The 265,365-nt window shown below is 46.9% G+C and overlaps 6 protein-coding genes across 25 annotated transcripts in view; 3 read left to right on the plus strand and 3 right to left on the minus strand.

Moving 5' to 3' along the window:
- BAG5 (BAG cochaperone 5) overlaps positions 1-2,632 on the minus strand; it is a 12,899-nt gene extending 10,267 nt beyond the window's left edge. The window contains exon 1 of one of the 3 annotated variants that reach the window (XM_077323777.1): positions 2,456-2,632. Coding sequence is in view for 1 of the 3 variants with exons in the window: in XM_077323774.1 (XP_077179889.1) it covers positions 1,095-1,215 (121 nt within the window). In the remaining 2 variants the exon portion in view is untranslated. Of the gene's footprint in view, positions 1-398; positions 548-1,094; positions 1,270-2,455 lie in introns of those variants that run through there. The other 2 variants (XM_077323774.1, XM_077323776.1) reach the window with 2 other exon arrangements.
- COA8 (cytochrome c oxidase assembly factor 8) lies at positions 2,617-15,134 on the plus strand. 3 transcript variants are annotated; one of them, XR_013228595.1, is made up of 6 exons: positions 2,632-2,849; positions 9,284-9,481; positions 10,241-10,304; positions 11,199-11,289; positions 13,153-13,346; positions 14,318-15,134. XR_013228595.1 is itself a non-coding variant. In XM_077323778.1 (5 exons), the coding sequence occupies exons 1-5, from the start codon at positions 2,709-2,711 to the stop codon at positions 13,256-13,258; spliced, it is 600 nt and encodes a 199-aa protein (XP_077179893.1). In that variant the 5' UTR covers positions 2,633-2,708; the 3' UTR covers positions 13,259-15,134. The 3 variants fall into 3 exon arrangements, 1 of the variants encoding a protein (XP_077179893.1); XR_013228596.1 differs by lacking the exon at positions 11,199-11,289 and adding an exon at positions 11,347-11,451 and having other exon boundaries at positions 2,617-2,849; positions 13,153-15,134; XM_077323778.1 differs by having other exon boundaries at positions 2,633-2,849; positions 13,153-15,134.
- Positions 15,135-37,014: 21,880 nt separating this feature from the next.
- Positions 37,015-106,196, plus strand: KLC1 (kinesin light chain 1). Of its 8 annotated transcripts, none has more exons than XM_077323779.1 (16): positions 37,015-37,173; positions 60,217-60,478; positions 60,656-60,886; positions 66,679-66,757; positions 67,597-67,822; positions 68,909-68,996; positions 72,153-72,254; positions 73,752-73,925; positions 74,771-74,870; positions 77,214-77,263; positions 77,762-77,829; positions 80,039-80,147; positions 82,589-82,750; positions 91,754-91,884; positions 96,650-96,716; positions 101,016-106,196. In XM_077323779.1, exons 2-16 carry the CDS (start codon positions 60,218-60,220, stop codon positions 101,061-101,063), a joined length of 1,896 nt encoding a protein of 631 aa, XP_077179894.1. In that variant the 5' UTR covers positions 37,015-37,173; position 60,217; the 3' UTR covers positions 101,064-106,196. The 8 variants fall into 8 exon arrangements, with proteins under 8 accessions (XP_077179894.1, XP_077179896.1, XP_077179895.1 ...); XM_077323781.1 differs by having other exon boundaries at positions 82,589-82,723; XM_077323780.1 differs by having other exon boundaries at positions 82,613-82,750.
- On the minus strand, positions 105,548-119,892 carry XRCC3 (X-ray repair cross complementing 3). Of its 2 annotated transcripts, none has more exons than XM_077323789.1 (8): positions 119,483-119,892; positions 116,970-117,054; positions 115,699-115,797; positions 114,492-114,704; positions 113,730-113,884; positions 110,476-110,688; positions 107,636-107,685; positions 105,548-106,558 (listed from the first exon to the last, which is right to left on the minus strand). In XM_077323789.1, the coding sequence occupies exons 2-8, from the start codon at positions 117,046-117,048 to the stop codon at positions 106,324-106,326; spliced, it is 1,044 nt and encodes a 347-aa protein (XP_077179904.1). In that variant the 5' UTR covers positions 117,049-117,054; positions 119,483-119,892; the 3' UTR covers positions 105,548-106,323. The 2 variants fall into 2 exon arrangements, with proteins under 2 accessions (XP_077179904.1, XP_077179903.1); XM_077323788.1 differs by having other exon boundaries at positions 115,699-115,836; positions 119,483-119,888.
- Positions 119,893-120,261: 369 nt separating this feature from the next.
- ZFYVE21 (zinc finger FYVE-type containing 21) lies at positions 120,262-144,941 on the plus strand. 2 transcript variants are annotated; one of them, XM_077323790.1, is made up of 8 exons: positions 120,262-120,473; positions 128,290-128,340; positions 130,585-130,753; positions 134,696-134,771; positions 136,765-136,856; positions 139,748-139,801; positions 143,183-143,325; positions 144,194-144,941. In XM_077323790.1, the coding sequence occupies exons 1-8, from the start codon at positions 120,342-120,344 to the stop codon at positions 144,227-144,229; spliced, it is 753 nt and encodes a 250-aa protein (XP_077179905.1). In that variant the 5' UTR covers positions 120,262-120,341; the 3' UTR covers positions 144,230-144,941. The 2 variants fall into 2 exon arrangements, with proteins under 2 accessions (XP_077179905.1, XP_077179906.1); XM_077323791.1 differs by lacking the exon at positions 139,748-139,801 and having other exon boundaries at positions 120,266-120,473.
- Positions 144,942-146,107: 1,166 nt separating this feature from the next.
- On the minus strand, positions 146,108-238,934 carry PPP1R13B (protein phosphatase 1 regulatory subunit 13B). 7 transcript variants are annotated; one of them, XM_077323795.1, is made up of 18 exons: positions 238,677-238,934; positions 212,714-212,861; positions 209,233-209,352; positions 204,782-204,846; positions 174,743-174,844; positions 172,255-172,429; positions 170,339-170,535; positions 167,694-167,858; positions 166,140-166,320; positions 164,545-164,697; positions 160,416-160,585; positions 158,153-158,654; positions 154,940-155,697; positions 153,713-153,850; positions 153,480-153,613; positions 152,884-153,050; positions 150,792-150,991; positions 146,108-147,487 (listed from the first exon to the last, which is right to left on the minus strand). In XM_077323795.1, exons 1-18 carry the CDS (start codon positions 238,683-238,685, stop codon positions 147,446-147,448), a joined length of 3,426 nt encoding a protein of 1,141 aa, XP_077179910.1. In that variant the 5' UTR covers positions 238,686-238,934; the 3' UTR covers positions 146,108-147,445. The 7 variants fall into 7 exon arrangements, with proteins under 7 accessions (XP_077179910.1, XP_077179911.1, XP_077179909.1 ...); XM_077323796.1 differs by lacking the exon at positions 238,677-238,934 and adding an exon at positions 238,435-238,668; XM_077323794.1 differs by lacking the exon at positions 238,677-238,934 and adding an exon at positions 220,161-220,383 and having other exon boundaries at positions 167,718-167,858.
- Positions 238,935-265,365: the final 26,431 nt, after the last annotated feature.

A 265,365-nucleotide genomic window follows, 5' to 3' on the forward strand; every position in this document is an offset into this window, starting at 1 on the left:
AGTCCGAGGAAGAGTGCTTGCACTCGAAAGCTCAAAATAAATCTTGGTTGGCCTTAAAGGTGCTACTGGACTGATTTTTATTGTGCTGCTTCAGACCAACGCGGCTACCCATTTGAATCTCCCCACAACAGACACCCTGAGAGAACTGCTCTGTGAAAACTGTGACTAGCTGAAAGTCACCCAACTGGCTGCATGTGGAGAAGGAGTGGGGATTGAACCCGGCTCTCCAGAGGAGAGGCCGCTGCTCTTAAACACCATGCCAGGCTGGCTCGGAGGGCGGCCTTTACCCGACCAAAGTCCCTCTCCAAGGGCTCCCCCCTCTCCCCAAATCTCCAGGGATGTCCCCTCGAGGTGCCTTTCCCCCAGAGCACCTGCCGCCCCCTCCCCGGCCCCCTTACCCCAAGCGAGAAGCCCCTCGGGGGAAGCGAGACCCGGTGCGCAGAGCTTGATCCCCCGCCCCCTCCAGCGACCCTACATCCCTGTAGGAAGGAAGGCCGGGAACCAGCCCCGAGCTCGGGCCGCTTCCCCCAGGCGGAGCGCGCCAGCCAGCCGCCCACCCCCCGCCCTCGCCCGCCGCCGCTGACTTCACAATGGCCCCGCGATCCAATTCCGCCCTTCCCCGACCCACGGAGCCGCTTCGCCCGCCGACGGAGCCGGAGCACCCAGCCGCCCTCCAGGCAGGCCCAGGCAAGGGGAGACTCCCCGCCCCCCCCCAGCGCCGCCATGCACGCCCCCCTCCCGCCCGCAGACCCGACGGCACAGGAACCCCCCCCCCGCGTCGCTCCACTCGCCCCGACGGCCCCGCAGCCCTCCCCGACCCGGCTTGCCAACTCTGCCCCGGGCATTCCTGGAGAATCTGGGAAGCGCTGGGCTCGAGCAGGGGTGGGAGCCCAGAAGCCACCCGGCCAAAGCAGCCGTCAAATCTCCGACGGAACCGATCTCCGAAGCCGCCTCGGGAGAGCTTGGCAACCCTCCAGCAGAAAAGAGCCCCTTCCCTCCCCTCCTCGCAGCCCGTCCTCGTCTCCTGCGCCTGTCGGGGGGATGGCTGTGCCCCCCCGCCCAGGCGGCCCTCGGGGTGCCCCCCACCCGCGCACCTAGGGAGACGGGAATCCAGCAGCAGCGGCGGCGGCCGAACAGGACGAAGGAGAGCGGATCCCGCCCGGGCTGCCGGGGTGAGTCAGACCTCCCTCCCGTCGGGCGCGTCGGCGCGGCCATCGACTCCTCCGACGCTGCGCAGCCAGCAGCTCTGACTCAGCCGCGGCGGCCGCCAAGTCGGAGAGGCGCCGCTGGACGCCGCGGAAGGGGGGGGGGGAGGAGGAGGAGGGAGCCTCCGCACGAGGCACGTGGGCCCTCCCCCGCCAGGCACCTCCGCGTCCGCGCACGGCCCGGGGCACGGGCGGAGGAGAGCAGCGCCCAGACGCGGCCGCCGAGGAAAGCAGCAGGAGGCGGCTCGCCCGGGCGAAGCCAAATCCGGCCCCCGTCGTGTTAAGCCTCCGAGGTAATCCGCACACAAGGCGCTTCCTCGACGGGTTTTCCCCCCTCCTTACTGCGCGTTCACCTATACCAGGGGTCGCATCCAGGGAGGCGGCTCGACACCCCGCCGCCGCCGCCCCCCTGCAAAACTCCTGGAGGCTTCCCGACCCTCTCTGCTCCCCTCCCCTTTTTCTCTTTGCATTTTACCCCCGATTCGGAAGCGTCCGACAACACGCAGCCGCCCTTCTTGCATTTTTTACCCCTATTTTGAAAGCGTCTGACAACGCACAGCCGGCTTCCTGACATTTTTGCACCGGATCTGGAAGTGCCAAACAACCCACAGTCTGTTTGCATTTTTTTACCCCGATTTTGGAAGCGTCTGACAACGCACAGCCGCCCTCCATGCATTTTTCACCCCGGATTTGGAAGTGGCCAACAACGTACAGCTTGTCTGTTTGCATTTTTACCCCGATTTTGGAAGCGCCTGACAACACAGAGCCACCCTTCTTGCATTTTAGCCCAGTTTTGGAAACGTCTGACAACGCACAGCCGGCTTCATGCCATTTTAAACCCCGAATTTGGAAGTGCCAGACAACACACACGCACAGCCTGCCAGCTTGCATTTTCACCCCGATTTTGGAAGCGCCTGACAACACACAGCCCGCCTTCCTGCCGTCCAACCTGTGTCTCCGGCCATTCTCCGCTTCCCCGAGCCCATCCTCGCATCCAGGGGGGCAGCTCCTGCCCCCATCATTCTATTTATTTATTTATTTATTAGATTTATATACCGCCCTCCCCGAAGGCTCGGGGAAGAGAACATGCAACACCCCCCCGCCCCAACTCCTGCAAGCCCACCCCGGCACCTTGCCCCGGGGTAGCTACTCCTACTGCCCCTTTGCAAGAGCCCTTCTCCCTCAACCCAAGCAGGCAGGCAGGCAGGCAGCTATCCTACTTCTTCCCCGCTTTTGCCTCCGGGACTTACCGGGGGGTCCGAGCCGCGCTCCCGGGCCCAACCCGCCGGGTTCCCCACCCGCGACGCGCGTGCGCAGCGCCGCTTGACGACTAGCCCTCGGCGCTCTCTTTTTTTTTTTTGAAAGGCTGCGGAGGACAGGCAATCAAAACTTCCACTGTTGGTTTGACGACCTTGCCGTAAAGCGAGGCAGGCAGGCAGCCAGCCAGCCGCCGTGTCGTCTTTACAGGGTCGCGTTCCGCTCTGCGCAGGCGCGAGCTCGCGGATGGCAACGGCGGCGAGGATCCGGGGATTTGAGGGCCGTTGGAAAGGAGCGCGCGCGGCGGTTGCCTCGCGCGGCCGTTTTTCCTCAACGGCCGCTGAAGGGCCGGAGAAAGAGGCCCCGCCGCCGCCGCCCAAAAACAGGGTAAAGGAGACGGCTGGACGAAACCCCCGAGGAGTTTCGGTGGCTTCGTTGGGAACAAGGCCGCGGTTTTCCTTCTCCGTAAAGGCGCCCAGAGATCAGGCCTCCTTGGGCCGAGAGCGGACGGAAGAGCGCTTACCTGAGAGGCGGTGGGTGGGTGGGTGGGCGGCCGGGGGCTCGGTTGTCCTGACGCCTTGCGGGCCTCGTCCTTGCTATCGGTCTCCCTTTAAAACAGGGCCAGGTGGGAGTAGGTCAGGCGCGAAGCCCCTGGGGAGCCAGTGAGAGTGGAGCGCGCTGACCTCGCTCGCCCCGTGGCCGTTAATTGGGTCTGCAGACATGTTGCTCGTGAGTCAGGGCCTTGGCGGGGTCCTTCCTAGCATGTCCCGTCATGGGTCGGTGCGCTTTTGTGGGTCCGCAGACGTGTTGCTTGTGAGTAAAAACCTTGGTCAGTGATCTAAGGCAGCTTCGTGAGTGTTAATTGGGTCCACCAGCTCCTAAACATGTATGAAGAACCGGCACGCTTACATGTATAACAAGATCATGACATGATCTGACTCAGTGGAAGGCACTTTCTTGTGTTGGTGAGTGGTAAGGCTGGTGATTGTCTGATACATCTGCATGCGAGGCTAATCACTTTTCAAGTCACTTTCCTCTGCCTCAGGGCAGTGAGTTCTTCTCACTTTTGCAGTTTGGCGACCCACAAATTCTGATTTGCTTGGCATGGTGACCCTGTTTGAAAAAGCAAAACAAATACAAATCAATAAAGCTATAAAAGCCTGGAACCCATGTTCACAGGCTTTGCCACCCATTTGGTTTGGGAACTAACACTGCATTAGACTATTCTTTCGTTTGATTTGGGTTGGGATTCACATGGTTTTAGAGCAGCCTTCCTCTACTTTTTATACTGTTGAGAAACCTCTGAAACATTCTTCAGAAGTGTGATTATGCAGAATATGTTTGGAAAGTATAGCCATAGACACACCCACCCAGGGCCCCTCCCTTTCTCAACCCCTCCAGGCCCATCATTTTGGGGGGGAGTAGATTGACATGACTATATATGGTCATATCACCTGATAAATGTTTAACACGTTTTAAAAATATAGAAAAAATTAATTAATTCCCAACCCTTCTAATGCTGTCAAGAAACCCCAAGGTTTCACTAAACCCTGGTTGAGAAAGCTTGCTTTAGAGCTTGCTTTTAATTTTTCAGCTGGGAGACATTAGATGTCTTAGACACTATCCTAGCCATTGTTCATATGTGCAGAAGCATGAAAGAGATGGAAGGAACAGGAAGTGGTTGTCATGAACCAGGCAGAAGACACCACTGTAAAGTGACTGGAACAATCACGTCCTACGGTTGTAGTGAAATCCAAAAGTATTTCTTCAGCAGACTTGAACAAATAGGCATCTACAGAGAAAGTTCGATGAGCAAACACTTTGGCAGAGACAAAAGACCAAAAGCCCCCATGGGGATTTTATACCTGGGGACAGAAAGAGGGAAAGGGGGTGGGGAAGGAAGCAACAGTTCTCAAGGGGGCTTGAGAACACGCTTTGATCTAGAAGTTACAAGTATTGAGATTTCACAGAGCCCTGCAAGTCCAGGAAGCGATAAAGGGCCAACTGGAGGGGAGACTCTTTGGAATGCAAAGGGAGGTGAACAGCAAGCCAAGGGATTTATGAGTTTACGGCCTTGGAGGAGATGGGGGGGGTCAACAACCTGGGAGTAGGCAGGAGACAGCTAAGAAACACGGGTCAGGAACCCGGTTCATGACAGTGGTGGTATGGATGGCATTTCTCTAGAACCCATGTGATGGATTCCAACTTTGAACATTCCTTTGCACAAAGCATATGTAATGCTTGCAGTCAAAAGCTCACGCCTTGAATAAATCTTTGTTGGTCTTAAAGGTACTACTGGACTGATTTTAATGTAGTCAGGGAGCCAGTGTGGTGTCATGGTTAAAAGTGTCAGATTAGGATCTGGGAGACTGAGTTTGAATCCTACTTGATGTGTGATCTTGGGCTGGTCACATTATCATAGCTTCACCTACTTGCAGGGTTGCTTCAAGGACTAGATGGAGAGGCGAATGGTGTAAGCTGCTTTGGGTCCCGTTTGGGGCAGGGAAGTTGTGTCTAATTAATAAAATAAAAATAAATGCAAATAGAAAACAACCACAGTGTGGACCAAAGTGCTGCCTTGCTTCATGGCTTGCTACGTAATATTTATGTTTGGTTATTTAAAATATTTGTCTCCCCACCCTTCCAGCAAGCTCAGAGTAGCTTACAACAAATGTTTTGAAAGTGATTTGAGATATAGTATTCCAAAATCTAAGGCACCACCTGTACTCTGGAAGTACAATATGTTCTGCCACCTTAGAGTTTTTGCTTGAACTAGGCCAGAGAAGATTTTTTTTTTTGGAAGAATACCTTTAAAAAAGTGGCACCTTCCAATTTGTGGTTTTATTTTTAGCTGTTTTATTTATACACCTCTCCCCAATGGGGATTCAAAACCGCTTACATGTTCTTCCCATCTCTTTTATCCTTATACCAGCTCTATGAGATAGCTTAGAATAAGTATGTTTGTCTGGTTCAAGGCCACCCAGCTTCTGCAGCAAGGTGGGGATTTGAATCTGGGTCTTCCAAAACCTAGTAGTCCAATATGCCAAGCACTCTCAAAAAGCTTATCGGATCAATTTTAAAAGTATCTACATAAATGTGTTCATATAAATTATTAATCAGCTGTTGTTCCTTATATTTATAAGTTTCCTTTTTTCACTGTGGGATTCAGGGCAGCTTTCAGAAAATTTCCAATCCAAATGTGCCTCATATCCTCAATCAAGGTCCCTACACATTGTTGCCCAGCTGAGCATCTTAAGCTTGTGTACTCAGATGCATGTCTCTTGGAAGTTCAGTGGAATGTGTTTGCTAGTAGAGGGATTCCCAACCAGAGGTCCATGGATGCCCAGGGGCTTGCGGGAGTTCCAGACGGGATCCGCAGCATTTCCCTTCCTGTCTTAATTGTTCCAGAAGGGATCCACAGCATTTCCCTTCCTGTCTTAATTGACTTAGCTAGGGAACCGGCCATTTCCATTGCTCCCCCTCCCAACCAAGGTGGTTTATAGGCTTACTAGTAATCAAGCCCGCTGTATGAGTAATACAGCGGGCTCTAGGCACTTACCGGATCGTGGGAGGTCCGTCAGGCGGCGGGGCCTCCCCCGGGCAGCGGTCATTTGGCGGGCAGGGAGTCCCCGGCAGGCGCGCTCTGTGCGACTGCCGGGGGTTCCCTCGGGCGGCGGCCTGATGCGGGCAGGGAGCCCCCGGCAGCCGCGCTCCGCGCGACTGCCAGGGCCTTCCCTCGGGCGGCGGCGTGACGCGGCGAGAGGCGCTTCGCACCTCTCACTGTGTCAGGCCGCCGGGCAGGGAGCCCCCGGCAGCCGTGCTCTGCGCGGCTGCCGGGGGCTCCCTTGCGGCCGGCCTGACACGTCGGAGGGGCTTCGCGCCTCCAACCTGTCAGGCCGACAGCAAAGGGAGCAACTGCGAGCCGCGCGGCTCACAGTTGCTGGGGCTGGGAATCGGAGGGACCAATCGGCAGGCACTGTGCGCCTGCCGATTGGTCCCTCCGATTGTCTGTCCTGAGGAAGGGTCCAATCCGGTCCCTTCCTCATCACGGACACATCCCGCCTTAGAACCCCTTAACCATTTATTTAGTCCGTGGCGCCCGTGGCGCCACGGGCAGTTTAAAGATATGCTGCTTTTCTCTACCCAAAGGAATCTCAAAGCGGCTTACAATCGCCTTCCCTTTCCTCTCCCCTAAACAGACACCCTGTGGGGTAAGTGAGGCTAGGAGAGCCCTGATATTCCTGCTCAGTCAGAGCAGTTTTCTCAGTGCTGTGGCGAGCCCTAGGTCTCCCAGAATCGAACCCGGCATGCCAGGTTAGAAGTCTGCACTCCTACCCACTACACCAAACTGAGTTATCTTGTGGTTTCTGTTCGGGGGGGGGGCAGAGCCTGCATGCCTACTCCCATTTTAAACTACCCCTTCTCTCCCCCCCCCCCCTCCAGTTCTCAAGACTGTCACTTCTGGTGATTATTTCAGGGGCTCCTCCATGGCTTAAAGGTTTAAAAAGCATGCTCTAGTAGTTGTATTTAGGGTTGCAGTGCTTTTCTTTTAAAGATATAAATCTTTTCCACTAGTGGAGGTTGGCAGTTTCTGGATTTCTGGACTGCTGTTGTGCTGTTGGCATTCAAGGAGTTGGCTGAGTTGAGTAAAAGGGAGTTCAAGGGGAATGTTGATGACAGGCAGGCACAAGAATGATTCACCTTTGTTTGTGTTTCATCTCTGCAAATTGAGTGTCACTAAGCCAATTGACTGAATTGTTTACCCTGAGTGCAAATTGCTGGCTTATGTCATGTACTGTGTGAGGAGTTACATCCTGATAATTAACATTTGTGGTACCTCCTTTAATCAGCTTTTCATTTTTGTTTTCCTTTTTGGCTCAGAGCCTGCAGAGCAGCTGACCCTACTGACTTATCAACTACAGGCAGAATAACAGCTTGCAGAAGGGAGATATGAGTATGTCATGAGTTTCTCCCAGCCTCTGTTGTCACCCTAGTGATAACTCAGTTGTTGGAGTCCCCCCCCCCCCAATGAGCCAGAAGCAAAAATAAAATTCCTAATACTTAACTTTTTAAAAAGTTGCTACCTATTGCCAGCTAGTCCTGACATGCTTTTATATGTAGTGTAAACATGACTACATTTTCTGTAACCCTTTTGCTATGTTCATGGTCCAGCAAAACACAAGAGAGAATCTGCCGAATGTGCCTTTTATGGCCTGTGATAGTGCAAATGGACAGCTCCTCATGGTTTATTATAATCAAGAATGATGATGCTATTGCTTCAATAGGGCCATTGCCCATCTTGCAGCTCCAGGGTGTGCATGACTTCACTGCCCTCTAGAGATATTTGTGGAATATCTGGGAGTCTTGTTTGTTTTGGAACAAAATGTGAAATGTATACGTATGCCTTACAAGTTCTTCATACTCTCACCAACTTTATACCACTTCTGTTGTCCTGGGCCTGGGCCTAAGTGAAGTTAATCCACAACTTGAACCTCTTTTCTTAATACTGTTATCCACTGAACTTTCTCTTGAATTTTGCTTATACAATCAGTCCTTTTTAGGTTTCTGCTTCTTAGTCTGCTGCTCTCTGTTTCCATCACACCACCGTGCTGGTTCTGTTCCAGCTTTCTCTCCCTTACCCTGGTTGCTGCTGCCATCTCTGGCCGAGAAAGGAGCTCTTTGCAATGGCAGATGCCCTTGTTGTTTTGACAACTCAAAATAGTGACCAAGATTTTGCTATTTTGTGGATTTGTTGTTTCATGCAGCAACCATACTTGGCTATTAGATATATGACTAAAACATTTTCTCTGAATTTGTTACTTTCTGTTTAATTTTTAGTCTTATCCGATCGTTCTTTAGTATCATGGTGAATAGAAACTTTCAGTCATGGGAGCTGGGAAAGTCCCTGTGGGGTAGTGGTTAAGAATGCTGGCTTCTGATCTGGTGATGTCAGGATCAGTCCCTGCTCTCTGCCATGTTTGAGTTCCTTGAACCTAGGAGACTCCATATTGGTGCATCTTTGTCCTGTGCTAACTTTCCCATGTAACCAGAATGCTTATGCCTGTAGTTTTCCTTTGATTCCCCCCTCCTTTTGATCTCTTCCTTTTCACACGGCATAGTCTCCCTGCTGTGATACATTGTTGTCTGTGTTCCTGTAAACATCTTACCTTCTAGCCTGGGGCGCCAGCCTGACCAAGGCCGCGCTAACTTTGGCACCTTGGCAGGAAGCCTGGGATGGCACCTGGGTGAGAGGGTTACGCCTCCCCTTGGGAATGCTTGGGTTTAGGCGGGAGAATTGTATTGATAACTGCTTGCTCTTCTGATATCGAACAGTCTTGACTTCGAATGTTAAAGTGTTCAGATCTACTTCCAATTAAAGCTTTCTTTCTATAGAAGTTTGTTTGTGAGTCTGTCTGCTCTTGACAGGTGAGCTGGATTTGATTCCCCACTCCTCCACATGCAGCCAGCTGGATGACCTTGGGTTAGTCACAGTTCTCTTAGAGCTGTTCTTGCAGACCAGTTCTCTCAGAGCTCTCAGCCCCACCTACCTCACAGTGTATCTGTTATGGGGAGAGGAAGGGAAGGTGATTGTAAGCCAATTTGAGACTCTTTTGAGTAGTGAAAGTAGGGTATTAAAACCGCCCCACAAAAACTAAAAGATTAACTTTCCAGCAAATGTATGTGTAGATTTTATATTTATGATGCTTCATTAGCTTTTTGTATCTAACAAAAGTTCACAAAGCAGTGCTGAAGCAATTTGTGATGCTTTTGAATGAAAAACAGGAAGTTTGCAAAAGTCTAATTTCTCTCATTTTTTTAAGACTTCAGGTTTTTGTCCTCCTTCATATTCTTGCCACGACTGGATTGGACCTCCCGATCAGTATTCAAACCTCCGGCCCATAATATTTTATATTCCCAAACATGAATCTCCAACGGAACGCAGACTTAGAGAATTTAGACAAGAAACTCAAGCTTGGAATCAACAATTCTGGGCAATCCAGAATGTATTGTTTAGAAAGGTGAGTGCATAGCAAAAATGCAAAGCCACTTGGTGGTGCTGGGAATCTTGCAGTGTGGATTGCCAAGTGACTCCAATGATGTTTTTCTGCTTTTGTCATATCGTGCGATGTAAAGGCTGATCTTTGTTTTTTGTAACTCATATTTATTTAATTTATATCACACCTTTCTCAAATATAGGGGCCCAAAGATGCTTACGTCATACTCTTCTGCTTCCATTTTCCCCTCACAACACCCCTGTCAGGTGTTGTTAACTGGCCCAAGGTCACCCAGCAAACTTCCACAGCTGGAGTGGGGGTTCGGACCTGGGTCTCCCAGATGCTAGTCCGATACTCTTAACCTCTATATTATGCTGGCTCTCAACTCCTAACAATAAAATAATGAAGTATATTATTTTTCATTCGTAAATACCTCAAATAATATGCATTATAAAGTATCACTTTTTTAAAGTTAATACTACATCACTTATCAGAAACCAATCTATTAGACTTCCTCTGCTGCTGAAGAAAATGCTTCTGTACAAACTTGTTTTAAGTTGGTCATAAATATGAACCTCTTAGAGCCCCATATTAAGCTAAACAGAAAGCTTGGCTATTATTATGCTTGCTGTGTTACAGGCTGATGGTTTGCAGAATGCTTATTAAATGTTTCGTGGACAAGATGCAGTCACCCATTAATATACTTGGTGGAATAGGTTCTGTTAGCGCTAATGGACAAAATGAACTTATATCCACCAATATATTTAAATGCTGATATTTCAGGAGAAAGAAGAGTTTGTTCACTCCAGATTGAAAGCCAAAGGTCTAGAATTGAGAGATGAACAAGGTCAGTAAAATTGTCATTTCTGTAACTCTGTGGTTCCTTCTGATTGTTTGAAGTAGTGAACAAGGCATAAGCCTGCCTTTTTGTGCCATCACGTTGCAACTGACTTGTGGTGACCCCAGCAAGTGGCTTTCAATGCAGATGAGAAGCAGAGGTGGTTTGCCATTGCCTGCCTCTTCAGAGCTTTCATTAGTAGTCTCCCATTCAAGTAGTGACCCTGCTTGGCTTCCAAGATCTGACAAGATTGGACTATGCCATGGTGCCTTTCCACAATTTTATTAGGGATAAAATATAGTATGATCTTGAAAGCTAAGCAGTGTTGGTACTCACAGTCTTTGCTACCCTGACTTGCTGCCTGCACTAAGGATGTAAGCAGCTGCCCTGCATTTGGCTTGAAGCATTATATTCTTTTGGGTTATGATTCCAAGGGGAGGGTGAGAAGAGAACTATATTGTCAGAACAATAGTATGAAAAACATTTTCCTTCTTGGAAGCCTGGATGCTGCAGTGACATCTTGGTCATTTTTAGGTTCCCTGTGAATCTACTCAATCTTTGAGATTCTCCCCCCCCCCCAAAAAAAATTCTCATTTGTTCAGCTTGACTACTTATTACCAGTATCTCCCCTTATTATTTAATTCACTAAATCTTTTCAGAGTGTAATTTTATGGCGGTCCCATAAAGCAGATAGCTGTTTTTCACTTATGTCTATCATGAAAGTAGGCTGTGAGACTGTGGTGTGTGTGCCCAAGGCCACGCAACAGTGATACTAGAACACAGGTCTCCTACATTCCAGCCTTGCACTATGCTGTGCCAGACTTTTCCTGAGGCTTGCATTTAAATGTATGTTCCGGCATGCTTAAAATATTTTCTGACCTAAGTGTTGTAAAATCTTTTTAGGACAGAAAGTAACACTGGATGCTGAAGAAATGGCTGAATTTTATAAAAGTTTCTTAAATAAAAACTTTAAAAAGCATCTATTTTATAACAGGTGAGAATCTGACTCCAGCATATAGAATATTCTTTTCCTCATATATTATCTCTCCAGTGCTCTGGTTCGGCCTTACTTGAAGTATCGTGTTCAGTTTTGGCACCACATTTGAAGAGGTATGTAGACAAACTGGAGTGTGTCCAGAGAAGGACAACAAAGATGGTGAGTGTCATGAACCTTGGTTCATGCCCCCTTCTCTGATAGCAGTCTCCTGGTATCCTCCAGGTTGTCATAAAACCATAAATCCATTTGCTGGTTCCTGGCTGCCTCTGCATTTCTAAGCTGCTGTCAGCAGGGCTCCCTTATCTCCCTCGCTTTTCTTGTGACCTTGCCAGCCGCACTGGAGACTAAACAGGAGTAACAGTTTAGATCAAAGCTGGGCCATCTGGCTCTGCTGGGAACTACTGCACCTCTTTGCAAATGTACCTTTCCCGCCATCCTGATCCCCCATGCCCCCTCCCATGCTGGGTCCCCCCTATAAGTATACTCTAATGTCTATTGTATCCTTACCAAGATGTTTGATCACCGAGTCTTGGCACGTACCAGCCTTTGTATTGCTCTGTTTAATAAAGACATTCCTTTGGATTTTCATTTTGCCTGAGATCTTGAAAGTTCCTTTATCAGGGACTTTGCTGGCTGACTTCTGCCTGATTCCTGACAAGGGTCTCTGCCAACTTGTCAGGAATCAGGCAGAAGTCAGCCAGCAAAGTCCCTGATAAAGGAACTTTCAAGATCTCAGGCAGCTTAGGAATGCAGAGGCGGCCAGGAACCAGCAAAACCAGGATTTATGGTTTTACGACAACTGGCCTGGAGGATACCAGGAGACTGCTTTCAGAGGAGGGGGCATGAATCAAGGTTCATGACAGTGAGGGGTTTGGAGACCAAGATCTATGAGCTTTGGTCTGTTTAGCCAGGAGAGGAGATAACTGAGAGGGGATCTGACAACCATCTTCAAGTAATTAAAAGGCAGCCATATAGAGGATGGAGCAGAGTTCTTCTCTCTTGCCCCGGAGGGACGGACCAGAACCAATGGGATGAAATTAATTCAAAAGAAATTCTGTCTAAACCTCCGGAAGAAGTTCCTGACAGTTAGAGCGGTTTCTCAGTGGTACAGGCTTCCCAGGAGGTGGTGGGTTCTCTATTTTTGGAGATTTTGAAACAGGCTGGATAGTCATCTGATGGAGAGGCTGATTCCATGAAGGTTCAAGGGGTTATCTGGTTACAGTGGATGAATGATAGGGTTGTGAGTGTCCTGCATTGTGCGTGTATAGGTATAGATAGGTGATTGAATTACAATAACCAGACTTGCAGCAGGTACTTTATTTTCTTGTACATAGAGTGCTCCATTTTATTGGGTTGAAACATTTGCTTTGTTTACTATATTGATAACATGACTCACTGCTGTTTCCAAAATGAAAAAGTGGAGACCTCTATAAGAAAACACAAAAGGTAATAAGTACCTGAAACCACAAAAAAGAAAAAAATACTGCTCCACTCCTTCCTTGGTTAAAACAAAAAACAAAAAACTGCAATGCCCTGAAAGCTAATTTTTCCAGGCTGCATTGGTATTTCAATAAATCATCTTAGTTTATATTTATATTATTACTCATGACACAGTTTGTAACTCTGCTGGCCTGGAGGTATATCAGATTATACACATGGGGTTGCTCTTTTTCACTTGGCACTTTAGAAAATTAAAAACTGAAGTGTTTAGGCTGTTCTGCACTAAAGGATGACAGGAAAAACCGTGTACCAGAGACCAAGATTTCTCAGTCTTACATCTTTCCCTGTTATCTCAAAATGCTTTTAGAAGTACCTCCATTGTGTATTTTTGCTAATATTTCCCCTTGTTTCTGAAATTAGGGAATGGTACAAGCGGAATTTTATCATCACCTTCCTCATGGGTCGAGTGGCATTCCAGAGAGCATGGAGAAGACTTGGGTTGAAAAAGATAAGGACTGATAGCTAATACATCGCAATACCAAGTACCTTGGGAAGATGCCCTTATTATTTCTTAGAAACTAAGCTGCAACGATGGCTTTTCTCAAGGTCTTCAGGTAACTTCAGATATGAATGAGTTAGTTCCTTTTCTGCTGTTCTGCAGCACCAAGTATTCCTCATGAGTAGAAAGATAAATTGGTAACATCAAATTGTACTTGAGAACTAAAGGCTCAGGGCATCCTTCTTTCTGGTTTCGTTGATCAGTTTTCCTGCCTTGTTTGTGGTCTGCCACTTGCATTCCCCATCAGTGAAAACACGGGTCATGCTTCAGTGTTTAAAATCAGGCTTCCTCACATATAATACAAAACCATACAATACAAAATAAAGCGCTCGATAAATGTATCCTTATTATTTCCTTGTAGTCCAACTGTTACGATGCAGTCCTAATCAGAGTGACACCCTCCTAAGCCCATTGACTTCTGTTTTTGGGTAATCGTGCTTAGGCCCTGCCTAGCTAGTCACTCCACTTCCAGGAAGACAGGGATTGTAAATCTGGACTGAGCGAGAAGAGTGCTTGCAAATGCCACTTCTTTTTGCCAATTGCTTATCGATCACCCTTCAGTTACTGTAGATGCTCAATTCCATGTCCTGTGAGAACCAAAGTGCCAGATCTGTTTTATTGTAGGACAGTCATGTCATAGTGTGTTGGCTATCAAAAGGCTGCTGATACATTATCGTTTCACTACACTTACCTTCCTTCCTTCTGTAACAGAGGATTTAATGTGTTGATCTGAACTGGCTCATTCAGCCAACAAGGGCCTTGAAAGAATTATTGTTTTCTTGGCATAATTTTAAACCTTACATTAAACCTTGTAAACTATGGCATTTTGGGGGCTCCCTCTCCTGCTCCAATGGCTTGCACTTGGCTGCTTTCTAGGGTGTAGCTAACAGGCCTTCCCAGGGGAACAGTGGTGGGGTTGAACAGTGGGAACAGTGGTGGGGTTGAGCCACCTTATTTCTTCTCCTATCCCCAGAACCACAGCTCTTGTTGCATTTGAGCTGAAGTCTCATCTTTGGATTTTCCTAGGAACCTGCCTTGAGAGGTCCTAATTTTCCGGCTTCTCTCCGAGAGGGCAGTGATTCATCCCTCCTGCTGGGCTCCTGGATGGCTCCTTCTGCCCATCTGCCCTCCCTCCTGCCCTGTTGGCTATGCCAGGGGTTGGCTGGGTAGTCTGCCTGCCCTCTCTTCACCCCTGCCTCTTCCTTAGCTCTGGGCTGCTGTTGGCTAACTTGCTATTGTGCAGGATTCTCTGGCCGCACCTTGGTTTCTACTCTTGCTCTGGAGGCTGTCATCCTCTCTGGGCTGCGTCACAGTTGGCCCCCAGCTGTTTTTTTTGCCTGCACCTGGAGTTGTGGGGCCAGGTAAGGGGCCCCATGTTGTCACCTGGAAAGCTGCTTGGCACTGTAGACAGGGATGTGGTCGCTGGAAGCTGGACATGGGAGGTTCTGGTGCTAAGTTTGCCAGCGTCTCTGGACACATTGCTGCTAGCTCTGAATTATTCTTGCCTCTGACCAGAGGTCCACTCCTGCTTTCATTTTGTGTGTGACCAACAGCCCGCACTAGCTTCTATTTCATTGAATATTTTGGACAAACGGTGTCATTGGATCTATTTTCTCGTGAGATGTTTTATTCAGGAGAATGGGGTTTCGGTTGCTAGAAAAAAATGGTATTTTCAATAATTGACAATTCCTGTGACACACTATTTAATAATAAGGAATGTAATGTCTTTTTATAATCAGTTATCATATGTACCAGTTACAAACAACATTGCATAGTGATGAAAATTTGAACTGATTTCGGAAGGAATTTCTACTGTAGTAAATAAAATGCTTATTTTAAACAATTTACTCTTCTCTGTGTTTAGTCATTAAATTATGAATGGAGTGCCCAACCTCAGAAATTATTCAATCCAGAAAAAACAACTTTTAATGTATTGGCTCAGTCATTGGATCTTAGGCTTGGAAGTGGCAGAAAGATCTTTGAGTGGGAAATAATTATTTCATTGATTTATTTATACTCTCCTTTTTTCTGGTCTCCTTAGGGCAACTGAGACACCTAACATTAAAAACATACAAAGTAAAAACACATCTTTGAAATCACTAAAATCAAACAAAAACATGTTACCCAAACAATTAAAACTAAGGTAAAAAAATGCATAGGAGTACATTAGGGTAGCCTAGCTGGCATTTTTCCATCTTCGCCAGGCTCTGCTGCTAATGCCGTACCTGTCCCAAGAACACCTTGCCACAGTGATCCATGCAACAGTCTTCGGTAATTCGCTCTGTGCTGGCCCCTTGTCCTTGACCCAGAAACTTCAGCTGGTCAAAATGCGGCTGCTAGGGCCCTCATAGGTACACCATGGAGGACCCATATCCAGCTAGTGGTGAGGCAGCTGAATTGGCTTCAAGTTATATACCAGCTCAAGGTTCTGTTTTTGACCTTAGATTGCTAATGGCCTTAATGTATTTGATGCACTGTTTAACTCCCTATGCCCCCCGCAGGACCTTTTGCTCTGTGGGTGCAAACAGGTTGGAGGTCCCCGACCCTTGTAAGATTTGCTTGCCTCAACCAGGGCCAGGGCCAAAAAGGAATGAGCTCTGAGGAGAGCTGAGGGCCCTGATAGACCTTCTGCAGGGCCTGCAAGGACAGGTTGCAGCCGACTAACCAGTCCCAAGCTTGTAACAGGCACTCCAGGCCACAACTGCCACCTGCTTATCCAGGAGTAAGACTGGGTCTGAGACCCACCCTCACCCCCCCAAAAAAAACGAATGACCTATTCTTTTAGGGGGAAGTGGACTTACTTAAAGTTGGCTGTTATGGGGTTACAATACTCAATTTATTCATGCTATTTATATGCTGCCTTTCTCTAAAACTAGGGCTTGTTGCTATTAGTTTTCAGAGCCAGCTCTGTTAGGACATGGAGGAAGGGGGGAGGGGATGCCATATCCCAAAATGTTGTGTTTCTCTTTGCTTCATGGCATGCAAAAGAACATGAAGAGGAGATGTTTATAATTTCTACAGCAATCAGCTGTTTTATTAACGATGGTCTATAGGGTGAATGATGTTTGTGGGAATTCAGGAAATTTTTACAAAGTCCAAGTCTGAAAGTATATGTTGGTACTTTGACACGTCTAGTCACACACTATAGATTATCATCATTGTGAGTGTGCGAATCCATTCTTAGATTAATATTCATTATCTCAGTGAATCAATTAATAATAAATCTGATTAATAGATTTCATCTGCCTAGAAGCAGGGATAACCCTAAAAGTCTGTATTCTAAACCAGGGGTAGTCAACTTGTAGTCCTCCAGATGTTCATGGACTACAATTCCCATGAGCCCCTGCCAGCGTTTGCAGTCCATGAACTTCTGGAGGACCACAGGTTGTTCTAAACCACGTATAAAAAGTATACCCTGTTTGGCAGATAAAAATATTTGCTAATGCCATCTCAGTTTACTCCCCTTCAGTCAATGGAAACTTTGACTCCAAAACTTTGCTTCTAGCTTCCATGTCAGAAACATGGCAGTCTTTTCCATTGACTCCAAATGGATCAATATTATTTTTCAGACGTGAAATTATCCAACATTGTGTGTTGGAATTATATCACTTTTACTAGTATTCTGAGCTTATTAAAATGACTTAAAAGTATGTTTAAAAATTCAACAACCAGAGCAGTTAAAAATCGCACTAAAAATCCAAAGCTATTATACAAAGTGAACAATTTAGAAAGAGGAAATGAGTTAATAACTCGGCGAGACAAAATGACTGTCATTGTCCAAAACAGGTTTTCCTAGATATTTTCATTTTCTTTGCTCTGAAAACATTTTTTTTAGTCCTGTGACCTGCACACAGCTTTAAGGTGAGCAAATGGAACAATTTTAAAATGTCCTACATAGAAAACAATTAAAATATATGACAAAAAATGGAATTTTCCAAGCCCCAAAATGCTTGTCTAGTTGAACTAGAAATGAATTGCAGAGTTTAGGTTGTAGGAACAAGAATACTTCTGACAACAGGGCAAATATAACAATTATTGACCACTAAACAGCATTTGCCCTGAACTACATAGCCAAGACCAGCCTCATCAGGTCTCAGAAACTAAGCAAGGTCGGCTCTGATCAGTATTTGGAAAGAAGACCACCAAGAAATGTCAGAGTTGTGAGAGGGAGGTAGGCAATGGCAAACCACCCCTGAACATCTCTTGCCTTGACAAACCCGCAAGTCAGCTGCAACAACAAAGAATTTGGTGGCCAAGAGTGTGCTATGTGATTTCATAGATCTAACGCCCCATTGCAGTACTTAGAATCTTCCCACTTTTGTTACTGATGCTTTTGTATAACATCTGATCAGGCTTGTTTGAACACCAAAGGAGAAAGTAGGAGAAATGAGGCTACCCTTCTGTGATAGGATCCATACCAGCCTAAGTGTATACAAGCTTTCATGCAGGTCTTCAGATGCTGGGCACTTGAAATTGCACCTGGTAGTCTATAGCAGTGGTCCGCAACCTTCTTCAGGCTATGGACCGGCAGTGGCGGGGAGGGCGATTGCCGTGCATGTTGTGCATGCGCAGCACGTGCTGCACATGTGCGGGAGTGCCGCGCATGCACGTTTGCAGCCGTGTATGGCGCAAATGCACGTGCACGATCCGGCCGCACATGCGCGGGAGTGCCGCACATGCACGTTTGCAGCTGCACATGGCGCAGATGCGCATACGTGGCCCGGCACAGCCCTGCGGAGGCAGGGAGCCGCAGCCCGGTGCCAGGACCTTTGCAGCTCGGCACCGGGCCGTGGCCTGGTGGTTGGGGACCACCGGTCTATAGGGAATTTGCATTTGCCTATACAGCAGTTGTTTAAGAGCTGTACCATAGGATTTTCTTGGCAATTTTTTTTTTACAACGTAGGTTTGCCAGGTTAATCCTTAACCCTCCTCATTTACCTTGGCCTGATGTGAGTGGCGATTGCAGTATGGAAATAAACCGTCAAATTGTTCTGGGTCAATCAGCAATGATGAGCTTGAACCCAACATGTAAAAGCAAGGATGTAAGCCTGACAACTAAATGTAGATTAGATCTGTCATATTACCAATAGCCACTTATGGCTGTGAAAGCTGGATGACGAACAAATCGGACAAGAGAAGAATCAATGCGCTTGAACTCTGGTGTTGGAAAAGGATTCTGCGAGTTCTAAGGACAGCAAAAGTCACAAGGAAATACTACAGTGTATAAAGTCTGATATATCATTGGTTGGCAAAACCATGAAACTCCAGCTCACTTAGGCCAGTGGTCTCCAACCTTTTTATCACCGGGGTCCGGTCAACGCTTGACAATTTTACTGAGGCCCGGGAGGGGGGTAGTCTTTTGCCGAAGGATGTTGCCACTGCCGCCTGAGCCCCTGCTCCGCTTGCTTTCCTGCCGGCGCCCCTGACTTCCCCCCTGCCCACTGGGAGGCGCTGCCAGCAGCAGCTGCACAGTATCATGCCAAGGGGGAGCCCCAGCCATGGCAGCCGCCGAAGAACACCAAAGGTGAGCCGGCGGAAGAGTGGCAAGGCAGCCCCCGAGGCAGCAGCCAGGGAGGAGGAAGAGGAGGAGCTGCGGCCCGGTACCGACTGATCCACAGACTAGTCCCAGTTCGCAGACTGGGGGTTGGGGACAGCTGACTTAGGCCATGTCATTAGATCCAACTCAATGTAGAAAGCAATGATGGTCAGTGGAATGATGGGACAGTGGAAAAAGGAAACCAGGCTGACAGAGCCTGGTGGTTGGACATGATCGGAATGGACACCGGCCAGAACATTGTATGGCTGAGGAAGGGGGTGCGGGATCGGGGATCATGGCAATAGCAGTTCCATGGGACCATCAAGAGTCAGACACGACTGAACGGCTGACAACAACAACAATAAATAGGACAGCCAGCCGGTGTCATCATCAGCCAAACCTCCCACACAAGCCTTTCCGGCAGCTCAGATCTTCAGGAGAGATTGTATTCCAAGCGCAATTGTTTTCAGGAGGTAAGGCTCTCAATAGTGGTGCCAGAGTTCTGGAAATCCTTCCCCACGGCGAGGGATGTTAACTGGCCTTTAAGGCAAATTTTAGACAGCTTGACATGGGTTTTCTTGTTTGGATAAGCTTATGGAAATGCTATTACATAAAATATCTATACCTTGCCTTTTGGTTAACCCCCTAGCAGCCAATGAAGACAAAGCATCAATTAAAACAAATGCACCCATGGAGAATTTTTAAAAATCGTACAATTTTTTTTTCAAGGGGGGTGTTTTCATTGTAGTGATTCATGCATGTTAAATAATAACTCTCAGCCACTGTGAGGCAGGCTGGTGCCGTCTGCACAGCGCAAACACTTGCAACAAACAAGACAAGCCTATTCAAAACAGCTTCAGGAGCCAAAGAGAAGAAAAAGGAACCTGGCTCATCGTTCCGTTTTTAAACTCCTGCCAAGATTAAGTGCTTTTGAAATCCGAGTCATTACAATGAGAGACACTGAAGTACATGTTTTACTTGCCAGTTCAAGTCGATAGGCTTTCAAAGTATTCTACTTTAACTGGATCATATCCTAGATTTGCAGTACTGGGAAATCCAGATCAAAAGTTAGCTTTTTCCAAACATACCTTTCTGAGGGGATGCGATCGCTCTCTTTAAATAGCTGAAAGGTTGTCACTTGAAGGAGGGCAGGGAGTAGTTCCAGTTGGTAGCAGAGGATAGGATCCACATTAATGAGTTTAAAGAACATGCATGATGGTATCAACTAGATATTGGGGGGGACGGACGGTCACAGAGTAGTTCAGCAGTTGAATCAGCTGCCTAAGGAGGTGGGGAGTTCCCCCTCACTTGCGGTCCTCAATTAGTGGCTGGACAGATTCTTCTCATGGACGCTTGAGGCTGATCCTGAATTGAGCAGGGAGTTTGAAGAGATGGCCTAGTTGGCCCCTTCCTACTCTACGATTCTATTGTACAAGAGCATATCCACATTAGGTTATTGCATATTCCTACTGATACATTTGAAACTGAAATACTTTGGCCACCTCATGAGAAGGAAGGACTCCCTGGAGAAGAGCCTAATGCTGGGAGCGATCGAGGGCAAAAGAAGAAGGGGACGACAGAGAATGAGGTGGCTGGATGGAGTCACTGAAGCAGTCAATGCAAGCTTAAATGGACTCCGGGGAATGGTAGAGGACAGGAAGGCCTGGAGGATCATTGTCCATGGGGTTGCAATGGCTTGGACACGACTTCGCACCTAACAACAACAACAACTGATACATTATGTGTACAGAGATCTCTACTTTCATTATTTTATCACTCTTTCCTCCTCTAGTGGTAGGGCCAGGAGTTGGAGGTTTTCCGTCGTGTTGTGGACTGTTGGTTTTACTGTATTGGTACTTTTCTGTTGGTTTTAATGGGGTTTTAATGTTTTTTTTTAGCTGGATATTTTGTAATCCGCCACGAGCCTGCTTGGGAGTGTCGGGTAATAGATGATGATGATGATGATGATGATGATGATCCAGTGCAGCACTGATCATTTATTGCAAGCCCCTCAAATGTCCTGGCTTTCCATTCAAGCCATGCAGAAAGGCTTTCATAAAAGACATTATCCTGAGCTGCTACAAACTGCCATCTCCTTTTTGGTTTTCTTTTCAACCGGCATCATAGCCCACCATCAAGTCACTGACTTCTGCATTATAATTGCTGATTATAAATCACACATCAAGGCGTCCAAGAACACAGACTTCCCGATGGGGCTTCCAGAATAATTCTTGCAGCTGCTCTAGAGCTGCAGTAGCCCTCTTGTATCAACCGGAGGGGGAGGGGATATAGCTCCCACAACCACTTTTCTCAGAGATCACAAAAATGCAAACCTGCATTTCCAGTGGGATTTAAATACCCCGTTGGCAGCGGGGGAACCAATTATTTTTATGATGTCTGCTCAGTAAGATTATGAGTCTGATGCAAGGGTATAACAAAATAGTTGTTTTAGTAATGCTGCAATTATTTGTAATTGTAGAGGGCTTCCGCCACGATGGGAAATGTTTATTGCATTCCTAAACAGTTTTGATTTTAATCTGACTATTCAGTGGATGTCCCCATTGAGGTATTTGTTTCCCTGGAATGAAAGAGGGGATGGCAGAATCAAGAGGGCCATTAAGGTCTCTTTTGAGTGCCACCGTGTGAACTCAACACTGACTAGAGAAAGCTTGCGTATAACTCAGAGCAGGTCAGCCTGTATTTTAAAAAATGAACTAAGCATTCTTATTCCCAGCATATCTTATAACAGGCCTAATTCTACTTTTTTTTATATAGGTAGGTGTCATATTTGTGTGCTTGCATGTTATAGAACAGTGGTCCCCAACCTGTGGGCCGCGGCCCGGTGCCGGGCCGCGAAGGCCATGGCGCCGGGCCGCGGCTCCCTCTCCCCGCCCCCCCCCCAGTAAAAAACTTCCCAGGCCGCAAGCTTGCGGCCCGGGAAGCTTCTTACTGCGGGAGGGCGGAGAGAGGAAATCAGGGCTGGCTGCGCCCGTGCAGGCGCGGCCCGATGCGTGGGCGTGGCCCGCGGGCGTGGCCCGCGAGTGCGGCCCGATGCGTGGGCGCGGCTGATGCGTGGAAAGGTTGGGGACCAGAAAGGTTGGGGACCACTGCTATAGAATAAGAGTTCTTAACATTCACTACAGCTGGGAGTCCAGGTCACTTTCAAGAGGGAGATAATGGTTTGAAGTGATAAAGAAGAGGAGTTGGCTTTTATACTCTGCTTTTCACTACTTGAAGAAGTCTCAAAGTGACTTCCAATCGCCTTCCCTTCCTCTCCCCACAACAGATACCCTGGGAGGTGAGACTGAAAGAGATCTGACAGGACTGTGACTAGCCCAAGGTCACCCAGCTGGCTGCATGTGGAATCAAACCTGGCTCTCCAGATTAGAGATTTGCCTGGCCTCAACCAGGGCCGGGGTCTTTTCAGTCCTGGCCCCAACCTCGTGGAATGAGCTCCCAGAAGAGCTAAGATCCCTGCCAGAGCTATCTAGATTCCGCAGTGCCTGTAAGACGGACCTCTTCCGCCAGTTGTTTGGTTGAGACCAGGGTGTGTGTGTGACGAGTTACGAACAGGGGGTCCTGCCCTATCCTCGGCATTCCCATATTGAACGCAGAAGACCAAAGCCCTGTTTTTACATCATTGGGCCATGATATTGGTCCTGGTTAGGTCCTGGTTAGGATTAGCTAAACTGGATTGGGGAACGTATTTTTGAGTTTACACCACCATCTTTATAATTGTCGCTGTTTGGGATAATGTTCTCTTAACGTTCTGATGGGATTTGATGGGTTATTCTGTTTTGTGTTTTTTTAATTCTGTAAACCGCCTTGAGGTGACATTTGTTGAGAGGCGGGGTGCACATTTCTAGATAGATAGATAGATAGATAGATAGATAGATAGATAGATAGATAGATAGATAGATAGATAGATAGATAGATTTTTAAAAGCTGCCACTCTTAACCATCTCACCAAGCTTTATAGTGTATCTCCCCCCCCCCAATATATATATACGAGTAAATAAGCCCGCTGCACTCAAAATGCAGCGGGCGCTAGCGGGGCGCACCATGAGGGCGGCGGGGCTCTGCGGTACCTTGGGTGTTGGCGAGCGGGAGGGCAGGAGGCAGTCGAGGGGCTGTGGCGGCTTGCAGTGCTGCCACAAGTTGTGGCTGGCGGTGGCTGGGTGGCCAGTCTGGCGATCTCCTGTGACGGCGGAGCGTCCGGCGGTGGGTCGGCAGGCGGCGCCACTGGAGCTGGGTGGCTGGCGGCCCATGTCAGAGTGCGGCGCCGCTGCGGGGGGGCCTGAAGCTTCCTCCGGCGGCCGGCACTGGCTGTGTGGTCCGGCGTGCGAGGCGTTGTGTGCAGTGGCGGAGCGTCCCGCACACGCGCGGCAGGCAGGATCCGTCGCGGGTGGCGTTGCTGGAGCTGGGCCTCCCAAGTGGTCAGTCCAGCGGCAAGGGACCAATTGCGAGCCGCGCACAGCGCCTGCCAATTGGGCCCTCCAATTGTCAGTCTGGGGGAAGGGGCCAACCGGCACCCTTCCTCATCTCGGACAGGGCCCGCCGACGGAGCCCTTACTGCATTATTTTATCCGCTCCGCGGGAGCGGTTAAAGATACATACATTTGCCAAAGCTAGACTACCCTAGCATCAAAAGTAAAAAAAATAAAATAGGTTGTACAGTCCCCAGATGGAAAAGAGATTTCCTGGCATAAACCCTGTATGCAAACTACATCTACAGCAGCTGAAGCCACATTGTTTTCATAAAAAGTGACTGTCACTGACTATTATTTCTACCAGATCGAGTTCACACTGGTGATAGCCATTAGCCGACAGCTAGCCAGACCTCTGCACTTTGCTAGCATGGTAATTAAATTTCAGCCGTTGGCTGCATTAGGCATTTCCATTGAATTTAAACTGTAATAACTAACTATTTAATCCAAGATGGGAAAGCAGCAGTTAATTTACTTGCAAATGGGCAAAATCCACAACTGCCCGTACACGTGCTTCCTCCTTAGCAGCCCCCGCTTTGTTGAGTGGCCTGCCAGAGGAGACCAGAAAGGATCCTGCCCTCCTGACTTTCTACAAACTATGCAAAACTGAATTCTTCAAGCGGGCTTTTCTCTTTGAGCAAGGGAATAGAGCCACACAAAACAATTTGCAAAGTTACTTGGATAGATTAGTAAGGACCGGAGTGAATACTGCTGTGTACAGTTTGCCATAATTTGCATCCTACTATGTAAGCTTGCATTATTCTAACGTATCGTGTTAAAACCTACACATAGAGTCATAGAATCATAGAGTTGGAAGGGGCCATACAGGCCATCTAGTCCAACCCCCTGCTCTACGCAGGATCAGCCCAAAGCATCCTAAAGCATCCAAGAAAAGTGTGTATCCAACCTTTGCTTGAAGACTGCCAGTGGTGCCTAATCGAAGGAGGAGTCTGCCCTGTCTAGGGCTGCAGCTACCCCACTGGTGAAGGAGAGAGAGCCAGTGCGGATGATTTATGGCCAGCAGCCACTGCAGGTGTGCTCAGTGCCTGTCCCAGTGTTGCCTAATCAAAGGAGGAGTCTGCCCTGTCTAGGGCCGCATCTTGCCCACTGGGACGACGGGGGCAGAACTGAAAATCCGGACAAAACTGATCTAGGAGGAGGTGAAGAATAAGACTCTTCCCCTGAGGAGCTGAGCATGTCTACTTCTGCATTTGAAAACATGGAGGGACCCCTACTTATGGTTTTGGACTTAAATCTAGGGTTTTCAGCTCTTAAAGGTAAAGGTAAAGGTATCCCCTGTGCAAGCACCGGGTCATGTCTGACCCTTGGGGTGACGCCCTCTAGCGTTTTCATAGCAGACTCAATACGGGGTGGTTTGCCAGTGCCTTCCCCAGTCATTACCGTTTACCCCCCAGCAAGCTGGGTCCTCATTTTACCGACCTCGGAAGGATGGAAGGCTGAGTCAACCTTGAGCCGGCTGCTGGGATTGAACTCCCAACCTCATGGGCAGACAGCTTCAGACAGCATATCGCTGCCTTACCACTCTGCGCCACAAGAGGCTGCGGTAAATATTCTCAGTTTGGTAGTCCCATAGGTCTCAATTGAACGTACAATTTTTAAACTCTTTTGAATTGTCAATATTTTTTTAAAGGTCATGATCAAAATATTTCTTACGCAGTGTCATTTTAAAGTAATTCCTTAATTTTTCCTATTTCCTTTTGCACACACTTAATTTCAATTGCTAATTGTTCAATAGCCAATAGCATAAGGTCAGGAGAACATTTTGTGAGAATGGCAGCCCATTTACCCTTAAATGTTTCATTCTCCGTGAATAAAGTGGAGAACTTTTAATTTCTTAATTCCCCTTGAAATCCTGTTATTGTTAAGATATTCATTGCGATAAACTGCATGAATATGGGCCTTAATCCTACGTTAGTTTAAATACTGGTATGGGTTCCAATCCCCGTTAGGTAACCCCATTACCAATGTCCAGGGGTGGCAGACTCTGCACAATTTGATTACGGTCATTGTTATTAAATGTAAGCCCTCTTTGTCAAGTCACCATGAGGTCCACAAGACAGAAGATCATGGAAGACCCGTCAGCTGAGAAACTGGAGAGACGAAAAAAGATTCAATCTGACGGTGGCATCAAATTGAAAGAGGTCTTTATTAGCCTTGATTTAATGGCCAACCCCCCCCCCCCCACACACACACACACACACGCTAGTACAGTTACGAACACATAAAGAAGAAATGAGTGGGAGGAGGGAAACATATCAATCCTCTTGGTAGCAGCCTGGAGATACAGCAAATGCTTGTAATAAGAGCTCCCTTTGGAAAGGCTATGCACACCTGCAGTCTCTGCACACCTGCAGTCTCCACCAGCATCCCTGAGGGATTCCGTTTCAACTGCGTTGCTGTTGGCGAAGTCGTCATGAATCAGCAAAGCCTCCCTGCAGGATTGCTGACAAGCTTAGATAGGGAAGAAGCAGAGCCAGGGATGGATGGAGGACGGAAATGGTAACAGCATATTCAAAGGGCTGTAAAAGGACAGGGAGGGGTGCGTATCTGCTAGGATGCACCTACCACCATTCAGCTGGGTGTGTTTTTCCCATCCTCCTGCTGGACAGTAGCTCACAAACAGACCTTTCTTTCTTGTTGGGAATGTGTGGCTCCGGAAGGATGTCTCTTTTTGGCTAGAATCCGCTGTGTGTTGTTCGCTAGAATCACAGCTGAGCTGTGGACACGCTCTGTGTCCCGAATGCGCTCTGATCCATCCTTTTAAAAGAGAAAAAGCACTTCCCTGTCAGAGCGATGTGCTTTATTATTTCATTTGCCTACAAAAAGCCAGTAAGTTCTTTGGGGGTTTGGTACTTCCTCTGTATGTTTCTGTTCTTTGCCCTTCTTCTCTTGCTTGTAATAATCCCAAATTCATGTTTGCAAGCAAAGGAAAATAAATTATTTGTGCACCTCTGGTTGCAAATAAGTTGCAGCACCAAACACTTCAGCATGGCAGGCATTAAGCTGAATCTGTCAGTGAGATACAAAAAAAACAGAAGAAAAAATGATGAACATCTTGTTATAATTACAAGAGCCAGCATTGTGTATTGGTTGAGAGCGGCAGCCTCTAATCAGGAGAACTGGATTTGATTTCTCACTCCAACACATGCAGCCAGCTGGGTGACCTCAGGCTAGTCATAGTTCTGTTAGAGCTGTTCTAACAGAGCAGTTCACTCAGCGCTCTCTCAGCCCTACCTGCCTCACAGGGTGTCTGTGGTGGGAGTAGGAAGGGAAAATTATTGGAAGACGTTTTGAGACTCCACCAGGCAGTAAAAAGGGGGGTATAAAAACCAACTCGTCTTATAAATGAGGCTGAAACTCTCTTCATTGGGGAACTGCCTATTGCTTTATGGGCCCCCGCAGGGCCTTGCGCTCTGCGGGTACAAATTTACTGGTGATTCCTGACCCATGGGGAGTTTGCCTGGCCTCAACCAGGGCCAAGGCCTTTTCAGACCTAGCCCCGACCTGGTGGAACAAGCTCCTTGAAGAGCTGAGGGCCCTGCAGGAGCTTCCACAGTTCCACGGGGCCTGCAAGACGGAGTTCTTCTGCCAAGTCTTTGGTTGAGGCCAGGGCATGGAAGATCTAGAGGCCCCTCTACATCTACACCTGAGAATATATTTAGGAACAACTATATTGTGATAATCGGCGCCCTGGGAATCTGACCCTGAGCCACTGGGTGTCATGAACCTCGATTCATGCCTGCTTAGTTTCGTTTTCTGAAGCCTGGCAAGGTCAAGGGTTGTAAACCTGTAAATCTGTCCTCAGGCTCCAAGATTCCTCTACTTTCCCAGCAAGAGTTGTTTTCCGTTGCTTTATCAATCTCTTCCCGCAACCTTGCATAGACAGCCTAGTCTCAACAGGGCTGTAACTGTAGAGATTAGATTCCGGCCATCTGGAAAGCCTGTGAACCTTAGCACCTTTGGTGCCCTCCTGCTCTCCCGCCGAAATGCCTTTGTACCCCTCCCTTATCGAGAGAAACCTATATCCGTTCTGAAATGGCTATTGTTCCCTGTTACTATCAAGATCTTTGCTTAGGAGATCTTGACCTGCTTAAGCTGTATGTAGACTCCGTTTAATAAAGTTCCTCCTTGGATTTTCAACTACCTGTTGGATCTCGGATGTGTCTTTACAAGGGACTCTGCTAGCTGGGCTCAGCTCGATTCCTGACACTTGGTGGTGGGGGGGGATGAGGTTGGATTTTTTAATTTATTATTCTCACAGTCAGAATATGTTGTGGTTTTAATGTTTTATCTTGTGGGTATTTATTTTATGCGGTAGCCTGCCACAAGACGACTTGCTCGATAGCAATGGGCAATAAATCGAACAAACAAATAAGGTGAGTGTTGCGCTAGAATCTTAGAAACCCACGTTCAAGTCTCTACTCTGCCATAGAAACTTGCTGTAACCTACCTCACAGGGTTCATGTGAAGATAACATAGAGGAGAGGAGAACTTTGGGTCCTCTTTGGGTCCCCACTGGGGAGAAAGGTGGGAAATAAATGAATAACAAGAGTTTGTTATACTGTACTCTTCTGTATTCCAAGGAAGCAGCTTACAACTGACTTCCCTTCTTGCCCCCACAACAGGAACCTTGGGAGGTAAATGGGGCTGGGAGAGTTGAGAGAGAACTGTGACTGGCCCAAGGCCCCCCAGCAGACTTTACAGGGAGCTGAAGTGGGGAATTAATCTCAGTTCTCCAGATTAGAGTCTGACACTCTTAACGACTAAGTCCTGGAGATCTAGGGATGGATCCAGGATCTCAGCGGGGTACAGTACCATAGAATCAACTCCCCAAAGCATCCATTTTCTTCAGGGGAACTGATCGTTATAGTCTAGAAATGAGGTGTAATTCTGGGAGATCCCCAGGTCCTACCTGGAGCCTGGCATCCCTAATCCCAAGAATTCCAAATAAAGATTTGCTCACCAGAGATATCTTTCCTACTCCTGCCTTGTCTCCTTGCCTCCTCCTGCCTCCATCACTTCCCCACAACAAATTCCCCGTTCGGTAGGTAGGGCTGAGAGAACCTTGCTGTTACTGCTCTGTGAGAACAGCCCTATCAGGGCTGCGACGAGCCCAAGGTCACCCAGTTGGCTGCACGTGAAGAAGCAGGGAATCAAATCCAGCTCTCCAGGTTAGAAGTCAGCACTCCTCACCACTACACCAAGCTTGAATATCTAGAAATAGCAAATCCAGTTTTTATGCGAGCAGAAATGCCCGTCCTCTCTCACTCTGCTAATTTGGTCCTTCAAAAAGTGTACAAAAGAGGGTTGCCAACTCCACGTCGGAAAATTCCTGGAGATTGTTTTTTTTTGGGGGGGGGGGTTAGGGTGGGAAGGGATCTCATCAGGCTATGCCATAGACTCTGCCCTCCGAAGCAGCCATTTTCTCCAGTGGGATCTCTGTTGTCTGGAGGTCAGCTATTATTGTCCAGGACCAGCTAGGAGGTTGGCAACCCTACATGCTGTGTGGACTGTGTATTTTGGAAAAGCAATGGTGCAACCTAGTTCTGCCTTTTCTTTTTTACTACACTTTCTCTTTGCAGCAACCCTGAGAGATAAGTGAGATAGAATCACAGAATCATAGAATTGGAAGGGGCCATACAGGCCATCTAGTCCAACCCCCTGCTCTACGCAGGATCAGCCCAAAGCATCCAAGAAAAGTGTGTATCCAACCTTTGATTGAAGACTGCCAGTGAGGGGGAGCTCACCACCTCCCTAGGCAGCCGATTCCACTGCTGAACTACTCTGACTATGAGATATATGGGCCAAGATCATGACAGAGTGGGGAATTTGCACTTGGGTCTCTTTGGGTCTTGTCTGACCTGCTAACCCCAGAGGTTCCCAATCCCATTGAGCAAACAGTTTTTGTTTTTTGTTTTAATTTTGAGAACAGCTATTGGGCCCCACACCAAAATGGCTGCCTAGGGAGGATGAGTCTAATCGCAAAATGATGGCAGGTTCCCACAGTGTAAGCTTCCCCACTGATGCCCCCTGCAGGCAGTGAAGGAATGCCTCATGGATTCTGAAGCACATTCCAGTGGTGCAGGGGAAAGTCGGGATTGGCCCTTAGCGCTGGCAAAGGAACGTGGGCCCCGGGAAGCACATCAGCACACGTCGTGATGTCTGTGGGCATGACCACGGGCACCTTGCTGGGGACCACAGCTCTAACCCCGACACCAGGCTGGCTTTCCTAATGGAAATGTTAAATAAATTATCCAGGCAGTGGTTGAACTGAAGACAGCTCTCCCACTCTCTGAGGAGTGATTTGCAAATATATATAAGAGCAAGGGAGGCAGAGCAAGGGGGGAAGCCTAAACTGAACGGCACATCCCAAAGCTGCTTTGTGAAATATTAATAACTTCTGCATTTGGCAAGCAAGTGCTGTCCATAAAGTGGATATGACATTAAATGCTGCCAAGGTAGAGTTCAATAATAAAACAAACATTGAGTAGACAGCTGCATCTGGCATTTAGAGGACTGGAATATTCCCAACAGCTGCATTCTTTACTATTGCACAACCATCCAAAATGATGGAAGAGGACTCAGGAGAACGGGAGTCAAATCTCTGCTGCGCCACAAATCTCACTGGGTCACCTTACCAAGTGCCCTGCCTGGATTTTGCAACCCAACGGCTCAAGTACCATCATTTGGGCTCCCTCTGTATGGCTATCCCCCCCCCCCAATACCTTGAAAACAGAACCCTATGAAATCAAACAGCTTGATTATGCAGCCCAAGGGGAAATGTAGAATATCAGGTATGTAAACCTTCGATGGAGATTTAGAGGTTGCTAGTAGAACAAGTCTTTCAAGATCAGCACCTAGACTCCTGCGACACGATCAGGCAAGCACGGACAGTGACTGATAGAGGCGTCACAGGTAGCAACAGATACAAAAATGTAGAGCCGGAGAAGCAAGGAAGAGGCAAACATATCTCTTTACTATAGATACAGAGCTGCTCAGGTCCTGATAAGGACCCTACGGAGGGTATCCATTTGAGCTGTCCTCCAACAGCTGCATTGGCTCCCAGTAGAGCTACGGATCAGGTTCAAGGCATTGGTGTTGACCTCCAGAGCCTTACGTCGTCTGGGACCTGCGTATCTGAGGGGCTGCCTCTTCCAGTACGTCCGCCGGAGAGCACTTAGGTCATCTGGTCCAAACCTGTTGGTAGTCCCTAGCCCCAAAGACATCTGCCTGGCCTTTTCGGCCCTAGTTCCAACCTGGGGGAATGAGCTGCCACCTGAGAAAAAGGCCCTGGTGGAGATATTACAGTTCTGCAGGGCTACCAGGCCTACAGTTCAGGCTGGGGCGACCTACTGAAAGGATCCCACTCTGATCCTTGCAGTCCTCCCCCAGTTTTTCTCCCCCATCCATACAGCTGAAGATCATGCCATATCCAACAGGCAGGGGAAGAAATGATGGCAGAAGGGTGGGTGGGTGGAATAAGTAGTTTGATAGCAAATCAGTCAATATTAGTTGCCGGGCAAAGAATTTGGCTATTTTAATGATTTAATTTTTTGTAATGTTAATAGAATAAATAAATACCTATGTATTTTTAATGGGTTGTAAACCACTTCGAGCCCTATGGGCAAGGGGTGGTTTAGAAGTCTAATAATAATATGTTTGGATCCTATGCATGAGTTCTGTGTACCAAGATGCACGAGGTAAGGTTGGGGGAGCTTGGTCTGTTTAGCCTGGAGAGGAGATGACTGAGAGGGGATTTTATAACTATCTTCAAGTATTTAAAAGGCTGGCATGTAGAGGATGGAGCAGAGTTGTTCTCTCTTGCCCCGGAAGGATGGATCAGAACCAATGGGATGAAATTAATTCAAAAGAAATTCCGTCTCAACATCCATAAGAAGATCCTGAGAGTCAGAGCAGTTTCTCAGTGGAACAAGCTTCCTGGGGAGGTGGTGAAATTTTTAAACAGAGGCTGATTCTGTGAAGACTGAAGGGGGTGGCAGGTTACAGTGGGTGAGCGATAGGGTTGTGCCCTGCATAGTGCAGGGGGTTGGACTAGATGAACCAGGAGGTCCCTTCCAACCCTAGATAACCTCTCCCATGGACCAAGTTTCCACTACTCTTGTGCAAGATCACTGGTTTTTAGTGAACCTTTGTACAAACTGAAGTTTTAACAGAAGAGGAAGTGAGCTGCGTGGCAAAGAGTATCTAGCACGCATGGGTCTTGTTCACTGAATTCACGTCATAATTTCTTTCCTTCCCCTCACCTCCTGCCTCCCATTTTTCTCTCTGAGACACTGGCTGGACCCATGGAAGTGTTTATAAGGACAGAAGGAATTATACCCACTTGGTGCAACTTTCTTGCCTTCCCCTTCTCTCTGTGGCCCAAATCTACTCCCTGCTCCAAAGACCACTCTTAGGGAGCAGGGGGCTCCCAGGGACCCCATTTGGGGTCCACCGGGAGGGGAAAGACAGAGCAGTCATGTTCCACAGATGGAAATCTTTCTGTCTACAGAGATTCTCCAGTGGATGCAAGGTTTAGGCTGGTAAATTGCTCAGCCTGTAGATAATACAACAGCGACACAAAGTACCGATTCGCTCCTTTTTGCTTTGCTTGCTTGCTTGCTTGATGCCTCTTATCACTTTCATCTCTCTCATAAATATAAATTAAGAGCATCACTGGAAGTCAGGGGGTTTGTTTTGTCACCAGGCCCCCCCAACATAAATCATTCATTATGAAGTAGATTTTTTTTTCCTATTTGGCTTTCTTGGAGACTGAAATTAAATAATCTGTTTAAACTTTGTAATTTCGGGAGCACTTTGCACATTGATTTTTCTGATGAGGCTTCGATCATCTGCCGTGGAATCTCCGCCTGCTGCCTGCTCTAGGGCAAACACATGCAGTGCATCATAATCATCTTGCATCAACCAAGCGTTTCCCCTTGTAAACAGCCCATACTGAATTGCAAATTCGCAATGTAGGGACAGAGCAGACCACTTTGCACCTTGAGCGCAGGTGTCCCAGAGCAGCCCCAGCACACCTGTACTTGCCAAAGAAAAAGGAAAGAGGACCAACTGGAGGATCCATCTGGCAATGCTCTATACCAGTGGTCCCCAACCCCCAGTCCGGGGACCGGGACCGGTCCGTGGATCAGTCGGTACTGGGCCGCAGCTCCTCCTCGTCCTCCTCCCCGGCTGTTGCCTCTGGGGCTGCCCTGCCACTCTGCTGCCGGCTCACCTTTGGTGCTCTTTGGTGGCCGCCATGGCTGGGGCTGCCCCTCAGCATGGCACTGCGCAGCTGCTGCTGGCAGCGCCCCCCAGCGGGTGGCGGGAAGTCAGGGGCGCCGTGGGAAAGCAAGTGGAGCAGGGGCTCAGGTGGCGGAAGCGATGTCCCTTGGCAAAACACTACACCCCCCCCCGGACCTCAGTAAAATTGTCAGGCGTTGACCAATCCCCGGTGATAAAAAGGTTGGGGACCACTGCTTTATATAGCAGAATTTTTCTTCTACCTTAAGGATTCTCAAAGTGGCTAACAATCGCCTTCCTTTCCCCTCCCCACAACAGGCTCCTTGTGAGGCTGGTGGGGCTGAGGGAGCTCAGAGAGAGCCGAGACTGGCCCAGGGTCACCCAGCAGCCTTAGTGGGGAGGAAGAATGGGGAATCAAACCCAGTTCTTCATATTAGAGTCCACTGCTCTTAACCACTACACCACACTGGCTCTTGTGAGGATTTTGGATTAGGTCTGCAAATCCTAGGCATGATTTGGGGGAACCAATTCCCATTGAATCTAATGTGACTGAAGCATTCAAACAAATTAAGTGGTAGAATCCAGGGGTAGTAGACTATATCCAGGATCTGAACATCATTTACTTGGGCCTTGTGCAAATCTGCTATATGTCTCCCCACTCCATTTGTAATCTGCCAAGACATGATACAAATATTCTTTTTCAGGGTCAGTCTCCCCACCCCCAGGTGGCAGCTCCATCACTACCAGATTAAGCTGGACAAGTTCTTACCTTTTGGGCTCTCTGAAAGAGAGGGCATTTAAAACCAGCTTTTGAAGGCCCTTGATAGAGTTGCCTCCAGGTGGCGTCTGGAGATCTCCTGGGATCACAAGTCAGCTCCACGCAACAGAGATCAGTTCACCTGGAGAAAATGGCCACTTTGAAGGGTGGACCCTATGGTGTTATGCCCCATGGAAGTCCCTCCTTTCTCCAAACACCACCCTTGTCAGGCTCCATCCCCAGAATCATCTAGGTGTGTCCTAACTTGGATTTGGCAACCCATCACTTGAAGGTTAATGTTTATTAACTAATTTAGCAGGCTAGCTGATTAGATGGTTGGTGTTTGCTGCATGGTATCTTTTCTGTGTGTGCTTCATGTATTAGGTCAGGGGTAGTCAAATTGCGGCCCTCCAGATGTCCGTGGACTACAATTCCCAGGAGCCCCTGCCAGCATTCGCTGGCAGGGGCTCCTGGGAATTGTAGTCCACGGACATCTGGAGGGCCGCAGTTTGACTACCCCTGTATTAGGTTATGAAGACGGATTCATGAAGGAGAGGTCTGTTAATTGCTCCTAGCCATGGTCACCAAGGGGGACCTCCCCATTCAGAGGCAGAAAGCCTCTGAATACCAAGTACTAGGAGGCAAGGTCAGGGGAGGCCTCGCTCTCTATGGCCTTTCTGTTAGCCCTTGAAGGCAACTGGTTGGCTGCTACGTGAAACAGGGTGCTGGACTAGATGGACCACTGGTCTGCACCAGCAGGGCTGATGTTCCTATAGAGATCTGTGTTTGGCTTCCATTTTGTGAGCTAACTTGGATCCCAATTAGGAGAAAGAGGAGAGGAAAGTATTTTGAAAACGTATCGTAATTTTGAAATGACCACTGGATCCTTATTAATTGGTTGAAATATCGAGCTGGCATGGCAGTATAGATGGTTTCCATCTTTTTTGTGTTATGGGTCACACAGAATTTCCGCTGGAGAGGTAGAATCAACAGTTTGAGACTTGTTTTGGTTTTTTTAGACTCTGATTTTTACTACCCGAAGGAGACTCAAAGGAGTTTACAATCACCTTCCCTTCCTCTTCCCGTAGCAGACACCTTCTTTGGTAGTTGGAGCTGAAAAAGCTCTGAGAGAACTGTGACTGGCCCAAGGTGACCCAGCTGGCTGCATATACAGGAGTGGTTCCAAATGCTTTTCCTTTGGCTCTGAACCAGTGTTTTGAGGCAGCAGTTAAGTGCCTAAGGCAGAACAAGCTGATTAAGCTGGATCCAGGCAGGAAAGAGGTAATGTTAGTCTGAAAGGCTAATGTTTTGGAGGAACTGGATCCAGTTATTATTGGAGGCCAATTATTGTCAGAGCCAATAAGAAAACAGTTCACCCATTTTTAAACTGCTACATTGGCTGCTAGTTTGTTCCTGAGTTCCAATGAAGGTGCTGGTTGTGATCTCTGTACTTATTGTCGTCAACTCCCAAAGATAAAGGACCATCTCTTCCCATGTCCCCTTACGTGTCATTTGCACTCCTTGGATTGCAACCTGCTAATTTAGAGCCTCTTGTGGTGCAGGGTGGTAAGGCAGCAGACATGTATTCTGAAGCTCTGCCCATGAGGCTGGGAGTTCAATCCCAGCAGCCGGCTCAAGGTTGACTCAGCCTTCCATCCTTCCAAGGTCGGTAAAATGAGTACCCAGCTTGCTGGGGGGTAAACGGTAATGACTGGGGAAGGCACTGGCAAACCACCCCGTATTGAGTCTGCCATGAAAACGCTAGAGGGCGTCACCCCAAGGGTCAGGCATGAGCCGGTGCTTGCACAGGGGACACTTTTACCTTTAGCACCATAGAGACCAAGAAGATTCTTCAAGCTATAAGCTTTCAAGAGTGACGGACAAAAGGAATGTTTTGATAAAGACTGGGGTGGGGTTGCAGGACAAAAAGAGTTGGTTCTCATACGCCGCCTTTCGCTACCCGAAGGAGTCTCAAAGCGGCTTACAATCGCCTTCCCTTTCCTCTCAGACTTGTTCTCTCTTGCCCCAGAGCAGTGGTTCTCAACCTTCCTAATGCCATAAAATGATGCCAGTGTTCTTTCACAGGGATTAAACCGAAACTGACCAATGGCGTGGAGATCCATGGTTCATGATTGTATAGAAATTGGCAGATTAATATGTCTACCCTTTGAAACCTGCCAATTGGTTCTCCTGCTCAATCTTCACCACAGCCCATCCCTTCTCTGCAGTGGCTGCCTCCTTAAGGAACAGGCTTCTTGAAAAAGGGGGGGGGGCTGCCATCCCTGGAAGTGTTTAGGAGGTGCTGTAAAATGGAGTTTTCATAGGATTTTGGCAGTTGGTGTTTTCTTGAGGGGGGAGGTATTACTGGGGTTTTATTGTGTTCGGAATAGTTTTGTTTCTAATTCTTACTTGTTATTCATTATTTTTACACTCTGCTTTTCTTCCTGACATAATGCACATTGTTCTTCTCTCCTCTATTTTAACCTGTCAACAATCCTGTGAGGTATGTTAGGCTAAGCATGTGTGAACTGCCATGGTAGAGAGGGGATCTGAACCTGGGCCTTCTAGATCCTATATAACAGGGGTAGTCAAACTGTGGTCCTCCAGATGTCCATGGACTGCAATTCCCATGAGCCCCTGCCAGCTGGGGCTCGTGGGAATTGCAGTCCATGGACATCTGGAGGACCACAGGTTGACTACCCCTGCTATATAATGTGTCTTCAGCCACAAGGGAAAGACAGAATATATTGTAATGACTAAAGAAAACGGGTTGCTGCTTGAGGAAGGCTCCCCGAACTCCACAGCCTCTGAACTCTACCCACATTTTGGCCCTGCGTTACCACTTAATGTGACAGCTGGTAGGGATCCCACTTTTGACTGCTCCAAAGTAAAAAGAAAAAGCTAGCATCTTCAGGGCAACAGATAATATCCCGCATTGTCATCTCTCTATCTACTCTGTGGCTTTCCTGGCAGAGACCTGATCTTCCCCACCACCTCAGGTTGCCAACTCCAGATGAGGAAATTCCTGGAGATTTGGGGGTGGAGACTGCAGGGGGCGGAGCTCGGAGAGGGACCTCAGCGGGGTGTAATCGGGTCCAGTCCACCTTCCTATGCAGCCATCGTCTGCATGGGGACAGATTTCCATTTGCAGATTCCTGCATGTAATTCCTGCATGTCTCCAGGCATTGCCTGGAGGTTGGCAACCCCACCCGCTAATCTCCCATTTCTGAACTGACAACGCCAGGAATCCAACCTGGGACCGCTTCCCCGTGCGAAACAGATGTTCTCCCGTTGAGCCCAACCTCTGTCTTTCAGCCCATCGGCCACCTGCAAAGAAATCTTTAAGAACTCCCCACCCCCATTAAAGCTGGAGGTGGTACCGTCCACCTCAGAACGCCACCGCTTGCATTTCCCCACCGCCCACCAGAATGTTCCATCACATGACGTCGAGGGGTGACTCCCGAGGTCGTCGTGGTACCTTCCGAAGAGCAACGCGCGGAAAGGGAGACAGCGGACCGGTCTTCGACTGGCGCATGCGCCCTGCTCCGCGCGCGCGCGAGCTCCCCGCCCCCCCCCCTTCCTGCCTCCGTCCTGACAGCGGTGACATCATAGCCTTGGCCGCGCGGGGCGTTGTGGGCCGGGAGGGGCCGCCATTTTCGGTGAGGAGAGGGGCGGGGCCAGGGGCGCTCAGTCGGCGCTGAGGGAAGCCGGGGAAGGGTTTTTCCACTTCTTCTCGGCGGTGGCGGCCGGAGGGAGAGCGGCGGTGGCGGCGAGGCCAGCCCCCGCTCCGCGACTGACAGCCGGCTCTCCCGGCCACGGCGGAGGGGACGTAGTCGGGGTGAGTGCTGGCACGGCGGGCCTCCCTCGCTGACAGCCCCGGCCAAGCCGCCCGTCTCGAGGAGAGCATCGCCCCCCCCCCTCCCTCGCACCGCCAGGATCCCCGGTGGGCGCGCTCCGGCGGTGCCCGCGGGCCTGAGGGGAGGGCGGTGTCGGGGGAGGGGCTGCGCGCAAGGGCGCCCCCTGTGGGGAGAGCAGGGCAGGACCTCACATAGGGGGGGCGATGGTGTGGAGGGGGTCATTGCGGGATGATTGCGGGGAGAGGGTGGGTGTGCCCGTGTGGGGGAGGGCTGCTGGGGAAGAGGCGCCCCCCTACGGGGAGGGTGTGCGGTGCAGGCTGTGACCAGGGGAGTGCATGGATAGGGAAGGGGGTCATTATGGGGGGAGCATGGGTGTGCCAGTGTGGGTGGGCAGTTGGGGGAGATGGACTGTGAGCAAGGGCACCCCCCTATGGGGAGTGTGTGCGGTGCAGGCTGTGTCCGGGGGAGGGCATGCGGCGAGTGCGTGGATGGGGAGGGGGTCATTATGGAGGGAGGATGGTGTGCCAGCTTGGGTGGGTAGCTGGGGAAGATGGACTGTGAGCAAGGGCACCCCCCTATGGGGAGTGTGTGCGGTGCAGGCTGTGTCCGGGGGAGGGCATGCGGCGAGTGCGTGGATGGGGAAAGGGTCATTATGGAGGGAGGATGGTGTGCCAGTGTGGGTGGGCAGCTGGGGGAGAGGGACTGTGAGCAAGGGCGCCCCCCTATTGGGAGGGTGTGCGGTGCAGGCTCTGCCTGGGGGGAGGGCATGCGATCAGAGGCGAGTGCGTGGATGGGGAGGGGGTCATTATGGAGGGAGGATGGTGTGCCAGTGTGGGTGAGCAGCTGGGGGAGAGGGGCAATGAGCAAAGGCGCCCCCTGTGGGGAGGGTGTGCAGTGCAGGCTCCGACCCGGGGGAGGGCATGCGATCAGAGACGAGTGCGTGGATGGGGAGGGGATCATTGCGGTAGGGGGCTGTGTGGGTGGGCTGTTGGGGCGTACCGTGAGCAAGGGCACCTCAATGGGGAGGATGTGCAATGCAGGCTCTGACTGGGGAGGACATACTTTTAATTAGAGGTGATGTGGGTGTGTGGATGGGTTAGGGGGTCAATGAAGGCTGAGGGAGAGGATGTGGGGGTAGGCAGCTGGGGGGAGTACTGTGTGCAAGAGCGCCCCTATGTGGTGGGTGTGTAATGCTGGCTCTGACGGGGGAGGGCATACAGTCATTTAGATGGAGAGGGGGTCATTGTGGGGATAGGTTGGATGTGACTGTGTGCGGAAGAGCTGCTTGGCCTTGGTGGGAGGGATTGTGAGCAAGGGCACCCCCTATGGGGAGGGTGTGCAAATTACCCCCTATGGAGAGGGTGTGCAAAACTAGGGGAGGGGCTAGTGTGTGAATGGGTAAGTTGTGGGAAGAGGGTGGGTGTGACAGTGTGAGAGAGGGCTGCATAGGTGAGAAGATTGGAGAGTGTGTGTGAGCAAGGGCGCCCCCTATGGGGATGGTGTACAATGCAGGCTCTGGCCAGGTGGGGTTTAATTCATTTAGAGGCAAGGTGAGCGTGTGGATGAGGATGGCTAATTGTGGGGTGAAAGGGGGTATGACAGTGTGAGGGAAGAAGAAATATTGGCCAAGGAGGCTATTGGCAGGCTGGCAGGAATTGGGCCTAGCATTTGTGTTTGCAGGGGTAGTCAAACTGCGGCCCTCCAGATGTCCATGGACTACAATTCCCATGAGCCCCTGCCAGTAGTCACTGGCAGGGGCTCATGGGAATTGTAGTCCATTGACATCTGGAGGGCCGCAGTTTGACTACCCCTGTGTGTTTGTGTGTCTTCTCCCCTCCTTCCCTTGTTGAGTCTTCTTTTCTCCATCCTCAATTACTCATTCCTAATCAAAGGCTGAGAAGGTTCCTGTTGGCCAGCCTCCACTGCTGGAGACCAAAAGACCAGGCCTGTTAATGTTACTGGTGTTTGATTCCTAACTGGTGGTGGAGATCGCCACTCCCCTAGAAGGGATGCAGGGGAGGAAGGAGCGATTTGGTCTTGGGCTTCATTTGTCTCTTTTCCTGGTAGAGAATAAAATAGGAGTCCTGTGCCAGGGACTTGAGAACCTCTCTGGAGTAGTGGTGTATGACTTTTCTGAGTAAATAAACGGTAAAGATGTATTTTGTTAGTGTTTAAATTGTTACTGGACTAACCCATCTGGAGTGATCTTTGTGCCTGCCCTTATTTACACATTTAATTTCCAGTCTGAGACTTGCTCATAAACAGAGATGAGGAAATCCATTGAAAAACCAAGACTGAACACCCACCCCCATTATATTTTTAGTTGCTGTGTGGACAGATTTCTTCTCTCTTGTGTTTTGTATTGTGGTGAAATGAGGAAGGAAGAGTGGGGAGAGGGGGTGTTTTCTCTTGTTTGTTGAAAAAGGCAGGGTCATTGGCCTGCTGTCTCTTCTTTCTTTTTTAAAGCTTTCTAAATTTTAAAGAATATGAAAACATTTCCCCCCCCAGAAGAGTTTAAAACTTATTCTTTAAGGTACTTGAGAAGGATAGCTGTGATACTATCTGTCAGATTAACTGGTAAAAGTATAATTCCTTCTCATTGCCTTAATTTTATGACATTTCATGTAAGTTTGCATACTCAGATTTTGGAATATTAATGTTAAAACACGTAAAGGCCTAGGCTCCTGAGTTCCTTGTTGAATACAGCTGGGACCAACCCTCAATAATTTGTTAAATGAAAACACAAAAATAGTTCAGGCAGAGAACTTCTAAAAGCATTTTTTTTTCCAATTTCACACATGGTACTTATGAGTCATGTGTAAGAACGACATCACATTTAAAATAAATACCAAAATGGAATAAATATCAAATTGGGTTCTGTGATATTCATTCACAATAATAATATTTAATTTCTATACTGCCCCTTCTCGTATGGGTTCGGGGTGGTTCGCAACAATAAAATACATTCAATAAAATCAATTCCAATAATAAAATTACACTAAGATAAAATTTAAAACACCATCACTGCTCCCTCGATGCCGTCTGCCAGCTACCTCAGACTGGCAATGATATCAAATAGGCGGGAGCAAAGAGGAGATGGAGGGAGAGCCATAAAACCATAGGTCTGGTGGGAGAACGCGGTTTTACAGGCCCTGCGGAAGTTTGACAACTCCATAATGGTCCAGATCTCAACAAGCAACTCATTCCACCAAGGTTGGAGCCAGGGCTGAGGCCCTGCCACTGGTTGAAACCAGGTGCATGTTCTTGGGACTAAGACTCATCTTGCAACGGAAATATTAGGAGAGGGGGTCCTTCAGGTATTCAGGACCCAGACCAAATGGAGCCTTAAAGGTCAGTACCAGAACCTTGAACCTGATCAGAAACTCCGCCAGCAACCAATGCAGCTGTTGGAGACCAGGTTGAATCTGAGTCAATCAATCAATAAATAAATTTGTATACTGCCCTCCCCTAAGTACTCAGGGCGGTTCATATAGAATTTAACAGAACAATACATCAAATGCAGTGATTATATTGAATGAAAGGTAACAGTAATAATAAGAACAATAAACAGAGAAAGTAACATTTTAACTTAGTAAACAATCTAACAGACCCATGGTTGGTCAGATCCGTCATACGGGTTCAAGGGAGGGAGGTTCGGGGGCCTGGACTTGCTATGCAAGAAGGTGCATATAGATGTTAAATAATATTGGGGAGAGAAACGCACCCTGTGGCATTCTAAAAGGGAATGGACAGTCGCGTGACTGCCCTTTCCCAATAGCGATCTTCTGTCCCCAACCTTTACAGCCACTGTACAGCCCCCCCCCCCCCGTGTCCCCATGTCTGTGAGCCAAAAGCTCATGATAGGCTGCTTCAAGCAAAACCGGTGAAACATCAAGGCATCGAAATTAGATCAGTGTCTTCTAATTCCCTTCCCCACCTGGATTTAAAAGATGGGCAAACTGTTTAAATTTTGCTTTGATTCCATAAGTCTCATTTGGAAGCTGAATCTTATTCTATTAGAGCCAGACTGCAGGATGACTAAAGATATTAAGAGGCATAGGACTTAAAGGCATCTTCTGGAATAATAAATCCAATGTTCAGTGAAGTTAAAGGAGATCCATTAGGCAAAGCCATAGTGTGGAATAAGCCAGCACAACTGTTTTATGGCAGAGATATTGCTTAACAGGAAACTCTTCTGAAATGACTTCAGATTTGAAGAAACCAGGAACTGTATCTTAATAATAAAGACCAGTTTAGAAAGCCTGAGAAGCTAAAGTTAAAATGGTTAGTTTTTTGGTCGATGGATTCAGTAATGCTCGTGTCTCATGGAAACACAAAAATAGAACTGAGCAGTAGAATCTTCTGTGGCATTGTTTAAAAAGACATATTTTTTAATACTACTAATACAAAGGATGAAAAATGTCCAGCAGTTGTGAAGTGTTAACACTCTGCACTTCCTTCTTATTAAGGCAGAATGAAAAAAACAACAATTTTAGAAGGAAGAGGTTAAAACAGAAATCTAGGTCACTGGCATGGCTATTGGTACTTGCAGCTTCTAAGGAAGCATCTAAATATTTAACCAGCTCAGAACAATATCTGATGGACATTAAAAAAAGATGAAGCGGGTTATAATATGAAAACGGGGTAATGCGGTATATGCTTTTCAAAGTAAGGTAGCCATTGCTGTGAGCTGTAGGTCCCAGCAGCTCTCCATGAGGGTCTGACAAAATTCCCCCACCTTTCTATCTGCTTTTGTTCTTTATGTATTGGTTTCCCTTGCTAGCTAGTTAGGTTGCCCTTGGGGCGTTTCATTGTCTCCTCTAATGCAGTCTCTGGCTTTTTGCTGCAGGCCAAATTCCCTTTGGACATGAGGATTAACACAGTCTCCACTTTCCTGATCTGCCTTTGAGGCTCACTTAGGTTGGGTTCTGTTTTCAGTGTATTTGGTGGGTAGCTGTGTTGGTCTACAGTCAAGTAGTAAGATTTAAATCCAGGAGCCCCTTAGGGATTGACAGGGTATAAGGTTTTGAGAGTCAAGGGGACCGATGCAGTTAGCTTTGACTCAAAAGTCTGGAAAGCCTTGCTCATTTTCCAGGTGCGACTGGACTCGAAACTTGTTTTCGCTGTGAATCTTCGTTATAACCCTTTTTTTATCATATTGCAGCTACTATGTATCTTATAACCATTTGAACACTTAGCATGTCCTTTTCAGTGTGTAGCAGTATGAATCAGAACTCTCTGAAACAGCTTGTAGGTTTCCTATAGGTAAAGGTATCCCCTGTGCAAGCACCGAGTCATGTCTGACCCTTGGGGTGACGCCCTCTAGCGTTTTCATGGCAGACTCAATACGGGGTGGTTTGCCAGTGCCTTCCCCAGTCATGACCGTTTACCCCCCAGCAAGCTGGGTACTCATTTTACCGACCTCTGAAGGATGGAAGGCTGAGTCAACCTTGAGCCGGCTGCTGGGATTGAACTCCCAGCCTTATGGGCAAAGCTTTCAGACGGCTGCCTTACCACTCTGCGCCACAAGAGGCCCTTTTTAGGTTTCCTATGCTGGGGTGGAAATAAAAATTTTCTTGCAGTGGGAATCAAGCCCCAGTTTTTACAACTGTATTGAAATGTGTGGCTTCCCCATAGCTGTAAATTATTGAGGGTTGTGAGGAGGAAAGGGCTGAGTTTTGGCTCTTGTACACAGCACCGTAAGAAATGCAGTTCCCAGAGGGAGTTTGCCCTTATTACCAGACTGCTTTTTCTATATTATGTTGCTAATGTGCATGCATAATTCATTGATTTTCAGATTGTTGGCTGAATGATTCCCTCCCCCCCTCATAACAAATTAGAAAAGAAGGAATTCTACTGGCAAATATATCTCAACTGCATTGTGACACCGAAAAGGCCTTTTTCTTTTGCAACATAATTTCTTTCTCTGTTCTGGACTTGGGTTGGAGTGATGCGATTTTTATTTTAATTCTTTTTGGGACTGCAATGGAATATAACCTTTTGTCAGGAATCACTCACTGCTGGCCATCCTTTTAAATCAGTGCTGAAATGGAAACAAAGCTGAAGCCTACAGAGTTGCTAAATGGGAAGCTCCAGCTATGGTTTTCCAGCGACGAACGCATGGCAAGCAGCTACTGTTTTATCCATAGTCCCCATCTATATCAGTGATAATGACCTACCTTTATAGGGCTGATTTAAAGATTAGTGAGACAGTATGTGAAGCCCTATGAATGTTCAGTGCCATGATGTGTGAGTGCTAATAAAAGTAAAACAAAATAAAAAAAAACTTGTTCAGTTTCTTAGGCAAAATAAAAATGCCCTGTATATTAGAAAAATCGAATGATAAAGATGTGTTATGGAGTAATACCCACAATACATTGTGTAAGGTCCATATCTCTGTCGTCCTAGTCCTGTCACATTGCTTATCAGACATCTCACTTTATAAAGAAATGAGATGAACTAAAAATAAAAAATATCAAATAAGTCAGTGGTCCCCAACTTTTTTATCACCGGGGACCGGTCAACGCTTGACAATTTTACTGAGGCCCGGTGTGGGGGGGTAGTCTTTTGCTGAGGGACGTCACTGCCGCTGCCTGAGTCCCTGCTCCACTTGCTTTCCTGCCGGCGCCTCTGACTTTCTGCTGCTCACTGGGGGGCGCTGCCAGCAGTAGCTGTGCAGTGTCACGCCGAGGAGGAGCCTCAGCCATGGCTGCCACTGGAGAGCACCAAAGGTGACTCGGCAGCAGAGTGGCAGGGCAGCCCCTGAGGCAGCAGCCAGGGAGGAGGACAAGGAAGAGCTGCGGCCCGGTACCGACTGATCCAAGGACCGGCACCGGTCCCCGGACCAAGAGTTGGGGACCACTGAAATAGGTGACAAATTGAATGCTACACGAAGGTCTTGCCTTAAGCAAGAGAATCTGGACCAATTCATATTGTGTATTGGTGTCAAATGTCTGTACCAAAAATAAGTTTCTCTTTTTGACTAGGACTTAATTTCTAGTGGCATGTACTATTATATATTACACTGAATGTTTTTTGAAGATCGTTTATAAACTTCTTAAAGTATCTTCACTTGCAGTTTATCATTTGTGTAGAAATATAGATGGAATTGGATCTAGCCAGTCTTTCCAAGCAGACTTTATGCAATGACTAAAGAGAACTTAATCTCCCTCTCCCCGATTACCAGAACTTGAGGGCAGCCAATGAAGTTGATGGGTGATAGATTCATGATGGACAAAGGAAATACTTTGTTACACAGCATGTGATCAAAATGTGTCATTCACCACCAGGAGATGTAGCGATGGCCATAAGCATAGACAGCTTGAAAGAGAATTAGATTAGTGGAAAATGAAGACACTAGCCATGGTGACTGTAGGGAGCTTCCATATTCACAAGCAGCCAAACTCTAAATCCCAGAGCCAGGAGACAACAGCAAGGGATGGCCTTGGCATCTATGCCCTGTTGTCCGCCCTCCAGAGGAACTGGTTGGCCACTGTGTGAGACAGGAGGCAGGACTAGATGGACCACTGGTCTGATCCAATAGGTCTCTACTTATGTTCTAATGAAGGCCTCAGACTCAATGTCCTGTTGTTGGCCCTCCAGAAGATTTGGTTGGCCACTGTGTGAGGCAGGATGCTGGACTAGATGGACCACTGGTCTGATTCAGCAGGGTGCTACCTATGTTCTAATGGAGGCCTTGCACTCTATGCCCTGTTGTTGGCCCTCCAGAGGAACTGGTTGGCCACTGTGTGAGCAAGGAGGCTAGATTAAACGGACCAGTGATCTGATTCTACAGGGCTCTACAGGAATGTTCTTGCTTTCCACTGGTGAAAAATCAAGTGTTTATTTATTTATTATTTATTTATTTAGATTTATATACCGCCCTCCCTGAAGGCTCAGGGCGATTTACATTAAAACTAGTCAACAATACATGAAACAGTCTTTGTTAAAAACATACAGTAATTAATAACAGTGGTTGTAACAATATAACAGAATAATGTAACAGTATAACAATATAATAAAATAACTATGGAACAGTGCAATACCACAACAGGTCCAGAGCGCTCTGGTGGAGTTCTGGGAGGAAGGGGGGGAATGGGGGGAAGCTGGAGGAGCGGGGGGCCTTCATTCGCTGTTGGTTGGTATAATCTCCCTCTTATGTTCTTGGTATAAGGAGGTCCATAATGACCTCCATCAAGGTTTTGTTAGCGTTCAGTGAAATTGCATTTCAGTGTTCAGTGAAATTGCGTTCAGTGAAATTGCGTTCAGCGTTCAGTGAAATTGCGTTTGCTGGCAGGGGCTCATGGGAATTGTAGTCCATGAACATCTGAAGGACCACAGGTTGACTACCCCTGTTCTAAAGCAATAAGGAATGGCAGTTGTTATAAGGAGGGGATTTAGGTGAGATTGAATGGAAAAGTTGGCTGGATCCAGTTTATGATTTGTTCCAAATTCTAAGTAAAATATGCCTTCAGATAAGAAGCCAGGAAATGCACCTGGGACATTTAAGGCTTCCGGATTTCAGACCCACTGTGGAAACTAAACTGCATTTCTCTTGCTTGCATTTCTGTGCTCCTGATTTGTAGTCACAGAACAAATCCCAGTTTGTTGTTTTGCTGTTGTTCTGACATTTAAACAAATTATGGCTTGTTTGGAACTAAGGTGTCTTCAGTTTCCTAGCTGCATGCCAGGAAGAGAGACAGAGAGCAAGTGAAACAGAGGACTTTTCAGCTCGTTCTTCTCATTAACAAACTGGAGCTTGGTCTTGAAGCATGAATTTGGCTGCTTTGTTATTTGAAAATCTGTTACCTAAAATATCATAACATCCTAAGGGGAGTGTTAAAGCAGCAGGTGGTATGAATTAAGCTCACGGTGTTGGGGGGCATCAAGGCAGTTTGGTAACTACACAGTGACTCAGACCTGTCTTGTACTGGGATATAACATTGTTCATTGGTGACTAAATCCTTGGAGCGGTTTTACTGTCAAGCTACACACTTCTGGGAATCTACACTTAGTGCAGAAAGGGAAGGACACTGACTTGGGATATGGAGGACCAGGCATGCTTCTCAATTAACAGATTTTGCATCTAGACGGTCAAAACTTTCAGACTAGTCCCATTTATAGTTTAGCACTGTGTTCTGCTTCGGTAGAGAATACACTATGGAATCAGTTAAGTGTGCCTTGACCAGCATCTCCATGTTCTCTCTTGACATTTTCCATGGTTGAGGCCAGCGCGCCAAGGAAGATCTGACCCCCCTTTGGAACCATCTTTGGTGGCTCATGACATCTCCTATGTCTACCCCGGAGGTAGTGGGGGGGGGAGCTTTTTAATTGGTTCGTCGCAATACATCTTGGAGTTGTAGGTTATATGATCTTATTATTATTATTATTATTATTATTATTATTATTATTATTATTATTATTATTATTATTAGATTTATAGCCCGCCACTCCCTTGCGGCTCGTGGCATTTTAAGGGCATTTTTATTGGGGTTTTAATGTATTATATATTCTGTAACCCGCCACATGCCTTTGGGGAGTGGCGGGATAAAAATCCAACAAATGAATAATAAATAAATTGTGACTTTTCACAGAATGAAAAACAAAAGTTAAGCAGCGTTAAGTGTTGTATGGTAGCAGGAGCAAAGATCAGATTATAGGCAGTGGGCATACGTGGGATGTTTTTGTATGATGTGAAGCGCCGTGAGCCCGCTTGCTGGGAGCGGCGGTATACAAATATAACTAATTAATTAATAATGGAATCATTGACAATTTTAAGGCACATTAAGTACCTGGAGCATTTTGTCATGCTATTTTGTCATGTATTTATGCCCAGCCAGCTGGGTGACCTTGGGCTCGCCACGGCACTGATAAAGCTGTTCTGATTGAGCAGTGATATCAGGGCTCTTTCAGCCTCACCTCCCTCACAGGGTGTCTGTTGTGGGGAGAGGAATGGGAAGGCGACTGTAAGCTGCTTTGAGCCTCCTTCGGTTAGGGAAAAGCGGTATATAAGAACCAACTATTCTTCTTCTTCTTCTTCTTCTTTTTCTTAATGCAGCAAGGGACACCTGCATATGGACAAAAGCTTCTGGTTGCTCAACTGCTGCAGTTCCCACCTGCTAAGCATGTTCCTCATGTACATCTTTTTAGTGTGGATGGAGATGTACATGCCCATCTGGAACTGCTTGCCATCTTGTGTAATAAGCACTGGATTATGCCAGAGGGTTCATGTCAGTGAACTGGTAATGGAAAGTATCCTCAAGTCGCATCTGACTTAGAGCAACAATGTAGAGTTCTCAAGGAAAGAGACATTCAGAGCTAGTCTGCCATTACCTGCCTCCATTTCACAATCCCTGTGGTCTCCCATCCAAATAGCAACCAGGGCCGATCCCAGTTAGCTTCTGAGATATGATAAGACTGGGCTAGCGCAGGCCATCCAGGTCAGGATATCAACTAACTACATAAGAAGAAGAGTAGGTTTTTATATGCCGCTTTTCTCTACCCAAAGGAGTCTCAAAGCAGCTTACATTTGACTTCCCTTTCCCCACAACAGACACCCTGTGAGGTGGGTGAGGCTGAGAGAGCCCTGATATTACTGCTCGGTCAGAACAGTTTTATCAGTGCTGTAGTGAGCCCAAGGTCACCCAGCTGGCTGCATGTGGGGGAGTGGGGAATCGAACTCAGCTCACCAGATTAGAAGTCCGCACTCCTAACCACTACACCAAGCTTGGATTCAGATGGGTAGCCCTGTTGGTCGGAAGCAACAGAACATAGTTTGAGCCCAGTGGCACCTTAAGGCCAGCAAAGTTCAATTCCCGGGTATGAGCTTTCATATGCATGCCCACTTCATATTTAAACTTAGTTGGTCTTAAAGGTGCTACGGGTATCAAACATTACTATACAAAAAGAATCTTTACACTGAGAGATGTTAATCCTCTGTTATTTTTTCTGTCATTTTTATTACACAGTCTTGTACGGCACAATGTGCATAATATTACGGACATATATTCTGGAATAGACTTTGTTCTCAACATGATAAAGGATAAGTGTTTAGAACAAGTGTTCAGTGTCTTAAAATTAAAACCAAACATCGCCAGGTAACTTTTTAGATTCCTGGAAATGTAAATTTGTGAAAGTGTGTTAAAATGTTGAAATACTGGTTTAAACAATCTGAACAGAACATTGGTGAACTCAAACTAACTTTCCTGATCTTGCTTAGTAGAGAGATGCTTCAAATAAAAAACTTGTTTTGAGGACATATGTGGGGTTCTTTTGCTGACTTTATCACTGGTGCACACTCGGATATTTAGTCAAAATTTAGAAGTGTCAGGTGGAGCTGATGGGATTTTGCATAATGAATATAGTGAGAAACTTTGTAAGGTGGTGTGTGCCAGACATGACTGGTGGATGTGCAAGACTTCTGTAACACTACTTAGTACATTTCTGGTGTGAGACTGAAGTAGCCATCCTGAGTGTTAAAGGGGGAAAATTCCTGATGCTCCTGGCAGATAAATACTCCTTTGAAAGTGGGACATAGCTTTTTCAACCTAGCATTTCACAGCAATCTGCTTTTGGTGTACCCTTTTAAAATCAGCTATTCCGTTCCCCCCCCCCCCCATCATGAGCGATGCATGCTGGACTCTGTGCTCTAAGTGAGAATTTATTTTCAGGAAATAGTTTTTGTCAGATAAGGGAATTGTGGTGAGTCTCATTTCTCCTCCTGGTTTCTCCGTCATCCGAGACTTTCAGAGCAGTGGGGGATGACCAAGCATCTTGGTATTTCTGACTAAAGAACTCCCTTCTCTTTTCCAGGAGGAGAACCAGGTACTTTTCTAGGTAGTTCTAGGAAGAATGAGCAACCGTGAATATGCTGTGCTGCCCCACAGGCAATAAGGCCTCTCCTGACCTCCATATACCACAGGACCAGCTCATGGGTTGGGATCCTCAGGTGGGTTGCAAAGCCCCACCCATTTGGTTGCAAGCATCTCTAGAGCAGTTTCTTTTGGTCATCTTTTGGAAGGACCTCCTGTATAGTTTTCAGTAGAGTAAGGGAGTCAGACCTTCACGTATGTTGACACACGTGCAAACTAAGGGAGGATACTCAAGAGAGGATACTCAAGAGTGGAGAAAATTTGTCCATGGTTCGCCTGATCCTAGGAGTGTTCCTCAATATGGTATATCTCCTGTTGTTGGGTATGCGTTTTGTGTCCCTTACTCTCATAAGAGTTAGATTCACCCTGCATTTTCACTCACTCACATGATCCCACTCCTTACTAAATGTCTCTCTCTCCCTCTCCCATAGTGGTTAAGAGTGGTGGCTTGATTCCCCACTCCTCCACATGGAGCCAGCTGGGTGACCTTGGGCTCATTAAAGTCCTGATAATGCTGTTTTCACAAAGCAGTTTTTGGAGCCTGCCTTGGGAAGACTGCTCCATACAGCAGGGGAGCACCTACCAAAATCCCAAGAAGAAATAGTTCTCAGTGACCTGATTGGAGGAACTTTTGTTGTTTATGCCCTGCTCTTCTGTACTATAAAATAGTCAACGTGTCTTAAGATCACCTTCCCTTCCTCTCCCTACCACAGGAAACTTGTGAGGTAGGTGGGGCTGACAGACTGGCCCAAGGTTACCAAACAGATTTGGTGTGTAGAAGTGGGGAATCAAACCCAGTTCATCAGATTAGAGAGTACCTCTCTAAACCTCTACACCATGCTGGCTTTCTAATTGGGAACTAATAATCCCCATTCAGAGCTGCCAAACAAAGGTGCAGACATGTAAATAAGAGGGTCCCATGTTGTGAAGGACCTTTAATTAAACACTGAAGCAGATTGGAAGCCAATACAGCGGTCTTAAACTTGGGGCAGTGTTTTCTAAATGCTTCATCCTATCAGTAATCTAGCACATCCTGCACCAGTTGTATATTATATGTGTATGCTGCTACTTCCAGCAGAGCTGGCTCATGGCTGCTCACCACAATAAAAATTTATACAATCCTTATCCATTGTTCCTCTTAATATTTGTGAAACAGCCCTGGGGGTGGAGATGTCCTGGCTGTCCAAGATGGAATAGGGCCAGTCAGGGTGCAATCACACCCTGATTGGTCCTCCCTCTCCAGTTCCCGCCCTCCTTCCACTTTGCTCTCAGACACCTGTGAAGAGACACACAGAGAGCCCTGCCAAACTGCAAACGACCCCTGATTACCTGCCTGGAAGGATCCCTAATTGCCCATTGTATTCCTGGTTGCAATGAGCTTTCTTGCTGGTGAAACAATAAAACCAAAAATTCCAACCTTGTCCTAACCCCCGTCAGTCCCAACAACTCCGTCACATCCTCCAGTCAGCCTCACTGTACACTGGCTCCAGGACGATGGTCTAATGGCACATCAGAGGAGGGGAAGATCTTCAGGTCCCACCTGGCCTCAACTAAAGGCCTTGAGGAAGAGTTCCGTCCTCAGCTCTTCTGAGATAGCCTTCAAGGAGGTAGCCTGGACTGAAAGGCACCACAGATGTGACTAGCTTGCTTGAGCCTTAAAAGACAATTTCCTTACCATATTAAGCTTGAAAAAAGGTTCTTTATGCCACTTTTCTGGCAGAAGGGCTGGATCTGACAGAACCCCCATGCACTTAACTGAATCTGGCAGTGATGGTTTTATTTATTTAAATTGTTTGTACCTGGCTTTTCTCCACAATGGGAACCAAAAGCAGCTTATACAATGTTCTCTCTTCCATTTTATCCTCAGAATAGGCTGACTAGCCCAAGGTCACCCAGCGAAGTTCCATGGTATGAGTGGGAATTCATACCCAGGTCTTCTACTTACCAGTATGACATTTTTAACCAATACACCACATCGTCCAAGATGCATAGTGCACATTGTTCCAGAATCCCATCCTTCCCAACTAACATCAGCTCTGTCTCAGCATGTTTTTTCTTGAACCTATTGTCAGCAGCTTTCAGATGCCATTCTAAAATGAAGACAGTTGCTTATGGAGCAATAATATTCCACTGAGTGGTTCAGCAGTGGAATCGGCTGCCTAAGGAGCTGGTGAGCTCCCCCTCGCTGGCAGTCTGCAAGCAGCAGCTGGACAGATACTTACAGATGCTCTAAGGCAGGGGTAGTCAACTAGTGGTCCTTCATATGTCCATGGACTACAACTCCCATGAGCCCCTGCCAGCAAATGCTGGCAGGGGCTCATGGGAATTGTAGTCCATGGACATCTGGAGGACCACAGATTGACTACCCCTGCTATAAAACACTCCACTCTTGACCAGAGTTTGTTATTACTGCTTTGGACTTAAGTGCGGTAGTTATCAGGAAAGGGCCAGTGTTGCCCCATTCCCCCTCCCTCTGCTCTAAGGTGATCCTGGAGTAAGCAGGGGGTTGGACTAGATGGCCTGTATGGCCCCTTCCAACACTGTGATTCTGTGATGAATAGCTTGGTTGTCAACAACATATTTACCACTCCCCACTCCAAATCTTTGGACAGTCTTGGTCAGTAGTCTTACACCAATATTAAATATCCATCAGTGACAGTATTGAAGAAGAAGAAGAGCTGGTTCTTATATGCCACTTTTCTCTACCAGGAGTCTCAAAGTGGCTTACAATCCCCTTTCCACTCCCCACAACAGACACCATTTGAGGTGGGTGAGGCTGAGAGAGCCCTGATATAACTGTCTGGTCAGAACAGCTTTGTCAGTGCTGTGGCGAGCCCAAGGTCACCCAGCTTGGTTGCATATGGGGGAGTGCAGTATCACACCCAGCTCGCCAGATGAGAAGTCTGCACTCCTAACCACCAAGCTGGCTCTCTGTGGAATTCTACAGGAGACCTCCCCTGCAGCAGAAGCTACATTATCCTGCATATGGTCAGACAAGAAAAGGCTGGAATTATTATAGAGCCACGCCCCTTAACATTATAGCCATTAGGCATCTTGAAAGAACGGCATGGTTTATACGCAGGGGTGGCCAAACTGGCTCTCCAGATGTCCATGGGCTACAATTCCCATGAGCTCCTGCCAACACATGCAGGCAGAGGCTCATGGGAATTGTAGCTCATGAACATCTGTAGAGCCACAGGTTGGTCACCCATGGTTTATAGCAAAGGTCCCCAACATTGTCACCCATGGACATCATGGCGCCTGCCAAGAGTTTAGAAAGTTGGCAGGTCCAGGTTGGGTTCTGCTTGGATACTGCAGATCTGATTGACTGCAGTTTTGAAAAAAAGAATTACTTCAGCAGCAGCTGCCACCATAGCACAAGTAACTACAGCATGATTGAAGGTCAACTGTGTGCACGGGAGAAAATATTTTAAACCAACACATTCATTTTACGGGCATCCTGTTTGGAATGACGAATAATCACTCTCAGAGTTATGCATGCCCTCACTCCCTGACACTTTTTGTTTGGCTCTGCCTCCCCTGTCAGCTACCCTGTTGTGGTTGAGCCCACCACCCTGTATCAGAATTCCAAAAATGCCTGCAGGCTCAAGGAAGGCTGGGGACCCACGGTCTGTTGTATTGACAGTGGCTAATAAATCCAGCGGGATTTATCTATCTGAATATGGAAATCATTGACCAGAGCCATCTCTGTGCCACAGGCAGGACTGAAGCCAGACTGGAAAGGGTCAAGGACAGATGAGACATCCAGAGACTTCTGGAGTTGTTCAGCTGCCACATGTTCAATTAATTTCCTCCCAAGGGCAGATTTGAAACTGGCCTGGATCCCTTTAGCCAATGAAAGTTTCTTAATGACAGGACAAATTAAACCGGTCAAGTGCAACAGACGTAAGCTAAAATGGATTATAGAGGGACAGTAAGCAGTTTAATGCATGTTAATCTTAGGCAAGACAGACCTCCCAAAATATAGCCAAGTGTTTATGCAAGGAGCCAGAACTAGTATCCTGAATTGGACAGTTTATTATCTTATTTATTTATGTTTGGATTTATGTAACTGCAGCTCTAAGTGAACTGGCTCACGGCGGTTTACAATCTTATAAATACACATCCAATAGAAGGAGGAGGAGGAGGAGGAGGAGGAGGATCTTATATGCCACTTTATCTCTACCCGAAGGAGGCTCAAAGCGGCTTACATCCACCTTCCCTTTACTCTCTCCACAACAGCCACCCTGTGAGGTGAATGAGGCTCAGAGAGCCCTGATATCACTGCCCAGTCAGAACGGTTTTATCAGTGCCATGGCGAGCCCAAGGTCACCCAGCAGGCTGCATGTGGGGGAGTGCAAAATCGAACCTGGCATGCCAGATTAGAAGTCCATACTCCTAACCACTACACCAAACTGGCATATACAATACAATAATAACCATTTAAACAGTCCCCCAGTAAAACATAGTTCTAAAAACTCAACTATACAACTGATGGCGGTGTCAATTAATTTAGTTAAAAATTCATCCCACACAGTGTGACCAGGAGGGGGCAGATATAACTATCAAGGTTGATATCGCCAGGGTAGATCACCATGGTTCGAGGCCAATTTCTTACTGGCCCAGCACCCTTGACCGTGACATGTCAGGAGGGCATGCTTTGATGGCGTTCTTCAAGACCCATAATCTTTTGATGGTGTTTTCAGTGCTGTTAAAAATTCCCTCTTTCTGAAAAAGTCCCAGTTGTCTTTCTGAAAAAATGTTGCGGGGCAGCCAGCTAAATAAGAATAAAGTTCAGTAGCCCAGCTGAACGTACAGGTTATTGATGGTGCTGAAAGCTAGTTGTGTCACATGGAAGCAAGCCAAGTTGAAGTCCTGCTGCTAGACAACTCGGCAACTTTGAGCCTTAGTTTGATGTATTATGGAATGATAATAACGTCCTGGAGGAAAACTGTATGGCTAGGCTTACTGGTGAAGGATACAGGCGTGGTAGAAGCATTGCTGTTCTGATCATCCAGGCTCTTGAAATTATTGAGCCCTGAAATATACCTGATGCCAAGCAGTGAGGGCTTTAATTGTTTTCTGGAATGCATGTACAAGAGGTCTCTCAGGAATTAAGTCCATCAATGTTATGCCGGTAACAAGAGCCTATTTTGTACATGCAATATCTTCTATGGAACAGTGGGAAATGCCTTGATGTACCAGCTAGAATGGATTCTCAATATGTTTTCCAGGATAAATGGAAAATGTAAGAGTAAGTGTTATAATTGGTCTGAGGAGGAAATTTTGTCCCCTAAAAGTGACTCATCATCAGTTTTCAGTCTGGCTCTGCTTACCCGTTTTATTCCTAAAATACTTTTTGCATGTAGCTGTGTTTCAGGGCAGCTGCAATCACCAGTAAACCCATATGGTGCTGGGTCAACATGCCTAATAACTTAGATTCAAGTGGGTAGCCGTGTTGGTCTGAAGCAGCGCAATAAAACAAAATCAGATTCCTGTGGCACCTTTAAGACCAGCAAAGATTTATTCAGGGCGTGAGCTTTCGAGTGCAAGCACTCTTCCTCAGACTATGAGTGCTTGCACTCAAAAGCTCACACCTTGAATAAATCTTTGTTGGTCTTAAAAGTGCCACTGGACTCTGATTTTGTTTTATGATGCCTAATAACTATCAAACTCTGCTTGGTCATCCTGTTTATCTGGGTTTCCTTAATATGGTTTGGTGTGAATTTGAAGCCTGGCAGTTTATTGAAAAGTGATGATCAGCAGACTGTGGTCTTACTGAGAACAGCCCCAATTTCTTCAGGTTTGAACACTGAATGGGTTTTTTTTTCCATTGCTTAAGCAGGACTCTCTCTTTAGAAGCCAAAGTGTTCTTGGTTTCTAAGAGATGAAGGTAAACACGTAACTTTGCTCGAGGCTTCATTTTATAAAATCCGTAATTTCATTTTTTGGTAAAACCACATTGTAGCTCCGGAATCAAATCTTAGGGTTCCCTTCCGGTGCCTGATGGCTCATCACCCATGACTTTTGTCATGAAAACAGTAATTAAGAAGAAGATGGTCCCAATTGCTGTGGCAGTGATGCTTGTTTATTTGGGGCAATCATGCTACAGGCTGCCCAACCATGTTCTATGGCAGGATGGCCAAACTGTGGCTCTCCAGAGGTCCTTGAGGGCATGTTCTGGAAGGGGCTCATGGGAATTGTAGTCCATGGACCTCCGGAGAACCACCTCTGTTCTACGGAATAGTAGTGAAATAAAGTTGATAGCATAGGCTGGAACGGCACAGTTTCAGGTCTAATGTTCAGTACTGACCATGAATATTGTCAAACGATTGTATGTACAGAGGTTTGCTGTTGTGGGGAGGAAAGTATCTATGGTGCTTGTTTTTATGTATACACTAGCAAGGAAGCTCGTTGTATCTACGAATACAACGGGCACTAGCAGCACCAGCGTGCCCAGGCCGTACCAAGGGCTGGCAGCCCCCAGAGATCCTGCAAACTCCACCCAGCTTGTTGTAATTATTTGAGCACAATGCCCTTTTTTGGGGGGGGGATAAAATGAAGCTTACAGTGTGTATGAATCTCTGTGAGGTCCCACTGAAATTGCTGGGGAACTGTTGATGTCTGCATCTTGGGAAATGCAAATTCAAACGAGATGGTGTTTATTTATTTATTTATTTGGATGTTTAATTGTCCAGATCATCAGTATTGGTGTGTGTGTGGCTTATGCTAGAATTTGCTTTGCAGCTGCGTATGTCAGTTTGTAGCCTTCCAAAAATCAGTAATCAGTGACCATTAATAAAGCTGGTAAGGGGTGCTGGGAGGAGCTGGGACTCACTTCCTAACCACCAATCAGGTTGGCTGTCCTGGCTTTCCCATTTCTGATTGCCATCCGTCCAACAAACAGTCAATCAGGAAGGAAGTCCCAAACCTGGTTGCATCCCCCTCCAACTTCTTCCATTTGGAAGGAGTTCCAGCCCGGTAAGCAGGAACTAGGAGGGAGTACAGAGGGCAAATGACTATGGGCTGGGGAGGGGAGCTCTGCCAGGGCTCCTGCTGCCCCAAGCAGCTCCAGCTGCGGCCTTGGTAGGGCTGCTGGGACAGCGGGAGGAGGAACGGACTGCCCCAAAGCACCTCCCCCCAATCCCTAAAGGCCATATGAGGCCTCTCTCGGCCTTGGCTGGCCTGCCCGGGCTGGGGGGTGGGGGTGGCCTAGCACCTGTTGTATTCAGGGATACATTGGACTTTTCTGCTAGTATAGTAATAAGGAAAGGGAAGGCGACTGTAAGCCGCTTTGGGACTCCTTCGGGTAGAGAAAAGTGGCATATAAGAACCAACTCTTCTTCACTGTCTTGTTTGGAAGTGAAATGTACTGATGCTTGCTTCAGTAGTCCAAAAACGCCTCTGCAAATTGCCTTCAGGCCCTGGGAATCTTTTCTTTCTTCACCGTCTTGCTTAAACAGCAGAGTAAAAACTATTGACTCTCCTGATACAGCTGTGATTTTGTGAAGGCAAAATAATCCCTGGAGCTAAAAAAGTGGCTCCATCTCGTTTTCATGTATTTCCTAATATGTCCTTGAGAGATGTGCAAAAGTTGCTGCCTGACCTCTTTTGTGCCTTCCTGTCCTTATTCCTAACAGGAGGGTTGAATATGTCAGGTGAAGTAACAGCTCCCTCGAAGTGCTGCTTCATGGTGTCTGGTCAAATGTATTGCTGACTCCCAAATAGAAAGGAGAAAAGAGAGAAGACAATCAAAGCTGCAGTTGCATTCCGTGTTTTTAAAAAGAGCTGATCTTCAGGGACGGTTTATCCATGTAGCACGTGCTTCCAGGGGGCCCTGCATAGTGCCTCCCCCCCATGGATCAGGACTGTAGCCCCTCTCCTCCCCCTTTGCCCTCTTTAAGGACATGCAGAAGGACACCTCTTTCCACTGTGGGGACCCCCTCTGTCCCCAGTCCGGCTGCTCCCACTGCTATTGTACTCTCCTAGGGTCCTGTGCATCTATAAACTGGCTCTGGTGTGATGAGCCCTGCAAATCCTTAAACCACTCCTGATCTTCTTATGTGTGTAACATTGTCATTGCAAGCTTAACAGGGTTTTTTCCCCCAAACGCTCTTGATTTTTGCTAGGTCAGCTCCCCAGCTTGTTAAATAGAAAATGTTTTTTGCTCACTGGCATCTCTGGTTTTTTGCTTCTCTGACAGCGTGTCTAGTTTGTTTAAGGTTGTGCCTTACATTGAAGGCCTTTTTGTCTTTTTGTTTCAGGCTCAGTTATGTCTTTTCTTGGCTTAGTAATGACTGTTTTCATGTTCTGTGATAATTTGTTTGTATGCAAAACAAACCAGCAACTAAAAATGCTGAGTTAAAAACTGAAGAGGGATTGCTTTGAAGACACTGATTGATGTGAACATATCACTGTACACAGTCTGGGAGTAAAATTGGGTCATAGAATCATAGAGTTGGAAGGGACCATACAGGCCATCTAGTCCAACCCCCTGCTCAACGCAGGATCAGCCCTAAGCATCCTAAATGGGTCGTCCCATTACTCTGTAGGGAAGGTTTTTTTCTTCTTCAACCTCAAAGGCAGCAAAGTCTACTAAGTTAATAAAGGTGCTATTCAAGCCTACAAGAGTTATACTAGAAGCAGAAGAAGCAGCAGCAGAAGAAGAATTGGTTCTTATATGCCGCTTTTCTCTACCTGAACGAGTCTCAAAGCTTTTTCAGCCTCACCTCCCTCACAGGATGTGGGGAGAGGAAAGGGAAGGCGAATGTAAGCTGCTTTGAGACTCCTTCGAGTAGAGAAAAGCGGCATCTAAGAACCAACTCTTCTTCTTCTTCAGTAATATCAGGGCTCTCTCAGCCCCACCAACCTCACAGGGTGTCTGTTGTGGGGACAGGAAAGGGAAGGTGATTGTAAGCCGCTTTGAGACTCCTTTGGGTAGAGAAAAGAGGCATATAAGAACCAACTCTTCTTCATCATCTATAAGTCCTAGGCAGAGGCCATTGTTACACTGGTATAACTAGAGCTGGCTAAGTGGCATAGCTGCTGCTTTACCCGTTAGAAGACCCCAAGGTCAGTTTCCAGCATCTGGTGCTAAAAGGATCAGGTTGTAGCTAATGTGGAAGGCCCTCTCCCTGGGGCCTTGATCAACCACCGCCAGTCAGACTAGACAATACTGTTCTCCAGAGATCGATTGTCTGACTTAATCTAAGGCAGGATCGATCTTTATGGGAGGGGTCGCATGAACACATGAAATTGCCTTATACTGAATCAGTCCCTTGGTCCGTCAAAGTCAGTACTGTTTCCTCAGACAGGTGGCGTCTCTCCAGAGTTCCGGGTAGAGTTCTTTCTCATTGCCTCCTGCCAGATCCTTTAACTGGAGATGCCAGGGTTTGAACCTGGGACATTCTGCATGCCCAAGTGTATGCTCTACAACTGAGCTCCAGCCCCACTCCTCACCTCCCCTGTCCAATTTTATATAAATAGACATCAATATAGGTACTACAGTTACTAGTTTGTGCCAAGCTTTTTGTTATCGCATTGCTTACTTCACTTCCTTTTAAAAAATATCTTAAAATATATTATATATATATACCGTATTTGCCGGCGTATAAGACGCCTGGGCCTATAAGACGACCCCCCCAACATTTCCACTCAAAATACAGTACTATGGGCCACTATGGGCAGCTATGTCTATCTGAAGTGCACCCGGCGTATAAGATGACCCCCCCCCCCACTTGGAGGCATGTTTTTCAGGGGGGGAAAGTAGCAAATACTGTATATATAATATATATATATTAATATATAATTGATATGATATGATATGATATGATATGATATAATAATAAAATCACATTAATGCCATTATAACTAACCATAGCAGCAGGAATACATCATTAACATAATTCAAACCAGAGCTAAAAAGCATGAAAAAACATTTAAAAAAAAAACAATCCGAAACATTGAGCAGGAAATAAGAAGCACTGAGGGAATGGCAAGTGAAACAGAACAACACAAAAACCTTCACATGCTGGCAGAAGATGTCAGTAGAAGGGAACAGACAAATCTCCTTGGGGGGAGAGTTCCAGAGTTTTGGTATCCTATTGTGCATGAACAAATTCTGCAGAATACTCAGGAACAGGAAAATATAAGCGTTGGTTTCCTAGTGAGAGCTAGTGTGGTGTAGAGCTAGGATCTGGGCGATTTCCACCTTCTGTGCCGTGGAAATTTGGTGGGTGCTCAGTCACATGCACTCAGCTTAACCTGTCTCACAGGGTGACTCTTGTGGGGATCGAAATGGAGAAGAGATCAATATAAGCCTCTTGAGGCTTCCACTGTGGAGAAAGGCAGGATGTAAATGAAGCTAGTGAGATAAATAGATAAAAGCTTTTATTTCCACTGAGCAATTAGTTTCTGACTGATTTTGTTTGGTTTGATTATATCGGTATATTCTAACGTTGAATGAAATGTTACACATATATTCATAGACAAAAAATTAATTACAAGGCCTTAAAAAAAGTCCAGATTAGCCTAAACTCATCAGAGCCTGAAAGCTAAGCAGGGTTAATACTTGGATGGGGGACCACCGAGAAACAGAAGAAGAGCCCTGCTGGATCAGGCCAGTGGTCCATCTAGTCCAGCATCCTGTCTCACACAATGGCCAACCAGTTCCATGACCTTCCAAAGAACATCAGAAGAGCCCTGCTGGATCAGACCAGGGGTCCATCTAGTCCGGCATTCTGTCTCACACAGGGGCCAGCCAGTTCCTTTGGAAGGCAACAACGAGGCCCAGAGACCAAGGCCATTCTTTGATGATATCTCCTGGCTTTGGGATTCAGAAGTTTAAGGCATCTGAATATAGAGGTTCCCCCCCAGTCATCATGGCTGGTAGCCACGGATAGACCTATCCTCCATGAATCTATCTAATCCCCTTTAAAATTGTTTATTCCTGAACAAATTCCACATTTTAATTGTTCTCTGTATAAACAAGTTGCTATACAGGCAGTGGCAAACCACCTCTGCTTATCTCTCGCCTTGGCGGGCTGTGACTTGATGGTGCTTACCTAATTATTATTGAAATAAAGCTCTAGTGCTGAAAGGATGAACTTCTAAAAAGTGTCGTTTTTCTGTTTTCCCCTCCTCCCCCCCCCCCAGAATGTATGACAACATGTCCACAATGGTGTATCTAAAGGAAGACAAGTTGGAGAAGCTCACCCAGGATGAAATTATTTCGAAGACCAAGCAAGTCATTCAGGGATTAGAAGCACTGAAGAATGAGCACAATTCCATCTTGCAGAGCTTACTGGAGACACTTAAGTGTTTGAAGAAAGACGATGAGACCAATCTGGTGGAAGAGAAATCGAACATGATTCGCAAGTCTCTGGAGATGCTGGAACTTGGACTCAGTGAAGCACAGGTAAAAATAAAGCACAAATAAAGCATACCTTATTTGCCGTGAAGTTTATTAATATTACCCTCTAAGTGTAGGATTTGAGGGGGAGGGAGGGTTTTTGTTGTAAAACAGAAAGGCAACTGATGCTCAATTACAAATCAGGTAGAAACAGAACAGTATCTTCTCTGGTCCATTCTGCAGGTCATGATGGCTTTATCGAATCACTTGAACGCAGTGGAGTCGGAGAAGCAGAAACTGCGTGCTCAGGTTCGCAGGCTCTGCCAGGAGAATCAGTGGCTGAGGGACGAGCTGGCCAACACTCAGCAGAAACTGCAGAAGAGTGAGCAGTCTGTGGCACAGCTGGAGGAAGAAAAGAAGCACCTAGAATTCATGAACCAGTTAAAGAAATACGATGATGACATTTCCCCTTCAGTAAGTAGCCGTTTAAAAAAAATGTTTTCCATCTTTTGCTCTGCTAAAGAAGTAGCAGGGTTTTTTTTACACTTGCTACTTAACATTTCATCAATAGCCGAAAACCAGCAGGAGTCTTCGCAGCACTTTGACCCATTATGCACGGGGGTTTTAGCGCACATTCGGGGTGGAATGGCGGCGACTAAAATCACAGATAACGCACGGAGCCGGCTGCAACCGGCTGCAGCTTCGGTGCATGCCGCCGAAAAAGCCGCGTCAGTGAAACGCGGAAGAAAGCGCAGCTTCCGGGTGAGCGGGGCGCAACCAGAAGCGGCGCCCGGATCGGCGCGTGCATAATCGGTTACTCTGGGTTTTGCCGCCGTTGCGCCCCGCCCCGTGCATAACCGGTATGCGTCGCGTCTTCCCCCTCCGCGTTTTCCACGTGACCCGAAATTGCCGTTTCGGCGGCCGTGCATAATGGGCCTTTTAAAGGCCTATTTGTGTCTCAAACGCATTGAGGACTGTAGTCAAGTTCGTCTGACGCATAACCAGTCGAATACGTTTTTACCACTTCCCCGCTGTATGCCCAGCAAGACCAAAGGGGTCATGAAATGCAGGAGGTACGGCGGGTGGTGTTTGTATGAACTCCAGATGTATTCAAGGTCAGCATCATGATTATTCATGCTAGTACCTGGAGACTAAAAACTCACTAGTTCTGCTAAGTTGATTCTCACCTGGAGCGGTTGAGAAATTCCTGGTGCCATGAGACTCCTACCATGGCAGCTAGTTTGGAAGTTTGGTCTTCCAAAATAGAGGTTGTGTGGTTATTGATGACAGCGGTCGTGTGGTTATTGATTACAGAGGTATCCATGTTAGTCTGTTGTGGCAAAAATAAACAGGCCTCTACCGATGAACACATTTTTATTCCAAAACTAGCAAAGAAGCCCACTGCAGTTAGGAATGCAGCGGCACTAGCAAGGTAGCGCGGTGGGGTGGGTAGTTGGCGTGCGGCGCAGTGGTGGGAGAGGCATGTGGCGGACTTATTGGGCTGCAGCGAACGTCTCCCTGGGGAAGGTGGTAGGGCGAGTGATCAGCGGCTGGCAGGGTCAGAGGCACTCGGCTTCCCCAGCCCTCAGCATCAGGGCTGCAACTCTGATGGCAGGGCTCCAGCGACGGCTGCCTGGCAGTGTTGTGGCTAGTGTGTCGCCAACTGGGCACTCCGGCTGTGGAGCGGGGTTCACAGCTGCAGTTGCAGCTGGCACCGCATCTTCTGCCCTCAGAGGGCAGGGAGTGTGTGAGCGCAAGGTGGCCAGCGCAGTGAGTGTCCGGCTTGAGGGGGCAGGCTCCATAGGGTCCACGTGAAGCCGTGTGGTGCCTGGTTGGGGCGGCCACTGGTGGGCCGGTCAGGGCAGCAGCAAAGCGAGTGAAGTGGAGGAGTGGAGCATCGGTGGCGGCCAGGCAGCATCTGTTGGTAAGGGTGGCCGCGCGGCTCACAGCCAGCTTCTGGAGGCAGACACTCCAGGGGCCGGCCCAAGCTCGGCGCGGCTGAATTGGCCTGTGTGGGCAGAAGTGCAGGCTGGACCCCAGATGTGTCCTGGACAGCATTTCAACCACTGGGTGCTTTCCGGGATATTAGGGAGAACTATGGTAAGGATGGGTTTTTGTGGCCACCAACTTCAGGTAACCTGTATGCTGAATTCTTGTAGGTAGACCAAAAAGGAGGGGAAAATAAGCAGCAGGTCAAGAAATGCAGGAAGAACAGTGTGAAGTTGACTATTTAAAATTCATAGTTAACAACAGCAACAAAAATACAGAGGCCATTTAAGTAGGTATGTTAAGCTAGTCGATGGCTGTAATTAATGGGGAGTCTTGGGATTTGCCAGGTTAGTTAACACCTGTAGTGAGTAAGAAATCTCAGATTCTTCTTTAGAAGTAAAACCTCTTGAACTCAAGTTCAGTAGTTTCACCCTGGATTTTTCTTATATTGAAGAACAGGAACGATGTAGATCAGTAACATAGCATTTGTGGGTTTCCCCTGCACATATTTTGTATTCTTTTTTGAATACCCTGAAATGGACCTACCATGCTCAAAATAGATGTCCAGGAGAATCAAGAGGGGTATCTTTCTCCTTCTGAAGGTCATAACCGGAATGAGCACAGTTGTTTATCCCAGATGTAGTTCTGAAGCAAGAATGAAATGGGCTCAAATAATCCACTTTATCCAAGTCAGACTGTGGCTAAATTGTTCTATCGCCAGGCTCCAATATGAAATATTCCAGATTAACGTGTAATATTCCCATCAGAAGCACTTGAAGAGGGCTTTTCAAAGTAAGTGTTGATTTTCGGAGGGGTCCCAAGGCTACCCTGGTCTTTCCTGACCACCCTGGCCCATCTTAAATCAGGCTCATTTTCGGCACTTAGACTTGGCCAGGCTTGGCAGAGATCCAATACAAAGACTGTTAGATGGACAGCAGCAAGAAGTCTGCATTACGTAGTCAGGACAGAACAATTGAAAGCATCCAGACAGTTGTGATAATTCATTAGTTGCGCCTGTAAATATGTAAGACTCATGGGAGTCAACAGAAGGGATTTTATCTTTTCACATGTGTCAACACATTGGAGGTCATCACAGGAGGATATTGGCCCAAAGTCCAGGTATCATCAACTCTTGGATCACTCAAATAAAATTGTCAAGTGATGGCCTGCAAATGCAGTGTTGCCAGGAGAGTAAATGCTTTATTTCTGTGGGATTTTGGAATATGAGAACATTACAGTTTTTTGCTAGTGGAAGATGCTACTCCCAGCAGAAAACGAGGTGATGTTTTTTAACCCATCCTGCCATGCCATGGCATGGCAAGGTACCCACTCAGCCTCCCACCCTATTCCACTACAGCTCGCCTGCTTTATCCCACCTGGCATGCTGTTTTTGAGAGCCCATTTATTTATTTGTATTGGGATTTGTACCCTGCCCCTCCCAGCAGGGTGGCTCAGGTACAATTTATCTAAAGTAACATTAAATTAAGATATTAAACCTGATTTACCAACAAACCTTTGATTTTTGGTTTGAGTGGGTAGGTATAGAGGGAGCCCATTGGTGTTTTGTCTCAAGTCATCATGATGTTCATTGGCCACAGCCTGCGGAAGAGCTTTGTCTTGCAGGCCCTTTGAAACTGAGCCAGCTATTGGAGGGCCCACAGCTCTTCCAGGAGCTTTTTCCACCAGGTCGGGGACAGGACTGAAAAGGCCCTGGCCCTGGTTGAGGCCAGACATTCTACTTTAGAGCAGGGGGTTGCCAGTTTGTTGGATTTGGACAATCGTAATGTCCTTTTGGAGGGGAGGTAAGCAGTCCCTCAGATATGCTGGGTCCAGACTGTGTATGGCCTTGAAGGTCCTTAAAGCGGATCCGGAATTCAACTGGGAGCCGGTGCAGCTGCCTCAGAACAGGCCGTATGTGAGCCCTCCGAGATGTTCAAGTGAGGACTCGGGCAGCTGCATTATGGACCAGCTGCAGTTTCTGGATCAGTGTCAAGGGAAGGCTCATGTAGAGCACATTATAGAAATCTAATCTGAACAGTGCAGCGGGAGGGAGGAGAGTTGCCTCTTGCAAGTACCTTTCTGCCCACAATAGAAAGCCCCCCACCAGTGAACCTCTGCTGAGATGGATTCCTCCTGAGGGTTCTTGAAACACTCATCTCCGCTGCTCTGTTGCTTGTGGTCTTTTCTTTACACTGTGGAGCAGTGTGAGTTCTAGCAAGCACTTTTTAGAGCTGTTTGTCAGCTGGATCGGTTGTTTCAGAGATGGCTTTGGGCTTTGGCACTGCAGCCGGAGGTAGCAACTGTTAAATCCCCCAAGGACAATTTGAACACAAATGGGATCAATCAGCTGCCAGGAATGGTCCCTCTGAATGCCCCCCCCATCCCTTGAGCAGTTTGGAAGCTGCTGTTACTTTGAATTTCTCCAAGTAATGATCGGCCTAGTCCTGTCCCAATCTAAATAGCACAGTAGATTGAGAGCCTGACCCACGGCATGTGTATATATCTCCATGTCTTCACTGTTGCTATCAGGTCCCCAGCTGCCTTGCAGGAGTAGTCTTAGCATGGATATTGGGCTCCCTCAGGACTAATACTTTCAACCAGACTGTGAATCACCAGAATCTGAGATAGTGCAGTTAGAGACCTGCTGGGTATTGAAGAGCTGTGCCAAATGGGTGTTCCAGCCCAGTATCACGTATGAACTCTCCATAAATGTGTTCTGAGGAGTGAAGAGCCCGGAAAATAAGGTGGCATCTTTTACTTTCAAGTGACTTTGCTTCTTACCCCTGTCTGTCGGTTTTCCATTGGTAATTCATAGAATCATGGAGTTGAAGGGACCTCCAGGGTCATCTAGTCTAACTCCCAGGAGAATGCAGGAAATTCACAACCACCTGCCCCCCCCACAGTGACCCCAATTACATGGCCAGATGATGACCCCCACCCCCCCACCCCCCAAAAAACAAAACCAGAATCCTTGGCCAATCTGGGCTTGAGGGAATTTGCCCCCTGACCCCAAAGTGGTGATCAACATTTCCCTGGACATGCAAGAAAGGGCCACAAGAGCCAAGCACCGATACAGTCCCTTCTGGGTAGGACCTAGGCCTAATCCAGACCAGCTTTAAATGATAATATGCCAGGTTTGTATTTTCAAGAATAAATCCCGGAAACGTCTAATGTTTCTGTGATCAGTTCCTCAATAAGCAAAAATTATGGATAGTTCATGCCATCACCCTGGTAGTTAACCTGGAAAGGGACACAGAATAATAAAATATTAAATAAAATATTGAGAGCCAGCCCATGTAGTTAAAACTAGCGGCCTCTCATGTGGAGAACTGGGTTTGATTCCCCACTCCTCCATATGTAGCCAGCTAGGGCTGACCTTGGGCCAGTAACAGTTCTCTTAGCCTCACCTACCTCAGGGTAGGGGATTGTAAGCCACTTTGAGATTCCTTCAGGTAGTGAAAAGTGGGATACTAAAAACTAGCTCTTTTTCACACTTGCTATTATTATTGTTATAATTCAGTATTGTTATAATTCAGTAACAGACCAACCCATATATGCAGTATCACCACAGGGTTCAATAAACACCAGGCATGAGGTTGCCTAGGAATTTCATTGGAGCCAGCCCCTTTATTGTAAGTGGCTCTTGGTTATTCTCAGTCAACATACAAAGCTCATTTTGATGACAGATAAAGGATAGCTTTTTGTTGGGATGACAGTTGGGGTTTCTCCATAGTTATGTATATGCTACTGTACTTCCCTTGTAGCTTTACAAAAAGAAACAACCAAAAAACAAAGGACTAGGTTCTCTGGAAGCAATAATTGGAAGGTACGTTCATTGGCATATAAAAGGCCAAAAAATAAGTCCGGTTGCTAAATTCTTGGGTTGTCAAGGTCAGAATCTCAGCCTGTTCAGTGACACAATCATGCTTTGTGTATAAAAGAAATTGGAATTTTTCTGCTGCCGAGAAGAGCAAATTAGTATTTTGATGATGTGTCTTACTTTTTTTTCAGATAAAAGAAAAACTTTTAATCATAAAATGAGCAAGGTACTTGGATCTTATGTCCTTCATGATTACATTCCAGGAGATGACGTGTAAGATTCTCCCTTAGTAGCAGTTTTGGGTTCCACAGGTGGAAGGGAAAATAGAGAGGTTAAAATGTATGCACACCTGGGCATCTTCCTCTTTGACATATTTTATCTTTTACAATCCACATGCATCTGATTTGATTTTGTTTGATAATCGTAACAGTCTTTGTTTTTGGGGGGTGTTGTTTAGGAGGATAAAGACTCAGACTCAGCCAAAGAACCACTGGATGATTTGTTCCCCAATGACGAAGATGACCAAGGGCAAGGAAGTAAGTGAATTTAAAATGATTTAATTTAAAATATATTGAAGGTACTAGCTGAGTTTCAATTCCTAGACTGCCGTAGGACATTGTGCATTGTAGCCTAGCATCAAAGGACTGCCACACCATCAGGGCATAGTTGCCTTGCCTAAAAGAATAAAAAAGGCTATGGGCAGGATTTGGTCTAGCAGAAATTTCTAGTGAGCATTTCAAAACTCATTATGAAATTTTTAAAGATAATGTTAATGGGTGGCCGTCGTTTGGCAAGGCACCCCATTGGCTCGCACTCTTCTCCATCTAGATACACCCCTCTCCCAAAAATGCCTTCTGTGTTTTTGGCTGTCAGTAACTTCAGGTTTATTTGTAGTGTTTCAGCGGGTGGACTCATGTGTGATGGACAGGCAAGGTTCCGCCTCTCTCTAAGAGCAATTATAATGCCAGCTGATGGAGCGTTGAGACAGGGAGACTTGATAAACAGCAGTTGAAAAATAAGCTTAGGTACTGAGGAGAAGAAACAGGATGTCTGGCAAAGTGGAACTGTGTAGAAGTCCTGCTTAGAGCAGGCTGAAAATAGTAGATTTGTAATGGAAGGATCCCAGTTGTACGAAGGGGACCTGAGTTCAAAAGTCCTGAGGAAATGAAACGCTGTTACTTAAACCTTCCTATTCTCAACGTTTTTTCCCTATCATAAATCAAAATGTTCTTGTTTGACTGACCTATGGGCTGCATGTCTAAGGGAAAAAGCACACACACAATTCAAGATCTCGGTGTGTGTTTGTGTGCATGTGTCTATACGTGTCTGTCTTAGTAATGAACTTTACAAATCCTGTTTTATTGCCCCCTCCCAGTGCAACAGCCACATAGCAGTGCAGCAGCTGCTGCCCAGCAGGGTGGCTATGAGATCCCCGCAAGATTAAGGACCCTTCACAACCTCGTCATTCAGTACGCATCCCAAGGCAGATACGAGGTTGCCGTACCCCTCTGCAAGCAAGCGCTCGAAGACCTGGAGAAGACCTCGGGCCATGATCATCCTGATGTCGCCACTATGTTGAACATACTTGCGTTGGTGTACAGGTCGGTGCTCTTTTCTCCCCCCACCCCTTTGTCAAAACACCTTTGTCGTGGACACTGTTAAATAAAACAATGGTGTGGTTTCAGTTATTTATGAGCTAATAATGACAGGCAGTTTCAGGATGCATTTCTGTCCCTCTTTTAACAACAACTTTCATATTCTCCTTCCGAGGGAGTCAGTCGCACAGTCATCCCTCAAATAACATCTGCAGGCATTTGGAATTGAATCCAAACTGCAGATGATTTTCTCAGCCTGGAGAAAAGGAGGTTGAGAGGGGACATGATAGCCCTCTTTAAGTATTTGAAAGGTTGTCACTTGGAGGAGGGCAGGATGCTGTTTCTGTTGGCTGCAGAGGAAAGGACACGCAGTAATGGGTTTAAACTACAAGTACAACGATATAGATATCAGGAAAAAAATGTTCACAGTCAGAGTAGTTCAGCAGTGGAATAGGCTGCCTAAGGAGGTGGTGAGCTCCCCCTCACTGGAAGTCTTCAAGCAAAGGTTGGATACACACTTTTCTTGGATGCTTTAGGATGCTCTGGGCTGATCCTGCATAGAGCAGGGGGTTGGACTAGATGGCCTGTATGGCCCCTTCCAACCCTATGATTCTATGGCCTGTGTGGCCCCTTCCAACTCTATGATTCTATGATTCTATTTGTATACCGCTGCTCCCAGCTCACGGCAGTTCACGTCATATGGACTATTCAACTATGATTCTATGATTCTAACATTGTTTTGTGGCTTAGCACACAGTGGTGCTTATGGTGCTTCCCTGCTGACTTAGACCAGTAAAGAAGTGGGCAAAATATTTATGCTACCTCACAGTAGGCTGTAGTTTATACTTTATAGAGCGGTGACAGGCAGTCTTGGCCTGTCACATAGATTAATTTTCTAGCCTATTCCATTGAATAAGAGCTTCTTGGGTGCAGAGTTTAAAAGAGCAACTTGCACTGAATCCGGGGCAGTGTCTTTGGTATGCTGAGATTGGTTCCACCTGTTAGTAATTACTTTAACGCTTAAATGACAAGTAACAGTTTTTATAAAGTGTGAAGATCTTACCCATGATTCTCTTTTGCCCCCTAATTTAGGGACCAGAATAAATACAAAGATGCCGCGAATTTATTGAACGACGCCTTGGCTATTCGCGAGAAGACCTTGGGCAAAGATCATCCGGCGGTTTGTATATCCGTCACTCTCATTTCTGTTCCCTCCTTTCCCTTCTCTGGAACTAACCTTTTTTCTTTGAAAACTCATTTTAATATTGAACTTAATAGGAAGTTTTTATTCAGTCCCGGCTTATTGTTGGGGGGGGGGGGCGGGTCTTGCAGTGAAATCCTTTGCATTCTAATAATTAATTACAGGTCTCCCAAACAAATTTTCCGCACAGAAAATTTCATAATGCTTGACTGATTTTGAATCAGTTTTGTACGATTTGAGCGTGCTCCAGATTCCCAAGGCCCGGATCAGGAGTGCTGCTGAATTCCTGATGGAGCCACTCCTTTATATATAATGGTGATGAAACATTTATGCGGCTCAGATGGCTTGCTCTCGAGTCGCCTCTAATCCGGTGATAAATGCCTTCCTACTATATACTGCAGAAGGGGATTTGGAGATTGCTTCGCTGGGTTTCCTGCCGTTGATACGCCACAAATAATGTTTTTCTGCATGCTCAGCAAATCTGTGCCTTTAATATTTTAAAGGACTAGCCCAGCGCTCACCATCTTATAGCTAATGGCTTATGTGTTTGACCAGAAGCTTATCCTGATACGTTTCTCAGTCTGTGGGCCAGCCCTTTTGAGCAAATAGCTCAAGTCAGGGGTAGTCAAACTGCGGCCCTCCAGATGTCCATGGACTACAATTCCCGTGAGCCCCTGCCAGCAACCGCTGGGAATTGTAGCCCATGGACATCTGGAGGGCCGCAGTTTGACTACCCCTGGCTCAAGTCCTCTTTATGGGAAACCTTAACTCCATGCAAGTAGGTAGGCAGGAGGACAGGACTTCTGGCCATAGTTAGATATTCTGTGTCTTTGTGGTCTACAGACTTCTGTTTATTAGGATGAAAAATGAGAATTATCTTCATTGGTGATAACATGCAGAAGCCAAATGTTGGGCATCATTGTGCTAGTTAAATACATTTTATACCTATTACCTGTTTTTTCTTCTTAAGGAAACTGTTCAGGAGCATAAAGGTTTGGGATCTGTGTAGCAAAGAGACAGAATGGTTCAGTGATAAGTTTTATTCCAGTATGTTAATAATCCCTATGCATTTCTCATTGAGCTTCCTCATGGGGGGGATTTACTCAAAGATCAGGTTCAAGGTCTTAGTTTTAACCCTTAAGGCCATTCGTGGCTTGGGCCCCATGTCCCTAACTGACTATACCCCTGAAAGATTTTGTGCTCAGGCAATTTGGACAGGCTGGCAATCCCTGGCCTGAGAGATATGTTTGGCCTCAATCAGGGCCAGGGCATTTCGGTCCTGGCCCCCACCTGGTGGAATGAGCTCTTGGAAGATCTGCAGGCCCTTCAAGAGCTGGCATAGTTTCGAAGGGCCTGCAAGATGAAGCTCTTCTGTCACGCATTTGGTTGGGGCCAACAAGGAGCCACATCATCCAAGCTGGCCCCTTCCTACAATGAGCTCCCTTAGGGCAAATGGATACATTTCTAGGCAATATGCTTCAGACATTTAGAGAAGTTTAGAGAAGTGTTTTAATTATTTTTTATTGCTTTTTAACCAAATGTCTTTCAATTGCTATTTTAACAACTGTGTTTTAACGGTTGTGTTATTAACTGCCCCGAGCTGGCTTGCCAGGAGAAGCAGCATAAAAATCCAATCAGTCGGTCAATCAATCAATTTTATTGGGAATCATAGACTCATAGAGTTGGAAGGGACTTCCTGGGTCATCTAGTTCAACTCCCTGCACTATGCTGGACACTCACCACCACTGTCACCTGCCACCCCCTTGAACCTTCACAGAATCAGCCTCTCTTTCAGAGCCAGCCTCTGCTTAAAAATCTCCAAAGATGGAGAACCCACCACCTCCCGAGGAAGCCAGTTCCACTGAGAAACCGCGCTAACCATCAAGAACTTCTTCCAGATGTTTACACGGAATAGCCTTTGGATAAATTTCATCCCATTGGTTACAAATTTAAAATCAATTATGAATGGATAAAAACTAAGGAATAAAACAATTATATATGGATCCAGTATAAGAAGCATTAGTATGTAGGGTTGGTCCAGCTCTGCCTTATTTTTGTAGCTGCCCAAGCATATTTAGCAATTATTTTTGTTAGATCTTTGTTTGTGTCCAACAGTATTAAGATGTTGCTTCCTCAGAACTCTGAGGCCTTCTGTAAGCATTGAGGCTTGGGAATCTGTACGTAGGTGATGATAGAGTTTACACTCAAATAGGACATGTTCAGTTGTCTTCATTTGACCTTCATTACAGATATATTTGTGTGGTTCTATCGGTAAATCTTTGTACTTTCCTTCCAGAAAAGTCAAACAATGAAAGTAAAGAAGGTTAACAATACCTTAACTTCTGTCATAATCAGACATATCAAAAATAGTGAAAGCGTATTTTAAAAGGTAGAAATTGTGAGCACGTACAAAGAACATTTGATTACCAGGAGTCACCAAAAATACTGCTTGGAACTTAAATTATGTACCAACAGTGGATGGCTCTGGTAGAACTAGATCTTTCCTGCCTTCTCTTCCCCTAGCAACACCTGCCCGTTTCCCAAAAGGTGATACTGTGGCATAGGGCAGTGGTCCCCAACCTTTTTATCACCGGGGACCACTCAACGCCGGGGACCACTCAACGCCTTTTACTGAGGCCCGGTGGGGGGGGGGGTAGTTTACTCCTCTACTCTCAACCACTGCCCTAACGCTCTCTGATCACTATGATAACGTTTAAACACCCCTTCAAAATAAGATGCAGACATGCCACAACAATGAAGTGTGTTGTAAAGGGCTGGGGGGGATGAAGTAAAGGGCGGGGGGGGGGAGAAGGCGTCCTTCGGGGCCCACCTCCAATTAGTCGAAGGACCACATGTGGTCTGCGGCCCACAGGTTGGGGATCACTAGCATAGGGGACCTGTGCGGGTTAAGAGCCATGCGCTAAGGCTGGCTGCAGCAATGGGAAAGGAACGGGTTGAAATTAATCTTTCTACCTCTGGCACATGAGAAAGGTTCCTCTTATGGGAGGAAATGATTCATCAGCTCCAATCCTATATATTGGAAGCTTCAACATGAATAAACTCTAAATGAGAAACTGATTGCTTTCCTCATCCCTTTGGCAGCCAATATGTTTGCTTACCCCCCTTTCTTTGCAGGTTGCAGCAACTTTAAACAACCTTGCTGTGCTTTACGGAAAAAGAGGAAAGTACAAGGAAGCCGAGCCTTTATGCAAGAGAGCTTTGGAGATTAGAGAGAAGGTAACAAGACCCTGGAATTGCTTTCTTTTTGTGGTTTGTGCTCCTGAAGTACACTGTTTTCATATCAGCTGTGTGTGTGTGTTAAACTAGTGGTTCTGTGAAAAATTGACAATATTTTGAGTCCAGTGGCCCCTTTAAGACCAACAAAATTTAATTCTGGGCAGAAGCTTTCGTGTGCATGCATACCTCTTCAGATTCTGATTTGGGCAAAATACTGCCGATGTGTCATGAAGATGCGCAATAACTTTGTCGAAGGATAGGAAAATTATTTTTTTGCAACATGACAATGAATTGAGATGACAGGAGACCCTTCGGACAAGATTTGTGGGGTTTTTTTTCCAGCAGACTTCACAAATGGTTGTAACGTTTAACTTTGGGAGCATGTTTTCCTGTGGTGCCTTCCTGCAGTACAGTCTATTAAAAAGATAAAAGGAAGGTTCTGGTCCACTAACTGTGGACGCTTCCTTCACTGGGACAGGGATACTCCGTTGGATGGAGTCTGCTTTCACCAGAGACAATCTCCACTGTAGATCAGAACCACTTTCAGCTAATCCTAGTCTTCATGACAGGTGGCACTTAATGTCTTCATAAATAAAATCATGAGGCAGGGGTTCCAGGAAATTAAAATGTCTGAAAAGTTGCATAGCAAAGACCAAGGAAGAGGAGGCTAAGGAGGAAGGTGGCCCAAACTTGGGAGCAGCCAGGAAAGAGAGGAGGAAGAACTGGATGGTGGCCTCCTTTTCTTTGACTCCTGCCAATGAAGCTCAGTGCTTACCCTGTTCCTTTCCTCACTGAAGAATCTATATCGAACACTCCTGGGTGGGATAGAATGAGAGTGAGTGGCCTAGTTCAAAACAGGGAATGCCCAAACTGCTGTGTTGTTAACTTGACCTAAGGGGGCTGTATCAGAACTGGTGCAGCCTTTTGCCTTTTCTGGATGCCCTAGAGCAGTGGTCCCCAACCTTTTTATCACCGGAGACCACTCAACACCAGGGACCACTCACCGGGGACCACTCAACGCCTTTTACTGAGGCCCAGTGGGGGGGGGGGTAGTTTACTCTTCTACTCTCAACCACTGCCCTAGCGCTCCCTGGTCGCTATGGTAATGTTTAAACATCCCTTCAAAATAAGATACAGACACGCCACAACAATGAAGTGTGTTGTAAAGGGCTGGGGGGGGGGGAGAGAAGGCGTCCTTCGGGGCCCACCTCCAATTAGTCGAAGGACCACATGTGGTCCATGGCCCACAGGTTGGGGATCGCTACCCTAGAGGAAAGGCTGCCAGTCACGTTCACGTGTGGGTTAATTGCAGTCATGTAGTGGAGCCTACCACTTTGGATGTCTGTATTCAGCACCGTTATCGTATCCATGTAAATTCACAACTTTGCTATCAAAAATGATAAACAACACTACACTAGTGTAAATAATGTAGCCACTGCCTTGTCTTTTAAAGAGCATGTTAGGCAGGTGTTAAACACAAGTGCCTTTTGTCTCTAGGTATTGGGGAAAGATCATCCAGATGTTGCCAAACAGCTGAATAACCTGGCCTTGCTATGTCAGAACCAGGGTAAATATGAAGAAGTGGAATACTACTATCAGCGGGCGCTGGAGATCTACCAAACCAAGCTGGGGCCAGATGATCCAAATGTAGCAAAAACAAAGAACAATTTGGTATGTTTGTCCTGCGTAGTTTAAAAAACAAAAGAGAGAGAGAAGGGAGTTGCTGTAGATGGGGGCTAGAACCAAAGAATGGGAAACAGCCGCTAATGCTGCTGAACATGTGCTTGTGCAATTACCTGGAGAGTTTTTTGCGGTGCTGGAGCAAGACCAGTAGCAAATCATTGGCTTTAGTGTCGCCTTTCTTGCACAGTGCTCTCGCGCAAGGGTCCCCAGCCATTTTGAGGCACCTTTGGAATTCTGAGACAAGCTAGTGGGAGTCACCACAAAACGGCTCCTGCAAGAGGCAGAGCTACACACACACAGAGCCACATACACAGAGGAAGCCCAAGTGCAGGGGAGAGGAGGAGTAATTAAAAAGTACACTGGGAAAGAGGAATGAGAAATAGAACACTGTGACAGCAGCTGCTACGGAAACAATGTTATTTTATTGCGCACAGAGAATCAGATTCTCAGTGACAGATCAGCAGCCCTGGTGGACAAGGGCTCCCCCATTTCTAAAACACTTGTGGACCAAGAAGGATGTCAGCAGATGCCACAGTGGCCGTGAGCACCACATTGGGGACCCTTGCTCTAGTGCAGGGCTGGCCAAACTATGGTTTACCAGATGCAGGCTGCTGGCAGGGGCTCATGGGAATTGTAGTCCATGGACATCTGGAGAGCCACAGTTTGGCCATCCCTGCTGTAGTCGAAATTGTAAAACAGCCCTCCTGTGAGATGAAGGATGGCCTTGGATCCAACCCATTTTTCCTTGCCTGGTACAACCTATCAATCTTTCATATATCCGAACACAGAGAAAACGAATTCAAAACTTACTCGGTTCCTGTTGTCTTTTTTAGGCATCCTGCTACCTGAAACAGGGCAAATTTAAGCAAGCGGAAACTTTATACAAGGAGATCCTTACTCGTGCCCATGAAAGGGAATTTGGCTCTGTGGATGGTAAATATTGTGCATTGTACAATTGAAACTTTTGAGAGGTCCCTAACCAGTAGGATAGATTCAGATATTGCTGTTTTAAACTAGGAACCGGGATGGTTTCTTACTGAGCCAGTGAAGTGTAACTTGAATAAGGATTTCTCAGTTAATGTATTTGGAGACTTTATGAAGAAGTGAAGCACTCATAAAAGGTAAAGGTAAAGGTTTCTCCTGTGCAAGCACCGGGTCATGTCTGACCCTCGGGGTGACGCCCTCTAGCGTTTTCATGGCAGACTCAATATGGGGTGGTTTGCCAGTGCCTTCCCCAGTCATTACCATTTTACCCCCCAGCAAGCTGGGTACTCATTTTACCGACCTCGGAAGGATGGAAGGCTGAGTCAACCTTGAGCCGGCTGCTGGGATCGAACTCCCAGCCTCATGGGCAGACAGCTTCAGACAGCATGTCACTGCCTTACCACTCTGCGCCCGAAGAGGCTCTGCAGCACTCATATGAACCTTGTATAAGAATTAATAGTTGACTGCCACCTAATCAGTGAAACATTTTCCTGGGCTGTTGTGTGAAATCCTGGTTGAGAAAGCCTGAATCAGACTAAGCAGCTGGGCTTTCCATTGTCTTCAGAAAACATGATCCCGCATTGAGCAGGAGGCTGTGGCAGGTGGCCCTTTCCAATGCTATGATTTTTTTAACATAATATGCAAATGTTGGGTTTATTAATCTGTTTTCTTTAGACTCTGCCTTTTTCCCTAGTGGGGACTCAAACCAGCTTACCTAATTCTTTTCCCTTCCATTCTAAGCTTAAATGACAACTGGCTGGTGATTCCTGGCCCCACAGAAGCACATTGGTCCTTAACAAGGGACAGAGCTTTCTCTGTCCTGACCCCCACACCTGGTGGAATGAGCTCCCGGAAGAGATCAGGACCCTGCCTGAACTCCCATAATTCCACAGGGCCTACAAAAGGGAGCTCCCCCACCAGGCATTTGCCTGAGACCAAGGAAACCCAACAACATCCACAGATCCCCCTCAGACATCCCCTCCGTGGCCTGAACCAGTCTGACCTCTCTGGGGAGCTTTAGCTAAGCTGCCGTTCCTATGATATTGTTGATTAAGACCATTGAAATTGCGTTGTTCAAAACCACTGTGAATTATTGTTGATGTATTTGGACTGTGTTATATGTTAGGCCATTCCATGTATCCCCCCCACGTCTTTTATATGTAAACCGCCCTGTACCATATGGAAGGATGGCATAAAAATCTAATAAATAAATTAAATTATTTTGCCTTAGAGCAGGGGTGGCCAAACTGTGGCTCTCTTAGAGCAACTTTGGGAGATAGGCTTGACTTAGAGAGAGTGACAGGCCCAAGGTCACCTGGTGAGATTCCTTGGCAGAGTGGGGATTCAAACCTGCGTCTCCCAGTTCCTGATCTGACACTTTAGCCACCCCATTGCACTGGCTTTTAGTGTTGTGTTGTAATGTATCCTACCGACTGTGAATGTGTCAACTAATGCTGATGTCCCTTTTCCTGCTCAGCCCCTTTTGACCCTGTAAAAGCTGATCCCTGAGGCTGCATGGGGACACACCAGTCCAGGGCCTGCAGTGAGGAAGAGAAATGAGATAAAATCACCTCTCCTTCGACCTACAGGGCTGTGTGCCTTTATTATGATTATTTGTATCTCTCTGCACTGTAAACGTCCAACCGAAGCAATTTTTAGTGTGGATCCTGCAACCTTTAGCATCAGCTTTTGGGGAAGTCAAAAGGGAGAGAGATGACAGGGAAGGGAAAATGCATTGAAGATCTTTTACTGCCAGTAACTAGAGTGCAGTGGTTTCATTATTCTAAATTCATTATGTAAGCCGCATGTCTAAGGCGTCAGAACTATCAGTGAGATAAAAGCAAATTCTGACTCTGTTCTGGCAGACAGCTAAGCTTCTGTCAGGACATGATATGTGCAGCCTGGTTGACATAAAAGCCTCTTAGAAATGTCATGTTAACAGTTTTGTTAACTGTGATTTTTAGGCACCCGTTTTTCCTGTTTGCTGCTTGCATAAAACAGTCATTTACTTTTTAATGAATCCTGGTTCTCATCTAGTATGATAACTCGCAAGAGAAGCAGACAGTCGCATTTTCAGCTTGTTTCAAAATGTCAGAAGTTTGCTCACAAGAAATAAGGGTATGAACGGCTGCTTGAGAGTAGACATGATATGCCTAGAACTGTGCATCTTGGTCTAGGTGGAGGGGTATCTCTGAACAGGGATTCTCAGGCTTTTGTAAATTGCCGGTGTGACAGAATGTGGCAATTCTTATAGTTCAGGTGATATTCAACGTTATTTTTTTTTTAATGCAGATGAAAACAAGCCCATCTGGATGCATGCTGAAGAGAGAGAAGAGTGCAAAGTAAGAGGGAATCTGGAGCAAAAAATTTTTAGCTTTAAAGATAGCCTTTAAGAGAGCCAGTTTGGTGTAGTGGTTAGGAGTGCGGACTTCTAACCCGGCATGCTGGGTTCTATTCTGCACTTCCCCACATGCAGCCAGCTGGGTGAATCTTGGGCTCGCCATAGCACTGATAAAACTGTTCTGAACAGGCAGTGATATCAGGGCTCTCTCAGCCTCACCCACCCCACAGGGTGTCTGTTGTGGGGAGAGGAAAGGGAAGGCGACTGTAAGCCGCTTTGAGACTCCTTCAGGTAGAGAAAAGCAGCATATAAGAACCAACTCTTCTTCAGTAATCTCAGGGCTCTCTCAGCCTCACCCACCTTACAGGGTGTCTGTTGTGGGGAGAGGAAAGGGAAGGCGATTGTAAGCCGCTTTGAGCCTCCTTCGGGGAGGGAAAAGCGGCATATAAGAACCAACTCTTCTTCTTCTACTTCTTAACGTACTTTGTTCTCAATTTAGGGAAAACAGAAAGACGGCACTGCGTTTGGTGAATACGGAGGCTGGTACAAAGCGTGCAAAGTGGATAGGTAGGCATAGTGCTGAATGCATTTCTGTTTGATTTATTTATTAGATTTTTTTAGCTGGCACTCACCAAAGGGTCATGTGGCAACTTACAGCATTCAAACTAATAAAGGTAAAAAAAAAAACCCTACGTAAAAACAAATAAACCGAAATAATTGAGCTTGGTATGTCCCTTGGTATGACAGGGCGCAGGTATCATCCGAGAGTGCATTGCACAGAGTGGGGTGGCAGTTAACTGTGCCATCCTGGGGCCAGGCTTCTGCAAAAGGCCCTTGGATGATGACCAAACGGAGTTGTAAAATACTAACAAAATGATTCAAATTTCAAATTCCAATCCAACGAAGGAGATCATGCCATAAACAAACTTCCACACTGCTGTTATTTGTTGGATTAGGAATCATGGAGGTAAATGGTACAGGGTTAAATGCCGTTTTGAAAGTGTAGCTAAAGTTGATATTTTGATATTTCCTGCAGAAAGGGCTCTAGTTGGCTTCTTCCCCCTAAGAGATTTTGAAGAAATCTTTTTAATACAACATCCCTGGACTTTTAAGATAGTCACATACTTGAGGTTTTCCCCTGCATTTTCTGAGATTTCAGAAATACCATTTAATTGGACTGAAACGTTCAGACTATTAGCTTATTAGGAAGTAATAATAATAATTTTGGTGATCCCATGAGTGAGTCAGACAGTGGAGTCTGACAGTCTTGATTAGAGAAGCCATTTTTAATATAGTTCACTAAATCTGGGACACCGTGATGCTGTGGGAAGTACCAGAGACTCTTCTCTCCGCTGCAGGCTAAAAAGGCAACATATAACACTTATTCATTTTATTCTACTTTTCCTTGATGTCGGGTAGATCTGGAACTTTGAACCTTTCACTTTTCACTAAGACAATGCTGAACTTGATAGGCAATAATAATAATAGTAATATATGTTTATTTATTCTATACTGCCTATCTCGGTAGCCCACCCCTGGACAGTATACAACATATTTATAAAACAGACAAAAATATAACTGATTTGAACAGTTAAAATAATGGAGAGTGCCTGAGGTTAAACCTCGCTGCGATTCAGTTTCTGCAGTCCATCCCGTCAGATGCAGGTCTGGATCTTCCCTACTTTAAAACAGGCTAGGTTTCAAATCCCATTCATAAGAACGGGCTTTGAAAGGTCCCCTTCCAGTGTCAAGCACACCCAGCACCCCAGGGAGGCAGCGGGTGCGCTCTGCGGGCGCAGGTAAGCCCTCCCCGGCCCCCTCCCCCCCATGGAGGCCGCAGCTTACCAGCTTGTGACCAATGCTCCCTTTGGAGGGGGGGCAGGGTGGGAGGCTATTTGTGCCTCCCAACTGGCTAGAACTCGTGGGTGAGGGGCCAATCGGAAGGCGCTTTGCGCCTTCCGATTGGGCCCTCACGTGGACCGGCCCCACCCACACTATCCGCCCCTAAGGCCCTTAACCAAGTATGATACCGCTGAAAGAGCAGTTACAGATGATACTGTGTGGGAGGGTAGGGCCCGTATGGTATTGATGTTAACAATTCATTGGCCCCAGCCAAAAGCCTTGCAGGCGAGCTCCATCTTACAGACCCTGCGGAACTGTGCTCCCTCCAGCAAGGCCTGGATGTGCTCCGGGTGTTCATTCCACAATTTGGGGGGTGGAATTTGTACCCACCTTTCCCTACTTGGATCTTTCTCTGTGACTTGACAATGAAGCTCAGTGCCTACCCTGTTCCTTTGCTCACAGAAAAATCTACACTGAGCATTCCTGGGTGGAATTGAGTGAGAGCCATTGGCCTTCTGTGCAATTAATTGAAAGGGCTGTATCTGAAATGCTGTGGCCTTTACAGTTTTCCGGGCTTGCAGATGAGGTTATACATTTTAAAAAAACAAAACAAAATGTTCTATTATAAAATGATGCTAAATAATACATACTGGGCTAGGACCTGCCCTTCTTTCTGCTGGCACAAACATAATATCTCGGCTCAAGAATTCTTCTGCTGACGCAACCATGGAAGCGTCTTTGAGCTGCCGGAACACACTGGCAGCAGCGGAAAAGAACAGCAGGGTCCAGCTCATAAGTTCTCAGGTGAAAGCTGCTTAAAATTGACCGCCAAGGCAAGTTTGCAAGAGAGACTCAGACTTCAGTAACCATTGATTGTTTACACGTTTGTGTATCTGATACCTGAAATTAACCATAGTATGCATTTTCTTTATAGTCCGACAGTCACAACTACCTTAAAGAATCTCGGAGCACTTTACAGACGCCAGGGCAAGTTTGAGGCAGCTGAAACATTAGAAGAAGCAGCAATGAGGTCCCGCAAACAGGCAAGAGTCAAATCCCTTTTGTTAAAATTGTTCGTGATGTGTCCGTCCTGTTTCCGATTTCTGCCGGGGTGTTTAAGTTAGTCCAGTTTACGTTTACCAACAATTTGCATCTGCTTCAACAGGTAACTTTATACAAACCATTTTTGCAAACCTCCCAAGCTACTGGTATGATACAAAGACAGTGTTCCCAGGCGCTGCATCCTTGCTCACCCACTTCAGACCTCCTGGTAGAAACACAGGCTCAGTGCAGAACTGAAGTTCTTAGTGTGATAGGTTCTTCTCAGTCAGAGAAAGAGGACATCCTGATGGACACGTGAATCTTCCCCTTGGGTCTGCAGGACCACAGGTGTGAGAGGCAGCCTCTTATTTCAATCTGCATACTGCCTAGGGATGGGCTGCAGGCTTTTTGATTCTGATCCACATCGAAAGGATTTGGGGGCAGGATTTCCTCCAGATCTTCCTCCTAGATCTACTTATTCAATTACTTGGCTCTTATCTTAATTAGAGCCTCTCTTCCAAACAGTGCTCTTTTACTTATAGGAGATTCTACCGATGGATACTCCACTTGTACACTTGAGGCTGTTGGTCCCCAATATAGAGTAAAATCTCTGAAAGCTGTGAGCAGTTGTAAAGGGAGCTGACCCTGAAGAAGTTATGTGGAGAAGTTACATGAAGAAGTCACTGACAGCTTTTTCCCCTGTTTTATGTGGTCACAAGAGCAATTGGAAACTGTCCCACTGAGCAGTAGCAGGCTTAGAAGTAGAAGTGATTTACTGGCCTTGAATCTGAAATTGATGGGATGGGACCATTTTCAAAGTGCTGCAAGAACCAGTGAGTCTGTTTAAGAAGTATAGGAGGCTAAAATTTCCCTGAAAGGCGCACCGTAATTCAAGGCTTAAAGAAGCTGACTCCAGAACGGAGAGTGACATGGGTCTGATACTAGCTGGCAACCTGTAGTATGAACCATCTGGGCTTCACCTCTTTGGATGCTTGGACCCTTCCATCTAAGAAGAAGGACTATTACTTGGAATAGATACATTATACTCTTACCTATTCAGTTTTATATTGCACTAGCAACAAAGCCCGGTGCTGCCAGGAATGCACCAGGCGCTAAGAAGTGGTGTGTGTGTGTGGAAGGCCCTGACCCCCTCATGGTAGCCCCACCCCTCCACCCCCGCCAGCAGAAACTGGCACGCTCCCACTCACCAGCCACAGTGTCGCCCTCCGCCCCCTCTCCACACAGGCACACAGCGAGGGCTTTCGCAGTCCGCCTTTAAAGTGGGTAGTGGTACGCACCTCCCCGTACCAGCAGCTATGAACACACAGGCCAGTTACTCCGCCATCCTAGGCAAAGTATGAACTTGACACTCATCAGCATTTCATTTTCTGGAGTGACTGACCAGATGTTTTTGAGAAACCAACAAATGTTGCGCAAAGGATATGGCTGCCGCCAATGTGATCCCCCCCCCCCACACACACAAGTGGCATTCCAACATACACATCCTGTGCATATGAAAGTTACATTCCGCACAGACCTGATGAGAATGTGAGAGGGCTGCCGTAATTGTCCTTGCAATAATTATTTTGGTGAAGTAGACATATCGAAATGATATTGTGGTCTTAAACCCAACCCTAGCTTGAATCCTGTGCTTTGTTCATGATGGAGTCTTGTGGCATAAGGAATCTTCTGCTTCTGATGGAACAGATTCAGAGCCCAGCCTCTTATAATTCTACGTTTAATATGTACTTCGTTAGGTGTTCTCTATGCTTGTATATGTACAAGTGTGTTCATATAGAATTTCTATCATCTGTTAAGAATTGTTGTTAGGTGCGAAGTCGTGTCTGACCCATCGCAACCCCATGGACAATGATCCTCCAGGCCTTCCTGTCCTCTACCCTTCCCTGAGTCCATTTAAATTTGCACCGGCTGCTTCAGTGACTCCATCCAGCCGCCTCATTCTCTGTCGTCCCCTTCTTCTTTTGCCCTTCTTTTCGCTCCAGCATTAGGCTCTTCTCCAGGGAGTCCTTCCTTCTCTTGAGGTGGCCAAAGTATTTGAGTTTCATCTTCAGGATCTGGCCTTCTAAGGAGCAGTTAGGGCTGATCTCCTCTAGCACTGACCGGTTTGTTCGCCTTGCAGTCCAAGGGACTCGCAAGAGTCTTCTCCAGCACCAGAGTTCAAAAGCCTCAATTCTTTGACGCTCGGCCTTCCTTATGGTCCAACTGTCACAGCCATTCATTGCAACTGGGAAGACCACAGCCTTGACTAGACGCACTTTTGTTGGCACTGTTAAGAATGAAGAGTGTATAATATGCATGAAATCTGCAATATGTTATGCAGGCTTTTTTGCCACTTGATGACATTTATTGTGTAATTCCATGTTGTTCAGTGAGTGAAGTTAAAATCTCTTGTTACTTACCTGTCCATTTCCCTGGCTCACAGGGTCTTGACAATGTTCACAAACAGAGAGTTGCTGAAGTGCTGAACGACCCTGAAAGCATAGAGAGAAGGCGAAGCCGCGAGAGCCTCAATGTCGACGTGGTAAAGTATGAGAGCGGTCCTGACGGAGGAGAGGAAGTGAGTATGAGCGTAGAATGGAATGGGGTAAGTACAGTACACAGTGTAACAAAATAGGTTGGTATACCACCTTGGCAGTTAAGTTGTGGTTCTGTCATGTGTTTAGGGGCATTCTTGGCTCATGTACTTGCCCATAGCTGAGCAAAAGAAACAAGATCTTGTTTGTAATTTCCTCACAATTGAGTAACTGTAGTTCCAACAGGGGCGGGGGGGGGGAAAGTTTGCTGGGAATTAAAACTTCGGACACTGGAATGCTGATTGAATGTCCTGGTTAATGTCTAGGACCTAATCCTTGATAGTGGTTTATTCGCTAGTTGTAGCACAAGGACTGCAGTTGCTTTACTTGTTTCCCCCTCTTCTCCTTATGACTCAAAAGGTTTCCTTTTACTCTGGCGTAACAGCAAGAGCTGCTGTTTAAATAGAATGGAATTGGTATGGAAGGGTAGCCCGATATTTCTCATTAAGGAGAATGTTTTGGAATAAGAGGGCCAATATAACCCCGCCTCTCCTGTCACCCAAGCTTCCTTTCCGGGTGTCATGAATGGTGTTGCCATATTTGGCTATTGTGCAGTGCTCTTGCCGTTTTGCGGTATCCGGGAGCTGCAAAAACAACACTCACCAGTGTGTCCGTGATAAACAACTCTTCCCCATCACCCAGGGAAGCCTGCCGAATCCTTGATTAAAGCGAGACCTTTTCGACCTCGCGCTGTTTAATCCTCACTGCTTTATTTGTAAAAGGCGTGTCACCTGAGTGGCAATAACAACACGCTCTTCCTTTAGACTGCGCCATTGCCTTAACAAGCACCTGACCCTTTCCTGCTTATTTGTGGTCTTAACAGGTGAAGCTTTTAGTGATACTAGGATGGCCTTGCTATTCTCTCTTAAACCGGATACATGGTGTTAGACGTCCAAAATCACCTTGCCTCTCTGCCTCTGTCCAGCTGTACAGATACGCTTAGTCATATTGCCGTAGTTATAGGGTTTTCTAAGCTCTCTGGCTTTCCGACGCCCGGGCTATCGATCCGCTTCCAAAACCCCTGTCATTACAAGTTCCGTCAATGCTTGCCAGACCTAATGGATGCTCTGTTGTTTAGCTTTGTTATTTTTTCTCTCTCTTGCTCTTTTGATACGGGATCCGTTTCTGTATCAGAGCAGTTCTGGTGTTAGCAGTGCTAAGACAGTCAATCAGCATATAATGCAAAAATACCGCCACCTTATTTAGGACATCAATTTTGTCCACTCGGCATTAGAACTGTGTACTGTACTCTTCCCTCGTTTTCTTCTATACTTGGCATGCCTTCACATTTCCCAAGTTCGAGGGGAAAAAAAGCTTTTTAAAAAAGGGACACACCCCGGTTTGCCTTTTAATTTAAAAAGCATGCAGGTTTGGGATTGATCATGGGCACTCAGGGAAATGACAAAACAGTATTTCTAGGTCTGTGACTCTGACCAAAAATATTCCCCCCCAAAAATTTATAAACAAGTTTTCTAGAGCGGAATGGTCCACTTTGAGAAGGATTTGGCATTTGATGTGTTTGTATTTTTAGTTGACTTTGGGTTGATTCTCATCCGCTTTCTTTATGGAACACTTTTATGCTTGCGTTCTGATTTGCAGTTGATTTTGCCTCATTCCATTTTATTTTTTTTCCATTTCACGTTGCCATTCTTTGCTAACAACGTAGCTATTCAGTCTTCTGTTTTCTACACCACTATACTAATCTATATCTTGGTATTAAATTGAAATAAGTATTTTAAGCCCCCTTTTCCTCTACGGGAATGGCCCCCTTTCCCTTATTTCCTTCGGAATACCTGCTGCTCCCTCCTTATACTGTTCCTGTTGGTCAGGAACAGAATTTCGGGATTCATTTTGGCCTGGGGCAAGTGGTGGGAGAGGAGGAGCAAGTACTTCCTGCTAGTGGAGTTTTCCCACAGAATCCAAGATCCAATATTTGTCGCATTGTTTGTTTTTATAAAAATGTGGCAGTGGCAGAAATGCCCTCCCAAAGAATTTGACTCGGTTTTCAGTTAGCCTTCACATTCAGTTTAGTCCCATTTCCCCTTTCCATTCCAGTGACTGAAATGAGTTTCCAAAGAGGAAGTGCCCTCCTGCCTCATTTTTCAGAATTTGATCATAACTGGAGTGGGAAAGTTGAAAACACAAAAGAGGCAAAATATGTGAAGATGACTGTCCATATGTGCAGCAGACAGCAAAGATGAATATTCCTGGTTCAGTCATTCGTCCACCTGGCATGCACGTTCTGCTTCTGGGCCCTGTGGTGTGCATGTGTAAATAATATGAAAATATTGTTTCGGTATGAGCCTCTTGTGGCACAGAGTGGTAAGCGGCAGAAATGCTGTCCGAAGCTGTCTGCCCATGAGGCTGGGAGTTCAATCCCAGCAGCCAGCTCAAGGTTGACTCAGCCTTCCATCCTTCCGAGGTCGGTAAAATGAGAACCCAGCTTGCTGGGGGGTAAACGGTAATGACTGGGGAAGGCACTGGGAAAACCACCCCGTATTGAGTCTGCCATGAAAACGCTGGAGGGCGTCACCCCAAGGGTCAGACATGACCTGGTGCTTGCACAGGGGATACCTTTACCTTTTATTGTATCGGTCCCTGCACCTAATTTGACAGGGTGGGATTATACCCCCCGCTTTCTGTCTAGGCTCCTGTAGCCGTTTCTAAATTGACTCAATTAGCAGAGTTCAGGACTCGTGTCTTGAGGGCCTCTGTCACTGCAAAAATGAGATAAAAGGAAAGGCTGGTTATAAACGCTTTAATTAATAAATAGACCTCCTATTGATTCGGACTCAAATTAGTCAGCAAATCTACGTTCTTGGAAAAGGCTGCCTTTGCCTGCAAATCCAAGGTTCAGAGAGCTGCACACTGTTGTGTCCGGAGCACCCCCTGATCTCAGACTATTTCTGACAAAGTTCTAAGAAAATGTAGTTCACGAGCTCATCTCACCTTTTACTCTGGGTGTTTCAGCTCATAGGTATTGCCACAGTTGCTGAAGCTCCCACTTCCCAGAGCCTCTTGGTGTGTGCACGTAACGGGTCTTAGCTGTGCACAGTAGGCTCTTTGTCATCCTGGTAATGGATAACAGTTCTTTACTCTGCTCTGCGGATAATCTGAGCTCATCTCAGCATGACCTTTCATATCCTTTTCATGAAGCGGCCTTCGGACTTTCCCACTTCCCAAGACAGCTTCCCCACAACCTCTTCTCCTCTGAAGAATCCTTAGGTGCCTACTGCAGAACATCTCAGTGTTTACAGAGGCATGTTCTGGGGTTAATGCTCCGTTAGTGTGGCGTAGTAGCCTCCCATAAGTATGGGCGCCACTGTCAGGCCATACCTAGAATACACACTATACTCAGCAGAATCTATATGTTGCAAGGTTGTGTTTGTAGTTGAATGCAGGCTGTCGTCCGGGAAAGCTTGATCTTAATCACTGATTAAGGAATTCCCGATGAAGTTCTGTATAAGTCCAGAGCTGCTTGGAGCACAGCCTGAAACTGACTGTTGCGGTTATTTTGGGCTGGTCTGTGTGGCCTGGTGTGATAGTTTTAGGCTGACGTTTCGCCGGTAGCTGTGGCTGGCATCTTCGGAGGTAAGACACGGCAAGATGGGAAACTCTCTGTGCCATCTTGCCATGTTTTACCTCTGAAGATGCCAGGAGTGGTGTAGTGGTTAAGAGCGGCAGCTCCTAATCTGCTAAACCGGTTTAATTCCCCACTCCTCCTCCTCATGCTGCCAGCTGGGTGTCCTCTGACTAGTCACAGTCCTGTTAGAGGTGTTCTCCAAGAGCAGTCCTGTCAGAGCTCTCTCAGCCCCCACTTACCTCACAGGGTATCTGTTGGGAGAGGAAGGGAAGGCAATTGTAAGTCGCTTTGAGACTCCTTCGGGTAGAGAAAAGCGGCATCTAAGAACCAACTCTTCTTCTTCTTCAGTAATATCAGGGCTTTCTCAGTCTCACCCACCTCACAGGGTGTCTGTTGTGGGGAGAGGAAAGGGAAGGCGACTGTAAGCCGCTTTGAGACTCCTTCGGATAGAGAAAAGTGGCATATAAGAACCAACTCTTCTTCTTTTTCTTCAGTAATATCAGGCCTCTCTCAGCCCCACCTCCCTCACAGGGTGTCTGTTGTGGGGACAGGAAAGGGAAGGCGATTGTAAGCCGCTTTGAGACTCCTTCGGGTAGAGAAAAGTGGCATATAAGAACCAACTCTTCTTCTTTTTCTTCAGTAATATCAGGCCTCTCTCAGCCTCACCTCCCTCACAGGGTGTCTGTTGTGGGGAGAGGAAAGGGAAGGCGACTGTAAGCCGCTTTGAGACTCCTTCGGATAGAGAAAAGTGGCATATAAGAACCAACTCTTCTTCTTTTTCTTCAGTAATATCAGGCCTCTCTCAGCCCCACCTCCCTCACAGGGTGTCTGTTGTGGGGACAGGAAAGGGAAGGCGATTGTAAGCCGCTTTGAGACTCCTTCGGGTAGAGAAAAGTGGCATATAAGAACCAACTCTTCTTCTTTTTCTTCAGTAATATCAGGCCTCTCTCAGCCTCACCTCCCTCACAGGGTGTCTGTTGTGGGGAGAGGAAAGGGAAGGCGACTGTAAGCCGCTTTGAGACTCCTTCGGATAGAGAAAAGTGGCATATAAGAACCAACTCTTCTTCTTTTTCTTCAGTAATATCAGGCCTCTCTCAGCCCCACCTCCCTCACAGGGTGTCTGTTGTGGGGACAGGAAAGGGAAGGCGATTGTAAGCCGCTTTGAGACTCCTTCGGGTAGAAAAAAGTGGCATATAAGAACCAACTCTTCTTCTTTTTCTTCAGTAATATCAGGGCTCTCTCAGCCTCACCTCCCTCACAGGGTGTCTGTTGTGGGGAGGGAAAGGAAAGGCAATAGTAAGTCGCTTTGAGGCTCCTTCAGGGAGTAAAAAGCACCACCTTCTCCTCCTGCTTTTCTCCTCCTGGTGAAATGTCAGGGGCTAAAACTACCATAATACGGCCACACAGCCTGGAGAACTCACAATAGCTGGTTGACTCCACCTGTGAAAGCCTTCGACAGTTCACAGCTTAAATCTCATTGCTCAAATGAAATGGTCGCTATGAAGAGCTGGTTGACTGAAATTTGGCAGGGATGCCTCTCACCTAAACACACAATGGTCACTTATATCTTTGGTCCATCATGGTCAGTCTTGCCTTCCCAAACAGGCAGCAGCTTTCCTGCTGTCAGATCCCCTAATGGAAGATGCCAGGGATTGAACCAGGGATCTGTTACGTTCCAGAGAATCTACCCTTGAGCCACAACCCTTCTCACTATTTAGTGCTTTTCACTGAAGATAAAAGCTTAAATCAGAGATTCCCAAACCAGGGGTCTTGCAAGACCTCCAGAAGGGGGTCCACGGCCTTTCCCCTCCTGCCTTAATGAACTCGGCCCCAAGCTAGGGGACTGGCCACTTTCATTGCTCCCCCTACTGAACATGAGTGAGTTCTTGTGTGGTTTCTGCGCCTGGGAGGGGGCGGAGCCTGCACACCTACTCCTGCCTACAATTGCCTCCTTCCTCTCCCCCACCCCTCCGCCCCGAGTCCACTCCAAGCCTGTTAACATGTGATGTCATTTCTGGGGACGTGTCCGTTTCAGGGACGTGGCAGGGTGGCTAGGCCAGCTGACCACTTCTGGGGGCACCTTGAAGCTTGAAAAATTATTTCAGGAGCTCCTCCATGTTGAAAAAGGCTGGCTTCAGTCAACACACTCTATTCTAGTTCTTTTTCTTATTGCTTTATTTTGGTTTGTCCCCCCCCCTTTTGTTTAGTTGAAAGCTCACTTCTCGTGTGCCATCTTTTTAAATCAAAATGCTTTTGAAAGAAGAGACCCACAGGCAGGGCGGCAGGTAGTTGTAAATTCCCTGCGTTCTGCAGGGGGTTGGACTAGATGACCCTAGAGCTCCCTTCCAACTCTGTGATTCTACCCCCAACATCAACAGCCCTGCAGTAGAAAACCTAGACCAGAGAACAAGACTTCTGCCCACCGACTTACGATCTCATTGACTTGTCAATTGTATCATGAACGCCATGGGAATAGCACTTGCAGACTTGAGGGATATGTAAATTAACCTTCCCAAGAAGTGGAGACTCCAAAATGAATGACCTAGAAATACTGTTAACTCCCCAAATTGAAAACGCTCCCCCACACCCCCACCAGTTTCATTCAGGTTTTTTCCCCCTGTCTCTCTCTCTCTCCCCCTCTCTCCATTTCTGTCCGACAGGCCTAGATGCCTTTTCTGATTCCCACCCTGTCTTCTGCATGGCCGGGCGTGCGTGCACCATCTTCGAGCTCTAACTCCTCTCCACCGCTGACTGCTGTGTATTTAGCAACCCTTTCCGATTCCTGTCAGAGCTACACTTCTTGTTTCCAAAACAAAACAAAGCGGCCACTGCTTCAATGCTGGTGTCTCTTTTCTGGTGGGACCGGGAAGTGTGTATGTGTGTGTGTGTGTGTGTGTGGAGGGGGATTTCCTCTTTCTTTCCTGTACACGTGTAGCTTTGCCAGATGCTGTTACCTAGTCTTACAAAACGTGGTGTTAATAACCCCTTGCTGTGTGAAAACAGATGAGAGTTAGCACATTTTTAAGAATGCCGTTCACAAGTAGCCGTTTCTCTCTGACGAAAGGTAGTTTTAAAAAAAATAAAAGGATCCTACGAGGTATTCTTAAAAATAGCATGACGACGACCTTTACAGAACAGATTGTTTATTAATTAAGAAATAATAATTATTCCAAACAAAAAAAGAAAAGAAGAAGAGTAAGGCATGTGCTCACAGTAATTTCGAGTGTATTTAGAGACCTTCTAACATGGTTTAACATCTCTATGGAACTCTGGATGTCTTTTGCTTATGCTTCCACTAAAATAGCAGTGCTGTTTAGTCTTCATGTGGACCTCCAGCAACTATTCCTTTCTCTACTAATCTTGGTGTTGGGCGACTTTGTGTATTTGTCTTTCTAACTTCTAATAAACTCACTCCAACCGATGCCCGTCTCTTGTCTGCTGAGTGCTGCTTTCTCCCATTTCTCTTCAATGGCGACCTGGGATTTCTCCCCGTGGGCTTGTAGTGAAATATATGTGAATTCCTCCCTACTCCCCTTCCAGTCGAGGGATGCAGACCTCTGCCGCGCAGATCTGGTATTGTGAATTCTCACCATGGGTGGGGTCGTGAATATTGTTTCGATTGCGGTCCTATCAGGTGATGAGAGCTCCCGCCTGTTTTTACCCTCCGTTGCTTATTCCGTCATTCGACCTGCAGAAAGATCTGCTATTTTGAGTTCTGCCATTTGGAGGCAGCAGTTCTGCTTCCCACTGTTTGCAGGTTTGGCCATTCGTGGTGATGCCCTGCAAGGAGCAAAGGGGCCTTACTGCCAGCTTGGTGTAGGGTTGAGGAGTGCGGACTTCTAATCTGGCGAGCTGGGTTTGATTTCCCTCTCCTCCTCCACATGCAGCCAGCTGGGTGACCTTGGGCTCGCCACAACCCTGATAAAGCTGTTCTGACTGAGCAGGAATATCAGGGCTCTCTCAGCCTCACCTCCCTCACAGGGTGCCTGTTGTGGGGAGAGGAAAGGGAAGGTGAATGTAAGCCGCTTCGAGACTCCTTCAGGTGGTGAAAAGCGGCATATAAGAACTAACTCTTCTTCTTCTTCAATAAATATCAGGGCTCCCTCAGCCTCACCTCCCTCAAAGGCTGTCTGTTGTGGGGAGAGGAAAGGGAAGCCGCTTTGAATGTCCTTTGGGTAGAGAAAAGCGGCATAGAAGAACCAACCTTCTTCAGTAATATCAGGGCTCTCTCAGCCTCACCCCCCTCACAGGGTGTCTGTTTTGGGGAGAGGAAAGGGAAGGTGAATGTGAGCCACTTTGAGACTCCTTCGGGTAGAAAAAAGAGGCATAGAAGAACCAACTCTTCTTCTTCAATGGAAAAATCAGGATTTTTTTTTAAAGCCCCCAAAGAACCATGCTGTCAGATATTGGCATGATGTGAAGAAAGGTGTGAATTTCCATTATGCATGTTGAAAACACTCCTTGAAGGGTAAAACACAAGAACTTGAACAGAGACCATGCTTGGCCTATGCTTCTGGTCAATATCCTGCGCCAGGGTGCTGCATAAAGCCCAAATAGCTAGGATTTGGGGGGAGGGGGGGAATTGCTTGACCAAATCCCGATGCCATTCTTCTGCTCGGTGCTGGGCTTCTACTGCGTTCACATGACTGCATCTCGGTTCGCATGGAGTGATTTGCGGTGTCTTCCTGTATCCTGCTGATGGTAGCCCTTTAGATGCCTTCTCTAAGAAACCACCCCTGCCTGTAACGTTTTGTACACATCTGTGAATTGCACGAATGGATCTCTGCGGTCTTCACCTTTTTGAACAAAGCGGGAACAGTCTTTCCCAGCTCTTGCTCTGAGCAAGCTGCACTTGCAGGTTCTCGACGAAGCTGGCCTAGGAGAAAATCGCATGAACCCCGTCCAGGGCCTTTGCCTGGAATACTTTGGGAAAGCACAGTTTATGGGTTAATCTGTGACTTCCAGAATATCAGAGATCTAATACTCTAAGAAGCAACAACAGAGCCAGCTTGGTGTAATGGTTAGGAGTGCGGACTTCTAATCTGGCAAACCAGGTTTGATTCTGCACTTCCCCCACATGCAGCCAGCTGAGCGACCTTGGGCTTGCCACAGCCCTGATAAAGCTGTTCTGAACGAGCAGAAATATCAGGGCTCTCTCAGCCTCACCTCCCTCACAGGGTGTCTGTTGTGGGGAGAGGAAGGGACGGCGATTGTAAGCCGCTTTGAGACCCCTTCGGGTAGAGAAAAGTGGCATATAAAAACCAACTCTTCTTTTCCATTATGTGACATTTACTGAGAGGGTTACGCTTTAGTGGGGGGGGGGGGGAGGCTCGCACAGTGTGAAGTCTGTCTTTGTAGTCAATGCTGCCCTGTGACAAAGGCCGAAAGCTTTTCCGCCCTATTCAACGTGCTCATTTTTCCCCCTCCCCAGGATGGCACTGGATCCCTAAAGCGCAGCGGCTCCTTTAGTAAACTCCGTGCTTCCATTAGACGCAGCAGTGAGAAGCTGGTTAGAAAGCTGAAGGGAGGAAGTTCACGAGAGAGTGAACCAAAGAACCCTGGGTAATTATTTCTTTCTACGTGTGCCAGAAATGTTCCACTTGTATCCGTTGCGCTGCGTAATAGGTTCCTTCCACTATAACTGTCCAATGTGTGAAACCTCAGAACCCACGCATGCACGCACACACGCAAACATAAATAATCTCATGACAGTTTTTACAAGCACAATACAGAGGATGTTGCCTGCACTTCTTGAAAGTTGGTCCAGACAGCTGGGAAAATCCGATCTCTGCCAATAAGTTTGATGCATCCAATAAATTAGGATGCTTTGGGCTGATCCTGCCTTGAGCAGGGGGTTGGACTAGATGGCCTGTGTGGCCCCTTCCAACTTTATGATTCTATAAGTTTGATTGCAAAGAGTTTCAGGGCTTTGTAAAAACAGAAGTTCTCCATACAATATAAAACCGAGAATCTGCTCACTGTTAGCTCTTCTGTCTTCCCATCTGAGGACCCAAGAACAGCATTGGTTGATCTTCAGCAAGTCCCCCTCCATTTATTCCAAACAAGGTGAGGGTAAATACGGTGATATTTTGGCTCACTAGAAATAACTTGGGTTGACAGATATATTTCCAGCATTTGGTGACAGGTTATCCAAACTCTTAACGAACTGGGAACATATTTACACTTTTCCATTGTTGAAGATGTTTCCAGGTAGTACTTGAACAGACCGTCCTAATGATTGCTTTCTGTCCAAGACACATTTAAGGAATTATTGACGAAACAGAACAAAACCTGCTGCCCCAGTCCTTGCAGTGCACAGCAGGCAAACTTAGTAACGAGTTTAATTTCAGAAGAATGGGGGTCAGATTTTTTTTTTAATTCTGTTTTCCAAAGTCGGTTTTAAGTGGAGACGTGACAGTACTAACTAGCACGAGCTTTGAGAAGTCTTTAACTTCATGGTGAGCGGTGCAACCATCTAGTGCAGTTCTGCTGCACAGAGTAGCAGTGTTAGCTGCTCATAACAAAATCAAGAGGGCCTCCCGATATTTAGAATATCTACAAATCTGAGGGTGGTTGTTGTGGAGCTGGCCGACCGCTGTGGGAGCCTCGGGTCAAACCACCCTTGTGGAGAAGGGGACACGTTACTGAGCAAATGTTCCCTCAGGCTTTGTGGCATTCCTTCTGGATGAGCCGGCCAGCCATTTGTGGGTCGAGCGTCCCACTGATGGAATGCTGAAAGGTGCCCAGAGCCATCTGCCTCTGGCTGAGAAGCTTGAAAAGGGAGGCTCTGGAGTTCCAGGTTGCTGGCACTGTCCCTGGCCCAGAACTGAGCCCAGTTTTGTGGCACTTTGCCATTTCCCTGATATGCCTCGGCTCCTCCATAGGGCACCAGACCTCTCTCTCCAAAGAGTCCCTCTTGCCCCTAGTATAACTGGGAGAAACACATCACCTCTTGGAGAGTCAGCGTGGTGTTGTGGTTAAGAGCAGCGGCTTCTAATCTGGCGAGTTGGGTTCGATTCCCTACTCCTCTACATGCAGCCAGCTGGGTGACCTTCGCTAGTCACATATCTCTTAAAGTTGTTCTCATAGAACAGTCTTTTCAGAGCTCCCTCAGCCTCACTCCCCCCCCCCCCCAAGATTGTCTGTTGTGGGGAGAGAAAGGGAAGGCGAATGTAAGCCGCTTTGAGGCTCCTCTGAGCAGTGAAAAGCGGGCTATAAAAACCAACTCCACTTCTCCACAACCAGCCACTTGGGTTGCACTCCTCAGTACCCTGCTGCCTGTCAGGGATTCTGGTCCCGGGGTAGGCGGAGAAGCCATTCTGTCTGCTCATAGGCTTCCAGCCGCTCCTGACACTGCTGCCCTCCCCGTCCCCCGCCTTTTGAGCTTTTACTCGGGTCCTTTCTTTCGATGATGCAGCATGTCAGTGTTAAGAGCCACGCAGAATTCTTTCGACAAATGCAGGGACTGTTTTAAAGGGGAGGGAGACAGATGATCGTCCGATTGAATCCTTATTTGCAGGGTTTTTCCATCTCAGTGATGGAGGGAGTTCTTGTGGGTTTTCTTAGGTTTAAAACTTTGCCAAGAGTTGTCCGGTCAACAGTGCAGGAGCTCCCTTTGGCAACATAAAATCAGAGCCTGCTGCTGGCACGAATGGGGCCCCGTAGGCCACTTGCAGGGCAGATTGGTAAAGTAATAAAGGGAAACATAATTGTTCTTACACTGGAAAAGTAGATTTATCCAGGTGCTGCTCCGTAGGAGACTACAGCATTGCCTCCTTAGATGAATTCCTATTTATGTAGTTAGATTTAGGACACCACATTTTTATTCCTCCTCTTACAAACACAGAGCTGTGGGGACCTCAAGGGTCATCTAGGCCGGTGGTCCCCAACTACCAGGCCGTGGCCCGGTGCCGGGTCGCAAAGGCCCTGGCAACGGGCCGTGGCTCCCTCTCCCCCCCCCAGTAAGAAACTTCCCAGGCTGCAAGCAAATCGGCCAATCAGTTAATCGACGATTAGCTTGCGGCCTGTCAAGCTTCTTTTTGTGTGCGGGGGTGAGAGGGAAGCAGGTCCGCGCATGCGCATTTACGGCCGCGCATGGCGCAGACATGCATACACAGCAGCGCAAGCATGGCATGCGCGGCCGGGCAATCACCCTCCCCGCTGCCGCCGGTCCGCAGCCTCAAGAAGGTTGCAGACCACTGATCTAGGCCAACGCTCTGTACAATGCATATCTCTCTTGATAAGGACACAAGAAGAGATCTACTGGATCTTACCACTGGTCAATATATACCATTGCCCTATTTGACACAGTGGCCAACCAGTTGCCCTGGATGGTCAACAGACAGGATGTAGAAGCCAGTCAAGGGTTCTTCAGAATTGTAGTCCATGAAGAGCCACGGTTTGGTCACCCCTGGTTTGGATACTCAAATGTGTCATTGGAAACTTGCATACTTGTGAACATGGGTTAGGGTTTAATAAGCAGCATTTCCCTGAACCAGTGCAATTGCATATTAGTATAGCACTGAAAATTATAATTAACAAAATTAGTGTTTCTTGGCCCACAATCCAGGACGATTTGTAAGGTGGAACCTCGTATGTTCCTCTAAATACACTCCATCATAGGTAAGCATTGACAGGGCTACTTGAGTATCCCAAGTGAGACCAAACAAAGTAAAATAAACAACCTCGTGGTATATCGGAACCACCTCTTGAAATGCCTCTCGTTTGCAGAAACTTGCTGCAATTCTGATGCCCAAAATCCCCTGGGTACATAAACGTGATTGTACGGTTCTACCGATGCAGCCCATCTATCATCTTAGAAAATGGAAAAAAACCCACCGCCACCACCAAGCTGAGACAAGCAGACTTCTAACTTCCCATAGGTTCAGCCAGCTCTTCTGCCGGTGCAAACAAGAGTGCCCAAAAAGCTTAGGCCACACAAAATGGGGGGTCACAGAGGCTGGGGATCATCCCTCTTTCTTGCACTAGCAGAAAAACACATGGAATATAACCACCCAGACCCTCAGATCTACTATAATCCCCAAACTGTTTTTGCATAATTAGTGGAGATTGTTTTCAGATTAAATACTAACTTTGAATCCTTGAAAGCTCAAACTTCTACTTAAATTACTTAAGAAAATAAACTTGGCTTCCTTCATCTGGTAGGTTGCATTATTATGAATTTAGTAGCGTAGAGCGATGATTTCCCACCTCATCGATATCTCCTTGAAGGGGATTATAAAATGCACGGATGGCAGTGCTGCTAACCCGCGGTAGGGACATGCTGAAAACGGGTGGCTCTCTAAAATCTTGCCTCAAACCTCAAACATTGAGAAATGCCCTTGCCAAACCTGATGGTCAAATATATTGCTCGGGAACTTTTTTCCTAAAATGACTGATTTTTAAAAGAAAAATAAGGACTTGGTAATGGTGCACATTTTGGTTATTCTTAACCCTTCCATGTAGTACCTGCAGATATTTAAAATATGGACCTTGACATTTCAGTTTTTTCTTAAATGTGCTTAACTTTGTTTTGCGTTAATGTGTTTTGAACATTTACATTTGTGGTGTGTCCGTGTATTCTCAGATTAACACATGTGCGCTTTACTGTATATTTTGTACCAATAAATAACACCGAGGTGTCAATGCCGCATGATTTACTGCTTCCTTTGTGTTGCTAACACTTGTGTTTTAGTGTGTGTGTGAACAGTGTAGTTTTTGTAGATGTCCCCTGGGGGGTCATCTAGTCCAACCCCCCCCCCTGCACAGTGCAGGAACTCACCCTGCCCACCCACAGTAACCCCAATTCCATGCCCAAGTGATCTCCCCCACCAAAAATCTCCAGAATCCAGCCTGGCCTGGAGGAAATTCACCTACCATCCCACAGTGGCGATCCGCCATTCCCTGGGTATGCAAGGAAGGGCCACAAGAGACAAACACTGGCCCAGCCCTTCCGGCCCACCCACTCACAATCTGCCTCAGTTCATAAAAGCAGCATTTTGTACAGCTAGGCGCAGCTTTCAGTGAGTGTGGTGCCACCGCATATCTGAGCAGCTTATTGCAGTGGAGGTCTGGCAGCTGGAGTCCCCTCAACGTAGAATCTTACACAGCACAGCTTCTGAACTGACGTCACGCAAACGAAATCACATTTCCCATTCCCCGGGCAAACCCAAACAAGGGGCAGCTCGGCAGCAGCTTTGAGCAACGTGTCCACAAAAGCGTTCTTTCGCGGGGCGTCAGCAGAATTCTTGTTTGTGCGTTATGTGTATTCGGAGCGGTCCGTGTTCAGCCCTTCTCATCGGTTTATCCTTGCATGTTCACTGTCCAGCATGAAGCGTGCCAGCTCGCTGAATGTTCTTAACACGGGTGGCAGAGCTGCTGAGGATCGCTTGCAAGTAAGAAGCCCTATCCTATTTTTATGCACATAGATGGTCATAGCAGGGCCTGGGCCCCAGTGCTGCATTGGTTGATTTTAAAACAGGAGTTTGTGGGAAGGGGGGGGGGGGGGAGGTGGGATCCAGTTCAAGTACGTCATCCGTTGGAAGGTGGCAGTGCCACATAGCCTACCGTTTGGAGACTCGCTCCACACCAGGGGTAGTCAAACTGCGGCCCTCCAGATGCCCATGGACTACAATTCCCAGGAGCCCCTGCCAGCATTCGCTGGCAGGGGCTCCTGGGAATTGTAGTCCATGGACATCTGGAGGGCCGCAGTTTGACTACCCCTACTCTACACATTCACTGCCTCATAAGCTCAATTACCCTTAAAGCACCCCTGCTCCCCAACATCTGCCTGCATGGGTGAACTGGATGGGTTTTATGTATAAAAGGTGGCAGGTACATCAAACCCTATTCCTGGTTTCAGTCTCAGGCACTCTTGAACACTGGAATCGCTGGAACATAGGCAGAGTGGTAGTGGTGGAGAGTGGCAGCAAGCCAGGTTTGATTCCCCACTCCTCCACATGCAGCCAGCTGGGTGACTTTGGACTCATCGCAGCCCTGATAGTGCTGTTCTCACATAGCAGTCCTGTCATGGATTTTTCAGCCCCACTTACCTCACAGGATGTCTGTTGTGGGGAGAGGAAGGGTAGCCAATTGTAAGCCACTTTGAGACTGATTTGAGCAGTGAGGAGAAGGGCATAAAAACCAACTCCTCCTTTGGCAATGCTAGAGAGCCAGTTTGGTGTCGTGGTTAGGAGTGTGGACTTCTAATCTGGCATGCCAGGTTCGATTCTGCACTCCCCCACATGCAGCCAGCTGGGTGACCTTGGGCTAGTCACAGCACTGATAAAACTGTTCTGACCGAGCAGTGATATCAGGGCTCTCTCAGCCTCATCCACCCCACAGGGTGTCTGTTGTGGGGAGAGGAATGGGAAGGCGACTGTAAGCTGCTTTGAGCCTCCTTCAGGTAGGGAAAAGCGGCATATAAGAACCAACTCTTCTTCTTCTAGATTGAGATAGTGAAGCTGACCTCATTGGAGGGATTATAGAATTAGATGCTCCCTGTGTTTCCAACCCTTGCAAGTGTCTGCCTGAAACCACTCAAAGGCCAGGTAGTTTTAGCAGCAGTATTAGTGCCCATATCCTTGCTCTTTTAATGTGCAAAACATGTAACTGCCTTCAGTAAGGGCTGTGGTTGCTGGCACAGAACCTCCCACCTCACACGTAAGGGTAGGCCCGCAGTATTCCAGAGTGTCCAGTAACTCCTTATATCTATTCAGAATGCTAATAAAGCTCTCTGGTGTCTGAATCTCCCTTGCCTAAAGCACTGGCATTGCACATTGCACACTCTCCTCTGGGATGTCCTTGTCCTCAGTCAGATCAGGTAGAAGAATTTTCTGTGCTGTTCAGGAGTCGGGGGGGGGGAAGGGGCAGTACCTGCTCCCAGGTGCAAGTCTTCAGTTTGTTGGACCTTGGCACAGTGCCTTGGACAGTGCTGCCCCTTAACCCGTGGGAAATCAAAAGTCATTGAGCTTTTGTGATCTGGAGCTGAGCTCGAGCGAGTGGCTGGACCCGCCAGGAAGCGGCTAGAATTCTAAAATGACCATGGGCGGGATCCCACGGGTTCATCCAGCAGTGCAGAAACATAAACTGCATTCGTGCCTGTTCTGCTTGCACAAGGCCATGTGCAACAGCTAGCGATTTTGTCTCTCCGTAATAGAGTGCCCAGAAATAGGTAGCACACCATCTTGCGCAAGACAAAACACAAGTGAAGTGCAGTATTTTTGACTTGGTGCAAGTGACTTCCACTGTCCTTTCGTCTTGCATTTCTGCTTATGCAAGGCCTGCAATGTGGGTGGAGCACACCAGGCTAGATCCAGCCCCCTTGTGTGCATTGTGGCTTTTCAGGTATGCCCACCCCCCTTTTCCTACCGCAGTCTCCAAAGGTCTAATGACAGGAGAGAATCTCGAGGAGGATTTGAACGGGTTCCAGGGACTGCAGATACTTCACTGAGCGATGCCAAAAGACCATCCTTCCCCAGGTCTCCTTGGAACACCGAGCAACATGCATATTTTTACCATCCAGGAAGGCTCTTAAAGATTCACTTCCCCGAATATTTGATCCCAGAGGGGATAGTGCCTGGCACCTGTCCCATTGTTACTTCTGGCAGCATAAGACGGCAAATTTGTTTGGGAATAATACTCCCTGTAACAGTTAGCTAAACCACCAGTGTCCTGTGTCGTGCCTGCTAACTAATCTGTAACCCCAACTAACTTGTGTGTAAAACTAGCAGCTGCTTCTGTACTAACTTGTGCTCCATTTGTCATCCGCCAAAAGGCCTACAAGAAAAACCACACAATGTATGACAGCCTTTCCAGTTGGCTAAAAGTATTCTTGCATTAAAAGGTGAAACTTGGTCCACGGACTCAGGGAGAGCTGCATTTGCAGTTAACATAAAGCCAAAGGGGCACTTTGACTAGTCTGCAACTCAGAAAGGCTCACAGGTGATTTGTTCATCCGGCAATGGCTGTTTCAAGGTAGAACCCACATGCGAATCACAAGCCCCACCAAAGATTTGGCCTACTTTTTAGAAACATGGGACAGGTGCCACAAAAGGGCCACATTCAGCTCTTGAGCTGCTGGCATGTCAGAAACTGGGGCTACATTTTTAAGCATTCCGACAATCTTGCACATGCTCCTAAATTGTGAAGAAGAAACCTCCAGTTCAGGGGTTGCCAGCAAGGTTTGCGTTTGGCTGTGAAGAGGTTTAAAAACATTGCACAGCACACGGGCCTTCATTGTAGGATTGAAAGAAAGCTGCAGCCACCATTTTATGGCTGCGTGTGCCTCCTGTGGTGGCCATTTTGTCCCTTCACCTACCACACTCCCATTAAAATTCCACATGTCCTCACAGGCTCAAAAAGGTTGGGTACCCCTGCTCGAATTCATAAAATAGTCGTTAACAAAACTCCCAACTCTTAAATACATAACACACAGTTGTCCTGTGTCTTAGAGCTCTAAAAAAATCACCGCTGGAAGGATTTGTTAGTGGAGCATGATTCCGTTGCCTGCCCCCACCTTCGGTGTCTCCGGTTGACAGGTTGACAGGAGAACTGGTGAAAAGTGCCCTCCCTTAATGGAAATCACATGATCTGAACCCATGGTACCTTGGGCTGTGTCCCATTGCTTCTCTGCTAACAGTGGCGCATATCTCTGGCGCAAGATGCTCTTCTGAAAGTGGAAAAGCTCCTGGCATCAGAGGATGGCCCCATGCCCATTGGAGGAATGTGCTGCCATTAATTAAGCACCAAAATACAGCCCACAGTCTCGAATAGGGCTGTTGTTGTTGCTAGGTGCGAAGTCGTGTCCGACCCATCGCGACCCCATGGACAATGATCCTCCAGGCCTTCCTGTCCTCTACCATTCCCCGGAATCCATTTAAGCTCTCACAGGCTGCTTCAGTGGCTCCATCCAGCCACCTCATTCTCTGTCGTCCCCTTCTTCTTTTGCCCTCGATCGCTCCCAGCATTAGGGTCTTCTCCAGGGAGTCCTTCCTTCTCATGAGGTGGCCAAAGGATTTGAGTTTCATCTTCAGGATCTGGCCTTCTAAGGAGCAGTCAGGGCTGATCTCCTCTAGGACTGACCGGTTTGTCCGCCTTGCAGTCCAAGAGACTCGCAAGAGTCTTCTCCAGCACCAGGGCTGTTACGGAAAGTCAAAACGTGTTACCTAGGAGCTCGATTAGTGTTGCTCAAACTTAAGCAATTGCAAGGCCTTCTGTGGCCAGATATAGTTTCTATGTTAGGAATCCAAAGGCTGTGTACACATTGGATGCTTGTGGAGGGGGAGGTGCTTCATCGCGCTTCCATGTCCCTTCTGGGAAGCTGTTTTCTGAAAGTTCCAGGCTGCGCTTGATGCGGTTCAGCAGAGATGGCCAGAGAGAACACTGCCCACTGCTGGTACAGAAAAGAGCTTTCTACTCACAAGTGGGGCTTTCTGGATTCCAGACGAAGCATCTATCTAAATAAGGAATGCAATAGTTATTAATAGCGGCAGTAAAAATAGCTTCCTCATGAACCTAGAGCAAAGCCCGTTAAGTCACAGTTCCAGAATTAACATTTTCTGAGCATCATACGGTAGGTCAACTGATACCGCTGTTTTCAGTCAGCTCTGTAAACATTTACTTTTTTTCTTTTTAACTTGACATCATTTGGAACAGCGATTTAAACTCTTCCTTTCTTTTTTCCCCCCATGCAGGGACGAAATAATTGTCTGAGTGCCAGTCAGACTGATTTGGCTCACTGAGATTCTGGGACAGAAGCTAGCTAAAAATTCCCCTGTGAATTGCGAAGCACTGAGTTGCAAAAGTTCTAAGTTTCTCCCCCCGTCGTTATCTGTCTGGTCTAGAGGCACTAGTTGCTGCAGACGGCTGTTCCTAGACCGCCTTCAAAAGCTGGCATTACAGAACTCCCTTGTTACGTCGTTGTTAGCGTCCTTGGGAGAAAACAATATGGAGTCTTTGTTCGTTGATTCGTCTACTAGTTGAACGGAGTCCTGTTACGGATAGCAGCCTTAAGAAGCAGAAAAACGCCAACACCGAATCTGTAGCATAAATCAGCTTTGGGTATGCTTAAGAAAAACAAAACTGTTAAAGCGAAGTTATGTGTTTGTAAGACAATGAGAAGACTCTACCCGGGCGTCACTGTCGTGAAACCAGGCCCGTGGGTTGTTACAGCACTGCATCATTGGCTATCGCAGTTCGTGCCCGATTAACGATTCGGTTTCCGTAAACAGCGAAGCAAGGTGCTTAAAACTGAGGTGCCACCTTGGAACACAGCACTTATTACAATTGTGGCTTTCGCAGGCCTCAAAATTAATGTGTGATTTGTTTAACCAAGGACGGAGGGAAGCCAGTGAATCTTTACTTGGAACTTGTTGGTCAGCTCCACATCCCGCCCCTCAAAGAAAACTGGCCCCCTCTTAGCTTTTTCCTCTGTTCAGAGTGGCAGCAAGAAAAAAAATGAAGCAGGGACTCTGTATGTATGACTGTTACACTGTGCTTCCCGATGCAGAGAGATTGCTATACAAATCTACTTACAGAGCAAAAATTATACCACAGCAATTTCTGGCTGGCGGGTCTTGTTTCCTGATGATTGTTCCAGGGTAGTTACAGGAAAAAGAACTTGCTAGCAAACAGAAGCAAAAATTAGCATTATCTGTTACAGCATAAGAAGTTAGCCGCTTCTAAATTGGACTGGCTACCAGATATCCAAGAGACCTAGCTAAAAACGACATGGGCTTTCAAAGTCTTTTTAGAAACCAAGCTTCTGTGCACAAATGCATGTGTGGGGGTCCATAGGTCAGATCTCTAAACCAACAACTGCTGGGTGAGGTAATGCTCTGATCAGGCCATTAAAATTGGTTTTAGGGCATAATAACAGCAAGCCTTTAATGTAAGAGAACTTGACCTGAATGTCCATAACGGAGATGCTTAAAATATGGTTCTCCGCCATCTTACGCTCATGCCGTTCTGCACACAGTCTAAACAGAGTTTGGAGGAGTCTGAAAATAGAAACTGCCTCGGGTACAAGCAATGTGACATTTGTGAACAACAGATAAGTCCAGGCGCTGCTCCCATCCATCTGGGCTTCCCTGTTTCAAGGACCTTTACTGTGCTCAAAGTCCAAGTTCAGGTTTTTGTACAGCAGCAGAAAGGTCAAACATGGTCACTTTGGAGCAGTTTTTATAGAAAAGATCCTCGTGAATTCTGTTTTCCAAGCCTTTAAAGAAACGAAGGGGGGGGAGGGGTAAGCAACTCTATTAGCAGCTTTTCAGGAAGCAAGACTATAGATCGGTTTTACGACTTTCAGCAGTTTTCTTCTGTCCGTCTCGGCAGACAAGAAACTAAGTGCAATGGGGATGCAGAGGAAAGGATGGTATTTCGTAATTGCAAACCTTTAAGGAGCAAGAGGCACTCTTTTCTTCTCCTATAAGCCTTGCGCCTGCTCATCAGCCTCATTCTGTATGACTAATTAGCTTTGGCGAAAGCAATACTGCTTCGTCTCCCCCCCCCCTCCCCATGCAGCCATCCCGTATCTCCAGGCGCCAGGAAAAAGGTGCCTAGCTGTGGGGGGAAACTGGGATAGGACTGCATTTGGTAGACTCGCATGCATTATAAGGAGGACGGGGACCCCAACAGGTCCACTTAAGAGCAGCAGGAAGCAAAACGGACGAGGCATATGCAGCTTGCATTTCAGGCAAGCCAGCTCACTCTACCATGCGGCATGCCTGTGAATCGGATCCCGTGGGGCGTTTCCGTGGATGGAACCCTTCTGCTATAACCAGCATAATTTCTATAGTGTATCCTCCTGCTGCAACCCATGCTGTTCTTAGGGACAAGAGCAGGTAGGGGGGCAATTACGCTGTGTGGGATTCAATTCATAGCCTTGCCCCCCCCCCTCATCAAAAGCCTTTTAAAGCACCCGGTTGATTTGGAGGGGGGCTGCTTCTCAGCTCCTGGGGAGGTGTCTCTTTAGGTTACAGTGAGACACCATGGGAAGCACACAGGGTCACTGGGTTGACTTCATTTTGCATCTGCCTGGAGTATCCATAGGATTGGGATACGTGTACTGTAAAAACTGGGAGCTTCTCTCCCTCCCCACCCTTGGAGCCTTTCATTCCATGGGACATCTGATCAGGGTCTTCTAGTCGTTTTATTAGTGTAGACAGCCATAGGTAGAGCCTTGTCTCCCAAATGCAGCATGACCTACATTTCAATGGGGCTTTGTGTGGAGTGGAGCAGCCTTGTGTCTTATGTGGCTCCAGCACATAATTGCAGCCCCTTCCAAAATAGAGTCATCGGGCTTCCTCAGCTGCAAGACCAAACCTCCAGCAATAGCCTTTTGTCATGTCCTGTTAACTCCAGTGCAGGTGTGAGCCCTCCCCCTCCCATTTCAGCATTTACATTTATTGACAGCATCAGTTAGCGAACACTGCCTAGAAGTGTGATTAATGCCCTCCCTGCTGCAAGAAAAGCTGCCACTGAATTTAGTTTTTTGAAAAGCAAGCACCTTAAATTATAGCCAGCAAGGCATGAATCTTAAGTAGTACTCTGTCTATCTGCCTTTCCCACAATAAACATCTCCTTGGTGACAATTTGCCGCTTGGCCCCAGATGGTCCTACTGTCCACCATGCTCTACTTCCCTCTCACCTTCAATACAGCTCTGGAATGACTTCAGAACTGCTGTCTTGTCACTTTAGGAGTGACTTCAGCTGAAGTACACACCTATCACCTGTAATTTCTTGTCCACTTAAATTTGGGAAGGTAGTTCCATAAGCAAACCTTTACAGATACCTGTCTTGTTCCTTAATCCAGATAAGCACTTCCAGAATAGTTTTTAGAAAAGTAATTCTATAAAGGCAAAAGGTTGGACATCAGGCAATCCTGATGTCCACGGACTACAATTCCCAGAAGTGTCTGAATGTTGGCAGGGGTTTGTGGGAATTGTAGTCCATTGATACCTAGAGAGCCAGTTCGGCCACCCCAGCCTAGACGAAGCACTCTTCCCAATGCAACCTCCTCGCTGTGTCAAAATAACATTCAAGCTAGTAAAACTCAAAAGTGTACAGAAGAAGCACTGAATTTCTGATAGCATCAGCAGGATGTAGTTTTAAGCGTCAGCAAGTCAGTATGTTAACTTTGTAGATAGTGTTCAGTTGTTGTTTTTTTCTGTTAATATTAACACATCAAAGCTGGAAAACTATAGGAATGTTGAAGTTCAAACTGTAAAAGCTTCCACAGGTTTTTGGATAGGAAGTGTGGTTGTGTTGTACATATGAAAATGAAACGTGTAGTGCTTGACTGCAATTGTTTACAATGTTGAGTTGAAATGCACAAAGTGTTAGACTGTTTTTTTTCCCCCCTTGAAAGCTGCTATGTTATGTTGAAAGTAATGGAACAGACACTTGCTGGTAAGCAAGATAAGTTGTGCTGCATCTGAATCCAGACCTTTATCCCATGCTAATTCTAGAATCAAAGTAAATCTAGTGTGGAAGAGACTTCATTAACGTTAAACTCAGGACTTGAGCTGTGTCTAAACGACATACGAGAACCACAAACCTGCTGCTGAAAATTGGAGCTTTGGGTAGAGTTCTCCGCTCTCCTGTGTAAGGTGCCTACAACTTCCTTGGTATCCTGCCATTTTAGCTGTGGAGGTCTTTACACCGTAGGCCAGGGGTAGTCAACTTGTGTTCTTCCAGATGTTCATGGACTACAATTCCCATGAGCCCCTGCCAGCAAACACTGGCAGGGACTCATGGGAATTGTAGTCCATGGACATCTGGAGGAACACAGGTTGACTACCCCTGCCGTAGGCCACAGCTTGCGAGGCCAAGGACATGCCCGGCATGCTGGGGAATGCAGAGTTCCCTTCTCTACACACAAGGGTAAGAGAACTGCCACTGGGCTGCCAATTTTAGAGGCAACCATGTGCTTTTGGTAATGCAGATTTCTGTCCCTAAAGATTTATGTACTATAGAGCAGAGCTATATGCCAAGTTATGAAGCCACTGGACTGAAATGGAATAGTTAGCTCCCTTACCATTTAAGATGTTGTAGCTATTCAAATGATATTGTATCTCCTTGAGGAGAAAAGCATTTTTAACTGAAGGTGGGGTTTTGGGGGTTTTTTTTGAGAAAGCATAGCTGAAAATTCACTTCAAAGCACTGAGGCCACTTGGGCCAGTGAAGGTTTGACAAGGTAGCCATGTCGATAAATAAGAGGGAAACCTTTGTTCGTTGGATGTATTAGATTTACTTTCTACTTGAAAAGATCTTAAAACCGGAAACAGAAACTTGTTTATGACTTTGAAAAGGAGATTAAAAAAAAAAAGATGCGTTAAGCCAAACTTGAATGTTAAAAGATCCCCCTAGATTCCATTCTTAAACACGGTTTTCAGTTCAGCGCCAAATAGCCATAAATCACTGATTTTTTTTAAAAGCTCCTTTTTTGGTGTCCAAACGTAGCTCTCTAGATGTCCGTGGACTACAATTCCCATGAGCCCCTTCCCGCATGCTGCTGGAGGGGCTTATGGGATCTGTCATCCGCGGACATCTGGAGAGCCAGTTTGTCCACCCCTGCACTCAACCAACTGTGCTTTCACCAGCTTGCCACTTTAGCTCTCCAAGTTCATTTTTATCTAGAAAACAGCACTAGAATATAGAGCAGAGGATGTTTAAAAAATTGCAATTTCTGCTTCTATAAAACAGCAACGTGATTCCATAAGTGCACAGCACATTTCCATTAAATGACTCCTGTCTTCGTTTCTTGATGGTTTGTTTTTTAAAGACTGTTACAGAACTGTGGTTCATTCTGAAGACGTTATCATGTAAAGCTTCTTTGGTGTTTTCAAAGTGTAAAAATAAAATATCAAAACAAACCTGCCCAGTGTGTAAAGGTGGCTTCTTTCTACATCGCCGGATCACAAACCTGTCCATGAGGTGGTCAACCCGTTGATAAATACAAAAGGAGGGACAAGACTTGCCCCTTCCCAGCTTTGCTTCGCATCACGTCGGAGTCTCCGCCCCCCTTCCTTTCACTCCTTCCGAGTTCACTGTGTAATAGCAGGCAGACTGGGGCAGGTGGGGTGCGAAAATCACCCTCATTGTCCGTAACGTGCTCCCGTAGGACACTTCTCCAGCAGCTTGCACTTGACGGCCTGTGCGGCTGACCATCAATCTCATCAGCAGTTGGTTGGACCAGGTGATTCCAAGGGCCGGAACAACTCTCTTGCCCGTAGAGCTGAAAAAACGGTATTCAGGAGATGCAAAGTTATTTAATTTTCATGCCACCCCTTCCTCTAGCGCGTTCAGGGCGGCAGATAGGACCCAACACCTCCATTAGTCCCTCTCCACAAACAACCCTGAAAGGTGAGGCCAAGCAAGAATAATTGGCCCAAAGTCACCCAATGGGCTTCATGGCCAAGCAGGGATTTGAACTCAGATCTCGCTGACCTTTGACACTAACCACTACAAGTGTTTTGGTAGGAGTCTCATTACGACAAAGTTTACGCAGCTAATTAATCTAAGATTCAGCTGCTTGATCAGGGAAGACCGATCTTGATCTGTTAGTCTTAACTAACTTTTTGGTCAGAAATATTTGTACTACTGAGCTATCAGGAGTCAAAGAAAAAAAAAACCCAAATATTAAAAACTGCTTCACAGACAAATTACAATTTAAGGCATCCTTTCTCAACCTTTTTACTGTTGAGAAACCCCCGAAACATTCTTCAGGCTTTGAGAAACCCCAGAAGTGGCGCGATCATGCAGAATATGGTTGGGAAGCATAGGTTTGTATATGCCCACCTGGGGCCCCTCCCCATCCTGGCCCATCATTGGCCATTTGGAGGGAGGGTGGGTCAACATGACCATATAAGTTCATATTACCTGATAAATGTTTAACCAATTTAAGAAAATTATTCAAAATTAATTTATTCCCACCCATTCAGGAAACCCTTGCAGGGCTGTCAAGAAACCCTGGTTGAAAGCCTGACTCAAGGCAAGACTGCCCAGATCTCCTGAAAGTGTATAAAAACCAGTTCCATCTCCCTGAATTGGCCCTGATGGCTGCCAGCGTTTGTTTTTGTTGCAACCGCTTTCCAAATCAATGCTGTGTACAGCAAAGCCAGATTTAACCCCCTGCAAATAGTTAAATGCGCTGTAGCCTCTCATCAGAAAGACATGTCTCTTGTCAGTGGTGACTGTGGCCTCTCCCGTGCAACAAGTGTCTTTTCTATAGGAGAGGAACAGCTTGAACCTCACATTTCACTTTCAACAGGGCTCGTACCCTGCGCATACCCTCATCTCCGGCTGTACTCACCAAGGATTGCTGCAGTCGCCATAGGGGCCCTCGCCCATCATATCCGTTACCTGGGTTTTTAAAAAGACGGAAGGTTTAGAAGGCACGTATTCCGCAGAAGACAGACTACAGGGGTCCCCAACCCGGTGCCCACCAAGTGTATTTAGAAAGTAGGCAGGGCCAGATGGGGCTTCTTGTTTGGCTGTGCAGATTTTTTAAATATTGATTTGGCAGTGGCAGCCGCCACAACACAAGGGTCTATACCAGGGGTGGGCTAACTGTGGCCCTCCGGATGTCCATGGACTACAGGATTTTCTGGCAGGAGCTCATGGGAATTGTAGTCTGTGGACATCTGGAGGGCCACAGTTTGCCCACCCCTGATCTATGCTATGGCTGAAGGTTGAGCCATTCAGTTGCTGGTTCCATGTTGCGCCTCTGCCTACCACACTGTCAAAATTCCGAAGGTGCCTGCAGGCACAAAAGGGTTTGGGATTCGAATATCCGCCTATACTCCTTGGCACAAAAGGTCACCAGGTTGTACAGAGTTCCCTTCTCCACATGTGACAATGCAAGTCTTTAACAGAGTTAAAACACACTGGAAGGGTGATCTGAGGTAGGGAGAGGCAGAAACAGGTAGAATAAAATCCGGCAGGCTGCCTGGGTAAGCAATAGATGTTCCCAGAGAAGAAAAAGAAGAGTTGTTTTTTCATGACCCAAAGGAGTTATAAACCGTCTGAGAATCACCTTCTTATCTCCACAACAGAAACCCTGGGAGGTGGGTGGGGCTGAGAGGGCTCTGACAGGACTGCTCTGGGAGAACAGCAATATCAAGATTTTGACTAGTCCAAGGTCACCCAAATGGCTGCATGTGGAGGAGTGGGGAATCAAAGCCGGCTCTCCAGAATAGAGGTTACCCCTCTTAACCACCATACCAAGAGAAGCCCAATCCATCCATCTCTCCCTCCCTTATATTTCTGGAAAATTTGATGTGGACAGGATCTGGGGCAGCGTTGTGGTGGACTGCTGGACTCCAAGGCCATGCACAAGTCAGGTTCGGAGGAGAGACGAAGGGTTAGTTTCAATCTCCCCTGCTATCATTCTGCAGAGGTAGGCTTGATGGAACAGTTTCAAAGAACCCTCTTCCCCGGTCTCAGAGCCACCGTCAAGGTCTGCGTAGTAGACGGCCACTAAAGAAACAGCAAGAGAAAGCCCCTGTGTGGGAATGGCACCTGCATTCAGGGAATGGGGTAAACTGAGAGCCAGTTTGGTGCAGTGGTTAGGAGCGCGGACTTCTTATCTGGCATGCTGGGTTCGATTCTGTACTCCCCCACATGGAGCCAGCCGGGTGGCTTTGGGGATGCCACGGCACTGATAAAACTGTTCTGACCAAGCAGTGATATCAGGGCTCTCTCAGCCTCACCCATCTCACAGGGTGTCTGTTGTGGGGAGAGGAAAGGGAAGGTGACTGTAAGCCACTTTGAGCCTCGTTCAGGTAGAGAAAAGTGGTATATAAGAATCTCTTCTTCTTCTCCATCATCATATCTATGGATGCCTAATGGGAATGGAACCTAACAATTCATAGAGATGCAAACACCCAGGGGGGAAACCCCAGATTTTGTGAACACGAACACGGACCAATAGTTTGGCAATTTTGGATTGTTTTTAAGGAAGTGACAGAAACTCCTTTAGGACAGCCATTCTCAGTGGGGGTCCTGGCATATCTGAATGGGGCCAAAGTCTGAATAATGAAAGAAAAGGATCCCAAATGGCTTGCGGGGGGGGGGGGGGGGAGACTGATAACAACTGATGAAATATCCTTTTTGTCATGCATCACGTCATTAATTGCTAGGAAGTTCGACCTTGGCCAAGGGATAGAAAAAGAGCTCCTGTAATCTCTTCCTTTGTATTTGAATCCATGCATTAAAGCTTCGAGCCTTGTATCTTGCTCTTTTAAAGCAGATGCACGTAACCACCCACCCAGTGCACTGCTTAAAAACCACTGCTTTCGAACATTAAAAAGACTTGTTGGCTGTTCTTCCCGGCGTTCTTTCAGACCATGGATCAGTTCCGCTGCAACACAGTTTCCACCACTGTTTATTACCCGCAAGCAGGAGAAAGGAGGGCATACCAATAGTTTAAATACTTGCTTAACCATGGTAAGTTTGTGAAGCTAGGATATGGTTTGCAGGCAATCATTCAAACCCCGGTTTGTTTTAAGGGATCCTAGTTTCTTTTTGCCTTTGCTCTGGCCCAGCATCTCTGTAACTGGGCCGCCAACAAAAGCAATGTCAGAATCAAGCCAGAACGTCGGTGGTTGTACATCATTCAAAGCCCACCATTAAGACTAACCCTGGTTGAAAACCCCAACTTCAAATAATCATTTCAGATGGTGTCTTGATGGTGTAAGTGGCACTGAAACCATAGCAGTAACCATAACTAGATGAACTAAAACTTGGGTTCTGTCCTACGAATGGAGCCTAAGCCTACAGAGTCATGTGACAGAAATGCTGATTTTATGAACTTAGGCAGGTGGTGCATGCGTGGGCAGAAAGGGATGTGCCAGGGTTTCTCTCTTGTGGCCCTTCCTTGCACACCCAGGGAATTGCTTATCGCCACTGTGGGATGGTAGGAGAATTTCCTTCAGGCCAGGCTGGATTCAGAGATGTTTGGTGGGGGGATCACTAGGGCATCAAATTGAGGTCACTGTGGGTGGGCAGGTAGTGCCGAGTTCTTGCATAGTGCAGGGGGTTGGACTAGATGACTCTGTAGGTCCCTTCCAATTCTATGATTATATCATTCTATACATCACAGCTAACCCCGTGGGCATCAACAGCGAAGGTCAATGGTGAAGGTCGTCTTACCTGATTAATACACACCACTGGGGTCCGGAACACACTGCTTAATTGGTGAAGTTTTGCTCCGAACGTCTGCAAGTACTTGGCTTTGAGCACAGAATCCTTAGCAGCAAACTCACATCGGAACAAGGCTGCAATGGAATCGATGACGACCAGGCGCACCATGCCTCGCGCAAGCAGCGCGCTAATCTTCTTTGCGATGCACTCGTGGAACGTCTCCTGCAAAAACCAAGAAGCTTCAGACAGCAGCCCGAGGCAGGGAATCCAAGAGCTATGCAGTTCTAAGAGAATGTTCTGTAGCCTCATTGGAGAGAACTGCAGGAAATAAAGGGTGGGGCCCACATTGCAAGTTGAGAAGGTGGCTTTGGGTACTCTTCAGAGCCACTGTTCGCCTGCTGATGATGCCTCTGATGCTAGCACAAGGTCAGAGACCGCTGGCCAGCCTAATATTCTGCAAGCAGCAGTTTACAAGCTCAGCAAGTCACAGGCCTTCTTGGTCTCTCCTGAGGCTGATTTTAAGGCATCTCGGAATCAGGGTTACAAAAGCAGGGACCCATGAAACACACAGAACCATCTCATCCTCCTCTTAGTTAATCCACCCATTAGCCGTTGGGATCATATTCCCTACCATCATGATGGTGGCAGCAGCTCCCCACCTATCTCTCATGGCGGAGCCCAGTGACGCTCTGCCCCATTGCTGTGGCTCCCAACCTTTGTCGTCACTTAATTCTCACCCCCCCCAACATCACAGCGCCTGACCTCCACTGCCAACAGAGATGTATGCGTGTGGAGTCTACGCTTGTGCTTCTGATTGGGGAGAGAATTAAACCCCATGTATATTTGTTCATAGAAATCTTCCAGAAACTTGGGTCTTCCTCCCAAGTTTCCCGAACTGTTTTATGTCAGTGCAGCCCTGATCTGCAGGTTTAAATATCCACAGATACAGTCACACTTTGCTATCGGGATATATGATCATATGACTTTCAACACGCAAAAGCTTCTTCCAGTGGAGAACGGCTTCCCCTGTTGAAGAAAAGGCAGCTTTACCTGCCCAGTTACTTACCATGAGCTTTTTTTGGGAGGGGGATACAAATAAAAAATTATTATTAACATTCTTACTCTAGCCTTTGACTAGAGATGCCGGGGTTTGAACCCGGGACCCTTCGCATGCATAACAGGTGCTCTACCACTGAGCCCAAGAGGTAATCCCTCGTGCATACAAAGTGCAAGCTTGATAGGTGAGTGTCTGGTTGCCTCCTATAAGCATAAAATCTAGCCAAGAAAGAAAATTTAGCAGTTCTAATACAGTTGCCTTTATAGGGCCATCTGCATCAAAGCAACATCTGACCATAGGTGGGTTGATTCCCCCACCCTCTCAAACCTATCTTTTTAATAATTGTAAACTCGTCTTGCAGACAAACAACAGTTACAAAAAAATCAAAACCCCAGTATATTGGGTAGATTTTCTACCAGAAGTGTAAACAGCAGGGCAAAACTTATGTAATAAACAAAGCAACAGAAAAGGCAAGCACAAAAGCCTCAGCAAGAAGGCGGCGAGGCATTGTTGGAAAATCAAATTGATTTCTTTTGTTGTGCTGAGGGGATAACAATACAGAAAATGCCGGAGGGAAAACATGACGGCTTTTGCAAAGCAATTGATTACGCAAGGTCAACCTATCTTTCAAAGCAGAACAATTCAATACAAAAGCCATGCTCATCACTGTCGTGGGGGGGGGGGGAGCGGCGTTGTGCGGTTTTGCAGAGTGCAATACTGGGGGCAGAAACCCAGTTTTCCTGGTGCTGGATTCTGTTCACACGCAGGAAGCTGCCTTACGCTAAATCAAACCCTTTTTTGGTTCATCAGTGTTGTCTACTCAGACATGCAGTGGCTCTCCAGGTACCGGACAGAGGTCTTTCACATCACCTACTACTGGATCCTTTCAACTGGAGATGGTGGAAATAGGACCCGGGACCTTCTGCATGCCAGGCAGATGGCTCTGCCACTGAGTCACATGACTCCCCGTTTCATAATACGCTCACTTACATTTCTAACCAGGACGATTGAGAAAACCTCCTTGGAAGCATTTTGTACAAGGTGCTCAAGTGACAGGCAAGGAGAAGGAGCTACCCAGAGCTCTGGAGATCTTACAGAGTCTGCTCCCTGCCCCAGAAGGTTTTGCAGCACAGCCCACACATTATCCTGTCATTCCTCAAGAATCTCAGGATACTGTGTATTTTATATTGGTTTTATATGATGTTGGGGGTTTTATATAGGCTGTAACCCACCTCGAGCCTTTGGGGGGAGACGGGTAAGAAAAATAACAACAACAACAACAACAGATTATCTGCTTCTCTTTCCCCCATGTGAGCTTCAGAGCAGCTAGACACAAGCTTCGCAGAGGAGTGGGAATTTGAACCCAGGGAACCCAAATTCTAGTCCCAAGTCTGGTCCTCTCCTTTATCATTCTTTAAGCCATTTAAGGGCTAAGAACAAAAGAACAGTCCCGCTAGATCAGACCAGTGGTCCATTCAGTCCAGCATCCCGTTTCACACAGTGGCCAACCAGTTCCCCAAAAGCCTAATGGCAGGGCATAAATGTTGCGTCCTGGCTCTGAATATGGAGATTCCCCTCACCATGGCTAGTTTGGAAGTTTAGATTTGAAGGCAGCTGAGCTCTACACTCAATGGGTTTTCAGGCATTGGTTTATATTTATTTGCATTATATTTATATATGGTCGTTACCCAGAGTGAGTCAATATCATCAAGAGGGTGAGATGTCCAGTGAACTACACAACACGATGAGAATGGTGCAGCCAACCAGACTGAAGCAGTCTTAATAGAACATATTAAAATAAGCTTTCGAGAGCTACCTTTCATCAGACAACTCTCAAAAGCGTATACCCTGGAAATCCCATTGTGTACTGGCCTCCAATCTTGCCCCTGCCACCTGTATTTACATCTGTACAAAACCGGACGATGGCTTGGATCCACCAAAGCAGTCAGAAGGATTCCCACCCACAGCGCACAATGTTCTCAGCACTCCCCACCTGCAGCAGCCTGAAATCCCAATCGCCACCACCATTTTTCTGCTCCTCCAGGACTAGCAGGGGGTGGGGGAGATATTTCAGGCGGGAGGGGAGGGAGGTGAGAAAGTCGTCCTCTGTCGGTGGAAATCTTCCTAGCCCCTCCCCACTCAAAAAACAACAACAACATTGTGCTGGATTCTACAAAGGACACCTAAGAGCTGGCTGGGGACTTACGATGTCAGCCGCGTGTTCGACAAAGATGCCATTGCCAAATCTTATCTTCTGCACCACGTCGTGCGGAACGTCGGCCCTCAGCTGGGACTGGCCTTCGATCAGCTGCTGGAGCCGCTTATGGGGGAAAACATCTTCCGTGCAAACGTAAACAGCACCTGTGACAGAATGGAACTTAGGGGAAGGTTCTCCTCTTGCCGAAGTCACTCTGGAAGGCGTTGCTCTCGTGTTGGTTCTGTGGCACTGCTGCAGAAAGGGTTCACACCAGCTTCCTCCCACGCCGCCCCCCTCTGTCCTCCCAAAGTCTGCTCTGAGTGCTTAGGTTGCAGCAGCCAATGCGAGGTGCCCTCAGACCAGAAGGTAGGTTCTGATGGCACAGCCCTGAGAAAAACCATGTGCTGAAATCAATGGGTTTGAGAGGGTGTAATTCTGCTTTGGCTCATACTGTTAAGCTTGTCTCCCCTTAAATACTGGTAGGGTGCCAAGACCAGGCCTGCATGTCAAAACAGAGGGAAAGCATTAACTTTGTTTGGTGTAGTGGTTAGGAGTGCGGATTTCTAATCTGGCGAGCCAGTGCTGTGAGACAGGTTAGGCTGAGAGCATGTTGCTGTGCCAAGATCACCCATGGAGTTTTCACAGCAGTGGGGATTTGAATCTGGGTCCCTCAGCGCATAATCCGATATTTTACGTGCTACGCCACAGAGGCACTTAAGAGGCCTCAGACCTCAAACCCGGCAAGGACACAGGCAGGTGAAGATTTCTTACCAGATTCTAGTCCACCATGTTCATAGGGATATTGCACAGAAAGGCAGAGCTGCAAACCGATTTGTGTCTTCCCAGCCGAGCTCTCGCCAGCAATTTCGGTAAGCCCCATCAGAGGAATGCCACCTCTTAGGAAATCATCTAGGACGGGGCAGCCCAAGCTTAGCTTCCGACGTTGAGAAGCTCTGAGGTTTTCATCTTGGAACAGCTGAAGTGCTACAGGACAGAGAGGGAGAAGGGCAGGGTCAATGCAGCACTGGTTGTTTGCCCAGGAAAAGGCACCAAACAGAAATGCCGCACCTGCTTGAAGAAAAATTGGAGTCACTGTGGGTAGGCAGGTAGTTGTGAGTTCCTGCATTGTGCAGAGGCCTGGACCAGATGACCATGGAGGCCCTTTCCAGCTCTATGATTCTATGAGTTTGATTCCAAAAAAGAGACATTTTTATACCCCGCTTTTCACTGCCCAAAGGACTCTCAAAGAGGTTTACAATCGCCTTCCCTGCCTCTCTCCACAACAGACACCCTTCGTGGTGGGTGGGGTTGAGAGAGCTCTGACAGAACAGTTCTGCAAGAAAGGCCCTAAGAGAACTGGGACTGGCCCAAAGTTACCCAGCTGGCTAGCATGAGAGGGAGCGGGAAATCAAACTCAGCTCTCCAGTTTAGAGGCCCCACTCTTAGCCGCGACCCCAAGCTGGGAGGTGGGGGAAAGCTCTCCAATCTGGAGGGTCCCCTCACCTTGTGCACATCAGATCCAAATCAAGGACTCTAGGACAAATCTGACCAAGAGCGGGAGGCCCAGGACAGCTGTTAAGAGGGTAGCAATTGCTATTCCCTCCCAGTGTAGGCAGAGTTCAGGCCAGTTTGCAAACAAAATTCAGGCCCCTCCGTGCAAATAAACAGGCTGGCTGCTCTAGGTAAAGTAGTTCTGCTTTTTTGGTGTGTCAGCAAGATCAGAACATGAAAACAAGCGATACACGCGCTCTCGGGGGAACTGGCTTGAAAGTGCAATCCTAATTAGAGTTGAAGCCAGTAAACTTAGATGGGTGTAATTCTGCATAAACCATCTCCGGTTGAAGCTGCTTGCCGTATCTCAAAGCCTAGAGAGTCTGGTTCAAATGTACTGAAATCAAAAGTCCACAGCCATCCTTTGGCATCACGCAATTACAGACAGAGGTGCATTCCCCCACCCCACAAATGAGGAAACACTTACCTGTAAAGGCTGAATTCTTTCTCAGTGCACCAGAAACGGTTTTTATCAGGTGCTGTATGTCCGTACTAGACAATTTGGTCAGCCTTTGCAAATCTGCCCCTGAAAGATTCAGAACTTCTTTGATGGATCTTAGGTTAGCTGGAACAGGAAAAGTGATCAAATATAATGGGTTTAATTGCTTTCCCCATGTACAAATAGTTTAATTTTAGCCCTTTTAACCGTGGTTGCCCAGAAATGTGGCTGTACTTGTTCCTGGATATAGGCAGGTCTCACTGGAAGTATTTCGGCTCATGCAGCAGTTTCATTTTATCAAGTCAATAAAGCCACAGAAGTGAAGAATACAGTGAGTAAGAGGCAGATTGCAGCTTCTGTGCAAAGACTTCCCAATATGATGCTACAAACTATGTGCTTAAATTATTCATATGAACACGTATTTCAAAACAGTGGCATCTGTGTGCATGCTGCATTATAGAGATTTTCGCCACACACCAAATATATATTTTTGAGTAGTCCAAAATACATCATGCTACAAATACCTTGCTTTAAGAGATGCTAAGGTTGACGTTATAATTTCAGATAAATTTTGGAGCCAATTGAGGCTTTTCCCTATGACAAGCTCTGTATTTGCATTTAAAAATTATTATTCCTGATGAAGAACATTTCAAAACACAGCATTTATTGATGGCATGTCTGTTATTGTACTAGCATATCAGTATTTATGTTCAAATACATGGTATTTATTTTTTTGAAATACATGTTCATACAAAAAATTGAAGCAAATACAGAGTTTGTAATATTGTGTTTTTGCACAGTAGCGGCATTCAGCTTGTTATTCGGTGCAGTTTAATTGTAGGCATGCTTTACTGAAGAGGTACCACTAGATTCCACAGGACCCTCTATGCACTTCCTCAGATGTAAGTCTTATAGCACAATCCACAATCATAAGCATCTATGTCCCTCTGTGTCTACTTTTACAAAATTTCGCTCAGAAGTCAACAGCCAGCCACTCTCTACTGATGTACTAAGGGGGGAGTGCTGCTGAAATGGGTGGGATTTATTTTTTTAGCAAACATAAATAGGCTCAGACTGGAATGGGAAGTGACCATTTAGCCTACCCAGCCGAGGATTCAGACAATAACTTATCGGAGTCAAGAAAATAGCAAAGCTCAAGTTTAGAAGTTAAAATTTCAGTCACCAGGTGTGCAAATATGGGAACAGGACTCAAAAGATGTAGCATTTTTAATAAAATTATAAAAAATGATACAAGTTACCTTTTTTGATAGCTGCAATGACTCTAGGATTCATGTCGAGCTGATCCCAGTCCATTTGCTGAAAGGGGCTGAGCCACATAACGTCCTGCAAAAGGGCAGACAGAGATAAAACACAGACAAGAGAGGCAGCAATGGAGACCGACCCTTTAATGTCGTGGGAAAGATCTCAGCAAAGCACTAGAAAACACCAGTGCCAGACACGCCAGAAGTGGATACTTAGGGGACAACATATGTAAGGAAGCCAAAGTGATGAAAAGCATCCATGTGGACACAGCCTAATCTTATACAAAGGGAACAAAAAGTTTTATCCACTTTCTGCACAAGAATGATTTTAGCACCCACTAACCCCCACACACACATACACATTTTTTGCTGAAACCTTCCTGTTTAGTAAAGGAATCATTTTGGTTTTTCAAAATATTCTTCTTCATGTGCACTGAGCAAAACCAAGGCAGCATAATGAATCGAGTGGCAAACCAGTACACTGGGTGACCTTGGTTCAAATCATTAGTTCTGTCAGGGCATCTTCCACGGCCGAAAGGTTGAAAAGGCACCTCCAGAATGAAAACGAGTTCTGGGAGAACTGAAGGTGACACAAGACTGGGATTGTCGATGCTGATGGTATTTTAAATGCTGATGAGTCCAATTTTTTAAAAATTATTCTCCACAAATTGTTTTAACTGTATCATGCATTCACCTTTTATACGATGTACACTGCCCGGAACCCGCATGCAAATTTAAATTAAATAAATAAACACACCAAAGTTTAATTTGCGGTGTAAGCTATGGTGTGTGTGCACAGTTCTTCAAATACAACGAAACAGACTTTCTCAAGCCTCACATTTAGGTGGGAGGACTAGTGAGAGTCAAGTTGCCAAAGTATGCAGCCTGATTTTAAGTAGCCCTTCCTGCCCACTAATCCCTCCTCCCCTCTGTCTACTTATATCCCCTGGGGTTTCTTGACATCTCTTTATTTTATTTATATTTATATACCGCCCTCCCCCGAAGGCTCAGGGCAGTTTACAAGGAACAGGAAACGGGTACAGATAACATAAGGAAACACATGTGACAACAGCAATAACAGTACAGCAACAATAACCCCAACATGATAACAGCAATAATAAAATGATAGAACTGCAAAGGAGCCTCAGCTGAACTCTTACTGGGACCCAGTGTGTTAGGCAGATTAGTGGTGGTCATAATACGTGGAAGGGTTACCCAAATGGGCGGGAGTCAATTAGTATTTGGTATCTTTAAACACTTGTTATCAGATGATATGACCATATATGACCATATGGTCATGTTAATCCACACACCCCTCCCAAAATGGCTAATGGTGGGCCCGGAGGGGATGGGAAGAAGAGGGAGCCCCAGGTGGTCGTGTATACCAGTGGTCCCCAACCCGCAGTCCGCGGCCTGGTGCCGGACCGCGAAGGCCAGGGCGCCGGGACGCGGTTCCCTCTCCCCACCCCCCCCCCGCAGTAAAAAACTTCCCCGGGCCACAAACCTGCGGCCCGGGAAGCTTCTTACTGCGGGAGGGGGGGGGAGAGGGAATCAGGGCATGCGCGGCCAAAATCACGCATGTGCGCAAGTTCCGCACATGCGCGCAAGTTCTGCTCATGCGCAATTTCGGCCGCGTATCGCACATGTGCGCATGCGCGGCCCGGGCAGTTGCCCCGCCAGTCCCCAGCCGGAAAAAGGTTGGGGACCACTGGTGTATACAGCTCTCCTTCCCAACCATATTCTGTGTGATCTCATCACTTCTGGGATTTCTCAAAGCCTGAAGAATGTTTCAGGGCTTTCTCAATGGCAAAAATGTTGAGAAAGGCTGACCTATATTGAGAAAGGCTGACCTCCCATGGCTTGAGGGATCCAGGCATTTGGTTGAGGTCGATAGAAGCCCCTGAACCTCCCTGCCTTGACCCCATACACCTGAACTGACCAGCCATGGGTCTATTAGACCAGGGATAGTCAACCTGTGGTCCTCCAGATGCCCATGGACTACAATTCCCATGAGCCCCTGCCACAGCATTTACAGAATGACTATCCCTGTATTAGACTGTTTGCTCTGTTTGAATGTTATTTTCTCTGCTTATATATTGTTAATATTACTGTTGCCTTTCATTTGACATAGTCATGGAGTTTGATGTACTGTTCTTGTTTTCGTGCCGTGTGAACCGCCCTGAGCCTTAGGGGAGGCCGGGATATTAATGTAATTAATAAATAAACGAAAAAAAATAAAATGTATTATTTGTCCATTTATTACATTTATAACCCTAAGGCTCAGGGCGGTTTGCGGAAAACACAGGTAAAAACGTGGCTCAACAATAACAACAGGCAGGATAACCACAGTAGTAACAATAACATTTGGTGATAATGACTTTTTTTTCTTAATTAAAACATCAACATTAACCGTTAACGGAATCCCACAGTTGCGCCTGGAGAAGCGCGCATGCGCATCACAGCATGTGCCCGGAGGACTAAGCTGACTCGAGCTCCGCTCTCGCACTGACCTTTCCCCACCCCGTTGCAATGAGCGGACTAAGCCGCTTTCTTCGCCGCTTGCTCACGAGCAGTCCAGGCGAAGGCAGGGCGGGAAACAAACTCTCGGCCCTCCGAGTCGACTTCCCAGCAGAGCATCCCGAGTCAGTTGGCTACGAATGAGCAGGGCCCGCGCGAGACATGAGCCAATCACAAAGCGCGGAGAGCAACGCGTAGCCAATCAGCTACGAGAACGCTCGCCCGCCCTTTACCAGCCTCTCCCTTCCCTCGCTAGAGAACTCCGTTCCAGCCACCGAGGCAATTAAAGCAGCGCATGCGCTTTCATTCTCCCGTCCTTTGGAGCGGACGATTGGCCGAATAGTCCCGACGAGGGGCGGGGCGTCCTGTCAGTCCCATCGCACGCACCTCCTCCTTCTCCTCCCTCCCAGAGTGAAAAGTTTCTCGCTTTCATTGGCGCCTCGTGCTGCCAGATTTCGAAGTGGACGCTATGATTGGTCAGATAACACCGAAGGGCGGGGCACCCTGTTCGTCCCGTTGCGCGAGGGACAGAGAGACAACCTCCTCTTCTCCTCCTTCTCCCTCCCCGAATGGAAGAATTTCCCGCTTTCATTGGTGCCTCGTACCGCACGTCTTCGAAAGGAGCGCCGCTGATTGGCCAGGTACCATCGAGGGGCGGGGCGCCCTGTCCGTCCCGTTGTGCGTGGGGCGGAGAAACAGCCTCCTCCTCCTCCCTCCCCATTGGAACGTTCTCCGCTGTCATTGGCTCCTGGTGCTGCCCGTCTCGGATGGGGGCGCTGCTGATTGGACAGTGCCCGGAGGGCTGGTGGCTTGGGCGCGTCGCCGTGTGGCGGTGGCGGCTGTGAGGTGAAAATGTCGGGCCGGGAGGCCCACGATGGCAAGAAGTTGGTCCGCTCGCCCAGCGGGCTCCGGATGGTGCCTGAGAGCCGGGCCGCGCGGAGCCCCTTCGGCCTGGAGGAGCCGCCGTGGGTGCCCGACAAGGAGGTAACGGCGCCTCTGCCGCAGCCCTTCCCTTCGCCCCCGCGTCTAAATCGGCCTCCCCCGGGGGCTTCTCCCTCAGGGCGGCTCCGCCTTGTCCTGTTATGGGCCGCCTCTTCTCCTCGGGCTCCCTTTTGCAACCAAACGGAGACCTCCCTGCAAGCAGAAAGCTAGCGCTGCAGGGAAAAGCGTTCTTTTCCTGCGCGTGCAGTGTTGGCTTTCTGTTGGCAGGGAGGGTTTTCTTTCTGAAGGCAGCAGAGGGATGGCGAGGGGGGATGTTTTGGGGTGTGTTTTTTTTAACACGTAAGAGTTTCCCAGGAGGAGAAGAGAGGTGGCACCCAAAAGTCTTCTGGGGTTGGGAAAAACCTGGGGACTTTGTGGGGGGGGGGCAGAGCTTGCAAAGGCCAAGGTTTGGGGCGGGTCTTCAGTGGGGTTTAATGCCATCCAGTCCACCCATTAAAGCAAGCCATTTTCTCCAGGGGGACTGATCTCTGTTTCCTGAAGATGTGTTGTAATTCTGGCATCCCTAAGCAAGGGCTGGTGATATAAGGGGACGGGAGAGGGTAGGTAGTGGTGCAGTTGGAACAACAAGAGCTCTCCTGCAGAACTAGGTGGGAGTACTGTGGTTTATTTACAGAATTCACATCCTGCCTTTCTGCCCTGCCAAGAGCTATTGAGGCAGCTAACAACTTTAAAAACATACCGTATAAAATGGTGTTTTGAAACTATTAAAATCATCCCTCCCCTTTCCAAACTTACATCATTGAAACAATCTAGGAAAAAAGCTAAAAAAAAACCCTAAAATTAAAATACATAACAGTTAGGGGAAGGGAAGGCAAATGTAAGCCGCTTTGAGACTCCTTCGGGTAGAGAAAAAGTGGCATATAAGAACCAACTCTTCTTCTGCTTACAAAATATTGTTTAGGAAGGAGGGATCATTGAGGCTGTGGTTAGAGAGGGAGGAAAAATCTATGGATGACTCTGAAGGACCAGATAAAGGCTTTTGCCCTGTGTGTGGATGAAGCTAAGGGAAAGCATTGTAGGGTTTGGCCAGTCTGAGGGGGGAATTATTTTGGCAGCAGAGTTTTGGATGAAATGGAACAGCAAAAAAGGGGACAAGGCGCGAAATGTCTCTTGGGCACTATCAGAATTTCCAGCCAAGGGCAGTGGAGGGGAACAGTTATCTGATAGGAAGCAGTGTGAAGAGATGATAAGCGGGCCAACTATGAAGAATGAAGTACAGGAAGGAATCAGATTACAGGCTTTATAGTTTAGCAGCAAGGTAGATAGTGAATTTGTAATTAGATATACACCAAAAGGGAGACTTGAGGGGGGAGAGTGAGATGTTTGGTCTCAGATACACTGAGTGAGATCCCAAGTGTGACAGTAGAACTGGCCATGCCCTCAGTATACAGAGGGTGGAAGTGAAAGCCATGGGTCTTGTTGGGATTATGAAGGACTAGAATAGAGAATCCGAGGAAATCCAACGGGAAGCTTTAGAAAGGCTGAACGAGTTAATCCGCTGGCAAAGAGAGCCATTGTGTTAAAACCGTTTGCAGCCACTTGGATGCACAAAGAAAGTGAGTTCTGCTTGCAGAAGAAGCGGCGCTGAGCCATGAATGGGATGAGGACACTGGCGGGCCCTTTTGCAATGCAGTGCTTGTTTCATGAAATACCAGCTTTCTTGGCACGAGGAGGTGTAGGCTCAGAAAGAAACAGTCCCACAGAGGAGGTATGGATTGTCCCGGGTTTCTTAGTTTGGCTCCAGTATCACTCCCAAATTAACCTGCCGTAGGCATAACACTTTTCCAAATAATTTAAGCCTTTGTTGACTTACTAGTAGCTGTTGCCTAAAGGGTGGTTTATGGCAGTGGTCCCCAAGTACCGGTCCATTGATCAGTTGGTACCGGGCCGCAGCTCCTCGTTCTCCTCCCTGGCTGCTGCCTCGGAGGCTGCCCTGCCACTCTGCTGCCGGCTCACCTTTGGTGCTTTCCAGCGGCCGCCATGGCTGGTGCTCCTCACTTGGCGTGGCACTGCTCAGCTGCTGCTGGTAGCGCCCCCCAGCGGGCGGCAGGAAGTCAGGGGCGCTGGCAGGACAGCAAGTGGAGCAGGGGCTCAGGCAGTGGCGATGTCCCTTGACAAAAGACTACCCCCCCCCCCCCGGGCCTCAGTAAAATTGTCAAGCGTTGACCGGTCCCTGGAGATAAAAAGGTTGGGGACAACTGGTTTATGGTACTTTTCATACAGTCCCCAAGGGCTATGAGAGGAGGGTGAGCACACCTTTGTTCTCAAACAGCACTTTGGATGATACTACCTAAAACAGTGGTGGTGAGAAGTCACATCCCTTAGGGCAATGGTCCCCAACCCCCAGTCTGGGGACTGGTCCCGGTCCATAGATCAATCAGTACCGGGCTGCGGCTCTTCCTCATCCTCCTCCCCAGCTGTTGCCTCGGGGGCTGCCCTGCTACTCTGCTGTCGGCTCACCTTTGGTGCTCTCCAGCGGCCGCCATGGCTGGGGATCCCCCTCGGTTTGGCACTGTGCAGCTGCTGCTGGCAGCGCCCCCCAGTAGGTGGTGGGAAGTCAGGGGCACCGGCAGGAAAGCAAGCAGAGCAGGGCTCAGGCGGCAGCGGTGACATCCCTCAGCAAAAGCCCCCCCCCCCCCCGGCCTCAGTAAAATTGTCAAGCGTTGACCGGTCGCTGGTGATAAAAAGGTTGGGGACCACTGCCTTAGGGTTTTCAAGGTGAGAGGTTAACAGAAGTGGTTTGCCATTGCTTGCCTCTCTGTAATGACTTTGGACTTCCTTGTGGTCTCCCATTCAGGTGTTAGCCAGGGGTGACCCTGCTTAGCTGCCAAGATCTGACAAGATGGGGCTGGCCTGGCCAACCAGGTCAGGATACTCACTTACAATACTGTGCCTCAGGCTTTCTCAACCAGAATGTTGTGAAACCCTGGGATTTCTTGACGGCCTTGGATAGGTTTCCCAAGTGGATGGGAGTTAATTAATTTCAAAGTATTTTTTACATTTGTTAAAATTTATTGGGTGATATGACCATAAACCTGCACCCTCTCCTAAAATGGCCAGTGATGGGCCTGGAGCGGGGGTAAGAAGGGGAAGGGTCCTGGGCGGGCCTGTACACAGCTCCATTTGTATTCTGCACTATCCTTCCACTTTTTTGGTTTCTTGAAGCCTGAAGAATATTTCAGGGAGTTTCTCAACAGTAAAGAAGCTGAGAAAGACTGCCCTACTGCTATAAGAAACCAGAAAAAATATGGGGATACATTTAGTCATAGTGTACAGTTTATATATTCATGTCAACATATGTTCTCTTAGTCATATTCCAGTAGTCTGGTGTATATGTGGTCTCAACACTAAACATGTTGGCCAATACACTTGCATTTGGGACTCTTGTTTTGACATGGCAAGTAATGTCTGCATTGACATTGTGACAGTCAGGTGGTGTGTTACTGCCTCTTTGCCCTTTAACTTCCCAGCAAAGTCCCTAAAAACAGGGAGTCCTGATGAAAAGGTTTTCACTTCATATTTCTTGGCATGTTCCCTGTTTTTTTCCATTCTGTGTTTAATTTGCATGGGTTCTTTTAAGAACTGAAAGTGGGGGGGGGGGATCCTCATGTACCGTGCACTGAAGTAATCCCACTGAACCTAATGGACTGGATCAATCGCACCACTTGTGGAGTTCTGCTTGCTCCAGTACCCTGGGGCCAGAGGACTTCTTGCAGCTTCATACACACACACCCTACCCGTGTCAAGTGCCCTGCTGTTTAAATAAAGCAAGGGTTTGATGGAGCTCTTTGCTCTCACGGGTGAATTTGGATCCTGTGCTTAAGCCTACATTCTTCTAAATGGCTGATGAAAGACGTGCCGGGGCTCCTTCGTTTGCTGATGGTCTCCCTCAGTGGAGTTCACTGCCCTTTCTTCTGTTTATCTGCGGATCAGTGTGCTGGAAAGGCAGCTTGGCTCATGTCAAAACCAGACAAACTGAAAAGCTGAGTTGCATTTGTGGTTTTTTCCCCCAGATCTAAAACTTCCCCAGCATTTTGATTTCAGATGACAATTTTGTCAACCTGATCACAGAACAGGGAGAACTGGAAGATGTTTTTTAGAAAGAATGTAAGGCTGAATAGGGATTCCATTAGCATGTTGATAAAAGGTTCAGGTGGATTGAGCAAGACCGGCAGGTGTGTAAAAGGAAGTCTTTGAAACCATCTCATAAATGTCTGCACATTTGTATTGGGACAAGATAAAACCTATTAGACCTTGGTCACTGCTAGCCTTCTTCTCTTGAAAAGCTGATAGGCAGTTGATTCAGGACGGACAAAAGGAAATACTTCTTTATACAGAAAGTGATTGAAATGCAGAATTCGCTGCCGGAGGATGTAGCGGTAGCCACAAGAATGAACAGCATTAAAGGGGGATTAGAAAGATTCATGGAAGATAAGTCTATCAGTGGCTACCAGCCATGGCGATTAAAGGAAACTTCTACATTTAGAGGCAGTCAACCTCTGAATCCCAGGAGGGATTCAGGAGAAGGATTTTGCCTCTATACTTTGTTGTTGACCCTCCAAAGGAACTGGTTGGTCACTGCGTGAGACAGGATGTGGGACTAGATGGGCAGTGGCTGGACAGATCCTTATCCTGGATGCTTGAGGCTGATCCTGCCTCAAGCAGGGACTGGAATACATTGCCTGTATGGCCCCCTTCCCACTCTGTGGCTCTATGATTCTTGCAGCACGACCAACACCATAAGATCAGGTCAGCGGTTCATCTTTCTGCTTCTGTAGCCAGCTCTTCCCACCACCATGCTTTTCTATCAGGAATCCCCCTGAATTAGCCTCTGTAGCTGCAGAAATACATCTGAGACTTGAACAAGTTTCAATATGAACGGAGATAGTTTATTTCATTTACAGCCTGGTTTTTTCACGGAAACTTTAGGAGGGATTACACAGTGTTAAGTCAGCGCAGTGAGCAGGACGGGACATCCAATGAGCAATGCAACAGGTGTAGGACTTCAGAAATCTGAAACAAAGCATGACTGTTAACTCAACGCTTTAAATCAGGGGTAGTCAAACTGCGGCCCTCCAGATGTCCATGGACTACAATTCCCAGGAGCCCCTGCCAGCGTTCGCTGGCAGGGGCTCCTGGGAATTGTAGTCCATGGACATCTGGAGGGCCACAGTTTGACTACCCCTGCTTTAAATGATGCGGGGATCCTACTTTATTCACAGAGGGTATGTACTAGGCACAATAGTCCACAGCCCCCTGCCCAAAGCATTTTTCCTAACCATTCCATTACAAAACAGCCATCCCTGTGTAAATGTTTAGCTGTCCCAAAATGTCCTCCTTAATAATTCAGTTTTGCAGAATGGTATAGGAGTATAGGAAGCTTCCTGGTTTCATCAGGCACAGAATTAGCAAAGAAGGCCCATTTTGCCTGAAGCTGTGCTGCCCTGGCCCAATTCTGCACACATAGGATAATGCACTTTCAATGTGCTTTGGCAGCTGGATGTTCCTGTGCAGAACAGAAAAAATCTACTTCTAAAATGCATTGAACGTGCATTATCCTATGGGTGCAGATTGACCCCTGGTCTAGCCTTTGCCTTTGGCTGATGTTTCCATTTATTTAGCTAGACTATGGTTTCTTGGTGGCCCTAGATTCTTGGGCCTAGAAGGGTTTCCTGAACCAGCGGGAACTAATAACATTTTAATGTATTTTTAAAATTTGTTAAGTATTTATCATGTGATATCTGTTCCACTAAGTTAAGGCCTTGGAGGACGAGGAGCATGTCTCATGGCTTATGTGCTACTCACTGCTTAACACCCACTCAGGGTGGCTGTCCCGCCCCTGAGTGCCTCCTCCTCCAACCGGCTTGCCTGTCTGTCCAGTGACCAGCCAATCGCCTTCCGTCCCTCACCCCTGACCTCTCCCTCCTCCTTCCACTTCCCTCTGAGGCTTGGAGGCTGCAGATCCCTGCCCTGTGAGAATTGCCCATGCTGCTGAGTTCCCTTCCCGGGGCCTGCAGCCTTTCCAGGTCCTGAGGGGAGGGAGAGGCCATCTGCAGAATTCTTCTACCTCACCCTCCCCGATCTAGCGCCCGTTGTATTCCTAGTGATCGCATAGGTTCATATTGACACATTGGCCCCCCCATAGCCAATGATAGGCCTGGAGGGGACGGGAAGGGGGGGGGTCCCAAGTGGACATATATACAGCTGTGTTTCCCAGCCATATTCTGCATGATGGCACCACTTCTGAGGTTTCTCAAAGCCTGAAGAATGTTTCAGGGGTTTCTCAATGGTAAAAATGTTGAGAAAGGCTGAGATAGACAGTCAGCAGCAGAATCTTGATTGTTGCCACCCATCTTGTTGACCTGCAGGATTAAAGCACTGAATGCTGCCGCCGGGTGGGGGGTGGGGAGAGTAATTTGGGATATGCTGCAGTTATCTGTGCGCATTTGGCAAATGTTTTGGGGTTTAGCCTTGATGTTGCAGACGGCCTTATCGAGTGCTGACTGTTGACAGTGCTGACAGGTGCAGGATTTATCTCCCATGGTCAATGCACCCTGGCATCTTCTGAAAACGCCCATGCTTGTGTTTAAATATCTCAACAGTAACAGTTCTAACTCCACCGTGTTTCGGCTTTGCCTTGAAGCCAACAGGAGTGTTACTCGTGATTAGCAGGCCACATCTGGACAGAAATGAGACCCAAGTCATTGTAGGCCAGTGGTGCCTACAGCTTGAATCTGAATCAGTTTCAAACCTGCTAGTTACCCAACAGGGGATTTTAATTCTGCATTGAGTTTAGCACAGGGGTGACCAAACTGTTCCCGTGAATGTGCTGGCAGGGGCTCATGGGAATTGTAGTCCGTGGACATCTGGAGAGCCACAGTTTGGCCACTCCTGCTTTTGCAGTTTTGATCATGTCTGACAAAATCTTAGTTTAGTGGAATACAAGAGACAGGATCACTGGGAAGAGCAAAACTGGGAAATTGGTAACAATACAGTCTCCTAAAGGCACAGAACAATAGCCCTGTGATTTAAGAACCTGGTAAAATGTAGTCTTCTTGGTAAGCTAGAAAAGAAGGGAGCTATTTTTGTACCCATGTTAAGTTGTTCTTTTCATCTTCTTTAGGCCTGCTTGTACCCATTGTATGCTTTCCCTCCCACGCTTGGGTACCTACCTCCGGCTTTGTGGATTTCTTATCTTTGCAAAGCCTTCCGAAGCGCCCTATTGCCAAAAAAAGAAAAAGAAAAAAAGTTTTGCAGTTGTTTTTTAATTCCATGAATCTTTGGAAGGGGGAAAATGTTTTTTTTTAATCAAGCTGACACTGTGCAACTATCAGGGTTCTTTTAAAGACGCCATAACTTAGATTGCTTTCAGATGTGCTTTTAATTTGTATTGTAGATGTGCCCCAGGAGAGGAATTCTCTGCCTGGAATGCATACTTCTTGCAATGGAAGTTTGGAATAATTTTGGATTCTCTCCCAAGCACTTGTTTATCTTCTACCGGTTTTCCTTAGTAGGCTGTACTTAGTAGGCTCCATTTCTTGGGGGAGGGGGGGCGCAGAGTCAGAAATGGAGTAGTTTAAGAAGAAAAAATTGAGTTTTTAATGGAGTTGGGGGTTACATGCTATATGCCAGGGGCCCCTTACCAGCATGGCTACGCTGGCAGTGTCTCATGGTAATTGTAGACCATAGACATCTGGAGAGCCACCATTTGGCCACCCCTGCTATGTGGTTTTAAGCATGCTTTTTGAACCAAATGGCCAAGAAACTTTCACATCTTTTTGCCTTACTGTCTTTCTAGTGTCCCAGATGTATGCAGTGCAATACAAAATTTGACTTCATAACCAGAAAGGTAAGAAAATAGACATAATTATAGAGTTTTAAAAATATAGTTAGGGTTTTAAATAGCTTCTTTATGCTGTAGTTTTAATTAAAGCGTGGCGTGTCTGACCTGCTCATTATAACTGCTACATTGCAAGTGGCACAGAAGGCCTTGAACACACACGCGGTCCCATCACCTGTGCTTGAATTGCTCCTTTGGGTCACCCCGAAGGGGATGGATGGAAGGTGTCTGTGAACTGAGCAAGTTACTGGGATAGATTGACGATGTCTTCCCTCAAAACTTTTATGTCCGTCTCCCCCAAGGTGCTATTGAATGTTGTAGTAAGAAGGGAGAGTCAGCCAGGATTCCGCAGACACTTGGGTGAGTGGGGTAAGCCCTTTGAACAGAGCAAAAGAAGAAGAAGAGTTGGTTCTTATATGCTGCTTTTCTCTACCAGGAAGAGTCTCAAAACTGCTTACAATCCACCTTCCCTTCCTTTCCCCACCACAGTGATGGAGGTGAGAGAACTTGGCAGGACTGCTTGGTCAGAACAACACTATCAGGCCTGTAATGAGCCCAAGGTCACCCAGCTAGCTGCATGTGGGGGAGCGGGGAAGCAAACCCGGCTTGTCAGATTAGAAGTCCACGCTCCTAACCGCTACATCAAGCACAGACAAGAGGAGGGCAAGTCTGTTCTTTAGTTAGTGTAACAAAACTGAGGAGACCGTTGATAGTGGCTATAGCCAGTTTGGTGTAGTGGTTAGGAGTGCGGACTTGTAATCTGGCATGCCAGGTTCGATTCTGCGCTCCCCCACATGCAACCAGCTGGGTGACCTTGGGCTCGCCACGGCACTGATAAAACTGTTCTGACCGAGCAGTGATATCAGGGCTCTCTCAGCCTCACCCACCTCACAGGGTGTCTGTTGTGGGGAGAGGAATGGGAAGGCGACTGTAAGCCGCTTTGAGCCTCCTTCGGGTAGGGAAAAGCGGCATATAAGAACCAACTCTTCTTCTTCTTCTTCTTCTATAATTGATAACACGCTACCAGTGCTTATCTTCCATGCATTTGAGTTTTATGTAGAAATATCGCAAGCCAAACCCTTCTGTGTTTCATGGCCTTTTGACCCCACTGCTTGCTTTTTTCTCTGTAGGCCATGCTCTCTGTGAGTATTCTTGGTGCACATGATGCCCATGTCACAGCTGACTTTTGGTGACCCCCACGGGGTATTCAAGGCAGGAGATGGGCAGAGGCAGTTTGCCATTGCCTACCTCTTCATAGTGACTCTGGATTTCCTTGGTGGTCTCCCATCCAAGCATTAACCAGGGCGAACTCTGCTTAGATTCCGAGATAAGATTAGATTGAGCTATCCCAGACTACCCAGACCACAGCAATTCTGTACTACAATGAACCAAACTTATGCAGAATTATAGGCAGTGACTTCCGAAGTCCTACTTACATTAACTAGAAATTGGGGGGAAGTTGATCGGATCACGTTTTGACATGGTGAAAGGTTATTTGATTTCTGCAGTGCTAAGAATGTAAGCTTCCTGTATCTTATCCGAACAGAAAAAGGGGTAGCCTGAAATGAGCGGTAAGAGCCTCTTGTGGTGCAGAGTGGTAAGCGGCAGAAATGCTGTCTGAAGCTGTCTGTCCATGAGGCTGGGAGTTCGATCCCAGCAGCCGGCTCAAGACTGACTCAGCCTTCCATCCTTCCGAGGTCGGTAAAATGAGTACCCAGCTTGCTGCTGGGGGGGGTAAACGGTAATGACTGGGGAAGGCACTGGCAAACCACCCCGTATTGAGTCTGCCATGAAAACGCTGGAGGGCGTCACCCCAAGTTTCAGACATGACTCGGTGCTTGCACAGGGGATACCTTTAAAATGAGCAGTGGCTAAATCGGGAACAAATGCTAGTGGTTATAACATGGGTTCCAACGTGGAGGAAGCTGACCTGATCGTTCTGCCTTCTTGGGCAGCAGAAACCTAGAGAAGTGCGTTATAGCCTGTCATCCTGAATTGGGAAGGTGGGGCTTCCTCAAGATATATAGAAACACTGTAATGGGAGCAGTTTTATGGATAAGAATTCTTTCTCCGCATCTCTGTAGGTACTTCAAAATCAGGCATCTCCAGGCTGTTTTCTCTTTGTCTGGCTGATCTCTTATTGGTTTCAACTCTTGTTACGGGGTTACGCGGTCATAGTTTTCCCCCCGACAAAGCTCCTACTGTGCTGAAACAGTTTTTCCTTTGTTTCTCCCCCCCTTCCCCCCCCCCCAGCACCACTGCAGGAGATGTGGAAAGTGCTTCTGTGACAAATGCTGCAGCAAAAAAGTGCCTCTGCCACGAATGTGCTTCGTGGACCCTGTGCGCCAGTGTGCCGAATGCGCTCTCGTTTCCCAGAAAGAAACAGAGTTCTACGACAAGCAGCTCAAAGTGCTCATGAATGGTAAGAGAAACATCTTTGTTGCCCAGATTTTCTGGAGTGCTTTGGCCATCTGCAAGCCCATGTGGAGAACTCCTCGTCTTACTGTTCTTTTGACTCAGATCTCAAACACGCTAAGATCCAACTCTCTTCCAGGCAATCATGGCACTTAAACGTGTAGCAACTGATAGGGTAGTTTTCCAATCATCACCTGCAAGGAAAAACTGGACAATGTTGGAGATGAGAAAATCGCATAACCTATTAAGAGGGCGGACAAATAACCTTTCTGTCCAATCGGTCCGGATTTCACACTCCAGTAAAATATGTTGTAACAACTCAAGCAGACCAGATACACGTTTACTTCTTTCCACTTATGCTGGCCCGGCAAATCAGCCTCCCGTTATGGTTGAGGGCAAAGAATTTAACCGAGTGAGCATAAATGCTCTTCTATAATGAGAGATTCCCTATAATGAGGAATGAATCTTTTGTATAACTGTAAAGAAAGCAATGGTACAGTCTGTCCACTGCTGGATACAAATGGCTGTCTATGGTTTCTGAAGGTAGTAGAAGAAGAAGAAGAGTTGGTTCTTATATGCCGCTTTTCTCTACCAGAAGGAGTCTCAAAGTGGCTTACAGTCTCCTTCCCTTTCCTCTCCCCACAACAGACACCCTGTGAGGTGGGTGAGGCTGAGAGAGCCCTGATATTACTGAAGAAGAAGAGTTGGTTCTTATATGCCGCTTTTCTTTATCTGAAGAAGTCTCAAAGCGGCTTACGTTTGCCTCCCCTTTCCTCTTCCCACAACAGACACCCTGTGAGGTGGGTGAGGCTGAGAGAGCCCTGATATTACTGCTTAATCAGAACAGCTTTATCAGTATTGTGGCGAGCCCAATGTCACCCAGCTGGCTGCATTTGGGGAAGCACGGAATCAAACCCGGCTAACCAGATTAGAAGTCCAGGCTCCTAACCACTGCACCAAGTCAGCCCTGTCTGTCTGATGTCAGATCAAGGCAGTAGCTCATGAATATAGCGGAAACTGCCATGTTGTGTCAAGGTTGTTTTTTTCCTTCGGAGCGTTCTGTTCTCCTCTCCTTGTGTGTTTGGCATGATTTGATATTCAGTAAACCATTCCAAGAGTGATGACATTTCCTTCTGTGGTAGAAGGATTTAGGGATGGTCTTTGTACATCGGTTCACATTCCTGTATCCAACATGCACAAATCTCCACTTCCTGCTTTTGAATACAGTTGGAGGGAACGTCAGGGTTTGCAGCCGTCTCTTTCTGAAATAAATGACTTGCCCAACTCTTAACAGACACTATGAAAACTGAGTGTACTCGGTTCAGTTTGAGCAGGGCCTTGTCTTGGCACTTCTTCAAAATATTACTTTGAAAACTAAGAATCTCAGTGTCACAATTTGGGCTCTGCATACGAGAAAGTGGAAGTAACATGGCGTGTGTCCGTGAAGAGGCTAATGAGGTTATTGCAGATACTGAAAGAAGCTTCCCTAAAGTGATATGCGGGGCCTTGACTGAAAGAGTCTAGAGGGAGTTTGATGTGTGGCACGGTGTATAGCAAGGATAGCCAAACGGTGGCTCTTCAGATGCCCATGGACCACAGGTACCATGAGCCCCTGCCAGCAGATGCCTGTGAACTACAGTCCTTATCTTACTGTTCTTTTGACTCAAAGATCTCGAACACACTAAGATCCAACCCTCTTCCAGGCAATCATGACACCTAAATGTTTAGCAACTGATAAGGTCGTTTTCCAATCATCATCTGCGAGGGAAAACTGTTGTAACAACTGTAGAGCCATAGTTTGGCCATCCCTGGTATATACTTAGGGTAGAAATGTCCTTATGACCACTTTGTGTGTCTTAGCAGCGCTGTCCTAAACAGAACCATGCCCTTCTAAGTCCGTTGAAATCAACAGGTTTCGAACCCTTTAACTGCATTTAAGATTGCAACCTCAGCAGTTTATTTATCAAATTTATATTCTGCCATTCCCAGCACAGCTGGCTCACGGCGAATCACAATAAATAACTTGCCCAACTCCTATGCGTGTTCTAACTGCTCAAGCAGACCAGATCCAGCTGACATCCATGCATAGCTCAACCCTCTGGCTCTTTAATGCTCTCTCTTAGCCCTTCGGAAACTATTCTTTTTGGTATTGCTGCTTGAATTTGCAGTTATAAGAGCTTGATCTTCCGCCTGTTCTGCCGAAAAATCAAGGTGGCCTTGAGCATTGAACATGTGGCTGTTGCCTAAATGGTAGTTTCGTATCCCACCCCCATGTTTAGTAAGTGAAAAATTGTGAGCTATTATTGTGCACCCACCAGCCGCTGTCAGTGAAGCAACGTAGGGGAAATAGAGGTGGTGATGCGTGTGTTTATTTTGTAGACATTGCCCCATGAGAAAGAGATGCGAGGCCTGCTTGGTCTTTATCGTAACCTCATGGACATCACGCGTGAATAGGGTGCCTGCTGCACAGCCAAAGGAACATATACCTACAGTTTCTGTGGGCGAGGGCCCAGTTTCCTTACCCAAACATGTAACCTGTTCGTGTAAGGAAGCAAAGTGCTTTCTCACCCAGAAAAGAGAAGCTGCCTGAGACTGTTGCAAAATAATACGTGGATAAGAAGTTGAGTTTCCAGAAGCTTTTCTGAATTATTCCGGTTATAATGCGATGCCTTTAATAACAGACAATTAGGTTTTGTTTACTACACCAAAAGCCAGCGTGGTGCAGTGGTTAAAAGCAGCAGCTTCTAATCTGGTGAGCCAGGTTTGTTCCTTGCTCCCCCACGTGTAGCCAGCTGGGTGACCATGGGCTCTCTCAACCCCACCACCCTCACAGGGTGTCTGTTGTGGGGAGAGGAAGGGAAGGTGATTATAAGCTGCTTTGAGACTCCTTCGGGTAGAGAAAAGCGGCATATAAGAACCAACTCTTCTTCTTCTTCAGTAATATCAGGGTCTCTCAGCCTCACCTCCCTCACAAGGTGTCTGTTGTGGGGAGAGGAAAGGGAAGGCAAATGTAAACCACTTTGAGACACCTTTGGGTAGAGAAAAGCGGCATATAAGAACCAACTCTTCTTCTTCTTCAGCAATATCAGGGCTCTCTCAGCCTCACCCACCTCACAGAGTGTCTGTTGTGAGGAGAGGAAAGGGAAGGTGACTGGAAGCCGCTTTGAGTCTCCTCCTGGTAGAGAAAAGCAGCATATAAGGACCAACTCTTCTTCTACTTAGCAATATGGTTTTGTATGTAGCTGGGGGGAGTTAGAGCTGGTGAGCTGCAGGAACTTTTTTTTCTGTTTATGTACATATCAAGAGTTCTTCAACCTGCCTTGTCATGGTAGGCAATGGCAGTTCCGTTTCCACCTGACCGAAACAGGAGCGAGAGAGCTAGATAAGCTATTAATTCAAAGCTCTCCAATGGTGGTGGTGGTGATGGAAGGTGCCGTCAAGTCACAGTCAAGTTCCAGCAGCAGCCTTGTGAGGTTTTCAAGGGAAGAGATGTCCAGAGGCCATTTGCCATTGCCTGCTTCTCATCACAACCCTGAACTCCCCTGGCTGTCTCCCATCTAAATGTCCACCGGGCTGACCCTGCTTTGCTTCTGAGATCTGATGAGACGCGTCAGGCCTGGGCTATCCAGGTTGGGGTATATATAGCTGCCTGAAGAAGACCATGAGCTGTTTTTTTTTTATACCCCGCTTTTCACTACTTGAAGGAGTCCCAAAGTGGCTAACTAATACCTTTCCCTTCTTCTCCCCACAACAGACACCCTGCGAGGTAGGTGGGGCCGAGAGAGCTCTAACAGAACTGCTCTGTGAGAACAGCACTAAAGAACTGTGACTGCCCCAGGGTCTCACCCAACTGTGCATGTCGAGGAGAATCAAACCCAGTTCTCCAGTTTAGAGTCCTGCACTGAGCCTGTTAAATTTACCTTCTCTCCTCTTCTCCCTCCCCACCAAGGTGCTACGTTTTTTGTAACTCCGGGAACCTCGGAAAAGTCAGAGACGATGGTTTGTCGCCTTTCCAACAACCAGAGGTAAGAAGCATGCTCGGGAACTAACCGTTCGCATCCTGATCGTATCAGAATTGCCTTGAAATCACTGTGCAGAGTCCATCCAACTTCTGCTTATAAGATGCCTGATTTGCCATCTCAAGAAATTTGGGGTTTACTGAAGGGTTTCTCATTGCCGTATTGGCACACGCGGAAGGAGACGGAGCCTGGGCATTGGGGGGGGGGGGGTTGGGGGTTTGGGTTTTGATACGTGAACGCAGCATGGAATTTGGCCAGCCAGGAGAAGACAGCCTACTAGACTAGTGACTGACTTGCCCGAACAGGTTTTGTTTTAAAATCAAGAACTGGTGGTGTAACAAAACAGAGAAACTTGTGGTTGTGTAAAACTCTAGTGCAGGGATTCCCAACCAGGGGTCCATGGACTCCCAGGGGCCCATGGGAGCTCCAGAGGGAGTCTGTAGCCTTTCCTGTCCTGCCTTTAATGGATGCAGCCACAAGCTAGGGAACTGGCTTCTCCCATTGCTCCCCCCCCCTGAACGTGAGCTCTCTCGTGGTTTCTGCTCCTGGGAGAAGGCAGGGCCTGCTTGCCTACTCCCACCTTAAGCTGCCTCCTGTCTCTCCCCCTGCTTCAGTCCTCCTCAAGCCTGCCTGTTAACTCTGGTCTGTTACTTCTGTGGGCGAGGCAGGGAGGGGTAGCCTGCTGACATAACTTCCCTGCTGCTTGAACAATTATTTCAGGGGCTCCCCCACGGTCAAAAGGTGGAAAAAGGCTGCTCTAATGCATGACATTTTGCATAATCAGAAGCTAAATGTGGCACAATCTGTACTCGCAGCATCAGCCCCCTGACGGGTGGGATTACGGTGGCGATTTGTTGGGAAGAATGAGGTGACTGTGTGGATTTTTGGGAAGACTGTTCTTCGCATCGAATTTACAAATGTATTTGGAAATCTCCCCCCCCCCCTTCCAGAATGGGTTAGTTGACTGGGTATGGGGGGTCAAGAAAGATCTCTGCCTGAGACCCCGAAGAGCAGCTGCCGCTCTCAGGATACTGTGCTGACCATTGGTGGGCAGCTGTGTGAACGTCTGTGTACTGCAGCCTTTCACAACCCCTGAAACGTTCTTCAGGCTTCGAGAAACCCCAGAAGTGGCGCAATTGTGCAGAATAGGGTCGGGAAGCAGAGCTGTGGACACGCCCATCCAATGGCGCTCCCCTTCCCACCCCCACCAGGCCCATCATTGGCCATTTTGGGAGGGGAGGGGTGGGTCGACTTAACCATATTTAGCCATGTCACCTCATAAATGTTTTAAAAATATATAAACAGTTAACTCGCACCCATTTGGGAAAACCTTCCACGGCTCTTAAGATTTCATGAAAGTCTGGTTGAGAGAGCCTGGTGTACAGGGATCGTTTTTAAAACTGGGGAACAGTGAGCCATGTAAGGCCATCACCTGCAGGGGGGTCCTATAAAGCAGCTGTCCCCAAACCCCGGTCCAGGGACCGGTACCGGTTCGTGGATCAGTCAGTACCAGGCTGCAGCTCCTCCTCATCCTCCTCCCCAGCTGCTGCGTCGGGGGCTGCCCTGACACTCTGCTGCTGTCTCACCTTTGGTGCTCTCTGGTGGCAGCCATGGCTGGGGCTCCCCCTCGGCGTGGCACTGCGCAGCTGCTGCTGGCAGCGCCCTCCAGTGTGTGGCAGGAAGTCAGGGGCACCGGTGGAAAAGCAAGTGGAGCAGGGGCTCAGGCAGCGTCGACGCCCCTCGGCAAAAGACACTCCCCCCCCCCCCCGGGCCTCAGTAAGATTGTCAAGCGTTGACCGGTCCCCGGTGATAAAAAGGTTTGGGACCACTGCTATAAAGCTCAGATACAGGCCTGATGCCTCATAACTTAAACTTGTCTGTTTGTGTGTGTGTGTTGCATTATTGTAGTCGTACATTTTGATTTGGGGGTGAGGGTGTTGATGCTACAGGACGTTCAGCCTCAGGTCTGAAAGAAGCCATGCTCTCTTCTTTCACACAGATACCTGTTTCTGGATGGAGACAGCCATTACGAAATTGAAGTTGCCCAGATTACAACTGTCCAGATTCTCACAGAGGGATTTACTCCTGGAGGTAAAACCAGCAATGAATGAATGGCTACGTATGACCTGGCTGGCAGTGCTTTGAGCTATACTGGGGGCATGCGGTACCTGGGGAGTGACTGCTTCAGGAAGCCAGACCCATTTTCTTTTTTCCTGTGTAGAAGTGAGTGTAGGTGAATTCTGCGGTCTCCCGCATCAGTGAAAGTTTATGTGCAAAACTGTGAACTAGAAGCCTACAGCCCAAAACTGGCCAGGTGTCAAATTCAGTCCTACCACTCACTACCCCACCCATTTAGGGCTTCTTGAAGGCTGCTGGAACACAGCGATACTAGAAACCCACAACCGGAGCAAAACCTCTGCCCCTAGGAATTCCACACCCTTGGCTCTCTAGCCAAACAATTCTCATCTCCCCACGTTCTTCCTGCCAGCTGGGCTTGGTTCTCATCTTTCTTCCATCGTGTTCAGCTCCCCATCTTCCCCATTCACTGTTTCTTCAGGGCTCCCGCTTTTCATCCACCGCCCCTTCCTCGCTCTCCCCTCTCCCTCTCCGAGAATCTGCCTCACTCTCACTCTCGGGTCTTTCAGGGACCCCTCTCCTTCGCCCTCGTTCAGATTGCTCTTTTGCCTGCATTCTCCCTCCAGCTTCCTTGCTCCTGGGTTGCCTGATGACCCTCTGCTTCTCTAACTCTCAGAGCCTTGCTGTGAACCGAAAATGGCTTCGGAGCAAAGCCGGTGGCAGCGTGTCTCCGCCTGCAGCCTGAGCCTCAGTTTAAAAGGAAATTATTTTAGTCGCCACGGCTGCAGAGTTGTAGCAAGAAAGCAGCAGATGGTTGGGAAACCTAAAATCTTTCTTCAGGGCTTACGAGTTGGGTGTGTTTTGTCAAGGTAAAGCTGTCAGCTGGGGGCACCTTCCTGTTTGAAGGGTTGTGAAATAAATAGTCTGTCAGCTGTTTGACACCTGCCAAGATCAGCCTTGTGGATAACTTGGCAGATTGCTTCCCTGCCACTGACACTCCTTGTTAAGTCCCTAAAAGATTTTGTCAGTCTACATTGAGGCAGCTTGAAAAGACCTTAATGCAGAGGTAGTCAAACTGCGGCCCTCCAGATGTCCATGGACTCCAATTCCCATGAGCCCATGCCAGTGGTTTGACTACCCCTGCCTTAATGGGAAACTGTAGCCACATTTGGTTGGGAGCCTTGCATGGCGTGTCCCTCTTCACAGATGCTAACAGATTAAAGGCAAGGAGGGAAATGTTGCTTCTTCACAGGAGTGGGCTTCGTAGGGCCCTTAACCCTCCCCGTTCTCCCATCGGCCTGAACCAGGGCTTGCTGGTGCTGGAGTTCAGGTTTATTTTTCTTGCAAGGTTCAGCCCAAGTCCAGAGTATGGAAGAAATAGTTTCTGCAAATAAGCGAAGTGCCCTTTTTACTCACTAGGTGAGTGACCACAGCCTCGTCTAGTCCCACAGACAAGCAGCTTCCAGGCTGTTTTCCATTAATACCCCTTCCAGCTCTTATGATTCTGCGAATGCGGCTGCAGCTTTTGCTGCAGAAGAGCCAAAGTGAAACTTGTGGTCGCATCACCCCCTTGTCTTTTCCTCAGGCCAAAGACAAGCGGTGATAAAAAACAAAGAGGTAATACGATCTCCAAGGAGGACAAAACCCACAGTAATCAAGGGAATCTTACTTACAGGGTTGTTGCTGTTGTTGGGGTTTTTTTTAATCTGTATAAAGGGAGAGAGCGCCAAGGATCTTTTCAAAACAAAGTACGTGTCTCCTGGCATAGTTCAGTAATTGATGTGGAGCTGAGGCAAGTCTTCACCTTTCAAAAAAGAATCCATTGAAGGGCTCACCTTGTGCCATGTTAGGGGATCCAAGCAGGGATACCAGCTAGCCTGGTGGAAAATGTCCTGTCCCTTTAATAGAGACTGAACATGGGGAAATGGGCTGGATGAAAGAGGTAGAGAACACTCTCTTAAAGGTGCAGGACTCTATTCTTCAAGCAAGTTGGTGTCTCTAGCTCCAAAGCTTGTGCATTTGGGGGAATTTCAGTTTGCCAGTGGTAACCAGGTGATTAAAAAAAAAATCACAGACCTCTCAAGGTTAGTTCATGAGCTGTTGCCAATTTTCTGATGCTAGGAAGGGAATCCTGTACCTGTTCTTGGGCTGACATAATGGTAGCTATCTAGACACAGCGAATCATAGAATCATAGAGTTGGAAGGGACCTCCTGGGTCATCAAACGAGCATGATCAGCCACATCTAGCAAACTCTAAATTGTAAATGTGCATAAACCTCATTTATGAGGCCTCAGAATGAGGGCACTTAGCATTTATTTTATTTAAAACTAGATCAAAGCCCGTCCCTAAGGACAGGCTTTGAAGAGTCCCCCGCGCTGGCTTGTGGTGGTGAGGGGCCAATTGGAAGGCGCTTCACGCCTTCCAATTGGCCCCTCATCCGACTGGCCAGAGCTGCTGTCCGTCCGGGTGAAGGGCCAATTGGAAGGCGCTTTGTGCCTTCCGATTGGCCCCTCACCCGGACTGGCTCCGCCCACTTAACCCCTTAGCGGATTATGAAGGTGGACAGATAGCTGTTGGCCACCCTGCCATTAAAAATGTGTCCATGTTCTGAAAAACGTCTGCGTGGGAGGCGTAGACTCCTTGGTCCCTGAGTGTTTGAACTATGGCAGGGCTATGCTTGAAACAGTGGATGGAATTTCAGGGCAAGAGTGTATTCAAAGGGGCTCCATCAAAGATGTGTGCATTGCTGGCATGTCGCTTGCGGTGTAATTTCTGCCCACCGACTTAACTTCTGTCTGTAACCCAGCCCTGTGTTATTTCAGTGGTTGTAAACTAAACCTTCATTTCTTCTTCGTTTCTTCTGATTGCTCTTTCTCCTCCTTGCTTTCCTGCCTCCTTGATGTAGACAATGACATGCACACTTACACCAGCCTCTGGGAAAGCGAACACATTACAGAAGGTCAGCCCTGAAGCTCGGTTCTCCTAAGCATGCTTGTTGTAGCTCCTGTCCCCTGCATGTTCCCTCCTGCAGACCCTTCCTTGGGGGGAGGTAGTTTGCCCAGCGAGTGGATTTGTGTTCCCTGCAGTCTCGCTGCTAATGCTCAGCTTCAGCTAGCAGCCAGAGGGTCTCCATCAGCCAGCCCTTCTCTCTTCCTTTCCTTTGGCATGAGGACCATCTGAGGAAGGAAAGGGATGTGGCCTGAGGTGGATGAAGGCAGGGCACAAAGACTGAGCCCATGAAGCTCTCTTACCTTGACTCACAACCTTGGTCCGTCCAAGTCAATACTGCCAACTCAGACTTGGCTGGCTGTGGCTGCTCCTATCCAGAGTTAGAATCATAGAAACATAGAGTTGGAAGGGACCTCCTGAGTCATCTAGTCCAACTGCCTGCACTATGCAGGACACTCACATCTCAATCGCTCATCCACTGTCACCCCCTTGAGCCTTCACAGAACCAGCCTCTCCATCAGAGGGCTATCCAGCCTCTGTTTAAAATTTCCCTAAGATGGAGAACCCACCACCTCCCGAGGAAGCCTGTTCCACTGAGAAACCGCTCTGACTGTCAGGAACTTCTTCCGGATGTTGAGACGGAATTTCTTTTGGTATAGAGCAGTAGTTTCTGTTGACCAGGCTCTAGGAGACCAGGCCAAGATCCCAAGGCCACCATGAAAAGGTCACCCCAGGCCAGTTGATCTCCTCCTTGCAGCTTACGAGGCTGAAATGAGGAATGGAAGAGCTGTGCATGCCACTCTCAGAGGAATGCAGATACTTGGCTGAAGGTGCGGAAGCAGAGTAATAGATTAATAACCGGAAGGCCCTGGAGCCAGTAGACAGCTGCTGACGTGTGCTGGGCGTGTAGTCAGTTGACTTTTTCACACAGGAGAAGCTGACTCTGGCAGTTTTGTGCAGTACTTTGAGAAATGCTGAGAATCAAGAAGGGCAGGAAACCATGAGCTTGAGTCACCTGCTAGCCAGCATGGCCTCCCCAAATGCAACCCCCTGTCCGCTCAGTTGGTTGAGAGAGAGACCAGGAAGCATGATGCCACGCCGGCTTTCAGCAAGTCTTGCCGGGCCAAACTATTGCAAACGTTTCCTCCCTGCTAAGGAGACCAGTCAAGGGGAACCATCATCTGCTCTCCTCCCTGCCCCATTTGTCTTCCTGGCTCAGTGTCCCTTGCGTAACCTGCCCCGCCCAATGCCTTTGCTTGCTATCCAGTGAAGCCTTCCTATTTAGCAACAGGCAAACCAGGTAAAGCCCCAGAATCGTCCATGTGCCCCCAGCACCACCCGTTCAGATGATAAAATCCATTCAAAGAAGAATGCTTCACTTAAATCAGTTGCTGAAGACCTAACTAAATGAATGCCAAGCTCGTCAGTCTTCTGGGGCTGGATCTCTGCTTGGTGGGTCTTCTGCTCCTGGCGTCCTGTGGCCATCGTCCTGCCTTGGAACATGACGTGCTTTTTTAGGACCATGCCCATCCCTACTCAGAACTTAATTTAAGTGTGTAATGGTTGTATATTTGAAACAGAAATATACTTAGATGTTTTTATCTACCTAATAATTCAGTAGATGTTATCAATCACTGTATTTTCATAATAGGTAAAGGTATCCCCTGTGCAAGCACCGAGTCATGTCTGACCCTTGGGGTGACGCCCTGTAGCGTTTTCATGGCAGACTCAATACAGGGTGATTTGCCATTCCCTTCCCCAGTCATTACCGTTTACCCCCCAGCAAGCTGGGTACTCATTTTACCGACCTCGGAAGGATGGAAGGCTGAGTCAACCTTGAGCCGGCTGCTGGGATTGAACTCCCAGCCTCATGGGCAGAGCTTCAGACTGCATGTTGGCTGCTTTACCACCCTGCACCACAAGAGACTCATAATTTTCATAATAAGATTTGTTTAAATTGAATTTTTTTCTGCTTATTTTTATATACTCATGTTAAGTTTCCCCTTTTTTATAAGTTGCTGATTTGTGGAATTGTTCATTAATAGATTTATAGAACTGAACTGAAGGAGGTCCATACCAGAACATTGCCATGTTCTTTCTTTTTTTTCCTTCAAGCAAATTCTGCTATCAGTTAAATAAATTGAAGGAGGAAACTGGGACAAGTTATTTGATGTTTATTTTAATTGGCAATTTCTGGCACACCGCATATCTTTCTTTCACTCCTACACCAAGTGTTCTTTCCTTTGTTATGATTGTATATTTGACAACTTGTGTAATTCTTATTGCATCCTTCGTGGTGTTTAGGGAGGGTGTTACTCCTACAGCAGTTCAGAGTCCCCACGGCCTCCATTTCCTGTAGAAACCGCACCACCTTTGGAAGAAGTGTAGCAGAGTAGATCTGGTTTACTTGGTCTGACAAGGTGTGCTCTGAAATTCATTGCCGATTGCAGACGTTTTTTTGTTTGTCTTCAAATGCTCAAGATTCTGAATTCCACATCGTTTCCTCCGGGGTCAACCAGGGGTGGTAGTCTTCAAAGGACAGAAGGGTAGGGACTGTCTGAATGGCACGTTTTCCAATCAATCCATAGAGAACCCAAATCCTCCTAATGTCTCAAGGGTATCTTTCTGAAAATGTCACATTTAGTATGAAAATTAGGCATTTTGTCCCTACTGTGGAATACTGGTGGTAATTAAGGAGGTGTGTGTGTGTGTGTATAAATATAATAATAATAATTATTATTCAATTTATTCCCCGCCACTCCCTGACCGGCTAATGGCGGGTTACAGCATCTTATAAAATCCCCATTAAAACACCCATTAAAAGACATAAAAACCCAACATGATGGAAAACCTACTCCCAACCCCCACTACTAGCAAGATGGAGAAGGAAGTCTGGTGATGTACTACTTGAACCCTGGGGGGGAGGTCTATCTACCTCGACCGCCCCAGCCTCAGCCTCAACCATAGACCTGGCGGAAGAGCTCCATCTTACAGGCCCTACGGAATGCTGAAAGTAATTTTTTTCACTGCATACATTCCCCAGTATGTTTTTCTGAGCGTATGAAAATGCAGGATATGTTTTCTATAGGGCAAGAAGTTAATTGCCTACTGTCCAGATAACAGAATGTGGCTGGTGCTGAATAGAATTCTTGCTTGGGTGTGTATTTTTGCCATAACCCCTCCTCACCCTTGACTATATCTGCCAGGTTAATAAAATGTATCCGATGTCCCATGGCTGTCTTACTGACAGAGGTGAGGAAGGCAATGTGGGGCTTCCCTAGAAATTAGAACCATCAACAAATCCTTTCCTAGAGCAGGGGCATGAATCCTGCCGGCGTGTGTTCCAGCAAAACAATTCAGCCTTTTTATTTGTATTACTTTTCTCCCTTAGGAGGCAATACTCGTGCTATAGGTCTGCTCCTTCAGTACAAGGCGCCCGGGTCGGAGGAACACAAACAGTTGAAGTTCACTGCTGGAGAAGACTTCAATTCTAACAAGAAGCTCTCGGCGACCTGGCTAGCAGCCATGCACAAGGTAACTGGGTGAAGCTCCAGAGCTCATGCCCACCCATCAGAATAGGAATGGAATAATGCCTTCATACACTCAACTTCAGTGGGCCAAACTAGACAGTGCTGTGTCCCCAAGACTGCTGTGGGGATGCAGGGCCACTTTCTGGCCTGGCTTTTTCTTCTCATGCTGCCCCAGGACAGCAGCACTGGCGGATGAAGGACTTCCTTTTCTCCAGCAGAAGTTGACTTGAAAATAGTTCTGGCTGGAGAGGAGTCCTCGTAGTCTCCAGCAGGATCAGACCCCCTTGACATTTGGAAAAGCAAAAAATCCAGACTATTCGATGGTGCAGCATCCCTGTGGTGGATTTGTGGACATGGTATCACCTAGTTTGGCCCACAGTTGTCCAGATAGGAGGATGAGCAAGTGGCAGGAAATGAACCCTCTTGCTCAGGGGTAGTCAAACTGCGGCCCTCCAGATGTCCATGGATTACAGCGAACACTGGCAGGGGCTCATGGGAATTGTAGTCCATGGACATCTGGAAGGCCACAGTTTGACAACCCCTGCTCTTGCTTGATAGCTCATGGTTGGGTGGAGATAGTGTAGGCACTAAAGGCTTTTGGGGTATCAGGAATATAGAAGCCCATTACTCCTGTGATTGTTTTTCTCAAGGCAAATGATTCTAGAAACACTCACTGATTGTCTCAAAGACCTCCCGATTGCTTTGACTCTTCATCCTAGCAGATTTAGCACACAGAAGATGTAAGAAGTGCTCAATGTAACCAGGAATTCCAAGAGGAAATGTTTGCCTTTGAAGCGTTGTTCAAGGTCAAGCATCACCACTTAATGAACTGCATTTTCTCTTCCCCCCCCCCCCCTCCCTTGGTCTTGTAGGCAGCAAAACTTCTTTATGAGTCTCGGGACCAATAACAGCTTCCAATTTGAGGGGGAAAAGAGGAGCTCTCAGAATAAACATCTCACTTCCTGCTAGTTCACATGTTAATAAGTACTTGGAAACAGAGGGAACCCACCCACCCACCCACCCACCCCTGATCTTTCCGGCTCAGCCTGGTTCATTCTGTGAGCATTGGCCCAATAACAATGTGAGTATTTGACCCCTAAGTATTCACTTATTTAGTGTGCAATATGTATACACTTCATTAATGCTTTAAATATAGCCTTGCCTCGAAGACTTTATATTTTTGTTAAAATCGTGTCTGCACTTATGTATAATGAAGCGTGACCTGCACTACAGCTAAATGTATAGCACAACTTTTTGTAGTTACAGATAATGTATACTGTATAATTTCATTATAAAGAGGAAAGAAACTCATGTATGATGCTCCCGAGAATAGCTTTTCAGGTGTGTAGATCTCAGGTTACCCCCCCCCCCATCCAACCTATGAAATCTGCCTTAGGTGTCCTTTTTTTTAGAAGCCACTCTTTCTTGTGGTGGGGGATTTGTATCATGCTATTAAACACTTCTCTTGTAAAGCTAAGATTTTACCAAATGCCACAAATTGTCCTGTGAGAGTCGACCTTTTCGGATGAAGCTTCCAGCAAGGGTGATTTTTTTGAAGTTTTCTATTCATGCTCTTTGTGGTAATTCTAGGTTTGGCTAATAAAACCCGATTAAATACTACTTAAAGTGGTGAATCCTCGTCGTGTTTATTCGAGAGAATAATCTCCCATCTTGAGATGCCCTCGGGTTGCTCACTGAGGGCCAAGCAGCAGCTTTGACACCAGGAGCCAAAGGGTGTCCATGAGGAGGTGGATGTTGTTGCTGTTGTGTTATTCAGCACTGTGTTAGCGTCCCCATGCACTTTCCACTGAGGTAAAGGCACCTTGTGGCACACCTTGTGGCGAAGATTGCGCTTACACCCAGGTTTCATTTTAGAAAAGAGGACTAAGAAGCTGGACAGGCCTCTGACGGAGAGGCTGATTCTGTGAAGGTTCAAGGGGGTGGCAGGTGACAGTGGATGAGCGAGAGGGTTGTGAGTGTCCTGCATAGTGCCAGGGGTTGGACTAGATACCCAGGAGGTCCCTTCCAACTCTATGATTCTAGGGGACATGAAGAAGATGGACAACTTTTTTCCCTCTCCCAAATATTGTCATTTGAATGCATCAAATGAAGTTGAATGGTGCCAAATTCAGAACAGATACAAGAAAATATTTCTTTACACAGAAACTGATTAAAGCATGGCATTTGCTGCCAGAAGATGTAAAAATTACCACAAAAGGGAAGTAGACCTAACGTCTATGAAGCAGTCAGTGGTCAAAGGGAACTGCCCCTCCACAGCCAGAGGTAGTCAACCTCTGGATCCCAGTGCCAGGAGGCAACATGAGGGGAAGATCTTAGCATCTGTGCTCTGTTGTTGCCCCTCCAGAGGAGCTGGTTGGCCACTATGTGAGACAGGAGGCTGGACTAGAAGGACTAGCCATCAGAGCCAGTAGAGCAGGGGTAGTCAACCTGTGGTCCTGTCTCAAATGCTGGCAGGGGCTCATGGGAACTGTAGTCCATGGACATCTGGAGGACCACAGGTTGACTACCCCTGCAGTAGAGGCTTTCTTTGAAAATCTTGTTGACCATCACCTTCCAAGCCATACCACCCTTCTTTTAAAGACAGGAAGGATTTTGTGAACCTCATTTTGTTATCGAAGTCTCCTATGGTCTAACTCTTAGGAAATACACAGTGTGAGGAACGGCAGGACTATTGCAATGCAAGAGATAGTTATAAAATTTTCCAGGCTCACTTTTGCACAAGTTCTCCTTCAAAGAATTTAAAAACACAGGACGTGCAGGCGCGATCGTACTGTAGCAGTAGTTTATTGTGCACACTGGATGAGCAGTGTATCTTAGGCTCACATTCATTTAGCAAATATCTTTTACAATAATACCCTTTCACTTCTCGTCACCACAATATATACAATTAATGCTAAACAGTGGTAAAAGCAACTTACAGCACTGCATCCGTGGATATATAAATTATGCACAACATGGACATGAATACAGCCCATCGGCCTACCGTCGAACTGGGAGGAAATTAGAAAACGCGTGGCTACAACTGAATGGGGAATTCAAAATAGACTTCTGCGTATAAAATCATGTACAATTGATATTCCAATGAAGTGCTTTTTCTTCTTCTTTTTGCTTGAAACTACATTGTGGATTTTAAGTTATTGCATAACTCGCCCTGGCACATGCTGCAGGGCTGCCAAGAGCCACAGGCACCGTCCCTGCCCAAATAACACGTTGTCTTTCACCATAATAAGTCTCTCCTCTTCCTCTGCTACACAACCAACCTGGCCTTCACTCGCCTTCTAGCTAAAACCTAAAGGTCCTTAAACTGAACCCCCTTTGCATTTTCTTTTAAAAATAACCTTACTCTTTACCCCCTTTTCAACTATTGCACTTTTCTTCCGTATAAACATACAAGTCCCTCGAATCTGGGTTTGTCCAGAAGAGGCAATTCGGGGCGCGGTGGGTGAAGAAGTATAAAACGGGATACGGGGAAGTTAAACTGGTGCTTAGAAGCAGGAGTATCAAGAAAAAAAAACACCAAGTGAAGGGAGAAGTGCTGTTTTGAGAGGTGTACCAAAAGGAAAAAAAAAATCCGTTCAGCTTTGATGCTTCTCTTGTTTTGTCAGTAACGTCCTGGTACTTAGAGGGCTGTTGGCGATTCCCAGCGGTCGACTCTCACCCAAGCTCTTTTAAGGATTTGCACAGTAAACTCGACATTCAGCTGACAACTTTAATAGCAACAGGTCTTGATACATCAGGATAGTTAACTGTGGACTACACCGGACCAGACAGCAAATCTGCGTTTTGCAAAGGGGGCTTTCCCCCCCCTCTAACATTTAGCACAAGTAAGTTTGTTCTCTTAAATTTGATTGGCAAAAGGAAATGCTGCAGGCCGTGTTGAAGTACCTCTCCCCAAAGGAGCGGGCGAGTTGACGCAGAGCAGACCTCACTTACAAACGGCAGACTGAAAACCTCAAAGGCTGTCCATTTATGTTTAACAAAAGCACCATATAAAAACAGGTATAGCTTTATTTCTCCTGGTGAAATGTGACTGAGAAATGTCTCCAGTGTATACTTTCCGCCTTCCAGTTGCCAGCCAGATATTGCACTGCCAAAAGTAGAATTCAGGCAAGTGTTCGTTGCCGAGGCTTTATTCTTGGGTATAACTGCAACAAAATGAATTTGAAGTCAAAATTCAGGATTTGTGTCGGAAATAGTTATTTATTAACTAGTTAATATACTTTTAGAAAAATTATATATGTTCCCGGCCCCAGGGAAGCACGCCTAGCCTCGACCAGGGCCAGGGCCTTTTCGGTCCTGGCCCCCACCTGGTGGAATGAGCTCCCGGGAGAGCTGCGGGCCCTGCGGGACCTTTCAACGTTCCGCAGGGCCTGCAAGACGGAGCTCTTCCGCCAGGTCTATGGTTGAGGCCGGGGCTGCTGGGGTACATCGACTGCTCTCCCCCGGGCTTCTTCTTGAACATTGTTGACCTCCTCCACCCCCCCCTTTTTTTTAGAAATGGGGGTAGGAAGGGGATCTTATTATTGTGCCGCCATGTTGTGACATTTTAAAGTCTTTTAATGGGAGTTTTAATGGGGTTTTTAAGACACTGTAACCCGCCACGAGCCATTTGGGAGTGGCGGGAAATAAATCGAAATAATAATAATAATAATAATAATAATAATAATAATAATAATAATAATAATAATAATAAACCATGAGCCAGCACTGCTGGGAGTGGCGGCATATAAATATAAATATAAAAATAAATAAATAAATTTTATTATAAATAAGTAAAATTTCAAAGATAGATTACAGATGATCCTATAGGCCAGTGGTCCCCAACCTTTTTATCACCAGGGACCGGTCAATGCTTGACAATTTTGCTGAGGCCCGGGGGGGGGGTAGTCTTTTCATCACCGCCACCTAAGCCCCTGCTCTACTTGCTTTCCCGCTGGTGCCCCTGAATTCCCGCAGCCCACTGGCGGGCGCTGCCAGCAGCAGCTGTGCAGTACCACGCCAACGGGGAGCCCCAGTCATGATGGCCGCTGGAGAGCGCCAAAGGTGAGTCGGCGGCAGAGTGGCAGGGCAGCCCCCGAGGCAGCAGCCAGAGAAGAGGACGAAGAGGAGCTGCGGCCCGGTATCAACTGATCTACGGACCGGTACCGGTCCCCGGACCGGGGGTTGGGGGCCACTGCTATAGGCTACCATTATAGAAATCATTTTGGACAGAAACCGGACAGATCTTAACTCCTGCATGAGGAAATCGCTGTGAGATGCTATGCTGACTCTTTTATTTATTTTATTATATTTATAGACTACCCTCCCTTTTGGCTCAGGGCAGTTGCTGGCAGGGGCATTTGCTGGCAGGGGCTCATGGGAATTGTAGTCCATGGACATCTGGGGACCACAGGTTGACTACCCCTGTTTTATAGGTAGGACAGCATAGTTTCAATCTGTACCTGGGGATATTTTTTTAAAGGTATCAAGCATCTGTGTATTTAAAAAGAAGCCTTTTTTAGACAGCAAATACAGAAAGCCGCTGTGCTCGTCTTGACTCAAGTGGAGAGCAATGCATCTCCCCTGCGATACAGATATGATCCTGCAGTTGAAACGTCTTTATCTCTACATTTCAAAAGACAAATCTTGTTTCCAGGAGGAGATTTCTTATCGCAGATGAAGAAAACGAACAATCTGAAAACTGCATTTGCCTCTAAAAGTCAATGGCAATGTTATGGCCTCTCATATTACAGATGCTGCCCCTTAGCACAAGTGAAAACTTATCAGGAGCAGCACATTTTTTAAAAAACGTATCTGCGTATCTGAAGGGCCTCCAAATATGTCTCCCAAAGAGCACTAAAGGTAAAGGTAAAGGTATCCCCTGTGCAAGCACCGAGTCATGTCTGACCCTTGGGATGACGCCCTCTAGCGTTTTCACGGCAGAATCAATACAGGGTGGTTTGCCAGTGCCTTCCCTCCTGACCCCAAAGAAGGATGCTTGGCCTCAACCGGGCTCTGGCCAGGCGGAATGAGCTGCCAGCAGAGATCTGGGCCCTACTGGAGCTCTCAGAGTTCCTGCAAAACGACACTTAACTTATGATGCTTTTATGCCACGCACGTTTGAGGTCAATAGAGCTGGCCTCCCTTCTTTCACCCCAACATCAGAATTCAAACTGGGGATAATGAAATGAGAAGATCCAGCTTATTTAACCCCTATAGGAAATTTTATTGGTGCATTTTAATCTTGTGTAGTATGTCAGAGTTTATATGTTGGAAATGCAGTCTATAAATCAAACAATAAATCAAAACACATCCATGGTCAACCCAAGCCTCTGCAAAAGTGCAGGAAAAAGCAACATGGCACAATCCTCTCCCAGTGCTGTACCACTTCAGCCTCAGGGAGAGAGGGAAGGAGGAAAACCCGTTGCCTATGGGAGAAGACCTGCAGGAGACTAATACGGTCAAGAAAGGGAGCCTAAATGTACACTGAAGGACTCAAACACTCCAACTAGCAGTTGCAACCATCTCTTTTTAAGGGAAGGGAACATTTCCGGCTATAATCCAACAGGCTGGGGATCCCTGGCCCCAGAGAGGTACATCTGGCACCAACCAGGGACAAGCCTTTTTCAGTCCTGGCCCTGAGCTGAGGTCCCTGACGGAACCGAGCCAGTTCTGCAAGGCCTGCAAGATGGAGCTCTTCCGCCAGGCATTTGCTTGGGGCCAATGAACATCATGTCGACACTGGGGAAAAAACACTGATTGGGCTACCTCTACGCAACACCACCCCCACCTCCGAAATCCTTATACAGCAGAGTGAGTTATATTTGGTGGACCTTTTGTTACAATTGGTTTTTAATGTTCTAATATTTCAAGTATAAATTATTATTATTATTATTATTATTATTATTATTATTATTATTATTATTATTATTATTATTAGCCCACCTCCCCCCGAAGGCTCGAGTCGGGTTACAACACTCAGATAAAACCCCCAATACAATCCATTAAAAACAATATAAAACCCAGGTACATATATCGACCCCCTAAAACCAAGATGCAGCGGCAGAAAAAAAAAAAAAAACTCCTCCTGAAGCTAAAACCCCAAATCTTCTTCATTTAGAGGGGGCGGTGCAAGAGGGTGCTGATCGACTTCGCTACGGCCACTCCTATAGGGGCCCTGATCTTCTTTGCTGCCCAGCCTCAACCACAGACCTGGCGGGAAAGCTCCGTTTTGCAGGCCCTGCGGAAGGCTGAACAGGCGGTAGTTACACTGTCCGTGTATTTGTGAAATGATGGGAACCCCCCTGAGCCAGCCTAAGGGGAGGAAGACGGAAGCACGAGGCAAAGGAGAGGGGACTACTGCACTGAGCTCCAGCGACTTCCTCCGTTTAAAAACAAAAAAGATTTGCAATGCCGCCGTTTCTGGAGAGCATTTCCTTGAGCGCAACATGTGAGGGCAGGGACACTTACCCCCAAGATATTCTTAGGCACGTAGCCTTCTTTGTCGTTAAGCCGAGCCCACCACCAGTCTGTCTCGTTATCGTCTTTGCGTCTTAGAATGGTGATGGCGTCTCCTTCGTGGAATGACAGCTCGTCGTTGTTCTGGGCCTCGTAATCCCACAGCGCGTATACCACTCCTTTGTTCATCACGCCCAGCTTCTCCTGTACACCTGTTTCCAAAAGGAGAATGGGAAGGCAAGCTTTTCTTCCAGGCGACGGCTAGACAAGAACCATCAGCACAACATGGCGGCCTGAGGTCTCTCGGGTGGCTGGGGGTTCGTTGTCAGGGGCGGGCTGCGTAAGGCTTACCAAATTCCATTACAACTAACCACGGGATTTGTGACACAGGGAGATTACGGCAATCTCTCTTTCACCCACCCTCCGCCTGACTTATACAGAGTCTGCCGGCGTGCACGTTTGTTACATCCAATTGGAAGACAAAAGAAGGGCTGGTTTTTATACCCCACTTTTCTCTACCAGAAGGTGTCAACCATGAATCAATCAATATTTATTTGCGGTCATTCAGACCAAGATTGAAATACATGTAATTAAAAACGAAGACAATTTAAAAAGAGAGAAAACAGTAATAATATACTATAAAAATTTTTTTAATGTCCGACAACATAGAAACTTTAAGCTGTTCGATTCAATATTTAAAACATACTTTAAGTTACCAGTGACAATTGGCTCCTTCTAACAAGACTGTGATGAGCAGGCTAGGTCTTGGCCCGCTGCATGTGGAGGAGCGGGGAATCAAATCCTACTTGCCAGATTAGAGGCTGCCGCTTTTGACCATTACACCCACCCTGAGCTCTTCGCTCAAGTAGTAACACGAAGCAGACTTCTTTTTCTTATAGTCTATAGCAGGGGTAGTCAAACTGCGGCCCTCCAGATGTCCATGAACTACAATTCCCAGAAGCCCCTGCCAGCATTCGCTGGTAGGGGCTTCTGGGAATTGTAGTCCATGGACACCTGGAGGGCCGCAGTTTGACTACCCCTGGTCTATAGGAAGATACTGAAGCTGGCGAAGACGTCCCCGTCTCCTGGAAGCGATTAGCTCTGTGCAGTCATTCTGGTCAAAGACTGGTGCCCCAATGGGAAAAGTCAATTCAGGCCGCAGTGGGATGCACATGGCCCTTGCTGCAGGAGGCCACAACTCCCCTATACTGCTGGAAAGGCTAAATGCATAGTTGTGTTTCTCTGACTTCACCTGTCCGGAAAGTGTCCTTGCAAGTGGCCAAGCTATACTTTTGGGGCCCAGAAATTAGGAGAAGAATTCATTCTCTCCTAAGGCCAATGACAGGACCGTCACCATCATGTCAATGGTTATTTCTCTGGTCCAAAGTAGAGAAGATTATATTGGAGAACAGCAGACCGTTTCAGCTTGTGTACTATTTTCTGGGTGTCCACTTTCTCCCACGGACACTGTTCTCTCCAACACTCATACGCCCAAGCCGTGACTAACCCTGCTCTGTTGAACCAACCACCCATCTGTCCCTGGGCCTCGCAGGCTGACAGCTTCTGCTGGACTTCTGAAGAGTTGAAATGTTCACAAGAATCAGCCTCTAGGATGTTTCAGCCAACGACAGCCAGAGCTCTTAAGAGCCAAGGGATATGGAGGTTTCAAAAAGTGCAATCTGCAATCCCTCTCCCCCCCCTCTAAAAGAATCTTGCCAGACCACAAGCTAATGGGCCGCTTTTGCGGCCCATTTGCTTGCGGCCTGGGAAGTTTCTTACTGCGGGGGGGGGGGGCAGGCGGGGAGAGGGAGCCGCGGCCCGGTGGTTGGGGGCCACCGCCTTAAAAGATCATCCTGCATTTAGAAGTAGATACGGAGATTTATAAGTCCGAAGCAGATACTAAAAACACTGTAGACCAGGACTGGTCAAACTGTGGCTCTCCGGATGTCCATGGACTACAATTCCCATGAGCCTATGCCAGCACTATGTTGGCAGGGGCTCATGGGACTTGTAGTCTATGGACATCTGGAGAACCACCTCTGCGACCCTTGTGTTCAAGCCAAGCTATGAATTTCTGAACGGAGCCTTTATTCTTGTAACTCACCATACAGAAACTGGGAACACTGAATGTAACCCTCCTCCATCTCCTCGCATTTGTCTGCCGCCGTTTCTATGTCGCTTATAGTGGAGGCAAAAATGGCTGCTCCGGATTCGACAAGCAGCTTACAGAGGTGGACGCTGTTGCAAGACGCCGCACAGTGTAAAGGAGTCCTGAAAGAAATCAGATGCATGCGACTTGATGCGAGGCAAACCAGAACAATGCAGTAACGCAGGCCAAGATGCGGTCCTGGTTAAAGACATGCCGAAGGCAGGCAGAAGATTGTCTTGTATCAAAGGACAGTTGTACTCTTAGTGGGGTAGAGGGCAAGCCAATGGGAGGGAGAAGTGACCCAGAACGGTGAATTCTCACCGTTTTCTGGAAGCACTGCGCTTAAGTCTGCAAGGCAGGAGTGCTCTTCTAAAAGCAGCTGCTGGATCGGGTGGGAGAGTCACGATGGATGCTTAAAACCAGCCCTCCAGGCGGCCCTTTGTCTGCACAGGACAGGGCTTTGCTCTCAAGTCTGACACAGCTGCTAAATATTAGAGTAGGGCTCTAGATTTTAACGGTGCACACTGCGACAGGGAACCCTGGGCCCTTACCACCCATCGCTGTCAGCCGCATTCACGTTGACCCCAAAATCCAGCAGGAACTTCACTATGTGGTGATGGCCGGCACACACTGCATTGTGCAGAGGGGTGATTCCTTCATCGTTGGGCTTGCTGGGGTCGTCCACCTGCAGCCAAACAAGCAACGACGGAGACTTCTTCAGCTTAAATCTTTCCTTCTGCGACTACGACAGCCCCACCAATCCCCGCCACGTTGGCCGGCCTACCTCGTAGATGATCCTTTGCACCAAGTCAAACTCTCCTTCCAGGGAGGCGTCCAGCAAGAGGGCCAGCGGGTTGAACTTGACCCTCAAACTGTGCCCGGTTCTCTCCGAGTTGGGCTTCTTCAGGTTGGTCCGTTTGGCCTGCGTGATAACGGGACAGGTATTTTCAGTGGTGCAACCCCTTCAAGGTTTTGAATTGCGTTCAGTGCAAGTGAGGAGGGCTAAAGGCGTATTTGCCTGGAACTGAAATCATTAATAATTGGAAATAAGTGCTGCCTCACTTGGTTTTTGGCTTTTCTTCATGGCATGTCCCTCCCAGACAGTCCCGTCCCCCCCGCCTGCCTCCATGTGACTGAAAAGATCTGTTCTGGCATGTTATGGCAGCAGGCCTCAACCTTTTCAGAGCTAGGACTGAACTTAAACTGCAGCCTGCAACAGAGCAAGCATGACGGAGTACTTGAAGTGCTGGACGAGAATCCGGGAGAGCCAGGTTCAAATCCCCCACTCTGCCATGGAAATTTCCCGGGGGACATTGGTCAGTCAACCTTCTCAGCGTAACCTACCTCCCAGGGTTGTTATCAGGATAAAATGGGCGAGAGGAGACTGATGCCAGCTACTTTGGGTCCCCACCGGGGAGAAAGGTGGGATACGCATAAAGGAGTTGACAACCATGGAATGGAACTCTTTCATACAAGCCAAGTCTCCTTTCCCACCCTCGCTCTCCTGTCTTTTTAAATAACTTAAAAAACAAAAACTGCAGGTACTGCTGAAGTCGCCCGCGTAGATTAAGGCAGAACTCAGCTGACAACCAAAGTGGATACGCACAACCTGCAAGCCAAGCAGAGTTCTCAAGTGGCTCAGTAAGCTTCCTGTTTCATCCGCCTGTCCAAGAACGCACCTAAATATGGCAGATTGCCCAGCCCCTGTCAGGCAGCCCCACCCGGCTGTCTTCAGCTGTGCCTTTGCCTGCCAGCAGGTGTGTCTCCTCCAAGAGAACGCCTCAGCTAGATCTCTCCCACCCCGTGCTTGCTGGTCTGCAAGGCTTGGCCTCACGGATGCTTCTGCTTGATAGGCTGTCAAGGTGGACTAATGAGGGATGGGCAGATGAAGAGACTAAAGTGGGCGGCCCAAAGATGAACGCCAACTTCGGCAGAGCACTCGGCTAAAGGGCGGAAACTGTTCGGCTGCCTTTCCAATCTAAATTCCTGCCTGCTCCCTGCAGTCGCTTACCACGGGAAGCGGAGGGGGAGGGGGAGCAGGGGGCAGCTGCACTTCCTCTTCCACTGGGGTGTTGCCTTCCGGCGTTGGACTCGGGGGGCGCTCCACGGGAGGGACCACGGCAGGATTGTTGTTGTTGTCGTCCTCGGTGGGCTCAGGGGTCTGGATCATGGTGTCTACGCTGATTGGCTCCTCCGTCACGGGACAAGGAAGCTCGTTGTCATTGGCATCGGACGAAGGCTCGTCGGGGAGGGGAGCCGTAGGTGGGGCAGGAACGGGCTCCTCGATGTTGCCATTGGTGTTGGCGTTCCCGTTATCGACGTCCGCCAGCGTGCCAATGAAGTCCTGCGAGTTGCCCGGCTGGTAGAACGGGGCCCCTTCAATTCCCCCCGCCAGGGTGTTAAAACGCTGGTAGAGGAGCTTCTGGATGTTGGGCCCACTGGGCCCTTCCGGCTCGGTGATGGAGCTCCGCTTTTTCAGAGGCCTGGGAGCGTTGGCCAGTTTCCTCCGCAGGGCCTCCAGGTCGGCGTCGCTTTGGTAGCGCAGGGGCGAATGGACAATGGGCGTCAGTTTCGTGGGGCTGAGGGGGCGGGGAATGTTCTCCACGTTGCTGTTGTCCCCGGAGGGCGGGGCGTTCTCCAGTTCCTGCTCTTTTTCACTATAGTCGCCCGAAGGGGGAGGCTGAGACGCGTTGGCTGGCAAAGGTCCATGAAGGAATGGCAACGGCGAAGGAGAAGTCGAACCGGACTGCACGACGGGCTTCCCATAAACTGAAGGGGGAAAAGAAGCCATGAGCCACGTTTCTCAAGCAACAAGGAGTTACACTGGAGTCACTGCTGTGGTCTCCTCCCAGAGTCACAAAAATAAGCAATAGCAGTGGCTGATTTAAAAACCACTCCTAGTGCATGATGGAACTACAGAAAGCAACCAGTTCTTTCTCCTCGCCCCCTCCCACCACAATTACAATAATTTTGATCGCTCTATCTGTTATCTGTGGCTAGGTAGCATTGGTGGAGATGATTAAGGAGAGAGAGAATGGCTACTTTTCTTAGGCATCTATGCCAGGTTACTAGAAAAATTGAAATCTGGGAAAGGACTAGAAGGGATCAACAAACAAACCAATCCAAATCCCAGCTATTTCCCCTGCAAATTAACCGGTCGTATGCAGTCCACAGTGTGCTAGAACAAGGGACAGCATGCCAATGTGCCTGCCAAACCAATGTAGCTGTAGATAATTGCTCAATCAAGGCTTGTGCTATAGGGAAAGCAGACCAAAGAACAGGACACAGAATTTTCCTGCTCCCAAGTACAGTCATCAGACCTATTAAGGCTTGGGTTTAAAGGCACTCTTCTGCATGTACACCAAGAGCTTTTGCTTCCTCCTCTCTCTCAGCATCTTGTGAAAGGAATTCTCAGAGGTCACGAATTTCTGCAATGGGAGGTGATCTGACAAGAAAGACTGCAAGCCAGGGGGAGGAAACGGTGACCCACCTCTTATAGAATCATAGAATCATAGAGTTGGAAGGGACCATACAGGCCATCTAGTCCAACCCCCTGCTCAACGCAGGATCAGCCCAAAGCATCCTAAAGCATCCAAGAAAAGTGTGTATCCAACCTTTGCTTGAAGACTCCCAGTGAGGGGGAGCTCCCCACCTCCTTAGGCAGCCTATTCCACTGCTGAACTACCCTGACCGTGAAAAACTTTTTCCTGATATCTAGCCTATATCGTTGTACTTGCAGTTTAAACCCATTACTGCATGTCATTTCCTCTGCAGCCAACGGAAACAGCATCCTGCCCTCCTCCAAGTGACAACCTTTCAAATACTTAAAGAGGGCTATCATGTCCCCTCTCAACCTCCTTTTCTCCAGGCTGAACATTCCCAAGTCCCTCAACCTATCTTCATAGGGCTTGGTCTTTTGGAGAAAAAAAGAGTCCAAAAAACACCTTAAAGACTAACAAAATTTGTGGCTAGGCATGAGCTTTCCTGAATCACTGCTCATTTGCTACCCTCCCACAAACTTTGATAGTCTTTAAGGTCCTACTGGACTGTTGCTCTTTCCTAGATGAACATAGCTACCCATTGTGATTTGCCTCTTTGGGCTATCTTTTGACTCATATAGACAGATCTGGAATGTTTTTACTGAGGCTTGTCTCGTAGTGGTCACATCTAATCCCTCAAAGGGGAGGAGGAAAGATCATACATAAAGGTGTGGGAGCGGCAGATTTTCCTGATGCAAGCCACAGTTCTAACCATAAAAACAAGATTACATCATTACAATTACACAGTCTTTTTCTAAAAATGCCTTGAAACCAAGCCATGCTCTTTGCTTCCTCAGCTGGGTCAAAGATACTACTGCATAATTTGACATTTTCAACCATCACAAAAGCTCCGACTGCACTCCTGGGTTTATTAATGGCCAGGAATTTGCCTTTGAATGCTTCTATGAATGAATGCAATGAACATTAAGTACCGTATTTGCCGGCGTATAAGACCCCCCCAACATTTCCACTCAAAATATCGAGTTTGTTACATTACATTACAGTACTATGGGCAGCTATGTCTATCCCAACTGAAGTGCACCCGGCGTATAGGACGACCCCCCACTTGGAGGCATGTTTTTCAGGGGGGGAAAGTAGTCTTATATGCCAGCAAATACTGTACCTTTCTTGTTTTCCATACTGCAGAATGCAACCGTCCCCCCCCAACCTCTTGCATTCCTGCATTTTCCCACTCCTGAAATACTTCTAGTTGTTTCTCTTGGTCCTCCTCCTTTAAAGTCAACTAAATGAGACCGCCAATGTCTGTTTGTTAATCCCTCCTTGTATCTCTGAGAAATAAACTGCACAATCCACCCACGGGTCTTGTTTGGCTCCACAGTAATTCCTGACAATACTGAATAAAGCAAATCACACTAACAGTCTACCTTCATTTTATTTTCATTAATCTAAGCATGTCTCTCTCAAGACCTCTCACTGAGAGGGGTTGCAGGGAAGAGATGCATTCCAAACTCATTCTTAACCACAAAACCTAATTTCAGATTTCCCTTACATCGCGATCCCACTCCTGAGAGTCATTCCCTGCCAATGTAGCATTTCATGCTGCAAGCAAGACCTACTGCTGAAGAAGCCTAGTCAAACAGAAGCCTCTGCTCAGAGAACAAGATATGTTCCACCTGAAAGCAAAAGCCTAGGTGCAAAGTAAAAAAGAAATCAAATCGACCCACCTGCTTTAACGGATTTGTTGAGAGTGCTGTAGACGGCCTGCTGGTAGCTCTTTGGCGGCGTTGCTTGCTGAAGGTACATGGAGTAGATGGAGCTAGAATTCACAGTCTGTGGCCCTTTCCTGGGAGACTGAGGCCTTGAGCCTTTCTCCGCCAGGAAAGGCCTGATGGCCACAGTTAGGGGGAGGTCAGGCCTGCCGTCTCCGCCTGGAAATAAGGGGGCGCCAGGAGGCTGATATGTGGGGCTGGGAGGCACAGATATCCTCTGCTGGATTTGTTGGGAAGAGCTTGGCTGATGAGTGCTACTTGCTGGTGGTAACGGGACAGGTCTCTGCCTGTTTGCTGCTGTAGAACCAGGTCTCGGTAGGCTGCCGTCCTTTCGTCTTTCCAAGGAATTGGTGGAACCCGTGCCTAAAGGGACGGTGCTTGGGTAGGTCCCGTAGTTCTGAGGCACCTGCTTGCTTACGCCAGAGATGGTTGGCGGCACCTTCCCCATATCAAGGCCCTGTTTTTTTTAAAAAAAAGATGTGTCACTGGCAGTCTTCAAGCAAAGGCTGGATAAACACTTTTCTTGGATGCTTTAGGATGCTTTGGGCTGATCCTGCGTTGAGCAAGGGGGTTGGACTAGATGGCCTGTGTGGCCCCTTCCAACTCTATGATTCTATGATTCTATGTCAGACTTTTCCCAGAGAAAGCTGTTCTCCCCACAGAGGATACAAATAAACAAGAAAGGTATTTGTGACCATAAGCCGAGTGAGTCATTTGGCCCAAGCATATGTTTGCAAAGATTAGCAGTTTTCCATGCACACTGCAGCCACTTCCAAAAGGGATCTGGAAGCAGGTGCACAACAGGTAAAACTGCTCCCAATGTGCACGTCCACATTTATATGGTACAGCTCATGTCCTTAACAGAAGCATCCAAACTTTAGTTCTCTGAAATCAACATGTCTCTTCCCAAGTAGTGCCATATTGGGAACAGAAGCAATTCCTTCACATTTCCACCCCAACTTCCGGATTCTTCATATGGTTTGGTCCACTCATGTTATCTGCCTAAGGATTTCTTACTACATTGTTTCTACTGCTTGTTGATACATTATACCTCTGACTACTGGTTTTTATTCTTTCCCCATTTCCACTGTCCCACCGCCCTCAGGGAAGTAATAGGAACAAACGATAAAATCAGCAGGAGGAGGGGGGGCGTCCACAGGAAATTGGGTTTTCCCTGGGCGACACCAAAAATGCAATCCTGCCTACTGCTCATAGGGAAGAAGCACAAAGGGTGTACTATAAAATTCCAAGAAAGAAAAGGAACATTTTCAAAAACAGCAAAGGATACTTGAATGCTAAACTTCACATGGTAATCCACATCCTTTTACCATTTTACCTTTTTTCCTCCCTCAGTCTTTCTCTCTGTCACACAGACACATTTACAATCTGGGTCAAATACAACTGTTTGAACGGTGCAACAAAGCACAGTAAGAAGGGGCCAATAATCCATTCAAAGTGAGGACAAACAAGTAACAAGTGATTTTGACAAATGAACACATGGGAAAATATTGAGACAGTAAGAAGAACGACAGGAGACTTTTGCAGCAATGCTTCTGCAATGGTGGGGAGGTTATTTTTGCCACCAGGGTGGGATAGATTATTACTGGGGTTTTATTATGAGGTATTACATGTGGTAATACCTCATAATAAAACCCCAGTAATAATCTATCCCACCCTGGTATGAGGTATTACATGTGGTATAGAGCCTCTTGTGGCACAGAGTGGTAAGGCAGTTGTCTGAAAGCTTTGCCCATGAGGCTGGGAGTTCTATCCCAGCAGCCGGCTCAAGGTCGACTCAGCCTTCCATCCTTCCGAGGTCGGTAAAATGAGTACCCAGCTTGCTGGGAGGTAAACGGTCATGACTGGAGAAGGCACTGGCAAACCACCCCGTATTGAGTCTGCCATGAAAACGCTAGAGGGCGTCACCCCAAGGGTCAGACATGACCCGGTGCTTGCACAGGGGGTACCTTTACCTTTACCTTACATGCGGTAACCCGCCAAGAGCCAGCTTGGCTGGGAGTGGCGGGCTATACATTAAACAAACAAACAAACAAAAAGATGTGAGATACAGAATCTTGCCAGAGAGGCCCAAAGCATAGTCAGAAAACTTAGGAAACATTATACGTTGCGAGTAAGAGACACACAGCCCTGGGAAAGGGACGAAAATCACTGATTTGTTATGAAGCAAAACAAGAGGGGGCGGACGATGATAACCCACCAGCTTATCAGTGCTCCCTAATACTGAAGACGCCACCGGCTGACTGGAAATCGTCCCTTGCTTCAAAGCCGCATCCATGCTTGATTCCTTCCAGTCTGCGTTGGAGATTGGCGGGGGCTTCACCAGAGGAGCCGGGTTCTGCTTGAGCGGTGGCCAGTTGCCATCGCTTGCTTCAAACAGAGGAGAAAAGAGTTTTACTCGAGAGTTACTGAAGCGCAAACCTGTCAAGGATCAATCAGTTCCTAACAAAATCGGAATCGGGAGGCAGAATCGGTTATTCGGATTGGTGCCATCAGAGGATGATTCAAGGTACTCCAAATCAGCCGTGGAAGCGGTTGCATGCTAAGCCCTCAGGCAAAACAAGCTGCCCGAAATGCGCTGCTGTTCTGAACGCTATTAAAAGCGGGTTATTGGTGGGGAGATGTCTGCACATTTCTCACCACTCCAGAAAAAGCTTCCTCCATGCAATGGAAGTGCCCCAGCATCCTTCATATGTTAAGCTTTTATAGGAGTGCAAAAATGCAAGCTTTTTTTGCAGATGGTTGTTGGGGAATACACATAACTTCAAAGCCACAGAGCTGGAGGACTGACCCAATCCTCCTTGAAATGAAAATTCTGCTAAAGATCACATTCAGATTAGACTATAGCCTTCCAGTGATTGTAGGAACTCTCTCTCTGCACATCTATCTTAGAAATTATTGCTGAATTAAAATATAACCCAGAAATGCATAAATTGCCATAAGCTGCCCTGAGTCCACAGTAGGTTTGATTTCATATCAAAAGGTAATTAGTCAAAAATTAACTGTCTTTTGATTTCCGATTTGAGAGTAGAGATAATTGGGAATAGCTTGTAATTTTGAGCAACATACAGTTTGAAAACTGCTGTTTTGTGTTTTCTGAGTGCCACGAGGAGCCGGCTTCAGGCCCAACATCAAGGTCTGACACTGCCCATGGTCTTTTTTTAACATCATCTGGTGTAGTACAAAAAAAGTCAGAATGTCAAATGAATGCGTTCCTCTCACATGTCAAAGCCACCTGAAAATCAGGGAAATTTCTCAATATGAACTGTTTGCATCAATGTATAATAATCCAGTGAATATATTCCGCATGTAGAACAAGTTTCTATAATACACGAGAGGTTCTCTCATTTGCATCAAATGGGTTGCTGTTATGCCGAAGCACAGATCTAAAAGATTCGTATCAATCTCCTGGATCACCAGCCACTACAAGAAACCTTCTTTCCCAGCTTAATCTCGTCTCAAAAAGGTATATTTAGGTCAGCAGTTTAGGACAAAGTCACATTGTTCTCCTGTTTCAGAGCAGGATAACGGGTTGGATCCACAGGACTGCAAAGGGAACAGTGTTTGCAAAACTGGCCGTCACAGATTCTCCCCTGCAGCCCTACTCCACCCCCCCCCCCTTGACTTCTGAGGTTCAGGGAACCCTTGAGGACAATGCAAGACTCAAGGAACATTTCCCTTCCCAACCGTATCTTCCTGTGCCAGATACTACAGTGCTCCTGAGCCTTTTTGTGGGGAGGAAAGGAAAAACTGGTCAAGACCCACCCTGCAAATTCTGCTCCTGTTGTCTGGATCTAAGTCAAGGCATGGGGGCTGCAGAGGGAGCTGTGGTATGGGCAGTTACAAACCTTACGGCTCGTTTCGAGTGAGATGCTGGCACAGAATTTTGCCCTACTTAGGAACTTTTTAAAGTGTTTAGAAGTACAAAAACAGTCCTTGAAGAACAGAAGCTAATGCACTTTGCAGAAGAGTTCAGAAAGTCAAAGCATTTTCTTTCTCTTTGAAGGAAAAATGTACCTGGAAAGAATGCCAAGTTCTTAAATGCTTTTACACTTTTACAGAATTGCTGTTTGAAAGAAGGATTATGCATAACAAAAAAAAAAATCAGTGTCTTATACGGCTACATATATGGGAGGGTTACTTATTTGGTGTCTATTTCATAATTTTAAGCACAAGAACCCTTGTGTTAAAAGGGGGTCTCTGTAGTTTAATTGCTGATTGAAGAAAACTGTTTATACGGAAAATGAGCCTCTGAAAATTCTCCCTGTTCCTAGGATGATGTTATATGGGCCTGGCTCAGGCATGCCTAATTTTTTGTCTTTAAGTAATAAAGCACACTTCCTCCCCACCCATGCCACTCCCATACATGCTTTTCAGACTCTAAATTCCAGAACATCTGCGGATCAACACTTCCCTTTCCAAAACCCGGATCTCTAAACTGTCCCAGGTTCAAAATTCAGGAGCCATTTGATTATTAACACTTAAAAAGGAAACAGTGAAAGAGAGCACACACATGCATCACAAAGATATGGACTGACTCTGGTCCCTACATGTCTCTTAATACAGTGGTCCGCAACCTTTTTGGGGTTGTGGACCGGTGGGGGGGGGAGGGCGATCTGGGCACTACGCACGCACGTTTGTACCCGGTGGGGCCGCAAACATACACGCGTGGCAGTTTCGTGCATGCGCGCATGTGTGGACTTGCCGCGTGTGCGCATTTGCAGCCCCACCGGGTGCAAATGCGCATGCGTGTTTGCACCGCAAGGCATGCCGGCGGCCGCACTTCCCTCTTCCCCCCCCCTCCCGCAGAAGGAAGCTTGCCGGACCGCAAGCTAATTGGCCGCTTTGGCGGCCGCTTTACTCGCGGCCTGGCGAGTTTCCCAGTGCGGGGGTGGGGTGGGGAGAGGGAGCTACGGCCCAGTGGTTGGGGACCACCGTCTTAATACATCCCCTCTCCAATACAGCACGATCCAGGATACTGCAAATTGCATTTTAAGCCGGAAGAGTATATTTGACCAAACATGGAGTTGTGTCTCACTGAATCAGAGGCTGATGTTTCACAGGCTACTGCAATGAAAACCGAATTCTGTACACTAGGCTAGCGGTCCCCAACCTTTCTCAGGTCAGGGACCGCCTCTGGAGTGAGGGAAGAGCCAACGGCCCGGGTGCTGCGAAAACGCGCACGCACAATTGCCGCACATGGGTGTTTTCGCCACCAGGTGGCGCGAACGCACATTTGCGTCAACTGCACGTGCGTGTTTTCGCCACTAGGGGGCGCTAACGCTGTTGCCGCGCATGCGTGTTTGCGTCACCGCCATGCCGGCGGCTGCGCCTGCCTCTTCCCTTCCTTCTTGCTGCCAGCAGGGGAAGGCAGGAGTGGCTGGCGGCGGCCCGGTACCATGGCCTTTGCGGCCCGCCACCAGGCCGCGGACCGGGGGTTGATGACCCCTGCACTAGGCACTTGACTTTGACCAATGTTACTTTGGGGCTTTAAAGACTGTTGCAGAACTCTAAACATATGAAAACTAGATGGCATGGGATTGACGCCCAATTTCTTTGGGGGTGGGTAGGGGGGATAAGTAGGTATGAGGGTAAAGTGAATTGTCCATAGCCATACAGTAAACCACCTCAAAAATCCAAAATTCAAGTTATATACATGCAATATCTGTTGATGCCAATGGAACCATTACATCTACAACTTAGTGGGCTGGTGAGACTCAAGATACTAGTAGAACTAACATTAGCTAAGGATTTAAAGCAGGCTTTCTCAAACAAGGTTTCTTGATGGCCCTGGGAGGGTGGCCTGAATGGGTGGGAGTTCATTTTTAATATATTTTAAAAATCAGTTAAACATTTATCAGGTGATAGGACCATATATGGTCATGTCAACTTGCCCCCCCCCACCCCCAATTGGCCAGTGTTGGGCCTAGAGGGGGTGGGAAGAGGAGGGGCCCTGGGTGGGCATGTCCACAGCTATACTCCCCAACCCTATTCTGCATGATCACGCCACATCTGGGGTTTCTCGAAACCTGAAGAATGTTTCAGGGTTTTCCCTGTGGTAAAAAAGATTGAGAAAGGCTGGTTTAGAGGGATGACATGCGAGAGCAGTAAGACACTTGCTTCATTCCACTCGGAGGATTCCAGCAATATATATGATCACCACACACGCATATCTATGCAGGGACACACATATAGAAAGCACACGGCAGAGCATGACAAAATGCCTAAATATTCCCATTTAATAGGCATCTGCTTTGCTGGAGCTCAGATGGCCATATTTTTTTTAAAATGGGATCTCTTAGCTTACTAAAGATCCTCTACAGACTCACAGTGCAGGATCTCAGAAAGAGTAGATGCTGAATGGATGACCTTGTGAGCAGCAGGCTGAAGAGAGGGAGGTGACAGAATAGGATCCACTATAATGTCTAAATCAGAAATCTTCCAGGGGGCTGGAGATTTTTTCACACACCCAAAGTCTGTATCTACAGAAGACGACCAGGCCGAAAGAGGCACGCGGAGAAAAGAAAAAGTGGAGGGAAATTACAGTGTAAAGACAAAAAAAAAAAAAAGAGAGAGAGAGATTAAAATATTAAAAAGAAATTACAATGTAAAGACCCCAAAAAAAAAGAGAGAGAGATTAAAATATTAAAAAGAACAGGAATATATAGGGGTAGACGTATGATATTTGGGAAGAGCCTTTATTCGGAATCTTCAATAGAATGTGGGTACATCTCTAAGCTTCTGTAATTATCCTGAAAGTTTTTATTATGCATTTGACCAGGGGTAGTCAAACTGCGACCCTCCAGATGTCCATGGACTACAATTCCCATTAGCCCCTGCCAGCATTCGCTGGCAGGGGCTCATGGGAATTGTAGTCCATGGACATCTGGAGGGCCGCAGTTTGACTACCCCTGCATTTGACATATACCGGACTTGTAATGCAATCCTATACCAAGTTACTCCAGGCTAAACCAATTGCTTTCAGGGGGTCTGGAGTATAGCAACTCTGCACAGGGTTGGCGATTCAGGCAAGCGTAGTTCCGGTTAGACTTAAGGCTGAACAGTCTAACTGCTGGAAGGGAGATTGCTCTATGGACAAAGAGCTGTTCTGATGTCAGGATGCTCAGTGCAAAGAAAGGCTTATAGATGAGGCCGGGCAGCAAGGAAGGTCAGGGCTTCCCCCTCGCAGAATGGCGGTAGTGAGTCTTATCAGCACCCCTCCACCCCCCTCTTTAGATGAGATGATCAGGGTGTTAGGCTTTGGAGGAGTTTTTCACCACAACTTCTTGGTTTTATAGCTTTTATATCAGGGGTAGTCAACCTGTGGTCCACATGTTCCTGGACAACAATTCCCATGAGCCCCTGCCAGCAAACGCTGGCAGGGGCTCATGGGAATTGTAGTCCATGAACATTTGGAGGACCACAGGTTGACTAACCCTTTTTTATATTATCTGTATTAGGTTTTCTTATCGGTTTTAGGGGATATTTGGGGGATTTTATCCAATTTGTAACCCGCCTTGAGCCTCCGGGGGGGAGGCGGGTGGTAATAATAATAATAATAATAATAATAATAATAATAATAATAATAATAATAATAATAATAATAATAATAATAATAATAATAATAATAAGCAACTATGCAAAAGGAAACAACAGGCTGCAGAAATTACCACTGTAGATACATAAAGTGACACATGGTTGTTTTTACATAGCCAGAAATGATACCCCTGTTCTTTTTTACACTTCTTACAAGTTCATGTAAACTTCTAATCAGAGCCATCTTTAATTGACTAAGTAGATGCAAAAAAGTACCCGGGGGGGGGGGGTTCGGGGTTCTGAACGCATTCCAGTCTGAGAGAGCATCTCCTTTGACCCCTCCCTTAACCCAAATGGCAACTGGCCTCCCTGACGTTGAAAGGTTTACCAGATTTGGACCTTCCGTGAGTCCCGCTAGTGGTGATGGTGAGAGACTGCGGCTTCACGGGGTCCACTGGCACGGTGTAATTGCTGGAACTGGGGACCTGGATGTAGGGCCCCACCGCTGCAACTCTGCCTGAGGCGCTCAAGGAAGACTGAGGAGACGAGGTTCCGTTGATCCGATTCAACTAAAAGAGGGCAAATCAAAAGCCGTGTGAACATCTTCCTACCTGCTCACGGAGCAAAGAGCCAGGCAGGATGCATTGCACCACAGCTCAAAACCCAGTCACCTCCTACTGTATCCTAGTACTCCACTCAAGCTACCAGCTCTTGCACTCTTGCTTTAGGATACTTTGGTCTGATCCTGCGTTGAGCAGGGGGTTGGACTAGATGGCCTGTATGGCCCCTTCCAACTCTATGATTCTGTGATTCTATGAAAGCCCTCTTTGCAGGGAGGGATGCGCTGCCATTAGCAGTTTGTTCCTTTATTCACTTCATTTACACCCACTTTTATCCATGATGGGACCCCCCCCCCCACTTATATTATTGTCCTCCCCTCCACTGATGACAACAGCCCTGTGAGACAGGTTCGGGTTAGAGTATGGCAGCGGGCCCAGGTCCCCTTGAGAGCTTCCACGGCATGAGTGGGTCTCCCAGATCCTAGTCTGGCACTCTAACCACTACACATGCTGGCTCATGCTTCTACCTGAACCAGGAATCAACTTTTCCAAACAACGTTGATGGAGGTCTCGTTTTCTTTCTGCTGCCTGCACTCTCCAGCGACTAAGGTTTTCTCCAGTGCCAGAAAACGCAGATTAATGAATGCTCTTTCTATCTCAGGAGGAATTCCAAAGTTCTCTCTCTTGGATACCATCCTGTCCCGCTGGCGCCCTGCCACACAGGTATAGCTTACGCAATGTGAAACTCACAGGACTGCTCCTGAGGATTAAAATCAGAGTCCAGCAGCACCTTTAAGACCAACAAAGATTTATTCAAGGCGTGAGCTTTCGAGTGCAAGCACTCTTGTGCTTGCACTCGAAAGCTCACGCCTTGAATAAATCTTTGTTGGTCTTAAAGGTGCTACTGGGCTCTGATTTTATTGCGTTCCTTCAGACCAACACGGCTACTCGTTTGAATCTTTCCTGAGGATTACAGCAGTTCTACCGGCACTTTCAAAATTATCACCAGATCGTTTTTCTATTGCTTGTGGTTTGGCATCGACAGTAACCCCGTGTAGAAAACGGCATTTCTGCATCAGCTGCCACATTCAACATATACTCTCAAGGGTCCCGTGGCAGCTGCACTGTTTCAATGGCAGGATGGACAGGACGTTCATCTCCGCCGATTGTCACAAACCACAAGCGGCGTATTGTCAGTTCCTTAAAACAATCACGGACATTCCTTAAACGTTTTTCAACAAGTTCAAGACATGGAAATAAGTTTGCAACAAACAGCCTTCGGAGGCTGGACAAAACGGACCCTCTCCCCTTTTATTTATTTTTTTTAATGACGAGCTTTGCAGAAGTCACAGAAATGTGGCCCTTTTCATCGTTTATCTTACGGGGATGTTTTCTTTTTGACGTGCCTCAACTTTTTTCTTGTACAGGCGCTCGCGAAGCTCGCTGATTCGCTTGTCCATCATGGCCACCTCCATGTTGCGCTTGTTCAGAAGCTCCTTCTGCTGCTGCAGCTTGGTGTTCTGCTCCTGGTTGAGCCTGTTGCGGATCTTTAAAGACCACAGTGATTATCAGTCAGAGCTGACGCCACTTCACTTCCAGCAGGGAAAAAAAACACAATCGTACTGAGACCTGGCTGGGATCCCAAGGGCTTGAGCACAATGACCTAGCTGCCAAGGCCAGCTTCTATCTTGTTGTACCTCCAAAACTACCTTAAAAGTTAAGCCCAGGAAGAGAAGAAGGAAGGGGAAGAAGGAAGAAGAAGGAAGAAGGAAGAGGAAGAAGAGTTGGTTCTTATATGCTGCTTTTCTCTACTTGAAGGAGTCTCAACGCAGCTTACAGTCGCCTTCCCTTTCCTCTCCCCACAACAGACACCCTGTGAGGTGGGTGAGGCTGAGAGAGCCCTGATATCAACTGCTCGGTCAGAACAGTTTTCTCAGTGCTGTGGCAAGCCCAAGGTCACCCAACTGGCTGCATGTGGGGGAGCGCAGAATTGAACCCGGCTCTAACCACTACACCAAGCTGGGTAGCGACTCAGAGGCAGGCAATGGCCAACCACCTCTGTCTGCCTCTTGCCTGGAAATCCCATCCATTGGCTGCTGCTGGAGGCACTTCCCACCAAGGGCTCGAGTGTGTTCTATGGGGCTGCTGACCCCCCACCCCACACAATATCACACTCTTTTTGGGGAGTTTAAACTTCCTGCAAAGGTTTTAATTTTTTTTAAAAAAAATAAAGATTTAAAGTGGATGCACAGAACCACTTATGCAGCTTTCTGGCTCCAGATGTATGGGGACTGACACCTAAAAAGCCTTCTATGCAAGGCAAATCCTTATTCCATGGCACAATTTCCAAGTGAGGTCCGAACGTTCTGAGTAACCGACTGAACGTTCTTCCCTTTCCTAACCAGTAACAGTCAGTTAGGGATACATTAAGCACATGGTCCGTTGACAGAAACTAAAGCATCTGGGCAAGACACTTTTGCATACAGAGCATGGAAGAACAAGAGTGTCAATTCAAAGGTTCTGCTGGAATAAGACACTTCTAGCAGAACTGAACGTCCCCTCTTCCATCGAAGCCTGCTGAATCAGGGTCGGGAGGCAGTCAACAGTTTGAAGGCAGCCAAATTAAAGCTTAGTCTAGGAAAGACTGAAGTTCTGTTGGTTGGTGGTGATACTAATCCAGAAACTCAGGTTCAGCCACCTTTGGATGGGATGGTACTCTCCCTTTAAGGAATAAAGGTAAAGGTATCCCCTGTGCAAGCACCGGGTCATGTCTGACCCTTGGGGTGACGCCCTCCAGCGTTTTCATGGCAGACTCAATACGGGGTGGTTTGCCAGTGCCTTCCCCAGCCCCTTAAGGAGACAGATGCCTAAATTACATAAATTTTTAAAAATCAGCTGCTGGCTCATTCAGCAGCTGCAGCCCTCCCTTGAAATGTGGTTTTCAGCCATGGGACATATCTCAGTTAAAATACTGACCATGGGCATGATTCTGAAACCAGTTTGGGAACTTCACCTTGTTCAAAATGCAGCTGCTGTTCGGTGCTGATTGATCCTGGCGACTCTTACAAAACTTCACTGGCTTCCTGCTCATTTCCAGATGCCGTCTAAAAGTTCTGGGCTTAACTTCTAAGGCTCTGAGCACTCTGGTACCAGTAAACCTTAAGGACCAACATCTGCCGTGTGAGCCTGCACAAGCGGTTTGACCCTCTCCTCGGCTGTGCTTCATAACCCCCTGCTTTCTTTCGTACTCGGGTCTCTACTACTTTCTGCCACTGGCCCCGGAATCTATCCTCACAGTATCTGAAACCCACTAGTGTTTTTGCATAGTGTAGATTTAACTTATATCACCACCTGCATCCGGCTGGCACAGGTAGGCTCTACCAACTGGACACATCCTATCGGCAACTTATGGTGTGCCAGTGTAGGCTTAAGAGAAGCTCAGCGAAAGAGCCTCTGCTTGTCCTGCAGAAAATCCTAGGTTCAATCCCTGCCATCGGAGGTCCACCGGAGACCCTTGAGAGATGCTACCAGTCAGTGTAGACAATACTGACCTTTATGGACCCACGGCCTGATACAATTTAAGCCTGCTTCTTGTGCTTATGTGTGCTCAAGGACTTGTTTCTGCCACCCACCTGCAACCCAGCAAGGCTACCACACGTGGCAGGTAGGCTGTGGTCAAATTGGTGTGCACCCCTGGTATCCCTTAATGCCTACATAAACATAGTGACCCAGACAGATTCTGGGTAGAAAGGGGCAGAATAAAGTTTGAGATCCGTGGTAGCGTTAAGACCAACGAAGTTTTATTCTGGGTATAAGCTTTTGTGTGCACGCACGCTTCTATGCGTGAAGAAGTGTGTGTGCACACAAAAGCTTATACCCAGAATAAAGCTTTCTTGGTCTTAAAAGTGCCACTGGAGTCAAAATATGTCATGCCGAGATTTTTACAAGGTACAGTGTATCCATCATGCTATGAAGAGTTAAAAAACTTAAATCCAACAAGCACAAAATTCAGGCCTTCACTGTTTACCTGTAGCTCTTGGTACAATTTCTTTAATTCCACAGCCGCAGGCCCCGTCATCTGCCCGTTGTAAGACTGGAATCCATTCAACTTCCCTTTTCTCAAGTCTTCCAGCTGTTGAGTAAGCTGGTCTACTTTTAACACTGCCGCTTGCAATTCCTGTTGCTTTTCTTGGAACATGGCACTGATATGCTCTATCTCGGTAGCTGGGATTAAAATGTAAAATGATACACACACACATTAATTGAGTGGCCACGAGCGATGCTCTGTAAATATTTTTCTTGACGTTTCAGTGATTATATGTCCGGCAGAATTACAAGGGCAGGAAGAATGGAGGAGGAAATGTGTCCCATGTCAGGGTAATTCTGTGGCAGGCAACACCAGTCTGGTGTCCCACAGCCGGGTGCACACAATCTGAGAATGCTCACCAAACTAAACTCAAGTCTCATGCCAGGAATTTCCCAACTGATGCTGCAGAGTTCCAGATGGAGGGTCCCAGTCAATATCTGCTTCATAGGATCTACTCTGCATCATACAAGTCGCTTACATTAGCCCCTGCCTTGAGTCCCTAAGGGGAGATGGGGGGAAGCAGGCCAAAAATACCATACATAAACAATAAGGGGCAAATGTGGGAGGCGGGGAAAGCAAAACGGTCACATGACTGTGCCCCATGTGCTAGCACGGGACACTCACTAAATTCCAAAACCTCATTTGCAGTGAGGATTCCCCTGGATGTTAGTAAATAAATCTAAGACAGATAGAGAGACGGTGAGCGATTTCCAGATTTTGGTGTCTCTAAGAACATAAAGGAATTTCATCTTACTGCCAATTCGCTAATATTTGGGGGATAGCGCACTCATACAGTTTCCCCTGCGCATGAGCAGTCATGTCCTTTCCTTGATTCAAAGGTGTTCACAATGACATGGGGAAATGCCAGTGTGAGCTGAGTGGCACATGGATACAGCTGCAGCTGTTCCCTTTTATCACAACATCTGGGAAATGAGCCATCGCGATAGCCGAAACAGCTTCCGGGGGGCTTCCACGTTCCAAAGGGCTTACACTGATGTTTCCCCATCCCACCCTGGGGCTGTAATAGGTCTCCATTAGGAGCATCTAATTAGGCTGCCCAGCCCAAGTCAGCTATTTATGGTATTCATAGCCCGCCTTTCTCACTGGCACTCAAGGCAAATTAAAGAGAGGGAGTCAACACAAGCAACAAGACGGGACATTGAGGGACAGTTTGCATAGCATATGCCAGGAGTCCCACACGATGCCTTCCTCCTCTTGGATCAGGACCTCTCTCCTTCCCCCTTTCGTCTCTTTAAGGACACTCAGAGTAACCCCCTTTCCACTGTGGGGGCCCCCTCTGCCCTCAGTCTGGTGGCTCCCGCCACAACTGTACTCTGCTTGGGCCCCGCAAATCCTCAAACTGGCTCTGGTGCTACGGGCCCTGCAAATCCTCAAACCACCCCAGCGGACAGTCCATAAACAAGGTGATACGATTTGGGTTGGAGAATGAACCAGAAACTCAGAAAACAGAAGCAAAGTATAAGCATCAACAGGACTCATTAAATGATGCAAGTTACACAGCAGGATCCAATTTACAGTGAAGTATAGACCACTGTGCCTAATAATCTGGCCAAGTAGCTTGCTGAATCATTTTGTGCCATGCTACCCTATTGACTGTGTAGAAAAGCACCTCTTGAATAATTCCATTTTCTATAGTTTGCAGAAAGCCAAGAGAGTAAGAGCGTTCCTGACCTCCTAAGGCCGGCCACTAAACAAAATTGGGGGGGGGGGGGGCACAACAGAGAAGGTGCAGCTTTTGCCCACTGGCAGGCTGGCACCCACAGAAGGCCCTGCTCTGACTGCCCCAAGCACTGCGAGTGATATACGTTAAAGGAAGGGGAAGAAGCCATCCCTACACAAATTGCCGTTCATGATCTTGCTGTAGTCCACCTGCCCTCGCATGGCACGGATTTTTTTCAGCTTCGTCTCCTGGGTCTCCACTCGCTCTTTCAGCTTTTGAAGCTTTTCGCTCTCGGAAACGGACTGCTGCTGGCGCCGCTCTTGCTGCTTGAGATAACGTAAACGCTGTTCCTACCGAAAGGAGGAGAACATGTAATCATGTTATTTTTAGCAGCCCGTTACCAGACACTAAAATGCGTTTTGAGATAAACCCAGTAGTTAAAGTAAATAACAGTTTTCTTGCCTGCTGAGCGTTCCGCCGGAGAATAAATGTACGCATTTAAAACTAATAACGTCCAATGCATTTTTAAAAGTTTAGCATCCCTTCTACATAAAGATCGTTGTCTAACCGGACTGCATTTCTAATTTTTCCAAAGGATCCTCAACGTTTCAGTCCTCAAGCTAGAGGCTCAAATCTCTCATGGGTACAAAAACAATTCCAGTTGAAATATTCATCCCCACACATCTGCAAGGCTTCCTGTAACATGTATTTCCTGCTGCTCAAACGTGCTTCCTCCCACGCCAAAATGGCTCCTAACCCTCCATTACACAATTTCCCAGCGGAAACGGTGACCAGCAGAGGACTACAAAACGGCAAAGATAAGGAGATCGGCGGCAGGATAAGAGGCACTTCGTTAGACAGAACAAATCCAGGAAATGCTTCCTTTTTATGCCGGCGGCCTTCTTGTTTAACAGCTACAAAGGTAACTCAAAAGGTACACGCTTCATTTTTCTTACCTAATGCAACACAAACTTCAGTTTGCAGGTTTCATAAAGGTCTGCGGGACGTGTCTGCATTGTCAAAACTAGAAAACTGCTTTTGTCACAGAAATACAATTGTACTGAAATGTCATGTCCGCTTTGCCGATGGCACTAAATCCTGGGTCACTTATAGATGCCTCAAGTCTAGAGCAGGTGGATTCAAGTTTTATAGCACTTTAAAGATGGGCAAGCTTTTTGTGGTTTAGAAGGAGGAGGGTTGGTTCTTATATGCCACTTTTCTCTACCTGAAGGAGTCTCAAAGCGGCTTACATTTGCCTTCCCTTTCCTCTCCCCACAACAGACACCCTGCAAGGGAGGAGAGGCTGAGAGAGCCCTGATATTACTGAAGAAGAAGAGAACTGGCTCTTATATGCCGCTTTTCTCTACCCAAAGGAGTCTCAAAGCGGCTTACATTCGCCTTTCCTTTCTCTCCCCACAACAGACACCCTTTGAGGGAGGAGAGGCTGAGAGAGCTCTGATATTACTGAAGAAGAAGAAGAGCTGGTTCTTATATGCCGCTTTTCTCTACCCGAAGGAGTCTCAAAGCGGCTTACATTCGCCTTCCCTTTCCTCTCCCCACAACAGACACCCGGTGAGGGAGGTGAGGCTGAGAGAGCCCTGATATTACTGCTCAGTCAGAACAGCTTTCTCAGAGCCCAACGTCACCCAGCTGGTTGCATGTGGGGGAGCACGGAATCAAACCTGGCTTGCCAGATTAGAAGCCCGCACTCCTAACCACTACACCAAGCTTTCAAGAGTCATAGATTATATCCCCAAAATCTTTTGGGTCTCTCTAAGGTACTACTAGACTCAAACCTTGCTCTTCTACTGCAGATCAAAACACTACCTATCTTCCTGAAAAAATCTAGGCCAAATATTCATTATTGTCTACATCAGTGGTCCCCAACATACCACCCGTGGGCACCACAGTGCCTGTTAATACCTTTCAAGGTACCCACAGAGTGTTTTTAGAATGTGGGTGAGGCTATTGCCTGTCAAGGCTTTTGATAGCTGCATAGATTTTTTTTAATAATATCGTTTTGGCAGCTGCCACCACCGCAGCACAAGGATCTTCACTGCAGGACTGAAGTGCAGCAGCCATTTTGTGGGCTCTGCCTCCTGTGGCAGCCATTTTGTGACTGTACCAACCATGCTGCATCAGAATTCCAAAGGTGCCCACTGTTGTGAAAAGGGGACCCCTGGTCTATGTATCCATATCAAAAGCTCGCCTGGCCAGTCTTAAGGGCTCTCACCAATAGCATCAAATGGGTAGCCGTGTTGACCTGAAGTAGCAACAATAGCAGTTACTCTACCTGAAAACTGCCCTGTAGCGGTATTGAATGGGATGCATCTGTGCAGCTGCAGCACAAAGATTTACTACACTGCTGCAGCATCGGAAAAACATAATACTCATTCAGAGCAAGATCCTGTGCTGAGCATGCTGTCTGCTTTTTGTTTTAACTTGCACGTCATAAAATCCCTCCAGTGATCAGAGCGCTTTTTTGGGAACAGGATGGATTCAGGCAAATCTGAGCAAAAACAGCATCATAGGATGCCTCACCACCTACCCTGGGTTAATATTATATTAGTCCTTGGTCATCAAGGTTTTCAAACTGCTGGGATTTGGCGACTTTTCCAAAGTCAGCATTTTTTCAGTCCCCTTCCCTAGGAAGTTGTGTTTACCTTGGCAACCAACATTTGCTGCTGATTTTCGATCTGCTGCTGTTGCCTGGCGGCCATATCCTGGAGCTCAGAAAGCGTGAGTTCAACACGTGGATTCCCAACCTGGAGGGGAAACAGAAAAGCAACATTAGAGAGTCACCCATCCCATAAGCCCTCGGACTCTTCCCGTATTTAATAACTGACCCTAAACACAGTTAATAAGCAGTACACGTTTGCTCTGTTTGTTTGTTTGTTTTAAAGATTCAGATTTCTATAAATAAGTGCTACAGTATCCTGGGGCACACTAGTGTGCTATAAGAAACACAGTTCCTTGAAAGTCACCATGCTGGATGTGTAAACACCTTTCTCTCTCTATGCCCCTCAGAGCAGGAATGCTCTTTGCCACACCGATCCTGTCATAATGAAGGAAGAAGTTAAGGACCCAGGCCACGCTACGCATTTATTTATTATTTATTTATAAGCAGATTTCTAGGCCTCCCCTATCGGCACTGCTGTCTCAGGACGGTTTACAGCACTGTTAAAACATGGAACTGTTAAAATGATTAAAACAATTGAAATGAATAACTGAATCCACCAATAAGCGACGGGTGATATCTCCATGTGGTTTTTCTCGTCGGGACGGGCAAAGGAGCTGTTGGGATTGTAGCAGGGGAGGCCCACTATGGTTTATTTTTATTTGTCCAAACTGGCCTCAACCGTAAGCCTGGCGGAAGGACTCCATCTTGCAGGCTTGCTGTGTTAGTTCTGTTAGGGCCTTGAGGTTCTCAAGGAGCTCATTCCACCAGGCGGGGGCCAGGGCCACTCAGACCTCTTTTGGGCCGGGGATTACCAGGTGAGTAATTGTTACAGAGCCAAAACCTTGATGCAAACCCAGAACTCTACCAGGAGCCAATGCAGCTGCCGCAATGCCGGTCTAATGTGGGCCCTCCGTGGTATCCTAGTGAGGACCTGGGCGGAGGCATTTTGGACTAGTTGTAATTTCCGTGTTAGGGTCAAGGGTAGGCCCACATAGAGTGAGTTACAGTAATCTAGTAAGGTGACTGTCGCATGGATCACTCTGGTCAGGTGTTCAGTGGTCAGAAACGGTACCATTGTCTAGACCTTTTTAAGGCTGCGGACCGGGGGGGGGGGCGTTTCGGCACATGCGCTGGCAGCCGCTCTTCCCTCTCCCCCCCCCCTCCGCAAAAAGAAGCTTGCCAGGCCACAAGCTAATCGGCTGCTTTGGTGGCTGATTTGCTTGCGGCCTGGGAAGTTTCTGACTGCGGGGGGGGGGGGGGGAGAGGGAGCCCCAGCCCGGTGCCGTGGCCCGATGTTTGGGGACCACTGGTCTAGACAGTAAAGCCTTTGAACCTTGACTGGTTGGGCCAAATATCTATTTATTTATGTAATTTATTGTCCACCTTTCTCATTAAGACTCTAGGAAGATTACACAACATAAATCAGTGTGATCAATAGAATAAGATATCTAATAATCAAAGTAATAGGATTAGGATTACCCGAATTTGAAAACAAAACATAATTAGACGTGTCAAAAATGCCAGAAAGTAGGATTATGTAGGTAGATAATGCAAGACAATCTATACTGCAAACTGATAGCATGTGCTATACACCACGAGGTATCCTGAAGTCCCACTCTCTCAATTAAATCACCTTCCTGAATCGTTACATCATAATATAGTCCTACTGATTTATAAAAATGCCTCTTCCAAACAATACTGCTTTACATCGTTTGCAGAGTGCCAGAAAAGTGGGGGGGTATCTTCATTCCTTCTCAGACAGGCCATGCCCCAAAGTGATGTCATCCACTTGCAGAGGGGGAGGGGGAGAGGAAGATATGTGCAAAAGGCCTCAATAGATAAACAAAGGTGTTAATGGTGAGGAATGGGGGGCAGACCTGCAAAATAGGATGGTTAGCCAGGAAGGCTGGAGGCACAACAAACTGGATTAAGCCGCAGTTGTCGAGTGAAGTATATCTCTACCTCACTTCAGAACCACCCCGGTTTTAAAAACTTGGAACACTTCACACTAGTAAAATGCCTGCCATTATGTATGTATGTATATTTATTTATTTCATTTATATCCTGCCCTCCTCTAAAGCTCAGGGGATGGGGCAATGATAGGGGCTAAACCAGGGGTCCTCAACCCCCGGTCCACGGCCCGGTACCAGGCCACAAACGCCATGGTACCGGGCCACCAGCGGCCGCGCCTTCCTCCCCCCCCTGCAGCGAAACGGGGGGAAGAAGCAGGCATGGCCGCCGGCGACGGCAGCGACGCAAACGCACACGTGCGGAGCTGCCGCGCATGCGTGTTTGCGCCCCCTGCTGGCGAAAACACGCACGCGCGGCAGCTCTGCGCATACGCGTTAGCGCCACCTAGTGCCGAAAACGTGCATGCGTAACAACTGCGTGTGCATGTTTGTGAGCGGCGGCGGCGGCCGGGCCGCCGGCTCTCTCCAACCCTCGGAGGCGGTCCCCGACTACTAGAAGGTTGGGGACCGCTGGGCTAAAGGAGCCCTGATTACAGGAGCCTGGCTGGGAAAGGAGGGCAGGCTCTTTCTCTGCTATTGGTCAAGCATTGTCTACTGACTCCAAGCTCTGCTCTCATAGACTCCAAAGGCTCAGCACTTGTCTATCTCTGATTTCAGTGTTTTACTTCTTTTCATTGCAGTGGATGGCAGCCATAGCACCACTATGCCCGGGAACAGATGGAGCAAGAAAAATCTTGCATCCAACCCCGGACGCTGATGCTCCTACAAAGAAGATGCCCTGAAGAGTCAAGCTTTGTTTATATGTCAAGTGAGTCACGTTATATGGAAAAAACTGAGGCACTTAAAACATTCTTAGATAGAGTCTCGAGATGAGAGGCAAAAAGAAAGGACCGCTATAGAGCTCCTGGGGAGACTACAGCACTTACATTACTTATCCTCTGCCTTTCTCACTGGGACTAAAGGCTGATTATACACGGAGGGAGTTAGCAAAATCAACGGATGGGGCATTCAATAAATGATGAAGTCATGTTGTGAAACAGAAGGAGAACCTTCCTGACCTCCTCAGGCTGGCAGATGCTGATCTTACTACTTGCAGGTTGGCGCCTGCAGAAAGCCCTGCTCAGTTGAACAAAAAAAATGTGGTGGAGCATGTGGGGGTCCCACACTTATGCGAGTCCCGTGCATATGCGGCTGCTTTGGTGGCTGATTTGCTTGCGGCCTGGGAAGTTTCTGACTTGGGCTAGTAAAAGTTCTCTCAGAACTGTTTTCAGAGCAGTTCTCTTAGAGTTCTCTCAGCCCCACTTTCCTCACAGGGTATCTGTTTTAGGGAAAGGAAGGGAAAACTGCTTGTGGACTCCTTTGGGTAGTGAAAGGTGGGATATTCTTCTAGGTTTTGATCATAACCAAGCCATGGGAGCTCAACTGATGTTGCAGGAAGACAAGTGTACAGTCTATTGCAGTAGTCTAGTTACTGGAGTTTATCTGGTGTGTTTCAGCCAGGTACAGGCCATAGAATCATAGAGTTGGAAGGGACCTCATGGGTCATCTAGTCCAACCCCTGCACTATGCAGTCCAGATGGCAGTATATTTTGGGCTTGGTTCAGGAACTCTAAAAAGATAAGAAGCCTCCAAGTTTGTACCCTGATGTGGGAGCTAGATGGAATAACAACTAAAACGAACAGCATGAAAGATTCCCCCCTCCCAACTGCTTGTTGTGAATTACTGAACTGCTGTAGAAATGCAAAACTTTTCTCAGAGGAACAGTTGCATAAATGAACAGAGCTGCAGGGCATCTCTTCCGGTAGCCCTTAATCCACTAGTATTCAGTAATGGTGCACACAGTGAGCGCATGCATTGCAACCCTGCAGAAGCATCGCACTAGTGCTGAGGCTTGGGGGCATGCTGCAGTATGCTGAAACAGCTTTCCCATCTGACAAAAGAAGCAGCCAAAACAGAAAGAGGAAGCAACTCATAACGCTTAGCGCCAGATAAATGACAATGCCACAGGTTAAAAGCCTCAGCATTTCTCTTAAATCTGAGCTGACCATGCTGCCAGCGTCTGATAATGATCTCACTTCCATTCCATTTGTCTCTCTCTCACTCACACAACACACACACATACACAAGCACATTTTTATTCTGTGTCTGACTCACCCATCCTGCTGCTTAAATGCCCTTTACAGCAGTATTTTCAGTCTCTCCAATAGCTGCCTGTTACATTTCAGGGTTTCCCCCCCCTAAAGCCTTATTGATTTAACACTGCTGCAATTAAATGGCATGGCACAAGATCATAACTGTGGAGCACTCAGGATTCTGGTGTTTTATTGTTTTAGTCTTAACACTAATTCTTAGTGAAGTGTGATTTCATATACATTTACATGGGCACTGAGACTGTTAAACACAGCGGGCCTTATTCTCACTGTTTGCAGGGTTGTTGCCATAAACCCCAAGGTCATCCATATTTGAAGAAGAAGAGTTGGTTCTTATATGCCGCTTTTCTCTACCAGAGGGAGGCTCAAAGCGGCTTACATTCGCCTTCCCTTTCCTCTCCCCACAACAGACACCCTGTGAGGGAAATGAGGCTGAGAGAGCCCTGATATTACTGCTCAGTCAGAACAGCTTTCTCAGTGCTGTGGTGAGCCCAGGGTCACCCAGCTGGCTGCATGTGGGTGAGCGGGGAAAACCCGGCTCGCCAGATTAGAAGTCCACACTCCTAACCACTACACCAAACTGGCTCTTTAGGAGAAGAGTTGGTTTTTACAACCTGCTTTGCACTGGAGGGGCTTACAAACACCTTTCTCTTCCTCTCCCCACCTGTGAAGTAGGTGAGGCTGAGAGAATGCTAAGAGAAGTGCTTTAAGAACAGCCCTATCAGTGCTGTGGCAATCCCAAGGTCACCCAACTGGCTGCATGGGGAGGAGCGGAAAATCCAACTCCATATTACAGTCCACCACTCTAAACCACACTGGCTCAGAAGCAAATTCCATTAAATTCAACACAACATACTCTCAATAAGGATTCAAGTGGGTAGCTTTTTTGCTCTGAAGCAGCAGAGCAGAGTTTGAGTCCAGGGACACCTTGAAGACCAATAAAATTTAATTCTGGGTAGAAGCTTTAGCTTCATTTGAAGAAGTGTGTATGCACACGAAAGCTTATGCCCAGAATTAAACTGTGTTGGTCTTAAAGGTACCACTGGACTTAAACTTTGTTCTGTTACTCTCAGTATAGTGAGAGACAACGTGGCATAATGGTTAGAGTGTCAGTCTAGGACATGGGAAGATCAGGTTCGAATCCCTGCTTTGCTAGAGAAGGGGAGGTGTTAGGCTTGGCAACCTAACTTCTTGGCCTAAAAGGCTCTGGTTGTGAAGATAAAATGGTGGAAGGGTGCACAATCATAGAATCATAGAGTTGGAAGGGGCCATACAGGCCATCTAGTCCAACCGATTGCTCAACGTGGGATCAGCCCAAAGCATCCTAAAGCATCCAAAAAAGTGTGCATCCAACCTTTGCTTGAAGGCTGCCAGTGAGGGGGAGCTCACCACCTCCTAAGGCAGCCTATTCCACTGCTGAACTACTCTGACTGTGAACATTTTTTTTCCTGATAATGCAATAAGTCCCTTTGGGTTCTAATCAGGGAGAAAAGCAGGATGCAAAAGAGCCAGCGTGGTGTAGTGGTTAAGAGCAGCAGCCTCTAATCTGGAGAACTGGGTTTGATTCTCCACTCTTCCACATGTAGCCAGTTGGGGGACCTTGGGCCAGTCACTGCTCTCTCAGAGCTCTCTCAGCCCTACCTACCTCACAGGGTGTCTCTGTTGTGGGGAGAAGAGACTGTAGGCTGCTTTGAGATTCCTTCAGGTAGTAAAAAGTGGGGTACAAAAAACAGCTCTTCTTCAATAACATTAAAAAATAAATTTTGCATGGGACTGCAACTGAATTTGTTCTAAACAAATGGCTCCTTGTATAGAAATGCCACAAAATGGACTTTATCATCTTATTTTTACTTTTCATTTGTATTATTAGATTTATAGACAGTCCTTCTTCACTACCAGCCTTGGAGCGGTTTACAAAATACTTAAAACATTCATAGTCCAAATTTAAAACATCCTGCGATCAAAACTCCCAACTCAAACCCCCGCCCACCCTCTCCTGCCTCAATCTGGGTAGCTACCTGAAGAGAAGGCTGTTATGAAATACACCTTAGGTGAAATAAAATAATACCCTGAAAGCCAGTTTTTTCTCTGATGTGGTAACTGCGGAATTTTTCTCATGCTGACTATTTTACACAAATGCGGAAATGCGATGGTGAAAATGACTACACCTCCATGATAAATCAGGTTTTGTGTAGTAGAAGAAATATGCTGGCCAGCTATGGGCTTGCTGAGGGCTTGCTGCATTCCTTTTCACTTCTCCTGAACCAGAACGGTTAGAGCCCTTTCAGGCACAGGGAAGCCACACCCAAATCCAAACCTGAGTCCGTGGTTTGTACCAGAGCTGCAGCAAACGGCAAAGGCAGAAGGCTGGGCAGACGGCAAGGGATATATGACACATCTGGTCCATCCAGAATCTACCAACCTTCCCTACAGCCAGCAGTGTTTTATCCCTCTGTGGACGAGGGGTCCAAGGAAACACACCTGTATTTGTTTTCATATATTCTGTTAACACAGCTTGCTTCCTTCTTTTGAGCCCACAGGGTAAAGTTTCTGTTAAAGAAGGCTGAATACCTGAAATTGTGTTCAGACACCGTAAACCACCTTGGTTTGTCTCTTGTCATGAAAACTCTCTGCGACCTGATCATATTTCCCACCACCACCACCGCTGCTAAGTGCAACGTCTTGTATTCGTACCATAAGCAGATCTTGATTTTAAAGAACAGAATCAACTTGTATCCACACACCAAACATGGGATTCCAGAATTTTGAGAACCAAACTATTTCTAGCAGGTCGTGCCGCCTATGAGACTCTGGCATGCTGCACTACATAGCCATGTTCAAGAACAACCATCCTTCCAACAATTGATTAGACAAACTCAGGAGCCTACTGGAACTTAGATAACATCTGAGGGCTAACTGAGCCCTAGGTATGCATCGGCAGAACAGGAGTACGGACAGATTAAGAAACATTGAAAGAATTATAACAGAAAAAGTGGCTGGACTGTCATAGCTACCTTAAAAAATTAAGAATGATGCCTTTTAAAATTAAAGTGGTTGCTCCCCCTCCCCCTCTCCCAATTTAAATTTCTGAATTAGATCCACATTGCTATCAAAGCATTTTCTTCAGGAAAGTCTCAGAGGACCAAATTATCTTCAACTCATACAGTAAAGAAAAAACAACCCTCTTTTAACTTTAAGAACATATGCTTAAGTTTAAAAGACTAGCTTACCAAGCAGGCCTAAACCAGAAAAAATCGTAGGGTAAATCAACCCATCAAGATCGATATTACTATGACCAAGAAACATCATCTGAACCAATTGTTTATGCGGCACAATTTACATTATGCTCAACTAGCCTGCAGATTAGCAAATGCCTTTCAATCAAATTGTCAAGGTACATGAATTAATTTTACAATTAAAAAAAAATCTAAATTCAATAACACCCCTCCCCCCCAAAAAAATCCAGAGTTTTCAAAAGAAGTGATTTCAGAGTTCTGCTCAAACCAATCAAAACAGAATGTTACTTTTAGAGAACAATCTGAAGCAAGTCTACTTAGAACTAAGTCCTGTTTTATTCAGTGGGGGCTTACTCCCAGGAAACTGCCCTTAAGATTGTAGCGTTAGTTACAAGCATACCTTCTCTGATACCACTGGCTTTTAGAGGGGGGGTGACTCTTTACCATCCGTGGCTTCCATGATGGATTTAATGATCTAGCACGGAACAGGGAAGCGGGGAGGGGAAAAGACATAAAACAGATTGAGACCTGTGGCTTCACACCCAGCTGCTTCCTTTTCATCCACATGGCAAAAAGAATGACCAGGGAAGAGCAAGCAGGATTCCTCTTCAGCCTCAGAACTGTGATCTTCCAAGACCAGAAGTGATGCTCTAGGCTTCCAAAGTAAGGCAGCCAGCCTCTTGAACATCAGAGGACTTGGTAATAAAAGCACCCTCCAGACGACAGCTCTTCCTGGAGTGGTCTAGTTAATCACTGAAGCTCGAGCTATTAATTTCATTCATTATAACTCACTGCTGAAATTCAGACAAAATGGCTGAAGAAACACGAGAAAGGCTGCAAATCCAAGCGAAACTCCATGTCAGAAGATTGTGCTCAAGGAAAACCGGACTGTAAACACGGCCGGTTTCTCCGAGGCTTGATAACTAACTTTTGCTCTCTGCGCGTATTATTAGTAGTTCTGTACATGACATCACTCACCTTTCAAAACAAACCTCAGCCTATTGCATGGAAGACCAAAAACATCCTCCTTGCTTCACTAACAGGAACAGCAGAACTCCTACTTTTAAATATATACTTAAAAAACAAACAAGCCTTCTGCAAACATCCACGCCCACACATTCCACAAATTCACTCTCAGCGAAACATTCGGATGACTTGGACATTTTTGTGTGCCGACCTGGAGGAATCTCGTTCAGCAACAGGACACCCGGTTGCTACACTGCCGAAAATTCGTTGTGGTTAACACTCTATGGACAAGACCTTTTTCTAAAATGGTATTTTGTAATATGTCAATGGAAAGTCACTGAGCTCCCGACAGAGCTGAGGGCCCTTACGGAACTTTCCCAGTTCCGCAGGGCCTGTAAACCGGAGCTCTTCCACCAGGTCTTTAGTTGAGGTTGGGCCGATAAGATCAGGGCCCCTCCCTGAGCCAGCCAGGTCACCAGGCACTCCCCACTGATATGCCCCCTCAGGCAATGCTATGGAGCCCAGGGAGCTGGGGGAAGATTATTCCCTGTGGGGTTTTATTTATTTGTTTATTTGCTGCCCTCCCCTGAGGCTCAGGGCGGTTTACATGGAACTGGAGAAAAAACAGTACAAATAATATGATAAACTGAACAGTAGCAAAACAGTCATAACAGGAGAACAGTAACATGATGGAACAAACATGGTGAGAACATCCAATTTTAACTGTGACATACTGACAGCCCCGTAGGATGGACATGTCGGTGGTGGTTTCCACGGGAGGAGGGCTCAGTGGCCAATGGGAAGTGACTAAATTCAGGTCGACCTCAACCAAAAGCCTGTTGGAAGAGCTCCCTTTTGCAAGCCCTATGGAACTGTTATTCCATAGGAACCTGGAACGTCAGATCCATGAATCAAGGTAAGCTGGACGTGGTCAAACAAGAAATGTCAAGACTGAACATCGACATTTTAGGAATCAGTGAACTAAAATGGACAGGAATGGGTGAATTTAATTCAGATGACCATCAGGTATACTACTGTGGACAAGAATCTCGCAGAAGAAATGGAGTAGCCTTCATAATCAATAAGAGAGTAGGAAAAGCAGTCTTGGGATACAATCCCCAAAATGACAGAATGATCTCAGTTCGAATCCAAGGCAAACCATTCAACATCACAGTGATCCAGGTCTATGCCCCAACCACTGCTGCTGAAGAGGATGAAGTTGATCATTTCTATGAAGCCCTACAACACCTTCTAGAAGCAACACCAAAAAATGATGTGCTTATCATCATGGGGGATTGGAATGCTAAAGTAGGAAGCCAAAAGATAACCGGGATAACAGGCAAGTTTGGCCTTGGAGTACAAAATGAAGCAGGGCACAGGCTGGTAGAATTTTGTCAAGAGAATACAATGGTCATAGCAAACACTCTTTTCCAACAACCCAAGAGACGACTCTACACATGGACATCACCAGACGGTCAACACAGAAATCAGATTGACTATGTGCTCTGCAGCCAAAGATGGAAAAGTTCTATCAAGTCAATAAAAACAAGACCAGGAGCTGATTGTGGTTCAGATCATGAGCTTCTTGTTGCAAAATTTAGGCTTAAATTGAAGAAAGTAGGGAAAAGCACTAGGCCACTCAGGTATGAACTAAATCATATCCCCGACGAATACACAGTAGAGGTGACAAATAGATTTAAGGAATTAGATCTGATAGACAGAGTGCCTGAAGAACTATGGACTGAGGTTCGCAACATTGTACAAGAGGTAGCAACTAAAACCATCCCAAAGAAAAAGAAATGCAAGAAATCAAAATGGCTGTCTGAGGAAGCTTTACAAATAGCTAAGGAGAGAAGGGAAGTGAAAGGCAAGGGTGAAAGAGAAAGATACACCCAATTGAATGCAGAATTTCAGAGAAAAGCTAGAAGAGATAAGAATGCCTTCTTAAATGAACAGTGCAAACAAATAGAAGAAAACAATAGAATGGGGAGGACCAGAGATCTTTTCAAGAAAATTGGAGATATGAAGAGAACGTTTCATGCAAAGTTGGGGATGATAAGGGACCAAAATGGTAGGGACCTCACAGAAGCAGAAGAGATTAAACAAAGGTGGCAAAATTATACAGAACAACTATACAAGAGCGAGCTTAACATCCCTGATGACCACAGTGGGGTAGTTACTGACCTGGAGCCAGACATCCTGGAATGTGAAGTCAAATGGGCCTTAGGAAGTCTGAGCAACAATAAAGCTAGTGGTGGTGACAGCATTCCAGTTGAACTATTCAAAATCTTAAAAGACGATGCAGCAAAAGTGCTACACTCAATATGCCAGCAAATTTGGAAAACTCAACAATGGCCACAGGATTGGAAAAGGTCAGTTTACATTCCAATCCCAAAGAAGGGCAATGCCAAAGAATGTTCAAACTACCGCACCATTGCACTAATTTCTCATGCTAGCAAAGTTATGCTCAAAATTATTATTATTATTATTATTATTCATTTGATTTGTATGACCGCCGCTCTCGGAAACCGGCTCGCGGCGGTTCACAACATTTTAATACAATACAATATATTAATCATTAAAATTCCCCATTAAAACCCCATTAAAACAATGACTAAGTCACAATGATGGCGATTAAAACTATTCCCGTACAGGCCCACTGGATGAGCAGAAGGGAACGGAGGATAATTGGGCATAGGATGGAACACTCTGGGGAACCAGGTCAGTTTAGTACTGGTCTCCCCCCTCCGGGGAGAGGGGTCCGATCTTAGCCCCGGGCCATCACCCGGCCTTAGACAAACGCCTGGCGGAAGAGCTCCGTTTTGCAGGCTCTGCGGAACTCAGAGAGCTCCGACAGGGCCCGCAGCTCTTCAGGGAGCTCATTCCACCAGGTAGGGGCCAGGACCGAAAAGGCCCTGGCCCTTGTCGAGGCCAGGCGTGCCTCCCGGGGTCCTGGGATCATCAGCAGATTCTTACCCGCAGAGCGAAGTGCCCTGCGGGGGGCATAAGGAGATAGGCGGTCCCTCAAGTATGCAGGACCCAAGCCGCGTATAGTCTTAAAGGTTAGTACCAAAACCTTGAACCTGATCCGGAAACAAACTGGCAACCAGTGCAGCTGCTTCAGCAGAGGCTGAACATGGGACCTCCAAGATGATTTAGTGAGGACCCGTGCAGCTGCATTCTGTACCAGCTGTAACTTCCGGGTTAGAGACAAGGGTAGGCCCGCGTAGAGCGAGTTACAGAAGTCTAATCTAGAAGTAACCGTTGCGTGGATCACAGTGGCCAGGTGTTCCGGGGGCAGGTAGGGCGCTAGTAGCCGAGCTTGGCGTAGATGGAGAAACGCCGTCCGGGCTACCTTAGTGACCTGGGCCTCCATGGAAAGTGAGGCATCCAGAATCACTCCCAAATTCCTGGCTTGGGGCACAGATGACAGTTGTACCCCGTCCAGGCAGGGAAGACGCGCTTCCTGTTCCTGCTCCCTTCGGCCTAGCCAAAGGACCTCCGTCTTGGAGGGGTTGAGTCTCAGGCGGCTCTTCCTGATCCATCCAGCCACTGCTTCCAAACAACTGGCGAATTTTTCTGGGGGGAGATCTGGCCGGCCATCCATCAAGAGATAGAGCTGGGTATCATCAGCGTACTGGTGACACCCAAGCCCATAACTCCGTACCAGCTGAGCCAGGGGACGCATATAGATATTAAATAACGTGGGGGAGAGCACCGCTCCCTGTGGCACCCCACATGGGAGTGCAAAGGAGTCGGATAACTCCTCCCCCACAGCGACCCTCTGTGATCTGTTCTCTAGAAAGGAGGATAGCCATTTAAGAGCCACCCTTCCAATCCCAGTATCAGCGAGGCGGTGAACCAAGAGCTCGTGGTCAACCACATCAAATGCGGCTGACAGGTCTAATAGCACGAGAATGGCCGACCCGCCCCGGTCCAGCTGGCGCCGGAGATCATCTGTCAGGGCGACCAGCACAGTCTCCACCCCATGGCCAGGACGGAAGCCAGACTGGTATGGATCAAGGGCCGAATCCTACAAAATCCTACAAGCTAGGCTCCAGCAATATGTGGACCGAGAACTTCCAGAAGTACAGGCAGGATTTCAAAGAGGCAGAGGAACTAGAGATCAAATTGCCAACATACGCTGGATCATGGAGAAAGCTAGGGAGTACCAGAAGAACGTCTACTTCTGCTTCATTGACTATGCTAAAGCCTTTGATTGTGTGGAGCACAACAAATTGTGGCAAGTTCTTAAAGAGATGGGAATACCAGAGCATCTTATTTGTCTCTTGAGAAATTTATATGCAGGTCAAGAAGCAACAGTGAGAACTGAATATGGAATCACTGACTGGTTCAAAATTGAGAAAGGAGTTCGGCAAGGCTGTATACTGTCGCCTTGCCTATTTAACTTGTATGCGGAGCACATCATGAGAAATGCGGGATTAGAGGAGTCACAAATTGGGATCAAGATTGCAGGGAGAAATATCAACAACCTCAGATATGCAGATGATACCACTCTAATGGCAGAAAGTGAAGAGGAACTAAAGAGCCTGTTGATGCGGGTGAAGGAGGAGAGTGCAAAAGTTGGCTTGAAACTCAACATCAAGAAAACAAAGATCATGGCATCCGGCCCTCTCAATTCATGGCAAATAGATGGGGAAGAAATGGAGATAGTGACAGATTTTATTTTCCTGGGCTCCAAGATCACTGCAGATGGGGACTGCAGCAAAGAAATTAAAAGACGCTTGCTCCTGGGGAGGAAAGCTATGGCAAATCTAGACAGCATCCTAAAAAGCAGAGACATCACCCTGCCAACAAAAGTGCGTTTAGTCAAGGCTATGGTATTCCCAGTTGCAATGTATGGCTGCGAAAGTTGGACCATAAGGAAGGCCGAGCGTCAAAGAATTGAGGCTTTTGAACTCTGGTGCTGGAGAAGACTCTTGCGAGTCCCTTGGACTGCAAGGCGAACAAACCGGTCAGTCCTAGAGGAGATCAACCCTGACTGCTCTTTAGAAGGCCAGATCCTGAAGATGAAACTCAAATACTTTGGCCACCTCATGAGAAGGAAGGACTCCCTGGAGAAGAGCCTAATGCTGGGAGCGATCGAGGGCAAAAGAAGAAGGGGACGACAGAGAATGAGGTGGCTGGATGGAGTCACTGAAGCAGTAGGTGCAAACTTAAATGGACTCCGGGGAATCGTGGAGGACAGGAAGGCCTGGAGGATCATTGTCCATGGGGTCGCGATGGGTCGGACACGACTTCGCACATAACAACAACAATGGAACTGTTTAAGCTTACTGGGTTTTATTGTATGGGGAATTTTACTATGGGTTTTTACTGTTGTGACCCGCCACGAGCCACTGTGTGGGTGTGGAGGGATATAAATAAAATACTCAATCAATTAATCAAAACCTGCCATGTTCCAACAGATCCTCAAAAATAAGCATTTTGTATACTGACACTTGCTATAGAAATGAGGAAACCTTTCTTCTGTACCCTGGCCTGTTTCTCCAACTGAAACCTGCTGTTCAATTGTCTGCTTTCTTCATTGTCTTAAAACAAGAACTAATTTACTAAGAGTTCGCTTACACTGTGCCATGTAGAAATTAATATCACATGCTGGAAGCACCATAAAGCATAGCTTTCAGAGTTCCGAAGGACCTGCAAAATGGAGCTACGGTTGGGGCCACATGGCAAGGAAGATCTGATGGGCCCTCCAATGTTAAGAGTGTAAGCACCTGCTATGTGATCTACAGTCCCTCCTACCACTCCTGTACTAGATTTCTGGGGGAGGGAGTTAGTGGGTTGTAGACCACCCATGGTTTTAAAAATGTTTTTAGGAGTCTGTTATTGTATATGGATGGATGTCCAGAATTGTTTTAATGGGATTTTAATGGGGCTTTTAATACGGACAATTGTAACCTGCCACGAGCAAAGTATGGGAGTGGTGGGCAATAAGTCTAATCAATCAATCAATCAATCAATCATAAAGCAGCAATGTGTGTACACACAGCTTCCTAATGAATCTTCATGCTGATTTTTGTTGCTGTTCACCATCAAGTCACAACCAACTTATGGCAACCCCATAGAGCAGTGGTACCCAACCTTTTTATCACCGGGGACCACTCAACACCGGGGACCACTCTCCAGGGACCACTCAACGCCTTTTACTGAGGCCCGGTGGGGGGGGGTAGTTTACTCCTCTACTCTCAACCACTGCCCTAACACTCTCTGATCGCTATGGTAATGTTTAAACATCCCTTCAAAATAAGATACAGACACACCACAACAATGAAGTGTGTTGTAAAGGGCTGGGGGGGATGAACTAAAGGGCCGGGGGGGGGGGAAGGCGTCCTTCAGGGCCCACCTTCAATTAGTCCAAGGGCCACATGTGGTCCGCGGCCCACAGGTTGGGGATCGCTACCATAGAGTGTTCAAGACAAGATATGTTCAGAAGTGGCTTGCCACTGCCTCTCTCTGCATCATGACCCTGGACCTCCTTGGTTGTCTCCCCCCCAATACTGCTGAGCTTGAGATACTGCAGACCTGATGAGATTGAGTTAGCCAGGGCAGTTTACCAATATGTATTTTGACTCACATGATGTTTACCGTTCCAGAGGCCAGCCATATATTCAGCAAAACATCTGCCATGTGAAATGCGAACTGGCATTGTTTTAAGTCTTTCATAAAGTTCTTTCAGACTGTGCAGCTGCAGGGGTGTTCATAGACCTCCTGACAAAATGTACTCATTTAGAGAGGAATAATTCATTCCAATATAACTGACAGTACAGCCCGTGACAATGTGCAAACATAAATACCAAATTCATATTCATTTGCACTGCAAAATCACAATGGGCAGCCAACTGACCCACATACTAGATGCACCACACTATGCACGCAGTATCACAAGCCTGTGCACTTGAAAAAGAACAGATGAAGTTCCCGAGATAAAGAGTCATCTGGACAACATCCCTTCTGCATCATCAGTTGGGTACACAGCCTTCACAAACAACAGACTCTCAAGTACTTCCCAATAGACGAACACGAAGAGAATCTCTGTTGGAATCTCTTGAACAAGGACTTTGGAAAGTGACGTCTGCTTAGCCTAATGTCTGGACCACGGTAGACATGTAGGAACATACTCTGGGGTAAGGAATGGGAGATCGAAGGAAAACTCAAGTCCCCAAAAAGGCAATGCCATACTATATACCAACAATCCGCCATTTTATTTTAATAGAGTCAGAGGAGGAGATGAGAAGGAAAACAGCTTGCTACAGAGAGTAAAGGAAACAATCCTGGGCACACAAGTAATAGGAGGTGGGTATCAATACCCTCCCATGGACAGCTATCATAGTCACACTCACTGAAAGCCCATCACCTCTCTGGTTTGAACTTACATCAGACATTGTCCATCTGAAGGACCGCCTATTGTCCTATGCACCCCGCAGGGCTTTAAGTTTCTGGTCCCTGAGAAGTTCGCCTAGTCTCGACCAGGGCCAGGGCTTTTCGGTCCTGAACCCAACTGGTGAAATGAACCCCCGGAAGAGCTGAGGGCCCTGCTTCCAGTGTTCCACAGAGCTTGCAAGGTCTTCCGCCAGGTCTATGGTTGGCTGAGGCATGGAAGATTAGATGGGCCCCCAAAAGAGACCCCATCAGGCCAACCATTGCCACTGGTGAACTGCTGACACTCTGATCCCCCTAGGGGATACTGGGAAACAGCCTCAGTGGCTGTGGGGATTGGAGAGTGTTGCCACTGGGGGGTAATTTTAATGGGGTATTATATGTTTTAAGTAGGGCTTTTATCTTGTAATCTGCTGCGAGATGGCTTGCCGGGAGCAGCGGGAAATAAATAATAATAATAACTAACAATTATTATTATTATTATTATTTATTTCTATGCTTCACTCTGCAATCATGAGGGTGCAAGATTACCTTCTATCTATAGTAAAAAATAATCAGAGTTTCTCCAGACATTCAATCCTACCCAGCAAGTAGCTTCTTCATTTTACTGTGCATATGAGCATGACCAGTGCTAGAACCAACACAGTGAGCTCTAATTAAAAAAAAATTAAGTCCTGCTTCAAAATGAAAGGAGTGGGCAGTAACATTTTCCCTGACAAAAACTAGAATTTCTCAATATTTTGCAGTTCCCCAGCTGCCTTTTCATATAAGAAGTACAACCTGGTGCACGATGAAGCAGTCCCAGATATAAACCTTAGGGGAACAACACCTAATTCTGTTTGAACTAAATAAAGCCAAACGTTTTCTGCTTACATCAGACTACATCTGAGACAGCAGGACATGTTGACTATATAGAGAATTCAGTCATCGCTCCTTAAGAACAGCTGTTCTATTAGCACTATCCAACACAGGCTAGAGCAATCAGATCACTCTATATGAGGGGTAGGCAACCTGTGGTCCTCCAGATGTTCATGGACTACAATTCCCATGAGCCCCTGACTACCCCTGCTATACATCATTAAGACTTCAAGCAACTCAGAAACAAAATGAAGTCTATGGATGCTACCTTTAGAAATTCTACCGTCTTATAACTTTTCTATCATATTATCCTTGCTCCTATAGCAGGGCAGTGGCACCAGCAAGGGTACTTTATTTATGGGATTTCAGAAACTCAAGAGTGGATTACACGTTTCATATAATGCAAGTCCCTATAAAAGTCATTAACTTATTGTTTTAAGGCTTTTAATTGTTTTGATGTAATCTGTTTGTTGTACGCCACCCTGAGCTGCATGGGAGGGCGGAATATAAATAAAATAAATAACTTTTAAACCAATAGTGCTGTTCTGACTGAGCTCTCAGCCTCCCATACCTCACAGGGTCTGTTGTAGGGAGAGGAAGGGAAGACTTTGAGACTCCTTCTGGTACAGAAACGCGGCATATAAGAACCAACTCTTCTTCTTTTAATCTGGTGAGTCGGGTTTGATTCCCTGCTCCTCCTACACATGCAGCCAGCTGGGTGACCTTGGGCTCATCACAGACCTGATAAAGCTGTTCTGACTGAATAGTAATATCAGGGTTCTGTTAGCCTCACCTCCCTCACAGGGTGTCTGTTGTGGGGAGAGGAAGGGAAGGCGAATGTAAGCCGCTTTGAGACTACTTCTGGTAGGGAAAAGCTGAATAAGAACCAACTCTTCTTCAGTAATATCAGGTCTCTCTCAGCCTCACCCACCTCACAGGATGTCTGTTGTGGGGAGGAAAGGGAAGGCGAATTTAAGCTGCTTTGAGACTCCTTCTGGTAGGGAAAAGCGGCACATAAGAACCAACACTACTTCTCCAATTAAATAATTATTTAAAACAAATATAGTATGAAATGATGAAAATGACTGTTATGTTTTCTTCATAAGAGCGGGAGACATTCAAACCTGTAGCACAAATTCTGTCTGGTGGGGTCGGGCAGAGAGGTCACCAGTACTGATGTGACTGGTGTTGCTTCTGGCCTCAACCAGAAGGCCAGACAAACAACCCCTGTCTTGCAACCCCTGCAGAACTTGGCAATACAACACTGAAAAAACCCCCAAAAGGGCTAGATAGGGACTCCTTGGGGAAAACCAGCAGTGTATTTTGCCTTTTTTAACAACTATCCATGGCCAGGCAAAACCAGATTACTTCTAATCTGTTCCAACAGCTGTGAAACACATTAGCTCCCAAACAGCTAAGGAGAAAGACCGCCTACATGCTGCAGGTGGGCTCTTATGTGTGAGTAACACTTAAAAGGTGTGGACAATCAGGGACTGGAAAATAACAATGTGGTCTTCATTCCCCAGCTATTAAGGGTAGGGCAAAGCACAGGTCAACTTGTTTACAGTACAGCTTCACTCAAGAGCAGTTACAAGTAACTGTAATACCCCATTAAGCGATATACAGAACGTTTCTTTTAAAAATAGACCTTTGAATCTGGATTTTCCTGGGGGGGAAAACACAACCTTATTTTGATATGCTGTAGCCCACTATGGTTAAGACTCACCACAAGACTCTTAAATAACACGATGATTACCTTATTATGCATTTTCCTGAGGTAAGCAGCATGTACACAGATGATGCAATGCATGAAAGCCATAAAGAATTTCAGAAAACAAAACAGAATGAAAATAGCCTGGGAGTGAACTGGATCCTGGGAGACCCCATAACATTTTCTGGTTTGTCCAGCTATGAAATCTTTTTTTGCAATACGCCCTTAGAGCACAACCAGGTAGCTAGATTCTGTGCTCAGGTTTGTAAAATCAGAAACTCTATACATGGCAGGGCCTGTAAAACGGAGCTCATCTATCAGGCCTATGGTTGAGGTCAGTATGGATGGGGTGATCTATATGGGCCCCCCTTCCAGGATTGGATAGTTGCTAATAACATCTGCACTCTTCTCTCTCCTACTCCTTTGGTGTTGCTAGGATAAACTGAGTTTTGAGGATATTGTTTTTTTCCACTGTCCATCTTTTGTGAGCTGTTTACTGTGTGTGTTTTATACTGGGATTTTAATTGGGGTTTTTATGGGGTTACTGTAACCTGCCACTAGTCGTAAGGGAGTGGTGGGCAATAAATCAAATAGGATAGATTAAATAAAACTCCTGTCAGATAGGAGATAATTTCACTTGATTGTGTTAGACTGCCCAGGAAACCCATCTAACAAAGGGCTAATAATTTCCTTGTAAAATGGACAGTTGAAAAATACGTGTTCGATTGATTCAATCTCCTCTTGTACAAAGCCTCTGAGTTAAGTGTGTTTATTAAAAACAACCTCTTTCTGTACCAGTCAAATGTAACTGGAAATAACACAGTCCTTGCAAAATAAGGCGTAAAAGGTGACGGTGGGGGGTGTCATTGCTTTTTTTTTTAAAGAGTCATTGCCCCCGGATGTAATTGTAAAAAAGTACTTTTATTTTGCAGCTGATGGGCAATGCAGCAAACTTTTTAAATGCCTCCAACAGGCTTCTACTCCAGTTTCTCCCAGGCTTTCCCCTACTTCAACAATTATGTTAATTAACTGCTGTCAAAAAGCCAAGCTGGCGAGCACTACCCCCAGCCTCCAAAAGAAAATCTTACAAGAGATAAGTCTCCAATCTCAGTTGGCAAAGAACTGATCAGTGCCAGGTTTGAGCTCTGTATCTTTCCTGTCAGGCAAAGGGCCCGCCCCCTCCCAATCCTTTATCAATATGGAAAGCTGTCTCTCTGCATCCGTAAGCAATTGGGGGATGGAAAAGGCTAGTGGATTTTGCCGGCAGTGAAAGACCGTGATCGTGACAAGAGCAAGCCAGCTGTCAGGTCTCATCAGCCTGATGCCCTCTATTTTTTCGGATTCTGCAGAGAACGTTGAGCAAGTTCTCCTTTTGCCGCAGACGATGGGGTTCGGAGGTCCAACACGTTTTTTTCGATACAGAAAGTTTGCAGGCTTAGCAAGCTGGTACAAAATGATGTGTCACAGCAAAGTGGGGGGTCATTAAGATGCTCCCCTCCTTCACGCTGCGGCAGTCTTTGCTGTTCAACGTAGCGGGGTGCCTGGCGTTGACCGAAATGTGCTACCTTATTGCCAGGTGCAGCCTGTACAAGACAACAGGTAACCCGCAAAACACAGGGGCAAGGAAGGAGCCTTCCCAGGCCAAGCGAAGCTCTCCTTGTCAGATCTGCAGACCGAAATGAAAGGGGGGCGGGGAACCCAAACAGCTTAACGATATACCACACAAGCAGTAATACTAAAACCAAAGGGATGTGTCACAGTCAAAATACAATGCACCCAAAATTACCAGTCAGCATTAATAAATTTGTTTCTCACCCATCCCCGTCTCAAACCCCAAATCAAAACAGTAAAAGTCACTTGCTCATACTGTAAGAATAATCTGTTTTTAAACAAGAAATGAGAAAAAAAACACATTTCAAAAGCCTTCGTTAGATTTTTATACCACTCTGGAATGACTCATCACCTCGCACTTTCAGTCCTTCCCAGGGGGGGGGGGGGGAGATACAGTCAAGGAGGATGCTGGGCCTTAATAAAGGCAAGACCACCAAAATATGTGACTATTTGGTGTTGCCGTGACCTACTGGCTAAGCAAATGAGTTGCGAGCCAAGTGGCTGCTGGGTGGGGCTGCCAACCTCCAGATGGGGCCTGGAGATATTCTAAAATTACAAATTATCTCCAGACTACAGAGATCAGTTCCCCAACCACTCGCCGGAAGCAATGGCTGCTTGGGTAGGTATGTCATTATATGCTGAGACCCCTCCCCTCCCCAAACCATACCTTCCCTAGGCTCTACCCCTGAAGGAGGAGAAGGAGAAGGAGGAGGAGGAAGAGAAGAAGGAGGAGGAGGAGGAGAAGGAGAAGGAGGAGGAGGAGGAAGAGAAGAAGGAGGAGGAGGAGGAGAAGGAGAAGGAGGAGGAGGAGGAGGAGAAGAAGAAGAAGAAGAGTTGGTTCTTATATGCCGCTTTTCTCAACCCAAAGGAGTCTCAAAGCGGCTTACATTCCCTTTCCTCTCCCCACAACAGACACCCTGTGAGATGGGTGAGGCTGAGAGAGCTCTGATATTACTGCTCAGTCAGAGCAGCTTTATCAGCACCGCTGCACGTGGGGGAGTGCAGAATCGAACCCGGCTTGCCAGATTAGAAGTCCACATTCTTAACCACTACACCAAACTGTGCTATATTGTATTATAACCCAATTAGGTTATAATACAATCACCAGGAACTTCCCAACCTGGAGCTTGCAACCCTGACTCAGCCACAGCGTACCTTCAGTCACACAGTGAATGTTTTTGTGCTGAGATGGCAGCACAAAAAAAAATGGAGAGTCGAATTTTAAAAAAAATGGAGTGTCAACCAAATCTTCAGTACTGAGTCAGAAGGCAAGCTTGGCAAAAGCCCAACATGGCCCCACTCACTTCCTAAAAACATTTAGCAGATGCCAGGAAAGGTACTGACAGGCACCATGCGGGGAACCCCCTGTTCTAACCTACTTTACAGGGGATTGTAAAGTAGGTTGTTGTAAAAATTACTGTGTTAAGACACAATGAAAGCAGAAATTATTCAGTCTCTTCTTTTGACTCCCTTCCAACTTGTATTCTTGTCCTGCTTTCTCAAATTCTTTTGGGAAATATTATATTTAAATTTCCCCAGTTGACAGCTGTCCTCTTGTTTTTCCTTCTGAATGGAGGCTCAGTGGATTTTAATTTTTCTGACATCAAAAATGCCACCAGCATTAACCTTTTGGATGTTATTTTCATCTTTATACCAGGTCTTTGGTTTGTAAAGTTTTTCTTCTGGACTGAAACTGCCTAAACATTCTAGTATTTTTCATTTCATTTTGTTATGCTCCTTGAAGGCTGCTGTTTAAATTACTTCCATTAATTTAGTTTATTTTATAGGCCTTTTATGCTGTAACTCACAAGACAGAATACTAAATTCATTCAAACCGAAGACTGCACCTTGCTTATTAATCCAAAGCCCTCATTGATAAGAAACTGAGTTTTTTGTTTGGATTAAGTTGCTTTAATCTGTGCATTAAAAAATGGAAAAGGAGGCATCATTTTGGGGTATCATGACCGAAGTTAAAAAACAGGGGGAGAAGAGATATTTGAATACACATTGACAGCAACTAGAATTATCTACACAGTGAAATGGGTATCTGTCCAAGTATAGAAAAATAGGATAACAAACTGGCTGAGAGTGCAGTAATGGAGAAATTAATGCCATGTTTGAAAAATAGAGAGCCTCTTGTGGCGCAGAGTGGTAAGGCAGCTGCCTGAAAGCTTTGCCCATGAGGTTGGGAGTTCGATCCCAGCAGCCGGCTCAAGGTTGACTCAGCCTTCCATCCTTCCGAGGTCGGTAAAATGAGTACCCAGCTTGCTGCTGGGGGGTAAACGGTCATGACTGGGGAAGGCACTGGCAAACCACCCCGTATTGAGTCTGCCATGAAAACGCTAGAGGGCGTCACCCCAAGGGTCAGAAATGACTCGGTGCTTGCACAGGGGATACCTTTACCTTTACCTTTACCTTGAAAAATAGATCACTTTCAAAATTTGAGAAATTGAAAGTTTGTTATTCTTGCATTGTGCAGGGGGTTGGATTAGATGACCCTGAAGGTACCTTCCAACTCCATGACTCTAAAACATAAGATAAATTCAGAATGAGAATTTTAAATTTAAAATAGTACATAAGTCCATAGTAAATGTACTAGAATCATAGAGTTGGAAGGGGCCAAACAGGCCATCTAGTCCAACCCCCTGCTCAACGCAGGATCGGCCCAAAGCATCCTAAAGCATCCTAGCAGTTAAAGAATGATTGTTAAATTTGAATATAAATATTTAATGAAACTGAGCTTAAATAATAGTACCTTTGATTTTCAATTTGCTTTTTAAAAACTAAGATAGCAAATGAACTTTTATTTTAATTCATTTTGCTATATTATGAGTTAAAGTAAATATCTGATGAGGTGTGTAATGGAACATATAGTATTTATGAAAATAACAGTGGCAAAATAGACAGGTTATAATCATTGAAGGAATACTTTGAAAATTACGATGAGGAGGATCCCTGGGACAGCCTCCCCCCCACCTGTTTGTTAAATATAGTATGAGGTGTAAAGCAAATTCTGAATAATTATATGTATAAACTCTTTTTCTAGCCAGGAGGTGACCCTCACATGGATCACTGTGGCTTGGTGTTCAGGGATGAGGTAGGACATTAGTAACTTTTCAGCTGGCATAGGTGGTAAAAAGCCTGGCACACTACTTTAGGGACCTGCACCTCCATAGTAAGAAAGATGTCAAAGGTCACCCCCAAATTACTGACAGTATGTGCAACCTGAAACTGTACCCCATCAAGATAGGGGAGGTGCGTTTTCTCCTCTGGTCCTTTCCTCCCCAGCCATAGGAAGGCTGCCCCTCTTATCCCCACGCTGGCAAGGCAGCGAGCTAGCAGCTCATGGTCTATTACTGGGACTTCCAGATCCTAGGACAACATGCCAACCACAACTGGCTCCCTATACCACCACACCTCTGTGCTAGTTTTTTTGCATGTACTATGGGTCATTTTAGTAATTGAGGGCTGTCAGCTCCTCTTTCTCCAGAACTTTCAGGGGCCAATTGGCTTTTGACTTGGAGGAAAATTTCCTGCGGGGCCACCAGCACAGGGGACCAGGAGCAAGCAAAACCAACTCCTAGCAACTTTACCAGCATCTTGGTGACCACTAGGCCACAACCTTCAGTGGCCATGAGGTGTCAAGCTGGGCAGCCGCCTCTTCCTGAACTGTCACCAGTCGGCCTAGTCTTGGGAGTTTCCTAGAGATTCCTTGAGTGCCTAGGGAAGCAGGGTTTGTGGAGGGTTATAATACCATACAGCCCACCTTCAAAGTCAACCATCTTCTCTGTTGTCTGGTGAGCAATCATAACTCCATCTCCAAGCTCTCCTTGGAGTTTGGGAACCCCAAGCTTGCATGAAGATGTGATAGGTCCTTCAATGCCCATTAATGGAGCCACTGAACTGAATGGCCTCAGAACTCAATTTGACTGCTCAGGGGGAATTTTAACTCCCCAGTTCATCCCTGAACACTGTAAAACCAGTGACCAAAGAATACAGCTAGCCCCTAGGCATTATTGTGTGCTGTTCTCTTCCAAAGGGACTGGAAGGTTTGTGCTGCTACAGAAACTGAGCCAGCAGCCTAACATTAAAGGACAAACACCCATTCTTAGTGCCTGGAAAGGCCTTCGAGTATCAAACCATGAAGGTTGAAAAGAATACCCTTCCATTTAAACAACATTAAAAATAGAAACTGTTTCCCTCACATATCCGGACTGTTTAGAGAATCTACCTCCTCTCCCAAACAAACATTCCATGTGTTTATACCACTGGTTCCATCGGAATGACAGGTTACAGACACATTGTCTTTAAGGCTTATGACATCAAAATAGGGATGGGCAGTCTTGGCGTACACAGGGCCAAAGCTTCAAGCCCCAGAATCTTATTTGAAAGATAGGCCATATTCACTCAAAAAGCCTTCCATAGACTATAATGTTGAAGAAGAAGAAGAAGAGTTGGTTCTTATATGCCGCTTTTCCCTACCTGAAGGAGGCTCAAAGCGGCTTACAGTCGCCTTCCCATTTCTCTCCCCACAACAGACACCCTATGAGGTGGGTGAGGCTGAGAGAGTGCTGATATCACTGCTTCGTGAGAACAGTTTTATCAGTGCCGTGGTGAGCCCAAGGTCACCCAGCTGGCTGCATGTGGGGGAGTGCAGAATCGAACCCGGCATGCCAGATTAGAAGTCCACACTCCTAACCACTACACCAAACTGGCTCTGTGACACAATGCACTGCAGGCAAGAGAATGGTTTGCATTTTTTAAATACTTTCTCCAGGCTGTATGAGGGGGACCTTCTTCCTAAATAAAATCCATATTTATTTAGATTTTATACCGCCCTTCCATACGGCTCTGGGCAGTTTACATATAACACCATGGGGTAATTACATAGACGATTGCAACAAATATAACAATCATAACATAACATGTCAACCAGAACAATATTTAAACAGGAACATCGACACAGCTTTGGGTTGGTTAAATTCTTCGGTCATGGGAGGGGGTGTCTGGGGGGGAGCAGTGGGTGTTTTTGGGTAGATCAGCCTCAAGCAAATGCCTGGTGGAGGAGCTCCCTTTTGCAGGCCCTGCAAAACTGTGGAAGTTCGGGCAGGGCCCTGATCGCTTCAGGGAGCTCGTTCCACCAGGTGGGGGCCAGGACCAAGCTCTGGCCCTTGTTGAGGCCCGACGTGCTTCTCTGGGGCCAGGGATCCGCAGCCAGGTGAAGGTGGCGGATGACGGATATGAGGACAGAAAACAGATTTAGCCCAGCCAACTCCCCAATATTCTTCTTTTCTTGTACGTGGGTGATTTCTAGACTTTTTGTTTTGTTAGTGGAGCTTAGGGGCAACCTTCACACACACACACAATGAAAAGTGCTAGCAACCACTCGGGGAAACTTTAGCACTCAGTTCTGTTGAAGGCAATAACTGGCCCCACAAAGATGTGGCTTGAAAAAATGTACTAGTTTGTATTCTCTCCCTCCTGGGCACTGGATGTGCCATTTGGGGAGGATGCAGTTTTTCCCATCAGAGCCATTTTTCCCCATTCCAATAGCTTTGCAGTGGCATGGAAAATCGGGATCCGGGAGGGAGGGGAAGCCATTGCAGGACTGTATATTAGGGAGCATATTGCATTCATTCAGCCCCCTCTGTGGCTGCTGAAAGAATTATGCGAATGGCGCCCCAGTGTGTAGCCATAATTAACATTTCTAATATTTTTAATTGCATTGTTAATATTGCAGATGCAATTCTACCCTTGGCTGAACACATTTTCTGTTTCAGCAGCTCTCACTGTAGATATAATACTCGATGTAATAGCGCCTGTCGGTTCTAATGGCAAAATGACCCAAGTTTCGCTGCCACGCTAAATGCTTCAAGTGCCGTGGAAGCTTCGGTAAACAATGGAACAAAATTCTGATGCTCATGCACTGCAGTAGTCCAAGGCAACACCACCACTTTGGTTCTCTTTATTTATTTATTTTTAACTGGTAAATAAATCCCTTCCAAGTACAAAGCCTGCATGACTTATTAGCCCACTGTTAGATTTCAACGGAGGGGATCTCTACTGTCCTCCCCATTATAAAAAATGAACACCTATTCTCTCCTACCAAAACGCAACAGGATTAACAAGACACACATTTGGGGGGGGAAACTGAACAAATGCAAAGGCTAGAAACCGCAGTGCAGAAAAATGGGGAAAACTGTCCTGTTGTTAAGTCTTGTTTTTTGGTAAGCCATTCTATTTGATGCAAGTTCCTGTTATCAAAACTGTTAGACATGTTCAAACCAATACTTTTATCTACAACACACTGTTTTCATGAAAGTTCCATTGTAAACCACCCGGAGCCGCAAGGGAGGCCGGTAGAAAAATATATAATTCATAATTTAGAAGAAGAAGGATAGTTGGTTCTTATATGCTGCTTTTCTCTACCCGAAGAAATCTCAAACCGGCTTACAATCACCTTCCTTTCCTCTCCCCACAACAGACACCGTGTGAGGGAGGTGAGGCTGAGAGAGCCCTGATATTCCTGCTCGGTCAGAACAGTTTTATCAGTGCCGTGGTGAGCCCAAGGTCACCCAGCTGGCTGCAAGTGGGGGATCACAGAATCGAACCTGGCATGCCAGATTAGAAGTCCGCACTCCTAACCGCTACACCAAACTGGCCGAATTTAATTAATAATCACCAAATTTAATTAATAATCCTTCCTAAAATGTTTCTCAGGTGTTTAACCAGGCTTCAAAACAGTACTCCCCACTCTCACCTCTTCAGCTCCTTCGTCTACAATTATACCTACCAATTTCAGTCCCCTCTACAACTATTGACTGATGGAGATAGTGATGTTGAAATGATGTTGCAGGGGGATTGTTGCTTCAATCTGCAAGGTGCATTCGAAATCTGTAGTGACTGCCAGTGCTGTGTAAAAGACCGAGTATCACATAAGGGCTGGGAAGATCTAGGGTCAAACCCTCATACAAACATGACACTCATGGAGTATCATATGACCCAGCAAATATAGCCTCACCCATTTCCCAGGGCCGCTGTTAAGGTAAAAATGTGGGAAGGAATCCATATACGTGCTCTCAGTTCCTTGGAGGAAGGGCGGGATAAAATTTAAACATGTTAAATATTAACACCGCCACCTCATGCAAAATTAGCATTTGTTTGGATAATATTTGTGTTTTATTGCCCTGATTAGTTAACAACTAGCTCCTGTCCTTGCAAGCGTCACCTGACAGGCACTCCCTAGAATTCATACATTACACGGCGCTGTATGTCTTATCCAAAGACGTACAGTACTGTTGTAATTTAAGATGTAATCTGTGAACAAGTCCAGCATGCTGAGATATGATATTACGGGACATCTTTTGTCAAGCATTTCCACATTTTAGGAAACACAAACTGGGATCCCACTTAAACTTTCATGTGCAGGTTACTGTCTGTGGAAATATGAATTTCTCATATTCCTCTTCCAACTGCCACCCAGGAGGCACACACACCCTGGAATAACTGGGCGAGTCACACCAGCAAAAACTGCCCCCAGCTGAGTAGGCAGACATTTTAAGCAGGATCCAAACCACAGCAGTAACATATTTTCTTCTGAATGCAGTCTGAGGTTACCAACCATGCATTCATAATTTAAGGCAGTTACAAACTATAGCCATAAAGAAACAAATAAACTTCATATAGCAAAACTGACTCTGGAGATTTTTTTTTTAATCCTTAATATATAATCACATATATACAGGGAGCAGTTAAAGTTTAATTTATATAGATTAGAGGGGGATGGATGGATGGATGGATGGATAGATGGATGGATGGATGGATGGATAGATGGATAGATTCAGCCAAGAAACAAAGCCTAACAAGTCACATGAACACATGAAGATTCTAATGAACTACACACTTGACCCATCAAAGTCAGTATTGTCTACTCAGATTGGCAGCGGCTCTCCAAGATCTCAAGCAGAGGTCTTCCGTATCAACTTCTTCCAGATGTTTTAACTGGAGATACCAGGGATTGAACCTGGAACCTTCTGAGTGCCAACCCAGATGCTCCACCACTGAGCCCCAGCCCCTCCCATTATGCAACAGTAAGCTGATTACTTGAGTTCAAAAATCCACTCTTTTGTGCCCCTGCCAAAAAATGAGCATGGACCTATAAGATCGGTATTCTTTAGCTATTAAGTGTGTGTTGGCCTGCTTTTTAGTGAACCAGGACAAGTCACCTAACACAGCACAATTGAAGGCTTCCTGATTCGGGAAGCTCCAGTTTACCATGTCACGTGATTGGAGCATCTAGGCAAGCTGAAGTTTCCTTCCACTCCACAAACCAGAATTCTAAAACTGGGTTCAATCCCAATTTGTTCCATCTCACCCCCAACATCCAGAGAGATTCCAAAGTGGGGTTAAACTGAAGTTAAGAATCAACCAAGTTCGGTTTGTGCAAACATGTGCATGAAGGTGTGTCATGACAAGCTGGAGCTTGATTCAGGAAATTCCCAAACCAGGAAACCTGGAATTGCGCCCCATGCGAATTTCGAGAACTACAGGTAACTCTCCCCACCCCTGTCCAGTATTTAAAATATTTATGTTAAAATCAGATTTGAGTTATTAGAAGTTATCTAAAAACCAATCAAGAAGGCATGCTCAGTAGAGAAAAACCCACCCTTGAATCTTCACCTACTAAAGGGGGAAAAAGCCACTTTAATCTCTCACAATCAGAAGACATAACAAATTACAGTTATTGCTAGCTTAGAGATATGAAAACAATAATAATTATCCACACAGACCCTTTAGTTTAAGAATATTTAAACAGGATTACTAGGTAGCACCTATTATGCCTTTCCCAGTATAAAACAAAATGGTTTCATAGAATCATAGAGTTGGAAGAGATCTCCAGGGTCATCTAGTCCAATACCCTGCACAATGCAAGAACTCACCAACTACCTGCCCACCCACAGTGACCCCAATTTCATGTCCAAGTGATCCCCACCTCCACCAAAAATCTCCGGAACCGAGCCTGGCCTGTAGGAAATTCACCTACCATCCCCACTGTGGTGATCAGCCATTCCCTGGGTATGAGAGGAAGGGCCACAAGAGACAAACATTGGCACATCCCTCCTTGCCCACCCACTCACAATCTGCCTAAGTTCATAAATTTTATGTCAACATTTGGAGAACTACTTTACTCTAAGTGTACATTTAGTAGCTAAGCAGACAAAATGTACTCTTGATGAGTTTTCTGAGTTAAGCTAACATTCTAAAACCCATGGCTTGACATACCCATGGCTTGACATGGGGGAGGGATGGGATTTTTAGCCGCCATGTTAGTAGAGTGATGTTTTAATGGGAATTTTAATGGGATTAGTTGTTGTGACCCGCCTCGAGCCTATCGGGAGAGGCGGGAAATAAATCTAATAATAATAATAATAATAATACCCCCCTGGTGTGAGGACACTAAGAAATGTCACTGGGGTCCCTAGTATTTTCAGCAGTCATTTACTGGAAGTGCCTCTTGGTGATTCTCAGTAGAAGTATGAAGCATATTTAGGTGAGGGACAGTGGTTATGACGACCATTGGAATTACCTCATATTTATTTATATGCTGCAGTACTTTTGTATGGCAAAATATGCAGTATATTTATTTATATTCTCTAGCCCCAACACTCAGGACTCACAATGCTTTAACTGTACATACTGTACAAAAAAATCATCCATTTAAACCACCAGAACACATCATTAACAGAGATAATTAAAGCAGATAAACGAGTGCCCAAGTCTATAGTCTTCAAACTGCTTTATAAGCTATCTTCCAGTAAAAGAACATCAGGTACTTAGCAGCAGGTTGCAGCTGTATTTTTAAAATCTGTTGAGCTCTTTATATTATATTTCTGCTCTTATGCTGTTATTTGCGCTAAGCCCTTGGGAAAGGTCAACATTGAAATAAAAATAAATCAAGTTTAAGCTAGAAATTAGTGAAAAAGAAACAGCAAATCATTGTGCCATCACAAGGATTTAATATTTTTTTCAATTTATATATTTCTAAGTATGCATCTATAAACACAAACAAGATGAATAAAGTATATCACATTGCATAGTGTGTTAGTTATCGCAACATACCCCATTTTCAGTACGTTTCTCCGCAGGAATATTAACGCCATTCCTCTGATTCGGAGCTGGCCGGCCTAGGAACAACACAGTTATCAAATTTACACGTTGCGTTGGTGTGTAATGGAAGAGTTAGACAACTTAAAAAGAATCAAAACAGTATCAAACTTATGGCGTCATTGAGCCTTAGTTTTTAATGCTGAACTGCAGGTATGGACTCTGATTTTATTGTGCAGGTATGAGCGTTTTTCATCTTTGTGGTGGGACTGGAATTTGTTTCTCTAAATCTATTTGAAGCTCAGTTAACAGAAACACAAGGATCACTGGAGCAGAAGTTAACAAAGGAGGAGAACTGCTGCGGTGTGAATACTTAGTCTCACTACTCTCTTGTTTTGCATGTATTTAGCAGGGGTAGGCAAGCTGTGGCCCTCCAAGTGTCAATGAACTACAATTCCCATGAGCCCTTGCCAGCAAATCCTGGCAGGGGCTCATGGGAATTGTAGTCCATGGACATCTGGAGGGGCACAGTTTGCCCACCCCTGGTTTATAGGGGGAAAAAGGAGTGCTAGTGCTGGGAATACTTTGCCCGCTTGTCCCTTCTTAATCAAAGCACCTAATGCCACAACTTGTTGCAGGATTTCCAGTAAGACACTATGTCCTAATAAAGGGCCCCCATAACCATCACTGCTGTTGCTTCTTTAGGAGAAGGTGGGGTGGGAGGTACCATTCAAGTCCCTTCCCTGCAAGGAGACAGGGTGTTATGGTGGCCCATGGAAAACGGCTTGTGGTTGAGCAAACTCCATAGATCAGTGGTTCTCAAGGTGGGGGTTGCGACTCCTCGAGGAGTCATTTCCCCGGGTCACGGCAGCGGCATGGCACTGGCCTCCTTTGCGCCGCCTCGGTGCTCATGGAAGCTGCGGAGATCACCGAGGCTGCACAGGAGCGGTGGTGGCGCGAGCGCATGTGTGCCCTGCTGTAGAGGTCGCGGCATTAGGGTGGTTCAGAACCGCTGCCATAGATGGTCCATCTGCTGAGTACTGGGGGAGCACACAGGAGAAGGCTGCATAAGGGGTGTCATGCCACACCATCCTTTTGATCCAACTCAGGACAAAGCTCCAATCCTCCATCTCGACTTATAGGCTGACCGCTTCTGGAAGGCTCCCAAGTATACTTTGTTTGCCTCCCCGGCAAAGCTGGCATCAGGCTTGAGGGTTCTACCTACTCCACTCTGATGATCACAAGAAGGAAGGGGCAAGTACGGGGTATGTTTTGCCCTTGGCTGCTGCAGCAATTTATCATACTGATTATCAAATAAAGTTGGTCGTTGATTATCCCTGCTAACAGTGCCCACTCCTCTACTGCTGCGGTTGTCTGCAAATCACTCCTTAACTAAAGCTTCGCTCCAAACCTAAAGAATGCTGCAATGGGTCCCTGCAATGGGTCTCTAATGCTGCAATGGGTCCCTGGAGGCAGAAGGCGAATGAATCGAAATTGAAGAGAGATTTGTTAATTTCTCCTCATCTTCCCTTAAAACCCTAGCAGACCTAACCCAACAGTGGAAGGGAAGCTGTATTTATTTTTTTTTAAACCTGAGAACAATTCACTCACTGATTTCAACTATGGACGTGCTTAAATTGCACCCTTCATCATCATTAGGATTCAAATGGTGCAGCTTTGCCACAAACTGTTTCTGCATCCACAACTTCCCCACGTCAAAGTTAATCTTTATTACAGCAAACAGATTTCACTGACACAGAATCAGGAAACACAGTATCGTTATGCAAACGAATGAACTAAAGATCAGGTGATCACAGTGGGACTGAGGCATTTTCATTTCTGTGGCTGGAAAGAATCATCAGTTCCAGCTGAGCCCTCTGTAAAATAATATACGAGACGCCGTCTCACGGATGCCTCATAAAACTCCCCAGTGTGGCCATGATTCATTTTCTCCCCAGGTTTCTGTTTTAAAGAGTTAAGTCTGCTTAGTTTAGAAGGAAATTCACTGCTTTCCCACAAACTCTCATCTCCCCTGTTTTATGGTTGGGAAGAAGCGAAGTCAAACTTGGAAACCAGCAAGTTGGTCGTAAGTAGCTTGAGAGCCCAAGAACATGAGCTTACAAGCTTCTGCAGAAGTGCATGAGCACAGCAGACTTGAAAAGAAAACACAAACCTGGAAGAGGAAGAACAAGGAGGTGAACTATTTTGCCCACAGCAAAGTCCAGGAGTGACTCTCGATTTTATTGATGCCAGCAGACAGATGGATTTTACTTTTATATTTGCTATCTGGATTCCTAGAATGATATTTTAAGGGAGAATTATGGCATCTCCACTGCAGAATTGTGTGTGAACTCTACTTGGATCTAAGGCACAGACATTCCCCTACACAGCAGGGGTGGGAGATTCAGATATTTTACCAGAAGCATTACTCAGCTTGGTGTAGTGGTTAGGAGCGTGGACTTCTGATCTGGTGAGCTGGGTTTGATTCCCCACTCCTCTTCCACATGCAGCCAGCTGGGTGACCTTGGGATCGCCACAGCTCTGATAAATCTGTTCTGACCGAGCAGGAATATCAGGGCTCTCTCAGCCTCACCCTGACGTTTCTTGACAGCTCTGGAAGGGTTTCCTGAATGGGCCGGAGTTTATTTTTATATATTTTAAACATTTGTTAAACTTTTATTGGGTGATATTACCAGAAATGGTTATGTAAACCTACCCACCCCTTCACAAACTGGCTAATGACGGGTCTGGAGGGGGTGGGAAGGGGAAGGGCTCCGGGTGGGCGTGTCCACAGCTCTGCTTCCCAATCATATTCTTCACAACTGTGCCACTTCTGGCATTTCTCAAAGCCTGAAGGTTTTCAGGGGCTTCTCGATGTTAAAAAACTTGAGACAGGCTGGTCTAGACAGCTAAAAAAATGATGAGCTGGTCTTGCCTTCAAGTTGGCTAGTTAGAATAGGGTGGACTGCCAGCAAGACTGAAAAAGACAATGATACAACCAAGAATCCTAAAAACACACGATTGTTCTTAAAAGAGATTACGATCTATTTCCTAACTATTTTGTCTAAGAATGAATGTCTGAGACCCCAACTGGCATAAGATAAATGACATATCAACCATTTTCCCAATTGTGCATGCTGACAACTGCAGGATAGGTCAATTTTTGTGAAGTGTTTGTGAATGATCTATAATCAGACTGTTGCCAAAAGGCTTCAGGTAGCAAAAAGGAGGACTCCAAACTGGAGAGACATGTTTAAATCCTTTCTTCCAGCTTTTTTTTCCTGCACGATCATAGCTTGGGGGGAAAAAGATTGTAAAAATTTTGCTTGGATGGCAGAGAACACTAAGTTATAAGTTTCAGGGAATATTTTTGCACCGGCCCTCTGCCAATTCAATACCCACTAAAACCGAAATGGTTTTAATATAGGATAGATTGTTTGCTTTCAAGTTACCTGTTATAATGATTTTCACATTTTACTATATAACTCTAACTGACCGCTTACTTGCAATCTATTGAGATTGCCATTTGAGAAAAGGAGTTTGGGAAGACAAGCAGATGATGACAAAAGTTACCAAGGTAGTAGACACAAAAGAAGGCGGCTGAAAGGGAGAGGGGGAAAATAAAGAAGCATTCTGATAAATAGGTGATAATGAAGCTAAGAGAAGAAACAGTAACACCATAGTGTGGGCCAGAACCAGCAAGTAAGAAAAGGAAATGGCAACGATGAAAGTGAGAAAGGAAAGCGGTGAGTAGATAATGGTGAAAGAAAAGGGGTTTCTTTGGGATGAAGACATGAAGCATGTCATCTGAGAGAAGTGTTCGTATGTGGCTGTGATTCTACCAATACTATCCTTATCCATGGTTCCTCTATATATTTGTGAAACAGCCTGGGGGGTGGAACGTGTCCAACTGTCCAAGCTGGAATAGGGCTTTGCTGGCTGCACCCTGATTGGCCCTGCCCCTGCAGCTCCCCACCCTCTGTCCCTGGACTCTAGCCTCTTTGCTCTCAGGCGCACCTCAGTGCCTGGAGCCAGCAGCAGGTAAGGGGAGAGGGCCCTGAGCAAAGGGTCGTGGTGGAGGGCCTGCTAATGAAGGCCTCTTGGTCTGCTAGGCAGGGCCTGCTAACAAGAGCCTCTTGGCCTGCTAGGCAGGGCCTGCTAATGAGGGCCTCCCAGCCTGCTGACTGCCTGCTAAGGAGCTCTGTCCCAGGCCTGCTAACGAGCTGGCCAGACCCCGCCCGCCCCACTTGATTCGGCTGTGAGCTGCGGCCCAAAGCCACCTTAAGCTGCCTGGACGGGGGGCCAGGGGAGGTGACCTTTTCAAGGCCCATTCTTAGGAACTGGCTTTGAAGCTAATAGAATCAATAATACAACAAAACTTATTTTATATTTTAGCTGAGTTTTAAAAATTGTTAAGAGAGGATTAACTCCTGATATAGCAACAAGCTTCACAGGAACATACATACCCTGTTCGCTGCTTTCTGTTGGCGATTCTTCATGTCGAAGAAAAAATTTCACCTCCTCCCTGCGAGGTCCCCACTTTTGTAGATGGTCATACATCATGTGATCAAAGGGAATGGGCCGTTCTGAAAGTAGAAGCATGACATATTTCTCATCAGAGCACTGTTTGCACAAGGAGGCAAAGTAAATAAAATGAAGCGCAACAGCTTGTTTTACTGTTTAGTCATTTGGGAAATTTTTTTGGGGCAGAAACTGCAAATTTATTGTGCTCAAATGGACCATCTAAGGCCTTGCTTCAAAAACACAGAACAAAAGACAAACCCCAGAAGCTATCCTTACTAATTCCCCAATATATGTTCTTTTAAATCCAAGTTTCCACAATTTTCTGAATCATTAACTCAAAACAAGATCCTAGTGCTACGTAGGTCCATACTTTTGATAGGACAGTCTTCCTTCCCACTGAGTCATCTGCATAACCTCCAGGTTTGCCTCTCATTTTAATTCTGCAGTCTTACAGAGCAAACATATGACTTTGGTCATCATCATTCTAACCCAGGCCTGCACCTAGCTGTAAAGCAGCCCTTTACAAGTTCACTATCCTTGTTGCCTGCTGAGGATTACAAAAAAAAAAAGCACAGGGCTTGTTGGACTTCTGACAAACGGTTAATTTCATCCAAGTCACCGATAAAGATACATAATGATATTACTTTAAACAGCCTTTAATGTCATTATGATATGTTACCAGATCACTGATTGGAGCTGGCAGCACGGGTCACATCATCCCATTACAGTATTTGAACAGATTTCCAGTTGGTTTCTAAGTTCAATTCAAAGTGCTGGTTTTGACCTAAGTCCAAACAGTCTGGGTCGAGGACACATCAAGGGTTGCATTCTCACACCGTAACTACCCAGGCGCTTAAGCTCTTCCTTGGTGCATGGTTGTAACTGCCTAATGATTCTAGAAAACCTATTCAGCTGCAGCAATGAAATTATGGAATTCCCTCCAGGAGAAATCTTGGCCTGACCACTTTCTTTGATAACCTTTAGATGACAATCGAAAATTCATTCCTTCTTCCTACCAGAACACAGCTGCAGAGCACGGGTTAAGTCTAACTAGCTTTCTCACTTAACTAAGTTTTTTAAAGAGTGGTTTATGCTGAGCTTTACCCTAATCAGCCTTCACCGTGGTGCCAGCCAACCTATCACTTGATCTCAGCTAGAGGGAGAAAGTAGTAGTAGTAGTAGTAGTAGTAGTAGTCCTTAAACCACTTCTGCTCTTAGCCTCTCTTGGTTACAGCTGCTCTCTGGCTGATTTTCTGTGCTAGCATGAATCAATAAGGAGCCAACTCTCCCTGTGTGAACCTACACAACTCTCATCCGTTTTTACTCGCCGTGCCATCGCATCAAGGGTCCTCAGCCAGATGGGCAGGCCTTTTCCGTCATGGCAGTGATCCTTCTGGATGGCTTGCTGGGCGAGGTGAGAAAAGCGCCTATTCAACCACGTGCTATGCTGTCAAATGTTTCTTTCTCTGTCGAACTGAGTGCTGAATGGTCTATTCCAGGGGTAGTCAAACTCCGGCCCTCCATGGACATTTGCTGGCAGGAGCTCATGGGAATTGTAGTCCATGGACATCTGGAGGGCTGCAGTTTGACTACCCCTGGTCTATTCCTTAGTGAACGGCTGACAGGACACCTGAAGCTTTTGCTTATCTTTGTTGCTCGGCAAGAATTTCTGGAGAATGCCACTTTTTTATTGATGCCCTTTTTTTCAGATAGGTATCTTTTTTTTAAAGCCTTTTTTTGGCAAGAGTTAGGTGGGCTCATAAACCTTTTAAATACACATTTGGGCCCTATTTTAGAGGCAGTGTTTTGCTTTGGGCCCCATTTTAGAAGGCAGCATATAATTACTTCTAATTACATCTAATAAATAATAAATAATATTATTTCCCTAGATATGCTGATCCTGAATTCCCTGGAACCCTTTTTTCTTAATGACAAGCCCTATATTTCTTTCCTCACCAGTTCTGAGACCCTGCCAGTCTGCCACATAATCCCTTAGTAAGCCCTAATTTATTGTAATTACGGAAATCATGTGAGGGCTTTAAATTGTGCCAAAAGTTGGTTCAGTTCAGTTCTGAGAACCTCATCCCAACTATATAACGAGCAATCAGTTCAGGGCTAATGAGCATATTTTTGTGCAAATATTGTGAAGTTGCCTGTAGCTATCTTCGCAATCCATGCCATAAAGCTGGCTTTAAATGAAACGCCTCTTCCACACCGATGATAGCAAATACACCATCACTTGAAACAAGAGCCGGCTGGATCAGACCAGCAGCCCATCTAGCAAAGTTCCACACAGCAGCCAACCAGTGGCCCTGGAGTGCCAAACAAACTAGGCGTGGAGGCCAAAGCCCTCCCCTGATGCTGCCTCCTAAAAATGGTATCCAGAGGTTTACTGTTCATAGAATCATAGAATCATAGAATGGGAAGGGGCCATACAGGCCATCTAGTCCAACCCCCTGCTCAACGCAGGATCAGCCCTAAGCATCCTAAAGCATCCAAGAAAAGTGTGTATCCAACCTTTGCTTGAAGACTGCCAGTGAGGGGGAGCTCACCACCTCCTTAGGCAGCCTATTCCACTGCTGAACTACTCTGACTGTGAAATTTTTTTTCCTGATATCTAGCCTATATCGTTGTACTTGAAGTTTAAACCTATTACTGCGCGTCCTCTCCTCTGCAGCCAGCAGAAACAGCATCCTGCCCTCCTCCAAGTGACAACCTTTCAAATACTTAAAGAGGGCTATCATGTCCCCTCTCAACCTCCTTTTCTCCTGAACATTCCCAAGTCCCTCAACTTATCTTCATAGGGCTTGGTCCCTTGGCCCTAGATCATCTTCGTCGCTCTCCTCTGTACCCTTTCAATTTTATCTACGTCCTTCTTGAAGTGAGGCCTCCAGAACTGCACACAGTACTCCAGGTGTGGTCTGACCAGTGCCGTATACAATGGGACTATGACATTTTGGGATTTTCATATATTCCATATATGAAAGTGGCCTTCAACTGGTGAGCAGTGATCAATGGCTGGTAACGCAAAACAGAGCTCTTCTGCCGGGTTTATGGCTGAGGCTGGGGTCGGCGAGGTAGATCAATGCCCCTCCACCCTGGGTATGAGCACTACATTATCGACCTCCTTGCTGACCCCTCCTGTAGTAAGGGGGGGGGGGGTTCCGCCATGTTGGAATCTTTGTCTTTTTAATGGGTTTTTTAATGGAGGTCTTATGAGACTTTGTAACCCGCCACAAGCCGATTCGGAAGTGACAGGGAATAAATCGAAATAACAACAGCAACAAAAACAACAAACAAAAACAACAACGACAGCCGTTTTAAGCCCACAAGCACTAGCTCACAGGTACTGGAGGTGGTGAAAACCACGACAAGACTGATGCTTCCTGGGAGGTATTTCAAGACTACCAAAGGACCACTTACCATTTCCACGCCACACTTCAGAAAGATGGCAACTGCCTTCACCAGGCTCTTTGCAGAATTCCACCACATCTCGACACGTTGTTTCAGGGGTAATTGGCACTTCAGTCAAAATCTGTTCGTTGTTGCTCAGGAACACAGTTAGTATCATCTGAAAAAGGCAACATGGAAACCAGCTTTTAATCAACTTTTTAAAAACATCAGAGATTTTGGGTTGCCAGAAAAGGCTCAAATATGGTTTGATACTCGGGCTTTACGTAATTGTTTTTAATCCACAGGACATTAAGAAGTGTAAAAAAACAAACTAAGAAATACCAAACGAGAACGACTGCCTTTTAAATTCCGCCCAGAGACCAATCAAAGAAAACACGTTTTGCGTAAATGCTCATGGTCTGGAAACATTCCATAACTATAAATGCACCAGGCCTTAGTAAAGATGAAGTCAGAAATCATATCCAAAAATATTGTTCCTCCCTCGGTGAATTTCAGGCAACGTTCTGAAAAGGGAAAGCATCCTAATACCTTGTCAAAGAGAGTTCAGGAGACTAAAGAGGTCCTACTGAGAGCCAGTTTGGTGTAGTGGTTAGGAGTGCGGACTTCTAATCTGGCAAGCCGGGTTCAGTTCTGCACTTCCCCACATGCAGCCAGCTGGGTGACCTTGGGCTCACCACAGCACTGATAAAACTGTTCTGACCGAGCAGTGATATCAGGGCTCTCTCAGCCTCACCCACCCCACAGGGTGTCTGTTGTGGGGAGAGGAAAGGGAATGTGATTGTAAGCCACTTTGAGCCTCCTTCGGGTAGAGAAAACCGGCATATAAGAACCAACTCTTCCTCTTCTACTGCTTCACAAGACAGCTACTAATATGGACTGGATATCACTTTTCAATGTATAATGTTTTCTGTTGATTTTTTATGATTCTTCAGCACATCTTGTGTTCTGATACCAACGCATTTAAAAGGGCTAGTGCAGACCCATGTCACTTGTTACCCACCAAGCCACATATAGACTACCAGCCATGAATTATGGCCTGCCAGGATCTGAACTGCACACTGCACTCTGTGCGCTCCCAAATCCCACCCCCCCCACCCCAAGAAAATGTTTTATCAAGCCATATGCAGATGGTCTGTATGAAATCTGGTGCATCATTACTAGTCCAGGCCTGAGTTAGAGCAATAATATCCATCAACACATTTTTGTTGATAATACACGAGGCTGAACATGTCTTCTGCCGGTGCTTAACTATTGCGGATACTACTTCTGATTTAAAATGTAAAACAAACATGATTATATGCAAATGACTCAGTGTAAAATCTGCCTAGCAAAGAAGTTATATATGGAAGTAGTATTTATTTATTTTTATTTATTTATTTGGATTTTTACACTGCCCTTTCCTATGGCTTTGGGTGGTTTATATAGAACATTGTAAGGTAAATGTAAAGGTATCCCCTGTGCAAGCACCGAGTCATGTCTGACCCTTGGGGTGACGCCCTCTAGCATTTTCATGGCAGACTCAATACAGGGTGGTTTGCTAGTGCCTTCCCCAGTCATTACCGTTTACCCCCCAGCAAGCTGGGGACTCATTTTACCAACCTCGGAAGGATGGAAGGCTGAGTCAACCTTGAGTCGGCTGCTGGGATCGAACTCCCAACCTCATGGGCAGACAGCTTCAGACAGCATGTCGCTGCCTTACCACTCTGTGCTACAAGAGGCTCATATCATGTACAAGCGTATTAATACAAAAGTATTAATTCTAGTACTGAAAACAAATCTCTATATTCTCACAATAGAAAAACTGGGGTTTGAGGATTACTAGTAGCTGAAGGCTACAGGAATTACCAATAAAGAACTCTTTGGTAATAAAGGCCAGATTGGCCAGGGATTCTGGGGTTTTTTTTTGGGGGGGGGGAATCATCTAGGCATGGAATTGAGGTCATTGTGAGTGGCCAGGGAGTTGTGAATTTCCTGCATTCTGCAGGATGTTGGACTAGATGACCCTGGAGGTCCCTTTCCAATTCTATGATTCTAAGAAAGTTGTATCTTATATCAAGAAAAGCGCCTTGAGCATATTGCCCTAGTGCCAGCTTGAATTGGTTCCACTTTAATTCATAGGCTGAAATGCTACTTCTACTACCATCATAAGAGCTTCGTTTTGCTCTGGGAAAGCAGCAGCATAGGGCTGGACAACCTATATCCTTCAGAACACACTAGAAGTTTTAAGAAAACACTGGTGTAGCAGCCCCCTCTGGCAGTGGTTCTACAAGAGCAGAGAGGACAACATCTCTTATGCCAAAACCTACGTTTGGTTTCCACTAGCTTCTGCAGTTCTCGGTTCTTCTATAACAAAGCCATGCTGTCTTGAGTAGTACCACATATTAGAAAACAAACCATATTGCATCATGTATGTTTGAATTTGCTCTTAGCAATGTTTACAATAACAGGACAGTAGCACCCACCCATCCTATTTGAAACTAAGCTGAGTGGGGCAGAAAATTGCCTAAGAAGAATGTGCCATCAAGTCACAACTGACTCACAGCCACCGCATCGATGTGGCATTCCAAGCAAGAAATGAGCAGAGGTGCCTTCCTATTGCCTTCCATTGTGCGGCAGCCCCATTCTTCCTAGGTCATCTCCATCCAAGTACTAACTGTAGCCAATTGCTGCTTACTTCAGAAGAACTCTAGCTTAATCAGGCTAAACTACTCAGCAAATCTATGACTGTGCTAAGCGAGTTTGGTGTAGTGGTTAGGAATGTGGACTTCTAATCTGGCAAGCTGGGCTTGATTCTGCACTCCTCCACATGCATCCAGCTGGGTGACCTTGGGCTCACAACGGCACTGATAAAATTGTTCTGACCGAGCAGTGATATCAGGGCTCTCTCAGCCTCACCTTCCTCACAGGGTGCCTGTTGTGGGGAGAGGAATGGGAAGGCGACTGTAAGCCGCTTTGAGCCTCCTTCAGGTAGAGAAAAGCGGCATATAAGAACCAACTCTTCTTCTTCAAGGGGCTTCCAGCCCATAGTTCATGCTCATAATCGTCACACCACACTAAAGTTAACCTCAATTAATTAACACAATGACACATGTTAACTTACACGTCTAGCATAAAAGTTACATCTACTAATGCTGGAAAATCTTTGGGGAGGCAGGAAATGAAATATTGTTGATGGGTGGCATATTTTCTGAAAGCGCACAAACACGAATTCTCACAGTAGTAATGAATAGCCACCTTTATTGCTACTAATTAGGATAAAGAAGAGATTGGCTAAGATCCAAAGAACTGCTGAACTTGTTCTTCATACCCTACAGGGAGGTTGGTCTTGTGTACCTCAAGAGACAACATCAAACGTCACATCGCAAAAAACAGTCTGCGATGTGGTTTGAAGCACGAAGAAAAAAAAAATTCAAAAATCACACCCGGCACCTACAGGCCCTTAGGCATACCTGAAATCACATCTTTGGATTCTCGTCAATGTGACTGAACTACTTGCTAAATCTTGTTTGGCAGTAGCATTTCAATGCAAGCCAAAATAGCCATTAATTCTCTGACACAAAGAATCACACCTCATCTATGACACCAAGCCTCTCTCTGCTTAATTCTCCCCTCCCCACCCCAATATATTTTCTCCACAAATATTCTGAAGATAATTATTTCTTTCCTTCTGCTCCATTTGAAGAGGCATAACGTCACCCATGAAAGTTCTTGCTGGAATAAAAATCATTAAGGCAGCATCGGACTTCTGTTTTGTTATATTTCACTAGCCAAATAAGGCTACCATTCCAAAATAAAATTGCACTTTCCCAATAATTGTGGTTTTATCTTCTGCTTCTGCAATGATTCTCTCGGCTGCTTTTCATTCCAAATACCTCCTTTACAACGTCCTACCATCAGAAAAATGGATTCTCTATGAACATGCCGTCAAAATGCACCATTTTGAAATACAACTGTTTTAAACAGGACTAGAAGAAAATCAGCTTTGGCTTGGACAAACTTTTGACAGATTTATTTGTCTATTAAGAGATATTTCCTGAGGTGTCAGGTTTCCAGACAACTCTAATTGAAACCTAGGATCCTTGTAAGAACAGAGTCCTCTATCCAACCCTGGCTAATTATTCTTAAGTGCGCTAAAGTTTTTGTAAGAAGGAATGGTGATTTCCACTAACTTCCCCTTCCCACTGCAGCCCACTCAGCCATTCTGTTCCTGGGGGGAGTCGACAGGCTGTCAGAAACAGTTTAATGGAAGGCTGTAAGTGAGCAGAGTTGCTGAAACCCACCACCTCTCTTGAGACAAATTAAGGGTATGTAAAACTTCAGAGAGCAGGTGGATAGAGGACCATAGAGGTACGGACATCTCAGATATTTCTAAACCCAGAATCCATACTCAATAAATTAATTTCATTACTTGGGTAAGCATGGCAGATTTCAATTTTTTCCCCTCTGATAATGCTCATAAAAGCCACTTTAGCCAGTCTCTCTAATCCCAACACCAGCTGTGCTGGGTAGAAGTGGGAACCAAGGCTCCTTCTCCTGCGCCCAGATTAAGGCATAATGACAAAAAGATGCCTTTAAACCACAAGCGGTTATGACATCTGCAGAGAATTCAAAAACCAGTCTTTGTTGATTGGCACCCAAATAGGACTATAAGTTTTATAAACCATGGCACGTGCCTGCGGTAATTGTCTGCAAGTTTTCTCAGTAGCACACTGGCCCCTGCAGCTGACTGGCCATAGAACCAGTGGTACATCTCCGGTAGGAAGCAAATTAGCTGTATAAACTCCACAGTGCTGGTTTGAAATGTCTTCCTGCTCTTTTTGCGTCTGGATCCTTTCAGCAGCTCACTGACAGTGCTCCAGCACCATGTTTGGACTCTGAAAATCTAGATCAGGAGTAGTCAAACTGCGGTCCTCCAGATGTCCATGGACTACAATTCCCATGAGCCCCTGCCAGCAAATGCTGGCAAAGGTCATGGGAATTGTAGTCCATGGACATCTGGAGGGCCGCAGCTTGACTGCCCCTGATCTAGATACTCTTTCCACTCGCTCCTTAAATGGAAAAGGAAGACTTGCTGTAGTTTGCTGGTGGGGAAGGCTAACGACAGATTCCTGACTAAACAGTAAAAAAAAAAAAAACCACAACAATCCTAGGGCAGAGGGACCCAATCTGTAGCCCAGCGGGCTAAGGCCCCTGCAACCACTTTTTCTTGCACCCACTGAGCATCTGCAGGAAGTGGAGGGGTGCGGGCGAGGCTTGCTCTGACTGGGAAAAAAAAATGCTGCCGCAGCAGGGCAGCCACGACACAGCAATCATCTATGTGGAAGGGAAGCTGCCCTGGCTGTTTTGCTGGGGGGGGGGGAGTTAAGGGATTAAACCCTTTCTCCCCATTCCCAAGCCTGTGGACTCCGGTAGGTGCTGCGGGTGAGAAGAAAAACAAAACAGTGAGCATGTGTGAGGTATGAGAACAAGCACTCCCCGGTCAAATGTGTTGGCGTCCTCCTGCCTCTGCACTGCTGCAGCATAGCTAGCAACAAAAGAAGCCTGGCTAGCTTGGAGGGGGGACGGACAGTAAAGCCATTCTTGCGCCCACCCCCTCATGTCAAAAGCCCGTCCTAGAGTTATCTCAGCTCCAAGTGGGCTAGTTGAATGGTCTTTTAAGGTTTCACAGCTCACCCCTTCGACACAGAATACTTTCGTGCAAATTTACATACAAATTTCATGTAAAAGAAATCACAAACGTTCTCACAAAAGTTTATTTTACCCATGTTTTATGCAACTTTACCATTCTACTGGTGTGTGTGTGTGTCTGTGTGCGCGCGTGTGTAATCAGTAGTTGGTGGCTCAAACTGTGCATTGTCACCAATCTTTATTATTATTATTATTATTGCCCGCTATTATCATCAAAGCCATCTCGCGGTGGGTTACACAATAGTAAAGCCCCACAGAAAATATCATTAATCCCCCCCCCGTAAAAATATATCCCGGTGGCAAAAAAACTATCCTCCCCCCCCCCCACCGCCCAGTTCAGAGAACTTCCTCTCTGTGCCTCATGGGAATAACCTATGGGTGCCGGCAGTCCACGAAGCTGGAGGGGCCCATCTGCTCTCCCGTGCCCTGACCTCAACTGAAGACTTGGCGGAAGAGCTCCATCTTGCAGGCCCTGCGGAGCACAGGAAGCTCCTGAAGGGCCCTCCAAAAACAGTGAAGACATCCTCAGCAGACAGGATACAGTCTCTGATCGTACACGTCTATCAGTTAATGCCAGAAACATCTAATGCTGGCATAAAAAAGGTTATGGACAACGTAAGCAGAAGTATTCAATACTTTCATAAGAATGCAGTCTTTAAAGAAACTCGGTTATAAAGCCTAGATGAATGTTACCAGAGTTTTACCTTGTCCTTGTATTTTGCTCGTCTTGTACTTTAAATGTAGAATGAATTTTTTAAAATGTACACAAGTATATGTGCATTTATTTGTAGTTTTCCAGTTAACTGTTTGTCTAGTTAAATCCAAACACATATTTGTTACGCATTAAGATTCTACAGAAGCCATGTGCCGCCCTTACGTTCCTGGGAAGAAGGAAGGATGAAAATGTCCTAAGTAAAATAAATGAATGCAGTCTAAGCAACCTTGTTGCAAGGTTAAAATTGCAGAAACTACCCTTGTGGATCTGGCCCTCCTCTGAACCATGTCTATTTTGCTGTAACTGTGCTACAGACAGTTACTTTTCTGACCTACAAATATTTGACAAAAAAATTCTAAGAGTAGTCTCTTGAGCCTTCTCTCATTTGCAAAGTCCTATCAGACAATTATCAAAGCATTACATTTGGAACACTACTGCTAAGATCACTTCTGAATTCTCCAGATAAACTTCAGTTTCATTGCAATAAGCAAAGGGCTCTAATACACTAGAAAAGGACATTTTCCCCAAACATTTATTCACTGATATTAAAATGATTAGCCGTAACAATTTTCTTTTATGAATAGCAGCAACAACTGAGAGGTAACCAAAAATTATTTATGGATAAACACACACACACACACACACATACATATATATATATATAATAAAACATTTTGTTAGAAGAATGGTTGGGTTTTTTTGCTTATAGGACACAATGACTAGGAAAAGCACATATAGATATGCTGACAGTGGTTTCTTCTCTCTAATAATAAATAATCTCTTGGGGACATTATTAATATCTGTAAAATAATTCTGTAACAGGCCAGCTAAAATATACTACGAGATTTTGCTGTAAGCAAATCATAAATTAATTCTATTTCAAAGTTTTAAAATGTATAATGCAAACATGTAAGCAAAATAACTTTCTCAAAGTTACACAAAGTTCACATTAGACAATAGATGTGAACCTTTAAAGGTGAAAGCAGAACAATAAGAACATTAAACTGTATGGGAAAAGGTGCAAAAAAAGGATAAACACCAATTCATTCTCACCTTTTTTTTCAATATCCTGCCTATATTCCTACTTCTCTGCTTCAGGCTAGTCCTCCCTGGTTGCCAAATCTTCTCTTTTGGACAGTTTAAAATGCTTTGGAAAATCATTCTTAAAATGTTCCTCATGAGTAAAGTCACAAAAAGCACAGATTTTTAAGTTTTTTAAAAAAATTAACAAGTGGAAGCTAGAATGTAAAATAGCTTCCGTGCACCAGCAACAGTGAAAATCTACTAAAATGTCTAATCTTCTGGACTGGTGACATCTAAAATAAAAGAGGCAATGACGTGTCATGATAAGACATTCTAATGAAACAAGACAGACCATAGCTGTGACAGTAGAGAGATATGGATGATCAAGTTTCACCTAATTAGGCAAGCTTAAACTAGGAGTTCACAACATCACATGTGTACTGTGCTAAACTCTGCTTCAGTTTCGGAAGCACTCCAATCCAAACAGTGGCTGTTAGTTTACTGCATATACTAGCAATAAAGCCCATTGCACAAAAAACTACAACGGACTCCAGTCAAGTGCGGATGGTAAGGGCTGGCCAGAACCCATTGCCCAGACAGCTGACTCTCAGCGCAACACAGACAGACCCTTGCCTCAATCAGCTGTTGTTAGAGGCTTCCTTCACACTAGGCCATAAGGGAGAGGGGGTGCAGAATCCTGAGCAAGAGTTGCAATTGGTCTTGAGTTAGGTATATTCCACCAATAGGAAAAAGTCAGTCTGGATTTATCAGCAATTGCTGGGCAGATGCCTTAGACCGCTGGTAAGCCATCCCTGATCAAAAGTTCCCCTTTATGTATGACTAGGCTGCAAAGGGGGCGGGACCCCCCCGGTCTAACCCTGAGGCATGGAGGGAAGCCTCCCCCGCCCACCCCTCTCCCTACCGACTCCGTGGCTTCCCTGCGGGCCTCGCAGCAGGGCCGCCGCATCGCCACAGCATAAGGCCTGCTCCGAGGCCTGCAGGGAAGCCTCCCCCTGCAGTGGAGGCAGTCGGTCGATTGGCCCCCTGTCATCATTCTGGGGCAAAGGGGCCAATGGCCCCTGTTTCCTATCCCGGACTTGGCCCACCCCCCTTAGCCTTAGCTAATTATTTATACTGCTTCCTGAGCGGTTTACAGATGATGATGATAGCAGGGTAAAAGGATAGATGCAGGTGGGCGGGGAAGACACAGACATTTCTCTGAACTATGTTTCTACAATATCCTGTACAGGTCAGGCTACCTGTTATGACACCAGTGGGACTAACAAAGTGTGTAAGTGCCAGGGAACCCCAGGTTAAGACAGCAGATCATCATCTCATTTCTGCAAAGCCCATATCCATTCTTAAACAAGAACAGAAGAGAAGCCATGTTGGATCAGACCAACGGCCCATCTAGTCCAACACTCTATGTCACGCAATGGCCAAAATCCAGGTACCATCATGAGTTCCACCAGTGGGGCCAGAATCCACAATCAGCACATATTAAATTGTTCCACCTTGCTTTATCATGATACCAACGTCACCTAAATGAACTGGAAGGGGTGGTTTTCGTCCAATGAGTGATGGACAGCACTTAGAAAATGGCACACTAAGTGCTGAAACAAGAACTACAGGTAGTAAGGAGGTTAAAAAGCCTAGCTAGGCAGAAAGAGCCAGGGCTACAGACTGCACTGAGCCCTATGGTAAGCCAGCCACAGATGGCGAGTTATTATACTGGCCGCGGGCCGGGGGGATTTAGTTCATTCTGAGGGTCTGAAAATAGTCTGGTTCAAAACCTTAGCTGAAAAACTCCTCTGAGGAGAAACTCTAGTGAGAGTACCAGGATTTCAATTGACAGAGCTAATCCACACACTGTCTGGACAACTAGGGCAAAGAGAATTTGAGTAGACAGGTGTTTGTTCCCAAATTAAGCCAAAGTGTGAGGTAAAACCTCCTAAGGGAGAGAAGGTGGAATGCTTATTAGGTGGTAAGGGGAAATCAGGGGAGTATTTCCTAAAATATGTCTGTGTGTGAGGTAGAATTCAGTCACCTCAGAAAGGGAGAGTCCAGAGAAACTTGACTGAAGACAAAGTAAAACTGACCTGCTTGGGGCATATACACAGTGAAAGGAGTCTCTCAGGTGAAAAGATACCTTAACATCAATACGAAAAGTCTATGGACAACTGAAACTTCCTTGGGAGGTGGTGTGTTCTCCATCTTTGGAAGTTTTTAAACAGAGGCTGGATGGCCATCTGATGGAGAGCCTGATTCTATGAAGGTTCAAAGGGGTGGCAGGCACAGTAGATGAGGGAGAGGGTTGCAAGTGTCCTGCATAGTGCAGGGGGTTGGACTAGATGACCCAGGAGGCCCCTTCCAACTCTATGATTCTATGATTCTAAATGCCTGTGAGTAAGACCTAGAAACGGTGAAACAACTGACTGGTAAAAAGAAAGATGATTCCTCAATTCCAACAACCTTTTCCTCTTTGTAAATAAAATCTCCCTTGAAGATAAATCTATTACAACTAGGCAGAATACCTCACCAGAATAAAAATACCCCCTTAACACTTAATACGACTTAGCAGATGGATTAGACAGGATTGTTTTTAAAATGTGATTTTAATATTGTATTTGTACTTTGATGAATCTGCCTTGAGTCATACAGGAAGGGCAGGATAGAAAAATAAAGATTCATTTATTATTTATTTGGTTGGAAAAAAAAGCCTCAGCACCATTCTGACAAAGGGGTTTTAAAATAAAGACAGCTTCACGCCTTCCCAGAAGCTCCCAGGGCTGAATAAAGCCAAAGAGACCAAACTGCGACTGGGTGGGACAGTGACCATAATTTTGGAGGGAAAATTTACCTCAGTGTGGGGACGGATGAAGAGAGGCATCTGTCACAGCACACAACAGAGGAACATTCTTTGTGCTGCTGCTGAAAGAACAGTCACAAGATACCTCGCCCCCCAATCAACAAGATTATTTTTATTTATTTATTTATTTATTTATGTAGATTTTTACACCGCCCTTCCCTACGGCTCTGGGCGGTTTACATAAAACATTTTGGAACATTTACATAGAACATTATCAAAATCAATATAACAGTATAACAATAACAACAACACACCAACTACAACAACTAGAACAGCACTTCAACAATAACTTTGACGCTCCCTCAGCAGGTTCGATCTCTCAGTCGAGGGGGACGGGGACCTGTAGATGCTATGGGTCAGTCAGCCCCACCAAATGCCTGGTGGAAGAGCTCCTTTTTGCAGGCCCTGCCAGTGCTACTGGGCTGCCATCTCTTCGGAATAGTGCCGACCAGACCCCTGAACTCATGCAAACGGCTGGTAATCCCTTTCCCATGCAAATCACTCTGTAGAAGCTGCTGCTGCATGCAAAATATCAACATTTAGACAATCCAGACGGAGCAAACTGCATAGTGAGCACGCTTAAGTATCACTTCTGCATCCATCTTCTATTCATAACCATAATCTGCAGGATTTTAAGCTTGTTGGCACATGCTATCGACCTTCTTCGCTTTGGTTCTAACAGTTACCTCCGTGAATACTTGATTCTACTTTGCAAGAAATTAGACATATAATAAGATAAGGACAGAGCCGCAATTTAGCTGCACACTCATTGGGAGGCCTGCTTCTCTCAAATGAAGCTTTGGGGAAAAAAAGAGGCAGCTATTTACAAAAACTGGAATTGGTTTGCCACACACAATGAAGGCAACGGAAAGCTTAAAGATGTCTATGACTAACACAATCAAATAATGGTTCTTCTGACACCAGTGCTATTTTAGGATTAATTGGATTTACAGTTGCACCTTTTGTTTATATTACCGTATTCCATGTAGTCAGACAATTATTAAGGATAGCGATGTCTGTGTACATATATGCTGCCACGGTGCCACTGACTTACGTTGACCCTTGCAAGGGGCTTTCATATTAAGTGAGAAGCAAAATTGGTCTGCCACTGTCTCCCTCTGCAGAGTCTTCCTTGATGCTTTCCCATGTAAGTATCCGCCCCACTTAGCTTTCAAAATCTGACAAGATTGGGGTGCACCATTTTGTCTTTCCTACGGCCTTGCATAGTTCACTTTTACAAATTCTATTTTCCTTCCTGAATATGTATCAGTTTAGTGTAGCACATATGCAGAAAAATCATTAAAAGGTTAGGAAGCAGATCTCTAAGCCAGTGATCTCCATCCCCCGGTCCGGGGACTGGGACCGGTCCATGGATCAGTCGGTACTGGGCCGCAGCTCCTCCTCGTCCTCCTCCCCGGCTGCTGCCTCGGGGGCTGCCCTGCCACTGGCTCACCTTTGGTGCTCTCCAGCAGCTCCCCCCTTGCCGTGGCACTGCGCAGCTGCTACTGGCAGCAATCCCCAGCGGGCGGCGGGAAGTCAGGGGCGCCGGCGGGAAAGCAAGTGGAGCAGGGGTTCAGGTGGTGGCGGTGTCCCTCAACAAAAGACTACCCCCCTCCCCGGGCCTCAGTAAAATTGTCAAGCGTTGTCCGGTCTCCCGTGATAAAAAGGTTGGGGACCACTGCTCTAAACAACAGCTTTTCATTTTTCAGCTAGCTAGATTTTGATTCTGACTTTTTAAAAGGATTGTAAAATTTGCCTTTCAGTCTTATTTTAATGCTCCTGCGATTCAGTATCAGTTAGCAAGATACACATCACTTCAGTAAAAATGGGGTCAATGTATTCATTCATTTGAGAAAATTCATAAGCCACCATTCTAGTCTAGAGATAAAAACAAATAACAAACATAAAAAGCAGGGGTAGTCAAACTGCAGCCCTCCAGATGTCCATGGACTACAATTCCCATGAGCATTCGCTGGCAGGGGCTCATGGGAATTGTAGTCGATGGACATCAGGAGGGCCGCAGTTTGACTACCCCTGATAAAAAGCATACAATTACCAGTATTAAAACAAGCTATGAACAATAGTCTCCTTGGGTGATATCCATAAAATATTCCTCAAGTAACAGTTTTTTGGGGGGAAAACGCTTAAAAAGGACATTTTAAGGAGTCTTTAAAAAAGATGGGGCCTGCAGACAGAGAACAAAGTGTTTTGACTTAGCATCCAAACGACAGCAAGGTTAAGTGCCAGCTAGGCATCAAGGGGAAAGGTGCTTCCAAAATGAGCTGTCACTACTAGGGGGAGGAGGGAGCCTGTCTCTGGTTGCCACTTAACTTACCTCTGCAGGCAGAAACAGAGGGAGCAAGGCTTGGGAGACAGTAGGGGAAGAGGTGGTGCTTGAAGTACCCCAGCATCAAACCATTTAGGTACAAAAAAAAGAGTAAGAGAAAGCATTTTAGATTGTGCCCAGAAATAAGCTGGCAGCCAGCAAAGATCTTCAAGCATGAAAATTATAGAAACCCTGTACCCAGATCCCAACAATAGCCTGGCTACCACATTTTGGCCCAAGAGCCATTTCTGATGCAGTCCCATTGTAGAGCACATAACCCGGCTGTAATCAGAGCAGGGATCACAGTGGCCAGGTCACACTTTTCAAGGAACAAGCATAACTGTCTTAACACCTGAAGGAAACACTTTCTAAATACATCACCTGTACTTCAAAAGGGATGAAGGAAACAACCACACTCTGTAACACTTTCTCAAATTTGTTCCCCATTTTGCATTACAGACCCTTAAGGATTTCCAAGCAAGTTTGGAAAAATCTAATGTTTCAGAAATATATTTTGACTAGGGCCAAGCCTGTTGCATTGAGGAATACAACGGGCACTAAATTTGGGGAGGGGGTGGAAAAACTCTGCGGATGGCCTCTCCCTCCCCCCAGGACCTGGAAAGGCTGCAGGCTGGAGGCCCCCAGGCAGGGAACTCACCAGCAGGAGCAGCTGGCCTCGGAGGGAAGTGGAAGGAGGAGTGGGTGGTCAGGGGTGGCAGACAGAAGGTGATTGGGTGGCCGCTGGACAGACAGGAAAGCCAGTTGGAGAAGGAGGAGGTACACAGGGGCGGGACAGCCGCCCTGAGTGGGTGTTAATCACTGAGTGGCACTTAAGCCATGAGGCCAGCTCCTCCTCCAAGACCTTACCAGAAATAAATTATGTGGAACAGATATGCTTTTTATTGTTCGGTTTGCAATCAGTACAGATATCAGAGACAGACCTGCACTGATTTTATAAAAAAAGTAACAGTGTTTTGGTTGGCTTGTGGTTAAACAGGATGGCATTTGTTACAGCTTTCTGATCTTGGCTTATTCTGACATTACTGTTTTGGCTTTATCTGTATGCTTTTCTGTGGCTTTGCTTGCTGTTGCTGAGCCTGCTGACGTTTCTCTCCTGCTGTCTGTAATGCTATTATTATTATTTGCTTTTATTCTATCCTAGTTATTGCTATGTGTTGCCTTGGACGAATGGGGAAAGGTGGGACAGAAAGGCGCTGACCAATCAATGGACTGTATGCTAGTTCTGATGCCTTTCAGAAGCAAAGGCAGTCATTCCATGGAGCACTACAGCGAATGGGATTGATATTCCACATTCCTGCTCAACTAGTCTCATGCTAATAGCTTATTTATGTTTGACCAGCCCTGGATCGTAGCCAATATGTGCTAGGAATTTTTTTAAAAATTACTTAATATTCAGTCCACCTCTTTTTTTGTTACCACGCAAGTGACTGTTGCGTATGCTATGTGCTGTCAAACAACTTCCGACTCTGAACCCTATGAATTAATGACCTCCAAAGCATCGTATCATTAGTCAGTGGCTTCCTTTACTGAGTCAATCCATCTCATGGAGGTTCTCCTTTTCCGACTCCTTTCGACTTTCCCTGGCATTATGGTCCTTTCTTGTCTTCTCAGGATGTGAAGAAAGTATAATAGCATCCATTTGGTCACTTCAGCTTCTAGGGAGACATTCCTTTCTGTATCAAGGCATATAAAACTGTGCATTACCTCAAAACCCTTCATCAAAATGTAACAGCAGATGAGCAAACAAATGACGCTGAAAATTTGCTGAGACAGTCAGAGGTACGTGTGGAGATGGATTTCATGGTTTATTTAAGCAACAGTTCAAGACACTAATATTAATACCTTCAACGCAGCATGACAGCAAGTCACAGCAAATGAAACAACGCGACTGGCTTCGAGTCCAAATTCTAGTCATCACGCACCTCGTTGCAACCACCCGCACAATGAGAACTGGTAACCATGGAGAAGCATACTTTAAAAATAAAATTTCCACATAACGGTGCCACAGCTCAAACTCATTTTGATATAATTAATGTCAAACATAAATATGCAACGTGCAAAATCCAGAATTTCATTTGGTACTCGTCCCAGGCATGCATGAAAGGCAGTTGTTGAGCTATCACTAGGGTTTCAAGTATTATTGGTAAAATAATCTGTTTAGAATGACTTCTGCTCAAATTAACCATAGCACACTTGTCAACTTGAAAAGGGATACCCAGCGCAACTGCAATGACTTAATTCAGAGCTGTTACAGTGAATCAACGGTCCTGGCCTACCAAGGCAAAAGACGTGTGGAATTTTAACCACACACTCTTGCTCACGCCGAGACCCAGGTCACTGGGAATTCTATTTGCCTCTGCATACCAGTTCATGAGAGATTAAACTCTCTCTCTCTGTCTGTGTACCTCACTCTTTGCTACTGTAAGCAAGTTACCAAGTGAAACAAAATAAATGGCTGTTATCTCAGGGTCACTTGCTGGGGCATGAAGCGCCAAGGATTATGCCCTTGAATAAAGGAATAAGTATAATCAGAAGGGTGAAGTAGAGTTAAAAAGAGCAAGGAACGTTCTGGTCTGCTTGCTGACACCCCTTAGAGAGCTGCGTGGACGGTCAAAGGGGCAGTACTCTCCACTTCAGGCTGCAGCATGATACAAGTTGGACTGGGGTTTTCCAGCACAGAGGGTTTACTTGCCCTGTTGAGTTGGGGCCTGCACAATTACTTGCCCTGTTGGCATATTCAGAGCACGTGCAGCTCCCCAGGGGGGCAAAATAACAATCCCCACCACCCTGGTTGTTTTGAGTTGGAAAATAGCGCAAACTTATATTATTTATATATTTTATTACATTTTTATACCACCCACCCTTGCGGCTCAGGGCAGTTTACAATATGAATTAATTGGTACAGTACAAAGAAGTTGAACTCAACATGTGTTAACATTATAACAGTGTTTAAACCATTAACTATGTAACTGTATGTTGTTTGATGACGTGGCTGGACTAGAGGTCTCCCTGTACTGTGTTTGATGGGCATATCTGGTGGTAGAGAGGGGGTTTCAGGGGGGGCTAGTCAGTGGTGTTGTTTTCATTGGCTTCAACCAAACACTCGGCAGAAGAACTCTATTTTGCAGGCCTTGTGGAATTTTGCTAGCTCCGGAAAGGCCCCAATCTCCTCTGGGAGCTCAATCCACCAAGTGGGAACCAGGACAGAGAAAGCCCTGGCCCTAGTTGAGGCCAGAAGGCTCAATGGAAGACTGAAGAACCCATTTCCCTCTGTACCACGGCCTTCATTCGAATTAGGCCCTGCAACAACTGGGAACTTAATTCCTACGCTACCATGTGACTGAGCAGAATGGCGGTCAGGAAAACCACAACTTGGCTCATTAGAAGCATGACTTTTAGCTTGCACCTTAGCTACAAATGTTTCTCGGTTAAGTCTGGGCCTCTGCTTTAATCAGTGATCTAGCTTTGTCCCTGTTTCTCTAACTGTAATCTGCCTACTGCCTCAGCTTTAAAAGTAGAGTGTGAAGCACTCAATTCTGAAGAGCCCATTTCTATGCAGTACCCCAAACAAAAGTTCAAGGGTTCCTTAAAGTTCCCTGTCAAGCCAATGATTCCTCATTTTAATTGCATGCAAAGATACACATATTCATGTCAGACAAATACACATTTATAGTTATATAATTGTCAATTATAGTTATAATTAACTGACACCATTTTCCATAATATGCACCTGTATCGTCCTTCCAACAAGTCACACACTAACTCAGAGGCCTCCAACATTTGTGAGGCTGCAGGCACTTCAGAATTCTGCCTCTACTGGGGGGGCACAATCACAAAATGGCTGCTGCAGAAGACGGATCCAACCACAAAACGTAAAGGAGCAAGGTTATATATAACTATAATAGGATCTCCTTGGCATTTCATGCAGGAACTCTGTTTAAGACAGTGGTTCTCAACCTTCATAATGCCGCGACCCTTTAATGCAGTTCCTCATGTTGTGGTGACCCCCAACCATAACATTATGCAAGTGTTCTTTCACAGAAATTAAACCAAAAACTGACCAATGGCGTAAAGATCCATTGTTCATGAATGTATATAAATTGATTTTTTTTCCTCAGGGTTTCTCAGTTCAATTCTGCTTCTTGTTCCACTATGCCGATCTCGCTCTTTTCCGCTGCTCCAGAGAGACACCTGCAGGAAGAGTGGCAACAGGGGTGGCACCCCCTCCCCTGCCAAGCTGCTTGCCCTGCCGCGACCTCTGTGAAAGGGTTATTCGACCCCCAAATGGGTCCTGACCCCCAGGTTGAGAACAACTGGTTTAACAGGAAGCCTTTAATCCACACAGCCAATCAGATGCCCTGCTGGGTAAACACAAACTCTGTCCCTTCCATTTTCTAAAAACACTCAGGGGGCACCAGGAAAGGAGTCAGCAAGCGCTATTGCACTCATGGGTGCCATCCTGGGGACCCCTGAGCTAACTAACACCAGCCTTTCTTCCTACAAAGATTTTTATATGCAGGCCTAAAATATCCATTGTTATTTTTCAATCAGTCAAACAAGACTGTTTTAACCCCCAAAGCGATTGCAAATATGATTGCCAATTTTTCAACTAGTAACTGTAGCTGTGCCTTTAGCAGTGGCTTGACATGAAGCCATTAGAAGCTGATAATATATTTTCATGCTATGAAAAACCTCACCTGCTGATTTCTACGTATCAAATCATTATTAAAGGCACAAAGCATGCCAGGCTCAGGTTTATTGTTCAGACAGGAATCCCAATGAGCAAATAATTGGCAGCGATAAACAGGATACATTATAGACTACCAAAGAGACAATCTCCTCCATAACCGGTCCCACCCCATTTGAGGTTGTTAAGTAAGCGGGAAAACAATATGCTGTTGCTCACCGCTGCCCATTAATGCAATGCCAGCATCCATTAATTAAAAGGGGCTCGGGAAACAGTGGGGTCACTGCCTTTCTAACCAGATTTTTGCCCCTTTAGGAGTCTTGAGCTAAGACTGTATATGTAGAGCAGTGGTTCTCAATCTGGGGGTCGGGACCTCTCTGGGGGTCAAACAACCCTTTCACAGGGGCTGCAGCAGGGCAAGCAGTTTGGCTGGGAGGGGCGCCATCCACGTAACAGCCTCGAGACAGAGCGTTCATCTGTTTGGAGCAGCGGAAAAGAATGAGATGAGCATGTAGGGACAAGAGGCAGAACTCAACTGAGATACCCTGGAAAAAACCAATTTATGTACAATCCTAAAACAAAGGATCTTCACGCCACTGATCAGTTTCGGTTTAATTTCTGTGAAAGGACACTTGCATAGTTTTATGATTGGGGGTCACCACAACATGAGCAACTGTATTAAAGGGTCGCGGCATTAGGAAGGTTGAGAACCACTGATGTAGAGAGTGATATGTCATCTTTGAATGTTTGGGCAAGTAGTAGAACATTTAGCGGGACATTTTAAAACTCTGGCCTGGCCTTGCAATCTTGGGAAAGGCTCATGCAGTGTTTCAGTTTATAGCTAGAAAGGCAGCAGTTCATAAACTGGGTGCTAAGGCTCAAAAGTGGGTCATACAGCCAGCAGGGAGGGAGGGAGGGCTAGTTCTGACCTTATAGCAAAAGTGGGTTTTGCTTCTGTAGCATGTGCTAAAATGGCCATGAAATGTAGCCTGTTGCTCAGTAATATCCTCATATCTGATCCTGAGCACGGTGCTTCCCATGCACATCAAAAAAAAAACACAAGATGAACATTTTGAGATGACCATTGAAGGCTATGGAAAACAAGTAAGCTCTCTGGTAGTAATGAATTTGACAGAAGTGGCTGGTAGCTCTTTCAGACTCATTATCTAGCTTATTTCCCCATCAAAGTACCCTATGATAAATCAGTAGCCCTTAAAAGGAGGCCAGTCCTACTGCAAAGGATTAGGGCAGGGGTAGTCAAACTTCGGCCCTCCAGATGTCCATGGACTACAATTCCAATGAGCCCCTGCCAGTGAACAAAAAAGGTTTTGTTTTTGTTTTTAAATCAAGGAAGGACATTTTTTGTAACCAAGAAGAGTGACAATAGGTGGCCCAAACATGGCTAGAGTGTAAAAGCCTATTTATTAACTGCCACTCCATTGTTTCCATGCAGCCACATGATCACCACACAATCCCTACACAATCTTATTAACATTTCAAGGGAAATACACTGCTTTAGGCCAACAGCCTGGAGAAAGAGCATTTAACAGAGGCTTACTGGGATGTTGTCCTGGCCTAGATAGTCCAGGCTAGCCAGATCTTGGAAGCTAAGCAAGGTTGGCCCTCATTAGTACTTGGATGGGAGACCTTGAAGGAATACCATCTTCAGCAGCACCTAAACACAGAGGTAGGCAAACCAGCTCTGAATGGCTGTTGCCTTGAACACCCAACAGGGTCACCACAAGTGACTTGATTATACTTTTCACCACAATGGGTTGTTATTCACCTCCCCCCATTGCCCATTTCTACATATTAAGCAGCTATTAGAGTAGATTGGGTTTTTTTCCACCATGTTCCCAGCTAAATATCATGGTAGTCACTGATATATCTTAGTATTAGCCGTGGTCAACAATTGTGGAACAGTCATGGTTCAATTGGTAAGTGAATGGTGGGAATAATTCAGAGGGAGTGGGAGGGAGAAGCGTATGACACTGTGGCCTGTTCCCAATTGTTTAGCCATGCTTGAAAGATCGGGAGTGTTGTATCCACAATGCCGCCCCACTTCTCTCTCTCGGACAATTATTTATTTTATAATTCACTTCATATGTTAGCTTTCAACACATTCCCCTCCATGCTTTCCTTTTGTCATCTACTACTATGAATGACAGAAAGGAAAACCTCTGAAAGGCCAAGGAATAACAGATTATTTATTATATAAACATTCAAATGTGTGTAATTTACCACAACTGCAGAATCAGAGTTTCTTTTGCCAGGCTGGGACAGGGCCGCACTGCCTAATTGGCACCATAGTCCAAGATGTGAACCAAGATAAGTTGATTACACATGGAATAATGATGATTCTGTGCTCTTTTTAAAGGAAAAATCCAGTGGCAAGCATTTGCTACACCAGCTAGTCCAGAGGGAACATGTTTTTTGGCATTCAACTACTACCTTACTGTAGCGACCCCTTGATTAAGACACTGATATTCTGCCTGCAGTCACAACATAATAGTGGAATTTGATTTAATATATTCGCTAATTCACACTAATATTGGCCTCTTGTGGCGCAGGGTGGTAAAGCACCTGACATGCTGTCTGAAGCTCTGACCATGAGGCTGGGAGTTCGATCCCAACAACCGGCTCAAGGTCGACTCAGCCTTCCATCCTTCCAAGGTCAGTAAAATGAGTACCCAGCTTGCTGGGGGGTAAACGGTAATGACTGGGGAAGGCACTGGCAAACCACCCTGTATTGAGTCTGCCATGAAAACGCTAGAGGGCGTCACCCCAAGGGTCAGACATGACCCAGTGCTTGCACAGGGGATACCTTTACCTTTAATTCACAATAAAATCATGGAAAAGGAGTTGCCATTTAGGTGACTTAGAAACCAGTGCTGTTTTGGAGGGTCTTGCCCAGCTATCAGAGGAGAACAAAGCAACCTGTGCTGGAGGAAGAGAAGGAAGTGGACAAATATCAGACATCAGGTAAGGAAGTGAGGCACTGCACAAGCTGTACATTTTGTACACAACGCTGGACAAGATCTCTAAGTCCATTAGAGTAGCATGACAAAAAAATGGGAATAATTCTACAACGAAAACTAGTTCTCCATACTCTGAAATGATCAAGGTTTATGAGGCAGCAGGGCCTCAAACATCTTGTGAAGACAGTGAGTGGCACACAGTTTTTCCTCTCAAGTCAGTATTGCACCCAATCCACTGCCTTGCCTTTCTGTAATTAACAGCACTAATTTTCTCAAATGGAGAAAATAGGTCACTCATGGTATTATTGCAGCACTGGCTAATCCTGTTCCTTTTCCTAGTAACTCCAGCGTCTGGACCAGAGGCTCTCTTCTCCAACACGGTGCCAAATTGCAGCCTGTGGATTTCGCCCCGCAGACTTCTAGATAAGTCTTGCAAGTATTTTTTATATTTTTCTTTTTTTTTGCCAAAAGACTTTTCTACAGAATTGAGTTCTGCAGACTCATGGCTTCGGTCACATGAGATTGTTTTGTTCGGAAACCGCTCAAATTTGCTAAATGTAACTCAAGTCCAGGCTGACTTCAGAATGAAAACATTCAGAACAAAAGCATTCAAGGCCTTGTTTTCCTGCAGTCCATTCAAGACTGGCTTCCTCAATCTTGTTAACGTTAGGTGAGTGGGGGGAGGGTGGCACGACACTGAAAGAGATTCTGAAAACTTCATGCCACCAACAGCTGTCCGTAAGCCATCCAGCTGTGGTGGAAAGAAGTTGAGAAAAGGAGGGGGAAATCAGCCAGCTCCAATACTCTCCAATTCAACCTACTTTGCCCTCAGGAAAAAAAGATAGATAGATTCAGGTGGGTAGCCATGTTGGCCTGAAGCAGCAGAACAAAGTTTGAGTCCACTGGAACCTTTAAGACTAATGTTGTTACAGTTCAGAGAGCCAGATTGGTGTAGTGGTTAGGACTGCAGACTTCTAAATCTGGCAAGCTGGGTTTGATTCCATGCTTCCCCACATGCAGCCAGCTGGGTGACCTTGGGCTCACCACAGCACTGATAAGGCTGTTCTGACTGAGCAGTGATATCAGGGCTCTCTCAGCCTCACCTCCCTCACAGGGTGTCTGTTGTGGGGAGAGGAAAGGGAAAGTGATTGTAAGCCGCTTTGAGACTCCTTCGGGCAGAGAAAAACGGCATATAAGAACCAACCCTTTTTCTTGTTATGCATCTTGACTCTAGTTGGCCCTTCCTGGCAACATCCTCTTTTTCAGCTACATATATATAAAGGTGGGTGACCTCTGTTTCAATGTACTTAGAAGAGGTGTGAGTATGGAGGAAGGTTCATACCCAGATTAAAACACTGTTGCTCTTAAAGGTGCCCCTGGACTCCAACTCTGTTCTCAGGAAGAATGTACATATATGGGGAAGAATGAGAAAACTGCTACTTTATATGGTAAAAACATATTAAACTTTAATTTTATTTATGGAGCTCAAATACATAAAACTATTAAAAACAATAAAAACCGCAAGGAGTTAACACCAGTCACACATATATAAGTTAGTTCTATCCTAACATCCAAAGACCGAACTCGTTTTGACCTATACAGGTCTTCCTCAGAGGTCCTTTGATAGGCAAACAAGAACACCACAGTAGGTTTTGTTCAAAACCGGGGAAAGGTTACTGAAGACAGCCCCTTGAAATACCCTTATGTGTATATGAACACTTGACATCCAGTGGATATGCAAGGGACCTCTCCTTGAATACAGAAGTTTGTTTACCACCCTACTGATTGCAATATGATATTAAAAAACCATAGTTTATGTATACTGTTTTTTTTTCTAAAACAATTGTGTGTGCGTAATATTGACCTCTAAGGAAGACCTGTATAGGTCGAACATGTTGGATCTTTGGATGTGAGAACAGAACTAACTTAAGTATGTGCCACTCCTTGCTGTTTTTATGGGTTTTTATACGTTTATATATTTGTGCTCCATAAATAAAATTCAAATGCAATACGGTTTTTATTATATAATAAAGTAGCTGCTTTCTCAAGCTCCTCAGGTTCTCAGCTCCATTTCAGGCCCTTTTTGTTCATATATGGGGAAGAACCAGAACAGTCTGGATTTTTTTCCCTTTGGATATCACCCTACTTTGCTGTTGAGCTCCCATCTCAGAGTTTTCATTCCTTTAAAAGCTGGCCTACTGTTTCAGCCTCTTCCTCCTCAGGTTCCAGTCCTCTGCTAATCCTCTAGCCCTGAAGTACTGCACAGGCAATATACTGGGGAAAGCGACAACCACCAGTACTGCTGGTAATAAAACAGCATGCTGAGATGAGAATGTCGATTCCACAGAAAAGAGCAGAGTTGCATTATATAGGATATATATATATTCTTTCAAAGTACTTTGTTTCCCCCCTAAGTAGTATTTGCATATAGTGCTACAGCACTTCAAAGCCAGTCTTATTTATTTATTTATTCATTTTTTAGCCTGCTCGCGGCGGGTTACACAGAAATTCAAAGAAAATTCAACATACAGTAAAACAGATAAAGCCCATTAACCCCCATTAAAAACCCTCAACATTACAAAATCCAAAAATTCAGAAGGCGAAAAAACATTCTTTGCATAGCTTCAGGGGGCCAGATGTTCGGACCAACTGGGAGAGGACCAGTAACAGTGGCTCGAGCATGGCCCCGACCATAAACCTGATGGAAGAGCTCCATTTTGCAAGCCCTCCAGAAAGCAGAAAGCTCTCCTCCAGGAGCTCATTCCACCAAGCAGAGGCCAGGGCCGAAAAGGCCCTGGTCCTGGTCAAGGCCAGGCAAGCCTCTTCCAAGCATATATGTGGATAAACCCTAACTAAGGTGATACCTGATGGTCCCAGCCTTTTTACTGTGGAATACAGGCCATAAGCACTTGATAAAGCTTTGCCGTAGAGACATCACTGAGATTAAATCACTTTATGTGGTTTGTGGACTGCTGCCATAGACACACAATTATTGTGGTCAAAAGGAAAAAGAAATAATCCTAGTTGTATCAACATCCTCATTCACAGAGGTAGGCCACCAAACAACTGGACTTGATTCTGAATATGTACCATTTATGCTGAAGCCCAGAAATGGAGTATCATGATGCTTGAAGGTCAGAACTGAGAATCGTGGCAACTGTTTCAGGCTTTCAATGCAAGGTTTTCTGCATTATGACAGAATAAGGGATATTGCTTTGCCACAAGTAAAGCACGATCTTCAAGGAAATGAAACCCAATCTAACACTTGGGATTACACAAAACATAACTTCAAATGCAGTTTAGATAAGTAGCTGCAGGCTTTTCAGTAGAAAAACTGATCATTACTACTAAAACATTCTGTAAGCAACATTAAGAACAGTTTATGTAACTGTGGTCTCATATGGCCGCCAGAAAGAGCAAAATTTAACGTAAGAAAGCCAATGAAGGCAGATATTAATGCTCGGTATTTTTCAAAACAAATAATATTAAGAAAATCACTCAAGGTAATGGGGGGAAGGGATCTTTAATAACAGCTCTAGTGTGGATACAGCTCATTGTAGTGTTCAGAAGAGGCAAGACATAAATCAGATCGCACACCACAAAAACTGCCTGTGCCTGTTTTACAGCCACCTCCTAAGAACAAATATAACCACCTTCAATTTTTAAGCACAGGCCTTGATAACAACTCTTATAGAGGCATATTTTCAATAGTGCTACATCCAACGTTCACCTCCTCAGAAAATTCCTATTGGAACAGGTCCAGTTAAGTCACTGGAGATACTCTGGAGGAAGTATTTAATGGACTGCAGCTATAGTCTGTAAGACTACCCAGATCAAAGGTAGTCAAACTGCGGCCCTCTAGATGTCCATCGACTACAGTTCCCATGAGCCCCTGCCAGCGAATGGGAATTGTAGTCCATGGACAGCTGGAGGGCCGCAGTTTGACTACCCCTGACCCAGATAGAAATGTTTTGCATGTCAGAGACCTACATCGTAAGAGGGTTTTATCCATCAGTATTTTTGGCAGTGCTAACACACTGTCATATTTAGGACTTTTCCCTCCTGTGCCTTAAAATTTAATATATTAGTCACTTTGCCTTGAATTCCATGCTGAAAAGCCTGCTTTGTCTTATACCACCCACAGAGCTCATTCATACTGCTTCCTTTGAGCCATAAAATAAATACTCGTTTTTGTGCTAAGTATTCGGTTTTTGGTCAGCTCCTCCTGTTCAAGCATTCTAGTGCTTACCTATAAATGCAGGTACTGCAGGGAATATCCCCGTCCTCTCTTCTATTTTTAGGAGAAGGGAGAATTGTTTTTTTAAAAATCCATTTTGTTAACCACATTACTGGCTAGATACCTGTCTTGCAAATAAAAATAAGGGGAAGAGGTCCTAGAAAACCTTCAGAACCAAACAACTGAATAATTCACCAACTGCAAGAGCCAGTTATCAAGCCACGTATGACCATGAAGCAGCACATTCTCCCACCCACACCCCCAGGATTAAGAGAAAATCCACACCAAGTAACACAGAGCAGCATGTTGCCAACGAAACCACTGCTTGCAAATAAATGTTTGGGCAGTTAGAATAAAGTATTTTAAATATATGCATGTATGTATATATGTATGTGTGTATATGTGTACACACACACACAGAGACGGAATAAGCAAGAGAGCATTTTCCTTTCCAAAATGGGGACAGACATACATTTCTAACAAGACAGAGAAGGGGGTAACAAGCCTTCGCATTCAAGTCCAACTAGATTCAATGGGGCTTACTCATGGGAAAGTATGCATAGACATGCTGCCTTAGCCAGTCCGGCGGTGGCCTTTCATCATGCATTTCGGGGCGCCTCCTTTGGTGCATATTCAGACACCAACGACGCACATGACTTACACCCTGATGAAGAGCCAGAAAAAGCATACACACCTCCCCATTTCCTCTTTGACTATTCCACAACAACATCCAGCCTTTAAAAATAATAATAATAATGATAAAGAACCGGTCAAGGGAGGAAAAAAATCCCTTCAACCACAACAGATGAAACAACCTGTGAATAGCAACAATATATATATATATATATATATATATATATATATATATATATATATATATATATATATATATATATATATATATATAATAAAAACCACTCATATATATAAAAACCACTCATAATCACAGATTACTGGGGAGAAGAGGAGGGATCTCCTCCACGACAGCTGCTGTCCAGTCTAAGCCAGGGGGGGGTCAATGTGGGACTCCCCCCAGGTGCATGGACTACAATTACCATGAGCCCCTGCCGTTGGCAGGGGCTCATGGTAATTGTAGTCCATGGACCCGGGGGGGGTGGGAGCCCCACTTTGGCCACCCCCTGCGATCATGGGGTGGGTGGGCGGGGGGAGTCAAGCACTCACTCACCTGCCTGCCAAACGGGGCGGGAGGAAAGGGGAGGCAGCTTCCCCTGCTCAGCCCGTGCCACCTGGCCCTGTCACCTCCAGCAAGACAGGCAGGGGGCAGGGGGAAGACGGCCACCTGACAGGACCCCTCCCCACCGACCCGCCGCCCCAGAGGCGACGAGGGCTCCCTCAGAAGCGAGCGCCGTGACAGGGAAGGGGAAGAGGGCGGCCCTTCGCCGGCCGCGACCGCAGCCCACCACTCACCGGCATCATCTCCGCGGCTGCCGCTCAAGCCAGGCCGCCGCCGCCGCTGAGGGAAGAGGGGGGAATGCGCGTGCGCGCGGGAACCCCGGACGAGGCCTGGCCGCTCCTCCCTCCCCGCCTCCTGCGCACGGGACCGGAGGAACGGGGCGGGTCGCCTCCGCTGGGCCCTGCTCCCGCTGCCAGCCGCCTCTGCAGCCCAGCCGAGCCGAGGCCTCTGGCGCTCCCCCGCCTTCCCTTCCCTCACAGGTTCCCACACCGCTCCGCCCCGACAGGGGTTAACGGCGGCGCCCCGCCATTGGCCGAGAGGGAGGAAGGGGGCGGGGCCTGCGCCTGGCCCGACCGTGTTGGAATGAGGAAAAGGAGGGAGCGGAGAGGGAAGGGGGGGGGTGCGCGCGCCCGGCCGTCGGAGACCACGTGACGCACTGCCACAGGTCGGCGCTCGGCGGGGCTGTTAAGGGGGCGGGGGAGGCGGCTCGTGCCTGGCGCCCCGGCTGGGTGAATCACCGCGGCTCTCTGCATGAGTCATGTTTTGTTGTTGTTGTTGTGCATTATTATATAACTTATATTATTCTATATCATAATTGTATAGAAAGATGATATATAGCATCTATCATATCTAGGGTCCAGTGGCACTTTTGCTCTACTGCTTCAGACCAACACTTGAATATATATTATATTTTGTTACTATTGTTTATTATAATGCATGTATATTATATTTGTAAATTATAAATTACAATACATGAATATGAATGAATGAATATATATATATATATATATATATATATATATATATATATATATATATATATATATATATATATATATATCATATAGTTTATATTAAATTTGTTTTTTTTTTTGGGTGGTTAGGAGTATGGACTTCTAATCTGGTGAGCCAGATTTGATTCCGCGCTCTCCCACATGCAGCCAGCTGGATGACCTTGGGCTTGCCACAGCACTGAGAAAGCTGTTCTGACCGAGCAGTGATATCAGGGCTCTCTCAGCCTCACCCCCCTCACAGGGTGTCTGTTGTGGGGAGAGGAAAGGGAAGGTGACTGTAAGCTGCTTTGAGACTCCTTCGGGTAAAGAAAAGCAGCATATAAGAACCAACTCATCTTCAGTAATCTCAGGGCTCTCTCAGCCTCACCCACCTGATGGGGTGTCTCTTGTGGGGAGAGAAGGGAAGGCGAATGCAAGCTGCTTTGAGACCCCTTCTGGTAGAGAAAAGCAGCATATAATAACCAACTACATCATCATGTAATAATAATGGTTGTCTTTCCTTCAGGAGAGAAGCAGTTTAGAAATATATTATTATTATTTGTAATGCAGTTGCTCATCATTTAATAATTGTGCATAGTATATTATGCCCATAATAACTTAATAACAATGCATGGTGCATCACAGCCTTTCTAGTGGTTTGGCCTTTCCCTTTAGGAAAGAGGAAGTATAAATATCATGATTCCACACACACACACACACCTTTTCCGGATGGTTTTAGTGGTGGTTATGATTGAAACTGTCCCAGGAGTGAGGGTTGGTTGCAGAGGTTTCTCTTGGTGCTGCACTTCTTGCAAGGATCCCGGGTTGGGGAGTGTTTGCTGGGAAGCCCAAGGTCTGATGAGTCTTTCTCCTGAGCAAGAGGACCTCCAGTGGGAAGGCTCCCAAGGGACCAGTAGCAGCGATGCCTCACATGGAAGGAGATTAAACAGATTCAGAGACGAGAGGTCTGTTAGTGGCTCCCAGCCATGGTAAGGGAAGAAAACCCCCACATTCAGAGGCAGGCAACCTCTGAATCCCAGAGCCTGGAGGCAACATCAAGGGGAAGGCCTTGGCACCTGTTTGCCCTCTTGTTGGCTATTCAGAGGAACTGGGAGGCAACTGTAAGACAGGAGAGTGATTAAAATGTGGAATTCTCTAGCTGAGGTTGGAGTGACGGGCCATAGGCGTAAACAGCTTTTAAAGGAGATTAGGTTAAGGAGGAAAGGTATATCAATGGCTCCTAGCCTTGGTGACTGAGGGTAATCTCCACATTCAGAGACACTAATCTTCTGAATCCCAGAGCCAGGAGACAACACCAGGAGAAGATCTCGACCTCTATGCCCTGTTGCTGGTCCTCCAAAGGAACTGGTTGGCCAGTATGTGAGACAGTATGCTGGACTGGATGGACCACAGATCCTGCAGGTTGGGATGCAAAAATGTGTTAAAGCAACTCTAATTCTCCTTGTGTGTCCCTGTGTGGAATTGCTTATGGTTGTTTTAAGCAGAAAAAAAAAAAATGCCTGCCCTAGGATTCTCAACTTCAGATTCTTCCCACACTTGGAGTTTTGAGGGTGGAGCCAGACATCCTGATAGGGTACAATTCTGCGTGGTCCACCTTTCAGAGCAGCCGTTTTCTCCAGGAGAAACGGCGTATATGTTTTAAATATGCAAAGAATAAATTATGGATGCAGTCTGGAAACCCAATGCGATTCCAGGAGAGCTCCAGGCCTCACTGAGGGGTGCCAGTCTCCTGGTGGGACCTGGGGGGGGGTCCCCTGAAATTACAGCTTGTCTCCAGACTACAGAGATGAATTCCCCTGGAGAAAATGGATGCTTCAGAGGGTGGACTCTGTAATTGTACCCCACTGAGTTCCTTGTCCTCCCCAGGCTCCATCCCCAACTCTCAAGTTTCCCAACCTGAAGATGGCAACCCTATCCCCTCCCCCCCCCCATTCCCCTAAAGTGACCTGACAACACTACCTCCATCGGGAGGTTGGCAACCCTAGCCTATCCCTACATCTTGTTGAATGGCATGGCCTGTATTCCTGCTTGAGAATATTCATTTTAGAAGAATGGGGCTGTGTTTGGAAATAATCAGGACCCTCTCCCCTGGCTGATCGCACTCCCCATTCATCCGTTCCATACAAGTGAATGGAGTGCCATTCACCAAGGCAAGGGAGCTGGGGAGGAAGAAAGCCAAGGGAAGGGCTTGTGGTTCTTGGAAGTTTTCCTTGGGTGACTTCCTCCGCCACCCTCACAAACACCCCCCCCTCTTCCTCCCCAAATAACTGCGGGTGCTGCCCACTGGCCCAGGACACTCCAGCACATTCCATTCCATCCCCTGCCCTGCGGGAATATCATGGCGGGTGCGACCCGACCCGGAGAGAGCCAAGCCCTCTAAAGCTGGTAAAACAAACCTCTCCGCATGCACAGCAGGGGATGGTGTTTTCCTCTGCCTGCAAGTTCAGTTTGGCTGCAGAGCTAAGCATGTTTTTGAGCTGATCCCTATCTGTTTTTTACCAAAAAAATAAGCCCTACACTGACTTCATTCTCATTTTTTGCATACTTTTCTGGTGCTCGGAAATCTAAGATAGTGAGAGCATGGGCCACGAGCCTACTAGCATATTTATTTTGTTGCGGTGCTTGTTGCTGCTGAGCAGGTTTTCTCAGCCAGGGTTTCGTGAAACCCTGGAAAGTTATCCCAAATGAGTGGCAACTAATTTTTATATATTAAAAAAAAAATTATCAGGGTATCGACCCCCTACACATGCACAAATTGGCCAATGATGGGCCTGGAAGGGGTGAGAATGTGAGGGCCCCCAGGTGGGCGTGTCCACAGCTCTGCTTCCCAACCATCTTCTGCACGATTGCATCACTTCTGGGATTTTTCGAAGCCTGGAGAATGTTTCAGGAGTTTCTCAATGGTCAGAACATCGAACTGTGGCTCTCCAGATGTGCATGGGATACAATTCCCATGAGCCTCTATGAACCACGGTTGGGCCAGCCCGCCATAGGGTTTTGACAAGTTTGTGTTGTGCACAGATAAATTATAATTGAGTCTCTTTCCACATATGGAAGAAAATTCCACTCTTGAATAAACATGATTACAATCAGGGTTATACTCTCTCTGGTCCTTTATTCCTTTCTCGGCCTTACTCCATTAAAGCCTGCACAGAATTTCTGCTGTGGTTTCTGTTTTCCAGTGTGTTGCAAGATTTGCTTCTTTTTCATAGGCCTTTGAGCTTGGGAATGGTCAGCCCCACACCTAAACTTCAGAAGGGATTGTGGTAGGCAGGAAAACCACACGGTAGAACCCAGCCTGACCAGGAAATGAACTATGTAAACATCTGAGGAAACTGTATATAAATGCTTCAAAGTTCCACTTAAAAGGTGGGAGAGAGTATGTTCCATACCATGAGTCAGGGGTAGTCAAACTGCGGCCCTCCAGATGTCCATGGACTACAATTCCCAGGAGCCATTCCTAGGAATTGTAGTCCATGGACATCTGGAGGGCCGCAGTTTGACTACCCCTGCCATGAGTGATGAGTCCATGAGGATGGTTTGTATTTCTGGTTGAGATTATTTACTGTACTTACACCCTAACTTCCTTCCCAACGGGGACCCAAAGGGGCTTACATTATTCTCTTCCCCTGTTTTTTTTCCTCACAACCATCTTGTAAGATAAGTTTGACTGAGATTATGGGACTGGCCCAAGGTCACCCAGTGTAAAAATGTTGTTCAAACAAATTACAAAGACGATCTGACTCCAATGTTAACTAAAGAAAGAAATTTTTTGTAGAAAAATACAAGCACATCTTACATGACATATTCATTTAGGTACATTTAACTTATTGTGAACAGGTTAACTTGCTATAGCTCCACAGCCAAGCAAAGATGGAAACCTGGGATTCCCAGACTCTACTCCACCGGTCTAACCACAACGCCATGTTGGCATCCGTGAAGTTAATCACAAAAAATGCAAGTTAAACATGTCTTTCTCATACGAGAGTGTGTAACGTGCCCCAGTACTGATGCATTTGCCTTGTACTTCCCTTTTGGTCATGCTCTTCCTCCTCCAAGTGATTAATCACACCAGTCTGTACATCCCCTATGACTCCAAGAGTCCATATCAGTGTCTGCATGAACAATCCCTGGCATTTCGCAGGCAGGGGTTTACCTCTCAGCATGCGTGCAAAGTGCATGGCCCTCCATTACAGTGAATAACCAGAGCCATGATTCCCAGCCAGCAGTAACCTCAAGTACAAGACGAAGGCCCAGTAAATTTCGAATATTACAGTGGCACAAGAACAAAAGAGAAACAACGGGAGTTGCAACATGTTGGTTGAATGAAACCATTGTTTTTTCTACAGATCTTCCTTCATTGTCAGATCACTGACTCAGAACTGTCCCTGTGTCTCATTGGAGTGGCACGGATCTAATGGGGAGCTGCCAGGGCAGTTCAGAAGAACATATTATGAAACTTCTGTATTTCCTCCTTGCGGAAAGACAGGGTTAAAGGTTAAAAAAGATGGGAGTGGGATTGAGAGTCAGACTAGGATAAAGGGGACTCGGTTTCAAACCCCCACTCTACCGCGGCACTCACGAAAAGACCATGGACCACCGATGGGGTTGCCAACCACCAGATAATTCCCAGAGATCTTCTGCTTTTACAATTGACCTCCATACAGAGATTAGGCCCCTGGAGAAAATGGCTGTTTTGAGGGTGGAAATTAGGGCATTGTACTCTGCTGAGGCCCTCCCCAGCTCTCCCTCCAGAATCTCCAGGTATGTCCCAAACCAGAGTTGGCAACCCTAGCCAATTCGGATAATTCAGCCCAAGAGAGAGTCAGGTTTAGCTTAAAAAACAAACACACAAAACAGCTATGAGGGGCAAGATCCAAGAAGTGGGAGTTCAGGGATGTCAGGAAGAGTAAGAAAGAAGACCAACCATGGGGTTGGGTTAACAGGTAGGATCCAGAAACCAGCTGCCAGATTGAAGGAAGAACGCTTTTGATAGGCAGGATCCACAAGGGGATAGATTTGGCAGGCCCATTATGCACGGCCGCCGAAACGGCGATTTCGGGTCACGTGGAAAACGCGGAGGGGGAAGACGCGACGCATACCGGTTATGCACGGGGCGGGGCGCGACGGCGGCAAAACCCAGAGTAACCGATTATGCACGCGCCGATCCGGGCGCCGCTTCTGGTTGCGCCCCGCTCACCCGGAACCTGCGCTTTCTTCCGCGTTTCACTGACGCGGCTTTTTCGGCGGCATGCACCGAAGCTGCAGCCGGTTGCAGCCGGCTCCGTGCGTTATCCGTGATTTTAGTCGCCGCCATTCCACCCCGAATGTGCGCTAAAACCCCCGTGCATAATGGGTCGCAGTGAGGACTTCTGGTTCTCATTGGTAGATTGGGAATTTAGAGGACTGGAAGATTCTAGAGCTCTTTAGCCTGATCTCAGCAGATCTCTGAAACTAAGCAGGGTTGGCCCCGGTTAGGATTTGGATGGGAGACCACCAACGAAGACCAGGGTTCCTACAGAGAGGAAGGCAATGGCAAACTTGGTGTAGTGGTTGGGAGTGTGGACTTCTAATCTGTCAAGCTGGGTTTGATTCCCCGCTCCTCTACATGCACTGAGAAAGCTGTTCTGACCGAGCTGTAATATCAGGTCTCTCTCAGCCTCACCTCCCTCACAGGGTCACTGTTGTGGGGAGAGGAAAGGGAAGGCAACTGGAAGCTGCTTTGAGACTCCTTGGGGTAGAGAAAAGCGGCATATGAAAACGAACTCTTCTCCTTCTTCAGTAATATCAGGGCTCTCCCAGCCTCATCTCCCTCACAGGGTGTCTGTTGTGGGGAGAGGAAAGGAAAGGCAACTGTAAGCCACTTTGAGACTCCTTTGGGAAGAGAAAAGCGGCATATAACCAACTCTTCTTCTCCTTCAAACCTCCTCCGAACATCACTTACACCTTGAAAACCTAAGGTATCGGAATGACAACCTGGATCATGTTGACCACTTGTGGCTCGGCCCTGATAGTGCTTTGAGGGCTAAAAGGGAACCCTGAGCAAATGTCTCTGTGGCACAAGAGCCAGAAAGCTTCACATAATGACAAAGGTCACTGTTTCCCCCACAGGGATATTAGAAGTTGTGCTGGTTGCTTACGGCAGGTGGAAGTGTCCTGTAAAGAGGAAAAATGTCCTGTCCTTTACATATTTTAGTATTTACGTATGTTATTTATAGTCCAGCTTTCTCGTTAAGGCTTAAGGAGGATGACACAGTGTAAGGAAACCAGCAGTTAAGAGTTTCTTTTCATGGTATTTGATGCAGATCAAGTTAATATTAAAAGATCATGGTCTTTTAAATGTTTTTAGGAGTCTATTGTATTTGGAGATATGTCCGATGGTTTTAATGGGGTTTTATTATGGACAAACTGTAACTTGCCATGAGTGGCGGGTGATAAGTCCAATGAATGAATGAATGAATGAATGAATGAATGAATGAATGAATGAATGAATGAATGAATGAATGAATGAATGAATGAATGGCAGGTAAATGGAAGTTGCCCTAACCAGGATGGCCCTGACTTGCCCAATCCCATCAAATCTTAAGTGGGGTTGACACTGGCTAGTATTTGTATGGGAGACCACCAAGGAATACCTCAGTCATGGTGTGGAGGCAGGCAATGTCAAACCACCTCTGAATGTCTTTTGCCTCCTGGGTTCACCATATGTTAGCTGTGGCTTGCCTGCATTTCCTATCACCAAATGGACCAGTCTGAAATTTAGCAGCCCGATCCGGGAGTTTCGTCCTAAGTATCCAACTTCACCCTCACTCGGCTGAGAAGTGCCATGGTAAACAAACAGAGAGAGTAAACTTTGACCCGTGGAAAGTGTGATATATGCAGTGGTTTCCTCCCCGCGTCCTTGTCCCAGTTTGCCCCCGCTTGCAAACTCTTCTCCAGGCACAACATTGCCAGGTCCCTCAGTCTTTCCTCACAGGGCTTGGTCCCCTGGTCCCGGATCATTGTCGTTGTTCTCTTCTGCACCCTCTCCATTTTGGCCACATCTTTTTTGAAGTGCGGCTCCAAACAAGCCTGTGACGCACAGCCATGTAAAGATTTCTCTCAATTTATTTTTCAAAACCAAAGAATTTCAAGAGTTTGCGAGTTTGAATGAAGAAATTAGCCAGCGAAGGGACTGCTTCCTCCTCCTGCCAATTTCAGCTGAAAATCCTCTCCAGGCAGTTTTTCTCCCCACTGGGAGAAAAACACACACACACACACACACACAAATAGCGCGTGATACAGTAGGAGTGTCTGCAGTTGACATGAAAAAATGTCAACAATTCTACAGGGCACCGCCCAGCTCTTGGCTGCACCTAAAGCAGTTTTTGGATCCCAGCCAATATGTCCTGCGAGACAGCAAAAATTCTACGGAAAAGTCAACTCAGCGCTCGTAACTTTAGAACTTGCTATCAGGAAAGGCCAAAGTACATTGTGCACCTTCTAGGATTTACTAGTACGCTTTAAGCAGAACTGAAATAAAATAATAGGTTTTCTAGAGAATAGAAATGTATTACATCAAAATATGTAGTAATTCGATTAACTGTAGGGGCCTGGAGCAGTCCCTCCCAGCCAACTGCACGATAATACTGTATTTGAAACAGCAAGATGGTATGTAGAGGTAGACGAACTGTTGCTCTTCAGATGTCCATGGACTACAGGCTGGCAGGGGCTCATGGGAATTGTAGTCCATGGATGTCTAGAAAGCCACCGTTAGGTCACACACACCCCGGGGGCAGGGCAAAGGCAGAACGTTCGGGAGGGGGGGATGTGATGAAAACTCACTGGGCTGAAACAAGACCCTTGTGTGAACCAAGATGGCTCTGCAGATTCACTGAATAAAATATGCTATTTGCATTTCAAATTTTAGACAAAGCCAGGCTCATTTTACCAGCGGAAACAAACAAAAAACCAAGCTACCGTTCATGGGCTGGTTATAAAAGATGCTCCTGCATTGTTTTACCCAGTTGCTAAAATCAGGGCCAAGTGGCTGGACCTGATTCTTGCGAATTTATGTTCCTTCATGTCAGAGACGAGTGATGAACCATTCTGCAGAACTCAAAAGCTGTCACTCTGACGTTTTGGTTGGTTCTGATGAAACGCATTGCATGGTTTGGGTTTTTGGAAGCTGCAACAACTGTCTCTTATGTAAGATGAAGGGCATCCATGGGTGTCATTGCTGTGGCTTCTGAGTCATCAATGTCATTAATGCAATCTGGGATACTGATAAAAAGGCAGCAAGGAAGTCAGCAGAAGACGAGGGAAGCCTCCTATGGGCCGGGAGCTGCAGGGACGCTGGTTGCGGGCGGGCCTGAGGTGGCCGACCACATGGCGCGTCACGGGAGTGACGGCCAAGGCGGCGGGCCCAGGCAGCGATGGCGAGGAGAAAGTGGCAGGCCCCGGCGGTGACAGCGACTGAGAGGGAGTCTTCGGCTGGGCGGAGGAGCGTCATCGCGGGGAGAAGGCAGAGTTGGGCGGGTGTTCCGGCGGGCCCCGGCGGCGATGGCGACTGATGGGAAGGCTTCTGCCAGCCAGTGGAGCGGGCCCGCCACGTCTGCGAGGCGGCGAGGCTGCTCCAGCGGCCGGGAGAAGGCGGTGGGCCCCAACGGTGTCGGCGAGTTAGCGGCAGACTTCTCCCGGTTGCTGGAGCGGCCTCGCCGCGTCTGCGATGCGGTGAGGCCACTCCAGCGGCTGGGAGAAGGCAGAGTTGGGCGGGTGTGCGGGTGGAAAGGAGCAGTATGATAATTAATTGCTATAGAAGCAAATCAGTCCTTTGGGTTTTGTGGTCGTTCACAAAAAACATTGGGGGAATAAAACTGTAAAAGTTAGTGATTAATGGCAAGCACTTTCCCAGTTGTGAATAAAGGTAATTAAAAGAGACGTTGCTAGCTCCATCCACCCTCCACCCAATTCAGTACATATTCAGTAGTTGGACAGTGTTGAAGGAACACCAAGAGTTGTTACACAAACATCTTTTGGATCCTGCTGCATCCCTTTCTTACAAGGTCACTGGAGTAAAAAGACAAAGCAGTGTAACTCAGAAGTAAATCTCATGTAAAAAAAAATGCCAATACTCTTTTTTGCTGAGTGTGAAGGTTTGCCTTCATTACAGTTAATTGGCAAACTCACCCTGGTGTTTAAAAGGAGCCAAAAATTCTATCACTTGGCTTACAGCCCAACATCCTATAGCAGTGAAAAGGATCTCCCCCTCCTCCCGCCCCAAATAAGCCTGATTGTGCTGGAACACAGACAAAAAGGTATTCCGTATAAGTCTCAGCAGGTGGGCTGAATACAAATCGACTAATCCCCCTTTAATGTGGATGAATTAAACAGCTAAACATTGCATAAAGTAATTGGGTTCCAACTGGAAGTAGCCACACATGGAGTGGCACCTTGCATCAATGCAGTGCTAATTCCCATACATGCAACAATTCTGCTGGCAAAAATTACGCCTCGCATCCTTGCTGTTTCAATGAATTCGAAGAAGCGTGCTTGCACACAAAAGCTTGTACCCAGAATTAAACTTGGTTGGTCTTGAAGGTATCGCGGAAACGGTCTTTGTTCTGCTGCTTCAGAACAAGACCGCTACCCACCTAAACCCATCGTAAGGAATTAATTTACTTGGACCGAAAAAAACACAATTTAGTCAAATTACTCTCTTTACTGATTCGCTACAACGAGGTTATCAAAAAAGGCAGAGAACGTACAAAAGGGCCCCCAAACCCACATCCTTTCAGTGCAAAGTGTGCAAGAAGGATCTAAAGCACAGAGTTTGAGCCTGGCCAATATGTCCCCATGCATGCATCAAGAACATTGAACAAGGAAGGAAGGGACAAGAGGTCTTTTTTTTTTACATAGCAGGACTGGGTAGCTGGTGATACGAACCAATAAATATCTTCCGAATCAGAGACCAGCACAAGGTTTATGAAAGATGCTTATGCCAGTGTGACAGTTTGATGCATTTCTAGTTGACAGCTCAACAAAATAGCAACACAATGATTAGCATGTCAACGGAGTGTTCCAGAAATAGATAGGCAGCAGATAATGGTATAGTTCCCTCAAATAAAAAGGTCAATTGAGTGATGGATGCAGTGGGAAAGATGAACTTAGTCCCTGCCATAGTAATACATAACAAATACTGATAAGCCTGTTTTCTGTTATGTTTAACGACTATCAAATTGGAGTTTGCAAAGTGGTACAATGTAAGCCAAGTTCTTAGAAGGGATATGATCAATTGTCAGAAGCAGGGCTTGGTCTCTCAGAAACCATGGTACTGGGGTCCCTGACCTTTTTGAACCTTTGGTGTTCTGACACAGGGCAGAGGGCACAATCTCAATCACAAAATGTCTGCTGCAGGAGGCGGGGCCAAGCACAAAATGACAGGGAGTTAAATTAGAAGCAGAAGAAGAGTTGGGTTTTGTACCTCGCTTTTCACTGGCTGAGGAGTTTCAAAATGGCTTACAATCGCCTTCCCTTCCTCTCCCCACAACGGACACCCTATGAGAATAGCATTATCAGGACTGCAACAAGCCCAAGGTCTCCCAGCTGGCTGCATGTGGAGGAGCAAGGAATCAAACCAGGCTTGTCAGATCAGAAGGTGCCACTCTTAATCACTACATTATGCATAGCTATCATAGTAAATCAGTATTTCAGGTGGAAGCTCTGTTCAACAGGATGTCTTTTAATCTGTGACTACAAGTCCTGCTGGACAAAAGCCCCACCTAGCCCCACTCACCCTCTAAAAGCACCTGGCAGCCCCCCCCCCTAAAAAAAACATTCTCATCAGACGCCATTGTTCCTATGGATCCATGTTGAGGGACCCCATACTAAATCAATGCTTGCAATACAAGATACAAGCTGGGTTGGGGGGATGTGAGCCAATTCGGGGAGGGCGGTATAAAAATCTAAATAAATAAATAAAATAAATTCAACAGAAATGCAATTTAATATCATTCCAAGCACCAGGTAAAGAGAGAAACGGATCAAATCAAAACAGGTACACACACTGTCTTTCCATACACTTGTTTGTCTTTCTTTTCTATTCCTTTTAGACCGTAAATGAGCAACTGTTTAAAGTACCAGAGTGTGTTCAAGAAGGACACGACTGGTCGGCCTAAGGAACATGCAATCTAGAGAGTTTCACGACCTTAATTTAGTTAAACTTTTCCTGCCGGATTATACACAAGGACCAAATTGATCAGATGCGTGGTTGAGAGGCTGAGTCCATCCCTGTTTCTATCTTTCCCTTCTTCATAATTCGTTAACGGCTAAGTGGGCGGAGAGTGGGCAGGACCAGTCCGGGTGAGAAGCCAATCAGAAGGCGCAAAACGCCTTCCTATTGTCCCCTTACCAGGACAGACAGCAGTTATAGCCAATCGGGTGAGGGCACAATCTCGGCCCTTACAATCGCCTTCCCTTCCTCCATCAGTGTGAGATACTCTTGCCCGTTAGTGCAACTGTCCTCTGAATAGTACCATACACTGTCCATGAAAACCTGAAAGGGATTTGTTTTGGCTTTTTGCACCCACCGAAGGAGCTCATTCTAGAATGTCAAAGCAACCGCAGAAGTCTTGATTTTAGATCTCACTGATTTAATTTCTCTAGTACAGGGATGCTAAAGCAGTTCTCTTCTGCAAGACCTTGGCTGGCGAAGCAGCTTATAGCAAGAGAGTGGGCGTCTAGGACGTTGTGTCCCAGCCTGTGCAGGGCTTTAAAGGTCAAAATCAGCAAGCATCTCACAGCCAGATGTCCACGGTCTCATCTCCCAGCCCTGCCTAGGACACCCTGCAAGTTCCTGGCCATCTCCAAAGGCTGTCTGCATTTATTATAGTCATGCAGTCTACCTGCATAGTTACGAAGGTCTGAACAGTGGCAAGAAACCTTGCCTTCAAATAGGGTACCACTGATGTTCTAGACCAGGGGTACTCAAACTGCGGCCCTCCAGATTTCCATGGACTACAATTCCCAGGAGCCCCTGCCAGCGAATGCTGTTCTAGACATAACTGGCAAAAGGTGCCTCTGGCTGCAACAGTTCTACATACTCAATCAGAGATTAAAACACAGAATTTGCTGGTGGAAGATGTAGTGGTGGTTGCAGGCATAGATGGCTTTAACAGGCAATTAGACAGAGGGCAGGTCCATCAGTAGCTAGTAAGTCTGGTGACTAAAGGGAACCTCCACATTCAGAAGCAGTAAACTCTCAATGCCAGTGCTAGGAAGCTATAAGGGGAAGGCCTTAAAAGCCTGCTTGGTGTTGTGGTTAAAGAACTGCAGCCTCTAATCTAGAGAGCCAGGTTGTATTCCCCACTCCCCCTCCATGTGCAGCCTGCACAATTACTAGGATTATCACAATTCTGTCAGAGCATTCTCAGCCTCCCCTACCTCCCAGGGGAGAAGATGGGTAAGCTTTTTGCACCCAGTAAAAAGCGGGTAATCCCCCCAGCTCTTCTATGCCCCGATGTTGGTTCTCCAGTTACTGGTTGGTCACTCCATGAGACTAGATGGACCGCTGGTTTCGTCTAGCAGTGCTCATCTAAGGTTCTAGTGGCTTCCCTGTCTTTCGTGGTGAAGTCCATACTGAGGACTGCCAACCTCCTGGTGGGAGCTGGAGCTCAGAATTACAACCGATCTTCAGGTGATGGAAGTAAATTTTCCTGGGGGTGGGGGGAATGGCTGCTTTGGAAGGTGCATTCTGTTGGCATTATCCCCTGCCCAAACCCCCCTTCCACAGGCTCCACACCCCCAGATCTCCTGGTAGTTCACAAGCAGGACTTGGAAAACCCGTCTGCTCCCCACGGTCAGCACTAGATCTGCCTGATTGTGGCATTCAACTGTTCAGCACAGACAGAGCAGTTCCCAGCTGCTTTGGCACAGAACGACCGAGTTGGGCTCCAGTCTTGATAATCCCCCTCCCCTCCACTCATAGAGATATTAAATACTTCTTGTGACAAAGCCGAACCCTTGGGAACCCTGAGCATCAGCAACCGAATTATCCCTCAAGGTACGCGGGAGTTCATCCTTGGTGCAGACTACGGGATCTATCAGTGCCCATTATACAGTCTATTGGCAATTTGTTTCTATAATGGCTTTACTTGCTGAAATGTGGAGGAATTAACGTCTGAATAAGAAGTTCTTAATAGCAGCCCCAAATGCACCTAATTGCTTAGGGCAAGCAATTAAGTCTACAAGTTGATAGTGGTGTGTGTGTTGAAACTAGACCATTGTAAGATACGCCTAGATTCCCTAAAACAGGCTTTCTCAGTCAGCGTTTCGTGAAACCTTGGGGTTTCTTGATGGCCCTGGAAAGGTTTCCCGAACTGGTCAGAGTTAAGTAATTTTTTTTTTAAATGTAAGCATTTATTGGGTGATATGAACATCAATGGTCATTGTTGATGCCCCTCCCAAATAGCTTAGAGGGGGTGGGAAGGGGGAGGGCCCCGGGTGGGCATGTATGCAGCTATGCTTCCCAACAACCGAACTACCGCAGGGCCTTCAAAAGGGAGCTCCTCCACCAAGCACTGCCCTGGGCCATATGGGAGGGCGGTATAAAAATCTAATAAAATAAAATAAACCTCATTCATTCATTCATTCATTCATTCATTCATTCATTCATTCATTCATTCATTCATTCATTCAGGGCTTTTCAAAGCCAGAAGAACATTTCAGGTAAAAGGTTAAAAGGCTGAGAAAGGCTACCCTATGCTTAATTTAGAAACACCCCACCCCGTTCAAGACAAGAGACACAATCCTGTAGCCATTCGACATGTTACACAACCACAGTAGTTTCACACTAAACCAGAAATGGGGGGGAATAAGGTGTTTTTTTTTTCTTGCACGCAACTTACGTAATGACTGGATCAGAGCTTTTTGTTAGACGGGCTTCTACTGCAGTGAGACAGGAGAGGTTAGCATGGCTGCCAGACAGCTGAAGGTCAAACCTGTTTGCAATGCCAGGCTGGCACTGTGAATTTGCTCCTTACGCTCTTCTGTAATGATTAATAGAACACGAAACCGTAGCTTTCTACAGCCTTGCTCTCAATGGGTTTTTTTTCCAAGCTGAATATTTTGTTGCAGGAACAAGGGGCATCTGTTCTGAGACAATGCGCTCCCAGAAAGGCAGTAAGTTTGGGTCTGTTACTAGACCGGGGGTTAGCAACCTTTTAAATTTAAAGAGCTGATTGTGTCAAAACTCAGAGGAGGAGCAACAAAAAAGCAGGAGTGAAAGAAAGCTCACCACCTAAGGAGGTGGTGAGCTCCCCCTCACTGGCAGTCTTCAAGCAAAGGTTGGATACACACTTTTCTTGGATGCTTTAGGATGCTTAGGGCTGATCCTGCGTTGAGCAGGGGGTTGGACTAGATGGCCTGTATGGCCCCTTCCAACTCTATGATTCTATGATTCTATGAAAGGCTATTTGCGTAATAGCAAGTATACAGTTTAATGCTATTGATAACTGACATGCTGATTAATAACCCATAAAGTTTCCGCAGGGCAAACACCTACTGCTGAACACCTACTGTCTTCTGTTGGGAAGACACGCCTGATCACATCAGATCTCAGAAACCTTGTTTAGTATTTGGATGGGAGACCTCCAAGGAAAACTAGGGTCATGACGCCAAAACAGACAAGAGCAATCGATCTCTGAACGACTCTTCCCTGGCTACCAGATAATCCGCCGTATGATAAAAATAACAAATACTGGAACATGGCACATATGAGATCCCACAGGAAATATTAATCGTGCAGGCTGATCCTGTATATCAGTGGTACCAAACCTTTTTGAGGCTGGGGACCGGCAGGTCAACTGCCCACCTGCTCATGCCACGCATGCGCGGCAGTGCCCGCGCATCGCGCCAGTGCGGCCGGGCATGCGCGATGCGCGGCCCTGATTCCCTCTCCCCCCCTCCCGCAGTAAGAAGCTTCCCGGGCCGCAAGCTTGCGGCCTGGGAAGTTTTTTACTGCAGAGGGGCGGGGAGAGGGAGCCGCGGCCCGGCACCGGGCTGCGGCCCGCGGGTTGGGGACCACCACTGCTGTATATAACTCTGCATATGGCTCATGCTTGGATTACTGGTAATTGCTCACCGGTTTCTCTTTCTATAAGGTATCTCTAAGAAGCCCTCAAATCTTACATGCCTACCAATCCATATACCTGTTGTTACTGTAGCATTCTCTCTGCACTTCTGATAGAAGCACGTCGGACCTCAAGAAGGGACAGAGCCTTCTCTGTCCCGGCCCCCACCTGGTGGAGCGAGATCCCCGAAGAGATCAGGGCCCCGCCTGAACTCCCATAATTCCACAGGGCCGGTAAAAGGGAGCTCCTCCCCCAGGCACTTGCTTGAGGCCGACTGACCCAACAACACCCACTGCCCCCCCCTTAGATACCCGCTTCCATGACTGAAATAATCTGACCTACCTAAGGGTTCTGTCAAAAAGTTACCGTTCCTGTTGAAATATTGTTCTAGCTGATATGTTATGACCCTATAATCAGAGCCATATGGAATGGCGGTATAAATAAATAAATGAATAAATAAATTCAAGCGGGTAGCCAGCGGGAAATATCACAATTAAAATCCCACCGGCTGCTCTATTTAAAGAGATTTTTGAAATGTGGAGCCGACGCCTTTACAGTCAAGTTAGGAAGAACACGACTCACCTGTTTTGTTGTACGGATCCACGGCATTGAGGGAACGGCGAGGCTTGTGACCAAAGGAGTGCAGAGAGCCCGTCTGTTGCTGAAGCAGAGCAAAGGATGAGCAGGTCTAATCTGAGGAACTGTTGCCACCTGTTGCTCATTGCTGAAGGGCAGGCCTTCCCCATAACTTAACTCTTCTACAGAAAGTCCGTGGATAGAAATAGTCTCTTGGGGTTGCCTCACACTTCTCAGTCACGCTGGAGCCGTGTCAAAGAGAGCTTTTAGGAATGCGGTTTCTTGCTAGATGCGATTTGACGTGCACAGCCCCAGTGGGGAAAACCGCCCCAAGATGAGTAAGCGGCTACACTGAACTCTGAAACTGCTACCATCACAAAGAGATTGCGCACAGGAATTGTCACGGAAGGTATGGCCCAAGAGAAGGGAACAACAACAACAATAACGAGTTGGTTTTATACCCTGCTTTGCTCTACCTGTCTCAAAGCAGCTTACAATTGCCTTCCTTTCCCTTCCTCTCCCAACAGACACCCTGTGAGGTCGGTGAGGCTGAGAGCTCTGACAGATTTTAGGCTATCAAGGCACGGCTGGATTTCAGCGTTTTGCTTTATTTCATGCTGCAGTCTCATTTGTGAGGGCAGCCTTTCTCAACTTTTTGCGCATTGAGAAACCCCTGAAGTATTCTTCAGGCTTTGAGAAACCCTAGAAGTGGCACAATTGTGCAGAATATGGCTGGGAAGCAGAGCTGTGGACACGCCCACCTGGGGCCCCTCCCCTTCCCACCCCCTATTGGCCCATCATTAGTCATTTTGGGAGGGCGGGGGAGGTGGACATGGCCATATATGGTCATGCCACCCGATAAATTTTTAACAATTTTTTAAAATATCCCACCCATCCAGGGAACCCTTCCAGGGACGTTAAGAAACCCCCAGGATTAACACAAAACTACAGTGATCCAGGTTTGCCTTTGCTTATGTTCATGTGTTGCCAAGGAAGCCCCCTACGGTGGAGCACAATTCTCTCAGGCTAGACCCTTTTGAACACGAAAGATCTTCTAAACATGTCTAACGCATGGAATGTGTTCTACAATCTCTGGAGCTGACAAAGGTGTGTGCAAACTGAAACAAGCTATAGGCCTGCAGTAGGGGCATTGTGATTCAATGGCATTTTTAAGAGGCTTAAATAAGTGACCTGTTTTAAATAACTAGGTACCTATTTAGTACTACTTACAAACTTGCTCTGTTCTTTAGGTTCTCTTAGCAAATGTTTGGCCTCATCCCAAGAGCACACTAAATGCACTTGTCCTTACATCTCAGGGTTTGCGGCACATCCCTGATTTAAGGCCACGGCTTCCAGAGAAAGTAAGGCAAGATCTTTGTATCTTTTCACTTGTAGCACCAATGGTCATACTGGTCTAAATGACCGCTAACAAATGTCTTGTCCAAGGCAAGATCTAGCACTTATACATCGGGCAAAGTAGAGCAAATCCAATATAAAAGACACAAAACAGAATAACTCAGTTTAGTTCACATATTTTAGTCCAATCGCTAGAGCAACGCTCTCCCTGCAAAAATGTCTTGAGCATGACTGAAACCACTATGCAGGGGTAGTCAAACTGCGGCCCTCCCATGGGAATTGTAGTCCACGGACATCTGGAGGGCCAGTTTGACTACCCCTGATGCAGAGGATGATGTACTCTATGTTAAGTCCCCTTCCGTAAAGGCTTTTGAGACTTCAAAATGCAAACATTCTTTTTTAAAGGGCTCAAGGAAGCCGGGGTCCTGTGCCTTGGAGTTGCAACGAATGCTCTATTCAATCCTGCAAGAACCTCGGGTGTGCTCGTTTTAAGCAAAGCCGGATGAAAGGTTGTGTGAGGCTTCTGTTGGAACACCTTAGTTCGACTGAACGCATTTATATAGTTCCCCCTTTTCTCCAAAAAAGAGAATATTTCCACCCCCATGTCGTGGTTCGGTCCTTGGTGGCTTGGGAACGGGACCGAACCCCGCCATCAGAGGCGCCCGCGATCACGGAGGTAGGGCATGGTGATCATAGGCAAGCCGGCAGCTGGGCGCCCCACCCGATCGTCGAGGTGGCAATGGCCGCTAAAGAACCTCAATGTCCCCCTCCACCTTTTGACAAGGGCCCGGAGATGGCCCTTTGTTCCAGGAAAATGGGCCATCAGGAACCCCGGAAAACCTCGCATATGTGCATGAGTCATGATTGTATCAGCATGTTCCCTCCGCAAGTACTGGGTGGGGCAATACAGCCTAAGGAGGTGGGTTTTGTATAAAAGGGAGCTTCCACCTGGAGTTCGGTGGAAGCTCTTACTCCATACCAGCGGACTCCACGTTGCTGAAATAAAGCTTGTTCCTGTTGTATCGTTCACCAGGCCTGGCGTGACGTTTTCTTCAAAGGGGCACCCTGTTTTTTCAGTTAGCAAGCGGGTTCCCGACATCGTAAGAGCTTCCCCCGAACTCCAGGGTCGGCATCGCATCCGAGCGCTTATCGGGACGGATCCAGAGATGGCGTTTTCAAGCAACGGGGCGGTCTCGACCCCCACGAACCCCGGGAACATGAGTTTAATGTCCCCGGGAGATTTCCTCCGAAAATCGGGGGGCCAGGAGCAGCTGTCCGGGACCCCGAGACCCTCGGCAGCGGCGGCCAAGGGAAGGCGCCGGGCCATGGGTTTCCCAAGCACGGCGGGGAGCGCGCCGAGGTCTGGGGGGTTGGCCCCAACCTGGGACACCCAGCTGAGGCAGGCGCTTCGCCCGGTAGGACCTGAGGAATCCCTAGAGGACCTGCGGCGGGCCATGGCGGACTTGGCCAGGCGCTTGCAGGCAGCTGAAGCCCGTGAGCAAGCTCGGGCCGGGCCCGGGGGGACTGGTAATACAACGGCGGAGGGGATCGCGTCGAGTGAGGACGTCTCCAGCGACGAGGACGAGCCCGGTACTGGTGAGCGGGCCCCGGACCCCGACCCGGAGCAGTTTTCAGTCCCGAGTAGGCGAGACGGCCAGCGGAGAGGCGAGATAGCAGAGGATCTCGGGGGAGCGGGTGAGCCGACGGGGCGGCGAGAGCCGGACCAACGCAGGAGCGACGTGCAAGGCAGGGAGCGGCACGGCGTCGTTGGGCAAGTTGGTAGCCGGTGGAGCGGAGCAGGACGAGACGGCGGACGCCGAGAATCCCGGATCCGGAGGGGGTCGGACTACTCTCCAAAACGTTCCCCCCCAGAGCTTAAGGCGCGTTTCGACGGGACGCCGGACGACCTCCCGCAGTTCCTCCTCCACGCGCTGACGCATGCCCGGAGGTATGGAGACCGGTATGAGGACTCCGAGGACTTGGTCTGGGGGGTGGCCTCGTGTCTCCAGGGCAAGGCGGGTCAGTGGTACCTAGGGTTGGCCGAGCGCGGCGACCCGGCAACTCGGGACCTGCAGGACTTCGTGGTCGCGCTCCGCCGACGATTCCAGGACCCCCAGGCTGAGGACAAGGCAAAGAGTCGGATCAAGGGACTTCGACAGGGTACTAGGGGGGTTATGGACTATATAGACATTTTCCGGAGGGAAGCAGGCAAGGTGTTCTCCTGGAACGAGGAGACCCAAATCGAGTACTTCCGGGAGGGCCTTAACCCGAAGCTCAGGGAATGGGCCGTGATCAAGGGGACGGAAGAAGATCTGTCTACACTGGAGGGGTGGTGTTTTGTGGTCGCCAAGCTGGAAGCCAGCCTGGGTTGGGCCGCCGCACCCCCCCGGGAGGCCAAAGGCGGGTCAGCCGAGGCGCCGAGACCGGGCCCCGACAACTCTCGCCCCAAACGACCCCCGAACCCCGAGCGGGAAAGGAGACGCCGGGAAGGTCTGTGCCTGAAATGCGGGGGGTCAGGACATTTCGCAGCAGCGTGCCAACGGCAAGGGGGGGAGGACCGCGGGCTCTCCCAGGGGGGAGGTGCGACACGCCCCCAGCAGGCACGCCGGGCGGAGGACCTCCGCAACGAACCGGGAAGCGCCCAGGCGACGGGAAACGGCCAGGACCTGCTGTAGACGGCGCCGGGCAGCAGGTCCCGCGGTGCGAGGGAAAACCCCTGCAGCATGAGGCGCGACCTCCGAACGTGGTAATTTTAGAGCTCCGGAACCCGGAGAACGGACTAAGTTGGGTGGGGGAGGCTCTTTTGGACTCTGGATGCGACCACAGCATGGTCCACCCCCAGATAGCCCGGGCTTTGGGGCTACCGAAGCGCATTCGGAAGGTTCCCCTGGTTTTCGTCCAGATGGACGGCAGCCCGATTCAGGGGGGACCTTTCGGGGAGGAGGTGGGTCCTATCGCCATCCACATAGGGGACCACCAAGAGCTGCGGTGGCTGATCCAGGTCCCCGTAGCGGGATATCGGGCGGTGTTGGGCCTGGATTGGCTGAAGGAACACAACCCCGTGGTGGACTGGCGGGCGGGGACCCTGAAGTTCGACTTGACGGTGGGTGCACGGCATCGGGTCCCCCACGAGAATTCCAGCCACAAGAGGACGGCGGCGCGTCCCAGGGGAGTGGCGGCGGCGCAGCAGGAGAAACCAGAGCCCGAGGTCCCGCCAGAGTACCGAGACCTCGCAGCCGTTTTCAGCGAGCGGGAAGCGGACGAGCTACCCCCACACCGCCGCACGGACTGCGCTATCAACATCCCAGAGGGGGCGGTACTACCCAAAGGGCGCATCTACAAGATGAGTGAGGGTGAGCTCAAGGACCTCCGGGAGTTTTTGGATAAAAATCTGGCCCGAGGTTTCATCCGGCCCGCTTCCAGTCCCATGGGAGCTCCAGTCTTGTTCGTCCGGAAAAAGGATGGGTCCCGACGGCTGTGCCAGGACTACCGGGGCCTCAACGCCATCGCAGCGGGGAACGCTTACCCCCTCCCGCTGATCCCGGATTTGCTGGCCCGGCTGGGCAAAGGGACTCTGTTCACTAAGCTGGACCTAAGGGAGGCGTACTACCGGGTACGCATCCGGGAGGGGGATGAGTGGAAAACAGCGTTTAACTGTCAATTGGGACAATTCGAATTTAAAGTGATGCCGTTCGGCTTAAGCGGGGCACCTGGGGTTTTCATGAGTCTAATTAATGAGGTGTTGCAGGACCTTCTGTTTCAGGGGGTGGTGGTTTATTTGGATGACGTCCTGATCTACAGCCAAGATCCCCAAGAGCACGTGACCCTGGTGAGGGAGGTGTTAAAGCGCCTGCTGGCAAACCACCTATACGTGAAGCTGGCTAAGTGCGAATTCCACCGTCCCTCCCTGGACTATTTGGGCTACCGCATCTCAGCCCAGGGCATAGCTATGGACCCCGAGAAGGTGCAGGCGGTGCTGGCCTGGGAAAGGCCCCGCACCCGGAAACAGCTACAAAGCTTCCTGGGGTTTGCTAACTTTTTTAGAGGCTTCATCCCCAGATACTCCTCCGTAGTGGCTCCCCTCACGGACTTGCTAGGTACCAAGGGGAGAGGTCCTCGCGCCACGCGGCCCAGCGCAGCGCTCGGCTGGAATGAGAAATCGGAGGCAGCGTTCCTGGCCCTCAAGCAAGCTTTCGCGTCTGAGCCCACGCTACTGCACGTCGACCCAACCCAGCCGATGGTGGTACAAGTCGACGCCAGCGACGCAGCAGCCGGGGCGGTTCTCCTGCAGCGAGACAAGGCGGGACAGCTGAGGCCGGCGGCCTACCTCTCACGAAAATTCGCCGAAACGGAGCGGAACTGGTCTACCTGGGAGAAGGAGGCGTTTGCGATTAAGTTCGCCCTCACCGAATGGCGGCATTGGCTGGAGGAAACAGAGGAGCCGTTCGAGGTCTGGACAGATCACAAGAATCTGGAGGCGCTCCGGCAACCGCGATCCCTGAACGCCAAGCAGATGAGGTGGGCGGAGTTCTTTTCGCGGTACAATTTCAAGCTTGGTCACATCCCCGGCAAAGAGAATTTCCTCGCGGACGCCCTCTCCCGTCTGCCCAATTATGGGGAGGGGTACGCTCCCTGCACCAGGTCCGTGTTTGGTGAGGAGCAGCTGGGACGGGGGGTCGTCACTAGGCGTCGGGCCAGGGAGGAATGGGAGCCCGACCCGGCGACCGCCCCGCTCCGAGACCGCCTAGTGGCAGCCTACGGGACAGACGAGGAGCTGGCTGAGCTCCGGGACTCTTTGATTTTGGACTCCGGTCTCTGGCGGAGGGGGGAGGCTGTCTACGTCCCGGAAGGGCTACGACGGGAAGCCCTCAGCCTCTGCCACGATGCTAAGACCGCCGGGCACTTCGGTTTCGTAAAATCCTGGAAGTTGGCCCGGCGGCGGTTTTGGTGGCCCAGTCTGCGGCGGGACACAAAAGCTTACGTCAGTGGTTGTCCTGTCTGCCTGACCTGCAAGCCGGGGGTTGGCAAGCCGAAAGGTCTGCTGCACCCGCTCGAGGTCCCGACCCGGCCGTGGTCAGTGATCTCCATGGACTTTATAACAGACTTGCCTCCCAGCAAGGGGAAAACGGTGATCTGGGTGGTGGTAGATCTATTTTCCAAACAGGCCCATTTCATTCCTTGCGCCAGTGTCCCCAGTGCTTCACAGTTGGCTCGGATGTTCCTGGATCACGTGTTCCGACTGCACGGGCTGCCGGACAAGGTGATTTCCGATCGGGGCTCACAATTCGTGTCCCGGTTTTGGCAAGCTTTCCTGCGCCTGTTAGACATCGAGCAAGGGCTGAGCTCCGCTTACCACCCCCAGACGGACGGGCAGACCGAGCGGGTTAATCAAGTACTGGAGCAGTACTTGCGGTGTTTCGGTTCCTATCATCAAGACACCTGGGTGCCCCTGCTCCCCCTGGCCGAGTTCGCGTACAACAACGCAGACCACAGCAGCACGGAGATGTCGCCTTTTGCCGTCGTCTACGGGACAGACCTGAGACACTTCCCGGAGCTTGGAGAGGTCCCCGCCCGGGAATCGGCCGACCTTCGCGAGTGGGGGAAGCGTGCCGGGAGCTGCTGGAAGTCGCTGCAGGAGCAGCTCCACAAAGTCAAGGCAGCGCAGAAAGAGGACGCCGACCGGAAGAGACGACCAGCTGAGGAGATCCGACCGGGGGATCGAGTTTACCTTTCCACCCGGAACCTACGGTTGAATTTGCCCAGCAAGAAGCTAGGCCCTCGGTTTTTGGGGCCTTTCGAGGTCTTGGCCCCGATCAACGAAGTTTCGGTCAAGCTCAAGCTCCCCAAGAACCTCCGGCACATCCATCCCGTCTTTCACGTGAGCCTTCTAAAAAAAACTCCGGACGGTGACGTTTGGCACCCCGTGTTTTCCCCGCCAGCGCCCGAGGTCCTGCCGGGGGGGGAGCACCACGAGGTGGCGGATATCCTGGACTCTAGACTCCACAGGGGGAAGTTGCAGTACCTCGTGGAATGGAAGGACTTCGCTTTGGGGGACCGGGAATGGGTCTGGGCAGCGGACGTCCTTGCGCCCCGACTCACTGAACGTTTCCACAAGCGGTATCCTGGCCGTCCCGGGGGGTTGGAGAATGGACCTTTGGGGGGGCAGAATGTCGTGGTTCGGTCCTTGGTGGCTTGGGAACGGGACCGAACCCCGCCATCAGAGGCGCCCGCGATCACGGAGGTAGGGCATGGTGATCATAGGCAAGCCGGCAGCTGGGCGCCCCACCCGATCGTCGAGGTGGCAATGGCCGCTAAAGAACCTCAATGTCCCCCTCCACCTTTTGACAAGGGCCCGGAGATGGCCCTTTGTTCCAGGAAAATGGGCCATCAGGAACCCCGGAAAACCTCGCATATGTGCATGAGTCATGATTGTATCAGCATGTTCCCTCCGCAAGTACTGGGTGGGGCAATACAGCCTAAGGAGGTGGGTTTTGTATAAAAGGGAGCTTCCACCTGGAGTTCGGTGGAAGCTCTTACTCCATACCAGCGGACTCCACGTTGCTGAAATAAAGCTTGTTCCTGTTGTATCGTTCACCAGGCCTGGCGTGACGTTTTCTTCAAAGGGGCACCCTGTTTTTTCAGTTAGCAAGCGGGTTCCCGACACCCCATTACAATTCTTCCTTGACTTAAATCAAGAAGTAATGGCTAAACAGCTTCGTGCCTACCTCAAAGCAGTAGCTACAGGATGCTGGCCAGTGGTACATTAAAATCTGCAGGTAAGTACACACTGTCCAAGGCTAGGTAAACTTGGGAATCTAATCATGGGACATTCAGGTGTAAGCTAGAGAGGGAGGAAGTGGGGAGAGAGGATTCCAGGCCAGTGACTTCCCTCGAACCTGAAATGGCTGAATGAGCTCCAATTAGAATTCCTGAATTTCTGGTTTACAGAGGCGGCCTCCACTATAAGAATCTCACTGCCTGTTCCAGGAATGCTTTAAAAACAAAGTTTGCTAGTAGCTCAAAAGCTTTAGAATGAAGAGGTTTCCAGAGGATTAACTGCTAATATTTAATTTCCTCCATCTGCCAACTTGGTAATCAACAAATCAAGGCTTAGAGGGAAATCTCCCATCTCCCAAGCTTCCTTCTGAAAAACAGATTTGCAAACTTCCAGGGCTGAAACAATAGAGGTGATACAGGCAGACTTCCTCACATTCTTCGTTTTTACTATGGGGATCAGGTGTTATTCGCTCAAAGAGTGATGACAGCTCCTTCTGACACCAACAAACCTCGCCAGGCGGAATCCCAGAAAACAGGAATTGAACAATCAAGGACGACATACCACATAACCTACGAGGCACAGTTTCGAGTTTAAAAATTAGGGAGGGCCCCCAAAATCTGCTCATCTAAGTTCTAAGAGCCTTGGGGATTTTTGGACACAACTCTTGAGCTGAAATCCATTTCCTTCCTCCCAGCCATATGGGAAAAAAATCATTTGAAACGGAGGGTAGATGTGTAATGATACAATTTTGTTGTTGGGTGGGGAAGAATACAGTATTTCTAAGGGCGAGGGCAAACTCTTGATTAGCCTGAAATAGGACTTGAACTCGGGTCATGCAGCATTCAGACTATTTACATCAAGTTTTCTCAAACCAGTTTCATTAAAGCATGGGGTTTCTTGATGGCCCTCCCTGGAAGGGTTTCCCCGAACGCGAGGGAGTTAATTTAAGATATATATTTTAAATTTGTTAAGCACGTATCAAATGATAGGACCATATATGATCATGCCGACCCACCCACCCTTTCCAAAGTGGCCAATGATGGGCCTGGAGAGGGTGGGAATGGGAGGGGCCCTGAGTGGGTGTGTACCCAGCTCTGCTTCCCTATTCTGCATTCTTAAAGCCCGAAGAATGTCTCAGGGGTTTCTCAACCTTAAAAGAAGCTCGATGACATGGCTACATAAATTATTGTGGCCATGCAAGGAGGACCAAAAAGATGGACAATAGCAAATTTGCAGAAATAGTTTTCTTAAGATTTGGATAAAATACAGAGAAAGAACACCCCCAATCACCTCCCCATTGAAACCAATTGTTCAAAGGCTAATTTACATCATTGTCACATTTGCATCCGTAATATTGTTACTTGAATATTGCTTTAGTACTGCACTGACAAAGAACCCTCGGTCCAAGGGAGTTATCCAGAAAGAAAAGGCACAATTTCTTTTTCCTCTCATGAACACTCACCCCCTCCCCCAAGAAGGTCCCAAACCGGCTTACGACATTCTGCCCTCCATTTCATCTTCAGAATAACCCTGTTAGGAAAGTCAGGATGAGAGTGAGTGACCAGCAAGTTCCCATGGCAGAGAGGGGATTCCCAGATCCCAGCCCAGGGGAAGTCAAACTGCGGCCCTCCAGATGTCCATGAACTACAATTCCATGGCATTCGCTGGCAGGGGCTCATGGGAATTGTAGTCCATGGACATCTGGAGGGCCGCAGTTTGACTACCCGTCCCTAGCCCAACATCCATAGATCACCAGTGCACGATCCTTGAAAGACCTCTCTCCTTATCAGTTGCACTCTTTGAGGGGATAATTTATGAAACTGCACCCCTCCAATCCCAAATTAGTTCCAAGGATCTTCACCGATATACTTTGTTAGGTGAACATGGACTGTTTTTCAGTCAACTGTGTACCTATAGTAAACATTCTGCCTTTCAAACAACAGGGAACACCGGACAGTTCTGTCAATGTTGCCATCGCAGGCAACTTACAGCAACCCCAGCCAAGGGGCTTTCGAGGCAAGTGCCAAGCAGAGGTGGTTTGTCTCTGCCGTTCTCTGCAGTCTTTCTGGGTGGTCTCCCATCCAAGTACTGA

Source organism: Paroedura picta, chromosome 2, assembly GCF_049243985.1.
Source record: "Paroedura picta isolate Pp20150507F chromosome 2, Ppicta_v3.0, whole genome shotgun sequence".
Classification (NCBI taxonomy): domain Eukaryota; kingdom Metazoa; phylum Chordata; class Lepidosauria; order Squamata; family Gekkonidae; genus Paroedura; species Paroedura picta.

Coding starts and splice junctions, on each gene's coding strand:
- COA8 (XM_077323778.1), top strand. CDS start 2,709: ATGGCAACGGCGGCGAGGATCCGGGGATTTGAGGGCCGTTGGAAAGGA. Junction 2,850..9,283: donor CGCCGCCGCCCAAAAACAGG/GTAAAGGAGACG, acceptor CATTTTTTTAAG/ACTTCAGGTTTTTGTCCTCC. Junction 9,482..10,240: donor AGAATGTATTGTTTAGAAAG/GTGAGTGCATAG, acceptor CTGATATTTCAG/GAGAAAGAAGAGTTTGTTCA.
- KLC1 (XM_077323779.1), top strand. CDS start 60,218: ATGTATGACAACATGTCCACAATGGTGTATCTAAAGGAAGACAAGTTG. Junction 68,997..72,152: donor TGGGCAAAGATCATCCGGCG/GTTTGTATATCC, acceptor CTTTCTTTGCAG/GTTGCAGCAACTTTAAACAA. Junction 77,830..80,038: donor AAAGCGTGCAAAGTGGATAG/GTAGGCATAGTG, acceptor TTTTCTTTATAG/TCCGACAGTCACAACTACCT.
- XRCC3 (XM_077323788.1), bottom strand. CDS start 117,048: ATGTGGCTCAGCCCCTTTCAGCAAATGGACTGGGATCAGCTCGACATG. Junction 113,885..114,491: donor ACATGGTGGACTAGAATCTG/GTAAGAAATCTT, acceptor ATTCTGTCACAG/GTGCTGTTTACGTTTGCACG. Junction 110,689..113,729: donor TCGAACACGCGGCTGACATC/GTAAGTCCCCAG, acceptor TGGTTTTTGCAG/GAGACGTTCCACGAGTGCAT.
- ZFYVE21 (XM_077323790.1), top strand. CDS start 120,342: ATGTCGGGCCGGGAGGCCCACGATGGCAAGAAGTTGGTCCGCTCGCCC. Junction 128,341..130,584: donor TTGACTTCATAACCAGAAAG/GTAAGAAAATAG, acceptor CCCCCCCCCCAG/CACCACTGCAGGAGATGTGG. Junction 139,802..143,182: donor AAGCGAACACATTACAGAAG/GTCAGCCCTGAA, acceptor TTTCTCCCTTAG/GAGGCAATACTCGTGCTATA.
- PPP1R13B (XM_077323793.1), bottom strand. CDS start 220,286: ATGAGGAACATTTTAAGAATGATTTTCCAAAGCATTTTAAACTGTCCA. Junction 172,430..174,742: donor AGCAAATGTTGGTTGCCAAG/GTAAACACAACT, acceptor TCCTTTCGGTAG/GAACAGCGTTTACGTTATCT. Junction 166,321..167,693: donor GTCAAAAAGAAAACATCCCC/GTAAGATAAACG, acceptor GCCCTCTTTTAG/TTGAATCGGATCAACGGAAC.